Source organism: Bacillus rossius, chromosome 1 (assembly GCF_032445375.1).
Source record: "Bacillus rossius redtenbacheri isolate Brsri chromosome 1, Brsri_v3, whole genome shotgun sequence".
NCBI lineage: Eukaryota > Metazoa > Arthropoda > Insecta > Phasmatodea > Bacillidae > Bacillus > Bacillus rossius.
Window position 1 is genome coordinate 304981834 of NC_086330.1, and position 260898 is coordinate 305242731.

At 42.5% G+C, this 260898-nt stretch overlaps 1 protein-coding gene across 6 annotated transcripts; it reads right to left on the reverse strand.

Annotated features, from left to right (window-relative positions):
* Positions 1–2020: 2020 nt before the first annotated feature.
* LOC134527856 (uncharacterized) lies at positions 2021–164743 on the reverse strand. 6 transcript variants are annotated; one of them, XM_063360823.1, is made up of 12 exons: positions 164602–164743; positions 109800–109889; positions 95490–95552; positions 71787–71841; positions 58109–58223; positions 57270–57428; positions 40066–40292; positions 24035–24083; positions 18255–18322; positions 12059–12336; positions 4302–4367; positions 2021–2216 (listed from the first exon to the last, which is right to left on the reverse strand). In XM_063360823.1, the coding sequence occupies exons 4-12, from the start codon at positions 71824–71826 to the stop codon at positions 2121–2123; spliced, it is 1098 nt and encodes a 365-aa protein (XP_063216893.1). In that variant the 5' UTR covers positions 71827–71841; positions 95490–95552; positions 109800–109889; positions 164602–164743; the 3' UTR covers positions 2021–2120. The 6 variants fall into 6 exon arrangements, with proteins under 6 accessions (XP_063216893.1, XP_063216891.1, XP_063216894.1 ...); XM_063360821.1 differs by having other exon boundaries at positions 164426–164743; XM_063360824.1 differs by having other exon boundaries at positions 164636–164737.
* Positions 164744–260898: the final 96155 nt, after the last annotated feature.

The window sequence follows — 260898 nt, forward strand, 5'->3', positions numbered from 1 at the left end:
AAAAAAAAAAAGAAAAAAAAAAGAAAGTTTACTAGCAAGATTGTTTTTTTTTGCCCCCTTATTTTTTGCTAGTATAGGGAGGAATAATGGGATTTATGTTCTCAAATAAACTAAACAAGTGACAATTTCTATCAGTACTCTACAAAAATGTGTGACATCTAACCACGGAAATGAGCAAATTCCCTAAATTAATATATTTCTGGAAACATTTTAAAACAAGTATTATAACACTAAATATATGTTTATATGTTGGTTTTTGCTGAAGCAACTGAAATCAGTCTGTAAATACTTCCTCAAAACAAACTTAACTTACTGAGCTGTTTAAAGTTTTAAATTAAACTTAAAATTTTCATCACAAAATCATTTTATTTTTCATGGCATCATATATACATATACATACACACACACACACACGCGTGTGTGTGTGTGTGTGTGTCATGTATCTTCAGTATGATGAATGTTAATTAAAGATTGTAAGGTCAGGAAACTAACGTGTAAAGAGCATATATTTTTATTCCTCTTGTATCTGTGGATGAAATAAAACAAATTATATAAGGCATTAAGTGTGAAACAACTCGCTTTTAGCAGTACTAAATAACTTTTCTGTTAAAGCGTTGGTAAAGAAATAAACATTAAAGTTAAGAAAATTTACATCAATTTTGAAATATAAACCAGAGTTCATATTTTAACTCCAACAAACGCACTTGTTGATTCCAAGGCGAGTCCTCAAATAACATACAAACATTAAACTATTCGCAACGGAAGGCTATGGCTACTGTATTCTAAATAGAAGATCATAAGAAATAAGGTAGTTAAAAAAGTGGTAGTGATATGAAGTTTCTTTAGAAAATTCTTAACACATAAGATGCTTTCTGCAATGCAGAGCGATGTCAGCACCATCCACAACTTCCACGCAGATCAACCTCAAACGATTAAGATAATTTATTAGACAAGGCCAGTTGAAGCCTGCTACCAACTAAATAGTCATTGTTGTACAATATAAATAAGTAGGTACAGAATTCTCGGATGTATTAATAGTCAAAATATAATTATTATCTTTACTTTATTTCTATATGTGCTCGACAAACAGCCGAAAGGCCAGAATTCAGATGGCGGGATAATATAAATTTTTTTATAAATTTAAAACAAGAAAATAATAAGAAAATTGTGACGTCTCCAAAATAGCTATGAAATTCTAAATGCATTTTTATTTTTATATAATTGAATTTTAATATTTATAACCAATGATATGAAATATCTATTGGTATTGCACAAAAGCATAGAGTAATTGTTAAAATATATCTTTACAACTATATAAAAAGTGCTTGTACTTATGTACTATGTGCATAAGATGTTATACTTATTTTGATTTAATTCACGAACTTATTTTAAAAATTAATAGTTACAAAAATTAAAATTTCATTACATTCAGAATATTTGTTTACTTTCATCGTTGGGTTGGCCTGTGTTGTCAGTGTGTTGACCAGATTATCTCTTTTGTTTCATTGTTGGGTACTTCTGTTTGTCACTGTGTTATCGAAGGTTTTTGTTAGTCTGTATTTTCTGTCTTTGTTACAACTGTCTCATTGTTAGCCCACTGTTTTTATATGCTGTGATATTTTTTCCACTTACTCCTTTCATGGAAATCTCACTGTGGTGTCTATGTGTTTAAAAATTGTCATCGGCTAATTTTAATTTTAGCTTGTTTTCTGTGTGTATTCATCTTTCTTGTTCATTCTTGTGGTTTCTCTATGACATACAGTTGAAACCAGCATTGACCTATGCCCATGAAAATGTTTTACATCGAGCTTCCACATTGCAAGAATCATTCAAAGAATGCTCTACGTAATAATTTCACTACACTTAGAATAACACTAAATATTGATAATTTTAAGTACCTATTTAATTCAATATTTAGAATAAATTATTCTTTATGTCTTTTGAATTTCAGAATATTCACACAGGGCTGTCTACTGTACTTGCAAAAAACCTGGATCTAGTCTAAGTAACTGAACTCCAGTTTGTAGCAAACATTCTGGAAGTATTTATTTATCACAGAAAACAGCGTTATATGTAAAATTCCAATATGGGTCAAAACGATGACACAAGGCGGCGACTGGTCAGTGCAGCCTGAAGCAATAGTACTTGACGAGCGGCGAATCTTCCTCAGACTTGGAGGGCTGCTGCTGTGCTCCACTCTTCGTAGTTTCTCCGTCCTACACAAAAACCAACAGATATTAACGCCATATTATTAATCAATTTGAAAGATTTCAATCATAACATTTTTTTAATTTGCTTTTACTAACAAAACTAAATATATACAGTTAAGACGTTTCACTTGTAATAAACTGCTAAACAAATGAACAATTATCTTGTTCTAGCATCTACTTATGTTTGTATTAATGTGATCATGTAAATCTGTACTTACACTTGTAAATTTAGGGAACTGATTCAAATCAAAAAGAACACTGCATAAAAAACACATAGTTTCATTACTCACAATTGGCTTAGCACTTCACATTGCATTTGCTAATTTTTTTATTATGAAGTGAAAATTCTTTGGGTGCAATGGGAGTAAAATTTCAAGATTGAATTTTAATGCAACGTTTTTATGAAACATTATTGAGAAACTTTTTGATGCGAAAAGCTAGGAGAATAGGTTGCTGACGGTGCAGAGAACTTCCCTAGAGTGGGCTCCACGTGGTGTGGTTCAGGTTAAACCCTGCCATGCTGCAGGAATAGGCGGGTTGCAGTAGTCGGGACCTGCCTGCGGCTGACGCCCACCAACTTGCTGGCATCTAGTAAGGGAGTATTTGGGCAGAGGACAACACAAAGGGTTTTGAGCTTAATGTTTCGCACCACACCATGGGCCATATTTGTAAGAAAATGGTGTTTTTTCAATTATGTAGTATTTTAATTACTTGTGTAAATCAGTATTGTTAAACAGTGTTATGTGAATATTGTTTTAACAGTGAATAATATTTATTGTTAATTAATCATCAGGAAGTTATTTTGAAGTCAGTAATAATTTTGTTAATTCATGTTTATTTAGAAAACTTGTCTTTCTCTCTTTCTCGCTCTCTGCCTTTTTACCCCTTATGATATAATAACAAGTCAAGGTTTGAATTGCAGTTGAAGTTTCACCTCTATCACGTGTACTAAGTTACTAGCACTCTTTTTTATGTTAATCTTCAATTGAATCAGAACAATTTTATTTAAATAGAACACCTCCCCATCATAAATAATTACTTAATTTTTTTTTTGTTAGAACTGTACAGTTTCTTGTCAAGCAGTGAATGTTTCCCACATAATGATTATTCTTTTAACTGCCTTTCCTGGAGGTGACTTGAAAACCATTAGAGCAGTTTATCTACAAATATGACTTACTCAAACAGCCCTCCGTGCAAACACAGTTCATTATTATGTAACTGGGTACCTATCAACTTATTACATAACATACGCTTTGATCTATACGAAAGTTGTGAACAAGATTTCCTGGAAATCTACTCGGTAAAATTAACAAACAGCATGAAACTTTTGTCTTAAATAGCTCAAATTGTTCAAAGTTAGGTTCTCACCTGATTTTTGAGACTAACTGAGGATCCAATCTTCTTATCATTTGGTGCTTACGGTACATACTATAAATTTTTTAGAGTGTAACGTGCATTTGAGAAATTACTAACGGAGTATGTAACTCAAGCACTATCTATTTAAAGTTCTAGTGCTGGTAAACCTGTTTTAACTTTATAAGTGCAGAAGTATTATTAAAATACTTCTAATATGAAACTTCACTTAAGTAGCTAATGGATTAAAAGATAGGAACTAAAACACCCAATATTGGTTTCAACAGTTTTCATGCCATAACAATCCCTTATTGTTTGGTATTGAACTTTTTCTTTTGTTGTGACAGAGTTCTCCCATTAGGGGAGTTTTAAAGTACATAACAAAGTGCCTATTGACAGATTAATTACAGTTTTAGTCATTCCCAAACATGAATTCAATACCAAAGGCCAATTAAATCACAGGAGATATACCGTGCATTTCTCTAAATGCACTATAATTTAAAGAAACAAAAATTTAAAAATAAAATAACAGAAAATTATTATGGCCAATAAAGACTATTGAAACAAGATGGCGTCTTTCGGTCCTTGTTCCTATCTCTTCCCTTAAACATGATAAAAATTACAAAGAATGGATAAAGCATTTTATTAACATTTATAATGTGAGAAGCAGGCTAAACAGTTACTTTTTAAAACCAAACTAGCTACGTATTAACTTTCCTCCAATGAAAGACGACTCACCAAGCTGCAGGTGCTACTGCTGCTGCAAGTATTTCCGCTGGAGTCGAGGCAACACGTCCTGACGACCTGCCAACATCATTGCCGTAACCACTCATGAAGACAACAAACACACTAGTGAGTTACATTCTTCTCGCATGAGGCATGGCCAGCACAGATGGGAAAAACAGTAAATTAGAGTTCTGCCCATGTTGCTATTTCCCCAAGCCCAAACAAGAAAAAAATTCCTTTCATACCTGTCTACGGGCACAGGTACATTTCTAAGTTCTCACTTCTGTATGATAGAAAAGAAAAATGGCCACAGTCCTATGCAATAATGGTTGGTCATAAAAAAAAATACCATTTGACAAAAGATTGAAATAATATTTATAAGGTTAACAATAACTTTGACTGGATTTGGTACTACATATACTTAAGGAGTTAATGCATTATTTGTTTGCTTTACAACCTCTATGTTTTCCAACAGATATTTTTTTTCCTATAACATCCAATGTTTTTCACCTTTTGAGCTACCTAACAATTGGCATTAAAAAAAATTTGCAACCAAAAGTTTTTTTGTTACTACTATAAAGAGATATTATTAATGAATATATTACATTTTAAGGAAGATATAAAAAAAAATTTCTATCAGTTTCAATTTTTCCCACTAACCAACTCAGTTGAGATTTTTTATCTCTATATGTTATATATCAGTCTGGAAATAATTTTTACAGAATTAGGCAGTTATCATAAAATATTATTTTATATATATTATAAAAATGTTTTAAGTAACAATGGTTTTAGGTCTAGGGACATATAAACAATCAAATATGTAAATATTCTCAGGAAGTCGCATCATGGTAATGGCTGTGATAGGAAATGCTCCTTTAAAATTTACTTAAAATTTCAGCCCTGAGATACTTAAACATTTTAGCATGTATTTCATTGTTAATTGACCAAAAATAAATAAAAATTATTGTTTAAAAAACAAATAAGATTATATTGCTTTATCTCATTTCATAAAACTCCTTCCAAACACAGTAAAACATTGATTAATAGACAAGACACATTCCTGGAAATGGTTCTTTTAAGAAAAAGACAGTTAATTAAATCAAGTTTCCCCATAAGGAACAATGTTAATGTCATGGGTTATGTTCCTAGACCTTCCGAAAAAGCCTACATTTGCATCATTTCTCTAAAATGATGCATCATTAGGAAATAATTAGCCACAATATTATGGAGGGACATAACTGAATTTAATTAAATTTTACATGTGTACATATTCTGTTTTAGCGCATGATAGGCCAATTATTATGCTAAAATTTTGTTATAAAAGTAAAACTTTTAAGTAAACGTTTTATCATTCTACTGTCTATCAATACCCACTAACCAAATTTTACCAGAAAGAGAGTTAAAATATATCTGAATTCTAAGGAATTGCAGATATGACTTTACACCTGTCCATGAAAAAGCCTACAATGCTGTGCCTGTTGACATATTTTTCGAGTAGATAATACACAGCGATCCTCTGGATGCATGCCCGGCACCCTCTCTAGTGGTCTAACTGCCACCAGCATTGTTTACCTTGACCACTCACGCAATTTTCTTTTTCTGCGGGTTGACAAAAAAAAGTTGTTTCATAAAAATTTAGTTAGTTATCACTGTTTATTTCACTAATTTTTTTTCTCTCAATCCCGTCCACATCCCTGCAGGAAAAATTCTTTCCTGCCCAAAAATTTCGCCGAATTGAAAAATCCATTCCCGCACAGCCCTATTGTGAACAGATTAGTTCGTGACCGTGTAAACAGCGAGAATGAGAGAAAGATAACACAAAGTGAGAGAGTGCACGTAACAAGTTGCTGTTTCCCTTAGAGTGACAGAACACCTGATCTTGGCAGTAGGGCCAGCCTGTTGCGAAGCAATTATCTATCTATCGTACATCATATAATTTAAGACTAAATTTGACAAACAATAAGCTTCATAGAATTAAATGCATACATAATAAGATTTCAATGAACACAACGAACTATAAGAACTTCATCTGTATATTTTGAGTAAAAACATCACTAATGAACAATGCCTGTACAAAGAAGGACTAATGGCTGGCTACAAAACTTTTTGGAATAGTGCTTGTGCACATCACCATCCGGCAAGTCGGTGAACCACCCGCACAGATTCCCTTGTCATAACAGGATGCAAGGGACAGTGGAAGTGTTGAGTTGCTGTTATTTCTTTGCCACGTGCATCGTAAATATTAGTGCCACATCCTAACCTCCTTTTTTATAGGCCTGGGAAAAAGCTATACAGTTAAGTCATCCTTCGATAACCATTATGCATGCTAGCAAGAACTATTTAAATGTACGCAGGGCAACGCTTGGATACAAGTGCATATATAGGCTATTCAAGTAGTGCCAATCCTGCCCGTTTGTAGTCCCGGCGTGAAAATGTCCGCAGTAACATGTTTGGTGTCCATTACCAAGTAAAAGGCAACAAAAAATAGTTCCGTTATAACAAATGTCCATTAAACAAGCGTACATTAATTGAGGACTTACTGTACATTGCTACACAAAGCCTTTTAAATCAAGAACTACACACTGTGCATATTGCTTGTGTTGAATCCAGACAACACTAGTGTTACTTTTTTTTTTTTTTTTTTTTTTTTTAACTATATAAAGCAATTATTGTTTCCAATCATTTCATATATTTATTTTTTTACATTCTTAATCATTGCAGGTGCATTTTAACATAAGATTTGGTTGTAAATTCAATCACTCAACAAAATAAACAGAATGGTATTAGTGTAACAAACCACAGATCAGTACACATGGTGTCTACTGGATCGCAAAGACAAAGCTGTTGGTGAATTTTTCTTCACCATTAAAATAAAGACTTTTTGTAGTAACTAAAAAACTGAGGCAATATTCAAAACTCTGCTACTGTTTCCATGTCCATCTTTCAGCAAAACCATTCACATATTTCACAAGATTTTATTAATCAGGGTTTGTACTACTTTGTAACCAAAACAGTTAAGAACTTAATATAGTTACTATAAAATTTAAATATATTTTACCATATCATTTTAAGAACATTTTAATGTTGAGGTCTGGGCTAGAGGGCTTGATTTACTCGATACAAGAACTACTGTATGGGTGCCACCGTATGAAAGAACACACGAACCTGGCGGAGAATCCTATCAGGCGTGACGTCGCCCATGTGGGAGCAAGATTCAGACCCTCTAAACTTTGCACACCAATTACCAAGACCTGGCCCGCTCTCAGCATCAGACACGCTTTAAGAATTAACGCAGTGGGTAGGCGTCCCACAGACCGCCATGCAGTAGATGTTATACACGTGGGCACAAGACAAAAGGAATACCATTTAAATCAAATGTATAGGTTTATTAAGAAGTTACACATAGTCCTATAAAAAGTAAAAAAAAGCCTGAGGCATGAATCAGTTTATGTTACGGTGTAGTCCACACATGTGGCCACACAAAGAATTACGTAAGGGTGATTAAATACTCACTGAGATTGATAAGAAAAATTATTTAAACAGCCTGTTGGCCAAGGGTAGCCCTAACGAGAAACATAAAAAGATTTAAAGACTTACGAACATGAACGGAAAACTACTTATCAGTGAATACAAGTGGTGAGGTCCCCGGGGTACTGGTGCGTCTGCTCTCGGCTGGTGATGACGAAGAACAGGGGCCAGCTAATGCTCTGCATGGGCCACATGGGGTCTCTCACGCCAAACCAAACTACTGTTTTGTTTTTATGATTACGTGCCAAGGGTTATTAAAAACTAGACACACAAAACACTAATACAATTATTGCATGCTTTCTTACGACTAGAATGATTATTTACCGCGAGTTCGTAAAGGATAACCCAATTAAAGATTTTTATCACACACACAGTTTTATTTATTGCCACTACTTATGTCATTTACAAATAATCGAAAATGGCAAATAATCAATTGCACTTAAAAATGTTGCTTCTCCAGTCACTCGCTTCTCACAATCCACACGCCTCGCTGGGCCGCACCTCAGGCGCAACTCTCGCCAAAGCACCCCTCATGGATCTCCGTCGCCGCACTCCGCCGCCGCCGCCGCCGCACTTGCCTTCGCCGAGGATCCGCTCAACGCCTCGCTCGCAACTTCGCTCGGGACTCCGCCGCGCCCGCGACACTATTGCCCGTAAAACTGCCGCGGGAAAACTCCCGACTCCCCTGAACTTACTCACTCCCTGCCATGGAACCTTCGTCCAAGGACTTCGCCACTCTGCCGCACCCGCGGCACTATCGCCCCGGAAGCTCCACTGCGGAAGGCTCCCGCCTGAACTCTCTCTCTGAACTCCACTGACTCTCCGCCCTGACGTCCTCGGGCATATACAGGCCCCAGCGTAATTCCAGAACTCACGAGAGCGGCCGGGGCCAGTTGCGTCATTTCGAACTGTCCCGACGGCAGAAATCTCTCAAAAACACGTGTCGGCGGCTCGCTTAACTCCGCAGCTGGCAGGTTTCAAATGTCAAACTAACAGTGCCGTGCCGAGGGGGGGGGGGAAGGTGTAGCGGAGGGCTGGAGGGAGATAAAACTGCGACCCAGGTGCACACGGCACATCTCATGTTACGGCAGCCGCCAGCCAGCTCTGAACCTGCGCATGTCGTAGCCTTGCTCACATTCATAACATTATAGTAATTTAAAAATTGATATTCAAGCAAAGTCTAGCTTTAGTCAGACAGGTTAGCCTCGGGAATGTCCACTGCTATCTTTATTTTTATTTTATGCAAAATTAAGTATAAGATTTATTAAACAAAACCCTCCCGGCCGATCGGCCGTGCCAGAAAATGCTTAGGATAAAAAATAAAGGTTTACAATTTAATTTATACATAATTATTTAAGGGGCCAGAGCACTGAAGCTATGTCGCCCTCTCGAGGGAGTCTGTGGCGCATCATTAAAACACATGTCACGCAGCACACGCACGTGTACGTGTCAATGGTGCAAATGCCAGGAAGGAGTGGTTAGGGATGCCATGGGACCACAAAGGGAGCGGAGTCTAACCATGCTTAAAGGGGGAAAGCCTGGCCGTCGTCAGTTACTGTAAACAGGAATATTAGTATTCTGTTATGCATGTGATTTTTTTTGTTAGTTTAACTTAAAATGTTATTTTCTGATAATTTCTGACAAACTACTATAATTTTGCTAATTCATGACATAATTTTTACAGCTAAAATAGTTTAAATTAGTTTAAAATATTGTTCTTTTTTAAAAATTTGTTAGTAAAATGTAAAAAAAATATATATATTATTGTATTTTCCGAATTGGTTGCAAATGTATCGTTTTAAACTTGACCTATCAGGTAAAATCTTTCACTTGACTCTTGACATCATAAACCAATCAAATTCTAGCATATATCTGTACCTTGGAAATTGTCTGGGACACACACACATGTATAATTTGATTTTTAAAATGTATGTTTGTTACGTAAGACTTATCCACACATCATATGATACACAAACACACTGTGTCAACCATATGATATTAAATGTTCACATTAAGTTTATTTTTGATTTCACATAACTGGTGTTTAAATCCAATGTGCCAGGAAGATTCTGCGTTTTTGGGAACAAATACACAGATGCATCAGATGCAGTACTGTCGGTCTGCAAATAGCCCTTCTTTGGTTTTAAGTAATTTGGCAACAAGAGACAATGTTTCCCTTTACTGTAACAGCAAAATTAAAAGATTTTCAAGGATAAAAAAAAAATGGGAGGAATTTTAAGGGGACTCGTATATCAAACTGAAAATCAAGACCTTTTTAAAGTTTTTTAGGGCGAAATTCATAGTGGTAATATAAGCAATACTTGAAAAAAGTACTGCTTATATGCATGCTTAAGTATGGCATTAAATTCATAGCGAACAAAAAGAGCACTGCTTATTAGGACTACTTAAAGTAATACTTCACGAAGCACTGCGTCAAATAAGTACTGCTCAATATGAAATCACAGTCATTAAATAAGTTTGCCTTGTTTCGCAAGTTTTCATAATCAAATAAGCCATGCTTATTCATTGATATAAGTAATACTTCATGAAGTCGGCTATCTAGGTGACTCAAGTACTGGTACGGATTTGTTTGTTGTAAGGAATAGGTTATGTAAAGTATTAATTCCCGTTAATTTTTCCATATATTAAATTAGAATTGAGAGAGTAAACAAATTCAATTTGGGGAAAAGAAACAAAACAAATAGTTGTCGCTTAGTTTTGTAAACAATACAGGCTACGTACATAACCTCTTCTGCAGCTAGTGTGTTGTTTCGCTACCACGTGGTTAACTTCACCCGCTTATAGATCTAGAGCTGTAGCAAACCGTATGTATTCGGTACTGAGTTACGGGTGCGGGGTGCGCCATCTAGTTACACTCGGCTGCATCTCGTTACTCGCATTTTTCGTATGTTTTACACATGCACGCGCATATTCGATGAATTTACGTTACAAAGAACGATGTTTGTTTATTAAGTAAAGTATAATTTGGAAATTTGTCGTCCAAGTTTTTTACTGTTTATTAAAGGTATTGTGTGTGTAGACAAAGTTTGAGATTGGAATAGAAACAACGTAAGAAAGTATTTTTTACAAATTAGAAATATGTATGTTTTTGTTTTTTATTATCACGTATTTTCACGTTTTTTGTTCTTATCGTAAAAGAGATACTATAAAAAAGCCGCTCTAATGAGATTTTATTGTTTCTTGGTAAACAAAAACCGTTAATTATCAAATATTGTTAATTGTTTATATTCTATTTATTATTATTTACGCGACGTCATACTGTACGCGGCGTACAGTACGCGTACGCAATACGACTCGATTCGTTGCTACAACATAACATAGCATATGCGGTATCAGAAGTAACAAGTAACGTAACGATATGATAATAACGAGTATAAATTGTTATAGTAACGAAAACATACGGGTACGCTTTTTTTCGTTACTTTTACACCTCTATATAGATCACAGACACAAGATGGCCAACATAATTTAACAAAACAAACATTCGAAACATATTTATGTAGTTGTAAATTCGTTTTTAATACATGTTCATATTTATGTTATTCAAGTTCACTATCAAATAAAATATATATCATGTTATGTATTAATTTCATTATTTTAATCGCATATATGGTTTGAAACCTGGGCATTTTAATTTTCAAACAGGTAAACTATGTATTTACAGCAGTATATTTGCTTGCGTTATGTTGGCACAAAATTCATCCTTTACTTTTTGAGATACTTCATCAAGTACAGCATGGCCAATATAAGTAGTGCTTGTTCAAGTATTACTTCGTCAAGTATAGGTTTATGAATTCATTGCTGGAATAAGTACTACTTGAAGAATAAGCACTACTTTATAAAGTATTACTTATTCGCCAAACAAGCTTTCGAATATGAATCCCGCCCTTAGGGACAGTATAGGTACTGATTAACTGAAGCGCAAAGCAAAAAATTTACACTTTATTTAAGAAATTTCAAACTCACAAGACTGATGAATATATACAAAACATGCTAACTGAAATGCAGAGAGAATAAAAAAAGTACCTGCAAATAAGTTTACATCATACTATTAAAAAAATTTGATAACATATGTGAGATAAGAAAAATATTTACTTACAACTGGAATCAGACATGCCATAAATGAAAAATCAAGATGGCTACCAAAAAAAAGTGTATGAAAGTGAGCAGCAAGAGAGCACTCTGTATGGAGAGTGAGCGAGATAGTCACTAGTACTTACTCTCCGGGGTCTCCTGTGCGAGCACTCAGACGGGCAGCACTGCGGGGACGGGCCTCTCCCGCGCGACATCATCTGCAGCACCCTCCGCGGGTCCAGCACGACCTGGGAGGGGGTGATGGGGGCGACGCCCAGGTCCGGGGAGCTCACGTCACTATCGGTGGCCGGGCTGGGCATCGCCCCCGCGGGCTGGCTGGCCTGCGAGAAGAGTCCTGGGGAGGTCTGCACCCCAGTGCTCTGCTGGGACGAGCTGCGCTGGCTGCTGGCCTCCGCACGTCCGGCTACAGCCACAGTGCAGTCTCTACGTCAGGTCTCGCTCCACGACCACCGTGACGATTGATGGATGGTGTGAGACATTGAGATAATCTTTGTTTCAGTTCTGTCATTTTCCCTATGAATTCACCCCATCACCTTATTTCTTAGGGATTCATTTCACTATAAGTATAACAGGTAGCTGTAGCATGAAGCACACAGAGGAAAGGATGGTTTACACCAAATAAGGGCAAAAGTAAATATTGATATCCTTCAAGAAAATAAATAATTACATAAGTGAAATAAATAACTGTGTTGGTCTCGCCATGGTGAGACAACTAAAGCTGATCAGGGCGAGCTACATAAGGTAAAAGTGCAGTGGCTCATCATTGCCTTCCGCAGAGTTGAAATGAAGGTACAACTGAACACCAGTCCTGGGTCAACCAGGAATTGAACCTGGAACCTTGGCTCACCAGCGCACATGACTTTCACAACATAAAATCTTACTAAACATAAGCAGAAACAAAAGGCATAGTGTTATGGATACATATTCTTTTTAATCAGCTGGTATAGCTGTATTAGTGATGGAAAATAACTTTTTTATGTTTTATCAAAATATAAGGCAAGTGATAACCTCACAATTATGCCTTGTGTATGTGGAGGGGATAGGAAGAACAAAAGGGGGAAATGCATAGTTCGTCTGAGATGATTAAGGTGTGGTACTTGGTAGCATCTTAGGGGTGGGGGAAGGAGGAAAGGTTTGTCAGGCTGTTTAAGAGCCCTTTCACACAGGCAACTCGATCGCCGGCAACTGAGTGGCGGGCGAGTTGCTATCAACTGCGGAATGATTGTCTTGATAGAGTTTTCCAGCAAGCATTCATACGGGCAACTGTCTCGTCAAGGTCTGGCAACTCTTGAGCGATCGTTACTCGATGTTGCTTTCCCCGTCAGTCGCCCACTACCGCCATCAACCCCTTTTCCATTTAGTTAAAAGAGAGCTTTCACAGGGGAAACTGAATCTCATTAAATTTCCTTCTTTTTTCCTGCAAAACATGTTGTACCGGGGCAGAGGTACAGAGCTGCCAAAATTATATTACAGCTTCTTTGTTTTCATTTTCCCGAGACCGTCAGTTAACAAAACAATACCTTTTATATGTTTTTGTGTGTTATATATTATTTGGCAAGCCTTTCAAGACATTGCCAGTAAACGTTTTCAATAACTTACTTTTATTTTGAATTTTTTAAGATTGGTTTGTAACGGCGGTATGTGATTGGCCAAAGTTTCTCAGCGGCGCGGCCATTTTGAACCTTTGTGGTTTGAGGTGCCCGGCGCTGAGGATTCTGCGGAAAAGTATTTTGGGTCCAGCATCCAGCTTGTGAATGCTGGGTTTCTCGGTTGGAACTTGCCCCAGGGGAAAAGAGATTGTTTGGCGTGCTATTGTATACTCCACCTTTTTAAAAATAAACGTAATTTCCATGAACAGGTTTTTTTTTATGAATAATTTTACCTAACAAAATTTTTTTTTCCGTGTAATCGTCGCACCCCTACTTTTCAAACTTGATTTTAGAATAAAATGTGCGACGATTATACGAGAAAACATGGTAGTTCAATACAACCAGTTTCTTTTGTTTATGTATTATTCACTCAGAGAAGTTATATTTTCTTTTGTGTTTTGTTTATTCAACACTGCATAACCACAGAAAATCTTTTAAACCAGTAATTATAACTTCTATTTAGTTATTGAGAGTGTATATGTAATACCAAAATATTTAATAATAAAATCTACACATTTGAAAGTATACATATATATATACAATACAGTGGGGCCTTATAGGTTGTTGTTTGATGTGTTTTTGAATTGTGTTAAATTTGTATCTGTAAAATGGATACAAGAGGTAGGAGTAAGGATAGGAGGCATGAAAGTCTTGTGGCAGCAGCCCTAGCCAGGGTGAATCACAGTGGTTGGTCTCTACATCCCAACTGTCACAGCCGATTCCCCAGCCACCCACTCTGTCACCATCACAGCCACAACCACAGACTCTCCTGCAATCAGCAGCAGAAGTATGCCCTGTTGCAGCCGAGGAATCAGCTGATGTTTCAACACAGCAGCTGGATCAGCTGTGATAGTAGTCACACGCAGTGAAAATAATCTATTGATCATGCTCCAAGACGTGATGAGCAGGATGGAGACTGGCATTCGGCAAGACATGAGGCAGTTCAGTGATAAGCTGGACACCAACACTAAGCTTAATGCTAGGTTTGACACCAACACCACTTGGCTCTCATCCCAGCTAATACATCTAGAAGAGAGTATTTAGCAAGAGCTGCAAGAGGTGACAGTAAGGTGTCGCAGCCTTATCCTGCCGGATGACCAGTGCTGAACAGTGTTTACAGCAGTTTCAGGAGTCGACCAAGCAGCAGGAAACCAGATACCAACAGCTGAGTGAACGGATTGAGCAGGTGGCTGAAAAGGTAGTTCAGAATCATTGCAGCCTGCAAGAGCAGCACACAACCTGCCAGGCCATGGTCACTGAGGTTGTGGAACACCACCACTTCGGCCTGAGTAAGCAGGCACAGGAGCGGCTAGATCACCTGTCTCGCCGTCAGGAGGACCTGGGGCAGCAGCTGGAACTGAGAGTAAGCCAGTTAGACGAGCAAGTGTTAACACTCAGGTTGGACAACTTGACAGGGACCAAAACAGGAACAGTGACAGCCTTAACATCAATTGTCCCGACACACAAGCCGCAGGAAGCAGTGACAGCTGCACCGACCTCAACACCTACACCACTTGTGACAGCAGCATGACAGGACAGTTCACCTGTACTAGATCAGTTGACCGCCTCACCATACCCGGCCAGACAATGGTCTGAAGCACCGCCCTGATACAGCGCAGGGGAAAACGAGAACCCAATGCTTTTTTTCAAGCAGATCGAGGAATACTCAAATATGTTTAGGTTTTCCAGCGAGAAGCAGCTGAATTGTCTCAGTACAGCCCTGCTAAATCATGTGTACTACTGGTGGGAAATTATTCATCCTACCACCCCTACATTCCAGAGCTTCAGGGAGCTGTTTAAGCTCCAGTTCTGGAATGTATGCATACAGGGAAAATTTAGGGCCAGGTTACACAGCGAATGCTATGATCCCAGAAAGAATAAGACTTTTGAAGCCCACTTGTCCCATATGCTTGAGTGGACAAGACATTTAGAATTGGAGATGGGTGACGAGAAATTCATCACGATGGTCATTGCCCTGCTGCCCGTCAAATATCAATTTGACTTGACGGGCAGGACGTTTGCCAAATCAGAGAACAGGTATTGCTGTTTGATTGGCTGGAGTGACAGATAAGGGCGAACTCTGCGCCAGAAGTCCGCCCCGCTCTATTAACAGTGGCAGCACGGGGATGATGCCAAGAATGTGAACCTAATCAGCTGGCAAGCCCACAAGAGCAGCAAACCTGGGCGGAAACCACAGCATTCCAAGCAGCAGAAGAATACCTGGTGGGTAAACGACGGCGCTAGAACAGCGATGATGAGGAACCGTCACGTCAGTGTCAGCAGCACCTGCAGAAGCAGCATCATAGAGCGGATGACATAGGATCTCGCATATACAAGCGTCATGAGGGGAGTCTACTGTTACCTAGACAGGAGCACTAATACCGCCTGCCGTCCCAATTCGACAGGCAGCAACAACAGCAGCTATTTACCTCTGTTAAAGTCGAATCCGATAAGGAAGCAGCATGCTCTGCGAGTTTACACAACTACAACCTCCTGCAGCCTGCACTGTTCCCACAAAGGGGATACTTCGAGCGACAAGCGCCCATCTCTCCAAACTGCAGTTCACAGTTTGACAACATGACATCGAACACCGCCTTGGCTAATGCAGCAAAGTCGTTAGCATTTAACTAAAACGGATTGAAAGTGGTAAGACGCGGGCATCCATCCTAGAACCAGAAAAAGTGGTAAATGTAAACGTACCTAGATACAATTACATCATGTACAGGTTACCGCTAGCTTCAGTTCTACTATATGAAAACGAATGAGAATTTCTATACTACGAAGGCCAAGAGAAAGTCCTTACTTGTGTAAACACTGTATGTTCAGAGTTATTACTGGATGTAAATGGACAGCAATTCAACGCACTTTTGAACAGCGGTGCAGAATTTACTTGCGTCTACGAAGACCTCGTAGGACACCTAGAACGCTTTGGGCAGAATCTCCACATGATGCCTTTTTCCAGCATCAAGATCATAGAGGTCACATCTTGATAAAGTCCTGCAGTAAACAGGCAAGTGTTACTCCACATCAAGGGCCTTGGACAGGTGAAGACTACCACTGTACTTGTAGTAAGAGGTCTGGCGAAGACGTTCATCATTGGTACATACTGATTTTCTGACACAGTATGGCATTGCACTAAATTTTGACAACTGAACAGTAACTTCTGCAGAGAGCAGATTACCTACTACTATAACCACTGGAAAATGGAAGTTCCAGGGAGACTTTGTAGGCATGTTACACCTATAGCCTACACTGTCACACATTTACAGCTTCACCATGAGTACAGCCTAACCAAGCGCGGCTCCAAGGGGGTGCTGGGGGGGGGGGGCGTTGGGGGCGACGGACCCCCCCTCCCCCCCGAGACAGAATTAAATTTCTTTATTTTAAAACATACCAACCTATAAGTAAGTTTTCAAGATGTCCAGCCCTCGCTACGAAATATATAGCCGACCTTCACTGTAAGCCTGCAGGGTGGCCAGCCCAGCAGGTAACAGGGTGCCTCGCCCCACGCCGGCACTCAGAAGGCACAAAGAGGCCCGGAAATGTGACCGAAAGGAGAAAGCATGGTGAAATTTACTTGTGATAGGCAAGACAGTCCGGGGGGGGGGGAATTATAGAAGGCCTGAAGCTGATAGTTTTATTGCACCCGAACCGAAAGGGCCAAGCCTTTTTGAAGGGTGTGTTGGGGGAGGGGGGGGGGGTGAGGTACCTCGCTACAGCGATGAACTATGTCCAGTCGCCAGAGCATCTCTGTATTGTCCAAGTTGTGCTGTGCTGTGCTGTGGATCGTCACCAACTGAGAAACTGTCTAGCTTTATACAGAATCGTGTGCTTGTGGTCAGTCAGGAACCAACAATAATAAATTTCTCTCGCTGAATCATTTAATATATTTCTACAACATGGTGAGTTTTTATTTATATATTTACTGTGTAACATTTATGTGTTAAGGAATGTGTTCTGTGGCATACTGTAAAAGTTATAAAACAAACTACATATTGCCAACATAAGTATTTGGCTTTGTTTAGGGGCCAAGGATTTTGAGTGGTCTGACAACACAGTTTTTATTATTATTATTATTATTGCTGCAAATGGGCACAGAAATACCCTAGATATATTTTATTCAGGTTTGATTGCCGTAAGAGTCAAACATGGATTTTTTTGCAATTGATAAACATTCAATTTGCCATCAGCCGAATATTTCTCTAGAGTTACTCCAGTTTTCCCACTTATCCATCTAGCTGTACATGGTGGCCGTAATTGTTAAAATTCACACTCATGTGGCGATGGTAGTGAGATTGATCCCAACCTCTGAAATATGTCAATTTAAGAGTAAAAATTTGGCAGCCAAGTTCTTTGGAGCTTGCATTCTGAAGACACTGTGCTTAGCTGTGTTACGTAGGTGTTTTCATCCTGATCGCTTCACACCTCATTCTTGCTTCGACACTTTTACTTATAGGTACTTTTCATTGACAATCATAAGAAAACTGGGTCACATACTAAATTAAAACTAGTGTGAAATGTAACTATGTGTGTTTTTGAGCAAAGAACTACAGAACAAATAATTTTAATTTGTTTAAAAAAATATTTGATAATAGTTATTAATTTGATATTCAATTCAAAATTATGTTCAAATAAAATAAACAGGATTGCAGAAGCCTACTGGTAACCTTACCTCTTTCTGGCTCAGGCTTGGAACCCTGGCTTCTGAGACTACATGATTGGTCTACGTCTCTCGAGCGGCTGGAAATATACAACAAATTGTGCAATACGTACTTACAAAAGCCCAAATTCTTGCCAAGTTTATGTTAAATATATTGCAGTTTTTGGCAGGAAGTACTGTTTTTTTAAGTCAAGTCCAATATGTCCATATCAGCACACCATGGGGAGCCAGGTTAGATTCCTGGTGAGGTGGGACCTGAACTTTTTGCTAGTGGAGGATGTGGAAGTTTCCACGCGCCACTGTGTTATCTTAGGGTCTTCCCATTCACTTCGTCAATGCTCTATTTTCAGAGTGTATGCAAATACCTAGAAAATCAATTCTAGGGCTATTTTAAGAACTTAAACTTTTCCTACAAATTTTTTACATCACAGATTCTTTTATATGTAAAAAAGAGGCTAGTGAGAATGTAGAACTTTTTAAATACAAATAGTTTATTATTTGCAAGAAATGAGAACATTCAACTTTTCAAATACAGTTAGTATATTATTCATACTAAATTTGACTTTGAATTCTAACACTTTGAAATAAAGAGTACATATTCAATTGTTTACTAATATATGACATAGCATACATGGCATACCTTGAGAGTTTGTCACAAAAACTGTACTATACTCAGCATTTTAAAAACACTTGAAGTACTCATAATATTTCACAACTGTCTCCAAAATAGTAGCAGGTAAAATCTCATGGACGGTTGATGATTCATAAATAATTTTTGAAATTTTAAACTTGAAAACAAAATATTACTAGTATTAATTTTGTTACACTACCAGTAGTGGAAAAAAATCATTAACATCTATAGCCATGGACTACAACACAGTACAAAGGCACTCCTTTGTAATGGCTATTTAAAGAAATTACTGCAATAGTAGATACTATGTACAAATCATTAGTCAATATCAATCCAACACCTTGTGACACACTAGCAACTTCTTTTCTGTATTTATCTATGACGAAAAAGATTTTTTGACTTAAAACTAAATAAATAAATGTAAAAAATGGTTCCAAGATTACAGCGGAAACTAGCAGTAAATGTGTTTGCAAATCACTGAATTAAAAGTCACGTGTACAAATTAACTGTTTACAAGTGACTTAACTATGGCTACAAATGTAAATATGAGCATTTTTAAGAAGTTCACATTTTCCATAAAATGAATCGGAATTCATGTGTTTTTTTTTAGTTCACGAAAACTTCCTGGATCAATATGTAGAGTAGCTGCTTCTGGGAAATAAGATTAATAATAACTAAAATGAAAGGTTTGTTGAGTTAGCTGCAAAAAATTACATTTTGTTTTTAGAAAATAAATATTTCAGTGAAATTTTACTTATTACTTTATTAGGAGACATGACCAAAATAATCTTTCACTTCAGTTATAATTTGTTTCTTTCCCAACAGCTGATGTTCTACATAGGTATTTATTATGTTATGTGAACAATTTTTTTAGTGAGTTTCCAAATACCGTACTTACCCGTACTTACCCGTACTTACCTGCGTATGGGTCCCACCTATCATTTTGGGCAAAAAAAATATCTAAAATTTTCAGAGTAAGACTCACCCTTGAATAGGGGTCGCACCATATGTGTTGTAGGGAAATATGAGATAGGCTTGGGAAGGTTAGTAGTGTGTGTAAGTAGCAGAGTAATAGCGAGAGGTATTACTGAGTGTACGAGAGAAGCTGTATGAAGTGTATAGTAATGTTATGTAATAAAGACATAACATGGTGTCAGGTGTGGGGTTAAGAGAGCATAAGTAAGGCGTCAGGAGTTCGTGGAAAGCGTGGAGGAGGAACAATGTTCAGTGTTGTCGGCGCCGTGTTGTTGTTGTGTTTCTAGCCCGGCGGTTTGAGGTTAAGTCGTGACGGCGAGAATAACAATGGCACAGTTCCAGATAAGTCCCCCGGAAAACTTCGATTTTCGTCGGCCAACGGAATGGGACAAATGGAAAAGAAGGCAGTGAAGTTTCTGGGGCACGTAATAAGCAAAGGAACAGTGCAACCCGATCCAGATAAAACTAAGGCAATAACCAACATGCCGGATCCGACAAACACTACAAAACTCAGGCGATTCCTCGGCATGGAGAATTATTTAATGAAATTCATCCCCCAACTAGCGGACAAGACGGAACCGCTGAGGATGCTGTTGCATCAAGACATCGCGTGGACATGGGTGTTCCACAGCAGGAGGCAATGCAGAAGCTAAAACAGGAAATAGCACAGCAACCGCTACTGGCACTTTATTCTCGAACGGCAGAGACAAGACTCTCAGCAGTTGCCTCGTCATATGGGTTGGGAGGCATGTTGGAACAGCTCCAAAAAAGAGTGTGGAAGCCAGTCGCTTATGCCTCAAGAAGCCTGAGCAATGTCAAGAAGCGCTATGTCCAGATAGAAAAAGAGGCGCTAGCAATAACGTGGGCTTGCGAGAAGTTCCGAGAATACATATTAGGGACCCAGATAACTGGCGAGTGCATCTCATGTGTTTTACGTACACTATCGTGCACATGAGTGGGAGAGAGTTCTTTGTGCCGGATGCGCTGTCCAGGGCACCGAGTACACAGCCACCAACCACCAGACAGGAAGTCATAGAAGAAGAACTATTTGTGGACAGCATTCTGCGGGAAACTCCCTTCTCAGATGTGCGGCTACAAGAAATTAAGGCAGCACAAGACAAGGATGTAGCATGTCAGACTCTAAAACTGGATATTCTTCAGTGGTTTACCAATAATAATTCGGCATTTCGGGCCCACAGGGCTCAACTCACATATCAGAACGGACTGATCATGTATGGCCCAAGAATATTTATACCCAAAGTCTTGCGATCTAACATGTTAGACAGAATCCATGAGGGACACATGGGTATCGCTAAATGCAGACGGCGAGCTAAAGAGGCGTTATGGTGGCCTGGCATATCCCACGACATTCAGTCAGTTGAGAGGTGCACCCAATGTATACAGCAGCGACAGCAGAGGGCTGAACCCCTCTTGCCGACACCATTACCAGAGCGACCGTGGTCATTAGTGGGAATGGACATTATGGAAATGCATGCCGTACGGTATTTAGTGGTGCAAGACTACTATTCAAGATACATGGAAGTCGTACGCCTGGACCGGATGACGCCAGAGGCGGTGGTTGCAAGATCACAAAACATTTTTGCACGGCATGGCATTCCCGAGACAGTGCGCAGTGATGGTGGTACGCAGTTTACGTCAGTAGAGTTTCAACGGTTCGCCAAGGAATATGGTTTCACGCATCTCACATCCAGCCCACGATTCGCCCAATCCAACGGAGAAGCGGAGAGTGCCGTAGCAGTGGCAAAGAAGATCCTGTCCAAGTCAAAGGATCCGAATCTGGGATTACTTGCATATAGAGCCACACCACTGGAGAATGGATTTTTGCCAGCGGAGCTGTTGTTCGGCAGGAAGCTGAGGACCACCCTACCGGTGTCTTCAACTAGTCTAACACCAAAATGGGACCAGCAAACGTTGCGAGCAATTCAGGTGTGGGATGGTCATCTAAAGGAGCGCAGCAAGAGGAACATTGATAGGCGACATGGAGCTAAAGAGCTGGAACCGCTGCAGCAAGGTATACCAGTGTGGATACCCGACATGAAGCGGTACAGCACAATCTAGGGCTTGACCGTGTATCCTAGATCTTACCAAGTGGTTAGCAACTACAGCACCTCATAAAGGTATCGGGACAGAGCATAAGGGATATGAGAGATACATCGCAACCACTACATACGGCGGATGGGAAGACAAGCGAGCAGATGCAGAGTTCAGAGAAGGCGGAGCAAGCCAGTCAGCCCGCAGAAGCTCCACCACTGCGAAGATCCCTAGAGCTAGACAGCCAGTCCCCACAAGGTGCACCATTCCTAGGATTTCCGGGAAACGAGCAAACACAGAAGGAGGGACTCAGGACAAGAAGTGGCCGCAGAATCTTACAACCAAAAAGATTGGACTTGTGAAGTGAGACATAGGACAGGGTACCTTTAGCTTTTCATTATACAGAGAGGTAGTGTAGAGATGAAATGAATTTTGTTTGTTGTTATATAAAGAAAGGGAGATGTGGTGTAGGGAAATATGAGATAGGCTTGGGAAAGTTGGTAGTGTGTGTAAGTAGCAGAGTAATGGCGAGAGGTATTACTGAGTGTACGAGAGAAGCTGTATGAAGTGTATAGTAATGTTATGTAATAAAGACATAACACCATATATCTGTTTTCACTAGAATTCCATGGATAAAATTTAAGTCTTGTTTCCTTGTGTCAGCTAATAGCCATGTAAGAACCACAGCACTGGTGTTGACCCTGCGTTCTTTTTGGTTTACTATGGGAAGGTACGAAGCGACCCACTACCCTCCCTCCCAATATTTATGACCACTCCAGTTCTCGCACTACCTAACAAAAATATAATGGAGAATGTGTTGCATGTAGGAATGGAAGGTTGGTAGAGAGGTTGTAGGTAGGGAAGTTGAGAGTGGGAGTGTTGGTGGTGGTGTGTGGCATGGCAGGTAAATGGCGAGTGAATAGGAAATGTAAGGTGATGTGAAATAAAAGATATTGTACAAAATGGAAGGGGAGTCAAGCTCATTACAGAGAAGACTGCTGTTTTTGTACTCTTGTTTCTCTTTCGTATATTGTATTTTTTTTTTACCCATCCCTTCGCAGCAGATAGACAGAGAGAAGAGGCAATAAGTAAGCTACTCATTGTCAGTTCCTTCTACAAAAACTAGCACCCACGGTTACTGGTTACCGGTAAACTTGTGTAGGACTGGAGGAAATTATAAGTACACTTATAAACACAAATGATGGCTGTAGTTTTGTCACCGAATATTCAGTTGAAATTGTGGTATATCTCATAAAAATACACTAATGACCGGACACAGTTGCATCATAAACACCTGTCAAGATAGACATGTTAATTGTGTAGGGTGCTAGTTCACTGAATATTTCAAACAATGAGAGGGAGGAAGAAAGGTATGGAGAACCGTCAACACTAATACATGACCGCACGCACGCACGCACGCACACACACAATCGCAATCACTCTCTGACTGGTTTATTTTTACATTTTCTCCTCTTCGCCATGCCAGTGCAGCGCGGCAAACATGTCACTTTCCGGCACCGACTGGACGGAAACACACATGGCAGACGTGCACTACTCAAGGAGCTTCACACTACATATGAGATCTTTTGATTAAACAATTTTGATTATACCTACTCATGGAGTTACATTTATTAAAAAGCAACATACGTTCGTTATTTGCACACATTTTCAATCATACTGTACAATATTATTAATATTGTTTTAACCCAAAGTGAAAAGCTTGCATAAGGATAGCGCTACATTTTATTAAACATAAATTGGCATAAAACGGTGACCCTAATGAGGGTAAATATGGTTTTCTATATATTTTCAAATTGATTATCATATTCAAAAATAATTTGGTATTCACATTTAAAAAACAGGCCTAATAATTAGAAAACCTAATAATAATACAGAATAAATCAACTATTTGCAGAAACGTGTCAATTTTTACGTTATAAAACAAAAACCTTTCCAGAGATAGTTTCCACATGATTTAAGTGGACAGTTTCCCACTAATTATACTATTTAATACTTGACTTCAAAATGAAGTGAGCCATAAAAGAACAAATGCAAACTAGCAAACAGCTGTTAGAGATGAATGGATCTGATGACAAGACTTGAAGAGCCCTAATGCACTCACTGTCATGCTTACCTCTGCATGTACAACTGTCGCAGCTTGTGCAGCCTCTTCGTCTGCCAATCTGGAACACGAAGCATAACCCACTTCCGTCGCAGGTAACACACGACCACGGTTGAATCACAGTTCACTAACACTTTAGAAATACTGCTGGTCTTTACATCGATTAACATACAATGGATAGGGTGACCTGTGTCCACACTTCCACCTCATCACACTTCAAGAAATGTTACAAACATAAAATATACTTGCATACACAGTATTTTCTGGGATTGGTAAAAACAAAAATGTTAACAACATGAGGCCCACTTCAGGAAAGGAAATTTAAAGTCTAATACAGGTATACACAGAATAAGTATGAATTCAATTGACAAACATCGGCTAAGGAGTTTACCATGAAAAAAAAATTTAAAACAAATATAAGAATTAAAAGTAACATCCTTATATCCATAAATTTCTGTAACATGAGTGTAATGTGGCTTTTAAAGGTGGATTAGTAATCTGCATGTCAAAACTGTTTATATTAATTAAGTATTTTCTTCAGTATACAAAATTTCTTCATCTCTAGCAATTGGACATTTTGCGTGGTCCATCTTTTTGGGAAGCACTTTAGGCTGTAATTCTTATATTCAACCTGTTTGTTTGTGATGGACCTGCAGAAGTTTGTCTGTCAAATTCAGACTCATTCTTATTCAACAGTTTACTCACACACCTACACTTACTGCCTTGATGTCGCCATTTTTGAGGTGAGCCATCACTCGGCTGTTATTTTACGAAGGCCTGGCAGCAAGTGGCCAAACAGCCGTCGTTGGAGCGAAGAACCTAGGGTGCATGCAGGAATAGTTACAGAACGACAAAGTCTTGTCAATATTGAGGTCATCATAGATGGTGAGAGGTGTTTGAGATGAGAAATGGAGCATCGATGGAATAGGTGGGGGAAACGGAATACCCCAACATATCCAGGTGCGACCCTGCTGGGAATGGTAAAAGAATAGCGCTGTATGGAATGACGAGTGATGTGAATAACCGACCACTGTGGCTTCTAAGAACCTAGGGCAGAGTAGTTGGGCGAGGGGAAGAGGAACAAATGGTAATGTATACCCTAATACTGCATCTGCCTGCCATCCAGATGGGGATCCCTGACGAGCTCGCAACAAACACCCGAATCAAACGCAGGAGACAACAACCACGAATAGAAGGTTGCAACCTTAAAGCCTCGTACCTACTAGTGAACCGACACCATCGCGAACTTTGAACATGTAGTCGACAAATAGTTTTTTACTAAAACAGCGAGGCATTTAGAGACAAGACACAAAACACAGACAGCGATACTGGAGAAGAATTGGACCGCTTCCGACAAAAAGAAACAATCCCAGAACTTGACTTGGATCATTATTTTGGACATACACCATGGCTAGTTTGAACTCTACATCATAGAGAAAACCTGCAAAACAGACACAGAAAGATTAATACACAAAAACACAAAGCAATCCAAAATCGGCAGATGTCATATGTTAAATGTAAAGACAGCACAGATTATTCTGTAGAAGCAATTAGAACAATATCACAGCACCTACGAAAGCAGTAGACTGACAATGATGAGACAGTTGCAGAAAAACGAAAACAACTTTGGACAACACAGTGACAGGCAGGGGAACCCAATGATGATAATAAACAGATAATATGGACAAATACTGACAATACAATGATGCAAAACTGAACCCAACAATGAAATTAAACTGGAATTCTGAAAACATGACGGTAATAGCACAGGCAATAGAGGACACTGGAAAACAGGTGTTTATATACCTTCGACTCCCTCTCCTGGCATGGCCAATGACAGGCAAGAAGTCCTCTGAATAGCGGTGCATCAGAGAGCTATGATGTTAATGGCTGGTGTCTTGCTGCAAATGTCGGTTTGAAATTGTGTTTTGTGATAAATTAGTTTCATTTTTATTAAAAGAAACCCATTGCACTATTATAGTAGTTTAGAGTGCTAAAACTATTATTATCTCCAAGGCTACCCGCAGTAAACAGATTGGTCTTTTTACATGTATGTAAATCATATTTTTGGATTATATTGTGTTTTAGACAATATTTACATTGCTTTAAAGACATTGGTGATGAACAGTTTTATTAAATAACCAGCTTTCATGTAATAAATGACTTTCTGTAGTATTTCTGAATGTATAATGTGATTGGACACTGTGCCTCTTGCAGCATGGCCGTGGCTCTTTGTTGAGAGCTTTGAGGCGCCCGGCGCGTTGCATGACGGGATTACAAATACTACAGAAGTCGGTTGGTCCAGCAACCAGAGACCCAGCTTCTGCGCCATGTGGGTTGAAAGGAGCAGAATTTTACAGTTACAAGTGTGTGTCGGTACTTAAGCAATCTTAGTGTCGGTGATAAAAGTATTAGCTACAAGAATCACTAATACGTTTCGTGTGATTGCTACCTGCGGACATTCTATGTGTTATCAAAGATTGTTCCAATGTCGCATCATTCTAGGTAGGCTATTTTGATGGGCCAATATTGCACATTTTATTGATGTCACCCTTGTTTAAAGGCTATTATCACATACAAGATAATGTGAAAAGGACTGAAAAATATTTTAATAAAATTGACAATATATATTTTATTATTTCAAGTGATAATTTCTAAATATAAAGTCACTTGGTAAAGATGTGCCCATCAAAACGGCAACACTATTTAAATCTGTTAAATTCTGTTTTTTTAAGGAACTGGATGGAGTTGTTTATACTTATGTGTGTTATCTAATTTAGTGTATATTGTTACGATTTACAAGGTTCGTAAAGTGATAGCCCAATTAAAGATTTTTATCACACACACAGTTTGATTTATTGCCACTATTTACATTACTAGCAAATAATCTAAAAATGCCAATTAATCAATTGTACTTAAAAATGTTGCTTCCTCAGTCACTCGTTTTTACACACCGCACACCACGCTGGACCGCACCTCTGGCGCAACTCTCGCCGCAGCACCCCTCGTGGTCCTCCATCGCAGGACTCCGCCGCCGCCGCACTTCCCTTTCGCCAAGATCCCACTCGACGCCTCGCTCGGAACATTCGCTCGGAACTCTGCTGTGTCCGCGACACTATCGCCCGGAACTGAACTCTTCGCCCTGGAACCTTTGTCCAGGGACTTCGCCGCTCTATCGCCCGGAAACTCCGTCGTGGGAAAGCCCCCAACTTCACTCTGAACTCCCTGAGGCCGGCGTCCCTCGGCTTTTATATCAGCCCAGACACCTTACAGAACTCCCGAGCGCGGCTGGGGCCAGTCGCGTCATTCCGCGCGACCCGACGGCAGAAATCTCTCGAAACACGTGTCGGCGGCTTGCGTAACTCCGCAGCTGTCAGGTTTCAGATGTCAAACTCACAGCGCCACGCGGGGAGCTGAGAACTGGAGGGAGGGGAAGCGGCGACCCAGGTGCGCACGGCACATCTCATGTTACAGCGGCATGTGATGCAGCCCAGCTAGCTCTGCACCTGCGCGTGACGCAACCTTGCTCACGTTCGTAACAATATAATATTTTCAATATTTTAAAACATTTCAATTTTTTACCTTTTTAATTGTATTTTAGCTAACCCTTAACCTATGATAAATAATATATATATATATATATATATATATATATATATATATATATTAATGAAAAAAAAAAGGTAACTGTAATAATAACACATTATTTTGCTAGTAGCTAAGTAGTGAGTAAGGTACACTAATACAATGAGTGTAGTAAACCACACTGATAACTTTATGTTTATACCATATAATTTTTCATTCATTACTGTGTTGACTGATAACATTTTTTTTGCTGACAATAAATGCTGATACTTTCAGTTTCCTTTTAATTAGGTGTTCTATACTATTGGTATGAGTGGAGAAGCATTATCTGAGTATTTTATGACTGTTGTCCCAGGCATGTTAGGTAAGTATATATTTTGAGTTTCACCATTTTTTATATTGCTTTTGTGTTCTTTGATGCGTGTTAAAAGGGCTCGGTCAGTTTCTACTGTGTTTGTGCATTCACATTTACACAGGGGACCTGATAAACACAGTTATAGCATTGGAACTTGTCTATGGTTGTTTTACTTTTGTGATAATTTTTTTATAGCATTGGAACTTGTCTATGGTTGTTTTACTTTTGTGATCATTTTTTTAATGGTGAAATTTGACTTTAAAACTGTTTTTAGCCACGCTCGTTTCCCAAATGTGTTATTTTTTTGGAGAGGCCACAGACATAGTGAATAACCAATGTACCAATTGGTTTATCAGCAGTGTTTCCATGAATGATAGAGGACTAGTGGGTTGTCATGTGTTGCTTTATGATGCCAGATGGGTAGCTATTTGCTAGTAGTTATTTGTTACGTGATTTTTTTTATCAATTACTAATTTCTGGTCAGAACAAATTACTTCAGCTTAATTGAGAAAATTTTAAAAGTCTAACTTTTCTGGTTCATGTTGACAGATAAGAACGTGTCCTCAAACATAGCGAAGTCTGATTTTGGGTGGGGTGTTAGTTGTATTCGATGCTTCTTGCTCTAGCTCTACATGAAAATATTGGCCATGAAAGGAGAAAGTGAAGAACCCATTGCCATTCGATCTGTTTGCTTGTGTAATTTGTGCTTAAATTAAAAATATGTTCTGTTAACACAAAGAGTGATAATTTCCATGAAGAATTGAATAGGTATTTTTCCATTATTTCTTTTTGAGTGCTCTTATTTTATTATTAAGTATTAATAACAGTAGGTGTTTCAGGTACAGGCACACTGATGAAGATGCTTTGAACATAAAAACTCACAAATGTGTCAATTGGTTCTATTTCTAAGTTTTCGCAATGGAGATAAAGTGTTTGGAGTCTTTAACGAAGGTATGTGTCTGGCCTGTGAGTGGTTGGACAATGTACAGCAGAAATTTTGAAAATTTTCAGCATGAAGAATTGCAAGAGCTGATAATGGGTCACAAAGACATGCCTGGTTTGTAGATTTTTGGAAGACCATAAATGTGAGGTGGCTTGCTGCTGTGTAGTGTTATTGTGCTCTTGGTTTTGTCTGGTATGTGGCTTTGGTAATTTTTTTCATATCTGGTACAATTCGCGCTCTATGCTGTGTCGTCCTGCCGATGTTGATGCGTGGTTGGGTGGTGTCTGAGGGCGCCAACTAACCTTTAACAGGGGTGGTTGCTGTGGGCTAGTTCACAGCACGAGACTCCTTCTCTCGGTGGTTGTGACGTCGCCACGTGGCAGGCAGGAGTGGTTGGACCACACACACGACTAACTTGTAACGTTCTCGGTACGCACAAGACTGTCCGGTCCGCACACGAACGCCGATCGCCGAACTCCGCGAGTCGCACACGACTGCTCGCGCCGAGGGGTGAAGGCCAACTGGCGCGTACTGGCAGGTCCCGTTAGGGCTCGAGTCGATCTCCGCTCTCCATGACAATCGACCTACACCCGTTCGAGACACTACCACCGACTACACACGCCGACCGGTGAGGCACCGAGGTGGCATAACGACCTGTGCGAGCCACGGGAGCACCTGGGACGTCGTCAGCTGGACGTTGGGTCTTTGTTTTAATGTATGTATTTATCGGAGGAAGTAGGGTTGGTAATTTTTTTGACATAGTATGTTCTGTCTAGTGTGACTGTAGTACGGCTCTTTTCAGCAGGAAAGATGACAAAATCAGAATCAGCATTCAGTGTTTTTATATCTTTCAGGTCATCATAAGAGGTGTTTGGTTTTGGTGACCTGGCTGATGTAATGACAGTTTGGTCAGTCCACCGAAACTCTACCTGTTCCGACTACTGGCAGTTTAAATATTGCACTTTCAACAAAAGAAACTACAGTAGAGTCCCGCTAATCCGAACCCCGCTAATCCGAAAATCCGCCTAATCCGAACAGGGCTAGGACCTAAAATTTAATTTTTATAACATTTAAGAACTAGGAAAAGTAAAGAAAAACAAGTTTTTTGAAGTAATATTGTACGTTTATTAATATGTACATAAGAAACTTATAATTTATCTATTTAACTGTCTAACTGAAAATAGAAAAATATATGATTACGTACATAGTACTTAAATACATATGTAAGTATTGAAAATTTTTGAATTTACTTACATACTATATGTAGAATTAATGTTCTGTACTGGATTGACACAAAATAAAATGTAAAAAAGCAAACCATTTACTAAGAGGCAAAGTCAGTAATCTTCCTCTGACGCAATGCACTAAATCGGCTTGGAGATGCAATGTTTCGCCAACGCCGCATAAACAATACATCTGTTGGAGTTGCATCGGCATGTTGCTCGACGTAGCGCAAAGCCAGATCAAGGGCACTGGCTGCGGCAGTGTAAGAAACAACATCGGTCGGCGCGTTCCCTTCCTCCTCACTGTCGTCTGCATCAAGATCAGTTGACGTTCCCTACACAGCTGCTAAGATATCTTCATCTGTGTATTCCTCGTGGCCACAGTCGTCAATGGCCGTCCCCTATGAATGCATTCTTCTGCATTTTCGCAACCTGGTACAATTTATTTCACTAGTTGAAGAAGTTCAAACTTTTCTTTTGCTGGGAGGAAGACCGTTTGAACAAACTCTAAAACAGGCCAGATATTTTTTTTAGAGAATGCGTAAGCCTATGCGGGAAGGAGGATGGGGACTTTGTTTACTCTCGTTGAAGTTCACTGCTCTTCCGCTAATACACACTCACGAACCGCCCTTCATCTCGGAATATTTGAAATTGCAGTTTAGGCTATGTGAGTAATTAAAAATATTATATGATACTAAATATTTACGCTAAATAATAAAGGTGTTTTTTTCGTCTGACCTTTCATTAATTTTTGACATATCAGACACTAAATACACCTCAAAAAGACAATATATGGCATCATATGACAAAGTTCCGCCTAATCCGAATTTTCGCTAATCCGAACAGGGTTCGGTCCCAATTATTTCGGATTGGCGGGATTCTACTGTATGTCTAAGATAGAAATCTTACGAGGAGTATTGCTGAAAATAAGCCCTTTTTTTCAAAACTGATTTTTCACATTCTGACAGAGTTTTACTTGATTCATTTATAATTGTATTCTTAAAATTGGGTATCAATTATGCTTTTAGTTTTGTTGAACTTAAAAGTGTGACTAGGTTTTGTTTTTAGTGATCTTTGCATTCCAGTGATTTATTCAAGACAAAATTTAAAATGGATTGGTAAATGCTATTGAAGTCATGTAACACAGCATAATTCCTACCCCTGCTACTAATAACACTAACCTAGAATGTGTTTGTTACTGATGTTTTCTTCAGGTTTCATAATTCATTTATAGTCATGTTTATTCTATTATGTATAGGCATTCTCTTATGTGAGTGTTGATTGCAGCTTCAAATACTTTATTAATAGCAACAATCTTTTTTGCCCACTTAGAGTAATTACTAATAAGCGAATTAACATCAACACCATAGAGGAGAAGAAAAATAAAATAGTATAATGTTTGTATTAATGTATCATCATCTATGTAGTCCCTATGTAGGTAACAGGAATGTGTTATCACATTACCAAGGGTTATGCATAAATGCACTTATTTTAATCTTTTTCTGAATTACTCTAGACTTTACTATATCAATACTGTTTCAAAGGTTATAGTGCAAATTATACTAAAACAATTCAAAATCAGATACATTTTATTATTCTTAATAAAACAGAACTCAAACATGGCTGTCTTGAACTAACTAAAATTACTTCATTTACTATAATACAACATAAAATTAATCAATATCCAATTCTTACTTTGATATTACGATTTAAAAAATTAAATAGTTTGAGCAACCCATAGCCTGTGAATGTGGTCATAAGAAAGAAAGGTACAGGACTACTGATGACCTACAAAGATTTTGTTGGTATACTAAACAGATTGTGTATTGAAGACTCTCCATCGTTGGTAAAGCAGCAGCAGGACTTCTCCCTAAGACTACTGGGTGGAAATCACAGTCAGCAGATGGTTGAAAAAACGAATGCTAAAATAATACAGTCAAAGATCTCCAAGTCTGGAGCTCTCCCACGTAGGAAGACCCTAGGTACTGCAAATACCAAATAAGGGAGTGGTCTCACCAAGGATGAGAAAATCAAGTTCCAAAAGCAGCGATGAATCGACGAAAATCGCACGACATAGAAGTTCAAGTTCAGTTCATCGCAGACGTCCTAATTTTGACCTTTTGTGAAAGATGGAACTAAAATCGCAGCAGACGCGGACGTCTCCTTGTCCTTCACGTGGTTTGTTTTCTGATGGCCATCTTCTCATTCTTGTTGGAAACATCCCTTTCAACTTCGCTAAGCCTGCTAAGAGCGACAAAGCTCAGAGAAACTTTGGATGAAAACATACTGAGGTAGCTATATTCCTACATAATCCAGATAGGAATATATAGTTTGTGTTACTATATTTTAGCAGGAAATAATTGACTATCAAAGTAAAACTGGGAAAAACCACAAATCCAACAGAAATTAAATAGCAGACCGATATTATACTACATCAATTATGATGAAGAGTTGCTCGCTAACTAGCATCCATAGCATATAATAAAATACATAACAATATTAATAAACAATAATTATATAAATACTTTCACAAATAATAATAATCTGTAAACCTTTCCAATAGTTACAGTATTTAAGGTCTTTTGTTTGAGCTTATGTATAAATTATTAATTTTGGTTAGATATCATATGAAGGTGTAATTTTTTATTTTATTATAATTAATTTTTCTCTATTCTGCTTGATCACTTTAAATTAACATGTAAATTAACTACAGTGAAACTCTGTTAAGACTTTTTTCAAGGGACTGTCGAGAAGAAACTTCTTAGCTGGGAAAACTTCTTACAAGGGAAAAGGAAACTATCCTCTTCTTCATAGCTTACTATCAGTATAATTGAAAAAATTTACAAATGGTAACAATTTCTTATGAAAAATAGAGCCAAAGACTATATAACGAAACAAAAATTAAATTTCCTATTTGTGAAACTAATTCCTACTTGCATTTACATATATTGAATAATAAATGTTTACACAAAACAGTACAATATTACATGTTCTAAATTAAATTTTTTTAAAAAAGTGATCCAGTGTTGTTTGCTTAGAGTTCTTCTCAGTTTGCTTCATTATGAAATTTTCAATGAGCCAGACACTTTGCCAATGGCACATTTGCAGTTCCTTAAACGAAGTCCCGCAGCCCTTCCAGATCGATGCACTAAGGCATCAGAACAGGTTGGTTTTGATGCTGCTCATGGTTCACTTTCCTAATCCTCTTCTACTGCAATCACATCACTGTTGCTGCTGCTTGCTATTGCTTCAGCACTCTGAGGATCACAAGGCAGAACGTCACTGTCAGCTTCAACATAATCATCAAAACTACAAGTGATTTGTAGTTTGCTTTGCAAACTTTTCCATGCATTATTGCACGCACCCTCATCGCCACCATCACCCTCATCAGTTGGGGCTACAGTGTCACCTCCAAAGCCTGCCTTCTTGAAGCAGTTGGCAATGATGGTTGGGTCCAACGATTCCCAAGAAGCCGCAAGGAAATGCAGTGCATCTAATACAGACACTTTGTAGGGTGGAGAGTTGGGTGTTGTGTGGTTCATTTTTGTTATTAGTCTGCACACCAGTCTCTTGCGATAATACTGCTTTAGGACCTTGATCACACAGAACTGATGTGGAATTAGCAGGAAGAAACTGTATTCTCACATTCCTCAAGTTCGCTACATTCTTCGGATGGGCAGGGCAATGGTCCATAAACACAATTATCTTTCTGTTCTTTACTCCCATTTTGGCATCCAGGGAGTGCAAATATAGTTCAAAGATGCTGCAAGTGATCCATGCAGTTTTATTATTTGTGTACCGACATGGTAAAGTTTTCACATTTTTAAAACATCGTGTGGATGTTTTGCCTTCCCAATTACAAAAAGTGGAAGCTTCTCGGACCCATCCATGTTGGCCCCCACAAGAACAGTCAACCTCTCCTTGCTCTGTTTACCCCCATGACAAGCCTCTCCTTTTAAAACAAATGTTTTGTCCGGCAGCATTTGAAAAAAGAGGCCGAACTCGTCAACATTGAAGATGTCCTTCGGTTCATACTCGGATAGAATTTGAGGCAATAATATTTTCCAGGCTTCTATTGATTCTTCACTCACACTCTCAGACTCTCCACTTATTGCCTGGTACACAATGCCAGTCCTATTCTTAAATCGGTCAAGCCAATCATTCGATGCTTTGAACTCAACATTAAATGTCAAAGCAATCTGTTCTGCTTTTTCATTTAAAATCACACCACTTAATGGGATGGTTTGTGCACGCTGTAGTTTAAACCATTCAAGCAATGGTTTTTCTATCTCTTCATATTTTCCACTCTTCCTCTTCTTACAGGTCGATGAAATATTGCCAGCCTCGGAACTTATTTCTTCTTGTTTGGCAACAATGGTATTAAGTGGTGATGGTGGTATTCCCAACTCCTTAGCCATCGCTAGGGGTATGCACTTTTCGTGTTTATTTGTTCACAGAATTCGAGGTTATTTTTCTGGAAAATCGGTGTTATTTTTCTGGAAAATCGGTGTTATTTTTCTGGAAAATCGGTGTTATTTTTCTGGAAAATCTGTGTTATTTTTCTCTGAAAGGGAGGTTATTTTGACTACCAAAATGGATAACAGTAATACCAATTTCATATCTCAAGTGTCATGAAAATTGTTTTAACGCTTAATACACACCAAATACTAACTACTTAATGTTAAAAAATATGACATTAAAAAGGTTTAATTGAAATTGAATGTCCAGTATTTGGAGAAGTATGAAGTCATTTCTCAATTCTTATTTAAATACTTACTGTAGCAGCTTTCGGCATTTTTGTCAACAAAAGTAATTACGGTAAATTAACACATTTTTGTTAAAAATATTTATTACTTCGGATAAGTATGTAGGCCTACGCCACGTAAGTATTAGAGCACAACTACCACGCCACGCAAGTTCAATTAATACAGTTTACAAGTTTGGTGTATTCAACCACGTGCGGGCACGGCCGTAAACAGCTTTGTTTTGTTGTGACTTTGTGTGAGTGTGCGTGAGCGTGACTGGGCGCGCAGCCTACCGGCTACCAACTGCACTGCTGCTGCTGATTGCATCATTGTGTGAGCTCAGCTAGTAACGACGTGTTGTGTAGCTACTGCATATTTGATGTTTTGTGTACAAGTGTATCAAACTATACTCACGTCTTTGTTTACATCGATGAAGTTATTCAAAACATTCAATTTCGCCTCTATACATGTTTACAGCGTTTTTCTTACCATAAATACTAAAAACATTGTCACATGTTCGCGTGTGAGAGGAAGCAGCGCATCGTACTCTAGTTGAATTATGGCGGCCGTGTTGATTTACTAATTCTGCACCAGGTTAGGCCTACGTTACGAACTTCGTCAGAACTACGTATTTTTAGCATAGTTTAATCAAATAGTTATGGATATCGGGTTTATTTGTTTTCAAACGTTAAGATTCACGTAAAAATAGTATCCTATAATTTGGATATAGAGTTTATTCGTTTTAAACTGTTAAAATTCGCGTAAAAATGACTTTATTGCAAATTCGTGATTATTCGCTTTAAAATGTCAAAATTCGCGTAAAAGATCGTTTTATCGCAAATGCGAATTTTGCATACCCCTAGCCATCGCCACTCGTGAAACCTTGGGATTGGAATAAACTTTGTTTATAATATCCAGCTTTTCTTTTAATGATAACGCTTTGCGTTTGATTGCACTCTTATTTAACGCCATTATTATGAAACTAAAACCATATTTTTATCACCAAATAAAAAAGAATTAAAATTAAAAAAAAAAAGTAACTCCCTTGCAAGACGATACTAACGTAATTAGCGGGAATCTGTGGCGGTAATACTACTCGGCAGTCGGCAATAGACAGAATCGCGTGTTGCAGCAATCGGCGAGATACCCATATCGATAGTCAGCTACAGGCGCACTCTCTATTCGGCCATCAACCTAACCAAAAATGATGCCAACCGGCGAGCAATCAATGTGAATAATCGACTTCATGCGCGCACTCCGTACAGGCATCAACCAAACTACCACGATGGCAACCAGCGCTTGCTACATGTCCATTTTTATACGCGACTGGCGTGAAATGTGAAACGACTAAACGAGTCCTAAAGAGAATATACATGTCAACCAATTACGTATTTTTTAATAAAAAAATATAACTGTTTTTTCCCAATAAATAATGCATTTAAACAAAAAAAGAGATCGTTTCATACAGGAAACTAATTTTACAAGGATCGTCCTATACGGAAAATAATAACCCACATCATATGAAGAAAATGGCGGGACCGAAGCATTTGATCGTATGAAACGGGAAATCGTTTTGTGCGGGATCGTTTTAAACGAGTTTCACTGTATGTTTTTACAAATTTGAAGCATATTCTGGTTAGTGAGGCTGAACTCTTCTATAAGTTAAAAAAAAAAGGAAGACACAGGCGAGAAACGGGCACGACACACTGTCGCCAGTAAGTTATTTTTCATGTAGTGCAATGTTGGGAAATCCCAGCACGTAGGTGCACGACTCGCAGCAATGGACCAGAACTTTCGCCGGGCGCTGTCTCGCCAGTCAATCAGGGCAAACCATGCGGTGGGGTGATATGTCTTTCCAGACTTTGCAGAGAACAAATGTTTTTCCAGTAATATTCCCTATATGGTCATGTTTCTGCTTCTGTTTTGTGATGGGTCGGTTGACACATGGGACTGCCTCCCCTTTGTTTCACCTTTGTAAGGGAAGATAAATTTGTTGTTAAACATGTTGTCGCTATTGTCAGCTGTTCACAAGAAATATGATGTAAAAGCCATGAAGAGACAATGTAACACCTGCTGTAATGGACCAGGCCGAAGAGTAACCTTTTTTTAAAATATAATTTTGGACTTTTTATAACTCAAAAATTTAACCCCACGTGTCAGCATCTGCCCATTGTGACCATCCCGGGGCATATCAGCGGAATATTGTTGCACCTTAGAAGTTTAACAAAGGGACCTAATTTTTTTTTGTAACCGAGTGATGAGCTAAGCTTATAGTGACGTGTGTGGAAAATCATCTGGACAAGTTAGTTGTGATTGACATTTTCTTTTGAGAAAAAGTTAATAAAACCAAAGACTGTGCAATAAAAATCTTTTATTGAAAAATTCTAGCAGGATCACTATTCTCTTGAAAAAATAATATGTACTGCCTTAATGTTAACAAAAAAACTTTTAAACATAAAACTTCAAAGTCATCCTATAAAAACATAAACTTTCCAGTGATTGTCTTATAACTATTCTGGGTTGCTTAGCCGGGCAAACCTGGAATGTAACTGATATTGATGCTCATTAAGTCATTACTGACTGAATATATCTGCAATGGTGAAATGCTATTCTCTCAGTTAAAAGGTTCCAACTGGCTTTTGCTGTTATTTTATGAGCCTGTTTGCTGTTAAAAAGACATCTTGACAGTGTCCACAGTGTCAGGCATAAACAGAAGGTTGATGAAAACTAATAGCGTTTTCTGTAACGTTCATCTCTGTTGTCATCGTGTTGTTAAAATACAGGAGAATCCCATTATAGCAAGCACGGTAATAGCGAGAACACGGCTATAACGAGATCTTTTTGAGGAATTTACGGCGTGATCGTGTGAAGCGCGCTTTGGTTATTTGTCTGCTTTATCTCCACCCCTCTCGCTCACCACTAGACATCTTGCCGTTGACACCTGTCACATTCTTCAGCCTTACAGTCGCCACCTAAGTGCGTGGCTTTAAAAATAGAATCCCGTCCTTTCTTTCTTTTATTAAACTTCCATTAGTTATCTGTTCATTAATATTATTCTATTCCTGTGAACTCAGTATAATAAATGCTGAATGTGCTAGGGATATGTGCGTGTGTAATGCAACCGCTAGGCTACAAAGAGTGCAGTCCCCTTGTTTCGTTTCTGACTACGTCGCTAAAAGATAAGCCGGCCATCATCCAAACGCCCATACTCAGGGCTTGCCTGCGACTTTACAGTCACAGCATCACTGGCTGGCTTCAAGGCCAAGGTATGCTCGACTCAAATAAACCAAGCCTTTGAATATACATATACTTGTACGCATTTCTTATTATTTATAAAATAGACAAAATCTATTTTTTCCTGCCATTAAACATAACAATATGCACTTTTTTAAATATAAATGCTCTTAATTAATTTGTTGGGACATTTTCATTAACGAATAATAACATTGTTTATAACAATGTTAGGCCAAAAAAGTCAGAGCTGTCTTTATACTTGTTGCTAATTGATCGCGTTAATAATACACAAATATTTGTAAACTTGTTTGGAATTATTTCAGTCGTGACAAGTTTACAAACACGTCACGTTATTTATTTTACTATCTGACAAATAGTAGGCCCTACCGTATTTATTTCCAAATCGCTAGGACAGTTTTCTTGTAACTTTTGTTCCGGTCAGTTGTTGGGGTATCTATCCGGGAAGGGGCTGGTGATGGTTTGAGTTTAATCCCAAATTTATTTTCTAAAAAAGTTTACAGGTTTCTTTAAATTAAAAAAAGTATAGTTTTCCAGGGACTATTTCGTTTGAGGCGTACGTGCGTTGCCGCACTCCTGCTGTTTTGTAAGGAATTAAATGGTCGCGATACACTAGCGCCGCCTGTAAGCAACATCCCGAACCAACATGGTCGCCAGCAGACAGCCCGCGTCGAAAATAGATAGCAGGACAATGCTGCGTCGGCCGCGGGCCAAGTCGAGTAATCGATTGTGGGCTGAGATGCTATGCATACGTGGCGTGATAGGGTATTCTGGTTATTTTGATGCAATCGGTGATAGTATCGGTACTTGTGGGGTATCGTTTTAAAGAGAATTCACACATCTGCTCACAGAAATTAAGATTTTGTTAATATAAACTGTTATTTTCCAATTATACAGGTTTAAACACAATTTTTATGCTATTTTCAGTTAATTTTTATTTTTTGGGGGCCAAAATCTGTCCCGTTCGGTTATAGCGAGGACACGGTTATAGCGAGGATCAAACCCGGAAACGTGACACCTCGCTATAACGGGACTCAAGTGTACTAGTTTAATTTCATCACTGGATTCACTTTGCGTCACTGTATTGCCAGTGTTCTGTACATATTATATATTTATTATCACTGTTGGTTGTCCCTGCCTGTTGCTGTGTTGTCGAAAGTTTTTGTCTGTATTTACTATCTTTTAGCTGCAACAGTCTCATCGTTGTCAGTCTACTGTGTTCATTTGTGCCTAACTGCTTTCTTGGTATAATCCGAGCAGTATTTACATTTAAAATCTAGATTTTGGCATTTTTCTGCAAGCCTGTGTAGTAATCTTTCTGTGACTGTTTTTGGGGTCTCTTTATGACATAAAGTACAAACTAGCAATGGCATAGGTTCAAAATAATTATAGAAGTTAATTTTCCCCATTGCAAAAATCCTTTGAAGAGTGTCCCAGAACTTGCTCTCACTGGTCTTATCCAGATTTTCTAGAATGCATATCAAGTGTCTTGCCATTGCGTTTCCCGGTCAAATTATGCCGCTAACATCATCAGCATTCTGGTATATTTGATGTGGCCATGTTGTTCACTACACCTCTTAACATGAGATGTTATACTAAGTCTGTGTCGCTGCAAGCAGGTTAGTTGCAACGTGCACATCATCCACACTACAAGTAGCAGCGCTCGGACCATTCCTCTGATGCCCAGGATACAACAGATGTGGGTGGACTGGAGCACGGCATTAACTTTGAACATAGCTGAGTTCTGAGTCTCCTCCACATGGTAGAACATGTTAAGCATTGGCCAGTGTTTGGTCTTTTGACGGGGATCTGTTTGCTAGTTATGTCACACGGTTATGCACAAAGGCTTAAAGAGAAGGAACAGCCATGACAGCAATGGGTACTGGTACTGAGAGCCCCTCTGTCTACTAGTGTGTGCTCGGCAAAGAATGGGCACTCACCGCTACAGATGTTGATGGCAGCCAGCGCATCCTGGGTGGCCACGGCACCATCACTGCATGCAGCCATAAACTGATGCGCATCGCAGGCGGGAGACACTGATCTTTCGCCTTCGTTGCACGACTCTGCGGAGGACTCTGACACCAGCGTTGTGTGCTGGCCGAGCTTTGGGACGGCCGCTGTGTGCCCCTTCCTGGGGTCCCACGGGGGGCTCGGTCCCGAGGAGAACCTGCTCAACAGAAAACCAGCCATCACACCAGAGTCAGTGTTTAAAACACTGTATTTATTTAGCAAACAGTCAGGTCAACCCGAGTACAAACTGGTGGTAATGGTGTGTTCAGACTGTATATTAGTGTGTGTTATTTTGTGTTAGTAACATTTATTAGACCTCAACGTAATCAGTGCTTCTGAGAGGTCTCTGAATACTTAAAATTTGTATTTCTCGCGCTGCTGTGTAGTGGCAGCCATTATTCAGCATCCTCTGCCAATAGTTGGCAGCCCTGGACTTCCAGCCGGAAGTCAGTCATATTTTTCATCATGGCGGTGAGCAGTACTATGGTGTAGCCTCACCGTTAAATTGTTGTAGTATAATGGCATCTGTAATCGTTTTCGTATACAGTCCACTCAGTTATCGCGCTGTAACGTTTTTGGTCCTTCGGGCCGGATCGTTCTGGTGTAAGAATTACCGTTTTTCGAGATTCGTTTGTGATTCGTGGCACATGCGTGAACATTGCTTCTCGTGTCCGGGACCGCCTTTGTTCAGTGAAATATGTTACGTGCATTGAAGTGATTACAAGCCGTGTACGTTGATCTGGTTGTGTTGTACCTTGCTGCACGAACGGTGTAACTTAGTTGATTCGTGCGTGCATTAAATTATTGTGTGTTCGCGTAAGCAATTTTGAGGTTAATAGCGGGAAATCACGTAAATAGTCTCATAATGAGTGAACTTAAAGCGCTGGGTTTGCGGCTGCAATTAGCGGGGGGACGGGTGAAACGTGCGTGTGACTTATCAAAAGCGGCAGCAAGTGACGCGACCAAGGTCCCGTTGCTTCTTGCCAGTGTGCGTGACCTACGGGACGTGAAGCACTCCTACGAAGCGGATTTCATCGACGTAGAAGCTTCGTCGGACAAAAGAAAGAATTTCAACAGTGTACAGCATCAGCGATGTTTGATAGACTTTGAAGAGCAGTACTACACAGTCATGGCCACCGTCGACTCTGTGAACAGGAAGCCTGGGTTAGCACCCGGGCCTGAAGGCAGTGCTTCAGAACTCCGTAAGTTAAACGTCGCATTACCGAAAATCACACTTCCCAGCTTTGACGGAACTCCACAGCAGTGGTCGAATTTCTCTAATTTGTTTTCCACATTAGTTTCAGACAACACTGCTTTGTCATCTGTAGAAAAGTTGGCATACTTGAAGGGTGCTCTTGTGGGCAATCCGCTTGGGATGATTCAGTCGTTACCCTTGTCGGAGGCAAACTTTAAAGTAGCTTGGAACTTGCTCATGGGACGGTATGAGAACAAACGTTTGATTGTGTCGGCACATGTTGAGGCCCTACTACTGCATGCACCTGCAGCCTCAGTAGACTCACCAAGTTCTCTACGGCGGCTGTTGACAGTCATTTCTGAAAATATCTCAGCACTTAAGGCATTGCAGGCCCCGGTAAACCATTGGGACATGATCTTGCTCCCTATACTGAGCAAGTGCCTAGACTCTAAGCTTCAGCTAGAGTGGGAGATGACATTAGGTCGTGAGTTTCCCAACATTAATTCCTTTTGTGCATTTCTGGAAAGGCACTGTAGGGCCCAGGAAGTAGTCTGTGGTGCATCTCGTGCTAAAACTTTGGGGACACAGCCCTTTAAGCAGAAACCCCCAACCCAATCTAAGTACCGTACTAATGCTTTTCTTACTTCAACGCAGTCTTGCTGTATGTGCAGTGCATCTCATATGTTGCACCAGTGCCCCGACTTTCATAACCTGAACCCTCAGGATTGTTTTGCTGTTGTGAAGAAAGAAAAGTTGTGTTTAAACTGCCTTGGTAAAACACACCTTTCGAAACAGTGCACATCTACTTTCTCATGTCATAAATGTGGTATTAGACATCACACCTTATTGCATTTTGAAAATGATCATGTTCATGTCAAAGTAGCACAGGTATCAGATGCTGACCAAGCTTCTTCTGGAGAAACTATATCCGCAGTCTCCTCAGTCACGTCAGCCGTTGCGAGAGCTGATTACACTGTTCTGTTGTCAACAGCTCAGGTGCAGATTTTAGATGCTGCGGGTAATCCAATTGTTGTTAGGGCCTTGTTGGACACAGCAAGTCAGGCTAGCTTCCTTACTGAGCACTGCATGCAGAAGTTGCGGCTACATCGTGAGAGAACCCAGTTACCAGTCAGTGGGTTATCAGGCACCCAAGTGAACGTTGCTAAGGCTCGTGCTTCAGTTGTAGTCATGCCAGTTGGTAGCACTTGTCCTCAGTTCACTATTGATGTATTTATTCTTCCACGGATAACTGGTAATTTTCCGAGTGTGGTGGTATCGCCCAATGTACGCAAGGCAGTCTCGAGCTTAAAGCTAGCGGATCCCTCATTTGATACGCCTGGCCCCATTGACCTGCTTATTGGTGCAGATGTGTTTCCCCAATTGGTTACAGGGGGCAGCATGGAGGGCCCACCTGTTGCATTAGATTCAGTGTTTGGCTGGATCTTGATGGGAAGGGTAGCTTCTAAGCCAGTTCCTGCGTACTCACAGTCCTTCACTGTCTCCTTGCTCTGTTCCTCCCCTCCATTGGGAGAAGTCATGAAGAAATTTTGGGAAGTTGAGGAGTACCCCACCATCAAGCATTATTCACCTGAAGATACGCGTTGTGAGAAAATGTTTGTTGAATCTCACAAGCGCATGGAGGATGGGCTCTACAATGTATGTCTGCCATTCAACACCTCATCCCCTGAGTTGGGAGACACTAGTGCTCAAGCCATAAATCGCCTGCTTGGTGTGGAGAGGCGCCTTAAACGGAATCCCGATGTATCAGCAATGTACTCTGACTTCATGAAGGACTATCTGGTTGCAGGACACATGGAAAAGGTTCCTCCAGAACAAAAACATTCAGTTCCATCATACTACATTCCTCACCACGCTGTAGTTAAGCATGACAGTTCTACCACCAAGTTACGGGTGGTGTTTGATGCCTCGGCTAAGGGCTCCACTGGGAGATCATTGAATGACTGCCTACTTACTGGTCCCAAACTACAGAAAGAAATAATGTTTTACTTAGCTTTCGGTCACATGCGGTATTATTCACTGCAGTCATAAAACAGATGTATCGACAAATTTCTATCCATCGAAGGGACCAGGATTACCAACGCATTGTCTGGAGGTTTTGTGACACTGATCCTGTTCAAGACTATCGCTTGAAGACGGTGACTTATGGAGTATCTGCAGCCCCATACCTAGCTCTTCGTACAATACAGCAGCTGGCTAAGGATGAGGCTGCAACCTTTCCGCTTGCATCTTAAGTCCTGTTAACTGACATTTATGTAGACGATGTTGTCACAGAGTCCAGTTCCATTGATTCAGCCCTGGATGTTCAAAGGGAACTTATTTCTTGTCTTGCCAAAGGTGGTTTCAAACTAAGGAAATTCATGAGCAATCACCCCGCATTTCTTGATTGGCTTCCACATGAAGATGTTGAAATACCCCAGATGTTGAGCTTCGATCCTGATAGTCAGGCTATTGTCAAAGTCTTAGGACTACAATGGAGCCCAGCGTCAGACACATTTGCGTACAAAATTGAGGATAGCTCCAACCATGCCACAAAAAGAACCATCCTTTCGACGATTGCTAGAATATTTGACCCACTTGATTGGCTTTCCCCTCTGTTAATGTTCGCCAAACATTTGCTGCAGATTCTCTGGTTACAAACTATTGATTGGGACGCTGATCTTCCGTCTGAGCTGGCAGAACGGTGGCAGAAATTCAGACAGGAGCTCCCTTGCCTCACAGCTGTTGCTATTCCTCGTCACCTACAAGGCTGAGGGGTGCGTATATGAAATCCATGGTTTTTCGGATAGTTCTGAGACAGGCTTTGCCGCTGTTCTGTACTTACGCATCATAGAAGCTAACAGAATCAGCACTCGTTTGTTAGTCGGAAAGTCTAAAATAGCACCAGTCAAGGTCCAGTCTTTGCCTCGCCTAGAGTTGTGTGGTGCCTTATTGCTGGCACGCTTGCTCAAACTTGTTGATGCAACCTATCAAAAGGAGTTTAGTTTGTCATCAGTTACAGCATGGACAGACTCTCAAGTGGTTTTGGCCTGGATTAACTCCTCTCCGCACCAGTTGAAAACCTTCGTGGCCAACCGAGTAAGTGAGCTTCAAGACTTGACACCCTCATCCTGGTGGCGACATGTATCATCTGAATACAATCCGGCTGACTGTGCCTCCCGTGGCCTTCTACCTACTCAGTTGCTAAACCACCACTTGTGGTAGACAGGGCCATTATGGTTACAAGAGCCAACTCAGTATTGGCCTCCAAAATCCCAACACGCTGTTGAAGCGGACCCAGTCCTTCTGGAACACAAGGCTGTGACGTTAGAAACTATGTCCCACAATCGTGACTTAGAACATCTGGTAACCATATTCAGCCGTCTTACCAAGTTGTTGAGGGTCACAGCATTTATGTTGTGTTTTATTCACAACTTGCGTACTTCCCACTCAGCACGCGTATATGGGAGCCTCACACCCTTGGAATTGAATCATGCGTTAAGGCTTTGGCTGCTTCGCACTCAATCTAGTTCATTCCAGGGGGACATTGATGCTCTTCGGAGAGCTCGTTGCACTTCTTCCCAAATTCGAAAACTAGTACCCGTTCTGGATGAACATGGATTGGTTAGGGTGGGTGGCAGACTGCCTCAAGCTACAGTCCCATTTGAGCACCAACACCCATTGCTTCTGCCGAAATCCGATCCTCTGACTGATCTCATCATATGCCATTATCACGACAAAAATAATCATCCAGGAGTTCAGACACTCAGAGGTATTCTGAGGGAATAGTTTTGGATCTTGGGTGACAAGGATGCCATTACTCGCTTACTGCGTACATGCTTGCGCTGCTTCAGGCAAAGACCCTCCTTTGCTCAACCTCGGATGGAAGATCTTCCAGCCATGAGGGTTCAGCAGATCAAGCCCTTTGCTAAGTAAGGAGTCGACTATGCTGGACCATTTCACATCAAACTTGCTAGAGTGCGCAGGGCACCCATCTTGAAAGCTTACCTTTGTATCTTTGTATGCTGTGCCACCAAAGCCGTCCATGTTGAACTGGCCTCTGATCTATCCACTGAGGCATTTCTTGCTGCTTACAAGCGCTTTATTGGTAGGCAGACATTTACTCAGATTGTGGCACAAACTTTGTGGGAGCACACAATCACCTCAAGGAGCTTCAACAGCTAGTGTCGTCACCTGGTCATCAACAAGCCATCACGGATGCCGTGTCTCAGCTCGGTATTACATGGCACTTCAACCCACCTGCCGCTCCTCACTTTGGAGGCCTCTGGGAGGCTGGAGTCAAGTCTTTCAAAACCCATCTTCAGAAAGTGATTGGTGAGCAGGTGTTGACGTATGAAAAGTTGTACAGTGTACTGGTCCAGGTGGAAGCCACCTTGAATTCCCACCCGTTGTGTCCATTGAGCAGCGACCCCAACGACATCAATGCGATGACTCCTGGTCATTTCTTGACATTGGAACCATTGGTAACATTGCCAGAGCCTGATCTTCAGAATCGTTGGCAGCTTGTGGAGCAGCTACAGCAGGATTTCTGGCATCGCTGGCACAGAGACTATCTGCACACTTTGCAACAGCGACATAAGTGGCACAAACCAGCAACGCCTCTTGTACCCCATCAGCTCGTGCTGCTGAAAGAAGAGAGATCACCACCTCTTCAGTGGCGCCTGGGGCGTATCCAGAACCTTCACCCTGGATGGTGTGGCAAGAGTGGCTACTGTGCGCACCATCACTGGATCTCTCAAACGCCCAGTGGTCAAACTCTGTCCCCTACCATTGTGTTGAAATGACGTTTCAAGGTGGGCGGAATGTTCAGACTGTATATTAGTGTGTGTTATTTTGTGTTAGTAACATTTATTAGACCTCAACGTAATCAGTGCTTCTGAGAAGTCTCTGAATACTTCAAATTTGTATTTCCCGCGCTGCTGTGTAGTGGCAGCCATTATTCAGCATCCTCTGCCAATAGTTGGCAGCCCTGGACTTCCAGCCGGAAGTCAGTCATATTTTTCATCATGGCGGTGAGTAGTACTATGGTGTAGCCTCACCGTTAAATTGTTGTAGTATAATGGCATCTGTAATTGTTTTCGTAAACAGTCCACTCAGTTATCGCGCTATAACATGGTGTATGCAGGGAAGAAAAATAGGAGAAAAGTATTTTTAATTAATTAATTACATTGTCTGTGTTAACTCTAAAATGCTAAGACTGTTGAACATTAAGATTTATTCAAAATGTATGTCCGATGTGTTTTTTTATGTTATAAGCGTTCGGTATCACAAATTAAAAATTTTTTACAGTTTTATTTTTAGGTTAAATTTTACATTAAAACAGGAGATTTCAGTGTTATTTTATTTAATAAATTCTTTATAGATATAAAATTAGTGTATTACTTAACAAATATGACACTGATGTCTTAGGGCCTTCCACATCATGATCGTACACGCTGATGGAATGTAACTCGGCGCAACCATGTGTTTAATTGGAAATACAGACCCGCAGACACTCTAACAGGGCCGTGACTTCGCTCGTGTGTGGCTGAGATTTAAACGTCCTACTACTCCCTCCTCAAAACTCATCCGCCTGGTCCGCTCTGAGCGTCGGACACGCTAGACCTAAGTTGGTTCTCAAGGCGTCCCACACGCCTGGCTGCCTGTATAGGCATACACGTGGTCACACGAACACAATACTTATGAATGAAAGTAAAATTGTTTTTATTAATACAATCTTCTATACAGAGGTAACACTTAAGTCTCTCGTAATAATGCTATTAAAAATTCCATTGGCAATACAATCAGTTAATGGCCAGCCCGTGACCTGGTCTGGAAGTTAAATCTCGTAGGTAGTTTCAAATGTTCAACGAGGAACTTAAATTATTAATTTAAACAGTCTACCACATAGAGTAAGCCTAGAAGATAAAAAGAAAATGTTTAAAAATGTTGAACGACAGATTCGACTAGATCAGTTTTACCAATAGTGATGTCCTCAAGGTGCGAAGGCTGCATCCTACTCCGAGCAGCGGAAGGGAGACACTAGGGTTTGGTCAGGGTGTCATGGTGAGAGGAACTCTCGGAATTACAGTTAGGTCATAAGTCGGTACGTGTAAGAACTAATAATAATACAAAAACCCTTTCAGCTCTTAATATCAAACAACAATTACTTATTATGCAATAAAAACATTTCCTTATTTATTTATTATTAAAGTTCAAATCTCCACCTATCACACGAGGGTGCATTCCGAAAAAGGTTGCGTACGGCGCTGCTCCATCCTTGCATCTAACACAAAACACACACTTGGGGAGTTGCAATAAATAGTGAAACGACAATTATATTAATTATTAAATTAGTTACTAAAGGTACGTACGTATCCTGCAGTGATGACTAACACGCACCCATATGCACATGTATAAAGAGCCAGGGAATTATGAGGTAGGGAGGGAGGTGGTGGCAGATTGAGCTTAAGTGGGCGTAGCCCTGGATGATTATTTAAATAAATTTTTACTATGATACATGATGAATTTTGACAATAAAATAATCTGTGATATGCACATCTTGAACAGAATGATTCAGGAGAGTTAAAGTAAATTGACATTTGTCTTGTTTTGTTAAAATGACTGTTTATTTCATGTAATTTTCATTTCAATGATATGTTTATGGTGTATTGACATGATTTTCAGTTTAATTCATTCAACAGTAATTCACCACAAAATCTTGTCCCTTTACGTATCACTCATTGAACATTTTGTTTTCTAAAGAAAAAAAAGGGACAATAAAAATAACTTTGAATTTCACATGGACACTTTGAACTAGTGTTAACGTCTTGTCAACAATAAGGTAGGTAATTAAAACAATGAGACATGATGACGAGGGAGCCCTAACGGAATACATTCGTGGGGGAAAGCCCACTACTCGCTGCCGGAAATGAAACCCTAATCACTTGGTGGGAGAAGACTCGATCACGGTCCTCTGAGCAGGTGGACACCAGGTACCAGAGAGAGCCTACGTCGCAGCTTTAACGCTAACAGCCCTTCTGCCTGGAGGAAGGTGCTAGCTCGCTCGACACTCCGTCGGCAAGGTGATGCTGCCCTCACACCAACACAAGAGAACTGACATGGCCCCATTTGAGGCAGGCACGAGATCTGTCATACCATCATGCAAAGAGGCTTAAAGGAATAGTTCACAAAATTATTTGATATATACAATTTTTTAATTACCAGTGATATAAACTGAATCTATACTAATATTATAAAGCTGAAGAGTTTGTTTGTTTGTTTGTTTGAACGCGCTAATCTCAGGAACCACTGGTCCGATTTGAAAAATTCTTTCAGTGTTGAATAGTACATTTATCGAGGAAGGCTATAGGCTATATATTATATTATCAATATTATTAGGGATCCTTACTAAAAGTACAATTTAGAATCAAATGTGTTGGAGGGGGTTAGATACAACATGCAGTACACGTACGAAGTGTGTGTAGACAATGCCGCAGGCGTTAGAAGATTATTTCCAATTGCCTATTAAAATTGTTGCCACACACTAGATGCCTTATCATTCTTAATTTTCCCATACAGGTAAAAAACACCAGTGTGATATTAACAACGAAGCAATCAGTATCCTCATAAGAGTTCAATTAGTATTTAAATACTTTTTATCACTTTAAATCACAAACCTAAACTATTGTTTTTTTTCCTCTCTCTGTGTTTAATTTGTATTTTTCTTTTACTAGAATTATTTTTATTATTTTTAATTAATTTTCATTTATCGGACTAACAATAATTTTCCTCTCCCGCTACAATTCTGACAAGGACTTTTGTGTGTGTGTGTGTGTTTGTGTGTGTGTGTCTATATAAAAAAGCGAAATACCACTCCCTGACTCACTCATCAATTGGAACCGACACACTAAATGAACAGTGAAAGGTAATAGGACTTAAAAAATTTAGGTCCAGTAAGTGGGCGGTGGACATAGTAATTGATTAGGGAACTGTTGGTGAAGTGGACTTTATGAGTTCTGGAACTGTACCTAGTTTTTAAATTGATTTTAAGGTGGGAAATAATGACTTTTGGAACTTTTGGACTTGAGATATGTACATATGGTTATTGTTTATCAATTGATGCAATAAACAACAAAAAATTTTTTTTACAAAAAGTGTTTTGAAACTGGATGACTCACTTTATAGTTTATAAATTCTTTTATCACTTCAATAATTATTGTTATATAATCATTTTGGGAACTTAAAAGGCATATTTTTATTTTAAGTATAGCATGAAATTGTGTGTTGTAAAATTTCAACTTAACTGTTTATTTTAACGCCAGCCCTATTATACCAGTTACTGAAGGAGTGTATAACTTGTAACAGGTGTTTCCTGCTTCACAAACTGAAAATGAAGCAGGCTATTCTTGTTTGCACATTGTCCCAACTTTGGCTTGTAATTGTAACAGGGTTACCACACTTTTACTTCAGCCAATTTCCCTGATCTTTCGCTGTTTTCCCTGTCTCACCTGTCAAGGTACTATTATTATCAAAACACATTTCCACAAACATACACAATATGCTTAATTGACTATGTTTCCCTGCACAAAAGACAGTTTGGAATGTTATAATTTCCATCAACACTACATTACCAATTCTGCCCATCTGGAAAAGAAAACTGATAAAAACTGAATCAAACTTTGAAATGATACATTACTTAAAATTATACATATATGATTGATACATTATTAAAATGTAAAACTAAATTTGTAAACATTTAGTTTAGGTGCAAATTTGACTGTGCTTAAAATTTAAACACAGCTGTTTGTATCCCTTAAGTATAATTATAGTTAGAAAAAATCAGGTACAATGAGTTCAACCATGTCGGACATGTTTATGGTCTTACATGATCTGTAATCTGGTTATTCAACATTAATTCCTCAATCTTAGACCAACCTGTTTTTCAGGGGTTTCTATTACCCCACAAAAAAAATTCAATAGTGCCAGATAATGAATCAGACATGTTTAAATCGTCACTGAAGAAGATGGGAGCTAGTTATGCTTGTACTGTTGAGCAATCGAATGCACATGCACACATGTTGGATGTACAAAAAATAGAACATCTAATAAAAACTGTTGAATTGTTGTGCATCAAGGTCGACGGCCATAAAAGTGAAAACATAGTTTTGAAGACATTACTCAATGATTCCCATGAAGAAACCTCTGTGATGAAGCAGGAACTCATTCAATTAAGGAAAAGTTTTTTCTCAAAAAACGGTGATACTTCATGTAGCCATATATTAAAGAAATCCACGAGCGCAAAGAAGGCAGTTAGTTTGTTAACATCCAGTGCCACTAGTAACGGTACACTGTCTCGTAACCTACTTACAACGCAGCAAGAAAATTGTGACATTATGAGCAGCTCTAATTCCAACCAGTGTGCTGTTAATAACGACGGCTTCACTGTTGTGCAACATACGTGCAAATCGAGAACAAATAACATTTCCAAAGCAAATAACGATAAAGAACGCACGAAAATGCCCATGAAAGTGGGCATTAGAAACATCTCATCGCTTAATACAGTTTGTAAACCGGTTATATAAAAAAAATGCTATTTAAAAAATGAACCTCTATTTGTAACAAATTCCATCCTTCAGTTCAAGACCATGAGATTGTTGACTATATCTCCAGCGAACTAAACCTTTCACACGTTAAAGTAGCTAAACTACAAAACTAAAGACAAAATTTGATACGTCCATATTTCTGCTCTAGAAGACTTTAACAGAATTAGCAATGTAGTTTTTTTTTGCTGAGATGTATCTAATCAGCCATTTTTATGGGAAATATCATCCTGACAAAATCATTAACACTGACTTTTCCTCTTCTCTCGTACACTGACTTTTCCTCTTCTCTCGGTAGTGTCATTTATTTAGGTATGGCTTCGTCCTGCCCTAAAAACAACAATTATCCAAAAGCTCTGTTTCGAACTCTGCTTCAAACTCGCCTTAGTGCCTGGAGGAGCACTTTAAATAAGCTTTGTGCATTTAAAAACCAAGCAGTAAAATTTTTTATATCAAAATGTATGCAGTCTTAGAACGAAATTTATTGAATTCTTCGAAAATTTTATCATACACATTATGACATTAAATGTATAATTGAAACCAGGTTTAACATTGGTTACAATTGGCAAAACTAATAGAGACATGACTGAAAAAATTCAAAATAAATTAACTAAGTTTATAAGTCAAAATAATATTTTTAATAATGTAGATTTACACTGTCACCCTGTTGTCTAGAAGAGATATTTTATTTGCTTTATTTGTAAAGAAATCTTACGAAAATAATATTAACTTCTTGAAAATACAGGTATTAAAATACCTACATTTAACTGTTGATATCAAAATGTTTTATGTTAATTAAATTTATAAAATTTTATTGTTCATAGGATAGTAAACAATTTTAATAAGTATACCAGTTTAATTCCTTTAATAAATAAAAAAACTATCTATTAAGAAAATAATAGATCATATTATCTCTCTATTCTAACTTCTTTTTATTATTTATCTGGTCTAACATGCCTTATTTTGTATCTGTCCATTTTTGTTTTTGTTTTTTATAACTTTGTATGGTTTTGTTTTGTCTGTGTGTGTTTATTTATTGTATCAATGTTGTGCCTATCAATTACGGCTAATCTTTTGCTGTTTGTAGGCATGGTAGAATTATTAAATAAATAAATAAATTCTGAATACAAAAAGTCATCTTGTCCAGTAAATATTTCTAATTTGTAATTTAATAAATAGGTACTTAAGTTTTCCACATTATTACTAATATTTTATCTGTCTTATATAATTGTCATTTTTAATTACTCTAAAAATTTTCTAAATATGGTAATTTAACCATGTTACTCTCATTAAAATTTTTGTTAGTTTAAGTAATTGTTAGAATTTAAGTATTCATATGAATATTTTTATGCTGTGTTGTCTTGTATTTGTTTTGTCCTACTATTTGTTTTTTTCTTGTATTTGTTTTGATACTGTATTTGTTTTTAATTTGTCCTACATGTGCCGACCGTTGGAGCCTTGTGCTGTTGGTGTGGCATTTTACAAATCAAGAAAATTAATAAATAAATATTTTATACAGACTAATAACCAACTTTAATAATCTTGTTCTCAAAACCAACAATTAAAATTATTTATAGACAAAAATAGATAAAAAAATTACTTTTAGGAACTAAATAATCCATTACAAATACTGTATTTACTTGCGTAATTTTCTACCCCAAAAAAGGGGCGGGGGCATATACGCGAATTTGGAGGAAAAAATAGATTTTTCTTTTTTTTCAGGTATGAAAAACTAACATTAAACATTTAATAAAAGCAAAATGAAATTACCAACACAACTTATTTAAACGCCAATTAAACTTTGATTAAATGGAATAGCTGGCGGAACGACTGGCAAGTCGTGCGTCTTTGTTCTAATGAGGGAGGGTGGGGGAGGCAGCAACGCGGCAGGAGGGAGAGAGAGACAGCGAGTCCGCAGGGGGGGGGGGGGGGGAGAGGCAGAGGCGAGGCTTAACCTCCCTCCTGCCAGCTAGCCAGCCAACCAGACACAGGAGTGTTGTGTAAGCAATGACCTTTAACTTATACTTGACCGTGTAGCTACCACTTTTTATGCCCATTTTCACATTTACGGTAATGACACACACGCTAAAACAATGTGACTGGCAATGTGTAGCGTGAAACAGCCGGAGCGCGTAAAGTGTGGTAACACTGTCGGCCAGCAGCGCTTGCTGACTACATAGGTACCTGCTCCACCCACTTCCCTTCCTCCTTCACTTCCCCTCTTCTTCCCCTCTTCTTCTCCGACAACACATCAACACAAGCGCATGAGTCCAGCTTTCTTTATCTTTATGTCGTTTGAGATACGACTAACTGCGTACGTCTGTCACGCCTCACGACAGTCCTACTGAGAGCGGACAAACTATAATACCAGTCTCTGTATCACTGCCGCTTACAAAATCACCTCCTGCCGCTCACAATACATGGCTTGCTGTTTGATGCATGCCAAGCTGCCCTGCCCTCAGATAAACCCAGAAAAACACGTTTTTAAATTTTTTCTCAAAAATTTTTACAAAATAAGGAGGGGGGGGCGTATACATGGGCAGGCCCTTATGCGAGCAAATACGGTAATAATATTACAATTAATTGCTACAAGTAAGGTTCCTTACAGATGATCATATATTGTAAGTTATATTTTTATTTTTGTTATTGTTGACTTGTCTGTTGTGCACATCCATGAAACTTAATCTGAGTGTTGATGTGCATATAACAAAGTACAGTAGAATCCCGCTGATGCGACCCCTCACGGTTTCCATAAAAACGGACTTATAAACGGAATGGTCGCAATAGAGAATTCGGGCCAATTTTACCCCCCCTCCCTCCCCCCAATTATAAAGTGAATTTGCGTCACGCGAGTTCGGCTATGCTAGCCGGCTGGTTGTTATTTTCGTTCAAAACGTGGCGAAGGAACTTGTGTGGATCAGGTAGAAAACATTCGGCTATAAACGAAATATATAAGAACAATGCTATCCTGAAATGCTGTGACATGTTTTTGGAGTAGATAATCACAGCGACAGACCGACAGGATGCGCTCCCGTCCTTGGCGTCAGCGATGTTTATTTTGACAGCTCAAACAATTATCTTTTCCACGTCCCTTCACAGCGTAAAAAAAAAAGAAAAAAACGCGTGTGAACGGGTAAATGAGGGGAAGGAGAGCGGAACTGCTGGCTGCGCATGCATCTACTCGCCAGTCGCCACTGTCTGGCGGCAGCGCGCGCGCGTATGTGCGTTTGCGCGTGCGAGGCTGGCAACCAGCAGCATCGTTAGCTAGCGAGAGTGTGACGGTAAATGTCGACCGTGAACTTGCACTTCCGCTTACTGCAGGGCTCGCTCTCTTTTATCTCTGTCTCCCCCTCCCACAAATATATTGGTTGGCAGGTCTCGCCCTCTTCAACTTCTTTATCTTATCTCTCACGCACACTTGAAGCACCTAATACTTCAGCACGGGACCGGGACGGCAATAGACGCGCGCGCAGATGCTATCAGATGATGCGCGCAGTTTACCGGTATTGGCTAGCGTGGATAGCCTAGAGGGGTGGTATCTATTTTTAGCCATCTTTTGTATGCCTGCCTGCTTACAGTACAGCGCTCGCCAAGATAAACGTGAACACACAGTGCCCAACAAAGTGTAACAGACTTGTTTTTCAGCCGATTTTACTCAAATTTTCGACTTTATCTGCTCATATTTTTCACGGTTTCTCAAAAAACGGTCGTATAAACGGAATGGACGCATCAGAGGGGGGTCGCATCGGCGGGATTCTACTGTATACAGAAATAAATAAACAAATTATTAACCACACATTAATTTAAAATTCAAATTTAAAATAGGTATAGACCTGTTTCTTTTTCACAAATATACTACATACTATGAAAAATTACTGATTATGTTTTTTCTAACTTTGATAGTGTCCAATTCATTATGTTTTCCATGTTTAGAAAAAAACCTTTTCTATTCTCTAGATTGTCACAGTTTGTAAGAATTTCACATTCTGCAGGAGCCCTAAATAAGACTGTCAAAGTCATGTTATGTAAAAAAAAAAAAGTATGTGAATTTGATTATATTCTGTATTTCAAAATTAAATGTATTTCTGTTGTAAAATTATTTATGCATTGCACAATTCAATAATTGCAAAGTAGCAGTTATTTTGTCATCTAAAACCTGGTTTGATGATCAATTAATTATAATTATCCATAGCTGCAAGATTATAATAATGTGACTAGTGACAGAACCAATAATAACTACACCTATCTTACCTAATTTTGTCTATTAAACTATAAAAATTAATTTCATAAACTTCTGGTACAGGCATTTACTTAGAAAATTAAAAAAAAATTTATGTAATATGTACAAAGATTTATTCTGTTTCTAGTGTAAGTGTTGTTTTTTTACATAGTATCTTGTAAGTAGAATATACAAAAATAGATTTTAACAAAAAAATTAAAAAACCTGAAGAACAGTAAGTACATAAAGGCAGTCAGTTAATATCTGATACTTGATACATCACAAAGAGATTCATAAGGACATTTGGCTTCCAAAATCGATATTAAATTTTTTTATTCATATTGTAATCATTCAGAATGTTTACAGTTTTTATTTAATTATATTTATTATTGTTCTAAACTGATTTGCATAATTTTGTGATAAATCATATTTAATGTAATGATTTTTGTATGTTAGGAGGACAACCATTTGACAGACATATAACACAACACTACAGCTTATAATACCTATTTAATTTCAGGGTCTTCTGAATTATTATTCATTGGAGTTTTATTCATTTTGCCATACATTGATAATATATTCATAATTTTTTTCACCTTTCAACTACCTTGCCATTGAGGAATGACTGGGAAAACCGTACAGCTCTTTGTTTGCTGTGAGCAACCAAATTCAAACAGCATAATTTGGAAAGAAAAAAAGAAATAGGAGAGAAGCCTTCGGGATTGCTTGGTGAAGACGTTGCTCGGGCTGGTTGCCTGCTCGAGTGGCCAAAGATGCGCGTCACCCGCGATTTAATTAGATCGAGATCCATCTTCTGAAGGTCTTGAGATAGTATTTTCTGACATTTTACATTAGAAATAGGGAGTTACAACGCCCTTGTGAAACATTTCTGCATCAGTCATTTTCGTACATCTAGTGTTTCAAGACGTCGGTTGCAGTACTCCACAACAAATATGTCCGATGTTTGGTGAGATCCAATTTGACAATAAACTTTTCAGGACAAGAGGGATGCCAATACAGTTCCTGATGGCATCGTCATCACCGTAGTTTGCATTATCAGAAAAGCCCTCCAGTTTCCAGTGTAGACGAGTACCACCTGAATGTCCGACAAATACAAGAAGATTTTTCCCGACTCCACACAGCTAGTTCAGCATTTTATTGTATGTCCTCTTGCATTATCAGATATCAAAGTTACAAAGATTCAGGTTTTCATCAAAATGGCAATTAAAATCCCATTTAACTAGGGTTGTCTTCTAGTATATTAAGGTCTAATTTAAATACCTACGTGAAAATGATCCTTGCACTAGCCGCTTTAGAATCATACAGTCATTGCTAATTAATGAATAAATTTAATTTTTTTTATCATTTGTATTTTATTAAATAGAAATTGAACCCTATACACCAGACCAATAACTTTATGCAGAGGTACATCATACACTTAATACATTCAGTATTGGTTTCAATAGCAACAAGTTCACACTCACTCTCATACATTCAGTGGCGTGCTAGCTGGAATAACCGCTTGGTAAGTTCACCAGCAGCATCTCGACCTGACGCCGAGGGAGAGAGAGAGCCATAGCAGAACCCAAAATCAGATGATGATCTTTGAAAATTACACCGAGAAATATAATTATAAATTAAATATAGCTTAGTGCCCCTACATTCTAAGAACCCCAACTGAGAATCCGACAATATTAAAAATATTTCAGTAATTTGACAATGACAAAAGGAGATTTCATATTTTAAACTATGTCAGTACCCGAAAAAATTAGCCCCTCGGAATAAATATACTATAATTTTTTCCCACTGGGACAATGCAAAAAAAAAAAGAAAGTTATATAAGTTTAGTATCTTTATTGACATAGAGTCTTGTATTCATTGATATAATGTGATATATGCCAAGTTTGTGTAAACCCTATATACTTACCACAATAAAAGTAACATACATACAACATTCATAAAAATTAAAAAAAGTTTTAGTTGTAGAACAAAATTGGACCAGATTTTAAACCATACAATTTTACCTGTATTTATAATGCATGTGCAAAATGTGTACAATGTAACACATGGTTTTGTGTAGTTGTTTCTGGTGTGGTGCACGCCAGCAGACAGACGGCTCACCTGGGCTCCGGGCTGTCATGGGCCGCTGCCTCAATGCCGCGGGCAGCAACGTGCCTCACAGGGTTCACACGCTGTCTGTCCGCAGGGCACAGCACGGGCGACGGCTCATCCACGTCACAGCTCTGGTCCAGGCCTGCCAAAAACTCCGGCTGCAGGAAGCTGGAGAAAAAGGTAGTGGGCACTAAATGTAGGACAGAATCACAAAAACCAAACTTAAAAAACCTTTTTTTAAGCTGAACCACTGTAACTAATAAAAAACTACATAAATAACAAGATACCCGTAAATTTTTTTTTACAAAAATTAGGAGAGAAATTTCTAGTGCTTTAAGAGCAATCGTCCCACCATCTTGATGTTTCAATGTCTTTAATTCTAAGTTATGTATTTTAATTTTAGTATGCCATAATAAAAATTATATCTTGTATGAATTGAAATTTTTTTAACATATTGTTGATATCGAGGCCTTTAGACCCAAGGGGTATTGACGGAATGAAGCTTTTGTCATTAAACTTTTTCATTTTAGGATATCATTCATAAACTAATAAAAATTAGGTATCTTCAATTGCTAAAAACCTAGAGATTTTCAGGGTTTTAGAAAAGCTCATTTATTATTGATGTATGAGTACTAAAAAATAAATAGACTTGTGACAAAATGCTTACACACATTTAAACAGTTAATTCAAGCTGTAAACACACAATTACATGCTCTCTAGACATTCTAGGATTGAAATAAAAATTGGCATTTAAGGTACTCTAACAGCAAATAACACTTTTTGAATTTAGCTATATTTTTCGTTCAGTTTAAATTCAAAATTCACAAGACACTGAGAAAACAACTCACAGGGCCGGCCTCCTAGATGAGCTTGCACGTGGGGAGGTGCGGCGGGAGTTCGCCATCTCGATGATGTGGTGCAGGTCCTCCTTCAGGTATGCTCTCGAGACCTCGTTCATCGTGTCTGCGACAAGCCAGGTAGCCAACACTATAGCCTACACCCCCCTTCAAGATGACTCATCACTTTCAGACAATGCTGATGGGGACGAACGTGAACAGCATCTTACTCACACGAGGAAAACATTGTGTTTTAAGCCAAATAAAAATCAACATGTAGTTACCCCTCTGGGGCAGGGTCCAGATAGATATAAAGGGGCTGACACTCACACGAGCTGGCTGCCCTACCTAAGGGACAGACCTGTGTTTTTTTGAGTCAAATATCCTTGAAAAATGTTTATATTAAGTACACCTTTTTTCACAATAACTTTTATTTCATAGCATTATACTTACAAAATGAGGGAAAAAACCATTCTTAGAGAAAATAAATTAGTAATACAGTCAGCATTCTATAAACCGGCATTCTTTAGTTCTGCGCATTCTGTAAACTAACACCAATCGAGCCACATATTCAGATATATTTCACGTTATTTCTAATATTTGCCTTGACTGCAAGATCATGCCTCTTGGTTACCCGCAATAACTCGGCAGAATTTATTAGTTTGTATATGATTAGAAACCCAAAAACTTTGTGGATTATTTTTTTCACCATTTAGACTGCAAACATCATGATTAGATGACAATTATTTCCCCACGCCCCCCTACAACTGTGCGCCAGTCAGCTACCTTATAGCAGTAGAGAAACAGAATCACATCAACCCACTCAAAAGCAAGGTAGTTTCTACATTATAACTACACCAATAGGAAAGCATATGAGGGTACCGGTACAGTATAAATAGAACTTTAAATTTTAGCCAGACACCAGATCAATCTTCAAAATTTACAAGCCTCTATGTATATTCCGTAATGATTTTTTGGAGAAGAAATGCATATCACGGATGTACTGTGGCTCTGTTGTTTATTGTTTCTAACCATAAAACTGCTTATTACAATTTGTTTAGAATAACATTGAACTGTATGTTCATTTTTCTTTGGCAATCATGTTAAACCTATACTGACATTTGATATTCCTGCAAAATCGCTAATGTTCACAAATGTCAACCCTTTCAATTCTTAACAACTCTGCGTAACAGTTATTGATTAAGACATGTCACAAAGGAATAGGAAGTTAAGTCACAATTCCATATAGGCATACAAAAAGAATTTCACAGATTCTGTGACCATTTTACCTCCAAGTTTGGGAACCACAGCTATAAATATGAAATAAACATACTGTATTACAATTATTATTCTTATAAACGCATCAAAATGAAAAAAAATGTGAAAAGAAATCACAAATCACTAATTGAAAAATCTCAAGCATAGCATTTGTGAAATTTGTTGGATACAAAATGGTAAAAATTAATTTATGAAATATGTAATCATTTTTTATACTAAATCGGGTTGCTCTATAAAAATTTTATCTAAAAAAATCTGCCAATTAGAACACTACATACACTGCAAACCTAAAAGCGAGGTTTTGTTATTTTCTTCTAACTTTAACAACAATATAGATTTCGTAGATGCACTATTTATTTGTAAATACATCACACAAAGAGGCTGCCCCCTCAACTTCAAGAAACTGGTGTCTACTTCACCATTTATATACTCAACAGGATTGCAAGAACCAACAAAATAAAAGATAGTAACAAACTGAAATAATATCTATAACATTTTAACAAAAAGTAGGGTTGACTAGATTTTTGTTATTTTTTAATAATTTGTATTATTTTATATTCAATAATTTTATTTCACATTCAATAGTCTGTTGTCATATTACTTTTTAATTTTCTTGCTTGTCAGATATTATTTAACCATATAATATCATATTTGTGTAATCAAATTTAATGAGTTTAAATTTAAAATGTTGTTGTACACTTAACTTTTACTACCTGTTTATTGTTCCCTATTGTGTTTGATTTTTTTTTGTAAACAAAACAGACATATTTGACACTATTAGATGTAGTAATAATCAAGTGGTGGAATTGAAATTAAAAATAAGGTTAAAGCTTGTGTAATAATTCAGATCAATTTCATTATTTGTCCTTTTTAATAGTTTTTATCTGTATGAATATTGAAAAATAATGTAAGTATAATATAAGACAAAGATGCTACATAATTGGAATTTTTAAAATATGATCATAAAAAAAATTCAAAGCCAACTGCCTATAAATTAAAAATATATATATTCTCATGTCCTAACATCATGTTGAAATTGTAATATGTTTGCATGGAATGTGAAAGTAACCAATCTCTGAGCTTTGCCATAAGAAGGTGACAAGAGTCTAATATTCAGTTTATGTTTTAACATAAGTTATTTAGGCAAGAGTATGTGCATAAAAAACAGGTGCAAAAATTAAAAAAAATCATCCTCTTGAAAGTTGTGTGACTGAAGATTCCATTAGTTTCATGGGAAAAAAAAAAATTAAAAAAATTATTTAAAAAAAATGCTCAGTTTGTCATCAATTAAGACTTGACTACAACTCCTCAAGTTGAGTAATGGTATTTTCATACCACATCCTTTATCTAGGACATTATATACAGATGTTCTCCATTATATACACCTATCCTTCACTTAGCACGTTTTCAGATTGCGCGGATTCAGTTAGCGCGATGTGAATTTTACTGCCCCAGTCTTGAATAGCACGTCTGTAAATTTCAGTTAGCACAAAAACTCAGCAGACAAAAAAAAATATTCGAGCACGATGCCACGAACTATGATTCAACTTCTGTAAACAACAGATGTGCCGTGGGATACAGTTAGCCAAACAAGGGGGGAAGAAATGCGCGGGCAGGTCTGTCTACGCTATCGGCTGTTGTATAAACATCAGCTATGACAAGTTAAATTGCGGCTATGGAGTGTAAAGGACCAAATGTTTTTACGTCCGCATGTATACCGCCGTGCCGTAACGTTGTCACCTGGCCACAAACCGGGCCGTGAACTCTGTCTAGCCAGTAGCAGGGAATTCATTCAAACAAAAGCAACGTCTGCCCATTCAGCTGCCAGTAACTGTACGTGCTTGATCACACATAATGCATTGTGTTCAAACTAAAATTATTACGGCGCAAAGATTGTCATGAACGCCATGCTTATGTTGGTCGCACTTTAGTTTTAAGCAAGTCGTCTGTGCGCACAATCGTACGAAATAAGGACTCCTTCCAAAAGTTTATATGAGTCTGATGCTGTTGGTTGTGCTAGTGGGAATATATTTGACATTAGATACCGGAGCAGAAATGAACAGATGTTTCATGTGAAAAAGGTTGTTAAATGAATGTTGGAATGAAAAAAATAAATCATTGGCCTGACAGGATTGGTGTGAACCAGGTGGTGATACGCAAATAAGCACTTTAATTTTTGAAAAATTAAAATGTAATTATCCTGACAGTAATATCATTTTAACTATCAGTAAATAATTGTTTAGAAAGGTACGCGACGTGAGTTAGAGGTCACGGCCGGGCGGGCAAGTCAGCCAGCCGACTGACGATAAAGTACATAACCACGTAAATTCGTTACGCGGTGTCGTATTTGTCATGCAATGTGCGATGGGAGGCATATAAAGATAAATGGTGTAACATATTTATAGTTGAGTGTTATTCAACACATTTATATTACGTAAAGTATATTTTCCTACACAATTTTGGAACACATGAAATAAATTAGCCTTGCTATTTATGGAAACTAATGCTTCAGAATACGCGATTTTGAATAAGACGAGAATTTTTAGGAACAAATTAGTCGTGCTAAGTGAGGGATAGGTGTACAAGCATGGCATTTGTTTTTTGGCTACTATTGTCATCCGATGTACACTAAGTGTTACCTGCTATTCGGAAAGAGACAAGCAAATATTCATTTTTACAATTTTTGCCCAACTAAGGCATGGTTTATAAACTATGCAAGAATGCACAAACACAAGTATTGTCAACTTCCAACTTTTTTTTGATTTGGCTTGTGTTTTCAATGGCCATATTTAAAGAGAACTATTAAATTTTTACAGATGCAGACATTACATGCATAGAATAGCAGAATATTTTTTTTAATATATACATCATGTTTACACTTGTTTAACTTTACCACTGTGAAAGAAAACAACACTTTTAAATCAAATTATTCACAATTTCTTTTGTTTTCATGATAAATATGAATTGTAAAAAAAATCCCAGGGTAGAAATATGTTTCCTACTGTTTACAAGTAAATGAAGACGGAAGAATAGTGGAGATGTAAGAACAGGACAAGGAACCGTGGAATAATTATTTTGAAAAGCTGCAGAACCCAGATGAGCAAGAAGTATTTTCAGAGTTGAATGACAATGATATAACATGGAAAGAGGCAAAGAAAGCACTGAAAAGAATGAAGAATGGCGAAGCTCCAGGGGTGGATGAGCTTGTTGGAGGAGTTTCATAAGTTGGACACACTGGTTAGTGTGGTTAATAAAAATTAGGTGATGTAATGGCGACTGTTGTTATGTAGTACAACAGAATATGTAAGAAGTTATTAAAGTATTACAAGTAATGTAAACACTAAAAGGGATCTGTAAACAGTGCTAATTATGTTGTTATAATAAACACCTGGCATTGATAAACAGTGGTTATGAACTTAAACATGGCGCAGTCGGTGTCGACCTACGAGACAAGGAACGAGCACCAAGACCACTATGGTCTCAAATCGCTTGACAAATGTTGCATTCGTGCGTAGTGGTTGTGAAATCAACATACGGCAACGAACGTAAGTTATAATGACGGAACTTTCAGGTGCTGGGTGCCTTAACCTGCCGCCCAAACTTGTCCTCGACGGAAACGTACATGAAAATTGGCTTCGGTTCAAAAGACATTTCCAGGTCTATATGGTAGCGAGTGGAAAGGACACAGCAGTGCCAGTTGAAGCTACGGCGGCCGACAAGAAGGCAGCATCGAAACGGAAGGCAATGTTGTTGCTGAACGTTGCCGGGGAAGATGCTATAGACTTGACCTCAACATTCGGCTTGAGTGACGAAGACCTGGATAATTATGATAAACTCGTGGAAGCATTTGATAATTATGCAGCACCTAAGAGAAATGAGACATACGAGCGGTATGTCTTTAATCAGTGCTGCCAACAGGAAGGAGAGACATTCGACCATTTTCTCACGGAAGCTAAAAAGGCAATAAAAAACTGTGGGTACGGGGATCAAACTGACAGTATGTTACGTGACCGTATTATAGTGGGAATACTAGATAGTAAACTTCGTGAAGCCCTACTAAGGGTAGAAAACCTCACCCTGAACCACGCAATTCGTGATTGTCGAGCAGTTGAGCAGAGTAAGATGCACAGTAGGAAATTGGAAGAAAAGGATCACAAGACTGTGGCTGTGGATGCTGTACACACTGCTAGAAGGAAACAGCAAACAGGCTCAGAGTGGTGCAAATTTAATGGTAAGCCCAATCTGAATGACAAAAGTGATGGGAGTACTCGTAAACACCAAGAAGAGAGCTATCACGGACACCAGGTATGTGGGAAATGTGGCAGGTCACACAGGTACGGAATGTGTCCAGCATTAGGAAAAGTGTGTATGAAGTGCCAAGAGAAGGGGCATTTTTACAAGCAGTGCCGTAAGTTCAAGCAAACTTCTCAAGTACACGCAGTGTTTGAAGACAAGAGCTACAACAACATGGGCGACTCATTTTTCTGCGACCACATCAGAGTGGAGACAGTGAATGAGAATCAGCGGAAGGAGTGGAGGCAAGCTATCAGTGTTGAGGGACATACAGTGTTATTCAAACTGGACACAGGTTCCGAAGTTAACATTTTGCCAGAGCACATATTTAGGTCTATCAAAAGTAACAATAAAATGTACCAAACTAGCGCAACATTAGTTGCTTATGGTGGTACTAAACTAGCACCATTGGGTATTGTAGAATGTGAATGTGTTATCAGTGGTGGGAACCACCCACTAAAATTCGTTGTGTTAGAAACAAATTCTTGTCCAATCCTTGGCATTGAGGCTTGCATTGAGCTAGGGTTAGTTCAGCGCCTGCACAGTATTAGTGAGGCTGACAACATGTCTACTAAAAGGGAATTCATAACAGCTAATAAGGATGTGTTTGTAGGCCTGGGTAAATACCCAGGGCAGTGTGTTATTGTAACACAGCCCAACTCAGAACAGGTCATACGACCAGCAATGCGTAAGCCCAGAGTTATTAATGAACGTTTAAAACCAGCCCTCAATAGATTGGAGGCTATGGGTGTCATAGAACCAGTGGATCAGGTAACCTCAAACAGCTTTATTAGCAATCTGGTTGTTGTAGAAAAACCTAATGGTAGCTTAAGACTCTGCCTGGATCCATCAGACCTAAACAAGGTCATAAAGAGAATGCCATATCCTATCCCTACTCTAGCTGACATTAGTGATCACCTTTGTGGAAAGAAAATTTTTACAGTCTTTGACATCAAAGACGGGTTTTATCATTTTGAATTGGACACACAGTCTGCGAACAAATGTTGTTTCTCAACACCTTTTGGTGTATATAGATTTTTGCGTCTTCCATTCGGTATAGCAAGTGCCCCAGAAAAGTTTCAGGAAAAAAATGACACTATATTTGGGAAACTTCCTAACGTCATTGTGTATTTTGATGATATTGTAGTATTCGGAGACACAGAAAAGGAACATGACGATGCTGTTCAGGCAGTGCTTCAACAAGCTCGTCAAAACAATGTAAAATTTAATGACCAAAAGCTGCAGTACAAACAACGATGTGTCCGGTACATGGGTCAGATATTCTCTGAAGTAGGTAAACAAGCTGACCCTGAAAGGGTGAGGGCTTTGCTAGATGTCCAACAGCCAAAAGACAAACAGGAACTATTAAGGGTTATGGGTATGTTTAACTACGTAAGGGAATACATACCAGGTTTCGCGAAGGTCGCAGCTCCTCTTAGGGATTTGCAAAAAGCAAAAGTTGAGTGGAATTGGCTAGAATGTCATACTAAAGCGTTCCAAGATCTAAAGAGTGCAATTGCAACGGCTGCAACTCTGAATAAGTTTGATCCGGCTCTCCCCATTACTATCCAAGCTGATGCATCCAAACTAGGCTTGGGCTGTTGTTTAATGCAAAACAACAAGCCTATCGCATACGCATCTCGTAGCCTCACTGAAAGTGAAACTAACTATGCACAAGTCGAAAAAGAAATGTTAGCTGTAGAATGGTCCCTAAAAAAATTTCACAACATTGTTTATGGTTACCCAGTCACAGTGATTACGGACCACAAACCACTAGTCCCTCTAATGGAATAGGAACTACACAAGATTGGGTCTAGCAAACTAAAACGTATGCGTTTGAAATTGTACAAATATAATGTAGCCTTGAGGTATACACCGGGTAAGGAAATGCATGTTGCAGACATGTTGTCTAGGGCATATTTAGCTGATCCTGTAGAAGATGATCCCAGCATGCTTGAAATGGTACACTCAGTGCAGTGTTTACCATTCAGTGACAGTGCAAGGGACGAATTGAAAGCTGCCACTCGTGATGACCTGGCGTTGCAGGATGTATCTCGATATTACTATCGAGGGTGGCCAAAACATGTAACCCAACTGTCAGATAGAGTGCAACCATACTGGAAGCACAGACAAAAGATATTTGTAGAAGACGGAATTATATTGTTGAATGATGATGATAATGATAGTGTTAGAGTAGTTATTCCCACACAACTTAGGAGTAAAATGTTGCACATATTACATACAGGTCACTGTGGCAGGGACAAATGCATAGCTAAGGCGAAGCAAGCTCTATACTGGCCTGCTATGAATGATCACATAAACATGTATATAAAAATGTGCAAGGTATGCGAGGTGGCCAAACGGCTAAACAGAAAGAACAACTACTTAGCAAACTGCCCCCAACGCTAAGATGGGAGCAAGTGTCAACTGACATATTTGACGATTGCGGGCACAGTTACTTAACAATTGTTGACCATTTTTCACATTGGCTTGAAATCATACCAATGAAAGACAAAACGGCTCGTTCAGTTATCGAGGCATTCAAATCTGTTACTATCACACATGGTAACCCAAAAGTAGTGTTCTCTGATAATGTTCCATTCAAATCTTATCAATTCAAACAGTATATGGATGACATCCAGTGCACACTGGTAACATCCAGCCCACGCTATCCCCAAAGTAATGGGCAGGCTGAAAAAGCTGTAAGCATCGCTAAGAACATACTTCGGAAAAGTAGGTTGGACTGTAGGGATTGGCGAAATTTGTTACTTGAATACAGGAATACTCCTATAATTGCACTAAAAGCCTCCCCGGCACAGCTTCTAATGAGTAGAATGCTACGGTCGAATTTGCCAACAACCCACCATAATCTAGAACCCAAAGTTCAGAGAGATGTAACTGCTAGGTTGGAAAAGAATCACCTAACAACTCAGCAGTGGTACAATCGAACTGCTTGCAGTACAACACAGACTTTCAGCCCAGGAGAACCAGTTATAATAAGCGCAAGTAGGAGAGAAGGGTGGGAAATGGGAAGGATCATAAGAAAGCATGAAACACCCCGCTCCTATTTAGTAATGACTAGTGAAGGTAGTGTTGTCAGGAGAACTACCAAACATATTCGAAAATCATACACTCAGTCACCAAATGAGGGAGTACATAGTGCCCATGAATTCATAGAGACTTTTCAAGGCAACTTAGCAGAGTGTAAAAGTCCCAGTAGCCAAAGTGACTGTCAGAATGAGAGGTCAACCCCAAACACAAAATGCACACCACAAGAATGTCAATTAGGCGAGTCATCCCAGGTAGAGGAAGAGGAAACATTCAGGGGATTTAGTGAGGAAGAGATAGGTCCAGCTTACAGGGGCTTAGCTAAGGAAGGAATAAGGTCAGGTGAAAACCCCACTGTAACACGCTGTGGGAGAATAAGCAAACCACCACAACGCTTAATTCAAATATCATAGTAAAGGGGGAAGGTGTTGGAGGAGTTTCATAAGTTGGACACACTGGTTAGTGTGGTTAATAAAAATTAGGTGATGTAATGGCGACTGTTGTTATGTAGTACAACAGAATATGTAAGAAGTTATTAAAGTATTACAAGTAATGTAAACACTAAAAGGGATCTGTAAACAGTGCTAATTATGTTGTTATAATAAACACCTGGCATTGATAAACAGTGGTTATGAACTTAAACAGAGCTAATGGTAGAAATGATAAGAGCAGCGGGATAAGTAGGAATGCATTGACTGTAAAGAGTGATAAAGTGTATTTGGAGAGAAAAGTGTGTAACATTGCAGAATTCCTGCCCCCTAACACCTTTACTAAGAATGTTTTATGTTAATGTTTTTTGAATATTTTATAATTATTTTGTATCAATGATTCTTTTATTATGCATAGGCATATCAAGTATTTTATTTGTGCTTTAATAGTGATTACTATTAGTTTGGGTTAGGTTTTATGTAAAGTTGAAAGTTATTTGTTTCAATGTAATTTACTTTATCACTTACATTTAACATATGTAGGTATTAATTATGTTTTTTCAAATTTTGAAGCATATTCTTTTTCTTGGTGGTGAGACTGTAACATTCTAGAACAATCTGGAAAGTTTTCAAAAGAAAGGAAGACAGGCGCGACACTCTGTCGCCGGCAAGTTATTTTTCACTTTACAAGTTAGTGCGTTGTTGGAAAAACTCCGCACGTGGATGCAAGACTGTGCAATAATAGAATGGAACTTTCGCTTGGCGCTGCCTTACCAGCCAATCAGAGCGAGCCTTGAGGTGGTGTGATGTATCTGAGGCATTGCAGGACAGTGCCTTCCCCAATTTTTCTTTAAGTTTTTATGAATAATATGTTTTAACAGTAGGTAATACAGTATGTAAGTTGTTTAAATAATTTTCAGGCATCATAACCTAACTGAGGTACATGTGATAAATCATTGAAACTTACAATGAATCTTTTCAAATAACTTTGATGATAATATTTTACCGTTTATAATTGTTTTCCATGATAATATTTATGTTTACTTATGTTTTATTAATGTACTCTCTCAATTAATTACCGTTTCTAATATTTGTGTATTGTTTAAGCCTATTTGCTTTATTATGAAACAGCCATGTAACTGTAAATTTACTGGATTCTTCCTAAATAATTATGTTTTTATGTGTTTTAAAATGGTTTTTAAGCTTTAAATATTTTGTTTATATGCGCAAATGCACTGTAACGTATTTATCTTTTGTAATTTTGTCCGTGGGATGTTAAAATTACGTGAGCCAGTTGCGTGGCAGAGTGAGAAAGAAAGGCATGCGTCAACACAGTGACACCAAGGTGATAAAACGATAATGATGCATCCGGTGTAAGACAGAGACAGAGCAACTAGTGTGAGAAAATATTCTGGGAGTCCCCGATTTTGAGGTGGATTTGAAAAGAGACAGATCAAGGGAAGCCCCGGGTTATGGGTGTACAGGGTTTTTTCATGTATTGTAATTTGTTCTGTGATTGGCTGGTGTTGGAGGGAGTGTTTGATACTGTGCTGTGATTGGCCGAAAGTTACATCATGGTGCAATCCTTGATCTCTCCTGAGACCAGTGTTGTCATTTTGGTTTTTCAGTCATCTACTGAACAGCGACTGAGTAGGTGGCTCAAAACCTTATTATTATGAAGTATTAAAGAGTAAATTTCGCGGCTGTGGTCCGGGCATCACCGGTTTATAATCAACCCTATTTTTGTTTTTTTGGACACAATTAGAATTTAGTGACTACAGTTGTCGGTAATCGCCCAAAACAGGACTTACTAAAATACGTCACTGTTTCCGGGGACATTGTCTTTTGGCATTGTACCGAAAAGTTGAATGCAACTGCGGGACTTAACTTCGAACTGTTTTTAATATTCCATTCTCGGCCATTCAGCGTGTGATTCAAATTAATGAAGCTTATTTGTTGTGAAAGAGGAAAATACTGTTTCAACTTGTAAATGTTGTGGTCGCAAGATGGCGGCAAATGTCTCATGAATTCGTAAGGTATAAGTAAATAAACAGTAAAAAAAAAAAAAAACATTTTGTGTACGAGAGACATAATTGAAATTCAACAATTGCCCATAACTAATGTTCTGAGGGAAACATAACCTCACTTTTTCAGCATCTGAGTATGCAAGTGTATCCTATGAGTTACCCTTCAAAGACCAAAACGTGAAATATCTGAGCTAGTCCGGCGGTCTTTGAAGTGTGACATGTCTTCCCAGCTTTTTAAAGAGAAACATATTTTTAGTATTTTACCCTATATGGTCAGGTACTGGGTTCTGTATTGTGATTGGTCGGTTGGCCCATAGGGTTGCCTCCCTTTGTTTCTTGCTTTGTAAACATAAGGTAACTGTGTGGTGCAAGTTAGTTGTCTCTCTATCGTCACTACGTGCTGCCGCATCGTTGGCAGCTCTCTAGAAAAAATGATCACTTCATGCCTGCTGGTCAGGGTAAGGCCGAAAAAATTATTTTATTTTTTAATATTGTTTGGACTTTAACTGGAAATTCTAACTACAGGCGTCAGCATCCACCCAGGGTGACCATCATCACCAACCCGGAACGTACCTGGTTAAGTGAACATAACCCAGGGACTTAAATTTTTTTAAATATCGAGCAACAGGAAGCTTTGAAGACCAAGTGAAACTGTGTTGGTATATATTTTAAATAATTTATCAGAAAACAATCTGGCCAATACGTACACTTTTCCAAATAACGAACTTTGATCAGAGGACTGAACTGTGGTTGGTAGGGTGTGCAAGTTTAGGTATATTTTTTTTTAGAAAGGAATCAACAAAAGAAGTTTGAAAACGTTTTATTTTCTTAAAATAAAAACTATACCAAATCACTCACTAACTTTAAAGTAATCTTTAAGTACCTATCTACAAGAGTAAGTTATCTGGGTTGTCTTGCTGGGCCATCCTGGAATGTAGGTAACAAATGCATACCAGGGAACTGGAGTGAAGGGGTAATAGTGCCAGTGTTTAAGAAATAAGACAGGTAAAGATGTGAGAATTATAGGAGATCACTTTGATGTGCCATTGTGCAACGATGTGGAGGTCTTGGGGAAAAAAATATTAGAAAAAGGCATGGCAGGAAAATGGTAAGAGCAGCAGCATGGGTTTAGAGAAGGAAGGTCTACAATAGACCTGATTTATGTCATACAACTGATGGAGAGAAGATACGAATTTGGGAAAGATTTAGTAATAATATTCCTGGAGCATACAACAGAGTAAAAAGACAGTTTGTTTGGCAAGCTACGGAAGAGGGGTTCAAAAAACAGTTAATATGTATAGTGAGGACTATGTATAAGGGAAAGAGAAGCAGTGTGAGAACTGGAAGAAGGATGATAAAGTGGTTCAAACAAGCCAACGAATTGAAGCAGGGTAGTGCATTGCTATTTATTATAGGTTGGATAGATTTATGAAGATAGTAGGACTCTATTTGCTGATGATATGATAGTGTGGGAAGAAAAGGAAGGTGAGGTGCAAGAGCAGCTAAGGGCAGTGAGGAAATGAGAAAATGTGGTATGAGATTCAGCACTAAAAAGAGTGAAGTGATGGTCATGACGAGGAACAAAAATGGAGTTAGGAGATGCACTGAATTAGATGGTGTTGAGTTTAAACAGTTAGAAACCTTCAAGTATCTAGGAAGTGTATTGGAGGGAGGGGGCAAAAACAAGGAGAAAAAAGTAAGGAGAGACAATAAGGTGTTTCACAGATATGATATGGAAGAGGGAGGGGCCATTAAAATGCAAACAAGTGTTGAACAATACCTGCTATGTGCCCATAGTCACTTATGGAGTAGAGACTTTGACTGTAGATAAGAGAGATGCTGGGAAGATCAGAGAAATAGGAATGAAATGAGGAGTATGTTGGCATGTATGATGGTGCCAGCCAGGCAGGAGTACAGGACTTGAATGAGATCATTTAAAAAGCAAGAATGAGATGGTATGGCCATGTCCCGAGAATGGGAAAAGAGAGGCTTCCCAAGAAAATGATGACGTTGAAGTACACAGGAAGAAGATCCCAAGGAAGACCAAGGAGGAGATGGGAAGAGCAGATAGTTAAAGGAGTACAGGAGAGAGGAGAAAACTGGATTAAAGTGAATTAGGAGGAGGAATCGTGGAGTGACAGAGGAAGGTGGAGGCATTTTACTTTGCTGACTCGGCCACAGACTGGAAGCAGTTGAGAATAATGATGATGATGAATGATGATGAATGATGATGAATGATGATGGATGATATTGATAAGATGGATGATACTGATGAGATGGATGATATTGATGAGATGGGTGTGATGTATGATGCTGATGAGGTTGATGATTGATGGATGGATGATTGATTGATGATTGAGTGATGGGCGATTGATTGATGGATAATTGATGGATGGATGATGATGACAATGTTTATTATTATTATAAGTTTAAATTATAAAGTTGGTGACGTCTTGCGACTTGCATGCTTCATAAACAACTGAGATTTTCTTGCGTAGGTTGCATGTTGCGCTGTTGCATCTCTTGCGTAGTTTATAAACCCAGCCTAACTGTGTTGTCACTCACAAAAGGTTTACTTTCTGGGCTTCCACAGTACTGCACAGTTGTGATACGTACCTCGCACCACGTACGTCGACTGCATGCCTTGGGCAAACATGCCGGTGATGTGGGCCTGTGGGGAAAAAGGATGAGCACATGTTACATGCTGTTGTGGCCATAGCATCTCCTTGCCACCTCATATACACCTCCACCACCAGATTGGCGAAAGTTAAAATGGCTCATAACTTAAAGCCCAGTTCTCACTGCTCTCTTTCTCATACAAGAACATGCTCAATAAACCTAGTGAATATTCAACATTTCAAACATCAAAACAAATAATTTAGGTTTCAAATTTGATTTTATTCCAAATACTTTGTAGCATTGCAGCATACATGCCCTTCCTACTAATAATATTGTTACTAAGTAATGGTTAGGTTGCCAGTATATTTTATTCTGAATTTATAATTATTTAATAATCATGTTTCTTCTGTCATCCTTTCAACTTTGTTTTTCTACTTATATTTGCCTAATATTATTGTAATGAGTTTTATCTATTATTTATTTAAATTTGAATATTGTATTATAATTATATATTACGTTTTATTAGATTGCAGATGTTACATAAGGTTCTAGAACAAGGGACTGTGTCTGGGGTGAGGTATAGAAAGAGAGGGGCAAAAGAGGCCTATAAATGCAAGTGAGAAAGAAACAGTGCTTCCCCGCCAACAGAGATAGAGGCTGGGATTCCCCACTGGTCGTGGGAAATGTGTGATAACTGCTGTCTCACGGTGTGGGAGAGAGAATGAGAATGGGAGTCCCCGATTTTGATGTGAAATTGAAAAGAGACAGATCAGGGGAAGCCCAGAGTTCTGTATGTACAAGGTTTTTTCATGTATTGTAATTTGTTCTGTGATTGGCTTGTATCTGTAAGTGTGAATGAAGAGTGCGTGTGATTGGTCGGTGAGGTCATGTGATGTCTACTCCCTGCGTGGAGGAGACGTGTCATGAGTTCATCAGTAGTCGTCGGGCGATCGCTGCCAGGCGAGGCCGCGTTTCGGCGGTTCGCGGTTTTTCACCAGGTGCGGCCGTATTTGAGGCCCTACCGATTTTTGTATGATTATAGCTTACAGTAAGATCTTACTGAAGAACTTAATTGACGTTATTATTTTTTATTGTTAATTCTCCTCGCGCGAGCTGCGAGCATTTCTCGACGGGCGAATGTATGTGGAATGAGTGAGCAGCCTCTTTTGGAAGTGTTTGGATTCGTCTGTACATTCTAGTTTGAAAGAATAAAACAAAAACTACAATCGACGCTTTAAATCTTTTTATTTTTGTATGTAACGAACCGTTACAACTTACCCTTTGAATATTAAGGAATAATCAATGGTATTCAAAGTGTCAAAATTGTTGCATAACTCCTTATATAACTATACTGACACTGAGGTTGAATAATTGCTCTACAGTATGAATGTGTTCACACACTATGGGATTGTTATAGTCAGCTATACTTTATTCCTATGTGCACAGTTAACAGTATAATGCCTGAAGTCCAGAGGGAGAGACAAGCTGAAAACAAGCAACAATAGGAAGTCTGAGACAACTGCAATAATACCTATAAATACTTGAAAACATGCTTCTTTTATAGTTGGTTTGTAATATTTATAATCATTTGGAGAAATCTATTGCCATTTAAGAAACAATGTTCAAGTAAATGCTAAAATTTAACATTTAAACTATACTATAAATGTTAAATAAAAAATTCCTCACTTTTGCAGTTTGATTTTAATATTTGTATTCAAATACTTTACTAATTTAGCATGCTATAAGGATGGTTCTATTTGCACTAAATTTCTGGTACAAGTAGAGAAATTAATTCAAAGCAGTGTTTTAAAAGCAAACTTAAAATATATTTCACAACTGTATTATTTGAATTAATACAATTTCTTGGACATTCACCATTCCAGTTTTGTACTGTTTCGTCATGGAAAAAATTCAAGGATGCAAATTAAGAAATAAAAATTAAGGCTGCCCGTGACAACAAGGGCAACGCGCCCATCTAGCTCAACATTTGTATATTTCCCTGCCTGATCGTTAGACCCTTCTTCCACTGCGAGTCCAAGGGCAACAAATGTGAGACACAATACGCGCGAAGATTGTGTTGCCGATAACCGGTTCCTCTCTCAAACTGCTTTCCGAAGGTGTAGCGCAGACATTCTGGGCTAGTTGAACATAACATTACGTTTTTTTTCATGTGCAATGTCGCAGAAAAAAAGTTGGCGATTCTCAAAAGAAAATACAAGTCTACGTGTAAGACCATGTATCAGAAGAGAGTCAAGAAAGAAAATCTCTCGTGCTTGGTGGAAGAAAAGAAAGCAACAGCTAGTTCAGTAAGTAAAAATCTTACAGGATTTAATTTCAAAACACACATTTTGTATTAATTATTATATGTAATTTAAGCAAAGGTATAAAGAGAGTGAATGAGTGAGTGAATAAGTTATTTTGGTATACACGATTCAAGGCCCTAAGCGAATGCAGCATGCATCAGACAGCTCGGACTGCCAACAAATTATGCTAAACAGCTGTACATATCTGAAACAACCCATGGCTAGCTTAGGTTCTTACTTCTTGTTTCCAATAAGAGTAGCTTATGTGTGTATAGTGTTTTATTTAATAAATGAAATGATTACATAATAAATGCTGTGTCGTCCGTTTACATGATGTAAAGGTTAACTAAAGCAATAGAAAATTATCCAATTAGAAATATACATATTCTTAAAGTATAAAACCATTGAAAGTGAAGTTCATTGTAAGACCTTGATAGTAAGTGTTACAGTTCTTCCCGAAATAATTTTTTTTAAGAGAAACATTTTGCTTGTTATTTTTAAAGGATTTTTGCAATGGGCGACAAGTTACTAATTAAATAACTATTTTTTACATCGCCATTGCAGTGCATACGCACTGTCTTGAGTTTCTTCAATGCATTTCGGTACGAAGTACTTGAATAATTTGCATCAGTATTTTAAAAGCTCCCGTTCATGGCCTTAAACATGGACAGTAATATGAATTTTAATTCAATAACGTAACCATGTCCACAAAATGTATGTATCATGAGCCAGTGGGTTGAAATCATGGCAGAGAATACAGACATATAGTGTATACGTATATATATTTTAACAATACAAATACCCAACCATTATATGCTTCATTCACAAAATTTCACAAAAAATCTTTGTATGAAATATAACATGAAAGTTATATTTTACTTTCAGGAGCGATGCTAATGACTTGGCAGAAGCTACACTCTCGCCCATGCCAGACCAAAATAATACAGGCTCGTGTTGTAATGAAAGCTGTATTGTGGGTGATATATCAAGAAAAATTTATTTCAGGTAACCACAATATTGAACACTACAAGAAATATTTAGGGGCAGCCATTAAGTGTTTTATTGACATCCACACTGCCAACTTGTATATGGGGTGTGTGCAATTTTATGAAAGTTTCTTTACTAAACTTTTGAAGCCAATATGCAATTATTTCTAAAAATAATTACATCACAAAAATATTTTGGCAGGGTGAACTATATTTCAAACATATTATTAGTGTACAAAATATAACGGAGTTAGTAAGGGAAATTGTTTTACAATTACATGTACATTTTTTTTTCTAGGAATGAACACAAAAAAAAAATCGTCGACCAGCAACAACGAGCAAGACAAAGAAGGAAACATCAACGGTTGCACAATACCAAGATACAAATGAAAGCGAAAAAATACTTTATACTGCAGATGAGCACTATGGTTTGGTACGGGCAAAGGAAGATCAACCAGAGATTACTATTACAGCATCAGAGCTGTAGGAAAAGAAAAGAAGTTTCGTTGCTAGTCTCGTGCGGACCGAAGAAGAGCGAAATGAGCTACAGAGAACGACTTTGTTGCAATACAGATGTCACTTGTGGAATACAGAGAGGAGGAAGTTACTAACTGCTTCCCATTTCGGCAGGGTTTGTAAAATGAGAGCTACAACATCTTGTAGAAACTTAGTTCATTCCATATTGTATGGAAACTTCAGCACGAAAGGTACACAGTATGGTATTGCCAACGAACCTGTAGCAAGTGAAAACTGGCAGAAGATCACAGAATAGTGGCAACAGTGTGTGGCTTATTCATAGATTCTGAATATCCTTTTCTTGGTGCAACTCCAGGTACATTTAAAATATGCAATTATATATATATATTTTAAATTTTGATAATGTAATTTCGGTTTTACGATTAACTCATACAGAAGTCATGTAAAATTATGTTGCAGATGGTTTGGAGCGTGACGATGCCATTATGGAAATTAAGTGCCCTCTTTCAGCAGATAAGTACCAAAGTCCGAAAGAAGCCATTTTGTGGCATAAAACATATCATGTACTGATTTCAGATTACTCACTGCGCAATAATTAACGGAAAACTGCTACTGAGACGTGATTCAAACTATTTTTATCAAGTGCAAGGGCAGATGCACATAACGGGAAGAAAATATTGTTACTTTGTGCTTTACACTTCCCACTGGATGACATGAAATTATCGAAAAAGACGCTTTCTGGTGCGAAAAAATGGAAGCATATTTGTGCAGGTATTTTTCTTATAATTTTACATACAATTATTGAGTAGAGCAGTAAAATGTGCAGTTCATACAGCGGTGCTAAATGAAGACTTCATTTATATGCCTCTACGGTTCTTCTTTTTTGTAACACATCTTTCACAGTTAGGTTTTTATACCACTGATATGCATTTACAACTTATACATTGCATTACTGGTAGTTTTTTCGTAAGCTATTTTGGTATATACACACACACAATTACTACTCAAATATGTCTTCTTATCAATTTCTTAACATATGCAGAGAACTGGCAGTGTTAAAATAAAAATATAATTAAAGTTTATGTTACACACATACAACATACCTAAGCGAATTTATAATTATATTTGTTTCAGATTCTACAAGGAATGTCTGCTGCAGGAAATAGTAAACCCCCAGTTTTCAAAAAGATTTGACAAGATGAATATTAAGGATCCCTTGTACATAATTACAGCCGAACAAGAAGCCCAGAGGGCCAAAGAAGAGAGACTTGTGAAGAGCTGTAAATGAATATAGAGTGAACCACAGCTTAATACTTGTATTTTGCACCACTTTAATGTAATTAATATAATTTAAAAAATAAATTTATTTTTCAAAACACACAAAACGTTTAAAATTTTTTTTTGTGAATCCCAATATTTAAAATCAAGCATAAAAATTTAAAAAAACCAAAGTGAAAACAGTATTCCAGATTCATACATATTCGCTGATATTGGGAATGTTGAGGATGTATTCCAAGCAACTATTTTGCTTATAAATTAACTCTCAAGTGATATGTAAAATTTGATGTTTTCAATTGCGAAAGTAACAGTTTAAAGGGACGGAAGAGGAATTTGAGTTCTCTTGAGTTTAATGATTTTTTCCTGAAAGGCTTTCTTAATAACGTATTGAAGGAGGAATTTAGAGAACAACAAGCCGTTTTGATTACTTTTATTGTATAACTTATTCGCAATGTTCAATAACAGCAGGAGCCGCGGAGATCAACTGGTAAAGACCCTAGCCTCCCACCACGGCGATTTGGTTCGAACCCCGGTGGGTTCCATCCCCAGACCTTTGCATGTGGGAATCGTGCCAGATGATGTCGCTAGTCCGCGGGTTTTCTCTCCCTGCATCATAACACGCTTCGATAAAAGTATCCTCAAACGCAATGTTTTAAATATAATCTTGCAATTAAAAATTAAGAAAAGGAAACAAGCTATTTGTGCTACCATTGAATATGTATATACATATTCAATGGTGCTACTGTCAACAAACCTAAAAGCCATTGCCGATAATCCGCCTCGGTTTAAGGAAACGTGAGTCGCCACTTTCTTATCGCTCGCATGTCTGCTCCGCATTCACTCAAGGTGTTGGGGATAGAAGCAACATATGTCCACAAATAGATGTCCTGTTTTCATGAGAGAAAATATTTAAATTATTTAATTTTGATTACTAGTTTTACAGGCTGATTATTATTCAAGTAATGTTCAAGTTGCAAATTACTATAGAACATGGTAAGGTGCGAGTCTAAGACATAGTTTTTTGTGGTATTTATGCTGCATTCGTTCACTGCAATCAAGAAAGTAATGTTTAAAATGGATTTTTTCCATAATTTTTTATTCAGAAATTTTAAATATTTTTACAAATATAAAAAGTCTCAGACAATTATACGACATTATATTACTTACTTCCAAAATGTTTATAGCTTTAACTCCATTCATTCTCCCAAAAAAGATCAACAGCGGTACACATGATTCCCACTATTTAGCCCACCGTACCCAGCAGCCTTAACACAAACACAAAGAGAACAAGCCTAAATAAGCTATATCAAAAAGATAAACCCAACAATGTCCCTAAAAAGGTATTATGGACAACAGAACGATGACAACACAGACAAACACATTCAAACTTAATATCAGACAGCATCCGTGAAAGGAATTTAGTAATGAAAAAAATAATAACAGCACAGACGAACACAGTGGGCTAAAAATGATGAGACAGTTTAACAATAACAGTAAATGCAAGCACACAACAAAACCTGGACAATGCAGGAAACATACAAACACAACAATAAAGAAAAACAGATATTATGGACAACACAAAGAGGACAACACCGACAAACACAGTAGGTTTCCTATGACAAAACAGTTGCGATGTTTTTGAAACTGGCACCTGTTCCCGTCATAGAGCACAAACAACCTGACATTTAACTGTTTTCCGGATATCAGACTGTTTGTGCCTGGCTGTGCCAGTCGGCGGAGGCTCAGGGGTCACTGCAGAGAGGCTTCTCACTGAATGGCGCCCAGCCAACCCATCGCTACCTCAGCCCCAACCTTACACTGGCTGGAAATGGAATCATTGTTTCGCTCAAGAAATAAAACAGCGTGCACTAGGCTTTAGGATTAATGGAGACCAGATTTAATGGTTTGATTTAGCTCGATTTTGTTTTTAAATTGGAGGATTTCTGTTTTACAGGTTTTATTTATAAATGCAGTTTATTTCATAATTAGGGTGCCATAATTAAACTCAGTAATTTTAAATATTACTTAATACTTATTCCAAAAAAATTGTGTCATTTTATTAGTAGGTAGTTAAGTTCACATGTTATTTTAAACAAAAATTATTTGCGTGTTTTAAGTACATATCAAAAACTGTAAGATAAAATAAGGTAAGAAAAGAAGGAGTGTATTATTAATTGTGGAACACAAATAGTGTTTACAATCCACTTGTTCAGATTTAACCTGCCTTTCACTGTTAAATGGTATAACTTGGATTTCTGTGTTAGTGTTATGGTTTCATCGCAATTCACAATATTGTCTTGTCTCTAAAAACTAATGGCAATATCTGTGTCTGGAGCTACACTCCAGACCTTTGGCTGGCTTCACCCTGGGAAACTGCTTCATAGCTATAATATCAGTGCATCAATATTCTAATTCTCTAAGGATGGTCTTGTTGAATTCTAAAATGCTACTGAAACTCTAGTATTTTAAAGATTTGAGACACAAGGAAAATATTTGAAGATTAATATTGGCGGAAATGTAAATTCAAGGATTCAATACTGACAACTTTGAAGTTTATTGGGCATGTTTGTTTTATCTTCCCACTGTTGCAAGTCGAAGTAGACAGGGCTCTTAATCTTTGCAATGCTGGCCACGAAAGGCTGCAGCGGCGATGCGTAATCAGCAAGTCCTCGGGGCAATGCTCGGAGCTTTTGCTTCAACGCCCTGACAGCGGAAGCAATGACTGGGTACGAGTTGAAGTTGATAAATACAGGCAACGTGCCTTCACCTTTGTTGTGGACATAATACTGACAGGGCCTCTGTAGGCCGGACCGCCATAGCAGCAAGCAGCTGCCCAAGATGACGCCACAGCCTGACATCGAACCCCAGGAGACATGCGATTGTCTATCAACATTTATTCCTCAGCTTCCGCGAGATAGAGATGGTGAGTACACTACTGAGGCTAAGTCAATATAAATATTGTATTAGCGGTGCATTATATATATACACACAGACACAAACACACACACAAATATATATAAATTTTAAAAAAATCTGTGTCTATGATGCACCCCTTACACTTTTAGAGTATTTGTTATTAATTTAATATAAAATAAGAGAAATTTAAAAAATAAATAAATAAATAAACACTGCTGACCTGGCTGCATTGAAACAGTTGATGTTGAAAAAACATATAAGTACCTATCCTATTTCTGTTCCCAAAATACTGTACTTTTAATATGTAATTATTTAAAATGAACATTTAAAGGATTAAATGTCTATACCGCATAGATGATACAGTTTATTCTTTTACACTTTATATTTTTAATCCTTAAGTCCTAAATGTGGCTTCAAGGTTTATTTGTGATTTAAATTGAAGATTCAGTTTCATGAAAACCATTACTAGAATTAATGCACTCCAAACTGTTCCCTTTGGCCTAAGGCACATATCTAAATTCCTCTTCAATTCATTAATAAATGTTTCAGTGCTCAATTGCTTGTTTTCATAAACTATCTTTTTTTTTTTTTTTTAAATACAAATCTCACATTTGGTTCTTACAAGATTGCCTCGAATCTAAATGTTGATCTGAAAGAGTCAGGAAATAAAAGATAATGAGGAAAACCACAGAAATATAAGTTTTAGTAAATATGCAACTTATTAAATTTTAGTAAGAAAGAAGTGAGGGTCTAAAATTTCTGCAGACACAAACATTTCCTTAATAGCTTCTGTAGAGATAAATAACGTAGTCCTTGTTCACTGAACAGTTGCTAGTGTTTTTACTTATGAATTTCCTTTCCTCAAATATTAAATCTTACAAAGCTTATGGATTTAATGGTATTTGAAGATATGATGATTTGATTGAACAATGAAATGTTACTCTTACAGTTCTGAAACCTTGGTAATATTTGTAGTTTTAGTAATCACTTACTTGTTTAAACTAAAGCAATTAAGATTATTTATTATGTTTAGAAAACAGGTTGATGTCACCATGGGCAGCCTCTCTCCTATGAGTCATCCGTGAGCCACAACCCAACATCGCCACCGTGCCATGCTTCAATCTCCGTCAATGTGTGTGCGTGTGCGTGTACTGCATATTTATTAGGAAAACTCAGTTGAGATATTCAGTCAGTGGAGTTTAACTGCGTGAGAGATACAGTCTATATATTTTAATTGTTTGCAGATAAGGTTATGAATTTTTTTTCAGAAGTTTCTTTGGCATGTTTCAATAATTTTTTTTTGGATTTTAAGAAAATAGAGAGAAAACTTAATTGATTTACATGGAGGTTTAGTGTTCTATTAGCCCTAACTTGATGGTCGGATCCCAAAAGAATGCCGTAAAACCAATAGCCATTTGAAAGAAATGCGGTAGGTGCTTGTTTAGATAGGGGTTGTGGAAAAACTCCTTGGGACTGATGGCAGATCAGGGGCCCTAAATATTGTGTGATGCTGTAAAACCAGTGCGGGGAAAGCCTGGTGTGCTTAAATGGTTTTTTTTTTTGGGCACAGGTAATGTAAACCTGGGGTTCCATGGGATTTAGTCATGTTAGCTGCTGTGGGATATAAAGATTTCAGGCTCCATAATAAATTCAGAGTTAATTTTTGGTTTTCTTAAAATAATAAAAAAAAATTATATATTTTTTGAGATATTTGATTTGGGACAGTGAAGACAAACCCTGAGGAATAAGAGTTGTCAGGATGTGAGAAGGGGTGGTAGGCCTAAAGGGTACAGGCACCACAGAGGGGATTTGCATTGCATATTTAAGTATAAGGAAACTTGAGAAATTTGGTTGTTGGGTTGGACACCCATAAGAAGAGTATATGCAGATGTTTGATTGTTATGAGATGTCTAATTTAAATGAAAAAAAAAAAGAAGAAGAGGGTTTTAAGAAGCAAAGTGTAGTGTTGTATATATTGCGTGCATAGTGGTTGATACAATTAGGCAGTTGATACCGCGGGTGGCAGGCAGTGTGTATGTAATGGCGGCGCGAGTGACAGAGATTCATAAACACTACGTGGTGTCAGGTGTAAAATAATGGGTTATATGTCGCATATTGTGATTTATTCTTACCATTTACGGTTATTTATGGGTACGAGATAAGTGCAATCAGCGGTTTGGAGTGGTGCTACGGTAATAGTGATATATTGCTGTCTTGTAAACACGGACGAACTGGTCGTGAACACAATGGCGAGCTCGGCGCAGTTTCAGATTGTACCACCGGACAAGTTCGACTTTCGCACGCCGTCCGAGTGGCCGAAGTGGATAAAATGATTCAAAAGGTTTCGTTTGGCATCCGACTTGCAAGCAAAGTCACAGGAAGCTCAAGTCAACATGTTATTGTACTGTATGGATCCAGAAGTTGATGACATGATGGAAACATTCGCACTTCAGAAGGACCAGGCGGCCAATTATGATATAGTGAAAGGCCGGTTCCACAGTTTCTTCTCGGTAAACAAAAATCTCGTTTACGAACGAGCCAAATTTTTCAAACGTAGACAAGAAGACAGTGAACCAGCTGACGTATTTATAAATGATGTGTTTGAACTTGCGGAAACGTGTGAATTACAGACCTTGAGTAATGAGCTTATCACCACAGTGTTGGTCATCAGTGTAGCAGACGATAAGCTGTCCGAAACACTTCAAATTGATAGCACACTAACCGCAGAACAGGCTGTTAAGCGAATAAGACAGGCAGAGACAGTGCGCCAGCAACAACAAACAGTGAGACCAACGGAGATGTCTATTGATGCCATACGGAGTACCAGAAATTACAAACACCAGCCAAGGAAGCAGCTAGCAGTAGCACAGCCGGTACAGCCGAGGACGCAGACAAGTGATAGCCATCAACACAACAAAGAAGCCGCTTCAAACAGATGTTCAAAATGTGGTACCAGCCCTTCACATCCATGGTTTAAGTGTCTGGCCGATAAAATCAAATGCCATAAATGCACAAAGAAAGGGCACTATGCACTGTGTTGCAGAAGTGTGGACATACAAGAGTTAGGCACAGCCGACGTAGGCCTAAGTGAAACAGAGGGTAATTATTATTACATGGGGGAAATATCGGCCATGGAAATATGCTCAGATCCGTGGTTTATTCACGCAAAGGTGGGAAACACTGTGGTGAAGTTCAAGGTAGATACAGGGGCAGATGTAACTGTCATCGGACAAGAGTTAAGTGAAAGGTTAGGCCTAGTCGTCACATGCACCAGCAAGAAGCTGTTTGGTGCTGGTAACCGGGCTATCGACGTTGTTGGGAAACGGCTATGTGTATAGGCAAACAGTGCATTGAGCAGGAGATATTTGTGGTAGCAGGTCAGCAAATACCACTGCTAGGTAGGCCAGCCTTACGAGCCTTAAACATCGTCAAAGTTGGTGATGGTAGGATGCTAGAAGAAGTGGAAACTTGGCACACATAATACTAATGTTTTTATTAACAAGTTTCCAGAGATTTTCAGGGGGTTAGGGAGACTAAAAGAAGAGTATGACATTGTGCTAGAAAAAGACTACACACCGTATGCAATTTCAGCCCCAAGAAGAGTAGCTTTGCCTCTTAAAGAGGTGGTCAGAAGTGAACTACAGAAAATGGTCCAAGAAGGTGTAATTTCACCAATCAGTTCCCCAACAGAATGGTGTGCACCGATGGTGGTAGTGCCTAAGAAGAACGGTGCGGTAAGAATCTGCGTTGATTACATAGAACTGAACAGGTATGTTTGTCGGGAACGTCTCCAGTTACCTTCTGTGGATGAGTCATTGTCACAGCTAGGTGGAGCAAAGGTATTCACAAAACTTGATGCATCGAACGAGTTTTGACAAGTGCCACTGAGTAAACACAGTGCAACCCTAATCACATTTTTGACACCATTTGGACACTTCTATTTTAAGCGCTTACCATTTGGTATCAACTCGGGTCCAGAACATTACCAACGAAGGATGCAGGAAATACTAGAAGGGATGACGGGAGTTGTGAATCAAGCGGATGACATCCTCATCTATGGGGCCACGGTGGAGGAACATGATAAACGGGTAGACCTAGTGTTGGCAAAGTTGAAAGAGGAGGGTGTCACACTCAACAAAACAAAGTGTCCGTTCCGAGTGCTCACAGTGAAGTTCTTAGGACACATAATAGGCAATGGTGTGGTACACCCTGATGTGGAGAAAACCAAAGCGATAAGGAACATTCCAGAACCTACAAATGTCCATGAATTGCGTCGGTTCCTCGGCATGGCCAACTATCTGATGAAGTTTATCCTTCATCTATCGAGCAAAATACAGCCACTAAGAGCATTACTCATTAAAGGCAATGAGTGGTTTTGGGGCCTTGCACAGAAGGAGGCATTGCAGACTGTCAGAGAAGAGCATCCTACACTCGCACTGTATAAGAGAGGTGCAGATGTTAGAATCCTGGCAGATGCCTGTCATCGTATGGGTTAGGAGCAGTCCTAGAGCAGCGGCAAGAGAACAACAACTGGAAACCGGTTGTATATGCGTCCAGGAGCCTGAGTGAGACCGAAACCAGATACGCCCAGATTGAAAAAGAAGCACTGGCAATCACATGGGCATGTGAAAAATTCCAGGAATATATTATAGGCACAAGCGTACACATTCTCACTGATCACAAACCACTGTTAGTATTGTTGGGGTCAAAAGCACTGGCAGATTTAACTGCAAGGCTACAGAAGCTGCGAATGCGGATGTGTTTCAGGGACACCCTACAACATGTGCCTGGAAAAGACTTCCACGTGCCGGATGCACTGTCGAGGGCACCAACAGAAAAACCATTGCAAGAAGGCAAGGACATCCTTGAAGAAGAGTTGCACATTCAGAATATAATACAAGAAACACCATTTTCAGATGTGCTCTTGGCAGCAATCAGAAAAGCACAAGAAAGTGACCTGGAATGCCAACAGCTGAAAGAAAACATTTTGAACGGGTTCCACAAAGATTCTGTATACTGGCTTCTGAGAGGAGATATGACATATAACAAGGGCCTCATCATGAAAGGAAACAGACTTTTTGTCCCACAAGGACTTCGACCCGACATGCTACGGCGCATACACGAAGGGCACATGGGAATAGTAAAATGCCGTCGTCGCACAAATGAATCAGTTTGGTGGCCCAACGTATCCAAGGATGTCCAGAGAAAAGTATAGAACTGTACAGTTTGTATAGAACATAGAAAACAGCGATCAGAAACATTGAAGACTACACCATTACCTACTAGACCATGGCTCATGTTAGGCATGGACATAATGGAACTGCACAGACAACACTATCTGATAGTACAAGACTACTTCTCGAGATTCCTAGAGATCGTTAGCCTAGATAAGATCACGGCAGAGGCTGTTATAGGACGACTCAAAAACATGTTTGCCAGGCATGGGATACCTGAAACAGTAAGGACGGATGGAGGAACCCAGTTCACATCTGCAGAATTTATAAAGTTTGCCAGGGACTATGGTTTCACCATGGAAATGTCCAGCCCAAGATTCCCTCAGTCAAACGGGGAAGCTGAAAAGGCAGTGGATATTGCAAAACGTCTTCTCTCCCGATCAGAAGATCCAAATCTGGGTCTCCTCGCATATAGATCCACACCACTTGAGTCTGGTTTTTCACCGGCGGAATTACTGTTCGGAAGGAAATTGAGAAATACACTGCCAATGGTAGAGACGAAGCTGGTGCCATCATGGACTGCAGAGTTCATGCTACAGTTCAGGAACAGAGATGAAAAGCTGAAAGAAAGAAACAAGAAGAACCACGATGAGAAAAGTGGAATACGAAACTTACCAGCACTTCAGGTTGGTAGCAAAGTATGGATCACAGACATGAAGAGGTATGGTCGAGTGAAAAATATCTCACAATCGCCACATTCATTTGTAGTTAATACAGAAAAAGGGACACTACGGAGTAACAGGCGGCAGCTGATAGAAGTGCACCCACAAAAAGACGAGGACAGGAGTGGCGACCAAATATTAACAGGAGGAATGGCAACTACAAGTGGGCAGGCCAGAAGAGAAAAGTCACCTGGTCTGGCAGAGAATCCTGCATTTCAGGTTTTCCCAGGGAGCTCACAGAGTTCAGGAGGAGCTTCGTTCTTCCATGACTCCTTGGAGGAAGATGTGCGGAGCAAGGAAACAGAAGGAGCCAAGAGCGATAGCAGGCAAGAATCAAGTCCAGGAGGAGAGCCCTTCCGTGGATTCTCAGACGAAAATGGACAAAGGAGGGAAACTGAAGGAGCCAGGACGAACTACAAGCAGCTGGCAGATAGAACAATGCAGAGTGGGAGAGCAGTAAGAAAACCTCAGAAACTGGACCTATAAAAAGAAAGTGGGGGAGATGTAGTGTTGTATATATTGCGTGCATAGTGGTTGATACACTTAGGCAGTTGGTACCGCGGGTGGCGGGCAGTGTGTATGTAATGGCGGCGCGAGTGACAGAGATTCGTAAACACTACACAAAGTAACATGATTGTTATTTTAGAAATGGAAAGAGATTAAGAGGTAAAAAGAAATAGGTAGTCTTTTTTAAGTAAGTACTAAAGTTTACATATAGAAAGTAACTAAGAATGAATAATGAGTTAAATCTAGTGTAAAAGTTTGTTTATTTTTTTAAGTTATGAGTCATAAGTAATTTTTGGAGACAGAATTTCTTTGACAGGAAGTAGTAGAAAAACTTATGTGAATCTTATGGTAACACAAATAATGTAATGAATAATAAATAGATGGTAGGTCTTAAGTTAGGATTAACATTTGAAGCAGAATTTAATTGAGAAGAAGGAAAATAAGTCAGCCTAAATAAAAAAAATAAAATAAAGGGTTTCGTCCTACTAAAGGTATAATTTGTTTGGGTGAACAAGATAGAAAAAAATTATGGTGATGTTAAAACTATGATTGGAAGTGTACAGGTGAAAAAAAAAGAAGCAGCCAGCACGATGATGAACGGGAGGATAATACTGATCCTAATGGTGTCCTGGATAATCGCCAGGATCCCGCAGGAGACAGCCCCCCAACCACCAGTGGGAGTCATCACCGGGGCGCAGTTCCAACCGTTAAGTAAAGCTAAATTGTACACATCCTTCGTGCCATTGCATTTTAGAATAATCTGGCCTCAGAAATTAAATTCTAACCAACGCTGTAGGGAGGACAGAATTAAGGTGTAGCAAAGGTCCAAATCAGAGTCAGGTCTTAAGTGAAAGGGGATGCCCAGGAGCTTTAGATGTGGCTGTACCATGTGACTGTCAAATGTGTCTGGAGGGAGAGTTGAAAATAGATGAAACATACCCTTGCGATTACCAAACTACAACGAAATTTGAGATGATTCTTGTTATTCCAGCAGCTTGGTCGAAATTAAAACATTTGCAATTTCCATAATATTTCACTTCCACAAAAACAATTTTCCCATACTTAACGGATTGTTTAGAGGAGGACTGGCCTTCAGCCATTCCCCACTTAAATTTATCATTTGAAACGTATAAACAAAGTTCATCAGTTGACCTGAAGGAACCGCATGAACATGTGCAGTATTATTATAGAAACTTACAAACTTTGGCATTAGGAATAGTGAGTATGTTATCGCTTTTAATTATTATCAGAAATCCATTTCTAGTAGGAATTGGAGTATTGCCCAAAGCTACAGCGGAAAACGCAGAGGGATTAGTTGTGTTAGAAACAACCTCAAGTGTATCAGTAACACTAATAGCGATGGTATTGTTAATATTTGTTTTGTGGAGATTGTTTGAAGCCAGATGCCGATCTCAAACGAACCAGGTCACGGAGAAGTCACCTTCCAAGGAAGAAGAACAGACACCCTGTGGGAATAATCCTCTAATGATTATTCAAGGTCAAGGGAGGGTTAGGGCAACATTTAAAGATGAGGAGGGAAACAAGTATCACATATGGTTAAGAGTAGAAGAAGAAGTAAATGAGTAATTATAAGGTCTAAACCAATTAAGGAAGAATAAAAGTAGATTTTAAGTTGTTAAGGATTGTTTTATGTAAGGAGTTAAAGAATGTTAACTGGTCGACCAGGTATACAGTTGTAAAGTTATGAAGCTATGTAGTGAGGAAGTTACACCATTATGTAAAGATTGTTACAAAGTAAACAATGATAAAAATTAGAAAATAAAAATATCACAGGGTTACATTATAAAGACAAGGGTCATAATGACTAAATAGCTGTAATGGTCAAAATGTTATAATAATAGGATAATTAAATTGTTAGGTTAACTTAGACTTTAATAAAATTGTAAAACCATAATAGGTTAAGCGAAAACAATGTACATTAAGAGGAAAGGGAAAATCAAAATAACTATGGCAAGTTAAAATGTAAATAACAAAATAAGTCGTAGAAAGATAGAAACCATGAGAATAATTAGGGAATAAAGTAAAATAATAGAATTAATTTGAAAAAGGAAAGTTGTAACTAAGACAAAGGGTGGGAGATCCAGTTATCCTTACCCCTATTTAGAGTTACTAATCATTTAAACAAAAAAGTGCAACAACTAAATAAACTACAAGCGTAGAGTGTTCAGAGACTTCTATACGAGAAGATTTTGAAGTTATAGAAGAGAAACAACGATAGACAACAGCACAACTGACCCAGTGCACACAAGACGCCGAGCAGAAACTCCAGGCCAGAGGAAAGAAGTAAAGCCCAGCAACCTCCAGGGATGCTACAGAATAAGCCTGTTGTGGCCCTCGGGCCACATTTATGATATTTATATTTTTTTTGCTGTTATTGATTTTACGAATTATTTCCATTTTAAAGAATCCTTTTAAATTTTGTAAAATTTTAGTTACTGAATTTTTGATTAATTATTTAATTATTGTGATTATTTCCCTTTATAGTTATATTTTGGTTTGGTTTCGTTCTAGTTTTATTCCTATTCAATATATATATTGATTGTGATTCAATGGCAGGCTACTGGGAGCGCGAGTTCGATTCACCGATGACGTCATGAGCGCCCGAGTGCCGGCGGTGCCGAGGTGAACTGTGGGCCGCGGGACTGTTGGTTTGGGAGTCGCCGCGACCGGACGTGTGGAGGGCCCACGTCGCGAGGCAAGCTTAACCGCTTTTCGACTCTGCACCGGCCAGCCCTTGCCGGGGCCTGCTGAGATGGGGCCTTGCCTTGCCCGGAGGCGTGTTCAGTGGCGATATATTCAAGATTTACGCTAAGGTAAAGAGGCGACACGTAGCATTGGATGTAGCGGTTGTGGATGAAGAATATATTATTCATAAGAAGCATAGCTTTGCAAATTGAACTTATCTACGAAGCACGTATTTCAGTGGAAGCTTACTGATTAGACCCTCCCATTTGTTATAACGGTTCAAGCTACTTTGCATGACTTTGATTAATGTTGAGTGTGTCAAAACTTTTGTAGGAATTCACGTCATTACCTCAAGAGATTTATAATTTAAATTTGGTTTCCCTGCTTGTTTTGCCCTCGGAACTAAAACATTTTCAGTGAAGGCTAAGTGACATTTTTCACGGCACATTTGACTGAACTATATATATGCATTTTCTGAAAGTCACGGTTAACAGCTGTTCGACTCTAAGCAACAAGACGTGCAAGTATTGATGGACGTGCGCGAGTTTAAATCCGGCTCCCAAGAGGACTTTTTTTGAACTTTCATAATTAATCCTTTTTTTTATATAGTATTTTGTCATTACTATGATATTAGTATTTTCTGATTTTTATGATAGCTTTATATTTACATTATATAGTGTCAAAGTAGGTTTAGGTAAATGCCATGTACGATTGTTTAATAATTTTGTTTATGAGTCCTATGAAAGATGTTGCCGATATTAAAATTTTGGATATCATTAATCTGCATTGTGTTTTTAATGAGCCAAAGTCTTGCTGTGTACGTTTGTGATTATTCTCCCTTTCATAGCTCGACCGCCCACGTGCAACTTTTGGAGCGCAATACCTATTTCAGATTTTGCCTTTTTTTTGTCTTGATAGTTACCCAGGGTGAGTCGGGGACGGGACCCCCCCCCTTCCTATTGGATCGGAAGGCGGGTTTCACTGTTGAGTACTGTTATACACCTACCGACCTGAGACTCAGCTTCGGAAGCATCAGCCCCTACTCCAGCAGTAAACAGACAGGAAGGTGAGCTGACTCCAAGAGACTAGTCCGCAGAAGATGAGACAGTTGTTAGGAAGACACTACGCGCCATACACTATGGCCGAGTGTGCGTCAAGAGTCAACCGAAAGAACAGTACATCAGTGAAATACACAAGTGATAGACACTCATGATCTGTTAAAAGAACTGTTAGCTACACAGTGAACAGAAAAGAGTGAAAAACGTATGACTCTTCCCAACCCATCCCTAAAATCCCAGACTTAGAAATAATTTGCACGGGAGGATAAGAATAAGGGGGCGAATTGTTTGTCAGTAACCAGTATGTAACCAGGTATTTTTGTTGTAGGGAGCAGGGAGGCTGTTCTAATTGGAATCGGAAGGGCTGGTCCATCATATGTAAAGAAACTCATGTGGGGGCAGCAATCAAACCAGAACCCCCAAGACACAAGACGCCTACCCGGAAATTGTATAAAAGTGAAATTGTTTTTAGTTTAACTACAAGAGAAAATGAAATCCTGAAAACATTAAGACTGATCAAGGGTGTGAATATGGAAGTGTACAAAAGAACCATAGTTGAACCTAGGAGAGTTACCATAAGTAAATTTACGTAAAGAGGTAATACTCCAATAGCTGCATGTCCTTACCCAAAAGAGAAAAAAAAATGTTTTGTAAAATAATTGTATAATAATGTAAATTGAGGGGAAAAAAAGTAAACCTATCAGCGTGAGGACACACCGCTGTTGTGGAGGGGACTTTGTAACGGCCTAAAATACTGTAGGATACCAGTGAAAGCTTTCTTTGTTTTTCAATATAATAACGAATAACTAGCCAGACGATCAGGACCAGCGGGACATGATGTGAAATGACAAACACAGCAGGAAACTTTGAAGGACAGGTGCCGCGAGAGTTGCGGAAACATGTTTGTGAACGATAGCATAACACGGTCGCGGAAATAAACAGGTTTGTTTGCCACGCGCGCTCAGCTGGCGCGACCTTGGTCACAGCGCAGCGAAACTCTGTCATAAGCACAGGGAAGGAGGGGGAGTGTGTAATGACGTCAGAAGCGGCGCCGAAGCGTCACTGTTTAAGTTATTAACAACAGACGCAAACAGGGTCAGGAGGGGCTTCTTATACCAGGAGATTTTATTCGAGAAGGGAGAGTCACAGAGTCAGTGGGAAGCCTCGCTACTCCGCCACCAGGACGACGATTGGTGAGTGACCAGCCACGATGCGACGATGGTTCAATACTAGACAGCAGCACAACGGCCTTAGGCCCATGTAGCTTGTAATAGTTGGTATCTCTCTCTCATTTCAAAAACTAAAAATACTCACTTTAACAACCACTCGGTTGACATTATTAATAATTTAAAGTAACCCGTCACGTAACTTGGGATAAATTAGTCTGCAACAGTTGGTAACAAGGGAAAGGCACATACGAATCATGAGACAAATGAGGTTAAGAATAAGCTCTAGGAAATGTCAGAAAGCACGGTTTATTTATTAACGACAGTATCCCTGATAGGAACAACTATGGTTCAGTAATTATGTGTTAGTAATAGAAGGTTATAAATTGTACTTGTAAAAACCCAGAAAGTAGAGAATTAAATATATGTTGAATAAACTGTTCGTTGACACTGCTGAAATAAACATGTTCTTGTGGAAACGTTCACCCTTAACCACTTTATTTGAAATGTTTTGCAAATAGGCACTCGTCACCCTACCTTAAGAAATGTTAAAGGAAAAACACGAGTGGTGGAACCGCCCCCAGAACCTGATACTCATGACAGGGCCGTCACGATATCAGGAACACATACGATCCCGGTAGATTCACTTCCATTCCGTTTCCCCTTCATCCTTCACGATTCATTTCATTATCAACTTTTCATGTACATATTCCCTTCATTTCCATCTTTACGGTCAACACAGATAAGAGTCAGTCGACGGCCGTAACAATATGAAGATGATTGATTTTGAAGATGCACATTCATCACAATTTCTTATGAGGAATCACCTTACATCTTGAATATACTGCAGCCATGTTCATATAAAAATAAAAGCATTATGGTTTTATGGCTAACACACAATTTTAACATACATTACCGTATTCTGTGTCTATACTCCAAATTAAAAATCTGGCTGCTCATAACAGTTGTCTACTACTTTTAATAATTCATGACTAGTTGCCAATTTTATTGTATTAAAATACATCAAGTAGCTGCTGAACCAAAGGTACTGGGTTTGTTTCCTGGCAGGTCGAGGTATGAATAATTTCCTTCTGGGGTCCAGGACTGTATTATGTTATCCCTACCCTTCAACACTGAGAAGGCACTGAGAAACCACTGCAGTTTCAGCTTACCTAGTCCACCTGGTCATACTGCAATGTAATACCACAGAATGTACCAGAATAAAGAGCACAACTGTACATCCCTTTATTTGTTGTTGTGTCTACTTTTAATACTATGATGACGTTTGCATGCGTTCAGTTTGTTCCATAAGCCTGCTCTCGTAGGAAACAAGTTCTCAAAATCCAGATTTGTTGCCAATATCATTTTTAAAGGGATCCAAATTTTGAAATGAAAAGAAAAAAGTACTAAGAAAAACAAGAGCATTACAATTATATTTTGCTATTGATATTCATGTTTAATTTTCAGTATTGTTACAAACATGCAGCTGAAAAATTATTCATTTGAATCACACTAATTAACAGTACGAAGACAACCTACCGAAAAGGGCAGCCAAGGTAGGATGGGACAGCAGGGGGAGAGTTTGGGTGGTCTGACAGCCACGGACCTGGCGTGATTGCATCCACCTGCACACGACATCTAGTTGACAGCGTCCACTTAGCAGGTAAACCAACAAACAACTCCCTGACTTTTCCCTCACTTCTCCAGGTCTTTTATGATCTTTCACTGACCAGATAACTGCAATATATCCATAGAAAAATTTCAAAATAAATTTTTGTGCCTCTTCTTAACACTCTCATGGTCACAATGTACTCATGGATTCTTCAATGTTGTGACAAATGCTTAGACAAAGACAATGAAAAAAAAGCCTAGAAACTATGGACAAAGTGGCCTCACAGCCACAAAATATGACTCTGCTTAAAAATACTTAGCATTGAAGCAAACAAAGACAACCCCAATATAATCTGCATGGCACAGTTAAAGGGTTCACGATACGAGATGAGCCTTCCTCCCCTCCTAATATTTTCCAGAAATCCAAAACTCCCTGACGTATTACAACCTTCGTGTGAAACATATGTCAACTAACATAATCATCTATACTTCAATCCATTATATATAAAATAATATGTTCCATCTACGTCCAATACATTTAATTGATAGGCTCTAAAAATTGGAGATTTTGGGACATAACACGCGAGGTGGTGCAGAGTAAATGCTGAACCTGGGTTCAAATCCCAGTCGAGCCATCCTGATGTTTGTGGTTTCCCAAGATTACTCCCAGCACACACTGTGTCTCACTGTGGTGTGCCTCACTCAGGCTGTATACAGAGTTGGTGTCCACTGCTGCCACATTGATACTACCACAATTTCAATATTTCAAATATTATTTTTAATACTATTGTTAACTAACTATAATAAGTTTTAATTTTTTGACGTGACATCTAATAAATCGATGAACGCCGGCTGCACGCACGAAAAAGTGTCCCGTAATGGACATTGTCCCACTACGATGTGTCCCGTTACGCTCATTGTACGCTTGCGCCGCATCTCTCTTCCACTAGATTGGAACAACCATAGATTTGACATTTCAATCATGTTTTCGTTGTTTGAATTATTAATAATATGTAATTTAACGATTGTCCACAGATTTTCAGCACAATCGGTACGGTTATTTAAAATTAATGTTGAATTTTCAAATACGTTTTGTACAAACAATGGTGTTTTACAGTTACACATAATAATTCAAATTACACCCGGGATCTTTTGCACAATGTTTTAAAAAATATTGTAACACATTAGAAATAAGTTTGGTGTATTTGGGATGTGTATCTGTTATAAAATCGTATTATAAAAACAAAATAATATTATTCCCCTACGGTGCTGTCATCTACGGTGACGGACGCGAACCGAACGAATCGCGCTATCTATCCGCGTCCGCGGCAACCAGGCACTCGTTAATATATATTTTCCTTTGTTTATCGCGAGGGGCATTATTATTAATGAATTATAAATAAAATTGTGTGCCCGGGGCCACAACTGCATATCATTTTGAGCACTGGAAGACAAAAACGTAAAATATTCTCAATGAATTTTAATCTCGGCCCCAGCGCACCACGAGCGTCTGTGTTGGAGATTAAAGCCGAAATTCTTTCTTAAACTTACTAATACTTATTTTATTAACTGCAAGGGCATTTTCATTCAATTCTACGTTTAATTTCACGACGAACAAACCTTGTTGTTAAATGTGTAATTCCGAAAAAGCGTACAACATTCTCGACGATCTTGAAGTTAAATAGCAAACATGTATAAAAGTTATAATTAAAATAATCTCTTCGTTAAAGTAATAAACATATTTGAATTAATGAGTGCAAATAAAAGTAAATTTATCAATTAAATTGTACATTTCATTTCACTCCTCCTTTGTATCCATATAAAATAGTGATAATTTAATAAAAATGATTCAATTTTATTCATAAAAGTATGCAATCATTTCATCAATGTTTTGTTATGACGTCACGTTAAACTATCGTCCGTAAACCGACTTTACAGACAAACAATTTTTTTTTGTATATTAGAGGCATGGGACATCAAAATACGCATCCGTCGCCCATTGACTTTAAATACAGAATTATAAACTACATATTTGGAAAACATTCTTCAGCAGTTTTTGCTGAACGGAAAAACACGGATAGAAGACAGATGAAATGTGTTTGGTAATAGATTTTTTTTTTTTTAATTTTCCTATATGTTGGTTTTTCTAACACTATAAAATAGTGATATTTACAGTTCTATTACAGTTGTAGGCCACTGTGAAAGAAAAAAAATACTATACTAACCACCAATTATTTCCTAAGAGAAACTATTTGTAACAGTCAGTCACTATGAATAACAAGGCATTCCATTTAAGTATGTGCTTTGCTCAAACACAGAAAAAAAATTTACTATTAAAGGATATAAATTTGTTGACAAAAACAAAATGATGTTGTTCAGTTACAACTCCTTAGAAGTAAAAATTGAATATCAGATGATTATCGTGATGAAATACAACAAGAAAATGTATCTCCAAAATTCTCATTCCAAAATTTTCTTTAAAAAATACAATGATTTAGATACCTTTAAAACATTTTTTCATAAAGTTATAAAGTTGGGTATAAAATATTTGTGCTATATGGCATATATCTAGCAACAGAGCACACTGAAACAAGGACAGAGATATTTGCAGAAATCATGCTTTGGAAAGAGAGAGTAATTAAAATGCACACTGTAATCCAAGGATGAGACACGCGACATAGAACATGGCCGATTCCTTCGCCAAGTTTGCTGACTTGCTTCGTGTATGTTTCTCTCAAGTGACCCTGACAACAAAACACAAAACCTAATACATTAAATAAATTCTGGTGTACTCACAGGCCTGGTCAGCCTGCCCTTGGTGGTCACCTTCGGGCCGAACTGCTTGCGCAACAACTGCTCCTGCAACAAGATGAGCAGACACATCACATGGCTGGCTGCCTCTAGTAGAGCCCGCCTGCTCACAGGACCTACGCCCAACAGACGACCTGCCATGTTGCGCGCCACGGCCGAGAGGTGCGTCACCAGTCACCCAGCGGGATTAATCCCAAGTAGTGCTTGTAACGTTGCATTACTCCTGCCACCCTGCTAATAATAACCATACTTTAACTAACAATGAGTTAGGTTGCTTGTATGATTTTCTTGTTAAGGGTTAATTGTTGTTTTATAATCATATTTAATCTATTATGCATAACATTTAAGGTACATTGTTTATGTTAAAAAATCTTGATTAATAATTATTCATTTTGGTTACGTTTTATATGACGTTTAATGTATAATTTTTTTATTCTTCTATTGTAATTTGTTGGTTGGTTCAATTAATACATGTATTAATTACATTACGTTTTTACATATTTATTAAAGTTTATAACTGACCAATACTTCAAAATTCTATAAGGTAATAATTAAAAAAGAATTATGGTGTGACACCCTGGCACCATAAGTTATTTTTCTTGTCTCCAAGAAGTGTGAGGTTGGGAAAACCATCCTATAGGTACATGACTGCACAACAATGTAGTAGAGTGTTCACTGGGCGCTATTTCAGCACGCAATCAGGATTAGCTATGCTGTGGGGTGATGTGACGCTTCAGAGTTTCATGGAAAAATACATGGAGGGCATATTTTACCTTATTTGGTCATGTGTCTTGTGATTGGTCAGTTGGCCCACAGAGTTGCCTCCCTTAATTTCCACTTTTGACAAGGAAGATAGATGTGTTATCCAACCAGTTGTCACTCGATTGTTGCTGCATGCGGTTGTGTCGTCTGCAGCTCACTACAATGTTATAAGTCCGTGAGGCTGTGAACTTAATGCCTGCTGGTTGCAACCAGGCCGAATCTTAACATTTTTTTGTATCTTTGCACACAGATAAATAGAAATTTGATCCCAGGCGTCGGCTCCCCGCGGGACATGGTCTCAAAACTATATACATTGGTTGAAAAACTTTAGCTGGGAAAGTTAATTAGTTTTTCGTGTAATCGAGCGACAAGAAGTTACAACGATCAAATGAAACTGTGATTGGTATGTAAGTTGTGATCTGTATTTTGAAAAATAATAAAGATAATAAAAAATTAGTTTGAAAACTCTTTTAATTGGCAGGCAAAGAAGAAAAACTTTTTCAAGTCAACAGAATCAAATTATCAAGTATCAGGAATTTGTTACTATTCTTGGTTGCCTGGCCGGGCTAGCATGGAATGTAACAAGCCCACGTCTCTTCTGTGGGCATGGCCAGTGCTCCACAGTCTTCTGCTTTATGGCACAGCTACAATGTCTGGTTCTCTCAGCTGGCTACCAGTTCTTATTCTCCAAGGTGTATTTTACCATTTTGGGTCGCACATTGTTTGTAATGTTCTATTTTGAAAAAAAATTTTATATGTGAAAACATATATTTAAAAAATAACACATCAAATGCTGTGACACAATAGATTCTAGAAACTCCTAAGCATACAATTCGAATGAAAGTTGTTAAACAAGAAGCGGAAACTGCAGAAGGAAAGTGCAGGGAGGGAAGAGATACACAGACAGAAAGACAGGCAGACAGACATAGATATGGAAAGCAAGGGAGATAGAGAAAGGAAAGGAAAGAGAGAGAGCGAGAAAAAAAACAGACATAGAAAGCAGTGGCATAAGTGGAGGGGTCCCTTCACCAACCTCCAAAATTCTAAACAATTTAACATTCTTTACAAGCCAAAAGGGATTGAAAGCAAACAGCGAGCAACACAGTGCAGCAACGCTGCAAATGAGTGCTGCATGTCATGAAGCACTGCATTGGCATAGTTTATTACTATCGATACTTAAGTTAATAGTTCTTTTGCGACTTGTTTCATAAAGCAAACATACTAAAGAGGTTTGTCTTAACTCATTATTTATGATTGTGCTTCAATTCCTACCTGAACTTCTATGGCTGAAATAATGATTGAGTATTACTTACTGTTTACTGTTTACATCCTGTCATTATTAATTAATAATTCTATGGTGCAGTGTTATATTTTAATGCTGTGATAATTGTACTGCACACTTTAATGACATTAATTGCTTTCAGTGATCAGTGACTATGAAGAATTTACAAAACTACTTTTCCTCAAGTTAATAAAAAAAACTGACACGGAGGAAGGGGATAAACAGCATGCTGAACGTAAGGAAGTCTCATCTCACAACTTCCGTGCTCCTAATCCTGAAACTAATGCAAGTAATGAACTTCTTGATCAAGAATGGAAGGTTGAAATGGAACATGATGAAAATGATGCAGTACATCTAAGCCAGGCAGATCCAAGCCAACGAGATTCATCTCCCTACACCTCAGTTTCTAACAACAGCCAGTACAAATACAATGGCCAAAATTAACTTTTTTAACAGACATACGGATAACTACTGAAAGTTACAATTTTACACCAGTTGAAAGGAATGTGAAATTTTAAGAATGAGGTTGGTTGGCATACTCTGACACAAGAAAGTAATTCCCTACAAGTTGTGTGCAGTTTTTGCAGCAGATTCCAAATCAGGTGAAAGGATGCATGAAACAAATATTCCTGGGGAGTATTTCAAACTCTCTGTTTTCCTGCCCTTTCTTGACTACATTTCAAACCGATTGCAAGACAAGTTTTCTAACTTCATTGAGCGAGCAAAATTTAAATTCTCTTGCCTCAGAGTGTAGTTCACACATCCGATGCAGATATCAGTCTGCTGGTAATGTTATATACTGAACCAGTGGGCTGAAGATGTCAGCGCATCACATGAGTTATTCTACAATGAACTAAAATTTGGTGATGCAATTTCCTCAATTGCAATATGAAACCTGAATGTTTTGATTTCATCTCTGCTCTGAATAACTGCAGTAAAACTATTTCCCCACTTATGCACAAACTGCTAAAGTTGTTTCCTGTACTACCAATTATTACAGCAACACCAGAACAAACATTTTCCACACTGCGAGTGCAGCTGCAAACACAGTGAAGACTTGAGGGGAAGCGGGCTGCATTGTTAACTTAAAGAAAAAAGTTGCTACAATTTTTTATGTGGAGACTGTCAACTGCTTGCATTGTCAGTAAAAACTTACATCATATTCTCAGACTTTAATTAAAATTCTCACTTCATAATCAGTTCCATATCTACTCGTAGGTATTGAAAATTTATTTTGTAATCCAGTAAAGTATCATGTTTGACATTTTACAACACCTATCTAAAAACAGTTCTAACACCAATAACCAAATTCAAATTCAGTAAAAACAAACATTTTTCTCTGCAAACAAAAGAAACTTCTAAAACACCTAGGTACTAATGCAAAACTTCAGAAGTATATATATTTTTTAAAATGATCAATACAACAAAGTACAATGAATACACAACCACGGTTATAGACACTATAGTTCCGACAAGCAATAAAAAGAATAGTCTTTTCCAACTGATATTAAACCAGCTGAGGTACCGGGCACTGCTTGGGTTTTACGTATCGTGAAAAGCCTTACTGTACTAGGATATGGATGATTGTTTTCAAATCTCATGTACACAGTAGATTTTATTTAAATAGAAAAGAAACACCAAAAACATTTTTCTTTTTTTATTTTGTTACCACCCACCACCTCCGGCTAGCTCAAATTAGGTTATGAGTGGAACATACAGGTAACAGGTCACGAAGAAAGAAGAAATATATATACAATATTCTATGTATTACCTGGTTTTAATTATTCATTTAAAAAACACAAAATATTTACCACAACAGCGCAAACAACAAAAATTTAAACGGTACCTCCATAAAGGGGAAAAACACGTAGACTTATTACAAATTACATTATATTGCCCGGATAAGTTCCAGGCAGCAACGGCTGGACAAACTCTTTGTCGCCTCTCTGTGGGCTTTGCCTACGACTATGGTCAAAAATTTCTAATTTATTAAAATGTCCGAAGAGAAAAAAAAAGGTTGTTAGGCGTCGCCCGGACCGTAGCCGCTAAGTTGTAGTTCAATATAACATTGCTAAAATGCTGCGAGCCATCGCCCAACCACGACCTCTCGGCACGGTGCTCGGACAATGACCGTTCGGCATGGTGCTCGGACAATGACTGATCTTACAGCCTGTAACAACCCAGATTACAGCCTTCCTCATGCAATCCAGTAATAATCTTTTGTTATAAATTTTTTTTGTCATATTTCAGGTTAGGTTTTCAAATGATTTAAAGTTTTTCCTTTTGAAAGTTATTATAAACGTTTTTCTCTGGGTTAATTGTTTTTATTTTTTAAAATTCATAAGTTTATTTTTGAAGTAATTTTTTTGCTGGCTTCTTTGTGTGGGAAGGCATGCTGACGTGATTTTCCTCCGTTATTTCCACAACCGAGGCTTTGTTTCACACGCTAGGCGTGTGAGTCATGGTCACGGGAGTGCGAGAAAGATATAAAATCGCTGCACGGTGGGAACAGAAGTAAACATTTCGTGGGAGTTTCTGTTGCTATGTGCCGTGATTGGCTGAAAATTACGTCAGCGAGCCCGGAACACTGCCCGCACGAAGGAAAGGATGGCTGTAAAGTTAGTCATTGTCTGAGCACCGTGCAGAGAGGTCATGGTCGGGCGATGGCTCGCATCATTTAACAATCTTATATTGAACTACAACTTAGCGACTACGGTCTGAGCGACGCCTAACAACCTTCTTTCTTTTTCTCTTCGGACATTTAAATAAATTCAAAATTTTTGACTGTAGTCGTAGGCAAAGCTCACAGCGAGGCGACAGTGTTTTGTACAGCCATCGCTGCCCGGAACTGATCTGGGCAATATAATGTAGTCGTAGTAAGAATCTACGTGATTTTTTTTTCTTTTTGGAGGTACAGTTTAAATTTTTTTTGTGTGCTCTGTTATACAGAATATAGTGTGATTTTATCATGAATAAAAGAAACAGGTAATCCATCGAACATTGAGCAGTAATTTCTTCGTGACCTGTTTCTAACCTGCTGTATGTTCCACTCATCACCTAATTTGAGCTAGCCGGAGGTAGTGAGTGGTAACATTTGACGGCCCAACGTGTGGCTGGCACGGACTTCTACACGCCCTGAGTTATCAAAATTTTCAAAGAACATTTTTTTGTCTCAAAAAAAAAAAAACGTCATGAACTTCAAGCTATGTTTACATCTATCAATCATTCATTTAGTGCTTTGTCCACGAGTCGTAAAAACCACGGGAGACCGAAGCGGCGAGACACAGGGGTGTCCAGTACGCAGAACTTCGAGATTGTCGCATCGCGGGACTTCGAGAGCGTTACATCGCTGGACTTCGAGATCGTTACATCGCGGAACTTCGAGATTGTGGCATCGCGGGACATCCCGGAACTTTGAGATTGTGGCATCGCGGGACATCGCAGAACGTCGAGATCGTCGCATCATGGGACTACGTGGGACAGAGCAACAAAAACAAGTTAGCTAAGGTCGTAATTTAAAAACTTATTTGTTTACACTGGTTAGGTAGAAATTGTTATATTTGTTTCAGTGAAGAAAAAAAAATTGTAGTCTGGACAGTGGGGAAGAGTTTCTGGGTTTTTCGGAGTGTAGCGGTTTGAACTGCGCGCGCCGCATCGGCCTCCGGCACTCCGCTCCCCTCCTCCTTCTCCCTACTTTTCCCCCCTCCTAGTGGTTGTTCTATGTCTACTCGTTCACCCCCCCCCCCCCTTGATTGGCGCATGCGCGCGCTGCGGTGCGATCTTATAAATTGAGCTGCAACCATGTCAGGAGCCTCTTTTTTGCTTCTGGTTTTAGTCAGGCTCGGTTGTCAGCAGTAGCTGATCTGTTGTAATCTACTAGCATGTAGTCCGTTAGGTTCAGTTTGAACTACGTGGGTGTGCGACCTCAGGGGAAAAATGTAAGTTGGTTTGAGTTGTGTGTGAGGCGGTGGCCCTTACCTTAATGTAGAGTCATTTATTCTTGAATTGGTTTGTCTAAATTCCTTTTCGGCCACCACCTTGAAAATTGTTTAGTTTGGATTACTGCATTAACGTAACTTCACTGTCAACTTCGTTTTTATTGGTAACTGTCTCCCCCTGATACGTCGTCGCACGTATTTGATTATTTCTTATTAATGTAAATTCGTTCTGTAATTGTAACTGCACTTTGCAGTAGTTTTGTAAAACATAATAATGTAACGTCTTTCTTTAATTGTAACTGCACTTCGCAGTAGTTTTGTAAAATGTAAATAATGTAACTTCTTTCTTTAATTGTTTAATTGTAACTGCACCTTGCAGTAGTTTGTAAAACGTAAAATGTCTGAATTTAACTGCATACTTGGCACTGCTTTTGCTTCGCGTCAACTGCGCGTTGTATGATGGGATCGCTTACGGTGTAGCTGGCTTACCTTCGAAGCTAGTTGTTAACAAGCCCGTTTTGTCTAAAATCATTGTTTTTGATTTTTGTATTTAGCCTTGCCTAAATTGTATTCACTTAACATCATCAGTAACCTAATGTTATGATTTGATGTTTGAATAAAATGTCTGTGTACCTGATACCATTTACCTTGCATACCTAATCTGCTCCATTCACGTAAACCCCAGTCCATGCCAGGTTCTGGCCTCCCATTCCAATGCTCCTAAGCTAGATAGGCTTTACAGGAGAACTCTGAAATTTTTGCGGAAAATCTTGAAGACCAGGGGAATTTAAATACAGAATTAATGAGCCAGGATTTTCCAGGTTCCCGGGAAATTTCTGGTAACATGGAACATCCTGCAGGACCTATTCAAAGTGAGGTTATGGGGGGGTCCGAACAGATGATGCAAATGTTAATAGCCATACAACAACAAATTGCAAAGGGGCAACACAAAATGGAGTGCATGCAACAGGAAATACGACATGACTTAATGCTTGTAAGGGAAGAAAGTTTCACAAATGTACAACAGGAAGTTGTAAAAGTGGAAACTGAAATTAAACATGTGTAGGCTAATGTAAACAAACAAATTTCCGCATGTGCATCAAGGGTTGAGAGCTGTGAATCACAAGTTGAAAGGGCGCAAGCTAATTTAGAAACTTGTGAAAATAAAATAATAGTGTCAAAAGAAAATATTGAATTTGTTGGGAATGAGGTACATGAAAATAAGGGTAAAATTACAGTTCTGAAAGAAATTCAAGGGGAAATTCAAGCAGAAGTTTTGTATTTTGTAAAGTTGTATTTTTTGAAGAATTGTTATAGCATAGTATAGGAATTTATACATAAGATTAATGAAGCAAATTTTTATAATGAATAATATGTTTTACAAGGGTTTTAAAAAGAAAGAAAACTGTACACATAAATTTTTAGATAAATAACTATATGTTAATGTGAATGTTTTTCTGTTTTGAAAAAATAACTATGATAATATATCTATAAATTCTTTTGAGTAGACTGGTACTAAATTTTATTTGAAGAATTGCTTTACATTGTGATAAATTCATTGCACTTAGGTAAGATTTTGTTTATTTAATGTTGTGTCATGGGAAGCTGTTAACTGAAATTTATTATGAGTTATGTTTTCATAAAAATGATAGAATTTTGAAAAGGTTAAATGTTTTAAATTCAAGTGCCACACATGTTTAATGATAAATGTTTGTTTTGGATTAAATTTCAGGGTGTCAACATACTATATTAAAGGTATGAAATGTAACGCTATTCGTTATTGAAAACTAGTCGTCGAGTTTTGAAGCTGCAGAAGCAGTTGTGTGTTCATGATGGCCAGTTTAGGCGAATTATTTGTATTGCCCTAAATAAGCAGCAGATGTTTTTTTTTGTGTAATGTGGTTTGTGAGGCAGCTGGGGGGCCAGGAGGTTAATTTTAAATATGTTTCCGGCATGGTGTCCGATGTTTTTTTTGCAAGGGTGCGTCCCTTCTCCTTGGTCACTCCCACCCCTCATCAATGTTAATATATGTGTTGCTGCTGAAAGGGGAGATATGGTTTGAAACCTAAGGAAGGTCATTTGTTCATGTAATTTGTTTTTAAAGAAAAGAAGCGTACGACTGTATCTTAACGAAGTGTTTGTCATGCCATGACTGTAGAATGGGATGAGAGTTTTTTTCTGAAATCAAGCATAGAAAGTGACTTTCCTGGAGTTTTGAAGCTCAAGTGTGCAAAATTTCGTCGAGTTCAGAGTAAAACTGTAGATTTGTTATCAAAAACAAATGGAAACTCTTCTTTATACATATACTAGCTGAAGTAACAGTGCTTTGCTAAAACAATCAACAGAAAGAACACTCTCACATAGCTTATTATACATGCCCTTCCTTGTGGGCATGTCACTGCCACACCTTGATTGAAAATACAATCAAACAATGCAATAACAGTTGCCAGAAAACAAAGAAAAGCATCGACAATGCAACAGCAAAAACACATCAAGTAGTATCAAAATTCTGCTTTAGGGGGTGGTTTTCTTGATATCTTACATATACAGTGATCTTCCTCGTGTTTTAAAGTTCAAGTGTATATAATTTATCAAAATCAAAGTAAAACTGTACATTTGTATAAGAAAAAAAAATATAAACACACAGATTACTTAAAAATGTAAAGCAGACGTTTAAAAAATATTTTGTATTCAAAAATACTTTTTGATTAGAATCACAGGACAAATTGAAGCCTGCGATTTCCACTCGGTGATAACATATACATACATTAGATTATCAATTTGTTTGGGAATGTCCCAATGAACTCCTGACACTTTCACCCCGTACTCAAGCTTGTCTCTCTGTTCACAAATTTTGTTAATACATGCATAGAGGGCGCTACTCATGTGAGTGCACAATAAAGAGATTAAGTATTCTACTAAAGAATGTTCTGTCTAGCCTAAAGAAACACAATTCGAAGGAGACCCAAAAACCAAAATGACTTCTGAATAAATCATGAGTTAATTTTATGATATACAGTGTTTAGTGGCTTATGGTATTTTTAGACCTATCATTTTCTGAGTCCTTTTCAAAATGAACTGTCTCAGTTTCAGCCAATCAGCCCCTGTTCAAGTGTTAAAAACCTATGTGAGAAGCACAATGGCTGGGCAAAGACTTAATGGACTTGCACATATGTATGTAAATACATAAATTAATGATAGACATTAGCACCAATCAAGTATTGGATGAAATTGCAAGAAAATTTCACTGAATACTGCTTTTGTTAAGGTGCAAATCTCAAAGTAACATACTGTGTGTGTTGCGTGTGTGTTATGTACTATATTTTAATTTTGTTTTAAGTAATATTTTTAAAAACAGCACTAACATAATAGCAAACAATTATGTAAACACAATGTATAGCACATTCATATTCCCCCTGCTCTGATATTAACATAGATAATTTTATACATAATGAATGTTTGTAGATTTATTTGCACAAAAACTGTTGAGATGTGTAAATTATTATCTGGCTATGTTTTTGTTCATTATAGTACAATATGCAACTGTGAATTTTTTCCTTCGTGCAAGTTGGTAGTTGTGTGTGCTGTATGTATCTGTGCAACATGTCGGGTGTATGAGATCGGAGATGAATAAGACAGACCTTTATATCCATTTGCATCGCTTCTAATTTAATATCCATAACAAGGGTTATGGGCCCAGTAGGCAAATGGATATAGTACAACAAAAAAGTGCTTACATGAGTTCGGGAAAAACATTTTTCGGTTCGCGAAGTGCGCGATGTATGGCCGGTTAACCTCACACGCCGAAAACGTGTTACGATCACAATGAGCACTCCGGGTCCGGGATTGCCGATGGTTGAGAAATTAATCGGCAGGGAGAATTTCTCAACATGGAAATTCGCCATGAAGGCGTATCTGGTTCACGACGACCTGTGGGATGTCATCGAGACAGCGCCGGATACCGCCAAGGTCGACGACTCGTGGAAGAAGAAGGACAGAAAGGCCCACTCGCGCATCATTCTTTTTGTTGATAAAACAAATTACTCCCATATCCGTGACACGAAAACGGCTGCGGAAGCGTGGAAGGCACTGGAGAGTGCATTTGAAGACTCTGGCCTAACAAGGCGTGTTGGTTTGCTCAGAAGTTTGGTTACAACAAATCTGGAGAAGTGCAAATCTGTTGATGATTACTGCGACAAGATCATAACAACCGCTTTCAAATTGAATGAAATGAAGTTCAATGTGAGCGAAGAATGGGTAGGGACCTTGCTTTTGGCTGGTTTGCCAGACCAGTATAAGCCAATGATTATGGCCCTTGAGAATTCTGGGACACCCATCACTGGAGACTCCATAAAAGTGAAGCTTCTTCAAGACATCAAGAGTGAAGATTGGGGTCAAAGTGAAGACAGTACTTTGTATGCTAAAAGACAGCCTCAAAAGATTTTAAGATGTTATAAGTGTAATAGACCTAACCACATTGCTAAGTTTTGTCACCAAAAATCAGAAAGGAACCCAAGCAAAAAATGGGATTCTAAGAAGGAAGAAACAGCAAAAAAAAGGAGCGGTGATTATAGGAAAGCATTCTTAGCGGCAAGTTGCAAACAAGAACACAGCACAGAGATGTGGTATCTGGACTCGTGTGCCTCTACGCACATTGTCAATGACGTAAGCAAAATGTATGATGTTAAACCCACTAGTAGCACAATTTTAGCAGCAGATGGGTCAGACTTGGTTGCAGATGTTTCGGGAAGTGTGGACCTGAAGTTCTTAAACGGTGTAGAAACAGTAGCCGTGGAGGTAGGAAATGTTTTACACATACCTAATTCAACTGTCAATTTACTGTCAGTGAGAAAAATAGTAAGTAAGGGCCACACAGTAACCTTCAACAAAGAAGGAGGTTATGTGCATGATGATAGGACTGGTGAGCTAGTTTCCACAGCCCATTTGAAAAATGGGATTTATTGCATGAACACACCAGAAACCCGACAATGTTTCTACACGGAAGAGAAAGGTTTGTTGTGGCATCGCAGATTGGGCCACTTGAATCGTAAAGGGATGCTGAAACTTTCCAAGATTTCTGAGGGGTTAGGTGAAGATATTGTGGTAAAGGACCCTTGTGAAGTTTGTGTGATGGGGAAGCAATCTCACTTGCCCTTCAAACTCAGCAAGAAATCCTCAGAAAATATCCTGGACCTTGTACATTCAGGCATGTGCGGACCCATGGAGACATCATCGGTTAGTGGACGCAGGTACTTTCTTACGTTTATCGATGATCACTCGCGAATGGTATATGTCTATTTTCTAAGAGACAAGTCAGAAGTTACGAAGGTCTTTAAAGATTTCAAAGCCATGGTGGAGAAGCAGACAGGCCGCAAAATAAAAAAGCTGAGATCGGACAATGGCAGAGAGTACGTGAACGAAGAGATGAAGGGTTTCCTGTCTTCTGAAGGTATCATTCATCAACTCACTGTTAGGTACAGCCCACAGCAAAATGGTGTGGCCGAGAGAGCCAACAGAACACTGGTTGAAAAGGCTCGGACTATGTTATTTGATGCAGGCCTCCAGAAGAACTACTGGGCAGAAGCAGTCTCTACAGCAGCATACCTGATGAATCGTTCCCCCTCAGCAACTCTGGGAGACATAACGCCTTACGAAGCCTGGCATGGCAGAAGGCCATCTTTGTCGCACCTCAGAATATTTGGGTGTGAAGCTATGGTGCATATTCCGAAGGCACTAAGGAAGAAGTGGGACTCCAAGTCAGTAAAACTAATTTTTGTTGGGTACTGCAATGCAACGAAAGGTTACCGATTTCTCGACCCTAAGACCAACAACATCACCGTCAGCCGAGATGTAACCTTCCTTGAGTGCGGAAGTGAGAAAAGTAAACCAACCCCTACAAATGAGAAACAGGCAGAAGCCCCCGCGGTGGAAGTTACTCAGGAAAACGAGGAAAGCTCAACCCCTTCGTATGACGGTGGCACGTCAGAACATGACCCTGACGAAGAGCCATTCTTGGGATTTGAGGATCGACCTGAAGAAAAGGGACAGGAGGCGTCAGAGGGTCCTCGACGTTCTACACGACATCCCAAACCCAAGGTCTGGCCTGATCACGAAACTTATTACAGTGAAGTTGCAAGTTCGGCTGATGGCTTGATCAACATTGATGATGCATTGCAAGGAAAGGACTCAAAGCAGTGGAAGAGGGCCGTCGAGGTGGAATTTTTGTCGCTGGAGAAAAACAGTGCATTTGAGGAAGTGGATCTACCGAAAGGCGCTAAGTTATTGAAAACGAAATGGGTTCTAAAAGTAAAAACCGGCAGCAATGGGGAACCAGATACATATAAAGCTCGACTGGTGGTGAAAGGATGTAGCCAAGTCCATGGGATTGAATACGACGAAACCTATTCTCCTGTTGTTAGGTATCCTTCCATTAGATACCTGCTGTCGATGGCAGTAAAAGGAAATTTAGAAGTGGACCATATGGATGTAAACACTGCATATCTGTATGGAGATCTCCAGGAAGAGCTGTATGTAGTCCCTCCAAAAGAATTTACCTTGTCTTCAGATGCAAAGGTGTGGAAATTAAAGAAAGCAATCTATGGGCTCAAACAAGCTGGGAGAAATTGGAACAAAAAGGTTGATGAAGTACTGCCAAGCCTGAAGTTTGTTCGATCAAATGCAGACCCTTGTGTGTACAACTTCAGGGATGGTGCCAACTTTGTTGTTATAGCGCTCTATGTTGATGACATGTTGTTCTTCTCCAATGACAGGGAGGTCATGAACAAAAAAAAGAAGTCGCTACAAAAATACTTTGACATGAAAGATCTTGGCAGTGTCAGCCATTGCCTTGGTATGACCATCACCAGGAATCGAGAGGAAGGCAAGCTCTGGGTGTCCCAAGGGGAATACGCCAACAGGATTTTGGAGAGGTTCGGTATGAGCGAGGCCAAACCTGTCTCCACCCCCTTGACCCTGGACTGGACTTCGAGACTGAAGGTGAGAAAAACTTTGATATTAGCGTTCCATATCAAAAGGCCATTGGGAGTCTTTTATATCTTTCGCAGATCACCAGGCCCGATATTGCTTTTGCTGTCAACCTCTTGAGTAGGTTCAACAACAATTATAAAAGTGTGCATTGGCAAGGTGTCAAAAGAGTGCTAAGATATATAAAAGGCACCGTGGGCTACAAATTGGAATATACCAAAGAGGGTGGAAGTGACATAAGTGTCTTCTGTGATGCAGATTGGGGGAACAAAATAAATGACAGATGCTCGGTGACAGGTTGTGTATTCAAACTGCCTGGAGGCTTAATTTCTTGGTTCAGCAAGAAGCAAAAGACTGTTGCTCTTTCTACGTGTGAAGCGGAATACATGGCACTGTCATTCACAGTGCAAGAACTGTTGTGGCTCAGACAGCTAATGTTGGATATTGACCCTAACAGTGTTCCAAAATCACTTCCCGTTTATTGTGACAATAAGGGTGCCATTCAACTGGCAAAGAATTCTGCAACAAATGCTAAATCCAAACATATTGATGTCAGATATCATTTTTTAAGGGAACATGTTGAGTCAGGGACTATCAGTGTCAAGTACTTACCTTCTGAGAATATGTTGGCTGATGCTCTTACAAAGCCTCTGAACAGGACAAAACATGAGTCATGTGTAAAACGGTTTGGACTTGTGCTGTAATCATTTTTTCTCAGTTGGCAAGTTCATGCAATGACGTGTGTGTGAATTTTTTTGTAGATATTAATTTAAGGGATGGTGTTGAGATGTGTAAATTATTATCTGGCTATGTTTTTGTTCATTATAGTACAATATGCAACTGTGAATTTTTTCCTTCGTGCAAGTTGGTAGTTGTGTGTGCTGTATGTATCTGTGCAACATGTCGGGTGTATGAGATCGGAGATGAATAAAACAGACCTTTATATCCATTTGCATCGCTTCTAATTTAATATCCATAACAAAAACTAAATTTTGTAAAAAAAAAAAAAAAAAAAAACATATATGTATTTTCAATTATTAGGTCAAGAAATTATTAAATAGCATCTTTTTGCATTTTAAAATCCAAATTTTCCCTGGGGAGAATCCCCAGATTTATTAGTGAGATCTGTGTTCCTCAGTAATTAAATACTTAACTATGTTTGGCAGATTACTTGATTTGAAGTTCTCCATGAAAAAAAATCCGGTGAGAAAATAAATGGAGAGAGAAGTTACAGGTAGAGAAAGCAGGAGAAAGAGGCAGGAAGGTAATCAAATAAGATTATTATTTCCTTTGGGAAAAATAGCTTTAAAAAAATTAATAATAACTTACCGACAAATTCTGCTGTTTTTCAGGCTGGGCACTTTTGGAGGGCCTGGAGAACAGTTTAGCATTTTTCTCACGGTGAAGCAGGGTGTTTTTCTGGTAAAAAAAAATGCAGTTTTTAAATTACATACTTCACAACCTAAATGTATACGAGACACCATATTCATATCACAACAGTTATGCTTCTACAAACGTTTCTATAAAAGTGGGTGGGAGATGAATGGTTAGTAATATTAAATGTGATTTCATTGGTTTTATCATGGCCTAAAGAATTTGATGAATCTTTGTTTTTAACTGGCTTATTTATTTGGTACAGTAGTAGATTTTACACCTTGTTTAGCTAAACACTTATGACAAATATGATTTTTTAAATGTAAGATGATAGGTTTTTTTGTTCTTCGACAGAAAAAACTTCTGCAGTATCAGAGTATCCAACCGCCACCATATCTATAGCTGTACTGTTTCAAACACAAACTTGCATACGCCATTTTAAAAAGTGTATGACCATCCACTAAAACAACAATTGGGGAAAAAATATGTTTAAAGTCCTGGTGATGGCATAACACAGCATGGCATTTCCCCTTAAAAATACTATCACTGACTTCCCTGACTTTTCCCTAACTTCCCAGAATGTGGACACCCAGAATATATACTATTTAAAAGGATGCTTATAAACGTACACTCAATACAAGGTGAGTTTAGTGTCGTTTCCCCACGACATGACAAAAGAACAATTTTAAGATTGATTGCTTGAGAGACCTGTGTCATGTTGCAGTAGTTAGCACTATTTTGAACGCTTTGTGTTCAATCAGAGAAGTCAAGAGGATGGGGAGAGCTTCGACCATTTATTTCTACACGTCTCTCAGACAACTGATCCGGAATTGTAACTATGACGGGGATCCAGCGTCCGAGGACCAAGAAGACAGCATAGAAAACAAGATGCTACGTGACCGCATAGTCCATGGTGTACATGATAAGGCGGTGCAGGAAGCGCTGCTCCGAATGGGAAATCTGACTCTTGAAAAGGCGAGTCACTGCCAAGCATGCGAACAAAGCAAGCAGCAGGTTCAGCATATACATAGCAAAAGTGGGGGCTCACCGAGTGAACAGGCGTGTGTTGATGCAGTTTACAAAACCCCACAAACGGTGGGGAAATCTGAGCAGCGGAAATATAATAGATTGGGGGACCAAAAAGAATTTAAGTGTAGTAGGTACATGCTGACATATGGTTACAGAGCCTGCCCAGCATATGGAAAAAAATGTGCCAAGTGCGGGAAATATAATCACTTCGCGAAGGCGTGCAAGGTGAAGAAAGTGGGGATCGTGTAAGGTTGTAAAGATTATAGCTCGGATGACTCTCTGTAATGTGATAGCATTCAAGTAGGCCTATGTCTAAGTGTTAAGCTAAAGAAAATGAGTAAGAAAAGCCCAGGCATCAACATGACGTACCCCAATGAATGGCATGAAAATATAGTCATTGAACAAAAGGATCTCAGGGTGAAATTGGACACAGGTGCCCAGGTTAGTGTCTTGCCTCTTAAAATTTTTAAAAGGGTAAACAGTCAGTTTAGAGTACACAAAACAAACAAAGTTAAAAACTCTGCCATGGGACAAAGTTAATCTTCAATGCAAGAATAAGGATAAGGAAGCCTACATAGGTAGACTTCATGATTGTAGATCTGGATGTCATGCCATTATTGGGAATGTCAGGTTGCTTGGCCCTCAACTTACTGCAGAGAGTAGCCTCAGTGACTAGCCAAGGAATGCCTAAGGATAAGTTTGTAGCTAAGAACCATGATATATTTCATGGTCTAGGGTGCTTCCCACAGGAGTGCACCATACATACCAAGCTAGGGGCAGAACCTGTGTGTAGGCCCCCTAGAATGGTCCCTGCGGCTATAAATAAACAGCTGAAAGAGGAGCTAGACAGACTAGAAAAGAAACATGTAATCGTGAAAGTGAACAAAATAGATATTAAGGCGTGGATTAGTAACCTTGTGATAATAGAGAAACCAAATGGCAAGCTGAGGTTATGTCTCGACCCTTCAGACTTAAACAAAAACATCATACGACAACATCATGTAGTACCCAACATGGGTGAAATCAGTGGGAAAATTATGGGCTAGAGATTCTTTACTGTATTTGATTTAAGAGAGGGATTCCATCAAGTGCTGTTAGATAAGGAATCCTCCTTGAAATGTTGCTTTTCAAGTCCGAATGGAACGTACAAATATCTCAGATTGCCATATGGTATAGCGAGTGCTCCTGAATAATTTCAGCAATTGGTGGAAGAAAACTTTGCAGATATACCCAACACTGTCATTTACTTCGATGATCTGATGTGTATGGGAGATACAGAACAAAGTCACGATGAAACAGTCCGCCTGGTAGTAGAGAGGGCAAGAGCACTTAATGTCAAATTCAATAAGAAAAAACTTCAGTATAGGCTGACTGAGGTCAAATATGTTGGCCATTTGTTCTCGTCTCAAGGGATGAAAGTTGATCCTGACAGAGTGAAGACATTAACAGAACTACCCCCCACCCACCAGCAAACAATAATTACTGAGAGTGATTGGTATGTTTAACTATGTACGATGCTTTTACCTGAAATGTCACACATAATGTCTCCACTCTGTGAATTGTTAATGACAGGGGTTATGTGGGAGTGCCTGCCAACTCATAAGCAAGCATTTGACAAACTAAAAGGGAAGGTGTCGTCAACCCCAGTGCTAACATTGTTTGATCCTAACCTAAACACCACACTACAGTGTGATGCTTCGCAATATGGGTTAGGTTGCTGCATGTTTCAAAAGAGTACCAAAATTGGTAAACTGCAGTTGGTCACCACTGCATCTCGTACTCTAACCAAAAGTGAAAGAAATTACTCCCAAACAGAGAAAGAGTTATTGGACATCTATTATGGTGTAAGTAAATTTCATGACTTCATTTATGGGTATGATATTGATGTACAAACTGATCACAAACCATTAGTCGCAATAATGAATAAGAATAAGAACATTGCAAAAATTGGCTCCATCAGGCTGCAGACTCAGATTGAAACTTATGAAATACACCCTCAATGTATACTATGTGCCAGGTAAACTTTTACACTTTGCAGATGTACTGTCGCGATCATGTTTGAAAGATACCGGTAATGATACAGAGCTGACAGAAATGGTTCACACAGTTAGTGCACATCTACCCATGAGTGAAGAGAAACAACTATTATTCAGAGAGAAAACAGATAAGGATGATGAGCTTGTAGCTGTGAAAAAGTTGTACTATGATGGGTGGCCAGACCGTGTCAGAGTACCAGAGCAATGTAAACAATATTACAATCTTAAAGAGGATCTGTTTGTGCAAAATAGAATTGTATTCTTAGGGCATAAAATAGTCGTACCAAAAGATCTTAGAACATATTATGTGTTAAGGGTAGTTCATGAAGGTCACTGTGGGGTAGACAAGACACTGGCTAGGGCTAGGCAGTTATTCTATTGACCCGGAATTACAAGGGACATAAAGGGGATGGTAGTCAGGTGTGGTATCTGTGAGAAATTTAGGTCTGCAAACTATCACCAGACCTTGATTCCTCATGAAATTCCAACACTCCCGTACATAAAAGTAGGAGCAGACATTTTTGACCAGTCCGGTAACAGTTATCTGGGACTCATTGACTACTACTCTCATTGGATAGACATATGCCCCTTGAAAAATAAGACCTCTAAATCGGTCATAGATGCTATGCAAAATGTATTTAACGTTCATGGGTTTCCAAAAGATCTAGTAAAAGATAACGCACCGTTCCTGTCCTATGAGTACAAGGAATACTACAAGATCAAAGGAATTACCCTTACGACCAGCAGCCCTCATTATCACCGTAGTAACGGAATGGCGGAAAGAGCGGTAGGCATTAGTAAGAAGATTTTAAAGAAAAGTACATTAGAGGGCACAGACTTCAGGGACCTACTACGAGAGCACAACAATTTGCCTGTAACAGGCTTGCAGGCTTCTCCAGCTCAAGTATTGTTTAGTCGTCGAATTAGGACCAAGATGCCCATTACCACAGAGGCCCTTAAACCAGTAGTACAAGAGGGCATACATGAGACACTCCAAGCGAAGCAATACAAAGTAAAGGGGAGGTATGATAAGACAGCACGGAGGAAAGACCTTGAACTTAAAGAGGGAGACAGGGTTGTTATTAGGACAGAGAATGACACCTGCTGGGAACCAGGCGTAGTGGTAAAAAAAAGTAAGGAACCTAGGCTAGGACATACTGGGTTAGGAAGGACCAGAACGACAGAGTAGTGAGGCAAAATACCAGTCAACTAAAACCAACAAAGACTAGGATTGTAGAACTTCCGGGTCGACAGATTCCTGAAGCTGACATGTCAGCAGAGACAAATAACAAAACAAAAATGGGAATAATCACAATACCGGGGCAGATACATCAGCCTAGGCCTGAGGTGGAGGAAACTACACTCACAGGTGAGGTGAGGGGCTGTACCAAAACAGCGAATAGAAGGATTAATGACCCTGAAGAGACAAAACATAGTAGGACTAAGGATGGAAATGTAGGACTTCGGGGGCTTGACAGTGATGACGAGGGGGATGTAGGGTTTCCAGGGTTTAATAGGGCTGAACATGAGGCAACAAATACAAGAGTAACAACTTCACAAAACTATGTAACGAGAAGTGGACTACGTGTTGTAAAGAAACCCTATGACCCATCTTCAAGTAGTAGTGTAAAAAAAAAAAAAAAAAAAAAAAAAATGGGGAGGTGTTGCAGTAGTTGGCACTACTGCTTATGCAGCGGTTGGTACCACAGGTAAAGAGGAGCGAGTGTATGTGTCATGGCTGAGCTGTAGAGATGTGGTGTTACTTAGAGATGTGATGTTACCTGTAGCACAAGAGTAATAAATAAGTGAGTGTCAGTCATGTACTATATTCATTCAGTGCCTGTAACAGTCATCTGAACAGTGAGTGCTACGGGCAATCAGGTTCGCCATCATGGTTTTACAAAATATTAAGCTATGTCTTGCAGTACAGCATCATATTATATTTTAAGACTCTACACTGCATAGGAGCATATGTGCATATGAGTTTTAGGCACATTCTGATGTCAACTTAATGCCAACTAGCATAATAACTCTGCAGTGTGCTGAGGCGCACTGCTTCCGTCACATCTTATTAATTACGTGATGTCTTTTTTTGTTTTCTTTCACCTGTGAGTGCGCCGTCCCTTGAGCGGAGTATTACCCCTCCTTTTCTCTTTTTATGCGAAAGAATTTCCCAGTGCGCCCGGGTTGAGTAGGCGCGCCGTGGTTCCGTCTGGGGACCATGCATCCGCAGGACAAGTTTTTCGCGCGAGAGACCTGAATCCGCGAAGCCCCAGTGTAACTCGCGCAACTCACGCGGCGAGTGTGAGTGCACCCGTCACGCAGCGCATGGCCGCTTCTGCTCCACTTATGGAATCTAATGGGCCGGCGCCCCGCAGCGGTCGTTATCGGTGCAGTAATTGCACGAGATACGGACACCTCGTGTCTGATTGCACTGAACCCGTTCGTGACGTCAGCCAGCGTCTTTGTTTCCGCTGCCGCAGCCCCGGCCACTTTCGTGACCAATGTCCGGGAAACGCCGGAGGACCGCGCGTGTAGGGATGTGTTGCGGCCCCAGTGCTGACGGTAATTTCTCGGTGCAAAATTCCCTGCTCTTTGCTAATGTGTTCCTTTTTGGATTTTCTATTTTGGCGCTCGTAGACTCGGGGGCTACTCACTCTTTAGTCAGTGATAAGTTCGTTGAACAACTCCGACAACGCGTCCATTCGAGGCATTTTTCTATTAGCGAACACGCTCGCACAAGTATTTTCTTGGCTGATAACAAATTGCTTCATGCTACGTCTCTTCTAAATCTACATCTTAAAATAGACAGGTTTTCATGGCGGCATTCTTTTTTGATTGTGCCTAACGTTTCCCTTCCAATGATTTTGGGATTGGATTTTTTAGGGAGAACGCGAGCCAGGGTGGATGTTGCCAACCGTAAAATCAATTTTGGTTTTGAACCCCTTTTCGACGTGCCCTTGTGCTCGAAAACCCTTTCGCGTAATTATGTGCTTCAAAGCGATCAAGTTACGCCTGATACCGCGGAGGATAAGATTCTGCAGGATCTCCGTATGGAGTTCCCGGATGTCCTTACGAAAAGAATTGGAAAATGTGACTTGCAGCCGTACAAGTTCTATTTGAAAGACCTGGAACCCGTTAAGTCTAAATTTTTTAAGCCTAACCCCATATTGATGACTAAAATGAGAGAAATTCTTGACAAACTTTTGAAAGCCGACGTTATAGCTCCTTCAACTTCCAACTACAGCACCCCTACCTTTTTAAAGGTTAAGAAAAATGGCGTAGACTACCGCATTGTTCATAATTTTATTCCCTTAAATAGGAAAATAATTAACGATAATTTTGGTTTGCCCACCGTAGAAATGGCCCTACAACAATTGGGAAAGAGCAAAATTTTTTCCGTTATCGACCTCAACAATAGCTTCCACCAGTGCCTCATAGACCCTTCTTGCAGACCCTACACGGCCTTTTCTACCCCTTGGGGCCAGTACGAATATAAAAGAATACCCATGGGAGTAAAGTTTGGTAGTCAGGCTCTTAGCCGGGTCCTCGACCACATTCTGCGAGACGTTAAAATGGTTTTTGCCTTCAACTATATCGATGACATCATCATCTATAGCAATTCCTTTGGTGAACATATGCAGCATTTGCGCGAGGTTTTTTTGCGATTGCGCGGTGCAGGCCTCACCGTCAATCCCGAAAAAATTTCGCTGGCGCAAAAGTCCGTCAGGTTCTTGGGGTATGTGATTGCCGAGGGTACGTTGTTGATGGATCCGGACAAGGTATCCCCGGTAGTAAACTTCCCGCGCCCCCGGAACTTGAAGGGCCTGCAGCGTTTTTTGGGATTATTGGGGTACTATTCGCGCTTTATACCCAATTTTGCGCGACTGTGCGCGCCCCTGAATTCGCTTCGGAAGAAACACGTCCCCTTCACATGGTCAGAGGATTGTGATACTGCTTTCAATAAATTAAAGGCAGTCATAGCGAGTCCCCCAGTCCTCATTCTACCCGATTTTGATAAAAGATTTTCTCTACATGTGGATGCTTCTTCTCTAGCTTTGGGCGCGGTGCTTAGTCACGAAATCGCCGGTTCCTTCAGACCCATTGCCTACGCCAGCCGAACTTTGTCAGATGGGGAGAAACGGCTCGGTACATACGAGAAGGAGGCCCTTGGGTGCCTCTTCGGCGTAGAGAAATTTCACTCCTACCTCGAAGGGTCCGAATTCGACCTGTATACGGACAACCAGGCCCTTAGTTGGTTGTTTAACCACCCCAACCAACTGGGTAAGTTGGGCCGGTGGATTCTCCGCCTATCCCGATTCGATTTCGTTATCCGACACGTAAAAGGAACTGAAAACGTAGTCGCTGACTCGTTATCACGGATGTTCAATCCGGAAGAATTTTCTGTTGATACCCACCTTTCGGAGGACGATAAGCTCACTAGCCCACTTGTAGAGGCTCACGTGAATACTAGTAGAATCTTTCCGGAATCCTACGTTAATGTTAAAGAGCAACAGTCTACAGATCCTTTTTGTAGTGACATCCGTCGCCAAATTAGTGCCGGCGCCGAAGTACCCTATGTTTTTGAAAACGGTGTCGTCTTTTACACAGGGAAGTCGGGACGAGCGCGTAAAATGTTAGTACCTGTTTCACTACGCCCCCTGATCCTTAAATACTTTCACGGCTCTTTTTTGGGCAGTCACTTCGGCATCTCGAAAACGTTTCAAAAAATTTCCGCTCATTTTGCCTGGCCCAATATACGCGGCGACATACGTCAATACGTGCGCGCGTGTCATGATTGTCAGGTTTCCAAGCCCCCCTCTTGTGGGAAAATAGGGATGTATGCCGCTGACCCTCCCGTGGCCCCCTGGCACACCGTGCACGTCGATATATTCGGGCCGTTAACCCGGTCTACGCTGGGGAACAATTGCCTATTAGTTCTAGTTGATATTTTTTCAAAATTCATTATCCTACTACCTCTACGGAATTTCAAAGCAGCTACGATAACTCGCGCTCTTCGGACGCGAGTCTGGCAGATACTGGGAGCCCCCGCTATCATCGTGTCGGACAACGCTTCTTATTTCCGCTCAGCGGAATGGCAAGCCATGTGCATGGAGTGGGCCATGAAGCCTGTTCACTCCAGCGCTTACTTCCCCCAGGGGAATATGTCCGAAAGGGTAAATAAAGTCCTAAAAAGTGTGTTCACAGCTTATTACAGAGAAGATCAGACTCTATGGGACCGAGACATCGAATTTATTTCGATAGGCCTCAATAGTGCTGTTCATTCTGCCACTGGGTTCCCCCCCTCTGTCCCGTTTTTGGGCCGCAGTTTCGCTCACCCTCTCCTTAATATCTGGGGACTCCCTCCCGTAGATGAGGCTTGGGACCCTTCAGCACTCAAAGCTATCGTAGATTCCGTGGCAATTAATTTGCAAAGGGCCAGGGAACGGGTTTCCGATGCGTACAATACTGGCAGACATCCGAGCGATTTTCAAGTAGGCGACCTTGTTTTGGTACGCAATTTTGCGCTCCCCTCAAAGATTGGGAAGCTGGGCTCTAAGTTTATCCCCCCCTTTCGTCGGCCCGTATAGGATCTCTAGGTTTCTGGGGGCCAACACGGTGCTCTTGGCTAAACCCGGCACACGAGGGCGTCTGAGGAAAAGCCACGTTAGCCACTTAAAAGCGTATCATGCTTAACAATAAATCGTTTATAGTATAGTACACGCGCGTGTTCCAAAGGTTTTTTTTGTAATCTTGTAATTTTGTAATCTATTACGTACGCTTGGTTTTGTGGTTGGCGTGTGGGGTTATAATCCTTTTTCAATGTATACTTGTTGGTGGCTTATGTGCGTTAGAGTTGTGAAACAACTTTGGTGTATCTTCTGTATCTTTTTAGAGTTTATTATTTATATTTATGGATATGGCAGTAAAATATTGTTGATTTCTCTTAAAGATTGTGTATTAGTGTTCCGCTTATGTGCCAGAACAGTGAAGTTCTCTTTCCCCCCTTCCGATACTCCAACTCAATTCGCGTGTGCTTCGCTTCGTCTCCCCCCCCCCCCCCCAGCCTGCGCTTCCACTTGTCATCGCCGATCACCTTAGCCGATGTGCTACGGGAGGGCTGGGCCCGCCCCCCCTCGTACGTCACCGCCTGAGATCCACGCTTCGCCGCTTTCCCCCCCCCCCCTTCCCCTTGCCGCAGTCTTCGCAGTACCGTGCCCGCCATCGCCGCCGCTTACTACTGGTGGTCCCAGATGCTGGAACTTCGGACGCTTGAAGACGCGCCTTTGGGGTGAGTCAGTTGCTACTCCCCCATCGGCGCACCGCACGTACTCCTCACATTGAATCTCTCGTCAACGGCGTGATGCGTGGCGAGTATATTGATAACTCTGATACCCGACTCAACAACTACATGCTCCGAGTCGTTGACTGCGCTAACACTGGGAGCCACGGCATTGTTCGGAACGCAATCGTGTCGAAGGAAGGAGCTCAGTGCGCTAGTTTGCTGCCGGCGCCCTTAAACGAGATGCGGGCACGGGAAGTCTTCTTCAAGATCATCGTACCCCCCCCCCCCCCCCGTTTGGCCGCCTGCATGTCTGCGATTGCCGAAGTCTACACCTTCCAGCACTTGTTTCGTCAGGGGTGTGTTCTCCCTTAAGCGAGGGTGGTTGCAGTGTGCTGAGGCGCACTGCTTCCATCACATCTTATTAATTACGTGATGTCTTTTTTTGTTTTCTTTCACCTGTGAGTGCGCCGTCCCTTGAGCGGAGTATTACCCCTCCTTTTCTCCCTCCAGTGTTGACGTCAACGTGTCCCCTCTCTAGGCGCTTGTGGTGCGCGGAAGGATTTTGCTTGTCGCTTGTAACTATGCATGTGTGTGTTCTTACGCCGGACTAATTCCCTTAGAGTATAAAGGGACTGGGCGCGCTCGCCTCGTTCTTAGATAGTACATAGTTCTAGTGCGAATAGTTTGTCGCGGGTGGTGCGTCCGGTCACCGGTCATGGGTGGGTGAGTGTTGGTGTGTAGTGGCTTGAATTCCCCTTCGCTTACGTTTGGCCGCCACGTTCAAAATTCTAAATTTTTCTTTTTTCATTTATACTAGTTCTTGTCCTCGGCGCCGCCCATGGCCGGGAATCCGGCCCGCTCCCGTCTTAGGAGGATATGTACATTTTGCACTATCGGGTTTCCTTCTGTTGCGTCTCTCGTATACTTAACGTAGAACGTACCTCGCTTTCTTATATTGTCTGCTTAGGCTCACTATGAAAATGTGCGCGATGCGCCCAACCCCTGCAGAAACACTGTTCCAATATATACGTTGTTAGAAGTAATTAAAGACACGTTTCTGTGACACTAGTAATATTTATGTATGTACTTTAAAGTCTGTAACCACTGTTGTATAACCGAACTAAATTATACGCCCCACACGCGCGTGTACGAAGTTAGGAGTAGAATTAAGTATTCAATGTTAACCTTAAGGTAGTACTGTTTGACATATAAGACTTCTCGCCCGTGTAGCGAACACATATTGTAAGAGACACGGTTTGACGACTACGGTCACGCTCTACTCAATATTGTACTGTTTAGCTTGTTGTAAACTTTTGTATTCATGGAATACTTATGTATATCTTAATTTTATATACCTCCCTTTTGATGAGTTGGGATCTATTAAAAAGATACTTGAAATCTTTCTTGTATATGAGTAGACTAGTGGTCATCCCTTAATGCACAGTTACCCTTACACCAAGATATACTCTATTTATGCTGATTGATAGCCGTATGCTTCTCCCCGGCAGGTTGGAAAATATCACGACTATATGGGAGGGGTCTGGGATACTTGTTTTAGTAAACGTACATCGTGGTATGTTTCAACTCTATTCAGTTTTTCTGTGAAATAAGATATTTTCTTCAGTTATTAGTATGCTAATAGCTGTAACAAATTATAAAAGCTTAGGAAAATACTATTTATGCTCTACCATGCCCAAAATTTAATTAGGATCAACTTTGAAACTGTAAAAAAAATTAAAAAATACAAGTTGGTGTGAAAGTATGCCTAGATTGGCAGGTTTACAGTCGGTAACTAATTCACACGAACTGAGCAAATTTATTTATAGAGCACAATATATGCAATCCTATACATAAAGTGCAGAAGATTTAAATACCCACAACAGAAATACCTATAAAAATGCATTTAAACTGTTGTACTATTTGCTCACACAAAGAAAATCCAATTCCATGATTTTCACTTAAGCTTACATGCTTTCAACAATTAATGTTATGAGAGTATGACTACCTATCATATCATTTAAAAAAAAAAAATGAAATTTTAAATGAGCATTCAGAGTAAAAATATTATTGTGATGTATCCAACCATGCAGTACAAGCAAAATAATATTTAACATTTTTATAAACTTCTCCATGTAAGATATCTCATATGCATTACATTGAAAATATTATTATGATGAATGAGTTCCATAACCCAAGATATAGAATGTCACAGGATATATTGCGATTAACTTCTAGGAATAACAGATAGGTCATGAAAGGTGAACGTTTTTCTGAAAACATTTACCTGGAGATAGTTTGTATGTTTTATGTATACACACAAGCCTACATCTTATACTACATTAAGTTTCCTTAACTACTCTTTTCTGTTAGCAAGGATTTCTAAGTGACTCTCAATTCAGTTAAGACAATTAATTTAAGATTTATTTTTGTATCCTAGGTTTAGCCAGTCTAAACACAATATTTTGATTTAATTGTAAATGATAGCCTCATATTAACAACTACTGATACGGTGCCCTATAAAGATGAAAAATAATGAAAACTTTCCCTAATTTCCAAAAATAAATAAGATACCTAATAATCAACCTAACATTCTTATAGTCTACACATTTGCAGAAGATAAAATAATAGTTCTAAAAAACTCTTTTTTTTTGCAATTTTCAAAAATGATGTGTCAATATTATGAAAACAACTGATGAAAACTTAACTAATCACGAAACATAGATGATGCTACAATGTTTAAGCACACAGCTAGTCTCAAAATATTTTTGTGAAAAATTCATGTCTCTGATAATAACCACATCATGTCAATTGTATCATATCATCACGATCCTGTTTACCTACATTTATCCTGTTGTAAATTATGCTTGCTACTTTTATTCAGTACAATGAAATTCCTGTGCAATTGATCCTGATGGCATGATCCTGTTGTAAATGTTGCTTACTGTTTTAATTTATTACATCATACATCTTGTGATATGATCCTGATTGCATGATACTGTAGAAAACTTATTAGTAGAAAATAGCTTTGAAGTATGGGAAAATTGTGATCTTCAGCAACTTGAAAACAAGTAAATTTTATTATAATATTATTAAATTTGCTATTAATATCTGTTACAACAATTTTAATAATTTTCCAATCTATATTTTTCACTTTTTATAGCTTTTACCAACCATTTCCCTCCACCGCATGGCCCTGCCCACTTAAACTTTTCTCAGAATCTAGGCAGGAATTTGAAACGATGTTTTCGGGGAAAATAGAGGTACTTACGTATTAGCGCCACAGTAGCTACAGATTTGAAGGTTTTTAAGTGCCGCCAATCTACACCTAAAATTTATCAAAATTCCGCTTTCGGATACTTTTCTTTTACAAGGAAAAGCCATCAGTATAGGAATTTATCATAACTGATTTTAGAGAACTTAAATACAAGTAATTATCTTGAAATTATAGGTTAGGAACAGAATCCTGTGAAACAATACAACATGCATTACATTCATTATAGTTATTTTCAAATATATGTCGGTACAAAATGTAACTACCGCATTTAAAACAGAATGCTGGTTAACTTCCACACGCTTTTTTCGTCTTTTTCTTCTTAACTTATGATACCTTTTATCAGCAATAGACTCTGAAGATGAGCTAGGCATCGCAAATGCAGACTTAAATAGAAATTGTAAGCGTGATTTAACCAATCGCAGTTAGGGTCATTTAAAGTTTTTAACTATTGGCGCTAAAGCCTTGAAGTGACGTTTTCATATCAAAATGACTACCAACCATAGAACAATAAGGGTTAGCTACCAACCAAGGTCATTAGATACCAGGTCATCTCATCCCGCTATTTTACTGTTATTGGTCAATCGCGTCTGACGTACATGCTAGACCACATTGCCGCGGGAATTCAAATTAATCACGTGTCTAAATGGCACTTTCTTAAATTTTCCGATTCACATAGACTGATGTAATTTATGTACAGGTTAAATGTATCACGTGTTTCCGCTAGTAATATAATTAATCTTTGTTATGTTGTCAGTTATTTAATCGTAAATTAGGCTCAAATGTGTATTTTAAAATCTAAACTGGTGTTGTTGGTAAACATTGTGATGCGTGCTGTTCTTGCAATATTCACAACATTGTTTTATTTAATGCTAGTTTGTTTATGCTTGTTACCATTGATAAGTAATTATATTTAATATTACATTTAGCTTCCTTGCTAGATGTTTAAGTTTCAACATGTTATGTTCATTTGCAGTAGTAAACAAACTTTGTAAGTGTATTAAATATCATACAATATAACAAGTTTTATGGTAATGACTATCCTCCAAAAAATATTCTAAGAATATTTAATGGCCCTTTAACTACCAAATTTTATATTTGTGTGCAGTAATATGATTTTGTCTAATCCATTGCATTCTAACCTGTGGATCTTCCACATGTGATCCCTCTGCCCTTTACCTATCTCTGAGCTTTCCAAAATCCCCTCCCTTTAATTACCTTAACCTATTTCACCATTCTTTCTTTCTCCTCCTTTACAGTGTGTCCCACATAAGCTCCATCATCATCACTGATGGTCTATGCATCTTCCTTCTTCCGTCATCGTTTCTCCTCCGATATTTGTCACTTATCTCACTACATTGCATTGTACCTTTATAACTCTTAAATGTCCATCGCTAGGTACGAGTCCCAAATTCCTGTGGCGTATTCCATATCTGGTTATCACCAGCATGGAAGATGCCTTTTCATTGACTTTTATTTCTCTCCTTTAGTGTCATAGCAGTTAACCCCAGACCCCTACTCCCTTCTTCACCGTCCGCTATATTTTTTTTTTTAATCTACTCATCATGCTTTCCCAGACATCTTTCATTATGAACAGCAAGGGCCCCATGGCACTCCCCTGTGGTACGTACTCCATGTAACCACTCCCTCTTCCTACAATTAATTTAATATTAAGTGAGCTAGTAATTTTGCATAGAAAATTTTATTACAGACCTGTCATTTATAATTATTAATTTAAGTAAAAAAATTAAACTGCACTCTAAAGCTGTCTGGCCTACTATTAACCATGTCCCTTTCCATCAGCTGTAATTCTTAAGAATGGTAACTCCTGAGTAACATGGTAAATGATCACTATGTGAAAGGTTTGCAAGGTTAACTAGGATCTGTAATTCTGAAAATGGTAGCTCTAAGTGAAAGATTTATTAGTGTACAATAATAACACAATTATTTTTTTAAAGTAATTAATTCTTTAAAAGATATGTATTTCCCTGCTGAAATTCTTTCATTTTAATCCTTACTCAACTTATTTACCAAAAACTAATAGTCTCCAAAATTACCACATATACTATTAAATTTTGATATAAAATCTCAAATTAAAATTGCAAAACAAACTCCCAGATCATTTACCATGATAAAAATATTTTGGTATTTTGGCATTCTTGGCAGGTACATGTTTCCAAGCTGGTATTCCTAAATATGCTCCTTTCCCACTACGGCCACTACTTACGCACCATAGTGCAGGCAGTAAGGCATACTCAGTTTCTGATTTACCTGAACACTTCTTCTGGAAGAAAACATGCCTAAAACACTGAAACACTTTATTCCTACCTTGTGATACTTTCCAACAAGTGGTCCGCAAATATGTGGCTTAAAACACAAATATCACAGACCATTGTTCAAAGTCTTTATTACATGATACATCGCTGGGTAATTTTATTTCATCTCTTAACATTGGAACGTAAAATTGTACTAAGCCGTTAATGAGAAACAGTATCACATAAACATCATTTGCAGTTTAGACAAACATAATTTTTTTTTGAACGAGAGTAACTAGAATAAAAAAATATATTTTTTTTAATTTGTCAGAAAATTAAACTACTGGTAGAAGATGGAGCATGAGAATAGTTTTTTTTATTTTGTGATCAGATGTTTACAGTAGTAATCATATTTTGAACTGTTAGTTACAAAAAATTTCACCACAAAATGCCAAACTTCTGCTGTAAGAGGTAGAAAAAGAGGCAGGTTTTTTAAATGTGTACACAGTGACATTCCTCTAGTTTCAAAGGTTAAAAGTGCAAAACTTTATTTGTGTAGAATAAAATTGTACATTTGTATATAAAAAAAACAGCATGCAAACAAACATATACACTTAATTTGTATCAATATAAATGTTTATTTACATGTTCGTAATTAATCTCCTTGATTGTGTTTGTAAGATTAATTTTTTGTTACAAGTAAAAAATATATAAATGTTGTAAGACCACCTAGTGAAAAATGACCAAGCTAATAGTAATTACAACAATTATGTGAACAAATAACCATCAATAATATAATCCACTATAACTCTAGTGTGTTAAAATGTAGTAAAAATTTATGTACCTACTTAAAATAATTCTTAAGTGACAGGATTTAAACCTGGAAACTTGTAATCCATAACTACGTACAAACCACTGAGCCAAATAAACATAATAATTTACTGTGAAAAATATTTCATTGTAGGTAAGTGTTTGTATCCTAGGAGTGTAACATCTTTTAAAACTTGCAATATTTATTTTTGTGACTATTAAATTTATTACTAAATGTACTCGTGATTATATTGATGATTTGCATTTCGAAGTCACCATTAATTTAACAGATTTTCATTATTTTTCATGCACATAACACATTTCTCCATATCTTAAATTGTTTTCATTTTATTAGATGCAGTCTGTATACTCTCATCATAATTTTTTACTGCTAGAAACAGTAACAAGGTAATTTTTCTCAAATAATTCATCAGAAATATTTCAACACTCCAAATCTGATCCCAGAACATAATTCATTACATCAAAATTCAGTATTTAACAAAATATATTGGTAATCCATAATAATCTACATTTACTTATGCCTATTATAAATTGTGGTGAGTAAGAAGCTATAAAAGAAATACAATTAGTCACTATGTTCTGTCATACAAACTACATCAATTGACATGATTTTTCTTTCTAAATATTTCATCAACATAAATAGGCACTTCAAGTATGTTTTATAATGAACACATATTTGAAAGATAAATAAAAAGCTGACAAAAATACACAAAACTTTATTTTTTACTACAGGCATTATCTCATTACTATTTTGCTTTAATTGTTTTTTTCAATGCAAATGTGTAGGAATTGTTTTCCCAACTTGTAGCTGATCATTTATTACATTAATTTACATAAAAAGTAATTTAATATTTTTTCTGTTATTTTACATATTTGCGAAGTTTCAAATGGTTTAGCGTTAAGTCTCCTTAATGAAATATGTACATAAATAAATTTTGTTACCAAGATATTTATGTAAATGATATAACATTATTTACATGTTGGTTAATACCACCTCTATTAAATGTTACTTAAATTTATTTATTATACTGTTGCCATTAGTTTTTTTTTTATAAAAGTCATTTCGCACAAAATCCTGGATAAAAAGAATTAGTGTGGCAGCTAGCCATGAAAATTAATACCATATTTTCTTTATCTCTGAAATTTATATGGCATATGTATGTATGTGTGTGTATGTATATATATACACACACACATACATTACTATATAATTGTACGAATAAAATAAAAACTGCAAGGCTTTCAATATCATCACACTTTAATGTGATTGTTAAATGGACAAAGTCACAAGACCCACTTGGCTGACCCAGCCACAGGCTGGAAACAGTGGATGATGATGCTTAGTATAAATTTTGGTGTGTGGTAGACAAATACAGGTTATAAATTGAGGTAAAACTAAGCATGACTCCCTAAATACTTCATTTGGAGCTAACAAGACATATTTTACATCACTAGATTATTACTTGTTACCATGGGCACCCATACCTGGGGCAAAGAACCCCCCCCCCCCCCCCCTTTGATAGAGAAAGACAAAAATGTAGTTACGTATAAGTCATCCAACACTGAAATATTTTCACGTAGAAGATTTTAAATATATGTACCTACTTACAAATCACCATTTGTCTTCCAAAATATTTAAAACACCATATACCTCCAGATCTCACTTTACCCCCCCCCCCCCCCCCCCCCCTCAAAATATCACATGGGTGCACTTGCTTGTTACATAAGTATACAAACACATTTGTAACTTTTCCATGCATCTGAATTACTTAGTTTGATATGCTACATATTTTCTATTCATGTTGAAAACAACTGTGGTTAGGTTCAGGTTTTTTTTTGCTAAACTGCATTAAATCACTGTGGCCCAATTATGACCACAAAACATATTAAAAATTATAAAATGCACAAATATGTAAATATAATAAGAACATAGACAATTACTTGTGAATGTAACAAGGGACAACTCTTTGCAATATGACCAGAGTTATTTATTTAGTTTCAATTTAGTGAAAAACCAGAGAAAGAAAACAATACAATGAAAGAATGAGTGATCTGACAAGCTATGGAATGTTTGCTATTTAAAGATAAACAAAGCAATGACAAATTAATTAAACCAGAAAATGAAGTTCATTAGGTGTTGTTCACATCAAACATGCTTTTATTCAATGAACGCTGAGCAATATCAGGAGCCTTATTGTTTTCCTACAAACATAATACATCCAATAACATTTAGTCCTGTCAAACAGTTTTAGAAGTTCTATCTTGCGAAGTCATAAGTTTTTGTTAAACAATTCTGTAGCAAACACACATTCTGAAATTATCCATGACTGCAATTTACATGTAAATTATTTCATATGAAATACTAAAGATTACTATCACTCCAAACACACCCCACAATTTTTTTTGCTAAATCTAAATTAAATGACACTTCCTTCAAAAAATCTATAAGCCTACTATTTATGTTACAATTTTTTTCATTTTCTTGCACACTTTGTTGCTGCTTCTTCCAACACGTTTTTTACTTAGCTGTCGATTGAAATGATTCAATCTTAAAAAAGTCCTTATTCTTACAAATGAAGCAACCAATTTCTTCTTAACAGCAGGCATTTTTACATTACTAAACCACAGCACGAAAACAAAATCAAAACATGCACGCAATTTCACAGTTTTGTTTACTTTGAAGGTCTAGCGGATACGTCATTTCACGGAAACACCCGAACGACCAAACTCGTTTTTCTTCTGTTGAGACGACCTGGTATCTAATGACCTTGGCTACCAACGTAACTCACAGAGTATCCTATTTGTTCTGGTAGTTCTCACTTCGTGCTATTTCTGATCATCAGTGAATTCAATATAGGAAACTTGAAAAAGGAATACGCGGAGACGCAAAAGTTTCAACATTAAAGACAATGGAATATAAGCGTTGTAATAATAGGCTAACGTTACCTACTTTGTTCCAAAGAATGTTGTTTTCTAACTTCTAACTGTAATGTTTAATTTTATAAATATGTGTGAACCAACTACCATGGCTTGCAAATTGGAGGAATGTATGGCAGACATCTCCGATTAAGAAACTGGTTGAAAGACGCCCAGCAACAGCTCAGTGTTGAGCAGCTATATTTAGGTGAAGTTGACACCGTTCCGGCTGCCTCCCGGTCAAAGCTATCAAGTCTTGCGGGATGGGTCTCGGGGTTTGGGTTCGGCCAAGTGGCGGGAGGCAGGGACGTGTCCGTAGAGGTGATCCTTGGGCTGTTTAGGCCACCCAAGACGCCTTATACTACAAATGATGCACTCTGCTACGTGAAGTGTGGTTTTTATTACACTGACGTCCCTCGGCTTCAGGTCCCCGTTTTCCCGTTGAAATAAATGTCCTGTTATGCCCGTACTGCCCTCGTCGGAGAGGTGTGGGTCCAGGCCAACGTGGCCGGGACCGGGAAAGGCGGGACCTGGAGGGAGAGTGAAGTGATTGCGAGGAATGTTGGTAGGTTGTCGCAAGCAGAACACGGCATTAACGAATTTCACGAGCCGTCTTTTATTAACGCTTATAAAGTCCTGCCGCAGCCTGGCGGAACCGTCGCGGAACAAGTGCCCTACCACGGCGACACGGACTCCCTGATGACGGGGCGGTTCTCAAATACGTTTCGGCGCGAATCGTAAAGTTTATTAATGCTAGGCTGACCCAGTGAGAAAGGGCCCGAAGACGGAACGCTGTACATACGCGGCCCGTTACGTAATGTTCCGTGGACGGCGAAAAGTTCAGAGACTCGAAGCACCACGTTCGCGTTGTAGAAACTGCCCGCTAGACACGTCTCCCGATGACTCGTAAGTTAACAATGCTAAGCTGATTCGCGGTGGCAGCTCAGCTGCCGTGACCGACTGCGGACTGAGCGAACGTTCAATCCCGAGCGCAACGTGCGCGGCTCGCGGAGCAACGAACACGTCTGTCTCCGCTCGAGACCAGGACGCGACTGCCTCTCCCCGCTCGCCCGCGGGCCGGCGCCCGCGGGTGGCGGGGAGGGAGGGGAAAATCGGCCGGCGTGGGAGAGAGCTCCGTCCCGCGGCGCGCCAGGCTGCAATTACATACTACGGCGAAACACTTCAGAAAAAGTTATTGAATTATTTACAAAGACATACACGAGACATTAATTACACAGCGAACTTGCACAATGAATAATAAATAAAATAAGTTAATTACACACATTCAAATCCCTTAATCGTTTACAAATATATACACACTGAAATAAAAGATAAAGTCACATAGAAAAAACACTCGTTGGCATGCTAGGGCGCACGCGGGTGCGTCCCTGGCCGTCGCACACACTGGGGTTCACTGGGGGGGAAAATAGGCCCCCTCAGGCCCGCGTCGGTGGCCAGGTACGGCCTCTGTATCTGGGAGGGTACGACGACTGTCGTCATATGCCCCCCCCTCTCCCGAGGCCGTCCTGGCCCCCGACGCCGACCTAGACCGGCAGCTGCGTCCGCGTCCGGCCACTTGTCTGGTCGTCGGAGCTCGTCACGTCATTCCGTCCGGGTCGGGCAAACTGGGGCAGGAGCTGCATCACGCTGCAGCGTAACCCCCCGTCGGTCGTTTGTCTTACGTCGCGGGGTTTGCGCTGACTCCCCCACTCGTAGTCCCGGAGGTAGTGGGGGGCCGTCTTCTCACGCGTGGACCGGCGCAACGCCGGTCCCCTCCCCGCGTGAGCGGTCATCCTCGGCTCCCCGGAAGGCAAGTCCAGGACCACCTGCTGGGCCCTGTCGACATCGCCCTCCCCACTGAGGAGCCGGACCGTTACCCCGTCTGTCACGTCCTTGCTCACGTCCGTCCCCGTCACCCGCCGTTCCCAGGAGTGGACGTACCTCCGTCCACGTCTCTGGGTAGGCTCCGGCAACGTCACCACTGGTTCACTCAGGTCGACCAGGTCGCCCTGAGCAGTGTTGTCATGTGTTACGTCCTCGATGAGCGGTCCATCAGTGTCGTTGGCGTAGGCGCTGACGTCATCAGGCGGGAGCACCCGGTCCACGAAGCGCTCCAGCTCTGCCATGCTTGCGCCACGCGGACCCCTTCCGCCCCTTCTGACGGGCGTCCGTTCCCCGCCCCCTCTTGCCAGTTGCCAACCACCGTTCCCCTTTTGCTGTCCCCCCGTAGGAGGCTGAGTCGGTGTCGTCGTGGGGGCCCGTCCATGTGTCGTGCCCCAGGTGTCGTCGTCCCTGTCAACGTTCCTGCCAACCCCCCGCAGTGACTTGGGGTGGGCGTGTCCTCGTCGACGTCCCTGATCCGGCTCCGGTGGCGTCACCACGGGGTCACCGAGGTCGACCAGGACTCCTACTGCGACGTTGTCATCGGTCCTGTCCCGTGTGTCGTCGTCCCTGTCAACGTTCCTGCCCACCCCCCGCAGTGACCTGGGGTGGGCGTGTCCTCGTCGACGTCCCTGATCCGGCTCCGGTGGCGTCACCACGGGGTCACCGAGGTCGACCAGGACTCCTACTGCGACGTTGTCATCGGTCCTGTCCCGTGTGTCGTCGTCCCTGTCAACGTTCCTGCCCACCCCCCGCAGTGACCTGGGGTGGGCGTGTCCCCGTCGACGTCCCAGGTCCGGCTCCGGCGGTACCACCACAGGGGCGCCGAGGTCGGCCAGTACACCTTCGGTGACGTCATCCTCGGCCTCGTCACCGTCCACTGGTCCGCTGTCGTCGTGGTCGTACTCGTCGTGCGGGTCGCCTATCAGTCGAATGTCGTCCCTGTGCACCTTAGTTGTCCGTCCGTCGGCGCGACGCACGAGGTACGAGGTGGTGCCCAGTCTGTCTACGATCTCCTGTGGCCCCGCCCACTTAGGAGCCAGACTGGCGCAAAAGCCCCGCTCGCCAGCCGACAGGTGATGACACTTAACAAACACCTGCTGGCCAGGCTCTAGTCGTGCTGGGGGCTGGTGCGTCCGCGGCGTACGTCTAGTCAGGTAGTCAGCTTGGCGACGTCGGGCGTCTTCGCGCAGATCGTCCGTGGTCATGTTGTGCAAGTCGGGGGTTGCGCGCGCTTCCCCGGGCAGGGCGAGGTTCCGGCCCTGCACCAGTTCAGCGGGGGAATGGCCCGTGACCGCGTTCGTCCGACGGCGCAGGCAAAACAGCAGCGTCGGCAGGTGCAGGTCCCACTTGGTGTGGTCCTCGTCCAACCGGATGCGCAGCTGAGTTTTAATGTCCTGATTCCGCCTTTCGGTCGGATTCGCGCGCGGATGGTAGGTGGGCGTCGTGTGATGCTCCACCCCCCAACCCGCGCAGGACACTCGCCAGCTTCTCCCCGTGAACTGCACCCCGTTGTCCGTCAGCAGGACCGCGGGGTACCCGTATCGCGGGAAGAACTCGCGCTCGAGCAGGGCAATCACGGTGCCGGCCTTCACGTTTGGTACTGCGAACGCCTCCGCCCAGCGGGTGAAGACATCCGTGACCACAACAATGAATCGCCGACCACGGGACGTGCGAGGATACGGCCCCATAATATCCACCGCCACAGTGTGGAAGGGATTCCGGGGCCGTCGTGGGACCTGCTGCTCCCTGCCGTCGGGTCGCCTGGACTTCCGCTCCTGGCAACGCAGGCAGGCCCGCACGTAGCGTCTTACTTCTGCCGCGTCGCCAGGCCAGCGGAACGTCCGTCTGACCTCACGCAGCGTCTGCTCCGCGCCCGGGTGTCCCGCCAGGGGGTGGTCATGCAGGTAGCTCAGGACCCAGCGCCTGGCCTCGGGCGGCACGTGGGTCCGCCACCCGCTCGACCTGTGAGCCCCCCTGGTCTGGAGCGCCCCGTTCAGGCTCCGGCAGCCCGGTATCACCCCCTCCCCACACTCTGTCAGTCGGGTCCGGGTGTCGGGGTCCCGGTGTTGCGCCGCGTGGACCCACGCCAGCAGGTCAGTCATAGTCTCGGGTCGCGCGTCAGGTGCAGGAGCAGTGGGGCTTGTCAGCGCGTACAACGCGCACGGTCGCGGCACCGAGTCCTCTACCCCGCGCTCACGCTCAGGGAGGAGCACTTCCTCCCAGCCCTGGTCGTCGCGGAACTCATTCTCAGGGTCCGGATTCCGGGACAACTCGTCGGCCAACTGATTTTCACGTCCAGGAATGTGCTCGACCGTGAACGAGAATTCCTGGATCAGCATGGCCCACCGAGTGAACTTAGACTTCCGGCCCTGAGCGGAGTCCAACCAGCGGAGGCATTGGCTGTCGGTTCTCAGCGTGAATGAGCGGCCCTCGACGTGGTGACGGTACCTCTGTAGGGCCCAGACCACCGCAAGGCACTCTTGCTCATTCACGTGATACTTCCGCTCAGCCTGCCCAAACTTGGCGCTGGCGTACTCGATCACGCGCCTCTCGCCCCGGTCATCCATCTGGTACAACACCGCCCCCATCCCCTCCTGACTCGCATCCGTCTGGATGAAGATGGGGCGGCTGGGCACCAGGCGTGAGAGCGTGTGACAGTTCCTGAACCGGCGCTTCACCTGTCGCAAGGCCTCGTCCGCGGCGGGGGTCCACCGGAACTTAGTCTTCGGCGACAGTAGGTCCGTCATCGGGGCCGTCACCGTGGCGAAGTCGGGGACGAAGGACCGCAGCCAGTTGAGCAGCCCCAGCAGCTTCTGGAGCTGCTTCCTGGTCTTCGGTGCCCCCTTTCCCTCTATTAGCTCCAACTGCTCAGGTCGGGGGCGGCACCCCTCCGCCGTCACTATGTGTCCTAGGAACTCTATTTCCGTGGCCCCAATGTGGCATTTCTTTGGGGCGCACGTCAGTCCGTGTCTGGCCATACGTTCTAGCACCAATGCCAGATGGTGCGCGTGTTCCTCCCACGTCCTGGACCAGATGATAACGTCGTCCAGATAGGCACTGGCGAACTCACCAATGTACCCATCCAGAACACGTACCATCAGGGCCTGGAACGTGGCAGGGGCGTCCATGAGACCAAACGGCATGGCGCAGAACTGGTAACGTCGACCGTCTGGTGCCGTAAATGCCGTCTTAGGGCGGTCCTCCAGACATACCGGCACCTGCCAGTAGCCTGATTTTAAGTCTAGTGTCGTGAAAATAGTGGCGTCCCCCAGTCCTGCCAGTGCGTCTGTGATATTGATCTGCGGGGGCGGGGCGGGAATGGTCAGTTTGTTTATCGCCTTGAAGTTTACGCAAAAGCGTAGACTTCCGTCTTTCTTGGTGGCCAGCACCACCCGTGAGTTATACGGGGAGGTGCTGGGTTCCACTACCCCGTCACGTAACATCTCGTCAATTTGAGTCTGTATGGCCTCCCGTTCCCGGATGCCAAATCCGTATACCTTCTCAAAGGGAGGGCGGTGCGGTACCATCGGTATCCGGTGCTCCGTCACGTTTGTCCGTCGTAGCCGGTCCGCGGCCGCAAATACCTGTGCCTGAGAGGTGAGGACATGGTTGATGACATCGACGTACTCCTCTGGAACACCGTGCTGAAGGTCTTCTAGGCGAATGACTGACTGAGGGGGACTGGGGGGAACCTGGTGCACGCCGTACACCGTCCAGCGCCCCTGGGTGCCGAAGTGCATCCGGCCAGCTCGTACTTCCACGGTGGCGTCGACCTCGTGCAGCCATGGGACCCCCAGAATCAGCCCCTCGCGGAGCTCGGGGACCACCCAGGCCTCGACGTGGCTAACGTGACCAACGATGCTCATTGTTACCTGAGTGATGCCCCCTGCTGCAACGACGGCATCCCTGGTGGCCAGCTGCACCAGCTCCCTCCGCGGTGTCACTGCCTCCGCTCCCACCAGGTGGGCCGCGATGTAGGTTCGGCTGGCGGCGGTGTCCACCAGGGCCAGCATCTCCCGCCCGTTAGCGCGGACAGGAATTCGCAGCAGCTCCGGCTCCTCGGGGCCGACCTGCCCCAGCTGTGCAGTCGTCTGTCTCCCACCGCCCCCGGCCACCTGGCCGTCCGGGCGTGGGGAACTCGCGGCGAGGTCCTGCGTTTCCCGCCTGCGACGTGTTGCCTTCGCGCGCCTCCTCCCACGCGGCTCTGGTGGGGCAGAGGCGATGCCAATGGTACGCGTCCGGGCAAAAACGGCATCGCGGCGGACGTTCGTCCCTCTCTCTCGTATCTGTCCGCTCGTGACGTCCTCCTCCTGTCGCAGCTGGTTCCGGGCGTTCCCTGGTGCCACCGCGGTCTGTTGTCCTGCGCGGTCCCGCGCCGCCGGCGTAGCTCACCACGGTCAAGTCACTGTCCGTGACCTCTGTGACGGTGACCCCTCGCGGCCCCGAGCGAGCACGGGGAGCTCTCGCGCCCCTGAGTGCCGTCCTCCACTGCGACATGTCACGTTCGATCACGCGGGCGAGGGCCACGAACTCCTCCGTGTCACGACCAGCAGCCGTCCTCATGAAGGGGCGAAACTCTGGCAGCAATTGTTCGACAATGGTTGGCAACGCCGCACTCACGTCCCCACTTGTCCCCAATCGGCGGAACATGCGTAACTTCTCGTAAATGAACTGCTCTGCACTCTCGTCCTCCTCCTGGTTTCGGCAATAAAATGTCCGCAAACACATTGCCCGCGCCTGATCGTTATCAAACCTAGTTTTGACTTGGCGCACAAAATGTCCCCACTCGGTATCAAAACTCCCGGCCATTGACCACCAGTTCCTTGCCTCGCCGCGGAGCTGTCCCGCCACTCGCGGCGTCCACTCCGCCCGTCGCACTTCGTACAGTTTTAGGAGGTGTTCACACTCCCGCAAAAACTCCCGCGGGTCCTCGTTGTCTTTCCCCGCAAACTCTGGCAACTCAAACTGCGTGCTCACGTACCGCACTACCGGCCCATCTGCGTCCGCGTGCCTGTCCCCCTGTTCCCGTTTACTGTCCTCAACTGTGCTGTCCGTGCTGTTTGCGCCCTCGGCCGCGCCGCCGGACCCGCAAACCTCGTTTTTTACGTCCATTTTCGCGGAGTCTCCCTCCTCACACAAGTCCGTTTCGAAACTGATTAGATCGTATCTTTCTTGTCCCGCCTGTTTCCACGCCATCCTGTCCTCCTGTGCTACTGATCCGCGGATCGTGAACACAATCTCCCCCAGTAATACAATACGATCCTCCCCAGCGCGTTATCTTCAGTCCGGGATACCGCTGCACCGCCGTCTTGTATTTCTGTCCCCCACGACGCGCTATCTCTCGCCGAAACGTCTCGTGTTCGCGCCGTTCCCGCGCTGCGTTATCTCCCGCCGGCGCGCCGGCGCGACGTCTCGAATTCGAGCCGCTCCCACGCCGCGCAGCCGCACCTGCTTCCGTTCTGTCCTGCACCTGCGCGCTTGCGTGCGCTTGCGTGCGCTTGCGTGCGCTTGCGTATGCTTACGGCCACACTAGTTGGGCGCCAAATGACGTCCCTCGGCTTCAGGTCCCCGTTTTCCCGTTGAAATAAATGTCCTGTTATGCCCGTACTGCCCTCGTCGGAGAGGTGTGGGTCCAGGCCAACGTGGCCGGGACCGGGAAAGGCGGGACCTGGAGGGAGAGTGAAGTGATTGCGAGGAATGTTGGTAGGTTGTCGCAAGCAGAACACGGCATTAACGAATTTCACGAGCCGTCTTTTATTAACGCTTATAAAGTCCTGCCGCAGCCTGGCGGAACCGTCGCGGAACAAGTGCCCTACCACGGCGACACGGACTCCCTGATGACGGGGCGGTTCTCAAATACGTTTCGGCGCGAATCGTAAAGTTTATTAATGCTAGGCTGACCCAGTGAGAAAGGGCCCGAAGACGGAACGCTGTACATACGCGGCCCGTTACGTAATGTTCCGTGGACGGCGAAAAGTTCAGAGACTCGAAGCACCACGTTCGCGTTGTAGAAACTGCCCGCTAGACACGTCTCCCGATGACTCGTAAGTTAACAATGCTAAGCTGATTCGCGGTGGCAGCTCAGCTGCCGTGACCGACTGCGGACTGAGCGAACGTTCAATCCCGAGCGCAACGTGCGCGGCTCGCGGAGCAACGAACACGTCTGTCTCCGCTCGAGACCAGGACGCGACTGCCTCTCCCCGCTCGCCCGCGGGCCGGCGCCCGCGGGTGGCGGGGAGGGAGGGGAAAATCGGCCGGCGTGGGAGAGAGCTCCGTCCCGCGGCGCGCCAGGCTGCAATTACATACTACGGCGAAACACTTCAGAAAAAGTTATTGAATTATTTACAAAGACATACACGAGACATTAATTACACAGCGAACTTGCACAATGAATAATAAATAAAATAAGTTAATTACACACATTCAAATCCCTTAATCGTTTACAAATATATACACACTGAAATAAAAGATAAAGTCACATAGAAAAAACACTCGTTGGCATGCTAGGGCGCACGCGGGTGCGTCCCTGGCCGTCGCACACACTGGGGTTCACTGGGGGGGAAAATAGGCCCCCTCAGGCCCGCGTCGGTGGCCAGGTACGGCCTCTGTATCTGGGAGGGTACGACGACTGTCGTCAACACATCAACCTCTACATGGTGCTATCCATCCCCTGGCCGCGACTGTTCGGGGTTAGAGAGCTCTGCGCGTGTACGGCTGTTCGGCGATGACCCCGCTTACAATGGAGAGGGGGGAGTTTTGAGCGAACAGTACGTGGCGGACGTTGCTGCTAAGACCTGCGCGGTGATGCGCGGTGATGCGCGGTGATGCACGGCCAGTGGTGTTGTACTCACGATCTAGATGCGGTTGCGGAATTGGCGCGAAGGTGGCCTCTCAACGTTGCGCGAAGACGACCAGCCTCTTCGAGCTCCCGGTGGGTACTGACTCACTCGTGTAGCACAGCGCTACAGCAGGCCTGCCAATTGCGCGCCAGAAGCGCAGCGCGCGGGAAACAGACGCGGCCAAGTTTAGGACCTATTCGCACGTTGAACAATGGAATTAACAAATAAAAACATTTGATGAAATATACATTACATAGTTTATGTCTGTGAGAGAAAACATGTGCCCTTGATGCTATTATAGTCCGGCGGAAGCACATTGCCACACCCGGCGGAGTGCTTCCGCCGAGGTGGCCGGTAGTGGTGCTAGCTGCGGGTCGTTCGGTGCACTCACACTCGTTGCACCATGTTGCACGCGCGGGCGTGTTCGTGGCACACGGCTTTGAGAGGCGTCGGAGAGGCATCGCGGCCTGTGCGACTAAGAGGCGCACTATCGGCTGGCGTCAAATGCCCCCCTCTATCTGAGGCCGCTATGTGCACCGACGCCTCACAATGATCGCACGGGAGTGACGCACTCGAAGCGCGGCAGTGGGGTGGTGTACTATGCCTGGGGTGAGATTCTAGGCCCTGAGCATCTCTCTTCAAACAAGAAAATGACTGTGTGCCTCCCTCACTATGCTCGTTCCCCCTCAGTAGGGGCAGTGATGTTTTGATGTGGATAAGCTCCATTGAGTTGCACTGTGGTGGCACTGTAGGGTCCCTGGCCTGGCCCTGATGATTGGTCCATTCGTACTCAGCAAGGTGAACCGGAGCTCTGCGGGTACTCTGTGGCCGCCGTGGAGGGGAGGGGGCTGCCGCTTGCTCGGGTGTGATGTTCGGCGGGAGGCACCCCTTCAGGGGCAAGAACTTGTCCGAGGTATTGTCCTCAGTCTCGTCCAGGGGAGTGATATCCTCAATAATGTATCTCCCGGGCTCGGCCAGGGTGTAGGCCTGGCTAGCTTGGTCTCTCTCAGGCTCGTCCGGGGGGGGTGACATCCTCAATTATGTATTTCCCGGGCTCGTCCAGGGGCGTGATATCCATGGACTTATGTTCGTCTAGACAGCACGTCTGGACTGGAGCCCGCCGCGTGCGTGATGGGTACCTTCCCCCAATGTCAGTTCCTTCCTCCCCCCTTCTGACTCATCACCTGACTCATCGACAGACATCTGGGGGTTGGCATCTACCAAGCTCATGTTCAGCATCCATGATGGCTCATCCCATTCCTCTGTCTCCTCCTCGTCATTCTGTTGCCATATCGGGGAGTCCTGATGGGTGCCACCCGCGGTGTCGATCGGAGGGCTCAGTGTACGGGCAGTTGGAGTTTCCAGTTCGGGGGGGGGGGGGGGCAATATGTATCGGCTCAAGTCCCATGTTATCATCAGATGGTGGGACGGTGCCCTTTGGCAGAACCTGCTGGTTCGTTACCTGCTGGCCCTCTGATTGAGGCACCCTCGAGTTGGGCCCTGGTGACACGCCTTCCATTACCCCGGGTGCTACCAACCGCAGGTCATCCCTGTGGACCTTGGCAGGCCGTCCCCGGGGGGTACGGACCGCGTATGAAGTGGGTCCGGATTTCCAGAGCACTTCCCTTGGCTCCGACCACTTGGGGGCCAGCCCCGCACAGAAATTGCGAGCGACCGATGACAGATGGTGCTGCCTCACATACACCCACTGTCCAGGTCGTAGGGGCGTTGGGGGGTGACTGGTCTGTGGTGTGTGCTCCGATAGGAATTGGTTTTGCTGTTGCCTGGCCTGTTCCCTCCCTTCCTCAATCTCCGGACGGATTAGTGTGTCCGTGATGGCCGCTGCCACCCGGCACTCCCCTGGTAGGGCGAGGTTCTGTCCATACAGCAGCTCGGCCGGGCTGTGGCCTGTGACGGCATTCGTACGGCGCCTAAGACAATACAGTAACTTGGGTATATGTACATCCCACTTAGAATGGTCGTCCCCCAGGCGCAATCTTAACTGTGCTTTTACTTCTTGGTTCCGACGCTCGGTCGGATTGGCCTGGGGGTGATAGACAGGGGTGGTGTGGTGGTCTAGGCCCCACCGACGACAGTCAGCTCGCCAGCGCTTCCCAGTGAATTGACACCCATTGTCTGTCAGTAGAACCCTCGCGAAGCCGTAGCGCGGGAAAATTTTCTGGTCCAGTAGAGCTGCTATGGTCCCAGCTCGCACATTGGACACTGGGAAGGCCGCAACCCACCTTGTGAAGATGTCCGTGATGACCACTAAAAATCTTTTGCCCCGAGTGGTCCGGGGATATGGCCCCATGATGTCGAGTGCCAGTGTGTGGAACGGGTCACGGGGTCGACGGGGGCGCTGTTGCTCCACTCCGTCCATCCGCCGCGCCTTCCGCTGTTGGCAGCGCTGACACTGTCGCACATAACCCCTAACGTCGCGGGTGATGCCTGGCCAATGAAATGTTTTGCGGATGTCCGTCTGCGTCTGGTCTGCCCCGGGGTGGCCAGCCAAGTCATGGTCGTGGTGAAAATGTAGTACGCCAGCTCGTGCGCACCCGGGTACGTAGAGACGCCATGCCTCCATGTCGCCAGGCACCCGTGTCTGTAGCACTCCGTCTACTACCCGTTGGAAGGGGTGGACTGTTCCCTCACCCGCCTGCACTTCGGTCTGAGTGGCCTCGTCCGTCTGCTGGGCATGCTGCACGGCCGCCACTAGGGCAGTGAGGGTCTCGAACACCTGGATTGGGGCAATGTCCGGGGGCGTGGTCACGGCGCACAACACCGCTGGTGCCTCCTCCCCGGTGGCGACAGGTAGGGTACCTGGTGGGGGTAGTAGCCCCTCCCAGCTGTGGTCGTCCTGGAAAGTGGACCTAGGGTCGGGGTGACGTGACAGCTGGTCAGCGAGCTGGTTGTCCTGCCCCTTCACATGCTCGACCGCGAAGTCGAAGCTCTGGAGCATGAGTGCCCACCGCGTGAACTTCGACTTGCGGCCTTGGGCGGAATCCAGCCAGCTTAGACACTGACTGTCTGTCCTCAACGTGAAACGCCGGCCCTCCAGGTGGTGTCGGTACCGCCGCATCGCCCAAACGACGGCCATGCACTCCTGTTCGTTCACATGGTACCGCCGCTCGGGCTGGCCGAACTTGGCGCTCGCGTACTCCACTATGCGGCGTTCCTCGTTTTCCCCTACCTGGTATAGGACGGCCCCCATCCCCTCTTGGCTTGCATCTGTCTGCAAGTATAGCGGGGAGTCGGGCCTCAAGCGGGCGAGTCGGTGGCACTCCCGGAACTCGTGCTTGACGGTGGCCAGTGCATGATCTGCCTCCTCTGTCCACCGAAACCGGGTCTTCGGTGACAATAGGTCGGTCATAGGGGCAACTATGCTGGCAAAGTGGGGTACAAAGGATCTTAGCCAGTTCAAGAGACCTAGGAGTTTTTGTAGCTGCTTACGGGTGCTGGGTGCAGGTTTGGATTCAATGAGGTTCAGGTGTTTGGGCAGCGGCCGACAGCCTTCGGCATCCACGAGGTGCCCCAGGTACTCAATCTCTCGCGCACCCACGTGGCATTTGTGGGGGGCGCATGTGAGTCCATGTCTGGCCAGCCGCTCAAGGACCAGGCCTAGGTGGCGTGCGTGGTCCTCCCACGACCGCGACCAGATGATCACGTCGTCTAGGTACGCTGCAGCAAACTCGCCGGCGTAGCCATCCAAGACGCGGACCATCATGGCCTGGAAGGTCGCAGGGGCGTCCATCAGCCCGAACGGCATGGCGCAGAACTGGAAACGCCTCCCATCAGGCGTGGTGAAAGCTGTTTTGTGCCGGTCCTCCGGGCGTACCGGCACCTGCCAATATCCTGATTTTAGGTCTAGCGAGGTAAAGATGCATGCATCGCCCAGCCCTGCCAAGGCATCCGTGATGTTGATGAGGGGAGGGGGGGCAGGTATGGTGACTGCGTTAATTGGCTTGAAGTTGACACAAAAGCGCATTGAGCCATCCTTCTTACTGGCCATCACAATCAAACAATTGTAACGGGACTCACTTGGCTCAATGACGCCATCGCGCAACATCTCAGCGATCTGTGTCTGGATGACCTCGTTTTCCTTGGGCCCGAACTCGAACGGTTTGACGAACCGGGGTTCATGTGGCCTGGTCGGAATGGCGTGCTCAGCGACCGTGGTGCGTCGTAGCATATCAGTAGCAGCAAACACTTGCGGTTGTTGTGCCAATACCCGGTTAATTAGGTCTATCTGCTCGGGTGGTACACCATTTTGCAATTCATCTAGGGTGATGGGGTTCTCTCGCCGAGGTGGTAGCCGCCGACCCAGGCCGTATACGGTACGCCTCTCCTGCTTGCCGACGTGCACCCTCCCCGCCCGCACTTCTACTGTAGCATCCTCCTGGGCTAACCATGGCAACCCTAAAATCAACTGGTCCCTGAGCCCATCCATCACGAGGGCGGTGGTTTGACTGGTGTGATCTCTAATGGCAAGGGTGATTTGGGTGCGGCCGACCGTAAGTGCCTTCGCCCCCTCGGTGGCTAATTGTACAATCTTACGCTCCGGGATCAGGTCCCCCTCGGGTATGAGTTGAGCTGACACGTAGGAATGACTGGCAGCCGTGTCCACTAATGCATGCACAGGTTGCCCATTCATGGCCACCGGTATCCTAAGTAGGTACCCAGCCTCAGGTCCCAACTGTCCCAGGTGGGGCGACTCACCCGACTGCTCCAAGGGCGCTGCCGACGTCGTCAGAGGCACGTGGTGGCTGGTGTAGCTCGCCGACGACCTGGTGCGGGCCGCTGACGGATGGCGCTGGTCATCCCCGTCCGTCCTGACGTGGTACGCCGGTGCACAAGGAGGCACCGCAGGTGCTGTCGGGGTCGCTGAAGGCACCCGGTGGCTGTTGTAGCTCGCCGGCGACCTGGTGCGGGCCACTGACGGGTAGCGCTGGTCATCCCCGTCCGTCCTGATGGGGTACGCCGGTGCATAAGGAGGCACCGCAGGTGCTGCCGTGGTCGCCGGGGGCACCCGGTAGCTGGTGTAGCTCGCCGGCGACCTGGTGCGGGCCGCTGACGGGTGGCGCTGGTCATCCCCGTCCGTCCTGACGTGGTACGCCGGTGCATAAGGAGGCACCGCAGGTGCTGTCGGGGTCGATGGGGGCACCCGGTGGCTGGTGTAGCTCTCCGGCGACCTGGTGCGGGGCGCTGACATCGCGACCAGGTGAGGCGGGCCGCCCCCACCCGCGCTAGGTGGATGGGACGGCAGCTGAGTGGCCCCCGCAGCAGCGTGCGGGGGCGGCGCCGACGCCAGGTGGACGGAGTCGCTCGCCGGCGACCTGGGGCAGGCCGCGAACGGGTGAGGCGGGCCGCCCCCACCCGCGCTAGGTGGATGGGACGGCAGCTGGGTGGCCCCCGCAGCAGCGTGCGGGGGCGGCGCCGACGCCAGGTGGACGGCGTCGCTCGCCGGCGACCTGGGGCAGGCCGCGAACGGGTGAGGCGGGCCTCCCCCACCCGCGCTAGGTGGATGGGACGGCAGCTGGGTGGCCCCCGCAGCAGCGTGCGGGGGCGGCGCCGACGCCAGGTGGACGGCGTCGCTCGCCGGCGACCTTGGACTGGCCGCGAACGGGTGAGGCGGGCCGCCCCCACCTGCGCTAGGTGGATGGGACGGCCGCTGGGTGGCCCCCGCAGCAGCGTGTGTGGGCGGCGCCGACGTCAGGTGGACGGCGTCGCTCGCAGGCGACCTGGGGCGGGACGCGAACATCGCGACCAGGTGAGGCGGGCCGCCCCCACCCGCGCCAGGTGGATGGGACGGCAGCTGGGTGGCCCCCGCAGCAGCGTGCGGGGGCGGCGCCGACGCCAGGTGGACGGCGTCGCTCGCCGGCGACCTGGGGCAGGCCGCGAACATGTGAGGCGGGCCGCCCCCACCCGCGCTAGGTGTATTGGACGGCAGCTAGGTGGCCCCCGCAGCAGCGTGCGGGGGCGGCGCCGACGCCAGGTGGATGGCGGCGCTCGCCGGCGACCTGGGGCAGGCCGCGAACAGGTGAGGCGGGCCGCCCCCACCCGCGCTAGGTGGATGGGACGGCAGCTGGGTACCCCCCGCAGCAGCGTGCGTGGGCGGCGCCGACGTCAGGTGGACGGCGTCGCTCGCAGGCGACATGGGGCGGGACGCGAACATCGCGACCAGGTGAGGCGGGCCGCCCCCACCCGCCCCAGGTGGATGGGACGGCAGCTGAGTGGCCCCCGCAGCAGCGTGTGTGGGCGGCGCCGACGTCAGGTGGACGGCGTCGCTCGCAGGCGACCTGGGGCGGGACGCGAACATCGCGACCAGGTGAGGCGGGCCGCCCCCACCCGCGCCAGGTGGATGGGACGGCAGCTGAGTGGCCCCCGCAGCAGCGTGCGGGGGCGGCGCCGACGCCAGGTGGACGGCGTCGCTCGCCGGCGACCTGGAGCGGGACGCGGACACCGCGACCAGGTGAGGCGGACCCTCTCCAGCTGTGATAGGTGGGCGGGGGTGGCAGCTGGGTGGTTCCGCGGCGCCGGGGTGAGTCTTTCCGCGGAGCTGGGCTGTTAATTGGAGGGTGGTGGCCAGCTGCGTCACCGCCCCCTAGACGGAGTTTCCCGGGAGCTTCACCTCGCCCCCTCTCGTTCGCCAGACTGCCTCGCGGGTCGGGCACACCATGTGCCAGTGGTACTGCTCTGTCGCGCAGTAGCGGCAGCGGGGTGGCCGGCTGTCCTGGGCGCCCTGTGTTCCCCCGCGTAGGTCGTCGCGACGCGTCTGTACAGCGCCACGGTGAGGAGCGCCCGGTAGGGGCATCCCCTCCCCCATCGGTGACGGGTCGGTGGGCCGGTAGTTGCCCCTCGGCGGCGGCGGGCCCGTGTACGGCACTACGGCACGTTCGACCTCTGCGCGCGCCGCCCCCTTGGTGGACGGGGCTGACCGGGGCGTCGCGACGCCCTTGGCGCTGCGAGCTGATTGGAGGTCATGCTCTACGGCTCGTGCTCGTGCGAGAAAAACATCCAGCCCTCGAGTCACTGCTTCGCGCAAGAATGGGCGAAGTTCGGGGGACACTAGCTCCACTATGAAGGGCAGTATGTCGCTAGTTTGACCCCCGGGTGTTAGGCGGCGGTATAGTCTGAGCTTGTTATAAACAAACGTCTCCACCGCCTCCCCGTCCCCTTGGCAACGGCTGAACATCTCACTCCGACATGTGTTCAGGGCTCGGGTGTCATTGAAGCGCGCCTCCAGCTGGCGGGCGAAGTCTTCCCAGTCTGCATCGTAGCTGCCCGCCTGGGCCCACCACTCGCGCGCCTCCCCGCGCATTTGCGCACTCACGCGTTCCGCCCACTCTTCCCGCGGTATCTGGTGCCGCACGAGCCTCGCCTCGCATGCTCGCAAAAACACGCGCGGATCCTCGTGGTTGAGGCCCGCGAACTCCGGGAGGGTAATAGGCCCGGTGAGGGGGCGGGACGTGGTAGCTAGCTGACCCCCTGGGTGCCCTCGTGCGCGTCGCTCGCACCCCCCACGCAGAAAAAGTCCGTCCCGGAAATTTACGAATTCCAGCGCGTCTGCGCATGCGCAGTGTTTAATTGTTCCGCACTGCTGGCATCTCGCTATCTCGCCTCGGTAACCGGGACAGTGGACAGCGGCGCACTGGGGACCCGCTTGGGTTCTGGGCTGCCCCTCTGTCTTGACGCGTACCGTTTCGCATGTGCAGTACATGTGGGGGTACTCACCGGTGCTGTGGCTGGTGGTGTGCGGCTTGCCGCACCCGGCGCAATAGCTCTCCATGGTGATGGCTACGTCCGGCCTCTTGTCCATGCGCGATCCGCGGCTGTCCGACCCGAGCGTCGGGATGAAGCGTCGGTGGCGGGCGCGGGCAGATCCGGGGGTGCGCCCCCTTGCGCTTACGACCGAGCGGTCTTGCCCGCATGCACGCGCCTCGCGGTTGTTTACGCGGCCGCGGCTGGTGACGGCTCGGTGATCTTCGGGCGCGCTCGTTTGTCCTCGGCGCGCGAGGGGTTAGGCGGGAGGGGGTGAGCGAACGATCTGTACGCGAGTAAGGGGGGGGGGGGTTGGAACCGTGGAATGCGGGAGGGAGTGAGCGAACGATCTTAGTGCTGGAGGGGGGTGGTGTGGCCTGATTACCCCGGCGCGTCCCGTTCCGCGGCGCCTGCACGTCTGCGCGCGCTTTCTCTCCCCTTTGTGCTGTCCCTACGCGTAACTCTGCCGGATTTTCAGCGATTCGGATGGCGTTTGCGGCGTTGTTATGTTGCCACACTAGGTGGGCGCCATTTTGACACCATTCCGGCTGCCTCCCCGTCAAAGCTATCAAGTCTTGCGGGATGGGTCTCGGGGTTTGGGTTCGGCCAAGTGGCGGGAGGCAGGGACGTGTCCGTAGAGGTGATCCTTGGGCTGTTTAGGCCACCCAAGACGCCTTATACTACAAATGATGCACTCTGCTACGTGAAGTGTGGTTTTTATTACACATCAACCTCTACATGGTGCTATCCATCCCCTGGCCGCGACTGTTCGGGGTTAGAGAGCTCTGCGCGTGTACGGCTGTTCGGCGATGACCCCGCTTACAATGGAGAGGGGGGAGTTTTGAGCGAACAGTACGTGGCGGACGTTGCTGCTAAGACCTGCGCGGTGATGCGCGGTGATGCGCGGTGATGCACGGCCAGTGGTGTTGTACTCACGATCTAGATGCGGTTGCGGAATTGGCGCGAAGGTGGCCTCTCAACGTTGCGCGAAGACGACCAGCCTCTTCGAGCTCCCGGTGGGTACTGACTCACTCGTGTAGCACAGCGCTACAGCAGGCCTGCCAATTGCGCGCCAGAAGCGCAGCGCGCGGGAAACAGACGCGGCCAAGTTTAGGACCTATTCGCACGTTGAACAATGGAATTAACAAATAAAAACATTTGATGAAATATACATTACATAGTTTATGTCTGTGAGAGAAAACATGTGCCCTTGATGCTATTATAGTCCGGCGGAAGCACATTGCCACACCCGGCGGAGTGCTTCCGCCGAGGTGGCCGGTAGTGGTGCTAGCTGCGGGTCGTTCGGTGCACTCACACTCGTTGCACCATGTTGCACGCGCGGGCGTGTTCGTGGCACACGGCTTTGAGAGGCGTCGGAGAGGCATCGCGGCCTGTGCGACTAAGAGGCGCACTATCGGCTGGCGTCAAAGTGAATTCGTGGCCCGTGCATGGAAATCCTGGCATAATGTTTTTGACGATTATGTGAGAAGTTCCTGAAAAAATCCTGCCATTTTCACCGCATAACAACCTGGGGACACAATTACTCTCTCAGCACTGCAGTCACCTAGCCAACAAACAACAGGAACATAGGACACATTTACATAGATTAAGACTCATGTCTGTCAATTTTCCAGCTTTTAATGTAATTCTGAGAATACTAAAAAGTACCCTTATAATAAGGAGAAAAATTAAGTTATGAAATTGTACCTCCTTGGCCCTTAATTAAAGCCCAAGTCCTAGCCCGCAATGTACTGCTGCTGTATAGGCTGTCTTGTGGTCGAAGTCTCCAAAAAGATGATTTATTTCAAAAGAAGTAACACTTAACAGGTGCTACCATATCACTCAGCCCATATTGTGTCGGTGCCAGAGCAGATCTCTGGGTACTTATGATATGCAAGTGTTACATTTATGACTAAACCAGGGGAGCTGCAGTGTTAACGAATGTACATTTGTTATGTTGCCTGAAGGTCCACGGGTTATGATATGAGGATAGGTACTCTTATTGACACGTCACGTCCTTAATGTAGAACATAGCAAACACTATTCAAGCGACATAATGAGAACATGTAACATTACACAATGACTTTAATATTGCGCACCAAGCTGATAAGATAGTATGTGTGTGGAGCTACGGGATGTGGAAGTTGGTTGCATGACATGTAAGGTTGAATTCAGTTCTGTTCAACATCTGGGTGGAGACAAAGTCTCACAAGAGATGAGTAGTCTTTGGATTTAAGCATGGGTGGAGGGCCTGCGCAAGCACGTTTCTCATGTGGACGAAATTGGCCTACTACAGATTCCCATGGTTAGAGAAATAATTAGAAAGTTATGCCTGAAGACAAAATGTTTTGTCTGTAGACAGCCCAGTGTAATCGACAATGGAAAGTTCACGAATAGTATAGATGCACGAATGTGACCCATAAACTACAAAGGGAGGAACTGCAAAACTCTAAAACATACTATTCAGAACGAAATAATGATGTATTGCGGTGGGTTCCTTCAAACTACATCAAAGGCAGGACAGGCCACGGGGTGTCAATGCAAAAGGATTAGAAAACTTATGCCATGGATTTTACAGTGATGGCAAAATGTTCTGAACCCCATGGTGCACAGACGATCCAACCCCTGTGCTGAGCGAGCGGTGAATGGTGCGGCTTCAGCAGTTCCAAACCACCGATGACCATTTTCCCATGCGAAGTACACAGAGTGCGGAAACGACTCGTGATGAGATTAACGGCATAGGCACCCAGTGGACAATAATATTTTATGTAGGAAAGACAAGTGATGAACATACTTTGATTAAAAATTAACTACTAGTTATTAAATGAATAAATAACAATGTTTGGAATCTATATCCAGTGGATGAGTACATACACTACAGCGGCGGATGAAAACATCATTGCTCATCGAAATCTGCGCGAATGACTATCGACCCATCAACCTTGGAGTCATTCACCTTCGCTGCACTCACACCACTAGTGCATTCGCTGTGTGCACATGCTAAAGAGGGGTGGGCGTCAATGTGCCATAACGGCTTATGCGACAGAGGAGCACTGATGGTTGGCTTCAGTATGATGTGTGTTGCGCAAGCAGAACACACACCTGCAACACTGCTGGAGTCAGATGCTAAAGTGTTTTGTAAAGATATGTGATGTGTTAGTGATAATATTGGTAAAGCAAGATGGTTGGTGGAAATAGTTGATCACTTTTTAAATAGGTACTTTATTTTATGTATTTTCAGGCCTCAACAAGATAGACTTGAACTATGTTCTTTTTAAAATCTTGTTGTTTTATGTAAATTCACTTCCTGCCATGAATGTGCAAGAGGCATGATTACTTCAATCCAGATAGCACCACAGTCAGGGAAAGAATGCTGTCCAGTGAAGCTCCTAAAATTGTTGTTCTACTCTCAAGTCTTTAGTGTCAATAGTGTAATTTTTCTTAAAATATTTTTTATTTTGAGCTCTACAAGTACACCAAATTTTTTTGAACAGGTGACCAAATACCCCCTCTCGTATAATGGTCCGTGTCAAATGACACATGGCCAGGAGGTTCATGTTCGGTAAAGCCCAACTCCAAATATTTCTTCTTCCTCAAACGACCAAGCCCATGCAGCAGAAAACAATTTTCGGACTGAACTATGGTGTCAAGTAACATGTTATGCCCTAAGGTGACCCCTCCCCACCACCATGCCTGTGTTACTAGCTATTTCAATGCACCGTACGGAAAGCCTGTGGATTAGGCAACCCGCGACATGGTGGAGAAAAAAGTGTCCCAGTGAGATAATAATGCTCAAGTGACAACACCATCTCTCTGACATCAGTGGAGGGCGGCCATTGTATTGAGGCTATTGAAGACTTTGATAGAAGCTACTAGATTTTCATTGCGGGCGTCATTATTGATTGTATAAACCACTGTTTGAACTGCTGAAGAGCAACCGGCCACCGAAGAAGATCTTCGCTATGCTGCCCCAATGTTCCGACTAGCAGCCCACTGTTACGCTGTTCAATCGCCACTGGAAGATGCAATGTTGATATGATGCCGAATTTCTAAGTTATGATAGGTGATATAATTATTTTCAGAGCAGTGCAGGCGAATCACTGTGGCAGCTATCAGAGAAATTCTAAGTTCAAGTGGTTCTTAAGACAATATTTTATCGCAGAGTATATCACATGAAGATTTAAGGCATGTTTGATATTGGCTGACATCATTCGAGCTTGTTGGTGGCTGGCAGAAGTTGGTGGTGGCAAACCTTGACCCGACTTTAGTCAAGTATTATAGCCCGGACTGGGTTACATACTGACATGACAGGTCATCGCAACAATGCTATTTCACCGCACATCCCAGATGGCCAATAAGCTGTGTGGTGGTGATGGCCCGTGCCTGCCCGAACATGCCAGCCCTGGTGCCACTGCCACCAGCTGCCCTGCTGGTTGCAGATGCAATGCCAAACCATACCGCCATCAAACTGCCGTACTTTCCAGCAATCCTTCAGGCCGCCGAGGTTGTGATGGTCCAAACCTGCTTGGACATGTCGCCCCCAGAGCTGCCGTCCCCAGCTGCCTTACAGGTTGTGGATGCGATGCCATTATCACATCGCCATCAACCTGCCGAAAGTTCCAGCATCCTGCAAAGCTGATGCTTCTGTTAGAACATGCTGCCCCTGATATCTACCGCCCCCAGCTACCCTGGGAGTTGCCTGCAAAGCGACATGCTACAAACACACTGCCCAAGGTCAGTTTCAGGTCAGGCAGTAGGCCACCGATTTCATGTCGACCCATGCCGACATGTTGCCCCAGACTACGACACTGCCAGCTACCGAAGAGACTGCTTGTGCTTTGTGTTGTTTCAAACCAGCCATTTTGCTGCACTCAGGGTACCAGCAGGCTGCTGAGCTTGTAATGGTCCGCACCCGAGCTGACATACCACACTCGACGATGCCCCTGCTTGCCAAGAAGAAAGCTAGTTCGATGTGGTGTTCAAAACCAGCCATTTTGCCACTACCCTAGCTGCTGATGCAGCCCGCATAGACAACATGAAGCCGAAGACACCGATGAACTTGGTTGTCCCCATTGCTGTTGATGCAGCATTGCCAGTAATCTCGAAACCAACACCCCCACCTACCTCGGCAGCCTCCATGCTGCCGACACGAGATGCCCATGCCCTTGTCTGGCATCATGTTGCCATCGCCTGCTACTACCACCGCTTAAACTTCGCCCCTGGAGTCACCAGGTCAGTGTTGTAGTTGTGAAGTATGTTGATGACAATAGCGGCCTCAGGAGAGGGGGTGAAAGCCTATAAGCTTAAAGGCGAGGAGGGACGGCCATAACATGGCTGTCTGCAGAAAGGTGTTTGGGAGCAGGTTTAATTACTGTAATTATCAGTTACTATTTACGTTTGCATTTAATTAGGCCAAATATAAAGAAACACCGAAGAACAGTAAAACAGCAAGACAGACTAAGTTTACAAATAAGTTTCACTTAATATGACATTAATAGTTAGACATTTTTAATAGTGACATTAATAATTAACAAGGAAAATACACTATGTATATTTAGGTCTCAAGGCCAAGAAAAATGCAAGTGACACCTGCTTAACAGTGCATGGTCCCTAATTGGACCATCAAAAGGGGCGTAGTGTCCACACAAGACAAACGCCTCAAATACAGAAAAGTTACATCAAATGAAAATTCAAAGGCAAAAATACGCGAACAACAAAATATTGCGTGCAAGAAAGTTACAAGCTGTTACAAAATTACTTAAATTACTTTACGTACTTTATGTACATTTTACGTACGTCGACGCCTCAGGGGAGAACAATTACTACAAGTTGAAAGTTAAGTTCCTTAACTTAAATCAGTTAATCCAAACATAATTTTCTAGGTGGCGGCCGAAAGGGAATTTAAACAAGACAGCCAATTATTTTACGTTACATTAGGGCAAGGGCCACCGCCTCAATCGCAAACAAAGAATAACACTTGACGCCGTCCCCGTTACCTGATCTGAATTTACGTGAATTTAAACTGGTGGATTAATTTTGGATCTCAAGGGTGGGGTTCCTGGCCTCGTGGCTGCAGGCAGGGACGCGGCGACAAAGGACTCCCCGGGCTGTTATGGCCTCCCAGGACGCCTTATTAATGAAACACACACGTACTTGTAGCGGTTTTATTGCGTAGCACAGTCTACACGTCACACGTTCACGTAACTGGCCGCTTCATCGTCGACCTAAGCTCCGCGCACGATGAACCTGTTATGGCTTCTGCGAGAGTACTCGGACGCAACGTGACGTGTGTGGGCGATCGGCCCCGCAAATTACTTATGAAAACACATTACACTTTAAGGACGGCAGGTCCCGCGAATTTACTTATGAAAACACACTACAATAAATCACTGTGATTAGTCCCGCACAGGAGGATATACACAAGCGGCTAGTCCGCGGGGTGGCGAAGGCCACGTTAATCTGGGTACGGACACGGTGGAATCTGGTATGATATCACACACGTGGCCGTGGCACGTCCCAGTTGATGAGTCGTCCGAATGTTTGTGGTCGCGTTTGGCGCAGTGCAGCCCTGCGTGGGCAAAGAACTATGTCCCGAGGTGGGGCGTTATAGCGTGAGGCGCAGGTGCCACGAAGGATCACCTAATTGATTACGTAAGATATCAAAATCCCTGGATGGGATACACATTTTATTAAAAGACCGCGCGAGGTTGCTAACGGACGATTTGGGCCGACCGGGGAGCTGATATAAAAACGGTTTGGCTATAATTACCTATTGCAGTTACAGGATGTTGGCGCGAAAGTTGAAGGCTCCCCGTGCGTGGGCTGCCGGCCCGGGCGAGTGCTGGATGGCGACTGACTAACCTCCCTGGCCGCCGGGGCCAGGGAGGGGGGAAATTCCGCGGGAAAACTGCGGAGCGCGGGAAGATGACTTCGGCCAGTTTTGTGAATTCTAACCCTTTATAACATGATTATTAAATTAACATTGATTATTGATGGTTTTAGATTTATTAGTTTCTGTTTATATTATCAAATGCATGAATAAACAATACCCTTGCGCAGTGCCACACCCGGCCGGGCGCTTTGCACACGTAGGAGGCCGTGACTGACGTCACGCCGTTCGGGGCACTGCACTACGTTGCGCGCGCGGGCGCGTTCGGGGCGCGGCACTTATCAGGTGTTGAGGACACATAACGGCCTGTGCTCTCAGAGGGAGCACTGACGGCGGCGTCACACTTACATTCTTTTCCCACGAGGTCGCTCTCACACATCGTTACAATTAGAGACTAACAGACTACATGCCAATTTAAACTGGCAATGTAGCAACTCAAGCTACTAAAATAGACCAGGCGAGACGAGACGAGCAAATCAAGCTAACAAGCCCGAATTACAACCTGACAGCAGCTTATATTAAACCGGTGTGGCAAAGCGCGCATTCGCCAACCCCAGGAGGGGAGGCGAGGAGAAATCAAACACACACTAGGAGGGGGCAGGAGGAGGGGAAAGGTGCACCGACTCCCGCGCTGATGCGCGAAGTTTGATGGTAGCAGACCTGACCGTTACAGGGGATTTAATGACATCCATTGGTGCTTCCAATCTGCACAAATCGCAAATTGCTATATTGCATTACCACGTCGCCTCGGCTTGTGCGATCCGAATTCGCCCACAGCATCGCAATAGGGGCAAGCTAATGCAACACCACGAACACCATCCACCAGCGACATATCGATTGTTGCCCAAGCAGCAATCGAGCAACAATGTTGCTCCTCAAAATATTGTTATTTTTTTTAGTAATTTTTTGACATTGTTTTTACAGTGAAGGACAATAAACTAGTAAATAACAAATTATTTTTAGCACGACAAGGCTGGGGTCATGGCCCGAATTACTCATTTGCACACAGTACTTTTTTCGCGGGAAGCAGGGCCGTGGTAGTACGCTAAAACCATGGTTTCGTTGTCTACTGATACCTTCACTGCTATAGCATACGTTACTGAATATTGTGCTTCAGGTCCCGTGGTTGATCTGCACACCAGACTTGAGCTTGCCGACCATGTAACATAAATATGTATGCACACATTTGGGACCTTTGTTTGCACTCTACATAGTTTAATAGTTTAGTCAGGGAGCAGATCGCAACCTAGACATCATCTAATGTTTCTTAGTCGTCAAAACATGTTCAGCTTCGCCCACGCAGTGCCACCGGTTAGGCCATATGCGCACCCCCATGTTTTTTTCTGTTAGGCCCAAGAATTTTCGTGCCAACCCTTTGTTTAGCCGATGTGACTCATTTCTAATGTAAGGCCAGGCCCCAGCATTATTTACTGTGTACAACACAATTATTAACCATTTACCAAGTGGTCATTCGTGTCTCGCCATGTCATATATTAGGTTTTTGTATTTGCTGTAGCATGACCATTGGAGAATGGCCACTACTTTAAATATGTAAGAGTAAATGTAATTGTATTCAGCAGAATGTAGTTAACAGCACCCACTACTCATTACATTGACGTCATCCGACGGAAGGTCACCCCAGAGCCCGACCTGCAACCGCCAGTATCCGACCCCGCTAACGGAATGCACCCCTAGCCGAGTCAGGCGATCACCAGAGCAACAGGTAGAATCAAAGACCATGCCCTAATTAATCAGCCACCTCGACCCTAGTTCACGATAAATCAGACACAAATTAATGGTAACGTCACTTTTTATTAAAAACCCCGTTCAAGGAAAGTGCGACATAGGAGTGTCTGCGTCACTCACGTGTGAAGTTACGTCAATACATTTGTGAGTGCTCCCCTTGCGGCCTTCTGCCTAAATTAATTAGAGTATTGTGTAACGTAATTATAAACCCCCCCCCCGATTTTTTGTGTATAACTCGCCACTGGAACAGTCAACAAGTGACGAACAGTCTCCAGTGTGACTCATATTATTTAAACTTAATTAATGTAAACTTGTTAAATCTAATTCTTAGAGAGTATCTGCAAATTAGGTTAATCTTTATTATTTAATGTATGAATTTAGAGCCACTTTCAATATCTTGTTAATTTAATAATTTCCGAATAACGGAACTTTAGAAACTTTGGTGCGAGAGAACGCTGAGGCCTCCCCTCGCGCCAAGACCAGACGCCAGTACCGAGCGACTCGCGGACCACGGCGGACATGCGTCCCACGGGGAGTCCTCATCTTTTGTCTCCGCTGAAATTCACTACTGGTAATTATAGTCATTCTTCAAATCCTTTTCGTGCTTAGACTCCCCGTGCGCACCCGGTCCTTTTTACGGTGTAGGGCCTAACCCAGCCGCTTAAACTTAAACTGCCCGCACAAAGCATTACGCGGGGCAGTGCAGCATACGGCACGGGCCGACTCCCGCCACCAAAGACATGTGGATAATCGCCGAGTGCACAGGCACCGGAAATAACGACGTAAAGACTTGTAATAAATTTAATAGTTAGCCGCGGTCCACACAGGTGGACCCGGGTATCGCCGTTTTGCAATTTACGGGATTGACCGCCTCCAATCGACCTCCCCCTCAACCTCGACTGGCGTGAGGATTTAAGATTAGTGAGGGGACATCAGGACACACAGTGTCAATTTAGTGTAATTTTTGTAGGGAAATTCAATGTGCAAAGTGTAACTGTTCGATTCAATTAAACGTCCACTCCGCACACTCCGTGCGCGACGTGTATACGACAGTGCAAAAACCGAACACGTGTATGTTATTGTGTGAACTTCCCTAATCCAGTCAGGAATCAGCGTGCTATGCTGTGCAGGGCCCGTAACGTGTCAATAGCCAGGGATCCCTCCAACCACGACCACCGCCGACGGTCCCAACGACCCAACTCTTGGTTAGATGCAGAGCTAGCCTGGTGCCCTCCCGGATACACTTTCATTAAAAAACCAGCCTTCCCGCTAGGAACCACGCCGGATCTCGAACACGAGAACAAGGACGACGGCAACATGTACATGTAATTTAAGTGTATTTAGTAGCATGTAATTAACAGCACTCCTAGTATGCCAGGAGCATGTCTGCAATTCAATGCAGGATGCTGAGAACGTCTACTGCAGTGCCCATCGAATAAAGACCATGGATACTCTAATAATCTATTGTGAAATACAGCCATACTCACGACCACATGAACATCTAAGCATGTCACATCGAGCCCCGACTCTAACAGACATTACATCAGCCATGTCAGCATAGCACAGTATATGAGGGTACTGTGCCAATAAAAACAAACTTTCCAGAGCTCCCGGACTCTCATTAAGTAACTAGTTAGTCAGTTCATTGACCAGTGCATCCGTAACAGCCGGAGTATTTCTGGGCAAATGTTTCCTGTTGTCCACAGGCAACGTGGCTACGCCACACCCTGGACCAACATCCTTGCTCTGCTTGTGAACTAGCACGCAGGCCCCACATGAATTGTTAATTGGTGCCTAGATCAGTATCCATCAGCATTATCAATGGTGGATGGACAGGACAACAGTAACGTTAATGCACACACGGTCGAGTTCAGATAAATTCTGTTGGCGAGCTTGGAAAACATAGCATGAGTGCTTAGCAGGATTCATACCATCCACAATGTTCGTGAATATTTCAGTTTTCGAGACACATAACACTTGAGCTGCTTCTTTTATGTCGTTATGTAACCATGGCAGTAGCAGTACTGAAAAACATGGAAGTGGAGAGGTGCCATAAATGACAGGGAGTCGAAAAGGGGATGAAAGTATGAGAAACTGGCAGAGGGACGAAGGCTAGATTGGGGGTGGGAGGGTTTACGATGCTGGTGGGAAAGAGGTGGAAGTTGTATGTGTTTGAATCAGCTTTGGATTGAATGGTGAAACCACTGATTGCAGTGTTATTGTTTGTGCCACAGTGACAGTGATTTTTCCAGGCATTTGGCCCGTAGGAATGTGGATCCTTTTCTGTTGACCTGAGAGGGTGGTGTCCAACACAGCTAAACTTTTGTTCACCTTGTAAACAAAGCCTAGATTGAGATGCACACATTTTTTTTCCTTTTAAGTTTAATAAACTCTAATGAGTTTATTTGCTGAAAGCAGATAGAGATTTAAGAATCTCGTCTTAACATAGCTGAGTCTATTAAGGGCATGATGAATGTTTGTTTAGCTTGTTTCCTTATCTAGAGAATTGGTGTAGCTAGCATGTTCTGTACCTGCACAGAAAATGTTACATTCCTCAGGAAATCAAGTGATAAAAGGTTCAGTGAAGTTGGAACATTGTCTTGGCATGCTACCGTGATACATTTTCTGTTAGACTGAGCATCGCCAATAAACGCAATGTCTCGTAAATTGAACTCGTAATGAGTTCATCTTTTAACAAATACTCATGTTGAATGCGAAAGAAATACTATTTGTTTCATGACAAATTAAAAGTATAAGATTAAGTGACTAGGAAATAGTCAACCGAGTTTTAGAGTACGTACTAAAAGAGCGAAGTTAACTCACAAATTAAAATCAATAAAACATAGAACACTCTTAATATTACAGATCACTATAGTGTACTCATTAACACTTAATCTAATACCCTTGGTTGTGCCTTGAAGTGGGGCCTGTAAAAGTGATACATGTTTATGTTAACAAAAGAAACAAACAGCTTTTGTTTGTGTGTAAACTTTAGCTGAATTTTAGCTCGAAATGTACTCAAATGTAGAGCAATCTGTCATGGGGAAAAAGCAACACAGTGTGTGTTTGCTTTTAACACACGAGGCAATGTTTAAATACAACATGATATGCATACTATTGTGCAGGACCGGTGCAAGGTAAATTGGCGCCCTAGGCGAAAAACCTTAATCGGGGGGGGGGGGGGGGGGGATTAAGGTTTTTCGCATAGGGCGCCCCAAATAATTGTCCTTGCCTCAAAATACATCACGTAAGCCTAATATTTTGTGAACGATCAAATGTAAGCAGGCTTGTGTTTTTTTCTTTTTTACTTATTACAAATCATAAACAGGTCAACGTGGACTTAAAATAATTTCTTATATCAATATAAACATTCCAAACTGTTACAAAAATCCATTTTCATCTAGTTTCAATAATTGTTAAACATATTATATCAGCTGTTATGTGTCGTGCTGCACCGCCCCAGCTACTTGGCGCCCTAGGCGGTTGCCTAGTTTGCCTATATGGACGCACCGGCCCTGCTAGTGTGCTTGCTGGCAGGAGTGGCATAAGTAAAGTTATAAGTTTATCATCATGCAAGACCAGGTTTCGACCATTTCTGGTTGCTGTGTAGTGAATAGGGCGAAAAGGGGGATGGGGGTCGTGAGGATGTTGACAGCTGGTTCATTCCAGTTCATTGATGAGAAGAAGAGTGGGATTATATCAAAAGCCTCATGGTGTCGTGTTTGGTGGGAGGGGGGGATAAGGTGGCACTCATAGGTTGTCAGCCCTGACAGCTGGCTGCACATGTAGGCTCTTTGGAAGGGTATTGCATGTTACTGTACCCCAATATGTGTAACAACAGATATAGGTTATGTTAAAGAATGAGTAAAGTGCTAAGCATATATTTTCATTTATTTTCAAACGTATATTATCCACAAACATAAATAATTTACATGTCTTCTTGTTCATTCGACGTGATATTGCAGTACAGCCACATTCATTTAAATATGTTCTTATAAGAACATATTAATATAACAATAATAATTACATTAAATGCTAGAATTTCGCAACACTTATTTAACAGGCCTTAGTCATATTAAAAAAAAAAATATTTTGAAACACATCTAAGGCCTCTAAATATTATAACACAGGTCAACCAAACCTTAAATCAAATTATTTTTTATAAATATTATTGATGCCTCAAATATTTTCAATATCATTTACATCAAAATAGATTAGGTAATGCCAAAAGCCCCAATATCAAATTTTAATGCAAGAATTATTCCCTGTAAATAATATTAACACATTTATTATATTAAAAAGGAAGATCAAATGTTTACATTGTCCAATGGTTTCATTGACTAAAATTAAAAATTATTATTTAAAACTTCCATCAGTTATGGCACTGCTAGATATCTTGGCGTACAACCCTCAGACATAGCAGCCTTGCTTCGTTAGTCGTTGTCTCAACTGCCGACCTGCGCGGTGATTCCCGACTCATGAAGAGATGGATTAGCGAATGGAGTCGTCACTTGCCTTTGGCATTCGTTCAGGGATAACCTGATTGCTTTAAGTTTGCTTGCTGTCACCATACATGCTTTCCTGCATGTCGCAGCTCATTTTTCTCAAACCAGACGATGGGTTGTGGCGTCGATGAACGGGTGCAGGCAGCCAGAGAGGGTGCTCTCCTCTTCACCTTATTCCTGGTGAGCGGTGCTGCCTAGTAGACATATGCTGCATGGATGTTCGTGTGGGTGCGAGTCGTGGTCGAGTAAGCTGGCTTGGCTTTGTATGGTTCTGCTTGGCTCCACTAGGATGTCGCTCAGCTGCAGCCGATTCGAGTGTGCTCGGATGTGATCGGCATGTGGGTGAAAGGGGAAGCTGTTTGGTGGTCCTGCCTAGCATTTGTTGTCATAGGGGTGGGGATGATGCACTTTCGTAGAAATGTCACATAATGTTATCCAGTGCTGCCTGGGCATGTAAACTGGGTTTATTCAGAGCACACAAAATACTTAAGCTATGTAGTTTCATACATGAACCTCTGCCCATTTTACTAAAGTAAATTTTAGTGAATTTTAGTAAAAAAAATCGCACCATGTTTTATAGCATCCTGCCTGACCTAGCTAATTCAAAGGGTGGTGTATTAGCCCAAAGTACAACTATTTTGGTGAGTGGCAGGGGCCCCCCTTGCAAAAGTATTTGAGACTCCTAAAACGAACATTCCATGTCGCATTCTGCGTGAGCGAGATTACAAGTGGGTCCCGAAAGTCCTCAGACTTTAACTAAAAATAATGGTACACGTTCTGACTAACCGACGGTCCTGTGCGGACGAAGCTGAGAGAGTCTATCGACTAGAGTCCATCACATGAGGTTGGAGTCACTACACACATCCCGATAAAGAAAAGCATAAAGAATTATGTAGTACACAAAAACATCCCTCATGTGGGCACACATTATTAAGTTATTCGACTGTTGAGTTCATGCCAGTCGTAAAAGGGCTAACCGCGGGGCCGATTAGAAAGAATTTAGTAAAATGTACGCTATTGCTGCGATGTGGTCAATTTCGAACAATGTTTATTGGACCCCGCGGCGCAAACGCGACTAGCTGTGGCAAGGGGTGAAGGCAAACTGACCGAGGCCGAGGAGCACGCGTGATACCCAGCCTGGTTCCTGTGAAAATGTGCCATGTCAGGGGACAATTGATATTTCGGGTAGCTGGTGTTCGGCACACTGCACTCACTCGCTCTACACTGTGCTGGGGTTGGTTCTGGTTGTGCACGTCAGGGAGAAGTGGTGATGTGTCATAGCAGCTTGTGCTATCGTAGGAGCACCGACAGTTGTCGTCAAGACTTTAGGTCTCTCTTATGCATCATGACATAAACCTTTCTCGTATAGCCCAAATTGCGATTTTGCATGACATCCTCAAATTTCTTGGCCTTTTACAACAAATTAGGTTATCTTCCTGAGACTACGAAAACTTGACACTAAAGAACAGTTTCCACATTTCTCAGATTCCACATAAATCTTATTTATTTTATTTATTCGGGGTTCCTAATTCGATTCGGAACTCTCTCAACTTGAGAACGTGCTTAAACACAGCGACGAAGATAGCCCTGCTCCATGACCTTGTTATACATGTTACTCTCCTTAAAGTTTATTGAGAGGTTTCCAACTGTTTCGGAGCTTGGAAGCAAAAACCTTATTCTCAAAATATGCGAGGGTGTCTATGAGGATTTTCCACCGTTGTTATACTTGTGGCAACTCAACTACAGTTCCCTAATCTTTACAATTTAAAACACTAGACCTATGGGGTATGTCCTTACATTGTAGCATATCAGCATCTTCTGCAACGAGTGTGGCAAATCAAATAACTTTACTCTTTGGCACAGCAAGCATATCAATACTAATGTTCACGATTTTTGTCATGACTTTGGGGAAAAACCAACAACCCAGAAACTTGACTGACCCTGTTAACAGCCCTTGCATGTTCACCCTCTAAATATGTGACTCCACCATTTTCTGCATGCACACCAGAACACCTTGTTCTCTTTGTAATACTACGGTATTATCAGACTAACTGAAACAGTTTGTTATTGTTTTACGTTCGAGGTTAATTCCGCTTCCCGTACTTTTGGCAGTGTTTTGTTTTGTTTCTCGCATGGCGGCGCGCGCAGCTCGTGCTGCGTCGTCATGACAACTGCTGATGTAAATAATCGCACGGTTTTGGAACAGCTTCGACGAGCCTATGCTTGTGTCAAAGTGACGTTTTATTGGCCTAGGTAAAAAGGACGCTAATGTGTCGCGGCCGTGATTGGCCCATTTCAAGTAACAATACATTTAAGCAAGAGAGAAGAGAAAAAGAGTGGAAAATGACGCCATTTAGTGCGTGGTGAAGTTAATTCCCTCGGGGAATATTTATACGTGGCGAGGCTATTTTCGGTGTTAGCACTGTGAAAATTACGTCTACATTCAGGGAAATTGTCAGAGACGCCCTGACATTGAATGCAGGTGCCGGGCATTCAATTTACGTGAGTTGCGACGGATTTTCTGGACGATCATAATCGTCCAGACATAAGGTATGGCCTGCATCGTCCTTGTATAGGGACACCAACGTAATTTTACCGTCAACCTCAGTAAACTTTATTAGGACATATTTTACCTAATCTATTACGAAATTACGTGAACATTGACTTTTCGGCAAAAACCATTAACTTAATTACGAATCGCAAATTAATCACACACAGGACCAGAGGTCCTGCAGCTAGGAATCTCGTGCTCGAGCAAACCGGAGCAACCCCAAAACTTTTACGTTGTGAACACTTCCAGGAACTTAATACATTTTTATTTTATTTTTGTTTAAGAGTCAGATTATCTACGAGAAACCCATAAACTGAACTAATTTAGCTATTTTATGTTTGTTTTTGTGATACCATGACTCGAGGTTCTTCATGCTTATATGTTTAACTTAATAAAAATAATTATTAAGAATATTATTTTTACTTTCGCATATTGTATACCTCTGGCGCCCTAATATTAATTCCTGTATTAGAGTTCAAACACATTTTTAAAAGAAAAATATTAATTTATTCAAGTACACGTTTGTGTACATCTTGCCTCTTTTAAAGTTATCACATTGGGAAACGACACACTGAGGCACATGCTCTCTATCCGTAAAGAATGGGATTTTGTTTAAACAGGCGTTCACTCTTGTGAATGATTCTAAACTAACTTCACAATTTTTGCATGCTTCTCAGAACCGTCGACGGATGCTCATGCTGTCAATAACACGATTCGTCTCACTAAATCTCTTATTAATCATTCCATCTAAATTACTGACCATATTATATATAGCTCCCTCTATCCACTTGTGACTCGATGTCGAGTATTTTAACTAGTAATATTTAAGTAACACACAGCTCTCGTGACATTAACGTCTGGAATTCTCACTGAATCTGGTTTTATAAATAGAAGATTGAGGTTTGCATCCCAACCCTCCATGCACCAGACAATCTCTAGGATATTCTTCGATCATGGTGGCAGAATCGTGGGGTTTCTCAAACTTAATTTCCAAGTATTATTCACTACTTCAGGCCTGGATACGATCTTGGAGTTGGCCCAGCTTCCAGTTTGTTTCACGGTGGCTACAGATTCCTGAGAAACGAATTGACAATATTATTTAGGTTTAGTATTCCTCAAATAAAGCACTGATTTCTGAAGAATGAGTCTGGCATCGTAATAACAAAGAAAATCCATCTCTAGTAAGTCATGGAATTGCATTTCTGATGAGCCAACTAGGAACCTATGAGGATAATGTCGATAAATTATCCTTACTAAAAATTTGCTAGCTAATGTGATCTGGAGTGCATCCCCAGTTACACCTTTCGCTCATAACTGTGATAAATCACCTTCATTTGTACTAACTCCATGTCTCACGAGTGAAACATCTAACCTTGTGTCAATTAGAAACACATGAGACAGTCTTTCGACGAAAACAGAAATAGCAGTATCTTTATCTCCTAACATAGTTATTAATGCTGAGTGTTGCCCGGGGTATAAATCTGGCTTCTACCGTATGAGTGACCACCTTCACCATAACCTTGAGGTACAATTTTGACATGAGAATTTCTAGATCCCTTTGACTGACGACCGCCTAAGCTATCACTTAACTCTCGACTAATATGATAAAGTTTTCCACATCGAAAACATTTTATTTTATTTTGTTTTCTGCTGGAACTCGCATTCTTGAGAGGAAGTTCTTCTCCCGGATATATATATAAAGTATTCCTGTTTGTGAAACCACAGAAATGCGAGAAATTATTACATCCTCCGAAACTCCTTGTTGATGAAGAATTTTCGTCACAAAATGCATCATCCCTTGCCACACACGTATGCTGAGAAGCTACATTGAACACTTTATTTCTTCTACTAGTGTTGTCAAACCTAAATTTACGCTCCTTGTGACCTTCGGTGGTCTATAAGGCTATCGCCATGTTTTCGGCCTCTTAAATATTCTAAGGCACATTATACATAAATTGCTGTCCTATATTGTCACGTAGCCCACCAACAAAAGCTACTATTAACGTCTGTTCAGCTTCTTGTAACAAAATTTCCTGTTTTACTGGGTCGTATATCTGTAAGACCTTTTTTCTCACATATTTTTTTTTTCATCTATCAGCAAAATTTGGTAATTTTCCCCCATGTCTCTGTTTGGCATTGTTCAATATAATAAATAAAATGACAATGCTGACATTGTTTACATCGTTCAGTAAATTCATCTTTGATGATTTTAAAAGAAACATCTTCTTTCAAATCCGGACATGTAGCTAAGAACCTAGCAGTTATTCCTTTTAAATTCATTTTAGCCAATCTAACTTCATCTTTGACCAATTAACTAGACTTGCTGCACTTTCAAAACTCTTTATAAACTCATGGTCCAGCGAGGAGCCTTTCTTATCTGTCCATTTCTCTATTAATAACTGTACCAATAAATATTTTATGTTGTCTATGGTATTGTCGGTCCTTTTTATAAGTGATTAATTTTCCTCTGACAACTTTGAAAGCGGGATCCATGTTTTTCTGTCCTCTGTCCTCTTCAGCAAAATTCCGTACTGGGGTTTCTGTTCAGAGGGAACAGCTGCTTTCTCTTTCACGCTTATCTTCAGTATGATGTATTCAGCCTTATGTTTCGGAATCTGTATTGGCTCTGAATGAAGCTTTCGAGAAAGTGCGAAAACTGCGATCTCTTTCGCATTGGATTTCCATTTAATTTTGTGTGTGTTGTTGTTCTTTGACGTGTTGGGACTTACCTGGTCAGGGGCAGTGTCAAAGTCCACCCTCTGTATATCAAACTCCAGAAACACACGGTCGTTTGGAAGGAAACGTTTTACAATGCTTACTTCAATTTCTAAAACTAGAAGTACAGAGGAATCGTACTAATATAGCCTGTATGCAGGCATTGGGAAAGTACATTTCGGTTTTTTTTTAACGCTATCTCAAGGCTTGAACATGTTTTGAGTATGCCTAGTTTTTCACGAAAAGATCCAGGTGAGACAAGTCAAGTGATATGTTTTTACGGAAAATTTTAAAAACTAAGTTATATGAATAATTTCAAGACCCTTAAAAGTCCCTATACTGTTCATGGTAAATTCATTGTCTAAAATTACTGTAAATTCGTTTGTTTTACATCCTTGTCTATACTGAAATAACTACTGGAGCATTATTTTAAAAATTGAAAATTAATTTTAATGATTCAGTTATTTTGCAGGATGCAGCACAAACGTGGTGCAGAATCGAAAAAAATGTTACAGAAGTTAACCTTTATCCATGTACATGGTGTAATATAACAAAATTTACAGAACAATAGACAGGACCTGTTTGTCTGCTATCACATTGTTCATAAATATATTGGACATTGAACTGATATTAATGTGCACAATAAACATGTTCCTGATAATCTTGAAAATATTCTCTCTCTCTCTCTCTCTCTCTCTCTCTCTCTCTCTCTCTCTCTCCATCAATGGTTTTTTGTTCAGCCACAACAATGCGAACGATCATAAAAGTTTCGAAGTTTCAAAAAATAGCCATGCGTCTAAAGCTCTTAAGTCAATAATAACTTTGCAGTCTTCATTCAAGAGTGTAAAATTCTAAAATAACCAACATGCAAAAATACATAGTAAAAGTGGCAAATTTAAGACCTTTCGGAGTGGGTCACAGTGCAGCCATCTGTGGACTATCCAAACGCTTTTGTGGCAAGGTGGCCTTCTTCCTCAAGAAGAGCACAGTCAATGAGAATGCAACAAAGTAATTTAAGCAGCTTTTTAATCTTAAAAGCTTTCAAGCAAATTATACACATTTCTACTCACTTGCTCTGGGGAAGGAAGCAGAGTAGAACCCTAACACTAAAGGTTCTAAAACGAAAAGCATCTCGAGTCGGCGTGATCACAGCCAAAGGCATGTCTTCAGGCTTGCAGGCAGGCAATGTACAGCGAGGTAATCTGGTGTCTGGCAGAGAAGCAGAGACGATCAGCTCCCCAAGTACCAGGAAATAGTGTGTGAATCTGATTATAACCGACTTTAGATGTTGGCCAAGTCACAAGCTATGGGCGGTGGCTAGAGTTACGTGGCGAGGCATGTAACGACACCCAGCAATGAAAGTGCTGGAAGGCCGACTGGTGAAAGGTGAGGCGATTCTTGCATCAGTCCGCAGGCAGATGTGGTTTGAGGCCACCAGGATGAGTGCGGTTGGGCACGGCGATAATGGCACTTGCAGGTCTTGAGAGCGAGGTTCCAGGCTGCATTGTGGCAATAGGAAAGATACAGCAAGCAGCAAGCTTGCAAAACTCCAAAATATGACTAGGTGTCTAGTTGGGCCATAAAAATAAATTAATATACTTTAGAGAGAAAAAGTATTTGAATTTCTTAAAATTATATTTAATCATTTGCATTTATTTAATTCATAGAATCTTAAGTTTGCAAATAAACATTCTTTTTGACGTGACAACGTCTAATAAATCGTTGAACGCTGGTTACACGCACGAAAAATTGTCCCACTACGGATGTCCCACTACGGATGTCCCACTACGGATGAGTCCTGTTTTTTTTCTTTTTTTCCTAGCCTAAGTTAATTCTAAGTGTGTAGGGGAGGGTCCAGGTTAGGGAAAGACCTAGGTGTGTCTCAGGCCGAAGCCTATACACTCTACCATGCGGGTTTTGAACCATGCAGGACAAGGACGCGTGCAATCGTGTGCGTGTTGGGGTTTACTGGCCAGCCATGGCTGCAATTGGCGCCATGACTGACGCCCCATTGGTCGCCTAGTTTAAAAGCTAGCTAAGTGTGACCCAGGTAAAACCTGCATAGACACAGGGAAAACCCTGGGCCGGGTCATGCGGGGATCAATTATCATGCATTAAGCAAGCAGGTAACTACTGGACAAGAGGGAAGAAGGGTCCAGGTAAGAAGAGTTGGAAGGGCTGAAAAATCAACCATGCTGGAGTTGGGTGCTTGGGCCTTGCGGCCCGCATTTAAAGTTTGGGAACTCCTGGGTTATTATTAACCAGGGGCGGGCGACTTCACTCGTCAGCCCAGCCACAGCTGCCCAGGCAGCCACAGTTAAAACAGAAGTGGGCAGACGAGCCAGTAAACCGGCTCGAACTGCGGGCGCACGGAGCGAAAGGCAGCCTGACGTTGCGCCATCTTCATCTTCCTTCTTCAGGTCAACAGCAGTACTTTTCAAGCCAGGGTGGGGGGAGGGAACCAACCTCGCCACCCAAAATCCCCGAGATGGTTGAAGGTCATGCCGCTCGAGGCTACTGCTGCCACAGCTACAGCAGCCCCAGCTTAAGGTTCCTGATGTCTTCCTTCAGAGTTCCGATGCATTTCAATTCCGTTGCGCGCGCAGCAGTTCACAGCTCCGCAAGTTCCAGCCCGCAGTTCGTGTACACTTCGCTACTATGGCACATCGAGGTCCCCTGCGGTGCCTTCGCCGACGAAGCTGCTTCCTGCCACGCGCCGAGCTACATTCAGGCTACCTTTCACCCCGATAGCCGTAATAACGACTCCACAGGCTGGCCATTGGTCCGCGGACTGCTATTGGTTATTCACAGCCACCCCAGCGAGATTGTAACTCTCGAGCTGGGCTCCCGTATCCGCCACCCGCGGGACGCGGTCGGTAGCAGTTGGCGCTGCTAGGCCGCCCTCAGCACGCACACAAATCCCCCGCGCACTGCCAGCCTTCGGTTACCCAATAGGGCGCAGGGAACTCCCAGCCAACAGCCCGCGAGAAAGATGCGCACGCCCCGAGAGACGACCACCGACTGTGTCCTGTTTTTTTTTTTTTAATTTTTTCCTAACCTAACTAAAACTAAGTGTATTTGGGAGGGGTCCGGGTTAGTGAGGGACCTAAGTGCGTCTCAGGCCGAAGCCTATACGCCTTAGTCATGCTGGGATTAGCCATGCAGGGAGAGGGTCGCATGCATCGTGTGCTAGGAGGGGATTGGCCAGCCATGGCAGCGATTGGCGCCATGACTAACTCCCCTCACTCTTAACTCTAGACTAAACTACTAGATAAGTTGGGCCCAGGTAAAACCTGCATAGACACAGGGAAAACCCTGAGCACTTTCATGCGGGATGCCAAATTTCATGCATTAATTTCAGGCAGGTTCAATACGGGAGAAGAAGAGTTGGTCAGAGCAGAAAGAGTCTACCATGCGGGGTTTGGGCGCTTGGACTTAATGTCCGCATTATTTGTTGTTCCGCAGTTCTGGATCTTCTGACCAGGGACGCGAACGCCCCTGGTGGTGGCTGGCCACACCGGGCCACCCACTCCGCCTCCAGTAGCACCTAAACTAAAAGAAAATTAGAACACCTTACTTATTAAACATACACAAACAGAACATATTTCACTATGTGTACGCTCTGCTAGTGCGGAGCGTAGGCTACATTATTTAAGATATTTTAAAGCTAATAACTTAATATGAATTAAACTATTATATTTTTGGTATTTTATTTTATTTTTTTGTTTTTGTTTTTATTATTTTTAATTTTTCTCTCAGCCTAATATATTATATTACTTTATTTAGTATCTTAATATCTACGCACTTAAATATAGTGGTAGAACTGCCAACATATAAAGTCACAGGCGAATGGGAACAGAGCACTCGTATTATTGTTTTAAATATTCAAAATTTTAAGTAGCCATGCCCTGCAGCAGTGGTACCCATCGGAAAGCAGCATGCCACTCGTATCGGCATCCCCAGCTCGATCGGTGTTTATTTGCACTGACAATCCGGGCAAACACGTATCACAGGACACGACTTCTACCACTAATTTTAAATTATATCGTCGCGACGCACCACAGGCCTACCATGCCCGGCAGCAAGCAGCATGCCACTCGTATCGGCATCCCCAGCTCGATCGGTGTTTACTTTCACTGAATGCGAGGGCAGAGGGCAGGTTCAATGCAGTACGACACTCTTTGTCGCTACGTTTGGTAGCCTAACTATTTATTATTGTAATTAAGTATAAATTAACTTGAAGTTACATTTTAATTCGCGAGTAGTATTTTCATTGGCCGGACGAGTCGGCCAACCACAGCGCAGCTACGGGGGAGGAAATAAACGGGTTTGCACTTAATTTACATTTATCATAGAATTTCTGAGTAGTCCTAACATAATAATCCTTTAATAATTCGAGTTTTAGCTCCCTATGCATGGCCCTGACGGGACAATACACAGGTGCTTCAGTCGCGATACGAATGCTCTTGTTCTGTATTCTCTGTAGCTTTTTCAGATGGGATTCTGCTGCTGTTGCCCACACTGGTGCCGCATAGGTAATAATGGGTTTAATTAGCGCGTTATATATGGTTAATCCATTTTTAACTGAGCTACCTCGTCGTCAACTCATGACTGGATAGAGTGTCATTAATCTCGTGAATGCCGCCTTTCTTTTTGCTTCTATATGGTCGCGCCATAGTAATTTACGATCCATATGTACGCCTAAATATTTTACTATGTTTTTGTGCGGTATTTCTGCATTGAATAGCGTTAATTGCGGCCTATTTTCTAGTGGCGGGAGATGTTTCCGCGTAAAAACAATGGCTTCGGACTTTGTAGGATTAACTTTAATTCGCCATTTCGTGCACCAATTTTCTAGTTAGTTTAGCGCGGTTTGAAGCCTTTCTGTTGCAAGATTTAAGTTGCGTGACCTACTAAACAATACTGTATCGTCGGCGTATAGGCCAAACTGTACTAGGCGATGCTCAGGTTTAGGCATGTCGTGTATGTAAATGTTAAATAAAACGAGTCCCAGTATGCTACCTTGCGGAACGCCTGCTCTGATTCGTTTCTCGTCTGACAGTGCCCCCTCTGTAGTGACTCTGAACGAGCGATTGGCTAAATACGAGGCTAATAATTTTATATTGCAGTCGGGGAAATCGGCTTGGTATAGTTTATAGATTAAGCCTGCGTGGAAGACTCTATCAAAAGCTTTCTCTACATCTAGAAACGTTGCTACATTATAACTGTTCCATGTAAACGCTGTTACGATTTCTTCCGTCATGCGTACTAGTTGTTGCGTAGTGGAATGCGCGCTGCGAAATCCGAATTGTTCATTCGGCAATATGTTGCGTTCTTTAATATGAGTATTGAGTCGTTGCAAAATTATGTACTCAGCTACCTTTGACATTATACTTAGTAAGCTTATTGGCCGATAGTTTTGTGGCATTGTTTTATCTTTACCAGGCTTATGAAATACCATTACGTTGGCCTGTTTCCATTGTGAAGGGAAATATTGCAATTTAAACATGGCATTTATTAGTTCAGCTAAGTACCTACTCTAGAATTTCATCAGGCAGTTTCTTAAGGACAACTGCCTGTATGCCATCTATTCCCGGAGCTTTACGCGGTTTCATACGTTTAATAGCCTGCTTAACTTCCTGCGATTGAGTTAGATAAGGCTCTGAAGTTAAAGGCTGATTTAGTTTTATTCTTAATTCCCTATATATCATTGCATTAAATATTGGGTCGCAGGGCTCGATATTAGGTTTAAATGCTTCTTCTAATGTGTCCGCGAATGCCTGTGCTTTATCTATTGGTGTATAAGCGACTCCAGTATGGGTTTGTAATGGAGGAATTTTATCTGTCTTGTGGAGGAACCACTTTGTCATACTCCAGGTGCTACCATCTTGCACCTGGAGCTGGGAGACTTTCGCCTCCCATTGGCTGTCCCTCCACAGAGTTATCTCATCGGAAATTTTTCTTTGTAATTCATTAATACGCGCTTTAATGTCACGCTGTCTACGCCTAGTATGTTCGCGCCTTAGTCTACTTTTCTGTGATATTAAGTCCCTTATGTATGCCGGCAGCTCTCCCTGCTTAAACTTAACCTCCTTTTCTGGGATGCACGAGTTTATTGCAGTTTGTATATTTACTGTGAGTTCTGTTACTGCTGTTTCAATACTTTCTTTAGTTTCTAGGTTGGAAGCATCAGCTGCGGGCACGTTATCTAATAGATGCGTCTGAAAGCCTCGCCAGTCAGCTTTTTTATAGTCTTTGATTTTTCTCGGCGGATTGGTGTCAGTGTCCGCGTCATCGAATATTACATGTACTGGGAAGTGGTCAGACGACATTTCATGGACGACCCTGAGTTCGAATCCCGTTTGGACTCTCTTATTTAAAACGATATCTAGTATGTCGGGGTTTTGCCTTAGTGCTCCGCTATCGTGTGTGGGCTCTCCGCCGCCCTCACCCGCCGTTTCGACACCAACAAGGCGTTGGTTCACTGCACGTCAAAATTCAACGGCGAGCGTCAATGCGAGGGTGAAGCAGTCGAACATTTCATTGCGCAAAAGATACAACTTTTCATGCGCATATCACCACACACATGGCCCATGACAGTGTTACACACAGTGAAAGCCTTACTGCACATCGGACTCCAGCCGTACATGCGTTACTGTCGAGCCGATTAGGTCGAAGATAACGTACAACAGGCCATCGCGACCGAACAGAATCTGCAGGACCTTTGGCACCAAAACACGCTGAACACATGTCGGGGGCATACCAGCCTAACACCGACCCGGGGATCGACCCCAGCAAACACACTGGTGGCAAAATATACCCAACCACCGACACGACGGCAAGCCATCGAGGGCGCACTACCAACCTACGAACCACCTAGACAGGAATGGCCCGACAGAACACCAGAATGGGACGACGTGAAGTTGTCACAGTGTCAACGGGGTTGTACCAGTGGCACTCGCCACTGGCACAAGGACTGCCCCCTGTTACACCATCAGCAGCCATCACCGATTAACCTGCCGGGAAACGCGAACCCGGGGGCGTGGCGTTAGAACCACCGCCCCTGGTTACAAAAAGATACACGTTAACTGAGGAAGGAGACACACCACCCCGGCTGAACCAACTGACCCGCCCCAAGGACAGCCACCTCTGCATCCCAGTGGAGGTCAATGGGCAACCCACCGCCACCCTGGTGGACACTGGGAGTAGGGAGAGCGTGCCGACTCTGGAACATAGGCGAGGGGGGAGCGGGGTAATCCGGGGATTATCCCATTTTTATGGTTTTTTACGCATTTTTTATGGTTTTTTATGTGCAAATCCAGTTTTTTATGCGCTAATCCAGTGGCTAATCCGCTAATCCGCAAATCCGCAAATCCGCAAATCTCAAATTCGCAAATCTCAAATTCGCAAATCCGCAAATCCGCAAATCGCAAATCCGCAAATCCGCAAATCCGCCATTTTGTATTTCTAGAAATTTCCACCAACTTCGAATCGTGACGTCATGATTCTGTGTCGTCTGCTGGAGGCCGCCATCTTGATTTCTTCTGGCCGCCATCTTGTTTCGTCTGCTGGAGGCCGCCATCTTGATTTCTTCTGGCCGCCATCTTGTTTCGTCTGCTGGAGGCCGCCATCTTGATTTTTCCTGGTCGCCATCTTGTTTCGGCTGCTGGAGGCCGCCATCTTGTGTGACGTCATATAGTTCTGTTGGTCGCCACCAGGTAGCAGCAGGTATTATTTTATTTTAACTAAAATATTTTCAGTGCCGAGGCTGGGATTCGATCCATGGGACGTGAAAACGTCCAGGATGTCGTGGTTACGAGGCGGACGCCTTGACCACTAGACCACGAGACCAATTGGAATATGGTGGAATAAATAATCTATATATGCTACGTACTGACGGCAAGTTTATGATAAATGGGGGGAGGGTGTTTTTGCCTTCCTTAATGCATACCTAAGGCGCCACATTTGAAATTAAAAATTATTATACAGCCGCCATCTTTAATTCCAGCACAGACTACCAGATGGCGCTAAATTCAAAAAATTAGTTGTCAGAGGCGCCGCCATCTTGGTTCTCAAGTTGGCTGGTAGATGTCGCTAGTATCGCGCGGCAAATTCAAAAATTAGTTGTCAGAGGCGCCGCCATCTTGGTTCTCAAGTTGGCTGGTAGATGTCGCTAGTATCGCGCGCCAAATTCAAAAATTAGTTGTCAGAGGCACCGCCATCTTGGTTCTCAAGTTGGCTGGTAGATGTCGCTAGTATCGCGCGGTAAATTCAAAAATTAGTTGCCAGAGGCGCCGCCATCTTGATTCTCAAGTTGGCTACCAGAGTGTGCCACCGTCGCCATCTTTATTTCATATTTCAGCTGCCAGGGCGCAGCACCATTCGATAGGTCGAATGCTAATCGATATATTTACTTTTATTTCATATTTCAGCTGCCAGGGCACAGCACCATTCGATAGATCGAATGCTAATCGATATATTTACTTTTATTTCATATTTCAGCTGCCAGGGCGCAGCACCATTCGATAGGTCGAATGCTAATCGATATATTTACTTTTATTTCATATTTCAGCTGCCAGGGCGCAGCACCATTCGATAGGTCGAATGCTAATCGATATATTTACTTTTATTTCATATTTCAGCTGCTAGGGCACAGCACCATTCGATAGATCGAATGCTAATCGATATATTTACTTTTATTTCATATTTCAGCTGCCAGGGCGCAGCACCATTCGATAGGTCGAATGCTAATCGATATATTTACTTTTATTTCATATTTCAGCTGCCAGGGCGCAGCACCATTCGATAGGTCGAATGCTAATCGATATATTTATTTTTATTTCATATTTCAGCTGCCAGGGCGCAGCACCATTCGATAGGTCGAATGCTAATCGATATATTTAGTAACAAGTGTTGCTACCAGAGGGCGCGATATTTAAATTTAAAAAAATATTACAACCTTTAAACAATTCTCCGCCATCTTGGATTCAACAGCCCCACCATCTTGGAAGCACATGATACACCCAAGGACTCATTCCAATACATGCACAGAGTGCACCGAAAAGATTGTTCCCTTACATGCACAGAGTGCACCATATTGAATGATCATGATATGTGTTCCTTTATATGCATCAGAAGCAGACATAAGAAATATTTCTTATAGGCATACTTTAGTGTTAGCTTTCCTGTAATGCATTTAATAATAGTGTAAGCTCATTATTATTATTTAGTGATAGTGAATTTATAACTATGATGTGTAGTCTCATTCTCTTCATCTCGACGTGGCGGAAGATTCTCTGGAGTGTAAGCTGAAAAAAAAAAATAAAAACTTGTGTTTGAATTTATAGTGGTATGCTGCTTTCCACATCACCTTAGAGACTATGTCTCAGGAGGTACAGCATTAGATGCGTTAACTCCTTTTTTTTATACATGGCGAGTTTCCCCGAGAGGCCTATTTTCCATGTTTAACAAGGGCGCAAGCATTATGCTTCACCGTCACTCTCTCCGAAGCCGCTGTCCACTCCATCATCTGGCTCCACTTGCTCTTGAGCCTCCATTACAGCTTCAAAGCATGCTATAATACCGTTGTAAAGGTATGTTAGAAACTCGTATTCCTCTGGAAATGCAGCGAACAAATTGATCGCGGAGACCTCTAGATGGTGTACTATCGCATCTATATTCATGCCGATGCAAGCATGAAGCGCATATTCAATGCAATCGCGCATTTCCTCAAAAGCAGCCATGTTCATTATGGAATTGTCAGAGACAGAATGAAGACTATAGTTGACCTGGTCTTGACGGAAAGATGACATGCAACAAAGTTTAACCACATTAGCATTTAAAATCAGGATAGACTGAAATTTACTTTAAATTATTAAACAGACTAACATTTAAAGAAAACTATCAGATTCACTATCTGAACCGTGTAAATAAGATGAGTGCAATCTCTACATGTTAAACATACCGATGGTTTTATCTCCACATGCGCAGTACAGTAGTGCATGAGTTCTGTCCAACATTCTTAATGTTTTATGGGTGAAGGGGGAGGCAATGAATCGAAGTTGGTTGCCATCTACCCAGTTGGCCACTCCGAGCGGAGGAGGAGTTTGGAGCGCTGTTGTTGTCCTACAACTCGACTCGGAGCAGCAATGCTTATTGAGCGTACCAAGGTATGAGGATAGTACAAAAAAAAAAAACTGGAAAATTATAAAATAAAAAAAAAAGTTAGAATCTCTTATTATGTGGGGAACTCAGGTTCAGGGATCTAGACGGTAATGTCCCCATGGAAGCGTGCTAATTCCATCATCGGAAATGCTCCGCTTGTCGTCACCTGATGACAACGCCACCTTAGTCACGCGTTCAGTACAAACAATGTGATTTCGTGAACGAAAATGATATTGAGTCCCCCAAACCCGTGAATTTGTTTGCAAGCAATCCAGATATTGCTCAAAAAGTAGCGAGCTGAGTACACTGGCCTTCACACCCTTGGCTTTAAGCGTAAAAGCACCATCGTCCATCTTGTATGCATAAAGTTTGGGGCGAAGACCAACATACTCAGTAATGATGCGTCCAGCGGCTTCATCCTTCATGACACCAGTCATGCCGTGGTTGACTGATGGAAACCTTTGAGCATTATCTGGAGCATAATTCGAAGTGTCGAATCGAGAAGCCAAATCGGGGAGAATCGAAGAATACACATCGCGACACTCGATGTGGTACAGAAGAGAATCGGTATCTGAGTAAAGCAGGTGCAGAGATGGAAAGGGAAACTTAACCTGCATATAGTTATAGTGGAAATCATAGAGATGCAATTTGGATAAATCTAAGATGGCCACACCAGTGTAAAGGGGTTTGTTGAAGGTTACCGAACCTTTGGCTAACTCAATGAGGACCAGATTCTCATCGACGATCCGCCTTGCCTTAAATGACGGACGACCTATCAACTCTGCCGCACCATATATGGTATCGTACCGCGAAACCACACGTATGTCACGCTCCCTACGCGGCGACTGCAAAGATTTGCCAAAAACGGAATTATTCATTAATTTATAGAAGGATTTCTCAAAGGGGTTCGCTGCCTGAGCACGGCAATTCAGATTATACCGTACGTACGACGCCATCCAGGATTTTTGTTCAAAGCGCAAAACACGATGAACATTGTCAAGAACGGCCCCGTACGTAAGGTAGTGCTGCAGTGTTTTTGCATGTAAAACATAGTTCTTTCGCGGTTCAAGTGTCAATAAGAGCTTTGACATATTGCCGTTCACCGGTACGCCATTCACGGGTGCAAGCGGCAGGTCTGATAGCCGGTCATGACATTCACGCGGAAAGGATAGATCCACCTCTATAAAACATGAGCAGTCACCATCGGTGTCCATGGTGCTAAAGTTCCAGTTTGCATATTCGAGTTCCTGCACCCACTGGAAGTTGCCCACCGGAAGCTTACCAAGCATCGTATGACCATAGAGAGAATTTACATCGAAATAACAGATGTAGGAAGATGGCAGGCTGGAGTCATAATCGCTCATGTAAACATTGTTAGCCTTCGCATAGCGCCGACTAACGTTGGTGATCCCACCCCGAACAGCATTCTCCAAGAAAAGATAGATATCTGGATCGGTGACTAATTCCAGACACACCTCAGACTTGCTCAACAAACCGTCCCACGCAAGTGATGGGGCCGTAATGTAGTGCGCCGGATCTAAGCCATAGGACTGGCAACAAACTGAACGGAAATTCTCGAACACGTCAGCCAACAAACACGTATCCACCTTCAAATACTGCAACGCGTAATCATTCAAAGTCTTACAGCGGAAAACATTCCACGCAGATCTAGCGTGAGCATAGTCCCCGTCACTCACGTCAGTCCCACTAAGAGCATTATGAAATGCTTCCCTAGGGGGTAGTGAGGTCGTCTGCAGTTCTGCCATACTAGTGACGAAATCGTATGGGAACACCCCTTTCCTACGAGCTAGATCAAACTGTGCGTCTTCTGGAAACTGGACACGAGTGAGGCTCAGCTGAGCAGGCGAGAGATTACCTGCCAGAGTATCCAGAGATGAAGTTAGGAAGTTAAGGGAGTCAATGAATCTTAAACGCACTGTTCGAGTACCTCCTCTCGCATCATTACCGGTAATCGGTATGTACTTTGTTATGCTCTTGTAACTTTCAAGAGACGTGCCTATAACCCTGACCTCCCCGGGGTTCTCCAAAATGGAGGAACCGTCAGGTTGTGCAATATGACGTGAGACTAATGGTCTCATCAAAAAGTGGGCATCATAATTCTGAAGATTGTGGAAAATAGCCACCAGTTGGTTCTTCTGCAGTCTAAATGCAATATTACACTTAGAATGCGCATAGCCACGAATCTCACCGGTCAGGTGGTCATGGTCCAACACTGACTTGTCACCTAGTGTCTTATTACATATATGGCAATGTGTCTGACTCGCCAACCGCGCAGCAACAGCAGGAGTCTGGGCTTTCATGGGAACGGTCTTAGCATAAATCGCGCACACCCACTTAGTCATATCAATCAAGGTAGAGACCATGTCGGCAACACAATTCTCCCCTTCAAAGTGCGCATATCTGGTAAGCGAAGCATCGTACGAACAAACTAATAAAATGCTACATGCATAAGGCACGTGCTCGTTCACCGTCGTGGTGCTGGAGGCATCGGTCTCCGGTAAACAGGTGGACATCGGTTTCAAGTAGGTCTCTGTATCGCAATAAGCGACAAAGCCCATATGTTCCTTCTTGGATACATTTGTGAACTCGAGCCATTTGGTCTCCTCAGTCGGGAATACTGACCGAACGGCCGTGTGTTGGCTGCACAAATCAGTGTGGGAGTTCAACTTGTCCGCAGTATGGAAATACTGAAGACAGCGGTCGCAAACCCACTTTGTATGTTGATCACGCGAGAGTTGAGAAGAAAGCAAGCGGGACAAATTCTTAATAGTCACGAAATGGAGATGAGCGGGAGCACCAGACGCACGAATAGCCAAAATATTCACATGGCGATCACATCGCATAGAGGTAATGCAAATCGGCTGGATACTTGCATCAGTGGGTTTGTTAAAATCCTCGTCAATAATCGTTCCCTGATCACTCACGCAAGAATAAATGTTCACGGAAATATTATTGAGACTCTCAAAGATCTTAACCTGATGCAGTGTCATGGGGAACGTCATACCGGTCGTATCAAAAACCTCGAGAGGATTAGGATACGATCCAGTACGAGTAACCATCCCAGCCGCCGGCGTCACACCTGCCATAACGGCATACAGAAAGCACATCTCACGGTCAGTCTCGATGTTTACACAAGCTTTGCGGTTAGACAAAAATGCAGGCAACTTTGTATGCGCGGCCCCCACCGTGAATGGTCGGTATGCAGAGACATGCATGTCGAGATGTTTTACATGACTCAACATCCATCCAGACCCGCGCAAAGCAAACTCACTTACATGCTCCATAAGCACAGAAACTAATGTGAAACTGAAAATTTCTGCTAGGTCCTCACTTAACAAAACAGGGATACTTTTGGAGGCGAAGTGGAAGCTTTCACTGATGGGCCCCTGCACAGGATCCTCCTTAATAAATACCGCGGCCAATGTAAGATAAATTTTGAATGGGCGGAGAACGCCACCCACTACGTCCAGAAAGGGTTCCCTGCACCTGGAGAGAAATCTATTAATGTTGGGGTCGGGCTGGGGAATATCATTCGCGATTCTGGAATCAACAAGTCGACCCTGGAATGCGGAATCTAAAGTGACGGGCTTCAGGCTAGGCAAAGAGGGAGGTGGCGTGTCTTCGATCTCTAGGTTGGATGAATCATCAGCCGACGATAAAATCACTGACTCAAATGATGATGAAGATGAAATCAATGAATCAATAGATGATTCATCGAGCTCAGACATCGAAGGCTCGCTTTCCTCAAATCTAGCACGCTTATTAGAGTATGGAGAAGACATTATTATAAAAGGAATTTAAAAAAAATAAAGAAGGATACGCTCAACAAGTTAGAACCTGAAAAATAAATAAAAGATGCTTGCTCTAATATACTGAAACCAACAGCTGTATCAGCACTTATTATTTTCCATAATATGTGTAAAAATTTGTATTGAAAAAATAAGTGTAAATATGAAATAATTGTATGTCATGAGAAAACTTCTTGTAATATTTATTTGTGAAGTATTTCAAGTTGTAAATAATGTAGAAATATAAAATGTTTAAGACATGTAAACAATGTGCAAGAAATTAATTATATGTCGGTATATTCTGAGAATGTAGAGAATTATTATTTACATGGAACATACTGTATTGAAAACAAATGTATATCAACTTCATATCACGCTTAATATTGTTTAAAGTTTGACAAAATTTATTTAACTGTTTGCAAGCAAAGAACGAGCTCTGAATGGTTGTTGTTTTTTTATAAATCGCGCATAGCGTTCAGTAACAGAATGAAAGATGTATTAAAGAAATATTAAATACACGCATCCCGTTGTAAAAATAATTATGAAAACAAGTTGATTCTCAATCATTAATAAATAAGCGAAAACAGGAATAATATTCAAAGTGATATAATCGCAACAAAAAAAAATAGAGTTTAGTAATTTTTCCGTGATAATACACAATTTAAGTAATATAAATACATGGATTTAGTTATTGCTTAATTCGACCGTTTTAACGTGTTTATTTATTTAAAATAGTGGACATATTGTTAAATAAGAACTGTAAACACAGTGCGCGAACGTGTTTTAACGAAACGAATGTACTCCATCTCGTGTTGTCAGTCAGAACTGACAGGACACATACCTTATCTGGAGAAGAACGTCTCTCTGCGGAGGAGGTATCGAGGGCTGGCGAGGGCTGGCTGCGATCAAATGACGTTTCCGACCTCTGTGGCAGGTGTATATATATATAAATCTGCGTCGGGCGATGACCTGAATTCTCGCGGAATCGCCTACTCTGTGTGTCGGCTTTAGATGACAGTTATAAACTGAAAAACATTAATTTAAGAAAGTTGAGTAGATTATATTTGGTAAAATCATTTAATAATATGGTGATCATGGAAAACTAGTTAAACTATATGTTTTTTTGTTTTAGAAAGTAGATTTTCTACCATTCACTTTTTTTCAGAATTAAAATTTAATTAATGTTTTTTTTATTATAGCTTACTGAAAACATATTTCTGCAATCGTTATAATGCATTACAACGATTGCAGAAACTGTCAACCAAGTCTGTGACAGCATATAGACACCTCTTAGGTGCGACGACAGTTGTCTGGAAAAACAAATTCCTTTCTCTGAAAATAGAGAGCTTCATCCACGGGCTCGCGCACGTCAACCCGCTGGTCGGCCCAGGAAGGCAGGACGTTTCAATGCTAGCTTTTATTTTATATCAGAGGAATACTTAAATCATAACAATAAATCAGAGGTTACACATTAGTTTTATTGTAGTCAACATATATTTCGTGAACGTGCGGGCACAGAGACTGATGGATAATTTGAATACATTTTTTTTTAAATTATACTAAACCAGAAAATTATATAATTGAAAAGAGCATTAATAAAAAATACAGTAACCTACACGTTCTTTACTTAAGTTACAAACAGTTTCGGTAATAAAATATGCATTATGCTTTTAACAATTTATTTTAAAACTTTATGCAAAACTGAAATATTACAAGAAAATCACACATAATGTTTGCATACAAACCTGAACATTTACATACAAAGAATATTAAAGTGACGATAAAAAATATTTGAATGCTAACTTGAACATTTCCTTACACACAAAGAATATTATATTTACGTATTCAGCTGAAACATTTACATACACAAAGTGACAAAAATTCAATTATACTTTGCTTAATAATTCTAGAAGTAATGAGCGCACTGCTACCCGGGCCATCTCGTCAGTTCTTTGTATGGAAGCACTAGACTCTGTTTGAACTCCGACATCTTGACTCACCGGTCCTAAATGACTGAGATCTCTGGTTCGACTCTTGCGAGAGGCAGCAGGCTTTCGCTGTCGTCTGGTGGACTTCGGTGTTGCCTCGGTGATTGGCTCAGCTACAGGTATGATGGATGTTGGCGAATCAGGGCTGATTTGAATGCATTCAGGGATAACCTGAACCGATTGGGTAGCTGTCTGGTTGAATGCGTGTGCGTAGACGTCTTCACTCGTGGCAGGCAGCACTGTATCGTGTCGAAGCATGTTAACAATACATTGTCCATAACCCGAGCAGTTAATTAATTCAAATGGTATGTCTTGAGGTCCTGGGTCGAGTATTTGTTTCGAGTGAAACATGCCGTCACAGCTTTCCGATATGTGTTTTAAATTGTCTTGACTCCACTCGCTGTAATCAACACTGCCTAGACCAGGATTTACACTCACGTATTTCTTGCTTGAATGAAAGTTAGACATCTTGCTTGGCACAGATCCTCACACCGACACAGTTTCAGCTCGACTGTCGACCCAGGAAGCGGCGATCCTATTTAAAAATATATTGCCCATCCGAATGAATAAATTGATTACGAAATTCCATAGAGTAGAGCATCTCGTAGAACAGTCCATTATCTATATCCCCATAGTTGCTTGCTTAGATGCGTCGACACCGATAATTTGTTTTCTCGTAATAAACGACCTCTCGACAAGGAACACAAATGATTACTGCAAGGCGTGTCGTGAGGTGGGTTCCACATGCATGTAGCGGGATTATGGCGATAGTGTTTAATTCCGGTACACCATTCGGAGAAAGTACTTTCATAGTCTCTGTCACGGGATGTCTTGAGCTCATCAATAGTACAGGGAAACTTTGCCATTGGATGACTAAGATTTATTACACAGTCTTTATGCTGACAGTCGAAAACAGTCAAGAGAGTCACGGACTTGTATGGTCTATCAGCGTGCCACCTCAGTCGGAAATGAGTATTTTCGCGACAAAGTTCGAAATAAACGTATCGAAGACTACTCAATCCAATATCAAATTCATAGAACTCTACATGAAATTCAACACAGTTCAGACTTGCACGTTTGTAAAGATATCTATTTTCGGTATTGTCAAACAAAGTCGAAGGCTTCATTTCTTTAGATCGTGGATCAGGAGGATAATTAAAATATCTTGTCGCTTCATCCCATGTTAAGATGCTCGGTGCCCACAATTCATCTATTACGACATCTTCTTGGCTTTGAGTTATATCATGGAATCGCGGTGATAACATGACTGACATAGGTATTGTCTTAGCTCTCAAACTTAAGCGAATGGGGTGAATCGATAAAGTTTACACTGAAGGAAACTACATGTCTCGTAGCAAACACTGTTTTCATAAGTTGTGTTGTGAACATAACCATCACACTGCTCCTCCCAATGCACAACTGTCTCTGGGTTCGTGCTGCGTCTCAAATCACACCTTACTGCAGAATAATCTGGTTCTGAGGTTATAGTTTCAGTAGCGGCTGCTGCCTTAAGTTCTTCTAAGGTAGTAGGAAATTTACTGTCGGGTCTCAAGTAGTGCACAACACAATCTACCTGATTGCAGGGCGTCTCAATAAAGTCCGGAGCCTCCAGATCGCAATCGGTGCTCCAGTGATGATTGAAGTTGCAGACTATGAGGTGGAACTCTCCATCTCCGGTAAGGTATGCCACACGACGAAAGCCGGGTGACACGTCTGCGTAGCGTGCCGATGGATCGAACGTCATTTTTCTTGAATATATAGTGAGTCTACGCCCGCACGACCGCGAACTGTACGCTGACTGTCGTACCCCGGGACGATGACCTCAATTTATAGCGCCTCCAGTCCAGACATGTTTACCGTTGCTTCGCTTGTTGTTGATTCCATTTCGAGCGCGTCATCCAACATTCCAGGATCGCTGTGTTCTAGCATCCAAGCCCTAAGCAATGCGACGTTACGGCGAGACGATACAGGTCTTATGCTGTCACGATTTTGAGCATACATTATGTCTAATTTTTTGAAAGCCGGGCAGCCATATTCCTCTTGTGCATCCACTATGTGCATGTGTTTGAGACAGTGTTTACCCAACCATCTTTTCTGTTCGCTTCCAGCAACTATTACAGTTCCACTCAAGTGAGTTGTCAAGATGGTGGAAAGACTGTTGTAGGGAAACAATCCGTGTTCCCATTTTAAACTATGAAAATTTTTAGTGAGCCACGCATTACTTCTCCGGTATTTACGACTAATGTCTCTCCACTCAAACGGCGGTTTGAATGTTCGCGTAATTATGTTCCCCTCAGAGTCAGCAATGCTAAGTTCCTTGGTAATAAAGCCATACTGAGAGAAAAATCCTTGCAGATTAACATACTTCATGGTGGCTGAGACACGACTGAGCCTCTACTATGCTTAACCCAGTATTTTAACAGCTTTGTCTCGTGGATTATAGGAGACAAGTCTGTCGTGCAATATTATTGCAAATGCTTGTGTTAAGATCGGTAGGTTGTCTGAGCTTGTGATCTCCAACTTGCAATCTATGATATTCGAAGGTATTTTCTCAGCTTGACGGCTTACATCAAACATGAATAACGTAGCCAGTTCCTTAAACTGATGAGGGTCAAGCAAAGGTGCATTCTGCTTTCCATAGTAAGACTCTTGAAAATTTGAATACATATCATATGCGATTAAGTAAAATCCATTGTCGAAGTTTATGTCCAAATCCGTGTATGGATAACTTTCTGAATTCAAGAATTGTTTTATATTCTTTATGTTGCAGTGGTCAAACCTCGATTTATCGGCAGCCATTACATTATGTTTAGCCGATTGAAAGCCGACTATTATGTATCGTGGTTTTTCCATCGAGAAGCTTGTCTTTACTGACCAGCTGACATTTTGTGCTTGTGGCATGCTGGGATATGTTTCAACAGACCAAGATCTAAATGCTATATCTATATTTCTGCCTTTCTCCACAAGCTTAAGCAGTCGCGTGCGTTCCGCTGGAGACACTTGGATGTGTGGTACGGCCCAATCGATAGAGTTTATGGTTAAATTAACTGCTTGAGGCTGCGCACTCGCATCTACGATCGAGTTAATGTACGTATTTTCTAAAACTATAATTAACTCTTGTTTGGAGTTTAGAAGTATACGGTGATAAACCTCAGCAAAGCCGAGGAGATGGCTTAGCGAAACACAGATTTCGAAAACACCATCGGCTGTTAGAGGCAAGCTATAGTTTTCCTCGAGACACCATCCCTCCATTTTGCTGATGGCGTATTCATCACGAGTTCGTGAAAGATAATTCTTCACTGTAGATACCACTCCTAGTGATCTGGTCTGATCTATAAGAACGCCGTTCAGTTCAAATCCTATCCGATTGATCATATGTAATACACCATTGTTTATAATCTTTGCATGGTCCGGTTTCCGTCCGTCTGCCTTTACGAGTTTTCCACGTATACGCAAAAAGGATTTTGAGATGTTTGTGTATGCATCATGATTTTGAATCACTATACGGATTTCAGAGTTGGGGGCATAGGGTCCATTTAAGTATGGTTTGTAAATATGCAGTTCAGTTTTTGAAATAGAATCCTCAAATTGTGGTGCTTGCTCGACTTCAAGAACGGTGTTCTCCATGAGGATAAACTCTAAATCCAAGTTTTTTAAGGAATCTCACGTTAACAGATGTTAGCCGCTTGATGTCTCGTCGTCTACTGGATAAGGACACACCTGAACCGCTCCATTTATGCTTAGAAAAATATTTCACTCCCATTGTTTTTTCAAATGCAGTCTTAGAGTTATTTCTTCCTTTCTTAGGTTAACTAAGCGTCCTTCCTGATCGACTATTTGAATGTCGAGCTCCGATATCGATTGAACGGTAACTGGGACATAAATGAGCGTGGTAGGTCGTTCATTTATCTTATATCCCGGAGGTACTATGGGGGAAAATTCATGAATAGTATTGTTTAATTTACCATTCAAGTATGTGTGTCCCACAGCATTGCTTGTAATTCGTATAACATTCACGGGGAATATATTTACAGGATTTGTCGATTCATGCAGCTCACCTGCTTTGTATACTTGAGAAGAAAATCCAAGCATTTCACCTAATGTATTTTTTCCACTAAAATCCACATGTATATTGTTGCTGAACATTATGCACTGTAAGGTGTTGGGGTTGCCTCGTAATAGAAATGTTGAATCTGCAGGTAGGTTCTGTTTTATGTAAGCTTCCATGTCACTTATTTCATATGCACCTGTTGGTAATTTCATTTCATGATGTTCATTGTTTGCGATGTATCGAAAAACTTGATTATTTTCATCAATGTTCGGTATCGAGTTATATATTGTCAGATCGATCAATGCCATTGTCCACTCTCCATCCAATTGCAAGGGAGGGAAGTAGTAGGTTCTCATAATCGAGCTCTTCCCAGTTAAAATTAATGTTATTGACATTTTGTCTAGTTTACACTGCGTCTCGCGTTGTGTGTGGTCTCTCTATAAACACTCTGTCGCATATGTGGCTTATGATAACACTAATGCTTCTTATATATTGATACTAAAAATCTTAAGCATAAGTGACCGCAATTCCATGAATGCAACTTTTGTTGCCTGTCATAATTATAGGTTATGTTGCACTTGTTTAAATATCGTATCAGTTCCACTGGTGGAGGCAAGTCTCCGAAGCTATCGTAATATTCAACGTTAGGACCGGTCTTGACATAAGCAGTCCAATGCGTTCCCGGTCCTTTGGATGAGTCTAGATTCAAAATAGCACTTTCATTACGCAATGGTTTCTTAGGTAGCGAATCGCGCATGTATATTTGTCTAAAGTATGGTATTTTCAATTCTTTTATCGCCTTCATTAACTCGAGGTTTGTAAGAGCTCGCTTTGGTAAGTTTTTGATTATCGATTCCTGCTCCCGCGATTTTTCTTTCTTCTTCTTCCTCTTCGCTTTCCCCCACCACCCGACTGTGGATAGGGGCGTAGATAAAGTCCTGAACCGTTTTTTGCTGCACGTGCTATCGCTTGCATACGTGCCTGACTCCGGACATCGGAAACAGTTTTAGCAACACCCGCAGCTCCACCAATTAAGCTGCCTAATGCAGCGAGTGCTGGAAATATAAATGGTAATAGACCACCCTTCTTCCCCAGGGCTTTCCTGACAGATTTACGGTTTCTCTTCTTTGATGATGAAAATCTTAAACCTGCACCAAGCTTACGTTTCACTCTCATAATCTTGTTAACGGTCCACGCGGATACTCTCTGTCCAAATTTAGTTTCGGGAGACTTTCTAATCTTCTCGGCCGTGTCAGCTAATATTTTATCCGCTTTATGTCTTTCAGCCAAGTTATTACTATTCGCATACGCAATATCGTGAAGACGACACGCCTCGTCTAGTGCATTCACACCACGATCACCTCTTGCTAGTCTCTCGGCTAGTCTCGTGCCAGGTCCACAGAAATTGTAGCCCGGAAGATGTGCCTCGAATGGTAGCTTATTTATAACAGAATTAACTAAGCCTGAACCTCTCTTCCATCTCATACAAGACATATCAAGACACTGAGTGGTTTCACTATAAGGATGACTGTTTTATAGTGTTTAGGTTTAGTATTAAGAATGGAGGTTGTTCAACAACAGCTCGCTTTACCAATTTCACTAATTGATGATGATGTGTTTAGTAAAACTGAAGAACGTCATGGATCTCTGTTACCAAATACCATACGGTGTATAGTGTCAGGTCCTTCGAATTCTGGCAAAACTTGTCTTATTCTTTCACTTCTAGAACACCCCAATGGGATACGTTTTGAGAATGTGTATTTATATAGCAAGTCCCTAGAACAACCAAAATATCAACGTTTAGCCCATGTGCTGGAAAATGTCGGGGGAGTGAAATTTTTTAAATTTCGAGAAAATGCTGATGTTTTAGACCCCAGTCAAGCCCTCCCCAACTCTGTGCTAATCTTCGATGATGTTGCTTGTGATAAACAAAGCATTGTTCAAAAGTATTATTCTATGGGGCGACACCACAAGATCGACTGTTTCTACTTGGTACAAACTTATACCCAAACCCGAAAGCAATTAGTGCGAGATAATTGTAATCTAATAATTTTGTTTAAAATGGACGATCTTAATCTAAAACATGTGTTTTCCGACCATGTCGGTACAGATATGAGCTTTGAGAGATTTAAAACTCTTTGCGGTCACTGTTGGAACAGTCCTAATGAGCATGGTTTCATTGTGATAGCTAAAGATTTTCCTCTACATAAAGGGCGTTACAGATGTGGTTTTGATCAGTTTATTGTGATAGGTTCATGAATCATGATGTCAAAGTTCGGTGGTGGTGGACTTAAACGATCGCACGACTCATGCATGACGTTTACTCGTGAAGGGGACTGCGACTTAAGCTGGAAACATTTGAAGAGAGTTGGTGATCCTAAACAAGATGGTGATGCTGCTAATAAGAAGTATGTTGACGCAGTAAGCGGGGCTTTTACACATGCTTTGCATTCGATGACTGATGGTATGACACGACAAGTTACAGATATCAACAGATCACTTACTGTAACAAGAGATGTGCAAGTGGGGATTATGGAGTTCTTGCGCAATATGGAGGCTAAAGAACAGCATTTAATTGCTCAATTAAATGAAAGTCTTTCAGCTGTGTCGACAAAGTTGGGTGATATGTGCACCTCGTTGGAGAGCAGGTTAGATTTATTCGCACAAACATTTATAGAGGAACTAAATGATGCACTAAATGCTAACATGGTTGAGATGGTATTGAAAATTAATGCTGGAATTGTACAACAGCTTTCACAAATGAATCGCACTGTTGGTGTTTTGACGATTACTCCTGATGAATATTCTCGCGGTGTGTTGTCTAAGAAACCTTCACCTCCAAAACCAGCACCTGCAAAAACAGCATCTTCAAAACCAGCACCTCCAAAACCAACACCTCCAAAACCAGCACCTCCAAAACCAGCACCTCCAAAACCATCAAGCTCTAGACATGCCTAGATCACTCACGTATTGATGCTAGTTGTATATAAAAGGGTGATATGCTATCGCTAACTCTGCAGTCATGTCTCTTGAGGCTAGTAAGTTGGAGCGCGTCATAGAAAATGTTCGTGCAAAGTATCTACTTGCCAAACGAGCTCGTTTGGAGAGGGATGCAATTAATGAAGAAATATTCAAGTCTGTTAATTCGCGTTTGGATAAACTTGGACCTACTACATCGCTCGCACAGTCTATCGATACTGTGAAGCAGGATTCTGCGGAAGAAGCTACTGTGAAACAATATTTAGAATCAAGCGACAGTGATGACTCGAACGCTATTCCTTTAAAACATCACGGTGTTCCATATGATGATTCTTTAGGTGGAGTGCAGTCTTATTTGCAGAGCTACAACCTTCGCTCTGGTGATGGAACCTATGGTGTATCTAAACGACATAACCGCTGGTTTTTAGGGGACACGGAAGTATTTTTTCACGATAACAATATGATTCGCGTTAAAGATGAACTAATACAACCTGCTCCTGGTTTATTTGAACTTTTATTTCGCAGAGAGCCGCATACGTACTCGGAATCGGCCCTTAAACAATATGGTAATCTACTAGAGCTTACAAATGCTTATTTTAAAAAGAATGATCCTGCAACAAATCTCTATAAAAGCACGTCACATGCGAAATTTGATATCATTAAGCAACTGTTTCCACATATTGGTTCGCAGCAACGAGGAAGTGGATTGTTACATAAAACATTGGATTTAGGTCGTAAACGAGAGTTCATTTATTGGAATGATCCGAATGAGATAGTAGATCGACTCAGATTGTTAATGGCCTCGCAGGCTTCTGGCCACACCGGACACAATAACGAAATCCTTTCGATACTTGAAGAGTTACAAGAATCAGGATACATTGCAAAATGAGCGACGCACAGCGTGGGATTGCATACGAGCTTCACCGAGGCAAACGTATTATATTTCCTCGCAGAAGGGTTTTAACATATGGACTCCATGATTTACTACAGATTGATTTGGTTAAAATGATACCATACAGTAAAGTGAACAGTGGTTACAAGTACATCCTGACTGCCATAGATGTGTACAGCAAACGTGCTTATGCAGTTCCAGTTAAACAAAAGACAGGTGTGATGGTTACTGCTGCCATGAGAAGTATTTTGAAAGAAGCAGGAAGTTTTAAAAGTATTCAAAGTGATGCGGGAACAGAATTTTATAACTCAACTTTCAGAGCTCTTATGAAAAGAAAAAATATTAATCATTATTCCACTCACAGTGAGATTAAAGCAAGTGTGGTAGAGCGGTTTAATAGATCTCTAAAATCGCTGCTTTTTCGCGAGTTTTCAGCTCAAGGAAATTATAAGTGGCTTAAAATTTTACCACAAGTTCTACGTGTCTACAATAACAAATTCCACCGCACCATTGGCATGGCTCCCAATCAAGTGAAGGATGACTCTTTGCTACAAAGTGTTTACAAATATGTAAAGACAATTGACCCTAGAAAACCTAAGGCTCGTGTGGGGGATCATGTACGCGTGTCACGAAACAAGAAAGTTTTTGAAAAGGGGTTTACACCGAATTGGTCTCACGAAGTGTTTAAAGTAACAGCTATGAGGTCCAGCTTTCCGCGTGTGTATAACTTGAGTGATATGGATGGAAATAAAATACAAGGTGTTTTTTATGCTTCAGAAATTCAAATTACAAAATACCCTAATACATACTTGGTAAATAAAATTCATCGAAAGCGTGGTGAAAGATTCCAGGTGTCTTGGAAGGGGTTTCCCGATACCGTGAGGACATGGGTAAAGAGAAAGGATATGGGAGTTTAAGATTACATATACACATTTTATTTTACCTTATTGCTTGTTCTCAATCGAAGCATATTCTATGGAATCGTTTGTGTAGACTGTTGTTGAGATTCTATTCCTGCAATGTATTTATAATGTGTGGACTACTTCCTGAACACGACCCAGCACTCTGCAGCTTGGGATCAACAAGCTGTGACGTCAGCCCGCGCTGGGCGCCTCATTGGAATGTGTAGCGCGACATCGGGGTTGCATGTCATCTTTCCGTCAAGACCAGGTCAACTATAGTCTTCATTCTGTCTCTGACAATTCCATAATGAACATGGCTGCTTTTGAGGAAATGCGCGATTGCATTGAATATGCGCTTCATGCTTGCATCGGCATGAATAAAGATGCGATAGTACACCATCTAGAGGTCTCCGCGATCAATTTGTTCGCTGCATTTCCAGAGGAATACGAGTTTCTAACATACCTTTACAACGGTATTATAGCATGCTTTGAAGCTGTAATGGAGGCTCAAGAGCAAGTGGAGCCAGATGATGGAGTGGACAGCGGCTTCGGAGAGAGTGACGGTGAAGCATAATGCTTGCGCCCTTGTTAAACATGGAAAATAGGCCTCTCGGGGAAACTCGCCATGTATAAAAAAAAGGAGTTAACGCATCTAATGCTGTACCTCCTGAGACATAGTCTCTAAGGTGATGTGGAAAGCAGCATACCACTATAAATTCAAACACAAGTTTTTATTTTTTTTTCAGCTTACACTCCAGAGAATCTTCCGCCACATCGAGACGAAGAGAATGAGACTACACATCATAGTTATAAATTCACTATCACTAAATAATAATAATAATGAGCTAACACAATTATTAAATGCATTACAGGAAAGCTAACGCTAAAGTATGCCTATAAGAAAAAATTTCTAATGCCTGCTTCTGATGCATATAAAGGAATACATATCATGATCATTCAATATGGTGCACTCTGTGCATGTAAGGGAACAATCTTTTCGGTGCACTCTGTGCATGTATTGGAACGAGTCCTTGGGTGTATCATGTGCTTCCAAGATGGTGGGGCTGTTGAATCCAAGATGGCGGAGAATTGTTTAAAGGTTGTAATATTTTTTAAATTTAAATATCGCGCCCTCTGGTAGCAACACTTGTTACTAAATATATCGATTAGCATTCGACCTATCGAATGGTGCTGCGCCCTGGCAGCTAAAATATGAAATAAAAGTAAATATATCGATTAGCATTCGACCTATCGAATGGCGCTGCACCATGGCAGCTGAAATATGAAATAAAAGTAAATATATCGATTAGCATTCGACCTATCGAATGGTGCTGCGCCCTGGCAGCTGAAATATGAAATAAAAGTAAATATATCGATTAGCATTCGACCTATCGAATGGTGCTGCGCCCTGGCAGCTGAAATATGAAATAAAAGTAAATATATCGATTAGCATTCGACCTATGGAATGGTGCTGCGCCCTGGCAGCTGAAATATGAAATAAAAGTAAATATATTGATTAGCATTCGAACTATCGAATGGTGCTGTGCCCTGGCAGCTGAAATATGAAATAAAGATGGCGACGGTGGCACACTCTGGTAGCCAACTTGAGAATCAAGATGGCGGCGCCTCTGGCAACTAATTTTTGAATTTGCCGCGCGATACTAGCGACATCTACCAGCCAACTTGAGAACCAAGATGGCGGCGCCTCTGACAACTAATTTTTTGAATTTAGCGCCATCTGGTAGTCTGTGCTGGAATTAAAGATGGCGGCTGTATAATAATTTGTAATTTCAAATGTGGCGCCTTAGGTATGCATTAAGGAAGGCAAAAACACCCTCCCCCATTTATCATAAACTTGCCGTCAGTACGTAGCATATATAGATTATTTATTCCACCATATTCCTATTGGTCTCGTGGTCTAGTGGTCAAGGCGTCCGCCTCGTAACCACGACATCCTGGACGTTTTCACGTCCCATGGATCGAATCCCAGCCTCGGCACTGAAAATATTTTAGTTAAAATAAAATAATACCTGCTGCTACCTGGTGGCGACCAACAGAACTATATGACGTCACACAAGATGGCGGCCTCCAGCAGCCGAAACAAGATGGCGACCAGGAAAAATCAAGATGGCGGCCTCCAGCAGACGAAACAAGATGGCGGCCAGAAGAAATCAAGATGGCGGCCTCCAGCAGACGAAACAAGATGGCGGCCAGAAGAAATCAAGATGGCGGCCTCCAGCAGACGACACAGAATCATGACGTCACGATTCGAAGTTGGTGGAAATTTCTAGAAATACAAAATGGCGGATTTGCGGATTTGCGGATTTGCGATTTGCGGATTTGCGGATTTGCGAATTTGAGATTTGCGGATTTGCGGATTTGCGAATTTGCGAATTTGCGGATTTGCGGATTTGCGGATCTGCGGATTAGCCACTGGATTAGCGCATAAAAAACTGGATTTGCACATAAAAAACTGGATTTGCACATAAAAAACCATAAAAAATGCGTAAAAAACCATAAAAAATGGGATAATCTTCGGATTACCCCGCTCCCCCCTCGCCTATGTTCCAGAGTCGGCACGCTCTCCCTACTACTGGGGCGAGCCACGTGTTCGTGGCCCCCAACTTCGTGCCACCCGGGATGCTCCAACTACACCAGGCGAAGTTACAGCTGGCGACCAGCACCCAGCCAGGCCTGACTGTGGGGCAGGCGGTACTCAAGTTAAGAGCCTTCGGGACTACACAACCACAGTGATCACCCTTGTTGTGGAGGAACTCTGCGAGGAGATAGTCTTAGGCCAACCATGGCTAGCCGATTAGGATGCGGTAATTGAGATGAAGTCCACACGGGTATAAATCGGCACCCAAGCTCGACTAGTGATCTATGCGATTGGATCAATGCCCTAGGGAACTAGAGAGGCTGTAACACTACACCATATACATCACGATATCCCACCCGAGTACCGCGCGGTGGTAGACCGAGTCTTGACAGAAAGGCAGGAGGTGTTCACGGTGTCCGACCCACTCAGGCGAACCACAGTCATGGAACACCACATCCCGACCACCCATAACAACCTGGTGTACGAGCCCCCTAGAGGTTACAGTTTCCGCGAGCAGCGCACCATCAGGGAACAGGTCGCGGAGATGCTCTGGGATAGGGTCATCGAGCCCATCGAACAGTCACTACAACACTTGCGTCGTTCTAGCGCCGAATAAGGATGGTTCCTTATGCTTCTGCGTCGATTTCCGACCGCTGAATGCGATAACGGTCAGCTCCCCCCACCTCAAATCAGTGAAGAGAACGCGGTGGGTGGACTCGGACGGGCCCAAGTTTTCAGTACCCTCGATCTGAAATCAGGCTACTGGCAGGTCCTGATACGGCAGAGGATCGAGAGAAAACCGCGTTCACCATCCCCGACGGTTGGAAATTTCAATTCGGGGCGATGCCATTAGGCTTGAAATGCGCCCCTGCTAAGTTTCAAGGGATGATGACGCGAGTACTAGAGGGCTATGTCGACCGCTTCGCGCTGGTCTATCTCGATGACATCATTATTTTCTCGGAGACCTGGGAAGAACACATCTGCCACCTGACTCTAGTCCTAGAGAGCCTAGCCACCCACCACTTGACAGTAGTACACCACAAGTGCCACCTGGGTACACAGGAAGTAGAATTATTGGGCCACGTAGTGAGCGCCACAGGCAACCGACCCCAACCGGGCCACCTAAGAAATATCGCAGAAGCCGAAGCCCCACTGACTTGGAAGAAGCTCCAGCATTTTATCGGCCTGATAAATTGGCTCCGATGTTACGTCCCAGACTTCACACAAACGATAGCCCCACTGACAGACCTCATATCGCCCCAATCGTGGTACAAGTGGAACAGCTACGCAAAACGCGAGTACGAGGAAGTCAATTCTGCCTTTACCCGGTGTCACACGCTCGTGTGGGTGGATCCGGAGTGCCGCCTCTACCTACGGACCGACACAAGTGCCCTTTGGGTTAGGAGCGGTGATTTTTCATGTAAGCCCGAACGGTGATCGTGAAGTCATAGATTACGCTAGTGCGAAGCTCGGGTCGGCCGAATGCCGATACCACAGTAACGAGCAGGAATGCCTAGCCTTGGTCTGGGCCATGAAAAAGTACTGGCCCCACCTCGAAGGGAGGAACTTCACTTTGAGGACGGACAACCGGTGCCTCATGTGGCTGCACACAATGCAGGACAGAAAAGGAAAACTGATCCAGTGGGCATTGTTCCAACAATCATTCGATTTCGAGGTGGAACACATTCCCGATGCAGACAATCAGCTGCCCGACTTGCTGTCGCGAGAGCCTGACATGAACACCGAACTACTGGATGAGGACTGGGACGAGATGCTACCCCCGACACACCTAACAAACTAGGGCACGCCAACTCAACATGCGCCCGCATCACAGCCGATGCGAACAACGATGAGGGACTACCCAACACTGCCGCCGACTTGTCCCGACATGTATGTCAGCACAGGATACGTCACCGGACACAGACCGATGCTGCCGACAAATTCCCGCAGCCGATCGCGGGACGTGGTGCATACAAGACGGAGTAGTGATGACGCGGACACAGGGCGAGCATGACGACTTGCGGACCTACGTTCCTACGGAGGCGCAGGAAGCGACACTGAAATTTTTTTACAATAACGATCTCGCCGGACACCCCAGGACAGACCAGACACACCACGAATTGGGCCGTCACTACCATTGGCCTGGCGTAACCCACGACGTCCGGGAGTACGTACTGGAATGCGGAGTATGCCAGAGACAGAAGGCACGCAGACGAAACGGGGAGGAGCAACAGCGGCTTAGGGAGCCTATCACCGCCTTCCAGACAATATCACTGGGCATGATGGGCTCCTACCCCCGCACACCATGAGTGACATGCTTCTTACTCGTGACTGAATTGATCACTCGGTGGACAGAGGCCTACCCATGCAGTAACATCATGACCTCCACCCTCGTCATCATCCTGATGAGGGAATTCCTGTCGCATTGGGGCAACCTCCAGTCCATTCTAACCGACATTGCCAGTCAGTTCCTGGGATGCCATTGGAAGGCTTGGTGCAGCGACCACGAAGTCGAACACCATACTATGCCTGCCTACCACCCGAGGGCCAACCCGACCGAGCGGCGAAACCAGGAACTGAAGGCACAACTACGCATCTGCCTGGGGGCAGACCACGCACAATGGGATGTACACGTACCCGAAACAATGTTCTGTGTACGACGGCACACCAACGCCGCCACAGGCTTCACGCCAGCAGAAATGGTGCAAGGTAACAATCTGCCCCGGCCAGGCGAGTGGACCACACACAGCATTTCGCACCCAATGGAAGACGCAGAAGACCATGACCAACGACGCAACGCCGAGCATGACTGGGCACGACAGCTTCAGAGGAACTACGCCCAAGAGATCACACCTATGACTGATCATCCCCCACCTGCCGTGCGGATCGGCGACCTGGTGTTCACCCGAGTACACCCACTATCGAACACACCCTGCACCTACTGCACCGTGCTAGCCCCAAGGTGGAGCAGCCCCCATTCCGTACGCTAACGGCTCGGGAGGACTACTTACCTGGTGCACACCGGGAGGAGGCGGGACAAGAAGTTACTACACCGCGACGATTTGCGCCTCGCCCCCCTACCAGGGGAGAGAATGCCTGACGAGGAAACCATGCCGACACCACCCCTGTGGTGACGGATCCAGACGACGAGGACGTTGGAGGCTTCTAATCCAAACCCGCTTGGTATACTGGAACGGGAGAGGAGGCCGTACCGATCCACACCGTGCCCAGCACCAGAGAACATGCGACCTGGCATACCCGAGTCTCTCGGCGGACCCCCCAATCCGGGGGACGACCTCAGTGGCTGACCCCGAAGGACCCGCAAATAACCAGGATACCTTGCCGACTACGACTGGGGGAAGGCGCCGAGGGACTACGCCAACAGACCATCACCCGGGTGTTCGACATGGGACGACCTGAGACCGGAGGGCAGAGCATACCAGCAGCGGCCACAGCGAGCACCACCTGGATGGAGCTGCTGCCGAAGCTAGGTGTTCCCGCACGTGGTGGGGCCTCTAGTGGTGCAAGGTCAAGCTTCTCGGGGGGGGGGGGGGGGGGGGTGTTTGACGTAATCTGGCCGAAGGCCACCCCAAAGCCCGAACTGCATTCGCCAGTATCCGACTCTGCTAATGGAATGCACCCCTAGCAATGGCTCACCTGAGTCAGGTAGAACCAAGGGCCATGTCTTAATTAATCAAACACCTAGACCCCAATTCATTATAAATCAGACCTAATTTAATAGTAGAACCACTATTTATTAAAAACCCTGCCCAAGGAAAGTGCGACGCAGGAGTGCCCGAGTCACTTACGTGTGAAATTACATTAATACATTTGTGAGTGTCTCCCTTGCGGCCTTCAGCCTAAATTAATTATAGTGTTGTGTTAACGTAAATATTAATTCCCAATTTTTTTGTAGGTAACTAGCCACTGGAGCAGTCAACAAGTAATGAACAGTCTCTGGTGTGACTCTTATTATTTAAACTTAATTTATGGAAATTTGTTAACCATAATTCCTAAAGAGTATCAGCCAATTAGATTAATCATTAATAATTAATGTATGAATGAAGAGCCATTCTGTTTCTTGTTATTACAATAATTTTGGAATAATGGAATTAAGCAACTTTGGCGCGAGAGATCGTTGAGGCCTCCCCAAGGGCAAACGCTAGTACCGAGCGACTCGCGGACCGGGGCGGACGTGCATTCCACGGGGAGTCATCACCCTTTGTCACCATGGAACATTATTGCTGGTAACTATAGCCATTTAAACCAAGTCTTTTTTCATAGCGTAAACTCCCCGTGCATCCCCGGTCCTTTTACGGCCCCTTAACTATAAACTCCCCAAACTAGACATTACACAGGGCAGATCACCATACAGCACGAGCCGACTCCCGCTACAAGTGACTTTTTTGTTAAACGTCGAGTGCACAGGCGCCGGCGACAGCTACACATAGAACTTGCATCTAATTTAACTGCGGGCCGTGGTCCACACAGGTGGACCGGGGTGCCGCCGCATTAGCAATTTTCGGGATTGGCCGTCTCCAATCAACCTCCCCCTTAACCTCGACTGGCATGAGGACTTAAATTAGTGACAGTGTGTCATATTGCTCAGAGTTAATTCAATGTAATTTCGTAGGGTAATCCAATGTACGTCGTGTAAGTGTAAACTGTAATTGTAACTGTTCGAGCCGATTAAACGTCCACTCTGCACACTCCGTGCGCGACGTGTCACCGACAGTACAAAATCCGAATTCGTGTGTGTTATTGTGTTAAGTCTCCCTACCCCAGCCAGGAATCAGGGTTTATGCTGCACAGGGCCTGTGACGTGTGAACAGCCTGGGATCCCTCCAACCGCAAATTTCACCGACGGTCCTAGTGGACCACGTGGGGGCAGCGCACCCACAGAACCCAAATTTGGTTAGACGCAGAGCTAGCCTGGTGCCCTCCCAGAAAACATTTCACTAAGAGCCAGTTTTCCTGCTAGGCTTCACGCCCGGGCTGGAACACGAGAACCCGCATGATGGTACTATTAAAGTACACTTATTTCGGTATAAATGGGTTCTTTTGATGCTTTTTCGTGTAATTTTACTTCATTTTATTTAATTACATTTAGGTAGAAATAATTTAATTTGTATTGACGTCGACCCAAGTGTCTCCTCGGCTCCTTCAGGCCGTTATGCCTCGTCAACGTCCTCCTTTTTCCTCCCCAGTGAACCCCAGTGTGTGCATCGGCCAGGGACGCACCCGCATGCGCCCTAGCACGCCAGTGAGCCAGGGTCAATATGTAAATATTTCTATGTGTATATATTTCTTTCCAAATGACAGTGACTTTGTTTTTAGTGTGTAAATAGTGTAACTGTTATGTATGTATTAACTATCGGCAACTATCGTGTAATTCTTGTAAACGTATCGCAGTGTCTGTATGTAAGCGCGGCCTGGCGCTCATCCGCGTCGCGAGGGGTGGCGCTCTCCCACGCCGGCCGATTTCCCCTCCACTCCCCCGCAGCCCGCGCGCGACGGTCCGCGGACGAGTGGGGGAGAGCAGTAGTGGAACTCAGGACTCGAGCAGCGGCGGACGTGCGCTCCGCTCCGCGCTGATCGCGAGACGGGTGTCGAGCTCACTGTCCGGCGACTCAGCCGTAGGACGAGCATCTTTCGCAGCAGCCGTGCTGCCCACGACGAACCGCCCACGCGAGTGGGTGCCTGAGTTGCGAGTACGTAAGTTACGACGCGCATCACGCATTACGGGACGCGTAAGCTTCGTTACGCGTCGCAGGACTTCTGCAGACGTTACGAGTCAGTACGTAAGAACCGCGCACGCATCACGTGTCTTAGTGTGGGGCGTAGTTACCCTTTGCCGAACCATCGCCGACGTTACGAGTCAGTACGTAGGGACCGCGCACGCGTCACGTGCCATTACAACACAGTTGTCTATCAGGAACTTTGTTACGTGGATAAAAGCCAGTACGCGTCGGGACGAGTGGGCCGTACGAGACGGTCACCGGGAGTCCGGGTCATCGTGGGAGAGGCGCGCAACCCGCGACGGATCCGCCAGGCCGCGGCAAGCTCTCTGAACGCAATAAAAGAGCTCGTGAACCGATTAACAGCGAGTTGTTCTTTCACTCTACCTGTCACTCTACCTCACCATCCCTCCAGGTCCCGCATTTCCAGGTCCCGGCCACGTCGGCCTGGACCCACACCTCTCCGACGAGAGAAGCACGGGCATAACGGACATTACAAGCAAACAGGGAAATAGGGACCAGAAGCTGAGGGACGTCAGTATAATATCAAGTGATTTTGTTTGTTATTTTAGGTTTCCGACTCATTTTGGTATGTGTGGATGTATTTCATTTACATTTGTATCGTTTCAGATTATTTCGGTTATTTCACATTTATATGTACATTTAGGCAACATTTCTACACATTTCAGTATGTTGTTAAGCATAGTCGACTATTCCTCTGCGCAAAAATTCAGCTTGGACACATTTTTCACAGGTTTGTGCTTTTTTATGTCTTCGTTTCCTGGACTATTACTTCTTCCTGCTGATTTTCACTCATTCCCTTGAACCATCACATGTGTTTTTTTTTGTGACTTATCTTCAAGGTCATACTGCAGCCTACTTCTCCACGAGGGGGAAGCGAGAACAATTCCGCAGACTAACAGCAGTGGGTGCCAGTGGGGTGCGTGAAACACAGGCACAACTACTGTACAGTCCAAGATTTTTTTTTTTTTTTTTTTAGTTGTTTGTATGGTTAACGGCTTTCGCCCACAACCAGAACTAAATCATTCCAATCTTAATCCTATCGTAGCAATCAAATTTCTTACTGTAAATTAACACCCATGCCTTACCCGGGACTCGAACCCAGAACCCCTCGCACCGTAAGCCGGTGTGCATCCGACTACGCTACGGAGGTCGGCAAACAGTCCAAGAGAATAGTGTTGTAGGCAGCTGACATATAACAAAAACAGTGTTGCACAACTATATATTTTTTGGGTGTTGCAAATTACTTAAAAAATCAAAATTGATATTATTTTACAGATAAAGTTTCAAAGTAGCAATAAACAAACTCTGAAATTTTTCCATTAGGAGATTAATGGTGGTTTTTATCAAAATAATAATGTCAAGCGACACTAATGCTTACAGAAAACATTTGGTAATTGATTTATCACTATCATTATAAGTTATTCTGTTGGGCATTTTGTACAGATCACATCAAATACAATTCTTTAAGGAAAAATGGATTGTTAAAAAAAAAAATTGGTACACAACAGCCCTGAATTATCAAATTTGAATTGTAATATTTTAAAAAATATCCATCTTAAACAAAAAAACTTCAATTTTAGAGAGTCCATGCACAACTCTTTTACATGGAAAAATGAAGAAAATTTTTTTTGTGAAATATGGCATTAACATTTCAATTTCGAATTAATCTAAAAAACAATTTGATGCCACTCCTGCTGCCTGATTAAGTTTTGAGTGAATTTTAAGTTGAAAATGATCTCAGGGGGCAAAAACGGGGATTCGACCTCGTGGCTGCAGGCAGGAGTGCATCGCGATTTTAAAACTACCTGGGCTGTTCAGGCCACCCAGGACGCTTTAGAAAATATAAGGAAAACCGACTGGAAAGATACTGCACTTTATTATGACTGTTACACTTGCTTGTCCAATGCCTGGCCGCGTGTGTTGTCAGACCGTCGCTTCACGATAGGTTCAATACATTGACGATGCGCGCGAACAGGATAGATTGCCAACTCGTGTCTATTGATTTATCCAGTGACCGTGGCTAACATGAAGGCTGCGGCAAACTATCGCGGAGCTGATATAATGCAACTGTTTATGTGGTGAATGACAGAAAACATAATATGTTTACTGTCATTCACCACATAAACAGTTGCATTATATTTTATATATTATAATGACAGTAATATATAATCAAAGTTCCTACAGGTGATTGCAATCTAACCCACTACAAATGCGAATGCTTCGAAATGTGCATAAGCCCGGCTAGATGAAAACATATGAGAGTAACAGCCACTTCTTACAGGTTAACAAAGTTATAATTTGGTTAGATTGCGAATACATATATGACACAGTTAAAATCAGCTAGATTGAAGACACGTATATTAAAGAGTTAGTACATGACACATGAGGCTTGCTAGAAGCCCTTAACAAATAACGATTCACTGGCGTCGAAGCCTGGAATCTGCGTATGACTCAAGTCCGCTGTCCTAATGCTTAAGACAAGAAAAATTATGTAGAATGTTGACATGCTCCACCTGGAAGTCGTAATTCTGCAGTGTTATGGCCCAACGTGCAAACTTGGACTTCCGTCCTTGCATGGTATTGAACCACTTCAAGCACTGGTTGTCAGTGCGCAGGGTGAATTTACGTCCTTCCAGATGGTGCCGGTAGCGGCCAACCGCCCACACCACGGCCAAGCATTCCTGCTCATTGACATCGTACCTCTGCGCGGCCGGGCCGAACTTCGCTCTGGCGTACTCAATCACGCGCCGCTCATTGTCGGGCCCGACTTGGTACAGTACGGCCCCCATACCTACTTGACTAGCGTCAGTCTGAATGTACAGGGGCTCGTCCGGGGTCAGTCTCGCCAAAGTACGACAGCCGCGGATCAAACCCTTGACCGCAGTCAGTGCGCGGTCCACCGCCTCCATCCACTGGTACTTTGTCTTAGGTGATAGTAGGTCAGTCATTGGTGCTTTCACGGTGGCGAAGTCTGGGATGAATGACCTAAGCCAATTCAGTAGCCCCATGAGCTTCTGCAGTTGTTTCCGTGTCTTGGGTACTGGTTTTAACGCAATAAGGTCCAAGTGCTCGAGCAGCGGCCGGCACCCGTCCGCACTGACAAGGTGCCCCAGAAACTGCAGCTCTGCCGCCTCGACATGGCACTTACGTGGATTGCAGGTTAATCCATGTCTGGCCAGCCGCTCTAAGACCAGAGACAAATGTTGTGCATGCTCCTCCCATGTGTCAGACCAGATAATCACATCGTCCAGGTAGGCTGTGACGAAGTCGCCAACAAACCCATCCAGGACAGCCCCAGGATCAGGTCCTCGCGCAAGCCTGGGATCGCCCATGTGGTGGTCTGACTGAGCTTGTCTCGTACAGCGATGGTTAACTGCACGCGCCCAGATGTGAGCGCGTTTACTCCCTCCATGGCCAGCTGGATGACGTCCTCCCCGGGCAGCAGCTGGGCCTCTGGCACCAGGCGGACGGCGACGAACATGTGGCTCGCCGCCGTGTCCACCAGGGCGTGTACGGGCCCCCCATCCAGGCAGACAGGTACCCGCAGCAGCTGCGCCGCGCCATCTCCCAGCTGTCCCAGCTGGGCAGGTGCAATGTCCGGTTCCGCGTCGGCGACCACGCCTCTCGCGGTGTCTGGTCGTGCGACGTCTGGGGCAGCCGCCTCGACGTGGATGTGGGTTATAGCCGGTGTTCCTCTCGGAGTCGATGTTGCCACGGGACACCTCGTGCCCTATGTAGGGGGCGTTGCCGGTGTCCGCGTACGGCGTCTGTCATGGCTCCGTGTCGGCTGTGGTTCCTGCCGTGCGGGTGTTAATTTGTTCGTTCTTGCTTGTGCGGCTAAGCTGGGTGATGTTGCCGTGACTTCCCTCTTCTGCGATGGTGTTCTGATTGCATCGGACGGTCCGGTCTCTAGGGGGCAGTGTCCGACTGAGTCACTGTCCCCTACTGTCCGTTTCCCGGCTGAAATCCTTCTCTCGCCATCTTCTCCCACAGTCTGGCCTTGGTCGGACACTCGGCGTGCCAATGATACTCTACATTGCGGCAGTATAGGCAACGTGGTGGTATCCCGCCGTCTCCCCCTCTGTCCTGATGCCTCGACTCCTGCCTCTCCGGGATGGACGGTGCTGGTCTGTTTTGTCGCCGCATGTCAGTTGTTGTCAGTGCGGATACATATGGCACCACTGCCAGTGCCTCTTTGGTCTCCACCCGCTCCTGTATGTGTACCCCGCCACCCCGTTCCTGCGACACGTGCACACTATTCAGCCTACACAGATCTTGCTCCACTCCCCGGGCTATTTCCACAAAGTCTATTAGATCCCGGTCCGCCACTCCCCTCAAAAACGGTCTCAGTTCTGGTAGCACTAATATGCCGATGACGGGAATGATTTGTTTCACGAGTATGTTCAGGTTCAGACGGCGATGCAACCGTGCCTTCTTGTGTTTAAACGCATCGACACTTTCATCCTGTCCTTGCACTTCGCAGTGTAGTGTCTGTTGGCACTGTGCCCGCACAAGATGTCCGTCCAAACGGCGCTCGAATGTCCGTTCGAATTCGTCCCAGTCTGCTAGGAAATCGCCCGTTTCAGTCCATCACAGTAAGGCCCGCCCTCGCAGTTGTCCGCTCACTCTAGTTGCTCAGGTGTTCTGCGGTACATCCCTCAGCGCATCCCGGCACATCTGGATAAATGCTCGCGGATTTTCGTGCACTTATCCCGCGAACACCGGCGGCGGAGTCAACCTTTCCGCTACCTGAAGCACCAAGGGAAACATGTTACGTCCGACAGTTACAGCGACCCCTCCTCCACTGTCTGCCACTTTCCCCTCCTTGCCCGTCACACCCGCACTGGTCATCGCTTGTTCGTTCATTTCGCTGTTGCCCCTGCTCTGCACGTGCGTTGGTTCACAGCTACTGTCCCTGTCAAATTGGTCTGTGTCCGGCTTCACCTCCCGGGTCCACAGACATGCACACAATCTCTCTGTGTCGTCGCCCGCGGCTTTATCGTCCCGATGCGGTAAGTCACACCACTCGCAGTTTGCCGACATTATCAGTCCCGTCGACATCCGCTATCTTCCCATCGCTATCTTCTCCGTGTCGCCGCCCGGCTTCTGTTACGCGCCAGCACCGTGGGACGCGTCGCAACTCGATCCGCTGCTATCTTATCGTGCCGCCTTATCTCGCCGCCCTGTCGCGCCAGCTACCGCTCGCAGCTGCGTCTCCCATGCTCGGCCCTGCTGCGCCGTGTCACTGCCCGGCTCGCTCAGAATTTAATAAAAAGTTCGTAAAAATGTTTGGCATGAATTTCTTAAGTAATTGGCCACACAAGTTAGGCGACACTTTAAGTAGTCACGGATATCATCCCCTGTGATTTAGCTGGTTATGTCCTATTCTCGGGTCGAGTTTCAGGCCTTGTGGCAGGGGGAAATTATCACTACCCGTACTACAATGAAAGTTCGTCAGTTTGTGATACAACGTTTTACTTAGTTTTCCACACACTTCCTTTACATAGGCTGCGCGCGGCTCAACACCCGTTCTCTTCGCGGAGTGAAGCTCGGCTACACGTGTTTCGGTGGGCAGGCGCCAAGTGCGGACTGCCCCCGTGGTCTCGTGATAGGTACATATGATGAACTTATAATGCCCCTCCTGAATGATAGCGAAAAAAAAACGTCAGTATGATTGCTCGCGCCGGAGAAATGAAGACTGTCTCATTGCGTTACGCCCGTGTCCGCCGATACACGCAATGTCTGATCTCACGAAAACAACAAAACCCTTATTTACAATTTAACTATTTACAAAAAAAAAAACGATTATCCGCGTAACCCACGTGGTCGTAAAGTCTCAATCCCCCTTGACACGATCTCACCAGTCGGTTCTCTTGGCTCTGCGTCTCACCGTGCGACCGCCCGCTCCAGCCACCAGATGCCAACTCCATACTTGCCAACTTTTGAAATTCCCAATCCAGTAGAAATTTTAAATGATTAATTAGAGCGTAAACCAAACACGGCAATTTGGTTACTCCACGATCAAACATAACAAATAACCAAATACTGTATATTTTATACTATCTAACAAAAAAGTACAATGAGTTATTAAATTACCTAAACATCAGCATTGTAATATTGTGAATTTCATATTTCACACACATCTGATATAGAAGTTTACACAATATTGCACCCATCATCAGCTGCACTCAATTCATGTTCTTATCTAGGTATGTAATTAAATATAGGCCTACAAACTTATTTACAACACTTTCGAACTAGCTTTTTTTTTTCTTAAGGAAAATGCTTCAGTGATGCTGCAGTAGCTTTCTTAGCCCTTTGAAGAAATTTCTCAGAAAACTTCTGATCATAGCAAAAACCCACTTGTCTGGATTTAATTACAGAAATGCTTTCAAGAGAGTTATTTGACAACTGGGATCTGAACTGGGTCCTGTTTTTCTTGACCAAACTAAACACCCTCTCGCACTCTGCATTACTGTGAGGGATTGTGAGTATGGAAAACATTACTCTAGATAGTCTATCAAATTTCGGTTCCCCAGTTATGCTTTTCATATTTGAGACACTGACCCATTTTCCCACAATATTGGCACTCTGTGTTAAACAAGAAAGATCTTCCAGCTGAAGGGAAATGACTGTTTGTGAAGTTCATCCATGGCCATGCTCCTTGTTTCATTGTCTTTAAGTGGTAACATTACAGGAAACAATTTCAGGAAGTACTCAACATCAGAGAAACTGACATTTTCAATGCCCTCAATGTTGGCAGCACTTGCTTTCATCAAAACTTCGTTCTTCAGAGGAAACTTGTTAACAATATAGTCACATGCAGTGATGAAATACTTTTTCACAGATTCATAAAACACTTTTTTGTCAGATGCTTTTCATTCACTTACAGTTTGTGAAGTATGAAAGCCAATAACCATATGAGAGTCTTGCCTCTGATTTTCAACAGCATGATAGCTAACTTCAAGAATATCCACATTCTTGATAGCAGCAGGCTTAACAAACTTAGATAATATCTCTTTCAACAAGTCACAGAGCATGTGTCGCAAAATGTGAATTTGCGGTTCTGATGCTTGGAGCATTATGTTTACTTTTTCAAATGAGGGTATCACATGCAACAAAAACAAGCAGAAAGCTCTATTCAGTGGCATTGAGAGAAATAAAAACAGCTTTTCTTCACGACTTAAATTTGGACTTTTACTTTTCAAAATAAGGTCAGAATCACTTACTGACAAGACTGCACCAGCCATTTTCTTGTAAGAGACCTTAGGATCACCATCTGCTTTTCTTTTACTTGACTGTTTTCTTTCAAAATTAAAAGATTCTTTTGTTCCAGACGGCTTGGTTGTCATGCTTGAAGGTGAGGAAGAACACGATGGTGAAAGAACATCTGACTTACCTACTGATGTGAAGTACTCTTTGGGCAAGAGTGAAGAACCTGATGGTCTCTCCAGATTTGTTACTCTCTTTCGGAATCCTGTAAGATGTCAGTGACGAACACTGTGGTTTCTGATGACTGACTTCTTTCTTGAAGAAACTCAACAAAGGTTCCCACTGATCTACAAATCTAGTCAGACTTCTACCCAATGACAGCCACCTGGTACAAACATGTTTCAAAATCTTCTTAGCATCTTTATTGTGTAGATTTTGAAATTCTGCCAGACTTTCTTTTCGTTTGCTGCTTTTCTCAAGATAATAATAAATGTCTATTAAAATTTCGTCAATTTTTACTGGCAAGCAACTTGACCCCTTTTCTGCAGCCAAATTAATCAAATGGCACAAACATTCCATTACAATAAGTCCCTCCTGAGCATTTTTTAAAACAGCTGCCACGCCATTTTTATGTCCAAGCATAACTGCAGCATTGTCTGCAGAAAATGATATCATGTTTTTTATGGGTACTTTAAGACGTTCCAATTCTGCCAACATCAAACTGCCGATATTACGACCTGTTGCATCACCTTGTAAATTAAGCAACGAAAGAATACATGAGACCATTTTTTGCACATTTTCGTCAAAAAACTTGACCACCACTGGATACAGATTGGAATCGGAATCATTACTCTCATCGGTTGACAAACAAAAAGGGCCATTTTGCAAATGCGTCACAATATCCTCTGTAGCATTTGCAGACATTTCTTTAACAATAGCAGATGTTTTTGTTCTGCCACAGCTATATTTCTTTGCGACATCGGATGAAGGAAACATTTTCCTAAATAAAGGCCCGGCGTGGTCGGCCACACAAAGCCGCTCGCCGGACGCCGACCGGCACCGCGAGACAGCGCGCGGATGAGACCACCCCGCCTGGCAGCTCCGGGACGACCGGGTCATGAACAGACTGCCAGGGGAAGAGGACGAGTGGAAAACTTACGTCCCACCCGAAGCGCGCGAGGCAACACTGCGGTTCTACCACGATCATGACCTCGCCGGACACCCAGGCTCGGACCAGACCCGGAAAGCCGTATGCCGTTACTACCACTGGCTGGGGATGAACCGGGATGTCCGGATCTACGTCCGGGAGTGCGAGATCTGCCAGCGCCGCAAGGCCCGGAGAGGCGGCGGCACGCAGCAACAGCAGCCTCGCCAGCCGACAACACCGTTCCAGACGCTCGCGCTGTACATGATGGGACCATACCCCCGCTCGCCGCAGGGTAAGCGCTTCCTAGTGGTCGTGATCGACATGTTCACCCGCTGGATGGAAGCCTACCCCTGCGGCAACGCACGGGCGGCCACCATCATCGAAGTCCTGACGCTCGAGTTCCTCACTCGGTTCGTCTACCGGGAGTCCGTCTTGACGGACAATGGCAGCCAGTTCCTGGGGGCCCGGTGGAGAGGGTGGTGCCAAGAGGCACACATCATCCACCACACCACACCCTCATACCACCCCGGCCAATCAGACCGAGCGCAGGAATCAGGATCTGAAAGTTCAACTGCGGCTGCGCCTAGGGGAGGACCACACCCAGTGGGACCGTCTCGTCGCCGACGCACTGTTCTGCGTCCGGCGGCGCGTGAACGCGGCCACTGGGATGACCCCCGCCGAGATGATCCAGGGGCGTAACCTGCTGCTGCCCGGAGAGCTGGCAACACACGGCGTACCGCACCCAGGAGAGAAACCGGAGGAGCGCGACGAGCGACGAACCCAGGAGCACGACGCGGCACGCGCAAGACAAGTCCGCTACATTCAGGGAATCATGCCCCAGACAGCACGACCCCCGGCACAACTGCGGGCCGGCGATCGGGTGTACGCCCGAGCGTACCACCTGTCGGCAGCGGCGCGCAATTACAGCGCTGGACTCGCTCCCCGCTGAGAGGGGCCCTACACCGTGATGCGGTGCCTTGGGGCGACTTCCTACATGGTGGACTTAGGCGGCCGCCGCGTGCAGAAGATCCACCGGGACCACCTGCGATTGGCGGCGATCCCCGGGGAACCACTCCCGACCGAACCCGAACATGGGGACATGGCAGACGGACCAGACATCCCCCTTGGTGCACTCCCTCCTGGAGGACTCGAGCAACAGCGAGAGGAAGCCGAGGACACCGCTCCAGACGAGCCCGAGTACCTCACCGACGGGGAACTGGACGCGGACGCACCCCACGGCCCCGGCGAGGCACCCCGTCCCGTTGAAGCCGCGCCACGAGGGGAGGCCCCCGAGAGCAAGCCCCCCCCCCCCGATGCATGAGGAACCTACGGAGACTCACACCACGCCGCACCGGCGGAGAAGGGGCCGGCCCCGCCATGTCTGGTGCCGGGTGACAGAAGTCGCGGGGGACGACTCCGAAGACCCCACCAGAGCGACCCCTGACCCCGAACCCATCAAATCCGACCCAGACGAGAACGAAGAGGAATCGCCCGCGAGCCCGACCAGAGGTGGTTGGGAACACGCGGCCTCCCTTGCCGACGCAACTTTCCGTGTCACCGTCACACAACCGCGCGAGGAGGGGGCTGGACATCCCCGTCAGACACAATGCAGACCAGCGAGGCTGCAGGAGTTCGTTCTGAACACCACCCCGGGGCGGAGCTCACCCAGCCCGGCGCTGATACCCGAGCGGGAACGCCAGCCCTACGGACGGCAAGGTCCGACGAGCCCGGAGGAAGGTTGTCCACGAGAGCGGGAGCGTCGGGACGCGTCGGCAACCGGCCTGCCTGGCCGAGTACGTCTTGGGCGGGCTCGTGACACCGCCTCCCCTGCCAAGCACCACGGTGCCGCCTCCCGGCCCAGCTGCCCACGCAGCGACCGAGGCGGCGTCCGCCTGAGCCGACCCTCCATGCGCCACGGCGCCGCCTCCCGGCCCAGCTGCTCACCCAGCGACCAAGGCGGCGTCTGCCTGCGCCAGCACCTCATGCGCTGCCGGCGCTAAGGCGCCACGCGCCATGGGATCGCGTGTCGAAGGGTGCCGGCTGTGCTAGGGGGTCGTCGCTCCGCAGGAGCGAGAACACGGGGCGGAGACAGGCTTCTACTGTGGGGAGGGGGGGGGGCGGGTTGACGTCGTACCGACCATGGCCGTTAAGCCCGTGCTCCGCACCGCCAGTACCGTATCCTGTTTTCGGAGCGCGCCCCTTGCCCAGCCGGATTGAGTCAGGCGAGCGCTTCGGGCGTGACCCCAATAGACATAATGAAATTTAAAGGTACGGAACCCCGGAGGCTCGAACCCATAATTCAAATAAGGGAAAAGCCATTAGTACGAAATTACTATTTATCCAACATGTAATAAGTGTGTCGTAGCCACTCCGGGCGATTACACCACGCACGGAGCAGCCAACAAACCTCATTAACAGTCAACGCGGCCACTGGCCTTAATTAAAATGCCAGTGACTATGATCAAGTCAGAATAGGAGAAATCCCTCTAAAACAATTCGCAGTGGGACAATATGTTAGTAAATGTACAGTCGCCAACTTGATGTCACAATTTAAATAATTAAATACATTAAAACCATTGTTAAGCCTTAAGCACCCAATTACCAGGTGCTACATTTTAATTGGGCACCTGAAACATGTTTTAACTGGTAATAGAGTAAATTCAATTAATATAAGTTTATTGACGCCGACTCACAAAAAAAGAGAAAGTTTCTCTTCCTTGCGAGGCGGCCATGTTCGGCAGTCTCCAACCACTCCGCGCCGGGAACAGACGTGTTTCCGTGGGCAGTATCCAAGTTTTCTTTCATTGATTATTTTTATTCTGTACTAAATCTTTAAATTTAAAACCTTTTGTTAATTCACCGCTGCCCACGTCGACTCGGCGTGTATTTTGCGGAGCCGGGCCTATCCCGACCGTCTTCAGTGTGATACCGCGCTACGTATCGTATCACAGAATGTACGGTACTGGCCGACTCCAGCGAAAGTGTTTTTACTTAAGGACGCCGTGCATATGCCTGCCGGCTGCACACACGTAAGTGTTTCGCCGAATTTAGGAGCCCGCTCATAGAGCCCCCCCCTGCACCCGTTAACTTTCGGCGCTGGCCATCTCCAGCAAGCTTTGACCCACGCCCCGCGAGATTGTCGCGGTAACCATTAGTGTCGCGTAGTGTTATGTTTTTTCTTTTTGTGTTAATTGTGTAACGGCTAGACATCGCCAAGTGTTGGTGAGAGTGTTTTGTAGCGGGACTAAATTAAAGGTAATTCTCACCAACTCGTGTACACTAATTTTCCGTAGTCTCCCATCCTCCACACGGCCGAGCGGCCTTCACAGTCAAGGGAGAGCCATTTAGGTTACATTCAAGCCGTGTACCTGGCGGGGCACGCGGGGGCAGAGTACCCACGACCCAACACCAACGGCCTAGCAGCCCGCTAGCCTGGCGTCCCTCCGGACAACAAGAGCATCGCGACGCCCGTAGCGCCAGTCAGGTACCCCCCGGGCCTTTCACAGAGGTCGGGTGACGGCAATTATAACTCGTCACACTGCACGGGGCAGGGGCGGATCAGGGGTTGGCGCAGCATATCGGACTTTATGAGCAGGGGAGACACTTGGGTCGACGTCACCTTGTACTAAGGTTAATTTTACTACAGGTTGGGAAGATCAATGTTATAAGTTTGGCACACTATTTGGTTTCGCCGCCAGATAGCAGTGGTGTTCGATGAGGTAGGTATTCACTTTCATCTGTTTCAATGAATTTAAAGGGGCCTTTTGCATTTTTCAAAGTTAAATAACAATATGTGTAAAAGTTCTCAGTTAGTTTTGAATTTAAAATTAGGATACATAGCTTAACTATCATCTTTAAGTATGTAGTTTTTAATTTATTTTTTCAATATGCCTAAGTGTTGTTTTGTGCCCGGTTGCATAACTGGATGTAGTAGAAAGTACGACGAAAGCATTAAAGTATTTAAGGCTCCTGCAGATGAAAAAAAAAAACAAAAAAAAAAGAATTATGGAACAGAAAGATCTCAAGGAGTGATAGAGACTTGAGGAAAACTGATTACGTTTGTGAAATTCATTTCGAGGTTCGTGAAAATAAATTGTATATCCTAACCAATTCCATTCCGACTTCCAGCTTGATAGTCACGTTAGGCTCTGTTGTAGGATGAGTTCGTTGGTGTCTAACTGACGTCGACCCAGGTGTCTCCCTGGCTCCTTCAGGCCGTTATGCCTCGCCAGTGCCATCTCTTGAGTGTGTTGTGCGACGTAAGTGACGGTGACGTGTGACCTTGTGTTTCTTTACTGGATATGACTTTTTATTTTATTATAAATATATTTTTGTTTTACGTTTTTGTACATAATTTTTGCTTATATTTTATTTTTAATTAATTTTATATTGAAGGGTTTTGTATTTTGAATGTTTTTAATTGTTCACCGGGCGCCTAGGCCGCGGCTTCCGCCTGTGACCAATCAGCGTGTTCCGCGGGCTCGCGAGGAGGGGTGGGACGCGAGCGCTGGGTCGCGCGAGGCGGGGAGGGGAGTCAGTCGGCAGCTGGACGCAGGAGGAGAGAGACGTGGCTACGAGAGCTCTCCGAGGCGGTGAGAACGGGCGCGGTGTCTCGCTGCAGTTAATGCAGTGCCGAGAGGAAGCGATTCCTCTGTCACAGTCGTGTGGTCAGTGAGGTGTGTCATCGTGTCATTCAGTCGCGGCGTGCAGTCAGGCACTGCTTTCGCGTGCGTGTTTTTCTCCGGCAATTTACGAGTCGCGGAGTTCTTTTGCGGGCTGGATTTTCGCTTTCGTTGCAAGGTAATTTTCGGGTCTTGCTCATCACGAACGGGACATCACGTATTTCTTTTTTCATACAGCAACAGTGCGCGGAACCGGGCTCCGCCCTACAGGATCGGTCTTAGGCGGGAACGCGGTAGCCCCTTGTAAAGGGTTTGTTTTCGTATATAAAGAACCTGGAAACTGTCTTTGAGAGTATTAATGACTATCCTGGTGACTTAGTCCCTTGGCCACGCGGCCCGAACCCTCTCTACCGAACACTGAGTAGCCGGCTAAATACTACCATTCAGGGGCTAGTCGGCCAGGCGACGACATAACCAGATATTAAAATGGTATTACAACATTCACATTCGTGTTTGTTTCTGTATCATTATTAAAAAAAACTTCAGGTTACATCTTTTGTATGCCAATAACCCCAAACTTAAAAAAAAAAAAAATTGGCATTCATATTTTCAGTAAGTTTTAGGCTGTTGATAATTGTAATAGGTATAGTTTTTATTTACATATCCAAAAGCCATTAAGTTGTGAAATTCACACATTCTTTACGGAAGACTTGTTCCAATATAATTCTTGCAAACAAAAATCACATAACCAAATACCTTACCGAATATTTTATTTGACTACAATGCGGTTCACCCTCATAATATGGCAGTGTGTTAACCTTTCGCTTTGCCAGCGCACCTAGCGGCAGAAACTTTCCCTGTGCCAAACTCGCTCATAAGAAAACCCGTTTTCTTCCCAACCTGTGTATATTCGCCAAATTGTTTCCGGTTTAGCTGTTTAACAGTGTTTAGGTGTTATCTCTGCACTTGAATTCTCGTGCGGTCTTTTCTGTTGTCTTGTTTTGGTTCTGCCTTTTCTCTTTTTAGTTTGCATTTTGGCACTTTTGTTTTTTTTTTTAAATTTTTTGTTATTATAATTTGTTGGGCCGTAGTCTTTTTTCATTGCTGTTTAACAGTAAAGGATTATCGTTCTTATATTACCGGATTTCTAAATGTACCTGTTTTTTTGGTTGCCTGATTTATGTTTGTGTCTACCATTTAATCAGAGGTTATTTTACAGTCAAGTTCGTTGCTGAATTCCAATGTATAGGTTTTTGTTTCGTTTTTTATTCATTTGTCCAGATTCGTTGCATTTGTTGTTTGGTTGCATGTTGTTTAGTTTGTAAAACAAAATGGTTTTAATTGCTGCATTTGGTGGTTGTGTCCAATGGGAAGCACAGTGTACACAAAATTTGGTTAAAAGTTAAAAATTGTGAAGTACACATTAATTTGGTTATTGAATACGAGATTAGCAGCACCAGAACTTCCAATTTTTTTTTAAAGTTCGAAACATTAAAAACAGTGTTATGTATGGTATGTACATAATCATAATAAAACTACCAAACATCAAAATTATAAGCCATATTAGTAAATAAAAAAATTAAAACGAATAACTACTTGGTACTTGCCGTTGTTGACTGATTCTGGTGTTTGAGCATTGTTGAGTCATTGATTTCATGTTTTTTGATTAGAAAATTTGGTAACTCTGCTATTTGGATGATAGAGTACTTAACCCTTAGCCGGAGACGTGAAAATATTTGACATATCTGGTGACGTGGTGCCCCTCAGACCTCAAAATGTTTTGTAGAAGTTAACTGATTAGAAATTATTTTTGTTCCATGTAAAATTATTTAATGCATTTTTTATACTTATTAATTAAATTAAAAAATAAATTAGTAAATAATTATTTACCAATTATAAAATACAATTTTTTCCATTGGTGCTTGCTCAAATAAATCTAAAAATGCCTATTTGTAATAATTGCTTTTTTAAAAAAAATAAGCAGATGGTAGCCTAAAAGTTTTATTTGCTATTCAATATAGATATAGTGACAAAACAAAATCTAGAAAACTTCTATGAATAATAAGACTTTTTCATAAAATCTACAACAGATAAATTTTCCCAAAAAAAGAAATTACTTTTTTCCCCTCCAAATATTTTCCTTGCATAACCAATGCTTAAACCACAACAATATATATAATCAAGCTAACTAGAAAGCACATGCATACTTATATATTTTGAAAATGCCATTTTTACATAAAATATATTAGCCGAACATTGTTTGAAAAAATTAAATTTGTACGAAAAGTCACATTTGTTTGCTCTGCAATCATCACACATTGCTTTTCCACACACACTTTGATAACTTAAGTCACTAAAAATATCTTTCAACCACTTAGAAATAGTTTCGTCATAATCTGGATCGCCCACACGTACACATGTTCGTTTAGAAGCCTTTTTATCACTTCTGAGATAGAAACATAACTGGTGACGTGGTGCCACTACGACCCCAAGTTATCTTTTCGACCTGATATCTAGCTCCAGACAGCGTAAACAAATCTGACACTACAGGAGGAGATTATGTGATATCCAAGCGAAAGGTAGATGGTACCACAAGCAAGTGCCTTGAACTGCACATAGATGGCAGCAAGTTAAAGTTTTGCTGGGGTCACGGAGACCCCACGTCTCCGGATAAGGGTTAAACCCTATCTTCAGCATTGTCCGAGTCACTGGACAAAATATTCTTGCCCCGTAGTCATAAATATTTTCTCTTAACTTATTGATCAGCAGCTACTATTGTCTGCATTCCTCAATTTCAGTCATTATCCATCTCCACTTGGACCTCTGTGAGTGACTGGTCTGATCACTTTCTTGCAGGTTTTATCCTGGGTGTGTCTATAGAGTTATAAAAGCAGTTCGTTTTGTCAAGTTGGTTGGTTTTCTTAAGTTACTCCTGTCTCCGTCCACCCACTCGTTCCATCAGTGCTCCTTTATCTTGTCACACTCATTTTCTCTAGTGACTCCAATGTTGATAAAAATGTAATTCCCAACGTTATTAATTGATTCCACTTCCATTTGGATCATTGCTGTGTCCTCTATTCTGTGGTTTATTTCAGGGTTTACTGTACTAGTTAAATTTGTCTTATACCCTCTTAGCAGCATGTTTCGTTACCATTATTGATTTATTTTTGTTATTTTCTGTTTTTACATAGTTCAGCCAAGAGCCATTATTCAACATATACATGTATTTCATACACTTATAAATCATTGCCAATCTTAATATATTAGCATAAACTATAATTACACAACAATGGTTAAGCAAATTTATTTAAATTACGCCTGTGATATAATACTTATAAAAAAAACTATGTTCGGATTGACGTTTGTTGGTAAGTCATGCCACAGTTTATTGGCTAAGTCCAAAAACATTTTCTGTAAACCTCTATGTGCTGGAACTCTGGAAATGTTTTTTTGCCAAATGAGATGACAGTGATACGATACGGTTTCAGTTCCAATAACTTATTAATGGGTGATTAGGCTTCACATGTAAATTTTTGCTTGCTGTGTATTTAGTTGGAGCAGTATTTTTCTAGATCCTCTGTATCTTCTAGATCATAGGCTTGTGTTCGGGAGTTTTTTTTATTCAGCACTGAAGAGCTTTTTTCTATTCCTGTAAAATACAGGGCTGCTGTGCAAGGTTACCTCTGACAACAAGCTCTGTACTTCTTATGTGTGCACATGTAGATGGGCACTTAATAAGGGACAGCACTAGATATCACAATATTTGGGTTAAACTTGAGTTTGCATAAAATGTTAGAATTTTTTGCAGTTATTTTAGCCAATAGTATGCTGTTTGCACAAACACTGAAATATGCTCTATCCTATGCCAATTTTTATTTATGCATACAATGATATCTTATCATCCAACTTTCTTTTGATAAATAGTGTTAAAAGCTTTCGAGAAGACTAACACTTAATGATGTTATTTGAGGCATAAATTTCTTTGTAAATATCATCTGTTTAGTCCAATTATTTTTAACCCGGCAGAGGTTGCATGGGTCTGAGATACGGGAGTATTCACGTCGGGTCTCGCAGACCCGAATACCTTATTATGCATTTTTTTACAGTCAATATAATAATACACATTATAGTAACAGAAAATAAGCTAAATATAATTTTTAATAAGAAAAATGAACAATAATGACTGTTTTTAAGAATTAATTATGTAATTTCGTTTTGTAAAGTTCTAACAAAAATACTGCTTAAATTTCAGGAACATTTCAATCTTTATCGAAGTCATGCTCTAAACTGTTTTATATATAATAATTATAACATGTCTTACAAACATAAATGGAATGGTCATTCAGGCAAGTATAATTTTGGCATTTTTGACATTGGTATTGAGTTTTTCTTTCCAATGAACTCTTAACAGTCGTGACATCTCTTCTATCCTTGGCTTTTCTGTAAAATATTTGGCTCTGTCTCTCGTTTCAGAAACAAAACTTGAAATAAATTATTGACTGAAACCTTCAATTGTGTGGGAAGACATTGAATGTATTTTCTCCTTTTTATTTTCTTTTAATTTTTTTCTTTTCTTTACGTGATCTGCTATAAGTCCGAATGCTAGTTAATTCATGAAAATACGTCTTTTTTCAGAACAGCATCTTTTTGAGAGCTTTATATGATCATTGAATTTATCCCTGCCACTTTCATAAGGGAATAGGAAAATGTCATGGGCCATCGCCAGGTATTCCTAGAATCATTTACTGAAGCACAAATTCTGTTTACTGTGTCCACTCCTGATTTTGTTACATTGTAAAAACTGACTACCTCCGGTCTCTTGTCCTCTCGATGTTGAACTTCTGCGTCGTAATGTATACTGGACACAAGGATAACAACTTTATTTCTTTTGGCCTGGTATGAAACAAGTGTCTTCGTATCGTAAAAAAAAATTCACTCGAATAAAGTTCCCACTTGTTCGCAATTGTGGGTGGTAGATCCATTTGGTTTTTCCGGACCGTCCCAAACATGGTTATCTTTTTATCCAACAGTACGTCAATGAGAGGAAAACTGCTAAACCAGTTGTCCATAGTTATGTTCATGGCGGTATTGTGAATTGGAAGATTCGTACTCATTACCACGTCCAACGATGCCATACTTGATAAGTAAGGGTTGGAGGGTTGCTTTCCAGGATATATTTCCATATTCAAAGTGTAGAATGTACGAGTGTCTAAAAGAAAAAATTTTCACGCCATACTTCGCCAGCTTTGAGGGTATGTATTGTCGGAAAGGAGATTTTCCCCTAAACGCCTCGAGCTTCTCGTCAATTGTAGAATATTATCCAATTGTGTAAAATTTTTGGAAATTGTTTGATTTCATAAAAAACTTGACAGATAGGAGACAGCATCAACATTTTTCCTTTCTTTACGAGTCCCTTTATCATCAAGCCTCAAATATTGGAGGAGGAATCTAAATCTTTGAACGGACATCACCACCCTTGCGAATCCTTCACCAGTTGTGTCAGTGGCCCAAATTTCCTCCAGGTTGGTCCTGTTTAGTTAGCATGTACAACGGACCAGGAAATGCTCAAACTTTAATTTTGTCAGTGTCCTTTGCATCTCTTTCTTTACAAAAATGATTTCTGATCATGCTTATTTGGATATTAGTACTATCCTCAGTGTGTTTTATTATTTAATTATTGAAAAACAATTCCCAGCTTGCTAATGCAATCTTTGCATTTTTTGCTTCTCCTTTCACTCCCGGGAGAGAGTAACATTATTTCTTTCCACAGACCTTCTGTTTATAGGTGGAATTGTTTTCGTCCATATGGTTTCTACATCATGGCCAAGAACGATGTCATCATTGTCTTCTTAGTCCTGCTCCGTGTCAGACGAGTCTTCATTCTCTTCGAGAATGTCTTCAGTGTCCAAGACTTCGAATTCTCCTGATTGAAAACTGTTTGAGCCTCATGGATGGTCTCGGAGTAAAGATGACTTGCCTCAGGTCAGAGTTGGCAGCTTGCCTCAGGTCAGGGTTGGCAGCGTTGGGCCCAGCCCGCGGGTTTTGGGTTGGGTTTTTTTTCGATAAAACCCACTTGAAAAAACCCGGGTGGGTTTTATTGAAGTGGGTTTTTTAATTTCAAAATAAAAGTTTGTTAACATTTTATACCTAATTGAAGTATTTGTACACATACCTAAAGCTTTTTATTGCCTATGGAGGCTATGCATGGTTACCAATTCCACCAATTATTCTGTTTAAATAAATTAAGAATCTGTGGAATGGAGGAACTTAGTTAAAAAAAAAACCATCCGGTTTTTAATTTTTTAATTTACCTCTGAAATAACAATAATAATGCAATGTTCCATTGTTATTGGCTTCACATGTTTTATTATGACCTCGAAACTAAAACTACTAAAATATGGAAACACTTTCCAATGTTTCATTGTCAAGTCACATTTATTAGTCATAAACACATTTTTACAAGTCCTTATCACATTTTGAACAAGTCCATCAATCACCAATTCAAAGGCTGCCCATTCAAATATCGGTACACCTTAACTAGTTTGTGAGCTTTGTTAACTTGTAGTTTGTTTCTCAGTTTTGACCAAACATGACCGAAAGTTGAAAATACTCTTTCGATTGATTGCGAACTTGCTGGGCAGCTAAGCAAATCTGAAAATAATTGGCACATGTTAGGAGGTTTTTTTTTTTGCAGTACAGATTTTTTCTCAGCAAGCATCCACCACTTCCGAGGAGAGAAACTTGCAACCACAGATGCATGGAACAAAGCTTTGGGGTAGAAGTCTGTGTCCATGATTTTAAATGCCATAACCCATGGCAGAAATTCTGGGTAATTTTCCATCACCCGACATTCTGCAATTTCTTCTTGTTCAGGAGTTGCCTTCAACAAACCAAAAGAGAAGTTAATACTGTATTTGTTAACAATTTTCACTGTCGTATATGCTATGGTTTAAGCCCAAAATTATTATGTATATTTTTATTGTGACCTTACCTTTGCTTTTTGGATCGATGAGAATGCATAAGTAATGAAATGGCTTCAGTGCTTGCTTCATTCTATTTTTAATTTCATCTCTGTAGGTCTCAAGTATTTAACGTTTCAATGGCTTATTCCATACCTCCACTGCAACTGATAAACTTGCATCATCCTTCTGCAACTGAAACCAATTTAAACATTTTTTGCTACAATCACTAACAATATACAGTTTACAAGATGTATGCATACTCCCGATATTTGTTAGAAATGTGTACAATAATGTAAGAATGCCAAAAAAAAATCCACTTAAGATGTTTTTCATTTGGAATGAATTTCACAACCCTTTTCATAAAATTTTAAACAACATCTTGATATGGCCCAGGGCCTACTGTTTTTATATTAAGCGGAGGTTCGCGTTAGTGAATGTCCTTAGATTATTTTAAGGGCGTCACTGTGCAAGGGGCACGGACCCGGGAGAGACACTTGTCAGGGCCGTGACGTCGCCCATGTGAGGCGTGATTTTAATTACCCCTAAAACCACTTCTAGTATGCTCCTAGCCCGCTCTCAGTGACAAACACGCTTTGCACCTACGCAGCGGGCTCTTAAGGCTTCCATACGTCATCACACTCAGGATGTTAACACGTGTTTATAATAAACAAATCCAAATAAACTCTCACACCCTTGTTTATTAACCACTTAAAATTCCATTAACATTTTCAAAATCTGTTCCGAAAAAATCATTTTTTTTTTTATTACAAAATAGAAAAGTACTTTAAAAATGTAACTAAAAACAGTTGGCCTTTTTTTTTTTTTTTTTTAAAATTTGTTTGTTTATGAAATATGAAGGACAATAATTTTACCACAGTTTTATTCCGAGTTAATTCGGCCAGTCATTATGTCGGCGTAAATATGTTTTTCTAACAGCGGAAATGCAAATCATGTAATATTTTGTCATATTTTGTGAATAGATTTAATTTCGAGTAATTAATTACGTTTGCATTAAATTATAACATATTATTTTTAGGAAAAAATCCGTACAAAATGTTGATGCATAAAGTTTTCACAATATACACTAATGAAGAGTAATAATAATTATATGTAATCCAAAATTACATATGCCAGTAATAAATGGCCAAAATATTAAATAAGAACAATATAATTAATAATATACATGAAACAAAGTTTACATAAGTACACATTATTTGTCACACACAGTCTGGAAAAAAACCATAAAAATGTCCCAAATGTATAATTACTTTCTATAATACGAAAATAAAGTACATGAATAGTTTTATATAATACACATATTTTATGCATATCCTTGCTATAGAAAACCACAAATAAATGTTATATTTTAAAATATTTTTGCTCGTAATGGATACACTTTATAATGAACACGATAAAAAACAATAAAAACAAATCCAATAAAAAATACCTACATGCAAAACTGTCTAAAGCGAAATGTAAATTCTTAAGCCGCGTTTACACCGGAGTTTGAAACACGAGTTGCAAACTTTTATTGCAAACAGCAGTTGCAAACAGTAGTTTCAAATAAATGTTTGCAATTTTTATTTCATGGTTTTATTTCCATGTTTCATGAAAATGTTTGAAACACTTTCGACCTTGATTATGACTCGCCTTCTGGTTCCTGGGATCAGTCCTTCACAGGATGTCAAGTGTCGATGATGTCATTTTAGCCGCGGCGGCGTGTGTCGTGTTGTCAAAGCAACGTAGGCCGAGATGATTCTGGGTGAGGCCGTCTCTGCATTCCAGAGCTACGTACAGTGGAAACGACCTGTTGGACGATTTAAATAGAGATGATGTTGACCCTCTATCAGGTGAACTGAGAATGGATGGAAGTTTTAAAAACTTTGTAAGAATGACCAGTGAGGATTTTGAATATCTAACTTTAATGATTGGTCACAAAATTTCGAAAATGGATACGAATTACCGAAAGGCTATTTCTGTAACGGAAAAACTAGCCGTAACCTTGCTCTTTTTAGCTACCGGAGATTCATACACAAGCTTGAGTTACCTGTTCAAGATATCAAAAACAACCATATCTTTGTTTGTACCTGAGGTGTGCGAGGCTTTGATAGATCTTCTGAAGGATAACATAAAGGTAAGACGTTATAAGTAGACTACACATAGCCTATATTTGTTATTTTGACAGCCATTTTTAAATATTATAATATAAAATATTGTAGACTCAGAACCTGTTTAAGAATCCCCCACTCTCACCCCTTAAAGGTCCTAGGGTATTTTATGGCAAATATATTTTTATAATTTTAAGCAATAAAATCTACTACTGGTATTTCTTTATTTGTACCAGAAGTGTGTGCTTCTCTGATAGATTTGTTGGGAGACAACGTAAAGGTAATTAGGGATATTGAGTTTTTAAATAATAACTCATATTACTAATCATTAAAAATATCTTTATTATCGTTAACATTTATTTAATACATTACAGGTTACATAACCACAAGTCCAATATTAGGGTCTACCAAACATTTAGAAATGAATGTAGGCCTATTTGGCTACACTTAAAGTTAAAGTTTAAATAAAAAAAGTATAACATAGGTCAATAAACAAAAACTGAAAAAGGGCCAAAAACAACAAACAAAATTACTGTAATTCTGTATAGGTTTTTTTACGGAGTCATCACCATTGTCCAGATTGCTGACGACTGCGAGCGCGTTGGCTATTGGTGTAAACTGATGGTCCAGACCAGCGCTTGAAGGCCTAGAAGATCCATTTGATGGCGGGTTAGAATAAATGTCGAATTGAGACATTCCCATTTCGAACAAAACTTGATTTATTCTATGTTTTGCTATCATTTGGGATCGAATATCGGTGATTTGACGCAGCTGACCAGCAACATTTTCAGCGAATACATCGCAGTCATCTTTTTGTTTCATCTGTGATTGAAGTTTTTTCATAACTTCATATGCTTCGTGGGCCTCAGGGTTCCTTTTACGTTTGCAGTGCTTACGGTTATTACTAGTGGAGGGGCTGATTTCAGACGAAATTGTCTCACATGAGGAAATATTTCCACCACTTGTTTGGGGAATATCACTGGTTTCAAAAGGAGCTGGTTCGTCTACTTCTGTTCCATCCTGGAAAAAAAGAGTGTATCTAAATAGTATGATAAAAAATTTATTTGTATATGCATTACAAATTATTGCGTGATGTCTAAATAGCACAAAAACATGCATTAAAACGCTTTAATCCGGCTAAAAAGTTAGTGAAAAATGTGGCACAGCATTACGCTATTCAAGCTTATTTGGTTAATTTAGAAATTAAAATTAAAATTTTGATTTTATTTTTAAAGCAGGAGGATATTACTTTGAGAGGGGTGGCATGTGTGCATTTGCACAATTTTCTACGACGAGAAAATGTAGCAAATATAGGCTATAAATATAAATAATATACTAGGCTATACTATACTGGCTGTACTAGATAATTAATTTCTTCCATCTGATTGCAGCTTCCCTCTACAAAAAAAGAGTGGCTACATCACGCTGAAGAGTATAACCGACAATGGAACTTCCCTCACTGTATTGGCAGCATGGATGGGAAACATGTAATGCTACAAGCACCATTCAACACTGGCAGTGACTACTTCAACTATAAAGGATTCTTTAGCATTGTCTTGCTTGCAGTTGTAGATGCAAACTATTATTTCACTTATGTTTCGGTTGGATGCCAAGGACGCATTTCTGATGGTGGTGTATTTGCTCACAGCAAAATCAAGAAACTTTGGGATGAATCTGATTTGAACCGTCCAAACCCCAAAATGTTGCCAGGGAGGACCTATCCAGTACCTTACGTCCTGCTTGCAGACGATGCATTCCCTCTGCAACCAAACATCATGAAACCATTTCCAGGCCTCCACGATAAAGAAAGTCTTGAACGAACCTTTAACTATCGCCAATGCCGTGCGCGTATAGTCGTCGAAAATGTGTTTGGAATTGTATCGGTAGTGTTTAGAGTACTCAGAAAACCACTTCTTGAACCAGAAAATGCTAAAAAAATTGTATTGCGCGCATCTGCACAAATTTTTAAGGAGGAGCGAGTCGTCAAGTGCATCGTACAATCCCTCAGGGATGTACGATAGTGAAGATGCAAGTGGAACTCTTGTACCTGGCCAGTGGAGGGTGGATGGAATGCCCCAGGGGACACTTCTCCGTCTAAAGCGGATTCCTAGGAAACCCTCAGAGCTAGCAAAGGAGATCCGAAAAGAGTTTGCAGAATATTTTAAGAGTCCTCAAGGATCAGTCTCCTGGCAGGATAAGCATTAGGTTAAGGCAATGTGAAATCATAGTGTAATCCTGATTTAACATTAGCACAAACTTACATTAGTGTTTTTTGTAAATTGTAAATTTTTTTTTCAGTAAAAATATACGTAATTATTAAAAAAGCTTACCTGTGGGCCTACTGCTTCTTGCTCCCCCGCTGTCTCTCGAGCTTGCCTGGGGGTCGTTTTGTCCTACAGGAACATCATTGGTTGAAAAAACTTCCACTTGGTTTTCCCATCGTCGGCCCCCGATCCAGACTTATTTACCTTTTTAGCTTCTCAATTGAATTGAATAATGAGGTTCCTAATTTTATTTTGTACCTCTGCCTTGCTTAAATTCATTTCACGTGAAATGTCATTCCATGCGTAGGTTTTCATGTTTTTATTTTTGTAATCGGGAATAGTTTGGTTCCACAGGACTTGCTGCTCTCTGTACAAGCTAATTAACGAAGGGGATGGCGGGGAAATGTTTCTGTTTCGTGTTTCAACGCCACATAGTGACTGAAACCAGTGTTGCAAAAAAAAGTTTGCAACTCCCTTTGATCTTTACTGACTTCAGGTGGAAACAAAAATTTCTGTTGCAAACACTGAAAAACTGTTTGCAACAGCGAAATGTTTCGTCTAAAAATGTGCGTTTTTAGAGATATTTGCAATTTCTGTTTGCAACTTGTGTTTCAAACTCCGGTGTAAACGCGCCTTTACCCACACGCTATTGTTGTTTTAGGTAAAAGCTACGTGCTATAGCATTCTATATATTTGATGTAGTGTGGTACACTCTAAATCAAGGAGTAATGCACAGAGGCACAATACAGTCTGGGCAGAAATATTTTGTTTCCCTTCGAATTCTTTTGCCCTTTCCATCATGCACTCTGATGCACATTCCACATTGTCGTGTTGGATTAGACTTTTTCTCGGTTGGAGGCAATGTTTCAGGAAAATGGCACCCTGTTAGCCTCATTGGTGGAGTTGTTTTCCTAGGATGACCATGTTTGGCTGCGTATTCAGGATGGTGGCATTTCTCCATGGTTAGTTTCACTAGCTCCATCCGATACTGCAGCACTGACTTACTTCCTCCAGATTTCCTGTACAATACAAATGAATTCCACAGTGAAAGATCTAGAAGGTGGAAAAAAATTTTCTTTTAGTATTTCTTGCCTCTTTTCCTCGGAACGGTATAGTCTGACAGCTATTAATCTACACGATCTACTCCTCCCATGGTATCATTGTATGCAACTAACTACCACTTTTGGTTTCAATTTATCTTCACCTTTTTTTGTGACCTTCACCATTTCAGTGTTATGTACAGTTGAAATCAAGCAGATATCTTATTTGTCTTTCCATTTCATTACACACACCTTTCCACGCTGGTATCCGGTTATTTCCACTTTACAAGCTTTGTCTCAAGCAAGGCCTTGGGAACATCTTTTCTCGTTGGTCTCATTGTCCCATAAACGTCTGTTTTGTGCGAATTTACAATTCGGCTAACTGTGGCGAGTTATAAAAAAATTGTCCATTGTTAGGCAATAGGCTTTGTTGAGTAGAGGCTTGATGAGATTCATCACAACTTGCGAGGATACTGGTAAATCAGTGAACTCATTCCCAAGCACAGTGCCTTTCCCTGTGTAAATTATCGTAGAACATAACTTATGCTCCGATTGGAATCAACAGAATAAATAAATGAAATAATATTATTTACGTAAAGTTGATGATGATTTCAATGGTACTTTTAAACTTCAAGAATGTTCTTGAGAATAGTGTTTGGTGTTTCATATTTCTCTACTAAATTGAGGTAATGTGCTGAGCAACCATATGTAAGCAAATTTGAATACTGAGTTTTGACCAGTTCCTTCATCTTCTGCATTTTTGCCTCATTATCAGTACAAACAGCAAATACCTGTAAATAATAATGCATGATATATTATTATAAAGCCCAAGTTAAGAAAATTTTAAGTATGGAGTGATCAAAATTTGGCTAACTGACTAATCAATTTAGGAAGTTTATACAGTCAAGAAAAAGAAAAAAATCAAATAAAGCCTACTACACAAAATTATTGCAACTATCAAAAACCAAGGAATTTTGTTTTTGTTGAAGCAAATATTCTGTATTTCCAGTACCATCTATGCGACTAAAAAAATAAATTTGAAACCTATTTAAGTTGACATAGGTCTGCTGTACACCTAACCAATGTATTAATACCTGTACTTACTGGTTTGTTGAATTTTTCTTCTACCTCTTTTATGAAACTGTTGAGTAGCTCACAACAGTACTCAGCAGTCTTGCTTGTAGAGCCACAGTCAACTGCATTAAGTAAAAAACATTCCTTTCCTGTAGAAATTGCTGAAGCAATAATGGGGTCATTTTTCACTGATGACCATCTATCTAAAATGATGGTAACAGTTTCATCAGTAGTCAGGCTATTTTGAAGTGCATTCTCCACTTCTGTGTGTACTTCATCTAGTAACTCATTGGCCAATTGTCGTTGATTAGGTGGTTTATAGCCAGGGCGCAGACCCTGTATCATTTCTTTAAATGCAGTGGTATCTGCTGCATAAAAGAAATGTTGCTCTAGTAAAAAAATTTTGCAATGGATTTGTCATAAAATGGGTGTAACCTGAGTAAAATCTGTAACCTTTGTTTGAATTTTCTGTTCTTTCTGCAAGGATGAGGAGCAGGAAGTTTCGGAAGCTGTTGAAGGTGGTGACAGCATCAGTGGGGGGACAGTTGCACTACCTTCATTGAACCTAGAATACTGCAATTCTATAGGATGAGCAGTACTTGATTGATTTGAAGTAGAACTTAACCCTAGATCATCCACAAACTCACTATTTAGCTCAAGGGCTGCTGAAGAATTAGAACTTCTCTTTACACATTTAGATAGATGAACATTAATTCTTTCTACCTTCCCAGAAATTTCACCCACACAATGTTTACACTTAACTTTACTACTGCCATCAATTTTCAGCACTTCAGACCATTCTGTTGCACTTTTCCTTCCCGAATTTGTTACAAACGGCATTTTATTTCAACCTGAACCTACCAGCGTACACCAAAACATAACAAAAATAACAAAAAATATGGACCCAACTAGTACTGAATAATCCAACACCAACAGGCTCTAGTTGCTGACTGACTGGAGTCTAGAAATAAACTAGCAACAGGAGAAGGTGAAAGGTGATAACTACAGAATATTTTTAAACCTCACAAACAAAAGGAAATATAAGATGACTGATGATACATGAGTCTGGCAACACATCTCCACTCCAACCAGTCATCATTGTCTGATCATATTTCTAGGTGTAGTTACAGTATTGATTTTAAAGTAGGACATTGTGTGAGTATATTTTTTAAGTTTCTTGATGAACAAATAATTTACTATAAAAATATTAAAAACCATATTGGTATTTGAAGTTCAGATAAAAACTCTCCAATTATCATGTTAAAAATTATCTTCACATCACATAATTTTGCTAATAAAAATTATGGTGCAACCACAAAGTATGATATGTATGTGTAAAACACTACTTATCAACACGTAAAAACAAAAACAAAAAATTCTTTAAATAAAACCCTGGTTTTTTCATCAAAACCCTATAAAACACAGTTGGGTTGGGTTTTTTCAACCCTGCCTCAGGAAGATCCTCTAGAAGCATCAAGTGAATTCTTCCTACAGTTTCTTTGTCCTCAGGATTGAATATAATTCTTTCTCCCTCCATACCTAAAAAATAAAAAAATTTGAACCTCTTTACACATAAATAAAATAAAAGTTAAGACTAGTTACATGGGTCTATGGCCTGTTTTTGAGACCTATTATTCAATATGTATTACATAATTTCATTAAATAATAGTTATTAATAATATAAGATGAAAAAATATTAGATTAGAAATTAGATTAGAAATTAGATGCAAAGACAAAATAAAAAAAACTTACTGTGACAAGAGAGGTCGCATGGGTCTGGGAGACCCACAGATGATACCTCAACAAAGAACGCCCCACATAGACAGCAGAACGAGAACTGAACGTGTGCAGAATGTTTCTACTTGCACAGGAAGGGTGGGGGGAGAGGTCCACCAGACATCAGGTTGGTATAGCCCGGCAACTTAGTAATTGACCTTGTACGTTTCTGTTACGCGCAGCTCCTCCCTCCCTAACTTCCACCCCTCCTACCCCTCCGAATTGTCTGCAGGTAGGGGAGGGCCACGCCTCCCTCAAGGACAACTTACACGAACGCACTTCACTATGAGGCTGAAAGGTATTTGCACTAATGAAATATTTGTTGCGTTTGACGCAGCATTATGGGGGTCATTTGATTGACGCAATAATGAAATCTATGTCCGATATCGGTAATAGAGGGGAAAAAAACTCCTGAAACGTATATTGGAAACCCTTAAAATTACCAAAACTACATATTCATTTCCATTTCTATATGTAGATGAACATATTGATCGCATGCACTTAACTTTTCTAAATATATCCCATTTATAAAATGTCACTGTCACCGATGAAAGTCTCATAGGACATAGGAACCTCTGAGAAACAACTGCATGTCTATTTAGGGCATTGGACATAAAAAACTATACATTACATGCACCCGGGAATCGTAAAGTGTCAATTAAATGTAAACAAAATTGACAACCAAGTTGAGTCAAAATGTTTGCTGTCAGGTATAAGTACACTATTCCTCTTAATAAGTAATATTAATGTATGAAGCAAATAGAACATTAATTCGCGTAGGCTATGCAACCTGCATAGTTATCACATACAGCGCAAAAGAACCATTAGAAAAAGTAATTAATATTTTGAATAACCATAGGAAATATTAACCTTACCTAGTCTGAGTCGAAGTTATGTGCAGTATCTGTTCCACTTGAATTTTCATCAGATGATGATTGAAGGGTTACAATAATTTTGTCGATTTCGATGTCCATGATTCGATCATTTCTGAAATATTCAGCTTCAATACCTTTAACATGTTCGCGGAACTTTTTCTACTGTTCGATGGAGTACGAAGCAAACAATTTCTCACATAGTTTTCTTTTTTCATCCGAGTTACCTATTTCCTCAGAGACCTTCCTCTTGATGTCCCCCCACACTAGCTCGATCGGATTTAGATCCGGATGGTAGGGGGGCAATCGAATCACGTCATGGCCATATTTGTTTATGATTTCGTCTGTCTACCTTGAATATTTTTGGGGAAGGATGCTGTTTCACCAAACACAACAAATCTGCTTTGTTCATGCCAGGAGAAAACTGGATGCTATTTTCCCTAAGCCAATCTTTGTCATGTTTAAGAGTAGCTAATGAAGGTTTTCTATTAGTTTGAACATTGTGGTAACTAGCATTGTCTGAAACAATGACACTGTGGGTTGGCAAATTTGGTAGTAACTTTTGTTCTAGCCACAACGAAAAATTTGCATAGTTCATATCACCGGATTTTTGTTTTGATTTGAAAATCAATAACACATTCTGGACAAAGCCTTGTTCGCCACCAGCATGCACAATTATCAATCGTTGCCCTTTACCGATAGATTTTTGACCCCCAGTTCAGTGCTGGATTGCCAGCAAGAACTTACACTGTGAGTAGCGTGTAGATATGTTTAATCAATATATACTATATTCCGCCCTGCATTTCGGTACGCACGAATGTCTTGTAAATATTTTCCTCTCCATGCGGTAATTTCAGGTTTCTCTATCAAAAGTTTTCTTCTAGACTGACATGTTTTCCATCGAAAACCGAGACGTTTCAACAGTTTGCGCAATTATTCTTTGCCGCAGTTCACAATACCGTCATCTCGTAAGGACTTTGTCAAATTCTTTAATGTCGGCACTGTTTTTCTAACGGTATAAAATTCATGAATTTTCCTACGAATCACACATTTGGAAAAGTCATCAACTTCAATTCTTTTCTTTCGGTCTTTGTTCTTACCCGTGGGTGTGAAAAATGATAAATTACTTTTAATTTTACCTTCCGCAATGATACTTTTAATGGTTGATTGTGAAACACCTGTTGCTGCACTTGCCGATTCTGTGACGTTGTAATTTAATTTATATAAACGTTTCTGTTCATTTAAATGTGTTACAACATTGTGAACGATTTCCCTTGCTTGTCCACGTAATGGTGTACCGGCTGAAATGCGTGACTTAATTCCTGAAGTTGAAGCCATAACGCAAACTGTATCGTGTAAACCGACCTGCGAAGCACTATCTCAGGAGCGGCGTATCCAGGAAGCACAACCGTCAACTGATCCCCTCCACTCCGCTAGAGAATCACGTGACCGCCTCCTGACACGGGGTCTGCGCAGGTCGAAAACAAAGTTGCCGGATTATACCTTCTCACCAGCTATTCTCGGAAGTGCAAGTCTTGGTCTGTCAGACCCATGTGACCGCTGCCGGGTTAAGAATGGTGTTTGAGCTGTATTCAAGCAAAATCATGAATGTTATTCACAGGGTAAATCATTAGTGTTAGGTAGTTTGCCAATTAAATTTTCAGGAAACATCATCTGGCTTACTGATGTATTAACTGTATACCTTTATGGCAGGTACACAGTGGGTGTACATAGTTTTACTATATTTATTTAAATTTCACCTGTTCCTACTGATTGTGTGAACTGAGATTATTATTTTGTAAACATTTTTTACAGAGATTGTTTTAGACAGCATTTTGTCTATCTGGATGGTCTAAAGAGGATTATGGTGAAACTTGGGGATGATGTTTAAAAAAAAAAAGATTTTATTAGGTTTCTGTGAAATTTATAAAAGAGATTGTTCAGTAGTTTTTTTTATCAAATTTTTAGGTATTTCTCTTAAATAATTTCATTAATACTGTGATTAGTATTATAATTTTGTTTAGAAAATGGTTTCAACTGAGTTCATAGTGTTTTATAGTTACAGTTTGAAAGTCCTTTTTGTTCCATTTGTGTATTATAATGTGTTTTCTTTCGCATTGGCCCTCTAAGTTTTCCAATTATTCCTTGCCTCACTTTTCTTCCTGTCATTTTAAGTGGTGCTTGCTTGTAAATATGTGTATGAAACTGTTATTTAATACTTTCATTTTATCTTCAAGATTCCTTACAGTGAAATTTCAGCTAATTATGTTAGCCTGATAAAAAAAAAATACATTCTACAACAAACCTCTTTTTGTGCCACACACTTAAAATTCTATTTTAACAAAAAAAAAAAAATAGTCCTGTGGGTGCTAGAATTAAACCCATGACCCTTGAATCAGTAATAATGGCCACTTTGGAATCTTAACGTTGTGGCTTTTTCTCTTCCATGCATACTCAACCTGCTTACATACATACTTTTAATACAATGGTTTTGTGTACAATATTTTTCTTACTCATCCACATCAGTGTCTTAATTTCAAATTAGATGTTCAAGGATTTGTAAGTCCTTTTTTTCTATCTGGTTCTTAAAATATCTTATTTGTGACTTTTTATTGCAGTAAAGCAAATAACTGGATTGTTTCCAAAACACGTGAAACAAAAGAAGGGCCATTTGCAGTTAGGAGTTACCACATCTGAAGCTTCTATAGTCACAATAAAGTTTACATCTTCATGGCATGTTGAGTATCAAGTGTAATTTTATTAATAAGACAACTGTTGAAAGTAAAAACCAGTCAAGTGAAGTCAAAAATTGAGCATTTATGCAAGAGCATGTAGAAATTAAAATGTTTTTGGTGTCCTCAATATGTCAGATTTTGCAACACTTGCCATTTCTGTTGGAAAAGTCTTTATCGCGTATCAACTGCAAATGAGGTATTGTAGTGCACTCTTTATCTTGAGGAACACTGCAGTCTGGTACTATGCGATTATTATGGCTCATTTAAAAATTATTTGGCTAAATATATTAAGTTTTTGTTACAGTAGTTTGTGAAATGTCCTTTAAATTTATTCCATAAACTCAGTAAAATTTTTGGTAGGAATGGCTTACATCTTATTAATGCCTTAAACATGCAGTAATTTGGTCTCTATATCCCTTCCTGTACACATTCCTTTTAATGTTGAGAAAGTGATCATTACTTTTGAGGTGACAACCACAGGATACTCTCTATCTACAAATCTTGCAGCAAAGCATACTTACCAGGAAATAGACATTGCAATATTGGTAACCAGGGATGTAGCCAGGATTTTATTTTGTGGTGGAAGTTGGAAGATTGTTGGCACTGAATGCCAACAATTTAAGAGTGGCAATCGAGGGTTTCTTAGACTTTTTTTTTTACTTTGTAGTCTGAAATGTAAAATTTAGGAATAATATAGGGAGGAAAAACCAAAACAAAACATGAAAATGGTTTGTTCTAACACAGTTGAGGAAGATTATTTATTTTCTTGTTATGTGACAATGTATAGCAGTCGAACTGACCTAGGTTCCTAGACAATCTTCTCTTTCTCAAATGGGGAATGAAACCACTGGTTAATATGTCACCTTTTAATAATAATTCAAGCATTCCATTTTACTGTTTAAAATAATTACAGTAGAGCACCCCTCAACCGGAATCATTGGGGGGAGGTCTATTCCGGTTATGGGAAAATTCTGGGTAAGGGGAGTTGCGATATGGCCAGCCTCCGGGCCGGTTGAATGACCTTCATTCTAGCAAGCTGGCAGGCACGTGTTTCTTATCTCTGTGGGTGGGTGCGTGCGTGAGCGAAGAGGGTTCGGTGGAGGTAGTAGGACTACAGCTGCATGTTGTGTTACTTCTGTGTTGATGTGCTAGTGATTCACACTTCCTGGAAAGTATATAGTCACTGCCACGCACAGTTTACATTTCATATACACAAGAATAACACTTCAAGCATCTTGTTTAAAAACACAGCGATAGAAAAATACAGGTAAATGTAGACTGTTTAACCATATATTAACATATAAATATGTACATAATACATATTTGTACGCTAAATTATTGTCTACAAACTGAAAGCATCACACGTTGGAAGTAAATGTTACTCGCTATCACGTGTGTCAGCGTGTGTAGTGGGAGTCGGTGTACATACTCTCGGGCCGACCGGAATTTTCAGTTTACTTGACATAGTGAAACAATAAAACTACTTATAGCATAAACATCTTTATAGTAATCCACGTCCGACGCGAAAACCAGCGGTGTATTTATGCAATGCACGGGAAAGACTGGCTATAATTAGCTCTCTGACAGACGTGCACGCGCGCCTACAAGACATGTACAGTCAGGCAAAAGCAAAAACCCCTCGTTCCAGTGCGGAAATATTTTGGAAATGTTTTTCAATGTTTTAATTTTTTTGGAAAATTAGTTCTGGTTATCGGGAGTTACGTTTGTGGGAATTACGGTTGAGGGGTGCTCTACTGTACTTTACTTATTGAACATGGTCTCACAACTTACGGAACACAATAAACATCACGTTTGTGTTAAATGTTTGGAAAAAACACACTTTTTTCATTCTTTCCACAGATTTAACAAAAATAAATTAAATTTTATATCTACCATGATATTTTGTATATAGTTCAAATATTAAAGTTATTATTACAACACTTTATAACAGATTTTGCACTGTCTTAACATGCCTGAGACTCATGTACTTAACCATTAGTAAACATTTTTTTAGTAAATATTTTTTTCACAGGCAAATGTTTGCTACATTTTTAAAAAACTTTTTTCTTTCAATCTTATGTTACAACATATGGAACAGTCTGCAATTTTATGCAATGCAAGCAAGCATATCTAACATAAATACTGCCCTGGCAGACACGGGTGCCAGCTCACAACTGTGGTAAATAGTGTGTCACTTGCTCTGTAGCAGCTCGGATGTCATGTTTACCTTTAGTGTGTGCACTGTGGCCCTGGGGACACCAGTATGTCTTTGCTTTTTACATTGTTTTCAGATGGCTATAGTCATCATGTATGTAACACTTTATGTAGCCAAACTACTTGTACAGAGCTCTGTGTTGAAGTTTAACTCGCATTCCAGCTACATAAAGGAGTGGCAATGTCACCAACTGTCAGGTCTTCTGAATGCTGTACGATGCTGGTTCGCCATATTGCTTTCCGCTGGTGTCTGAGTCTAGGAGAAAGTCCGATAGCACTCTTGGCAACTCTAGCCATTGACACAGTGGTCACTGCATCAAGGTGACATGGCATGGTCAGGTTGGGAGTGATGTGTGTTGGGTTCCTGAACTCTGTGGCTTTACAGAGAGCTACTTATCCTTTCTGACATCACACAGCTGTCTTCGTGATGAGATCCAACATATTGGGTCATGGCTGCTTTAGCCATGTCTTAGTTTGCACCACATCATGGTCTATGTCCAACGTAGATTTCTTTTCCAGTATTTGCAAGATATTTTCTCAATACATCATTGATAGTGGCCAATGTTAACCTGGTATTGCTGATGAGAGTGATTGGGTTTGTGTAAAGTATCTGCACTTTGAACATGGTTCTATGTTGGAAATAGTGATGGAAACTGCTATTCTCTTGTATACCCGAATGCCAAGCTAGACAGTGTGACAAGTGCTACACTTACTGCAGTTGCTTTTAGCTTCGGTGCTCAATCAATATTGTGAAATATTGCCAGCGAAGTTAAGTGAATGAAGAGGTTTCGTCTTCGCTGTTAAACAATTTGAGGATTGTTTAAAGATATTGTCATGGGGCTCATTGGAACTATACCACTCTTTAGTTCAATATAGCTACAAAAAAAAATCAATGTAATTCCGCTCATTTGAAAAACACGTTTTTTTTCCACCTTTTTTGATTAATAACCAACTTAGGTTGTAACATGGGTAAAAAATATTTTTAAGACGAAATCCTTTTAGCACACTTCTTGTTTCCACTGGTTGTAACTGCTATAATTTTTTAAAGCAAATATGTGATGGTGACCTGACATGTTCCTGCCTGAATTGAAATGGAATGGCTTTTGTATTGTATTACTGAACAACATATAATAGATAAGAATCAATATTTAATTTGATTTTATTGTTTACAGTGTGTATCAGTATTTATTACGTGTGTGTGTGTGTGTGTGTGTGTGTGTGTGTATATATATATGCAGAAATGCAATCAATACTTGACTTAATCCTATTAAACCAACATGGCAAGGAGAATCCCTTCATTATGTTATGAATGCAGACAGGACCGCAACGCGCTCCAAGTTCAGAACTTGCGGTTGGCCCAGCACAGCAATTGATGTTAATTAGTACACAAAATGTGCTTGAATCTCCATATGAAGTGCCACGGGGAAAAGTGATCATAGTCCAATCAAACAAAATTTTCAGTATTCATATTTTAAAGTTTCTAGTTGAATAAACACCATATAGAATTGATAAAAAAAACAATTTTTGAGCATTGTAGTCCACAATATGTCATTTATTTCATACTCAATTACAAAAAATTGTTTAAAAGTCATAAGAACTTTGTAAAAATAAATTCAACACAAAAACATACGAGGACCTTAATAGTTTTTGCCTGTTATTCTCCATCAATGGGTGGGTCGTCAATGTACTGCATGTCATTCTCATCATCTTGATACAATTCAGGGTCAGGAACCAGTGACTCGTAGAAAGCTTGTGATGCAGCATTTGTCAAGAACTGTTTTAAATGAAGATCTTTCAATTTTGCTGGTTTGATTAGTAGTTTTACATTGTAAAGGTTCCCCGGTACCTTTGTCTCACTTTGCCTCGCAAACATTTTTGATTTTTTGTTTTCTGTGCCTTCATTCTTAACTAAAGTCGCCTTTAGATAGCTTCCGGAGTAGTTTCCTTGTGAAGTACAAATATTGTCTGAATTTGTTCAATTTTCAAAATTTGTATCGGTCTTGTAGGCATAGGGCATTTTTTAACATAAAGCCCAGATAAAAAATCCATCCAAGTTTCAAACTTTACTTATATAGAACAATTTACTACAGTGAAAGGCGATGGTTTGATTCAACCCCGCACATGAATCGCAGAACATAGCGATGTGCTTTACTTTTTAACTCAAAATGTTTTCAAAGAAGTGTTTTAGCATTGAGCATACGTCATCCGCCCCTTTTCGAGCGACACTTTCATTATATGTGTAAAATAATGAGGTTGAGTCTGACAGAACATGAATATTGAAAGAAATAAAATTCAGTTGCAGACGGTAGTACACATCAGATGTTGTTATATTGGGGGTTGGCAGATTTTTTTGGAAATCAACAGTAAATGCCTCAAGTTCTTCACTTTTTCTGGATTCTTTACGAATCTTTTTCTTTATTGAATAAAACTTTTCACTTCTTGCCAAGTGTACTTTCTTCTCCTTTCAGCAAATCCTTTTCTAAAGAATCTCTAGTTTCCTCGTCAGTAGGATTAAGCATTTTTCCTTCTAGTACGGATATTTCTGATTTTAATAAGTCACAGGTGCTGCACGTATCTTTTCTTGGGTATCCGAAACTGATATTGAAATTGGAATCAAAAATTTCACAGAAAGTTGTTATACCAATAGTGTGCTCTTTATTAGACTCATTGAACATTCTGTGTAGTTTGGCTTTATTTAACTCTGCAGGTAAATAAACCTTTGAAGTGTCTTTTAATGAATAGTGAGATTTTCTTCCTTTCAGAGATTTAATGTAATTTAACACTTTAGATCTAGTTTCCTCACTTAATTCATTTGGTCTGTTTTGGTTTTTACCTCGACCATCTGTCTTAAAATGACGAAATTCAGTCAAATGTTTCTTAATAGTTTGTACACAGCGTTTTTTTGATACCGTGTAAGGCTATGAAGGCTTTGTGACAAACAGTTATGTCTTGCAATGTATCATTACCATTGATCTGAGCACGTACACGATAACAATAAGAAGAAACATGATTACTTGCCTCTGCATCATCCTTTGTATTGTGACGCCGCTGAACGGGAATAACACTGATCAATCCACTCAAATACTAATTCAGCTTATTGTAATCACCCAGTACATTAAAGTTAAATATAATTTGGTTACGTTCCTCAGGCGAAATAACCTCAAAACATTTATGGCGAAAGCACTTGAAATCTTCTTCTATTTCATTAGTTGAAGCTCACAGTTTCTTCATCACGTCCTTCATTCTACCAGTGCTTTTCCTTTTCTTCAAATCACTACGAACACTCCCTTCTTCACTGTCTGTGCCATAAAATCACTCTACATAATTAACTGTAGTAGGCCTACATTAACACCATAAACAATATCAAAAGGTTAGGATGAAGAAATGAGGTTATGTATGCGAATGTTGTTATTAAAGCATTAACAAAACAGTAAAAAAAAAACAACTGCTGGAGTGGGCTGGACTGGAGTGGGGAAGCAGAATGGACCTTGATCCTCCTTGCTAGTCGGCGGAAGGACTATGATCATTCTTGCCCGTTAGCCCCTATCTTATTATTGCTATAATTAAGGAACTATGATCTTTCTGGCCCGGATGATTTCACAGATGTTTTCTGTCACTTCTAAGCTAACTGTTTACACTGATAACTCATTTTGGCAAAAAAATGGACATTAATTGTTCTTCCCCGTGGCCCATCATATATATATGCAGTAATACAATCAATTCATGACCTTATACTATCAAACCAAAATGGCTAGGAGAATCCCTTCATAATGTTACGAACGCAGACAGGACCAAACATGCTCCAAGTTCAAAATCTGCGGTTGGCCCGGCACAGTGTTTAATGTAAATCAGCACACAAAATGTGCTTTAACCTCCATATATATATATGTGTATATGTATATATATTTATACATGCAGATGCAATCAATTCTTGACTTTATCCTTTCAAACTAACATGGCTAGGAAAATCCCCTACAAAATGTTACGAACGCAGACAGAACCAAACACGCTCCAGGTTCCTATCCTGTGGTTGGTCCGGCACAGCTGTTGATGTAAATTAGCACACGAAATGTGCTTCAATCTCCATATATATATATATATATATTAACACACACACACACAGAAATGCAATCAATTCTTGACTTTATCCTATGAAGCCATCATGGCTAGGATAATCCCTTCATAATGTTACGAACGCAGAAAGGACCAATCACGCTCCAGGTTCCTATCCTTTGGTTGGCCCGGCACAACCGTAGATGTAAATTAGCACAAAAAATGTGCTTCAATCTCCATATATATGCAGAAATGCAATCAAATCTTGACTTTATCCTATGAAACCACCATGGCTAGGAGAATCCCTTCATAATGTTACGAACGCAGAAAGGACCTAACACGCTCCAGGTTCTTATCCTGTGGTTGGCCCGGCACAGCCGTTGTTGTAAATTAGCACACATTATGTGCTTCAATCTCCATATATATGCATAAATGCAATCAAATCTTGACTTTATCCTATGAAACCACCATTGCTAGCAGAATCCCTTCATAATGTTACGAACGCAGAAAGGACCAAAAACGCTCCAGGTTCCTATCCTGTGGTTGGCCCGGCACAGCCGTTGATGTAAATTAGCACACAAAATGTGCTTCAATCTCCACATATATATATGCAGAAATGCAATCAATTCTTGACTTTATCCTATGAAACCATCATGGCTAGGAGAATCCCTTCATAATGTTACGAACGCAGAAAGGACCAAACACGCTCCAGGTTCCTATCCTGTGGTTAACCCGGCACAGCCGTTGATGTATATAAGCACACAAAATGTGCTTCATTCTCCATATATATATATATGCAGAAATGCAATCAAATCTTGACTTTATCCTATGAAACCATCATCTCTATGAAACCATCATGGCTAGGAGAATCCCTTAATAATGTTATGAACGCAGACAGGACCAAACACGCTCCAGGTTCCTATCCTGTGGTTGGCCCGGCACAGCCGTTGATGTAAATAAGCACACAAAATGTGCTTCATTCTCCATATATATATATGCAGAAATGCAATCAAATCTTGACTTTATCCTATGAAACCATCATCTCTATGAAACCATCATGGCTAGGAGAATCCCTTCATAATGTTATGAACGCAGACAGGACCAAACACGCTCCAGGTTCCTATCCTGTGGTTGGCCCGGCACAGCCGTTGATGTAAATAAGCACACAAAATGTGCTTCATTCTCCATATATATATATGCAGAAATGCAATCAAATCTTGACTTTATCCTATGAAACCATCATCTCTATGAAACCATCATGGCTAGGAGAATCCCTTCATAATGTTATGAACGCAGACAGGACCAAACACGCTCCAGGTTCCTATCCTGTGGTTGGCCCGGCACAGCCGTTGATGTAAATAAGCACACAAAATGTGCTTCATTCTCCATATATTCCCCGTGTGGTGTACGGGTTAGAATATCACCACAGCCGACCCGTGCTTGTCGTACGAGGCGACTAATCGGGACGCGTTCGGGACCTGTAATTTGTTCGGACTCTCACCTCATGTTTCCCCTTTCTCCTTCTCTACCTCGTCATCTTTCTCTTTTCATTCCACCAGGTCCCGTCGTGCCTTCTTGTTCTCTCGCATCGTCTCAGGCCAGGGCGCTGTTTTTCTTCCTAATGAGGGTCTATCCTCACGCTTGAGTGCTGCCCCCAACTTGTGTGACCATACGTGGTGCCTTTGTGTGTGACGGTTTAGCGGACCCTTCTTACTGTCCCAGCAGGCAAGTCTAGGTGCGGAGCCCGTATCCGTGTTCAAGTACACCCACGTAGCACCGCTGGTGCCGCCCTGGCGGGGGTGTCTGTGTGGCCGACCTGCCCACACAGGTGTACCTGCTGTGGCGACGTGTTACCGCTGAGCAGGGGAGGCCGGTGTAATCGACCACAAGTCCCCTGAAATGGCATCTAATGGTGACCTCTATAGTGGGGAGCCTGGGATGGTTTCCCAGGTATGGGAATAAAACTGGCCTCGCCCAGGATGTACAACTTGTCCCTGGTTTGGCCCGGTGCACATGCTACTGTGCTACTGGGCCAGTAATTCACAGTGAATAGCGGCGAAGGGTAGCTGCTCCTATGTACAGCTTAGGTCTGTGGGAGGTTGGTCCCCCTCCCAACGGCACATCCCGTGGGGTGTTACATCTGCTGGCTTCTTTCTCTCTCCCCCCTGAACGGCAGGCTGACGCCGACGGTCTTAGTACGGGGGACTTTCACAATGGCTACGAAAAGCACTCAGGGTGGCACCCTAAACAGCCACACCAAAAGACCACGACCGGACACGAATAGCGAAACTTCTGATAGCGATACGGACAAACATACCGCTACCACCTGTAAATTACCTACACCCCGTTTTCTGGTGATCCGCGGTCTTGAGGGGCACACGTTCCAAAAGGTGTCGCCCTTCGAGCTCAAGAAAGTAATTGATGGTGCAGCTGGTGGTCCCCTTCAAGATTGCAAAAAGATAAATGACCGTAAGGAAATCCTCCTGGAGACATCGAATGCCGCCCAAACACGTGGGTTGCTTGCCATGACGATGTTCAACGGGGCGACTGCCCGTTTTCCCGTTGAGGTCCAGCCCCACGTGTCGCTGAACACCTGCAAGGGAGTCATTTGGTGTCCCGACTTGGTTGACGTCCCAGAGAGTGATCTTTTGCGAGAGCTCAAACCCCAGTATGTAGTCCATGTGCGCCGAATTACTAAGAGAATAAATGGGGTCCCGACTCCTACGGCAACTCTGATCCTGACATTCGGTATCCGAGACCTCCCTCCAGTGTTAAAGGTCGGATATTTGAATGTCCGGGTTAAATTGTTCATACCATCGCCTCTACGCTGCTACAACTGTCAAGAATACGGTCACTCCTCTGCCAGCTGTAAGAACCCTGCAGTATGCCCGAAGTGTTCTGCCCCTCAGCATTCTCCGGACTCGCCCCACTGCACCAAACCGCTAAAGTGTACCAACTGCCATCAGGGACACCCAGTGTGGTCCAAGGACTGCCCTGTGTTCCAAGAAGAACAGGGCATCCAGAAGTTGCGTGTGGAGGGAAAAATCTCCTTCGGCGAGGCCCGAAAGGTGTTTCAGTCACTCCGTGGTTCTCAACCTAAAGTACCCTTTAACAAGATTGTTGCCTCACGCCCCCTGACGAAAGACGCTTTCACGCAGACTTCCGACGTGGGAACTCAGACCGATATGCCAATAGTTTCATCACCCACCAAACATGTCCAGACCACCCGTTCAATCACAGTCGGCACACAGTGCGACCGACATCCTGAACAGTTCAAGCAGCCCCTTGCCAAGTCCACTGCCAGAACCTCGCTGCCGCAGCGTGTTGGCTACTCACGCAGTTCACCTTCGTCCACTCCAGCCAGTACCGGTAAGGACGACCGAGAGGTGGTTCGGCGCACACCACCACCTCGTGCCACCCCTCCAGACAACAGCTTTGAAGTTGCGATGGCCAACGACTCTGAAGCGGCGATGGCCAACGACTCTGAAGTGGCGATGGTGTCGGATGACCCTCCCCTTGCGGACTCAGACACAGGGTCGAATGCCTTTAAACCTGTACTGCAGCGACATAGGGGGAAAATGAAAGCCACGAAGTGACCTTCTCCCTCCACTCCACCTCGATGACTATTCTCCAGTGGAATTGCAGGGGGTATTTCTGCAATTTACCCGAACTGCAACGGCTCCTATTCTCGCGTAACCCCATTCTTACCTGCCTGCAGGAAACCCACTTCCGTCCCACTGGCTCTCCCACTATCAGGGGACACACGTTCTACCGTAAGGACAACGTGCCGGCGGGCCAAGCCTGTGGTGGGGTTTGTATTATTGCCCGGGACTCTGTATTTCATGAGCCTCTTGCCCTCCATACTCCTCTCCAGGCAGTTGCAGTTCGCAGCTACTTTGGCATTTTTGTCACTGTATGCTGCTTGTATGTACCCCCCTCGCACGCTTTCCACCGTGCGGACCTCGAAGATCTTCTCTCACAGTTGCCTCCACCATTTATCGTCGTTGGTGACTTTAATGCCCATAACCAGCTGTGGGGCTCCTTGCATAGAGATAACCGGGGCCGCATGATCGAGGTTATTTTAACTAATACAAGTCTGGTTCTGCTAAATACCGGCTCTGCTACACACTTCACCTCTCATACTGGCTCTTTTTCCTGCATTGACCTCTCCATCTGTAGCCCTGCGTTAATCACCCATTTTGAGTGGTCCGTCCACGACGACCTTTGTGGTAGTGACCACTATCCAATCTTTTTGGATACTTTGACGGGTCCACCACCAACCCTTCCGTCCCGATGGGTGCTTAAACGAGCAGATTGGGAGAAATTTCGGGACAACCTCAACCTACCCGACATTTTACCCCCAGATGTGGACACGGCTGTGGAATTATTTACTGCCAGGTTGATGTCAGCGGGAGCTGTGTCCATCCCTACATCTTCGCCCACCGGTCGGCGTCGCACACCCTGGTGGAATGACCAGTGTCGTGACGCTATACGTGCCCGGCGACGAGCACTCCGACGGTTCAAGGCTCGCCCGACACAGCAGCACTTGGACGAATTCCGTATCTGCAGGGCGCGGGCTAGGCGTACGGTCCGTGAGAGCAAGCGCAACTCCTGGCAGGAATATATTTCACGGCTCACAGTGTACTCCACAAGTCAGCACATATGGGCCACTATTCGGAAGCTCTATGGCCGCAATTATAACACCCATATCCCTTATCTCCGAACTAATGTTACATTAGTGTTGGATGCAACGGACATTGCTAATGAGCTCGGCCAAGCTTTTGCTGCAGTCTCGAGCAGTGCACAGTACTCCACTGCATTCCGAACCACCAAAGCTCTCCACGAGGGTGCAGTCCTTGACTTTGGGCCCTCCAGGGGTGAAGACTACAACCTACCTTTCACCCTTACTGAGCTGGAGAATGCGCTGTCTCACTCCAAGCAGTCATCAGCAGGACCAGACGGCATACACTATATGATGCTGAAACATCTGTCAGCCGAAGGCAAAGCTGCCCTTCTTAATTTATTTAACACTATCTGGGAATCTGGGACCTTCCCGTCCCTTTGGGGTCACTCTATTTTGGTGCCCATTCTCAAACCGGGGAAAGATAAAGGCGAGCCATCCAGTTACCGCCCCATATCACTTACCAGTTGTGTCTGTAAGACCATGGAGAGGATGGTGAACTCCCGCCTTGTATACTGCCTTGAGTCATGGCGGCTCCTCTCGCCACACCAGTGTGGCTTCAGACGCAACCGTTCATCTGTTGACCACCTCGTCACCCTGGAATCGGTGGTGCAGGACTCATTCCTCCATGGTCAGCACGTCCTTGCTGTATTTTTTGATCTAGAAAAAGCATATGACACCACGTGGCGATATGGCATCCTCCGGCGGCTGTATGACTGGGGTTTCCGAGGCTCCCTCCCCGTTTTGATCTCCAATTTTATGTGCAGCCGGTTTTTTCGGGTCCGTAATGGTACTTCTGTCTCTCGGGTATATGTCCAGGAAAATGGTGTTCCACAGGGAAGTGTACTTAGTGTTACCCTCTTCGCAGTGGCCATTAACAGCGTCGTCTCCGCCATCCGGCCCCCGGTGCAATGTGCACTGTACGTCGACGACCTGGCCATTTTCTGTCGCTCCGCTGTGTTTGCCATGGCTGAGCGGCAGATCCAGCTTGCTGTGCGCCGCCTGGAGGGTTGGGCGGATTCTACTGGCTACGGATTCTCCCCTGCGAAGACCAAGGTTATGCACTTCTCCCGAAAGCGCCTTCTCACTCCTGATCCGGAGATTCGGTTATACAACTCTGTACTCCCGGTCTCATCTACAGTGCGATTTCTCGGGCTAATATTTGACCGGACACTGACTTGGTTGCCCCACGTTCAAGACCTGACGACCCGCTGTCAGAAAGACCTTAACCTCCTCAAACTGGTCAGTAGTAGAGACTGGGGTGCGGATCGCCCGACACTCCTCCGCCTGTACCGCGCGTTAATTAGGAGCAAACTTGACTACGGCTGTGTGGCCTACGCTTCGGCGAGGCCGTCGGTCCTGAAACGGTTGGCTGGTGTTCACCATGCTGGAATCCGCATCGCCACCGGTGCTTTTCCTACCAGCCCGGTTGTTAGCATGTGTGCGGAAGCTGGTGAGCCCCCGCTACCGTACAGACGGGATTTGCTTCTTTTGTCCTATGCTGCGCGTGTCCGTTCCGACCCCTCTCATCCTCATTACCGGTCCTTTCTGCACCCCTCTTCTCTGCAGCTATACACGACGAAACCCCGGGCTACCATGCCTGTATGCATTCGGGCACACACTGTTTGGGCAACCGCCGGACTCCCGAATGCGCTGCTTCCACCTGTTCCACACGAACAGTGTTGGATGCAACTCCGGCCTCGTGTACACCTCGACCTGGCACGTTGGACGAAACCGTCCACGCCGCCGTTTGTGTACAGAGCTGTTTTTAATGATCTACTCAGTACGACTTTTCATGGTTTTTCTTTTTTTTACACCGACGGGTCCCGCTCGGGGGAATCTGTGGGATGTTCTTTTACTTGTGCGCAGGGGAGGTATCTTTTTGGGCTACCTCCTTCCTGCAGTGTTTTAACGTCCGAGCTATATGCTATTTTTAAAGCCTTGTGTTTTGTCGGAGGAAGCGCCCACCGCAGGTGTCTGGTGTGCTCAGATTCCCTGAGTGCGCTCTCTGCCCTTCAGTCTGGTTCGACGTCCCACCCGGTCCTCCCTATGATCCGTCAGAAACTGCATGACGTGGTCCACCGGGGTGCTCGAGTTGAGTTCCTGTGGGTGCCAGGGCATGCGGGCATACCTGGCAACGAGGATGCAGACAGGGCAGCTAGGGAGGCTTGTGGATTGCCGCCTAGCTTACTGCGTGTCCCTGTGTGCGATGTTCTGCGCGCTGCCAGAGCTTTTGTTTGGGCTGCTTGGCGGAGGGAGTGGCAGTCCCTTCCTCTGACCAACAAGCTCCGCTCTATCTGTGAGGAACCACGTCGCCCTAGCTTTGATCGCCTCACTCGCAGGGAGGACACACTCATGGCGCGACTTCGCATAGGCCACACCAGCCTTACCCATCGGTACCTGCTGCGTGGTGAGCCTCCGCCTGAGTGTGACGTCTGCGCCTGTCCCCTGACTGTGCGCCACGTCCTCCTCGATTGTCCCCGTTACCTCCAGGCCCGCGGTAGTTTTAACTTTCCTGTAACGCTTCCGCTCTTGCTTGGTGAGGGGAGTGCTCCTGCGAGCATTGTCCTCCCCTTTTTACGTACCGTGGGCCTTTTTACTGTGTTGTGATTCGTGCTATTTTCTCTGCTCCTTTTTATATGATTTACCTTTTGTTGTCTTTTCTCTGATTTCACATGTTTTGTTGTCTTTTCTCTGATTATACATGTTTTGTTGTCTTTTCTCTGCTTGTCCCTGTTTTGTTGTCTTTTCTCTGTTTGTACATGTTTTGTTGTTTTTCTCTGGTTTTACTCGTTTTGTTGTTTTTAACTGGTTCTACGTGTTTGGTTTTTATCTCACCACAACCTGTGGGTGCTAATGGCCTTAGTTGCTGACGCGCCCCCCAAACCACCACTCACTCACTCACTCTCCATATATATATATATGCAGAAATGCAATCAAATCTTGACTTTATCCTATGAAACCATCATCTCTATGAAACCATCATGGCTAGGAGAATCCCTTAATAATGTTATGAACGCAGACAGGACCAAACACGCTCCAGGTTCCTATCCTGTGGTTGGCCCGGCACAGCCGTTGATGTAAATTAGCACACAAAATGTGCTTCAATCTCCATATATATGCAGAAATGCAATCAAATCTTGACTTTATCCTATGAAACCATCATGGCTAGGAGAATCCCTTCATGATGTTACGAACGCAGACAGGACCAAACACGCTCCAGGTTCCTATCCTGTGGTTGGCCCGGCACAGCAGTTGATGTAAATAAGCACACAAAATGTGCTTCAATCTCCATATATATATATATGCAGAAATGCAATCAAATCTTGACTTTATCCTATGAAACCATCATCTCTATGAAACCATCATGGCTAGGAGAATCCCTTCATAATGTTATGAACGCAGACAGGACCAAACACGCTCCAGGTTCCTATCCTGTGGTTGGCCCGGCACAGCCGTTATTGTAAATTAGCACACAAAATGTGCTTCATTCTCCATATATATGCAGAAATGCAATCAAATTATGACTTTATCCTATGAAACCATCATGGCTAGGAGAATCCCTTCATGATGTTACGAACGCAGACAGGACCAAACACGCTCCAGGTTCCTATCCTGTGGTTGGCCCGGCACAGCCGTTGAAGTAAATTAACACACAAAATGTGCTTCAATCTCCATATATATATATATATATATATATATATATATATATATATATATGCAGAAATGCAATCAAATCTTAACTTTATCCTATGAAACCATCATGGCTAGGAGAATCCCTTCACAATGTTACGAGCGCAGAAAGGACCAAACACGCTCCAGGTACCTATCCTGTGGTTGGCCCGGCACAGCCGTTGAAGTAAATTAACACACAAAATGTGCTTCAATCTCCATATATATATATATATATATATATATATATATATATATATATATGCAGAAATGCAATCAAATCTTAACTTTATCCTATGAAACCATCATGGCTAGGAGAATCCCTTCACAATGTTACGAGCGCAGATCGGACCGTAACACGCTCCAGGTTCCTATCCTGTGGTTGGCCCGGCACAACCGTTGATGTAAATAAGCACACAAAATGTGCTTCATTTTCCATATATATATATGCAGAAATGCAATCAAATCTTGACTTTATTCTATGAAACCATCATCTCTATGAAACCATCATAGCTAGGAGAATCCCTTCATAATGTTATGAACGCAGACAGGACCAAACACGCTCCAGGTTCCTATCCTGTGGTTGGCCCGGCACAGCCGTTGATGTAAATTAGCACACATAATGTGCTTCAATCTCCATATATATGCAGAAATGCAATCAAATCATGACTTTATCCTATGAAACCATCATGGCTAGGAGAATCCCTTCATAATGTTACGAACGCAGACAGGACCATAACACGCTCCAGGTTCCTATCCTGTGGTTGGCCCGGCACAGCAGTTGATGTAAATTAGCACACAAAATGTGCTTCAATCTCCATATATATATGCAGAAATGCAATCAAATCTTGTCTTTATCCTATGTAACCATCATCTCATGAAACCATCATGGCTAGGAGAATCCCTTCATAATGTTATGAACGCAGACAGGACCAAACACGCTCCAGGTTCCTATCCTGTGGTTGGCCCGGCACAGCAGTTGATTTAAAATGAGCACACAAAATGTGCTTCAATCTCCATATATATATGCAGAAATGCAATCAAATCTTGACTTTATCCTATGAAACCATCATCTCTATGAAACCATCATCTCTATGAAACCATCATGGCTAGGAGAATCCCTTCATAATGTTACGAACGCAGACAGGACCATAACACGCTCCAGGTTCCTATACTGTGGTTGGCCCGACACAGCAGTTGATGTAAATTAGCACACAAAATGTGCTTCAATCTCCATATATATATGCAGAAATGCAATCAAATCTTGACTTTATCCTATGTAACCATCATCTCTATGAAACCATCATGGCTAGGAGAATCTCTTCATAATGTTATGAACGCAGACAGGACCAAACACGCTCCAGGTTCCTATCCTGTGGTTGGCCCGGCACAGCCGTTGATGTAAATTAGCACACAAAATGTGCTTCAATCTTCATATATATGCAGAAATGCAATTAAATCATGACTTTATCCTATGAAACCATCATGGTTAGGAGAATCCCTTCATAATGTTACGAACGCAGAAAGGACCAAACACGCTCCAGGTTCCTATCCTGTGGTTGGCCCGGCACAGCCGTTGATGTAAATTAGCACACAAAATGTGCTTCAATCTTCATATATATGCAGAAATGCAATCAAATCATGACTTTATCCTATGAAACCATCATGTCTAGGAGAAACCCTTCATAATGTTACGAACGCAGAAAGGACCAAACACGCTCCAGGTTCCTATCCTGTGGTTGGCCCGGCACAGCCGTTGATGTAAATTAGCACACAAAATGTGCTTCTTTCTCCATATATATGCAGAAATGCAATCAATTCTTGACTTTATCCTATGAAACCATCATGGCTAGGAGAATCCCTTCATAATGTTACAAACACAGACAGGACCGCAACACGCTCCAAGTTCAGAACTTGCTGTTGGCCCAGCACAGCCTTTGATGTAAATTAGCACACATTATGTGCTTCAATCTCCATAAATATATGTACGCATAAATATATGCGCTGTTCTTCAAAGCAAACCTTGTGTCCGGACCCTTCAAAAATTTTTGAATCTTGTGGCACAAATGTAAATAATATTAATTTTTGCACTGACAGCAACCTGCAACAAAAATTCATTTGCTGTGTAACGAGATTGTTATTAAATTTGGCTACCATTAAAAAAAATTAAGTTTTTAATTGCATTTCTAGTTACACTTAATTTGATTGAATAAACTCGACCATTTTTATATTAATACAAAAATTTACTTCAAAATTAATTTACATAATTGATGTTGCCAAAAAAACATTTTATGGCACATTGTGAGTGTGTGTGTACATGCATGTCTCTCTCTTTACATGCATGCATACACATACATACATACATACATACATACACCATCAGATGGTGTGACTTTGATAATTGTACACAACTACTCTGTAACAGGTTTAGTGAATTTTGTAAAGCAACTGAAAATTTTTTTAAGGTGGTGTTGGTACTTCTGATGCTTTCAGATTTGCTATTGAACAGTGTGTGTTTCTGTAGACTTGTATACAAACAAGCGGAAACTTATGTGTGATAGAAAATGAGACATAATTTAATTTAAACTAAACCCACCTGAACATTCAGGGAAAAAATTCCATGCATTTTTCTAAACACTTTTCTTCTATCTCCTCCAGGATTTGCTATGGGAACATTAGTACAGTCTATTGCAGCAATAACACCAGGAAAATTTCTAGTGTCAAAAAATCTTTGCATAGCACCATTTATTTCCTCATTCGTGTTGGGTAGCTTGATGTGGTGCCTCAGCTGTCCAGCTAGAGCTTCTGTCACAGCTTTAACTACTGCTCTCGCTGTACAGGGTGTATGACTGTGACTTATTTCAATGAATTTAATTTATGATATTAAATCAATTTCATGTAAATGCTACGAGCTATATGAAGTCAAAACTATCAACACATTCACATGACTAGTTATGTATGTGTATATATAAGAGCAATTATTTGTTTACTTTTTTTAGGTTACTATGCAGGTTAGAATCTTTAATTGCATTAAATCAGTATAGTCCTAGGGTAAATACTGCTAAAAATACTTATGTGAAAACTTCCAGTTGCATAAAATCGCAAGGCTAACAATAACTGCCTCTCTGCCGGAATCGGTAAACCACAATTATCAGGTTTTTCCAAATGATGAACAAATGGGCATAGCACATTTCTAACCACATCTTTTGAAAAACGAAATTTATTTTGAAACTCCTTTTTTCTGTAAACTTCAAAGGGGTCTGGCGTATTTCTTATATATCTTTTAGGAAGCTGAATATGATCTTCCAATTCTTCATAAAATTCAAAAACTTCATTAATGTGATTCCTTAACTCATCCAACTCCGCCGCCATTGTCAACAAAAGTTATGAAATACACCGAACAGACTATCAACAGCGCTTCAGACTACATTTACTTTAAAGTGGAGAGCCATCCGTACGTAGCAGTTATCCAGCTACCGAAAGAGGTCTTTAGTGCGCGTTTTGCAGTGAAGATGCTTTTGGAGACTGGCTGATAGCCGAAAGCCGACTATAGTCCCGGCCTTAAGTTTAGCTGTGTTCTTGAACTGTTCTTTAATGGCTGCAGAGTAAACAGTTTTCATTTCTGCAAAAATGGCTTAAACGTTTTCAGGAAATATTCCCTTATCCAAGACTTCAAGAGCAGTTTGCAGTTTACTCAGTTCAGTGCACAGCTGATGAGCAGTAGGATACTTTGTTACAGTTCTGAACTTCAAATGTCAGAGTGGCCTCCAGACATTGTAACTCTTCCTTCTGGAGTCCCTTGATATGTTTGAAACCAGCATTATCTTCACTCAGCTGCTCAAAGAAATCCACAATGTCATGCAGATGGAATGCGAGGTATGAAACACTCAAACCACGTGTTCCATCGTGTAACCACTGGTATCGGAACAACTTGATCAGAGCCTTGTTTTTTCCAATTTTCTGGAGAAGAAATTCAAAATATGAGTGCCTCTTCTTTCTGGTGTTAAGGAAGGCCATTTTTACCTTGCAAATAAAGAGGTTGACCCCCTCCAAGTTGTTTTGATAGATATGCCCGACTATATTTACTTTATGGGTCTATCATTGTATGTGGTACATGTGATCACCAAGTACACCTTTAAGGGTGCCAGTAGATTTTGTCATGTACCTGGCACTGTCTGTAACATATGCAATTAGTTTTCCTCCTTTACTTCGTACTAAGAGCACATGTCAATCAAAGCCAGAGAACAACAAACAGCATTTGCTGCATCAAGGACACAAGAAGCTCCTAGGATAACATCTAGTTCAGTACCTCGGCCCAAAATTTGAAATAAGATGTTGAAAATACAATTGTTACTTTTGTTGGTCCAGTAAACTTTCGCAAATCCGTGGGTGTCGGGGTTTTATGACCTTTGGATTTTAGAAAAATTTTAATTATAAATTAAAAAAAAAAAACTAAATGCTAAAAGATAAAGAAGGAATGCATGAACTAGGGGAAGATGCTTCAGATTTAATTACGTCTGTACATTCATTTTTTGATGGATGGCCTGCATGATGCGAAGATTTCAGCACAATCTAAAATGACCTTAATCTCCCAAATCATCAATTTATCAAGCATTGCAGTTCGGATGGCTTAGCATAGAAAACTCAGCAGCTAGGTTATTGGAACAGCGGGATGCTGTTCTATTCTATTTTCTTGAATTTGCCCCACAAAAGAGACCAGAAATATCCAAAAAGAGCAATGTCTTCAAGAGGATAGTAGGAATGCTAAAATTGCCTACTATTAATGCAGAATTGCTTTTTCTGTGTTCTAGTGCCAAACTTTTCACACGATTTACAGGATCATTTCAAAAAGATACACCTCTGATACATCTTCTTCACAGTGAACTGGTTGCATTGATGCAGGCTCTAGTAAGCAGAGTATGCAAACAAGAAATGGAAAGTTCTTCTAGTATGAAAAGTCTTAATTCGGATATATTTGTGGAGCCAAACCTTCTTCCACTAAAGAGCATTGTTTGTGGAGATGGTGTTAAAGAAGCATTGCGTAAGGCACCTGAAAAAGAGCAGTTGTGTTTCTTGAAGAATGTTCAGAGACACTATGTGCATGCATGTAAGCATATCATGGCTAAAGCTCTGGTCTCATCTCATTTTGTGAAGCATTTTCACTGCTTACATCCAGATGAGAGGAAAAGTAATTGTAGCTGTCAAGACATTGTACGTATTGCACAAGGTCTTCCAATAAATGTTCGGGAAGATGTATTATTGGTTGAATGGAAACTGCTTCAGCTTGAAATAGATGAGGAATGGAGCAAGGGACAGGAGATTGATATATTCTGGAAACAGTTTTTTGGCAAGACAAGGGAATCTGGAAGTTTTAAATATCCTAATGTAGCAAAAGTAGTTAAAGCTTCGTTGTCACTGTCCCATGGAAATGCTGATATTGAAAGGCGATTTACAATATTAGGTAAAATAATGACAGATGAGAGAGCGTCTTTGTCAGAGAGAACTTTGAATGCTGTATTGACAGTGAAAGATGGCTTGAAACAGTTTAAAAACAACCCTGACTATGTTCCTATTGTCGCATGACACTCTCCAATCGGGGTGTCCCCTGCTCCAATTGTGGCTGCCTATGGGGGTTGCTAGTGGTGCTATCTATGCCGGGTCAATGGAGATTCCTTGGTGGGGTAGGTGGGAATGGCCGTATGAGTTCAGGGGGGTAGCCCCACCTAGGCAGGCCTTGTAGATGGGCGTCAAAGCCGCCGAGCGATATGGTGGAGGGGCGGCTCTTCTCCAACGTTATCCCTTTAGGGGGAGGGGATGGACTCGGGTTGACCCGGGTGGGGGCCGGGAAGAAGACCTCCGTCTGGCGGGGACCAACGGTCTTCTGTCGGCGGGCTGCTGCTGCTCGGTCCCGAGCCTTCGTGTATACCCACGGGGCGGGGACTGATGAATCTCCCTCCACGGGTATTGGCCGTGGGTTGGAGGGGGGTAAGGCACTGCCGTTCGGTAAAGGCCTCGGGGTCTGCTGAGCCCCCTGCCCTCGATAGAAATACGACATGGGTTGCTGGTTGCTTACCCACAGAGAGTCTGGCGGCTCCGGTGATCGCTGAAGTGGCCGCTCTTCCCTGGGTCGAGGGCAGTCTGGCGAGCTGGTCGGCTGGCAGGCGGTGGGTGTCTTGGTGGGCTCTCCCTCTCCCGAATGAAAAGCTCGGTATGCTCGTAGCACAAACTTTATTCGCTAGCTCTGGGAGTCGCAGCCTCTCCCCTACAGGCTACATATACTGACACTGTATTACTAGCTACGGCCTGTAACTAGGCAGGTCCTGGCTCGAACGATAACACTCACACCTCGGCGAATTCCTCTCCCTCTCTGCTCTCGGTCCTCACGTAGACGGGTTCGAGTCCCGGAGTCCTCTTGTAGTGGTGGCACGGTGAGAGAGAGACCTCGGCGGCCGTGGTGCCACTGGGACACCAACTGCCTTCCTGGGCCAAGGGCTGGCCCTTTTATACCCATCCTGAGGGCCTGGGCGTGACGTCGGAGGGCGAGGGATTCCGGGAATTGCCGGCCGCTTCCCGGAATTCCAGGCAGCAGTAGTGCCGTGCGCAAAATGCTGGCCTGGAGGGAGAGGGGTAGGCGGGGTGGCGGCCGGTCGGGGTGGAGGAGGGTGCGGAGGGAAGAGGCTGCGCGCGCACTCGGCCGGCCTGGTGGGCGAGGGGGTAGGTGGGAGGTATCGGCTGGTCGGGGGGTGTCGGCCAGCTCCGCCGGCGCTCGGTCTGATTGCTCCGGGCAACCAGAGACGCGGGAGTCGTCGCCCTGGCAACGGGCGACGCGAGCGTGGCCGGGCGGTGACAGCCGTGATGGCCATCTGGTGCGGCCCGCACACGTGTTTAGGAAGGAAGGGGCTGACGGCTTCGAGATTACAGACGTGCGCGGCACGTCGCACGTCAAACCCCCCCCCCCCCCCCCCACCTTGAAAAGGCGGCAGCCACTTTCCACGTGTGCAGGCCAGATCCTCCTGGTGGTCCCTCCTTCCTTCTTGCTGTCGGGTTGATGCCATCCTTCCTGCTTCGTCTTCTTGGAGTTGGGGATAGGGTGAGGCAGAGAGTGGCCCTCAGGTTGGGTTGGTGCTAGTGGATGAGGTGTGACACAATCCCTCCTTCTGGAATGGTGATCGGGTGGAGACTTTTATGTTTAAGTGCTCCAAAAGACAAGGGGGCTCAAGGCTTGGGGCTTGACGTACAATATCCAATACTTATGACTAGATGAGATGCGGCCCTACTTAAGCTATGGAACCAGAGCCCTGGCAGCACCATTAATTGTACTTTGAATGTCTTTTTGGTGCTGCAAAAATGTCGTGCCCTACCAAAGTTTGCAATCTTTAATGCTGGGTTGGTTCCGCCCTATTTGTATATACATTTACTTGGTCTACTCGTTCCTTCGTCGTGGTTAGGTTATCCCTAATGCACTTTTGGGTCATTCTCATACTATATACATGTTCCTAGGGGAGGCTGCTAAGTATTGACAAATGAACAGACATGGTACCCTTATTTACATTCACATTTTAGGGGAGCCTCTTGCTTGGCTCTTACGTTATATACATGAAAATATCAACACAATGTCCATAGGTGAGAGTCTTTCAAACGCTTGTTTGCTTGAGGCCTACTCTAGTCAGTTTTCCTGTTCCCGCACACAGGACTGGCGTGACTCGCTTAACCTAAGTAGGTAGCTTGTCGAAGCTCCTAAGGTGGTGAGGGTCACGGCCTCACCCCTCTTGCAAAATGGCCATTCGCGCACTCTCACTTTGGCATCTGGTCTCGCTTGGGGTGATCTACCCGGTAGCGACCGGGTCGGTCCTCCACGCTGGCTCGGCAGGACCTCCAGGGCTGCCCTCGTCTTGGAGGCGGCGGCTGGGCGCTGGTGGGCCGGCGCCATGCTGGCACGATGGCATGTACTCCAGGGGCTGGATCTGCCTCCTGGTTAGGCAGGCTGCTACTGCGGCTCGCCCTTGGGAGCTGGTCCTGGGGTTGTACTGGCCCCTCTGGGAAGGGTGCGGTGATGTCCTGGCTGCCAGCCGTCCTGGCGGATGGAGTCGACTGCCCCACCGCCTTCCCCTCGGCTGCTGTGCTGGACGGGGTTGGGAGATCCTTAGCCGCCTGGTCGGCCTGGGAAGGGATCTCCGCGGGTTCCAGTGTTTTCGACTGCCCTTGCTGGACCTTGGGTGACGGGCAGGTCGAGTCTGCTGGGTTGCACGGCATTAGGGAGGCCGTATTTGGCCTGTGGGTGGTGACCTCGGGGTGGGGGTCTGGAATGGGGTCATCCAGGAGATCCACCTGGAACTCCTGATATTTGACCTGGCTTTGGTGCTGAACTTGGTTTTTCTGCTCTGCCGGGTATCTGGCCTCGAAACCTCTGAAGACGTCTTGTTCATCGTTGTCGATGTGGGCTACCGGACTTTGGTGTCCGTCCAAAATGATTGCCTTTTTTATTTGTTTTAGGGGTATCTTCCTGAGTTTCCCCTTGCCATCTACCACCCACCCTGTATTGTTATGTAGGCGGTGGAGGGTTGTGGGACCTTCCCACTTGGGTGCGAAGGATGCGCATACCTGTCTGCTTTTGTTGCTTATGGGGTGACTCCGTACCCATACTTGGTCCCCCTCTCTTATTCGAGGTTTTCCTTCTTCCGGCTTCTGGTATTTTTGTCGGATGTATCTTTCTTGGTTCCTATGCGCTTGCTCCAGTCTCTCCTGGGAAGTGCCTTCTGGAGGTTCCCCTGCTGGTGGTTGCTCCGTCCACCTCCATTCCCCGGGGCGCTTGAGATTTTTTCCGAGAAGCAGCTTGCTTGGGGACATTCCAGTGGCTTCGTTTTGCCGCCTTCTTAGTGTAAAGAGGATGGTTGGGAGGTGCTTGTCCCATGTGGAGTGATCATTGTTGATCCGGAGTCGAATTCCCTTCTTTATCTCCTGGTTTCTGCGCTCTGTGGGGTTTGCTTGTGGGTGATAGGTAGGGGTGGTCCATTTCTCCACATCCCATTTCCTGCAGGCCTTTTCCCACATTCTCCCCGTGAATTGGGCCCCGTTATCTGTGAGAACCCTCCTCGGGTATCCCCATCTTGAGAAGACCTCATCTTCCATTACCGTGATAATGTGTTTTGCCTCAGCCTTGGCTAGGGGGAAACCTTCAACCCATCTTGAGAACAGGTCAGTTATCACGAGTATATATTGCTTGCCCCGTTTGGTCCGTGGGTAGGGACCCATTAGGTCCAGGGCTATGGTGTCCCAGGCCACCCTAGGATGCCTAGGGTACATTGGTGCTTTCTGGGGTGGGTGTGCCTTTGCTTGAGTGCAGATAGTGCACTGGTTCACGTGCTCCCTGACCTGCCTCGTGATCCCATGCCACCAATACCGTTCGGCTATAGCGTCTACTGTTCCTTGGATCCCTGGATGCCCTGCCTGGTCGTGATCGTGCATCTGGTATATTAGGGATTCCCGGTATGATGGGGGGACCCATAGTTTCCAGTTTTTGCGTTGTGGGGAGGTGCGAGTCCAGATTGCCCCATCTTTTTCCTGGTAATGTTCCGGGTACTGGGCAAGCAGGTTCCTCACACCCGGGTCATTCTGTTGGCTTCTGAGAAACTGGTCCCTTTCATTTCCGCCCGTGATTGTCTGGAGACGTAGTTCGGTCCCTCCTTTCTGCAGTGGCTTCTGACTTGGGGGAAATATTCTCTCCGACTCCTCTTCTGCTTGGTCTTCCCGGTGAGAGGTGATAGGGAATCTCGACAGTGCGTCCGGGAGCTCATTGTGCTTGCCTGGGCAGTGTTCGACTTCGAAGTCGAATTCCCCTAGTAGTATGGCCCATCTAGCAAGCTTTGCCTTGCTGTCTTTCAGTCGGTGAAGCCATGTGAGGGCCTGATTATCTGTTCGAAGGGTGAAGGGTGCATCTTCCAGGTAATATCTGTATCGCTTGATAGCCCAAACGATAGCCAGGCACTCTAGTTCATTGCTATGATACCTGGTCTCGGCATCATTGAGGGTTGTGGAGGCATACCCTATTATTAGCCTCTGCCCTGCACCTCCCTGCTGATACAGTACAGCCCCGAGTCCCTTGAGGCTGGCATCAGTTTGTAGTATCATTCGTTGGCCTGCTGTGGGTCGGTGCAGAGTGGGTAAATTTACAAACAAACTCTTGGTTGCTTGGAAGGCTTGTTCCCTTTCAGTGGTCCACTCCCACTTTTGTCCCTTTCGGAGGAGCGTGAGTAGGGGGCTTGTGACTTCTGCCATGTTTGGCACGTAGTCCCTCAGCCATCCACAGGTGCCCAGGAAGCTTTTCAATTGCTTCGGGTTCCTTGGGGCCTCTGCTTCTTGGATTGCTCTGATTTTTTCCGGTTGGGGCTGGTTCCCCTCCGAGGTGACGACATGTCCCAGGTAGTTGATCTGTGACATCCCGAATTCACACTTCTCCATTCGACATGTTAAGTTGTGCATCTCTAACCGTTCTAAAACTTGTTTGAGATGTCCCAGGTGTTCTTCCCAGGTCCGGGAAAACACAATGATGTCATCCATGTATGCTCGGAACTGCAGACTCTCCCCGTTCGGGGTTGTGAAAGCCGTGTATTTCCGATGTTCAGCCGCGACGGGTATTTGCCAGTACCCTGATCTGAGATCGAGCCTAGAGAAGATGCAGGCATCTCCCAACTCTCTGAGGGTGTGGCCGATATCCACCACTGGGGGCGCGGCGCTGTACGTCAATTTGTTCAGAGGGCGGTAGTCCACGCAGAACCTCAGTTCTCCGTTGTGTTTAGGTGCCAACACAATGCGTGCGTTGTAAGGAGAATTTGCTGGCTCCACAATTCTCTGTTGCTTCATCTCTCTTATTTGTTGGCTAATGATCTTTCTTTTTTCCAAAGATGGCTTCCCTGGTCGTTCATATATGGGTTGCTCGGAGCTCAAATGAATCTCATGGGCTGTGGTCTTAGTCTGACGAAGAGGTCCGTTTTCGGAGAAGACCCCTTGGTGTAGGTTGAGGGTTTGCAGTAGTTGCTCAGCTTGGGGAGGTTCCAGCTGATGCTTCACGTCCCTAATCGGAATTTCTCCTGGGTCTTGGGCTGGATTTTGTCCTAGCCAATGCTCCGTGGTTCTGCCCTTGCTGCCAAAGTGTGCTCTCCTTGTGGTATAGTCTAGGATGCATCTTTGCTCTTGTAGCCAGGGCTGGCCGAGGATGACCCCCTCCTCAATTTGATTGGTTACTATGAAGAGTGTGGGGTGTACTCCTGCCCTCGTTTTTAGGGGCAGCTGGATGTCCCCTTCTACCAGAATCTCTTTAGTTGGGTCTGCCAGCAGTACTTTGGCCGTAGCTGGCTGGACACAGTGTCTTTGCTCTAACGGTACTTGGCAAGAGTGGATGAAATTTGCCGTTGCAGCTGAGTCGAGGAGAGCTATTATCTCATGGTCCCCTATTGCTACTACGATTCTAGGCATTGGTTGAGTGACATCATCATTCCCCGTACACCGAAGGGTGGAGACCGTTACTGTCCTGTCGGGTTGGCTGGTCCCCTGGTCCTTCCCGCTTGCTCGTTTCCCTGGTGGGGAGTGGGGGCCGTTTGCCCTTTCGACTTCTCTTGCGAGTTAGTGTCGTTTTTCCGGGTTGGACAGTCTTTGTTCAGGTGGAAACCCGGGCAAAACCAACATCGGGGCAGCCTGTACTGGGCAGGCTGCTCAGAGGGCCTTGCCAGGCCTGGGCCTTTCTGGGTGGGGCCTGTGCTCATGGGTATTGGCCTGGGATTTCCAATGGTCTGTTTGCTAGGCCTGTCTCTTTCTAGTGCCCTTGCCCTGTCCACCAAATCTTCGATATTTGTAGCTAGGGGGGCTCGTAGGAACGAGCGGATGTTTGGTTGTAAAAGCTCTATGATACACGGGATGCCTGCTTCTGGGGGATGCTCCGGGTGTAGGCGCCTGTATATCTGCATCTTCTTCCGGATAAATATTTCCGCTTCCTCTTGTGGGGCCTGTTCTTTGCTATAGAACTGGCGGTTTAGGTCTGCCATCAGCTCCGTCCCTGCATATTTAGAGGTGAGCCGGGTCCTCAATTCCTCCCAACTTGTTACAAAATCTCCGTACGTGCCCCACCACTGGGCCGCATTTCCTTTCAGTTGGCGGCGGCCATACTGGAGCCAGTGCCGACGGGGGATTCCTACCTCTTCCAACTGGTTTTCACATTGTTCCAGGAAGTCTTTGGGGTTCTCGTGGGACAGTCCGTTAAATTCGGGTAGCATTAGGCTTCCTATTCCATTATTGGGTAACTGGGAGTTGGGCCGCGTGACTAGAGGTCGTTGCGCTCTGCAGTCTAGGCATCTGTATTCTAGCCCTGCAATGTTAATTACTTCCTCCCTCCATCCTAGACACACCATATGGTAGGTTTGCGAGCAATTCTCGCAGGTGACTCGTGTGTTCCCTGTCCCATCGCAAGTGGGTAGTGCACATTTTCTTGCCTGCAATCGGCAGTCCGCACATCTGTACTCCATTCCTTCCCATTCTCGGGCTTCATCTGTCCACCCAAGGCATCTGCCGTGAAATTGCCTGATGCAGGTGTTGAATTCAAGGTAATATTCCCCTTCTCCATTACAGCTGGGTGCAGGGCACTTTTGTAATGCCTCCAAGGTCTGTGGTGGATTTGAACCACGTTCTTGTGGGCTAGGTGCGGCCATGATTGCTTCGAGTATTGTTTTCTGGGCGCCACTGAGTTTTGGTCAGTCTCAGAACTGTCTTTGAAGCTATTTGGTTATCTCAGGGGGCAGCGGTGGGTGGCCGTCTACTGGCGCATCCTTAAAAGTGGCCCCACGTTGGGCGCCACTAATTGTCGCGTGACACTCTCCAATCGGGGTGTCCCCTGCTCCAATTGTGGCTGCCTATGGGGGTTGCTAGTGGTGCTATCTATGCCGGGTCAATGGAGATTCCTTGGTGGGGTAGGGGGGAATGGCCGTATGAGTTCAGGGGGGTAGCCCCACCTAGGCAGGCCTTGTAGATGGGCGTCAAAGCCGCCGAGCGATATGGTGGAGGGGCGGCTCTTCTCCAACGTTATCCCTTTAGGGGGAGGGGATGGACTCGGGTTGACCCGGGTGGGGGCCGGGAAGAAGACCTCCGTCTGGCGGGGACCAACGGTCTTCTGTCGGCGGGCTGCTGCTGCTCGGTCCCGAGCCTTCGTGTATACCCACGGGGCGGGGACTGATGAATCTCCCTCCACGGGTATTGGCCGTGGGTTGGAGGGGGGTAAGGCACTGCCGTTCGGTAAAGGCCTCGGGGTCTGCTGAGCCCCCTGCCCTCGATAGAAATACGACATGGGTTGCTGGTTGCTTACCCACAGAGAGTCTGGCGGCTCCGGTGATCGCTGAAGTGGCCGCTCTTCCCTGGGTCGAGGGCAGTCTGGCGAGCTGGTCGGCTGGCAGGCGGTGGGTGTCTTGGTGGGCTCTCCCTCTCCCGAATGAAAAGCTCGGTATGCTCGTAGCACAAACTTTATTCGCTAGCTCTGGGAGTCGCAGCCTCTCCCCTACAGGCTACATATACTGACACTGTATTACTAGCTACGGCCTGTAACTAGGCAGGTCCTGGCTCGAACGATAACACTCACACCTCGGCGAATTCCTCTCCCTCTCTGCTCTCGGTCCTCACGTAGACGGGTTCGAGTCCCGGAGTCCTCTTGTAGTGGTGGCACGGTGAGAGAGAGACCTCGGCGGCCGTGGTGCCACTGGGACACCAACTGCCTTCCTGGGCCAAGGGCTGGCCCTTTTATACCCATCCTGAGGGCCTGGGCGTGACGTCGGAGGGCGAGGGATTCCGGGAATTGCCGGCCGCTTCCCGGAATTCCAGGCAGCAGTAGTGCCGTGCGCAAAATGCTGGCCTGGAGGGAGAGGGGTAGGCGGGGTGGCGGCCGGTCGGGGTGGAGGAGGGTGCGGAGGGAAGAGGCTGCGCGCGCACTCGGCCGGCCTGGTGGGCGAGGGGGTAGGTGGGAGGTATCGGCTGGTCGGGGGGTGTCGGCCAGCTCCGCCGGCGCTCGGTCTGATTGCTCCGGGCAACCAGAGACGCGGGAGTCGTCGCCCTGGCAACGGGCGACGCGAGCGTGGCCGGGCGGTGACAGCCGTGATGGCCATCTGGTGCGGCCCGCACACGTGTTTAGGAAGGAAGGGGCTGACGGCTTCGAGATTACAGACGTGCGCGGCACGTCGCACGTCACTATCACAAAACAACTTATTTCTATGGCAAGAACTGCACACAAAAGTTACACTGACTACTTAGAAGAAATAAAAAGAAAAATTGAAGAAGCGAATAGAAAAATGTTACAAGTAAAAAATGAGCAGGAATTGCAAAAAAGAAAAAACAATAGAGCAGAAAGACTGGAGACAGAAAGAAAACGTAAAGCTGGTGATATGCTGCTTGAAGAAGCAAGTGAGCGTCTAAAAAAGGCTTTGCAGAAAGGAAGTTTGCAAGAGGTAGAAGTTGCTCAAGCTATGCTGCAAGGTGTTTCTAAAGTAAGAAAAGAAGAAAACCAGCAATAGTTATTGGCTGATAACTTGCAAAAAAACCTGGAAAAAAGATCTACGTTGCTGACAATCTTCTTTTCAAAGATACCCAAAGCTAAATGTGACAGTTTATAAAAATTGCCGTAAAAACTTTACTTAACTTTCAAAAAATATTACTGCACTTGTATTTTTACTTTATGCTCATTGTATTGTTTTTTTGTTAACAATTAGTATATTTTCTATTTATGCTTTGTAATGCCCCCTGCTTAGTACACAATTTACTGTCACAGTAAATGAGCCCTTTTACAGTTACAGATTAATAAATTCTCCCTTTCATGCGCTTTTGAATCCTTAATGGGCGCCAGTACCCGTAGGTACCCAACTCAATTATTTACTAGTTAGAAAATAAATTTAATAATAATCATACTTTTATTGTTTATGGTAAAAAAAATAAAATGACAAAGACGGCTGCTTACACATTCGAATAAAAGAAAATAACATATTAAGTAACTAATAAAATTACGTTGGGCACAACAGATACAAAAGTTCATTTGTTAGGAGATAAAATAATTTTAGCTAGTTCAGTATTCGTCGGATCGCATGAAATTCCTATACTTTAAGACTTCTGAGTGAAGTCTTACAACATATTAATCGTGCCATAATTACAAGAAACTAGAGGCTTTATTATTACTCAAAGGCGATAGATTTGAAACAATTATAATATTCAAACAGCAGATGATAACTACTTCAAATAGTGCTATGATTCGGTGACGCGACTGCTCAGGATTCAACATAGCCTATAGTCATACCTGAAGACTTGATGATACATATATGGTTTTATATAACACATCAATAAAACCATTACTCTCGGAGCTTCGCCGAAGCTCGGGCGTATTTTCCTTGCCAATTTGAGAGCCGTATCGATGCTATATATTAATTAAAATATCACGTCGGCAAGGCCCGACGTGACAATCCACACAAGCCACAAGATGGCCCTTTCTCTCCTTTCTTTTTACCAAATTAATAGCGTCTATCACCAACAATGTCCTTAAAAAGTCTGCCGATATATCGGCCAATCACCGGCCTTGAATTAAGCATTTAAAATATATTACATTTAACATTATTAACATAGAGAACGGTTGCGAAATTAAAAGCAATTAATCCAAAACAAATATAGGAGTTAATTAACCTGAAAGATATATAAATTTGTGACAAATAAAATTGTAAACAAATATTGGAAAACATAAATAAATTATTTTAAATTAAAGTTTCATTGTTCTGTGATCTGATGTAATATCACAGCTTTTGTAATTTTTTATTTTTTAACATTGTCATAAATGTCTCAAGTATGGATAGGCCTATGTGATTTTGTAAAGGCAGGTCCTTTACAAAAAAAAATAATTTCTTTAATGCCACTTTTTGGTCACTTTTTTTCCATTAAAAATAGTTACCAGGCCTGCTGATTTATTTTTAGAAAATTTTTCTAAACACTTATACATTTTTTAATTAGTGACCCTAACATTGTTTAGTGCAAAATCTGAACTCTATTTCTTGTAAAAATTCAATCTCGCAATTTTGTGCCAGACTATTAACTTAAAAAAAAAATCAACAAAAACACGACGTGAGCGAAGAACCACAACATACTCTGCTCTGTACTGCCGACTGACCAACTTGAATTCCTGACCTGACTAGTCATCGTCAACTGAAAAATTAGAAGCCTGGGAATCCCTTCCACTCCTGTGTGTGTGAACATGGGAGAAGGGTAAGCAGCAAGTACATAGACAGGGGATTCACACAATGCTTATCACCATTAGCTTTCCAAAATTAATATAATCTCTATGACATAGGACCTAAATAGTATTCGGTCAACAAGTGAACAGCTTAAATATCACACCACACACACATACATTCCCTAGTTTATAAAAAAATTACGCTTAATAATAAAACAAATTGGTGTACTGTAATATTATTATATTATAGAAAAAAGTATTAGATCTGAGACTATATATACGAGACCACTAAAAAACTTATAAAAGTACTAACTGTGGACACCCTGCCCCCACCACTAATACCATTGCGTATGAGAACTGCCGCCCCCCCTCGAAAAAATTATTTGTTGCTTCCTTCACCTATTTCCCCCCCCCCCCCCCCCAAGCACTACTAATAATTTTTTCCCTCCTACCCCCTAATCTAAAATAATCTAAAAATTGTTTTATTTTCACGTTATAAACCCTCACCACTACCCCCACCTTTTTTGTTTCTCCAAGAAATTCTTTCCTCCTCTCCCCCTCCTGTTACCCCATCACATTCATTTTAGGCTATAAATACCAACCTGAGCATCAGTTACCTGTTTTTAATGCACCGAGTGAGAACCTTACCTATACCTGCATCAGCTCAGTAAGTGCATATAGTCGGACTTTGAGTTTGTGTGTACAAGCGGACTTAGTAGATAACCACAACATTGTCGAGCCAGTTAGATTCTCACAACATGTCATCTGGTCGAGATAGCGACGAAGATTTGGCTACGAGGCGCAGCGCCTGCGCAGTCAATATGTGGCGACCAGGAATGAAGTTTCTGTATTCGTTGGATGAAATGAAAAAGTAAAATTTCAAACTAGCACACCAGTCGCTCTCTTCGATACGTGCACACATTTCCTGCTGTAAAAATTCTCTCACTTGCGACTTCACTTGCTGGAATTGGTAGATACTTAAGAACCAGATCCCTCAGGGCTGCAAAGCGTGTGACATTGTCAGCCCACCAGTTGCAGGAATTTTCATTCTGTGGCAGCAGAGGTTCTAGCAAGTAACTGTCCAGTTGTTCACATGGAGAAGCTAACTAAGAGATTCCTGATCCTGATGGGCGGTTTTCTGCCAAAGCTTTTTGTACTCTGCTCCAAATACTGCTACTTTGAAAACTGGATCTTTCACCGACAGTGACAGGAACAATATCTGAAAGAGTACCGAATCTTGACAATAAACATGTAGTTTTTTAAATTAATTTTTTGTAAAAGTGATTGAAATTTTACAATTAAGTCTAAATACTGAACTGTTAAGAAATTGACAACACTCTGTGGGAGTTTCAATATAAATACTGTACACTGAAAAGTACTTGAAGTTGAAGTAGGCCTACTTTTTAGTTTTAATTTCATTCAATTTAAAAGCTTGACAATTGAAATTATAAATTTCTGCTTTCAATTTGAAACCTACCTTCCACAATTTTCTTGGATGGACTCAATTCTTTCTTTAACTTCTTGATAATGATATCCCTTCGTGTTTGACTGAAAACTCCATCCTTGAACCTAGGGTCAATGATAGTGCAGTAGCAATGAGGTTCCAAATTTTCAAAAATGAAAAATCTTGATTTGATTGCTGCAGAAAGATTCTTAGCAAAAATTTTTGCTGATTTCTGGTTGCATTCACAGACCTGCCAACTCTCACGATTTTGGTGTGAGGCTCAC

Excerpts from the sequence above, each read along its gene's own strand:
- LOC134527856 (XM_063360819.1), bottom strand. The coding sequence starts at position 122,840 with ATGCCTAGCTCATCTTCAGAGTCTATTGCTGATAAAAGGTATCATAAG. Across the intron at positions 18,323-24,034 it reads CGACAGTTGTACATGCAGAG|CCGCTCGAGAGACGTAGACC; the intron begins GTAAGCATGACA and ends GTATATTTCCAG. Across the intron at positions 4,368-12,058 it reads CGCACAGGAGACCCCGGAGA|GTCGTCAGGACGTGTTGCCT; the intron begins GTAAGTACTAGT and ends TGATGTTGGCAG.